The sequence below is a fragment of the Sminthopsis crassicaudata genome, chromosome 3, assembly GCF_048593235.1.
Source record: "Sminthopsis crassicaudata isolate SCR6 chromosome 3, ASM4859323v1, whole genome shotgun sequence".
In the NCBI taxonomy this organism is placed as follows: domain Eukaryota; kingdom Metazoa; phylum Chordata; class Mammalia; order Dasyuromorphia; family Dasyuridae; genus Sminthopsis; species Sminthopsis crassicaudata.
Genome location: NC_133619.1, coordinates 215,095,209 through 215,368,073, shown reverse-complemented (window position 1 = coordinate 215,368,073; position 272,865 = coordinate 215,095,209). Strand labels below are relative to the sequence as shown.

The 272,865-nt window shown below is 34.0% G+C and overlaps 5 protein-coding genes across 21 annotated transcripts in view; 2 read left to right on the top strand and 3 right to left on the bottom strand.

The window, feature by feature from the left end:
• ACE2 (angiotensin converting enzyme 2) overlaps positions 1-9,795 on the bottom strand; it is a 77,843-nt gene extending 68,048 nt beyond the window's left edge. For 2 of the 4 annotated variants that reach the window (XM_074299929.1, XM_074299931.1), the window contains exons 1-2: positions 9,641-9,795; positions 1-70 (exon numbers count right to left, since the gene is read on the bottom strand). The exon at positions 1-70 is cut by the window's left edge and continues 24 nt beyond it. The gene's annotated coding sequence lies outside the window, so the exon portion shown is untranslated. Of the gene's footprint in view, positions 71-6,199; positions 6,456-9,640 lie in introns of those variants that run through there. The other 2 variants (XM_074299928.1, XM_074299930.1) reach the window with 2 other exon arrangements.
• Positions 9,796-29,652: 19,857 nt separating this feature from the next.
• CLTRN (collectrin, amino acid transport regulator) lies at positions 29,653-116,936 on the bottom strand. Of its 4 annotated transcripts, none has more exons than XM_074299925.1 (7): positions 116,190-116,936; positions 100,457-100,684; positions 98,747-98,805; positions 78,150-78,235; positions 52,037-52,150; positions 45,457-45,651; positions 29,653-30,889 (listed from the first exon to the last, which is right to left on the bottom strand). In XM_074299925.1, exons 2-7 carry the CDS (start codon positions 100,491-100,493, stop codon positions 30,733-30,735), a joined length of 648 nt encoding a protein of 215 aa, XP_074156026.1. In that variant the 5' UTR covers positions 100,494-100,684; positions 116,190-116,936; the 3' UTR covers positions 29,653-30,732. The 4 variants fall into 4 exon arrangements, with proteins under 4 accessions (XP_074156026.1, XP_074156027.1, XP_074156028.1 ...); XM_074299926.1 differs by having other exon boundaries at positions 116,569-116,910; XM_074299927.1 differs by lacking the exon at positions 116,190-116,936 and adding an exon at positions 108,028-108,109.
• CA5B (carbonic anhydrase 5B) lies at positions 116,841-170,210 on the top strand. Of its 2 annotated transcripts, none has more exons than XM_074299922.1 (8): positions 116,841-116,952; positions 137,795-137,977; positions 146,257-146,454; positions 156,749-156,867; positions 158,667-158,762; positions 158,892-158,954; positions 166,184-166,339; positions 169,268-170,210. In XM_074299922.1, exons 2-8 carry the CDS (start codon positions 137,848-137,850, stop codon positions 169,445-169,447), a joined length of 942 nt encoding a protein of 313 aa, XP_074156023.1. In that variant the 5' UTR covers positions 116,841-116,952; positions 137,795-137,847; the 3' UTR covers positions 169,448-170,210. The 2 variants fall into 2 exon arrangements, with proteins under 2 accessions (XP_074156023.1, XP_074156024.1); XM_074299923.1 differs by lacking the exon at positions 116,841-116,952 and adding an exon at positions 129,109-129,125.
• Positions 170,211-185,747: 15,537 nt separating this feature from the next.
• On the top strand, positions 185,748-207,003 carry ZRSR2 (zinc finger CCCH-type, RNA binding motif and serine/arginine rich 2). Its single transcript, XM_074299913.1, has 11 exons — positions 185,748-185,887; positions 186,134-186,213; positions 189,995-190,076; positions 192,002-192,110; positions 192,319-192,405; positions 195,536-195,574; positions 196,417-196,535; positions 198,711-198,924; positions 200,680-200,735; positions 201,776-201,885; positions 204,720-207,003. Exons 1-11 carry the CDS (start codon positions 185,847-185,849, stop codon positions 205,184-205,186), a joined length of 1,404 nt encoding a protein of 467 aa, XP_074156014.1. The 5' UTR covers positions 185,748-185,846; the 3' UTR covers positions 205,187-207,003.
• A 210-nt stretch (positions 207,004-207,213) lies between these two features.
• On the bottom strand, positions 207,214-237,170 carry AP1S2 (adaptor related protein complex 1 subunit sigma 2). Of its 10 annotated transcripts, none has more exons than XR_012487931.1 (6): positions 237,024-237,170; positions 233,949-234,127; positions 224,581-224,689; positions 223,384-223,521; positions 219,230-219,325; positions 207,214-208,562 (listed from the first exon to the last, which is right to left on the bottom strand). XR_012487931.1 is itself a non-coding variant. In XM_074299914.1 (5 exons), exons 1-5 carry the CDS (start codon positions 237,024-237,026, stop codon positions 208,515-208,517), a joined length of 477 nt encoding a protein of 158 aa, XP_074156015.1. In that variant the 5' UTR covers positions 237,027-237,169; the 3' UTR covers positions 207,214-208,514. The 10 variants fall into 10 exon arrangements, 7 of the variants coding, with proteins under 7 accessions (XP_074156015.1, XP_074156016.1, XP_074156018.1 ...); XR_012487933.1 differs by lacking the exon at positions 237,024-237,170 and adding an exon at positions 236,506-236,808; XR_012487932.1 differs by lacking the exon at positions 207,214-208,562 and adding an exon at positions 210,224-211,516.
• Between the last annotated feature and the right edge of the window lie 35,695 nt (positions 237,171-272,865).

Genomic DNA, 272,865 nt, shown 5'->3' with positions numbered 1-272,865 from the left:
GGGATCACTGTGACAATGAATTGGGTCAGGTCTTAGTCCTTGTCCATAATACATAAGCAAATTTCAACATCTAGAGGAAGAAAGAAAAAATAAATACTTGTCAATTAAAAAAAAATAAAGTAAAAGTTTTATTTTTATTGGAATCAAATCTCAGTTTCCCCAGTCAAAGTATATCAGAGACTCAACAGAATAGTATATACTCAAACTGGACCCTTGTCGCCAAGCCAGATGCTCCCCAGAGATTGATTTTCCCCATTGTATAGGTCAGGCAGAAGGTTTCTACAACTCGGAAGAAAGGTCAATTGTTCTGTAAGACAGGAAGGCAACTTCTAATGAGAACCACAGCTTCTCTTCCCCCTTGGAGGCTGCTTATGGGTTAATAATAAAAGCAGAGATAATTAAAGTTTCTGGGCTGTGGCTAGATAGGATATCATTCTGTGACTTTTATCAAACATTTTGGAAGATCATTTTGGAGGCAGTTAGATGGTCCAGTAGATAGAACATTGAGTTTAGGATCAGGAAGATGTGGTTCAAATCTGGCTTCAAACATTCACTAGCTGTGTGATCTTGGGCAGGTCATTTAACTTCAATTTCTTCATCTATAAAATGAGGATAATAACATCTACCTCCCAGGGTTGTTGTAAGGATATAATGAGATAAAATTTATGAAGCATTTAGTACAGTGCTTGACACATTGAAATTGGTTGTGATGATGGTAATGATGATGATGATAACGACAGAGCAAGAAAAGAAGTGAGATCTCTTTGTGGCAGTTTAATTTTGTATCAGGAAGTCTGGTTATTTGGGTGGACTTCCCTGTGTTTGTCTCTATTTTTCTTGGTTCTGTGAGTCCTTGATAGAAGTCTCATTTATTAAGTTGCCTTATAAATAAATGTCTTAGGCAGAGTATATGTCATGGGGCTGGGCAGTGATGTCTCAGTTTCGAAAGGTCATGTTTGACTACATCTTCTGATATATAAGGCATGGAAGCATGGGTACTCCAAAGGGCCAGGATCTGTAGAGTTGGAATCAAATACCATGTAGGTATATTGTCCCTCTTGGAGCCAAGAGCAGGGAAAAGGCCTTCAGCAATACCTGTGCTTTTCAAAGGGTATGAAGCCAGCTGCTCCCATAAATGGCAGATTATGGGGATATATAGGCACCTGGAGGCTGGCCTAGTACTGTAAACATAGTTTTAAAATATTGTTCCTATGGAAAATGCTTTCCAAATTTGAAACAAATAATTTATAAATGAACACAATTCATTCATTTTTGTGTGTGGGGGAATCTTTTATTATTATTATTATTATTATAGCCTTTTATTTACCAGATATATGCATGGGTAATTTTATAGCATTGACAATTGCCAAACCTTTTGTTCCAATTTTTCCCCTCTTTCCTTCCACCCCCTCCCCAAGATGGCAGGTTGACCAATACATGTTAAATATGTTAAAGTATAAATTAAATACAATATATGTATACATGTCCAGACAGTTGTTTTGCTGTACAAAAAGAAATAGTGTACAATTAGCCTGTGAAGGAAATAAAAAATGCAGACGGACAAAAATAGAGGGATTGGGAATTCTATGTAGTGGTTCATAGTCTTCTCCCAGAATTCTTTCTCTAGGTGTAGCTGGTTCAATTCATTACTACTCTATTGGAACTGATTTGGTTCATCTCATTGTTGAAGAGAGCCTCGTCCATCAGAATTGATCATCATATAGTATTGTTGTTGAAGTTGGTCCTGCTCATTTCACTCAGCATCAGTTCATGTAAGTCTTTCTAGGCCTTGAACACAATTCATTCATAAAACAACTTGATGGTATAGTTGAATTTGTGAATCTAAGTGAACCCAGGTTCAATCCCATCTCAAACATATGCTAGCTGCCTGAGGTCAGCAAGTAACCCAACTTCTTTAGTCTCCTACTCTGTAAAATGAGGATGATAATGGAATCTACTTGCCAGGGTTGTTTTAAAGACCAAAGGATGTAATATATGAAAAGTACTTAGTAAATCTCAAAGTGCTATATAAATGCTGGGAATCATTATTATTGCTATTAAATTATTATTACTATATCATTGTTATTGTTATTCAGAAAGTGGAGGTCTGCCTGCTTATTATAGAATCATGAATGTGGTTTAAAAGTGGTACCCTTGAACTAAAAAAGTATCTGGGGCTAATAATGGTTTAAAATACTTAAATGTATTCTAAATAATATGGGGAAAACTATGAATAGTTTATTTTTTAAATGGATAATCTTGAACATCCTGAAGCTTGGCTCTATATTTCACATAATAACAGAATCTTAAGAGTTAGAAGGGACTTTAGAGGCCATCTGGTCCAGTCTATATCTGGCGAAGAATCCCTGCTACAACTTACCCAAGAAAGATTTATTTGGTCTTTACTTAAAGAGTGCCAGTGAGGGGAAGCCGCCAAAGGCAATCCCTTTTCAGACTTAACAGGGAGTAGTTTGGTTGTATGGAAAAGATGGCTGAATTTAGCATGAGAAGATCTGCGTTTGAATCTCACCTCTTTCACTTTTTATCTATGACTTCAGGCCTATTTATATTTGCGCTGAGACGTTCAGAGCCCAAACAATGAACGAATGGGGCTTGGCTTGAGACCTATTCTTGGTCAATCAATGAGAGCCAGAGTGATTTGGATTGAAGGCAGTCCTAGCCTGTAAAACCTAAGATACCTTGCGAGGTTCTACAATTGAAATTTCATTCCTCTGGGCGGAGTATCCTCTAGTAAGAGTGTGATCCCCTATGTGGACCGAAGGAAAGTTGGGAGGGAAGGAGGGAGGGAAAGAAAGAGAGAAGGAGGGAGGGAGGGAGGAGCTTTATTGCCCAAACTGGAATTGTCCAATCAAGCGCCCAGTGGGAATTCACAGGTTGCTGTTTATCCTTCATTCTCAAAGAGCACCATGACTTGAGAAAGGTGATGCCATGACCTGTAAGTGAATTGCATTTAAGTGAGGATGGGCAAAGTCACCAGCCTCACTCTCTCTCCTCCAGAGCCATCTGGGCCCAGTGATAAGATATAGATGAGGACAACTGGAGATGGCCTCATATGCAACGTATCATCTTCCTAATGTCCTGGTCCTTTTCAAGAGCAAAGTTCAAACAACATGACATTAAGCAAATCATTTTCTTTCTTCTAGCCTCAGTTTCCCTACCTACAAAAAAACAGAATAAATAATCTCTCAGGTTCCCTCCTTCCAACCAATTGCAAATGTATGATCTTATGAAATCCCTAAGAAATGGAAGTATGGAAATGAAATTTTCAGAAGGACCCAGAATTGTCCCCTCCAAGGCAGAAGTAGCTCTCCTCAAACAGAATCTTAGTAATGATTGATCTCACCTAGATATTCCTGCTTCAGCCCAGGAAGAAGCCTATGCACATCTTCCTGCTGCTCCTACTCCAGGTGAATGCGGGGCTCATGATCAGAGTACAGGTCTGGTGGACTCTGAAGTGGGCATCACTTTCATGGATGGAGGATTTGGTCAACACCAGCATAAAAATGAGAACAATTCTCAAGGGGTGGATATCAAGTATTTGGATCTTTCAGAATTTTAAAAGTGGGTTGGACCAAGCCTATCAGACTTTCAACCAGAATAATTTTTTTTCAAAAAAAATATGAAACCAAGAAGAAATATGAGAGGATATCCACCTAGCTCACTTCTCTGCAAAGATGAAAAGTTCACAGATTTGGGACACTGCGCATATTTTAAGACTTTTTTGATGTATTGATCAGATATGCTGATTTTTTGCATTATTTCTTTTAAATTTCTTTAAAAATATTACTTTTATGTTAGAAGTTATGTATGAGATCTATTTATATAGCCCATATGTTTTATTTCTAGTTATGTTTATCTCTAAATGGTTCTCTGGGAAGAGAAAGGGAGAAGAGTATTGGGAGAAATTTGAATGATGGGAAAAAACCAAAAGACATAAATAAAACTTCATTTAAAGACAAACAATAACAACAACAACAAAAGACAAACAACAAAACCATGGAAAGAGAACACCAAAAAAGCAGAGGAGAACACAAATCATACCCTTTTTAAAATTTAACAAATGCATTTCTAGCCTTTTTATCCAACAGATGCCATAATTATAGAAGGAAAATTTTTAAATTTTACATAAAGTCATGACAAGAATGAACGGGTACATAAATTAATCACTGCAAAAGAAGAGAAATTGGGATCTTCCAGGCTCCAAAGAGTCTAGGAAAAAACACTTTCCAGACTAGGCCTTTTCTAAGGCAAATCAATCTCCCCTCCACCCCCACGCCCCCATTGATCTTTTTGGGAAACTGGATTTCCCATTCAGGCTGAAAAAGCTTTCAAAGTGATTTTCATTTAATTAGGAAATCTGGGCCTGATATTGATAAGAATCTAGGCATGGGAGCTTTGGCTTTCTTTTCAACTGGTAACTTCAGTCTGAGATTTCCTATTAAAGGGCAATTTTAAACTCATTTCTTTGCAGAATGTCCAAAGCTGTGTGGAGAATGGAGAGATAAGGTGAAGAACTTACAGGAATGTTTAAATTCTTTTTCTGTATTTTATTGTTCATTATTTCTATATCTCTGTGACCTGCATAAGTATGTTGTGTGTTAGCCAATATTTACTTAAACTGCAGATATATTTTCTTGACCTTAAATGATGACATTTATCACTATTCAATGTTATCAATATTTAGACTATTAGTTGAATGTTATTAGCTTAGTAATCTAAATTTTGAAGGTCTGTTGGCACCCATGTCTAACATTCAATTAAGGGGAAAGGGCACCTATTTCTCAATGCTCCCCAACTTATGAACAGAAACCTATCATTCCAATCTCTCCAGACAGGAACAACCAATTACATGCCTCTTCTTCCCCTTTTCAATGCTCTCTTATTTGTGATGTAATTGTATTTCTATGTAATTGTATAAAAGCTATGTATCTTTACTACTTCTTTAGCCCTCCACAAGTTTTCTTTCTTATCTTGTGATGGGAGGGCTCATCCTCCAGAGGTTTTTCAATAAACAACTTTTCTGCCTTTTACTGAGTAATCTCTGAGTAGTCATTTTGGGAAAAGGGTCTTCTACATCCCTCACAGCAGGATTATGCCTTATCAAGGAGCCTCTCTCTCCTTAGCATAGCTGTCTGTCAGGACTCCTGGCTGCTGTGAAGAGACCCTCTTCTCAGTGAGAAAAACCTTTTGTTATTTCTCTACCAGGACCTTGCCACTGAGGAAATCAGTTTCCTAGCAAAGCTGACTTCTGCAGTGCCAATAAAACTTCCTTTTTGCCATTAATATTTTGGATTCATGAATTCTTTCTCATTTAATTTGAGCCTACCAGAAGGGGATTCCTCAGCTCTCTGCATCAGTCATAGTTCATATTAAGAAAAATGAGACCATTTAAATACTCTTGTCACATTGTTCTAAAGTAATAATTCTTAATCTTCTAAGTTTGGGCCATCCACTTTTATCTTGATGTCTAGGCAAAAAGCCACCTAGCCTCATTCTGTGGTTGGCTTTTAAAATCCAGTAAGTCAGCAGTCTCCAAACATTTCATTGTACACTTTTATCAGCCAAACAATTTTGAACAAGTACCCTTGTTATGCATAGATTTATTTATTTACAAAGCATATTTATATTCTACTATACTGATAATTACAAAATTACAAATCACAATGATTAAAATTTTAAAAGAGTAAAGATTAAACATTTTATACTAGAGTTAACAGGGAGCCACTGGATTTGTTGGTTAGCAGACTGATGTGTTCAGACTCATATTAAGGTTATTACTTTGACAGATGTGTGGAGGAAGAAGGAAATTCTGAGGCAGGAAAGATCAATGGGAGAAAGAAGTGATGAAAGCATTAACCAGGGAGGTAGCTATGTGAGTGGAGAATAGGGAACAGATGCTGGAGATCTTATGAGGATAAGAGCTGGCCAAATCTGACAACTGATTGGATTAAATAGACTTTGAGAGAGTCAAAGAAGATATTCCAGGTAAGTGGCAAGAGAGCAGCACCTCAAGAATGTTAGAGGAAAGATGTTATCATGAGATTTGTGAAGGTCCCAGCCCACAAATGCTTGTTCATCCTGTTTGACTCTCTCTGTTCCACCTACAGCAAAATAGAGATGGTGGAGGTGGGGGTGGTTGAAAAAAAGGTGCAAGGAGTAAGGCAGGGTTCCTACTCACCAGTCATTGCCTCAACTCAAAGCTCCCTTCTAGGAATACCTGTCTTGTAGAGCCACCTGAGGTAGGTAACGAGCGATGTGATTTCTGAGAGAGTGAGGTCAATTTTTCCAGTGATATCTACACTGTTGCTGCTGTGGATTCCCAGGTAAGTATTGGTTATACCGATGCCAGCTATAAAGGAGTGAGGCAGGAGAATTATCTAGAGAAGGGAAGAGTATGTGGAAGTTTAGGGACTAAGGGAAAGTATAGTTCTGTGAGAGAACCTACTAGTGATGGGAGAGGATGTCCCTGATTGGTTAATCTTTCCACTCTCTTATTTGTTGATCAAACCATAATTTTCTTGGGGTCAGTCCAAGGCTTCCACTGCCGAGATCCTTGCAATAGATGACTTGTGGCAAGAACATCAACAACCCTCACAATGACTACAATAACCCAGATAAAATAAAACTTCACTGAAAAGCAACTGTTCTCAGATAAACTGCAAGAACTTATCTTGGTTTCTGAAGCTGGAAAAGACAGCTTGTCTACCTCCTCTCAATAGGAGGTTAGGGGTGGGGTGGATGTAGGGGAATCCTATGAATTGCAATTATTACATATGTTGCCAGTTATGAACATGCTGTTCCTGTCAGTTTATTCTGCTGAATTATTTTTCTTTGCTTAAAGTTTTCAAGTGGACTGGAGAGAGGTGGAGGATGGGGGCTCAGAAGAAATTATTTATTAAATGGCCAGTTTAAAAACCCAAAAGGTATCAATTAAAAAAAAAAAACTTTAAAAACTTCTTTCTCCCATCAATGTTTGAGATTTGAGTCTATAGTTCATTTATTTGCTTTATGTAAATAAGGATGTTTCTCAGACACTTTTATTGGTAAAATTAGGTTGAATTAAATGGTCTCAGGTTGCTTTCAGCTCTAGAGCTATGATCTTATGAGGGGAAAAATAGAAACAGAATTCCAGTATCAAAAGTATGGTACCCCTTTGCACCATTCTTCAAGAATCTCTTTTTTTCATTCATTTCTATTACATCCAACTCTTCATGACTTCATTCGAGGTTTTCTTGGAAAAGATACAGTAGTGGTTTGCCATTTCCTTCTTCAACTTATTTTATAGATAAGAAAAGTGAGACAAGCAAGGTTAAGTGACTTATCCAGGATCACATAGTTAATAAGTGTCTGAGTCCAGATTTAAACTGGGAAGATGAGTCTTCATAACTCTAGACCTGGTGTTCTATGCACTGAGCAACCTAGTAGCCTCAGGAATGCACTAGCTTCCTTCTAAGCTTGACTCCAATGTTCTCTTTCCTGTTCACCCCTATTCCACCCCTGTAACCAGTGCCTCCCACAAAATTATGTTCTTGTATTTACTTTGTATCTATATATCTTTTATGAATATTTTTTCTGTAAAAGGATGTAAGCTCTTTTAAGACAGTTTCATTTTTGTCTGTATTACCAGCACCTAACATAGCACCTTCCCTCAATTTTATTCATTATTATCCACTCATTTATTTATTTATTTGTCTATTCATTCATTTTTCTCTCTATCTATTCCTGGATTTGTGATTTTATCCATGAAGGGAGCTCTTAGTGAAGAACTTTCTCTTCCAAAGCATGGGATATCCTTCCTGTAATTTATAATAATAATGGTGATAAAAATAGTATACATTTATACAATGCTTACTATGTGCCTCATGCAAAGTAAGAATAATAATTATAACTTCATTTCATTTGATCTTTGTAACAACCCTGGGAAGTAGGTACTTTTATTATCCCCATTTTATAGATAAAGAAACTGAGACAAACAGGAGTTAAACTGTCCAAGCTCATACAACAAGTAAGTGTATGAATCCAAATTTGAATTCATATCTTCTTGACTCAGCACTCTATCCACTACATCACCTAATTGTCTAACTTAAGATTTTAGAGATTTTTTTCTGGCACAAATTAGAGATTTGGTAAACACTCATTGAATGATTAATTGGTGGAACCCTTTCCCAGGATTCTGAATTTGCCCTTTCAGAATCAAAATCAGGTCTTCTTTTCTAGTAATTTATAGTTAGTAATTTATAGTTTTTAGACCTTAGATAACTTTGGTTGATTGAAACTTTTAATGCTTGCAGCTAAAATACAAAATCTGCCTATCTTCAAAGCCAAGCTCATTATACTTGATATGAAGTCTTCTCTGACCAGTCTAGTCCATGCTCTCTTTTCATTCTCTGACAACACATTTAAAATCAGGCAAATTTATTATACACTTATTCTTTTCATTGTTCTCTGCCCCCAGTTTTGTCTCTCCTGTGAATAGTCATTGATTAAAACTTCAATGGAATACTTATATTGATTTATAGAGTTAAATTAATGATCTAATTATTAAGAATTACCACCTTTTTTTTTTGGCTCAAAAAACATTTATTGAATGCTTACTATATTACTATATAGGCTATACTAGCTTGGTAGAGATAGAAAGTTGAAAGAAACCATGATCCCTAATGGTGGAATAATAAGGACATATTACAATTCACAAAGAACTCTAAACATTTAGGATGTGGAGATGAAAATGACTTCTGGGATCATTTAATCCAACTCCTTTATTTTATAGACAATTAGATTGCAGCCCAAAGATACAGATACAGACAGATAGCAAAGCTAAAATTAAATCTGAATCTTCTGACTGTAAATTTCACTCTTTCTGCTCAACAAAAATGGAACAGGATAAGTGTAAATGAGGTATAAAGCATCCTATAAGTCAGAAGTAGAAAAAGATTGTTGTGCCCTACTTAAGGGCTAAGTGAGGCTTCCTGGAGGAGGTGGCACTTGATTTGGGAGTGGAAGATGAGAAATTGGAAGGGGAGGGCAAATTAGGGAACCATGTGAGAAAGATACTATTTGTCAAACTATTCGGTGACTTTTGAACTTGGTTTTTATGGAAGTTGGTAATTTAATTCAAATTCAGCTAAAACAGGAAAAAACATGCTATGGGCGCTTTGAGAATCTCTGGATGTTTTTGGAATTAACCAATACACTGGCTGCTTTCCAACACATAATCAGAGACATGCCTAAGCATCTTTGGACTAGATTATCTGGATAACATCCTAATCTATTTGACAATAAGCAAAAAATGAGTACATAATGCATATTTACTAATTTTTACTTGATTTACGGAATGTGATTTTTCCAGGCAATTGAGAAAATGCTTAAGCTAATGGAAAACCACTGAATTCCCAGGCTTTGTTTTTCCACAAGGGGTCTCAAAAGACAAAGGCCAAATGACTCTCAGGCTAAAGAGACTGGCCTTTTATTAGTTTATGAGAATTTCTCATCTCTAATAACAGTGTGTAAAACAGTTCTACAACATCACAGAATCCTTGGTTCTGAAGGATTAAATAACTTAACCAGGATTACACTGGCAATAAATGTTATGTCAACAAGCTTTTTATTAAACACTTACTCTGTGCTCCTCACAGGATTTCAAATCCAGTACTTTATCTGCTGCACCAGAATGTATTTATATTTTATACTTTGGATCATAGGCATAGACTTAGAAGTATCCTCTGGTTGCTCTGTCTGTTACTGTTTGATTCTTCATGATCATTTGGAGTTTTCCTAGCAAAGATACAAGAATGGTTTGCCATTTTCTTCTTTTGCTCACTTTACAGATGAGGAAATGAAACAAACAAGGTTAAATGATTTGCCCAGTTTCACCTAGTTCTAAATGTCTGAGGCTTTTAGCTCAGGTCTACCTGACTATAGGTTGGCTGTTCTATCTACTGTGCCTCCTATCTATCCCAAAAGGCATCTTCAAGACCCATCCAATCCAATAAAAAAAAAAAAACAAAACTGTGGCCCTGAGAGTTTAAGTGATGCCACAGGTAGAAAGTGGTAAGAGTGGGGATTAAACACTGGTTCTCTGCTGCTTACAGCAACTGCTTTTTTTCCTATAATCACATAAACAGTAAATGTTTAACAACCAGCTCTCTGAAAAACATACTTTAAATTTAATTTCCACTTTCTCCACTGTGATTTTTTTTTCCTGAGGCAATTGGGGTTAAGTGACATGCCCAGGGTCACACAGCCAGGAAGTCTTAAGTGTCCAAGATCAGATTTGAACTCAGGTCCTCCTCAGGGTTGATGCTCTATCTACTGAGCCACCTAGCTGCCCCTACACTGTGATTTTTAAGTCTAGACAAACAAAACAACAAATCAAGCCAAGTTTTATAGCATTTGCTGACTTCCAAAGTATAAATGATCACAACTGAAAATTTAACAGTCTACTTTCACTAGCAGTCTTCGTTGGCTCCACCATATCCCCAATAATTAGTATTAGAAGCAAGATTCAAACATGTCTTCTCAATTTCAAGAATATATTATGCAGCCCTTTAAAAAGATGCAAACCCTTGAAAGGAGTTCTAATATACCTTTAAAATCAATACCTTAGATTTATTCTTCATGGCTATTCATCCCAAGAAAAAAATGAGAACAGTTGATTCTTTTGAAACAAAAACAAAAACAAACCTATTGGAGCCTTGGCAAAGGACATATCACATGAATTAGACAAGTCATCCATAATCATAATATCTATGGTTGCCTCCAATAGGGAAAGTTGTCCAGGTTTACATGGAGAAGGTTGCTATGTATATATGGACAAAAAGCATGAAACAAAATCCCCAGGGTTACTGTAGTTATTTACACTCATCGAACAAATCTAGTAATAAAACTTACTGGATGCTATAGTGTTTTTTCTAGTGTCATATTGAGAACTAGGTAATAGCAGATTAAAAACTGAGACCATAAAATCAATGGCATTGTTTTATGGATCCCAAAGAGAGTTTTGAAAAGGCAACATATGGGTCAGAGTCAGAGTAAGGGAAACCACTAGGTTTGAAGTGATTTAGATATAGAAGAACAAAGATAGCACATTTATAGGATGGTTGAGTAGGTATGACTGTATTAAGGAAGTCAGGGGAACTGTGGCTGTGACAAATTGTCATTGCAGAAAATAGCCTCAAAGATTTATTGGTCAGTCTCCCACTCTAAGGCTTCCCCGTGGTGAAAGGTGACAAGAGTCAGATGCAATATGTGTCTCCTGTGAATTTCTGTGCCTCCCTATGCTGTGTGTTATCCTGGGAATGTCTTGTGGGATGGGTTTTACTGTATGTTACACAGAGCTTGGTCATAGAGAACTGAGGGTTTGTGTGATGATGGCTTTGAATCATATAAAGTCAGTAGTCTGGCCAGAATCATCATCATCATCTCCTCCTTTCTCCTCTTCTTCCTCTTCCTCCTCCTTGTCAGTGCAAGCCTCTCTGAGTACCCTAGAACTCTAAGACTAAGTGGCCACACTACAGGTATGTGGCTGAGGAGAGATGTGGAACCAATCTTCCTGGGCTTTGAGGTCTGCTATCTATTCACTACTGTCTCGGATGTGAGAGAGGGAAAATACTTTCTGACAGCTTCCTTTAGGCTAATGTGCCAGTGAAGATACAGTTAAAAACAGCTTTGTCAAAATGGCTTATTGTGGTGTAAGCTGAGGGAGAAAATCAAATCAAGGGATGTTTTGGAGTTCAGTTCAGTCATTTCATTCATGTCTGACTCTTTGTTACCCCAATTTGGGGTTTTTTTGGTAGATACTGGAGTGGTTTGCCATTTCCTTCTCCGGTTTATTTTCCAGATGTGGAACTAAGGCTGACAGAGTCACATAACCAGTTTGTATCTGATATTATATTTGAACTCAGGGCTTTCTGACTCTGGGCCAGAAGCTCTGTTGTGTCACATGCCCTGTTTCAGTTGTGTCCTACTCTTCTAGATCTAGAAGAGTTTTCACAGCAAAGATAACCAGAACAGCTATTTCTTTCTCCAGCTCACCTTTATAGATAAGTTAACTGAGATAAACAAGTTTAAGTGACTTGCCCCCAGGTCATAGCTAGTGAGTTCCTGAGGCCAGATTGAAAGTTAGGATGATTAGTTTTCTTGACTCCAGGTCCTGCACTCTCTATCATACCATAAAGCTGCCTGGCTGGAGCTAAATTGTTAAATTTTCAATGTGAGTATTTACACTTTGGAAATTGGAAAATACAATAACAAATAATCAAATCAGGGTTTGATCTATTATTTGGTTTATTATCTAGACTCAAAAAAAAATGATGGAGAAAATGTTAATAACACAAATTTAACTTGTGAAATACCTGCACACTTAGGACCCCTTATCTCTCACCTCTCTAGCCAAACTGTTACCAAAGCTGTCAATTTCATCTTTGCGACATCTTTCAAATATGTTCCTCTTTTTTCTCTGACACAGGAACAACTCTGTGATAGACTGTAATCCCCTGACTCCTGGACTATTGGAATAATCTCAAGTCTCAACATTCGAATCCATCCTCCATTCAACCATCAAAGTTTTTTCCTAAAGTGTAGATCCAACTATATCATCCCACCCCCAACTCAATACATTGCCATATAATTGCCCCATTTAGGGGTCATACTGAAATACTGTATATATAAATCGTTGATTGCACATTATTTCTCCTTTCTCTTCCTGATTAGAGAGCACTCTTAACAACATCAAGCTATTCTGGACTGATAGCATCATCTGATAGGCAATGCGTAGTACTCTTTTCTTACTCTGAAAAGCCCTCCAAAACCTATACAAAACTAGTCCAATGACTTCACTGGCTGTTTAAATTTGAAAGCTAATCTGCATGACACTTATACTCTGTCTTGACTGTATGCCTTCAGTATAAAGTATATCACCAAGGAAGCTTTCTACTGAACATTTGTCAGCATGTAGGCCACTGCCATGTCTTTCTGGGATCTCCTGCTTATGTAGCACTTAATCAAAAAAAGAAAAATTACTATTTTTTTTAAAAATTCAAAGGGAAGACATTTGATGCAATGGAATGGAAAGAAAAGAAGCAATAAAGAATTTCTCTTCTAAATTTAGGACATATGCTCTTATGAATACACGAAATATTGTGGCCAGAATACAATCATGGAGGAGCAACTTACCCTCTATTACTGTGAAATTGTCATTGGCTTTTGGCTTTCCACTAATCTTATGTGTCACGTGATCTCTGACAGCCATTATTCTCTGCTGGTCCAGTATGGTCACTGCTCAATGGTTCTCTAATTGTTGGGTGGTGGTTGTTATCACTGTTGGAAATGGGTCCACTGGCCTTGAAATGATGGAATTTTTCCCAGCTTACATCTTCTGGTTTCAACTGGAGTTCTTTAATACAAACCAATTATCAGACTAGAAGAAAAAAAAACTAGAGATTTTTTTTTCACTCAAGAGGAAGATAGTGTCTGTCTTTCATTTGGTTATAATGGGCATTTTCTCTGCACAAAGATTCTTCCTTGCCTGTGGGTACATGCTTTTTGGAACACAGAAGTGTCGCAGGTAAATAATATCTTCACACTTAAACCTATACATATTATCTTTCCTATCCAAGCTCATTTATTGCCCCTTCACTTATGAAGATGTTCAAAGAAGCTTCAGGCCAAAAATTGAAGTGCACAGACTTTAGAGTACATATGAAGCTTCAAGCCAAAAATTGAAGTGCACAGACTTTAGAGTACATATGGTGCCTAAGAGGCTTTTCAACATTATATCTGCCAGATTTCTTACAGATACTCTCTCACTCTCATTATTATATTGCTGAGTCAGAGGACGCCTAAGGAAGGGCAGAAACCATGGGAGTAGACTGACGAGGATGCTGTGGGCTTTCTTGCTCCATTTTCCCTCATCCCTGCCTGAAAAAACTTGGCCAACTCCTTATCTGGTCAGAATGAGTTATGTCATGAGTCATATTCCTTTGGGATTAATTTTCACTATGATACAAGATCCCATATGGGCATTTCCCTTCTACTTCACTCCAGTATTGCCTTGTGCTGCTATATATTAAAACAGCTATAGTATGATTTAAAAAAAAAAAATTTGCCCAGAACCAGAGACCAGATTAGGAAGGCAGTTATAGAACCAAGGAGTTTTTGCTGTTCTGGCTTTTAAGCCTGAATCAGCTGAGTGAGAATACCCGAGGGTGACTCAAGATAAGGCTGGATCTCTTCTACCTGGGGATAGAAAATGTACAGATAAGGTTCTGTGGAAAAGGGCAAACTAAGATACTAGCAACAATAAGACTAAGCCAGGCCCTTAAAAGAGGCCATTAAAAGACCAATTTGTCAAGGAAGAAGATCCATGGAGAGAATTCCAGAGTATAGATGGGACAGATTTTAACACGGAATAAGCAGAAGCAATCTGTTTGGGTAGTAGTACCTTCAAAGAAGTTCAAATAGAAGGAAAAAAGGATTATAATGGCCTCATGTAGTCCTAGAGACATTATTTTTGTGACAAAGTGACCTCTCTCACCAGACTCTTATCTGTATAACATTCTACAGCCTACATATGAATAAAATATACACATATATATGTTTAAGAGTGGATGGCTTCTGAAGTCCCATTCAGCTCTAGCTCAATAACTCTTTTCCCTATGTCTTCTACCACTCAAGTTATTTATTCTACCTCAGTCAGTTTTTCTGATATATGCATATATATCATTTTAAATTCTCTTCCTTCTGGTTTCTAATTGCTTTAAGAAAATCTTTCCCTTTCTTTCTCTCTACATTCTCCTTCTTAGTTAAACAGAATAATTATGAATAACAATAAACATAGTAGGATTAGTGATTTACATGTACCAAGAATAAGGAAAGCTTTATTTTTCTTTGAGATTAGAACTGAAGAATCTCTTTCTTGACTTATTTAATTGGTGTTAGTCTATGCTTTCTTTTCCAACATGATTACTATGGAATTATGTTTTTCATGACTATATGTATATATATAAAGCCTATATCAAATTGCATACCTTCTCAATGAGAGGGGAAGACAAGAGGGAAAAATAAAATTTAGAACTAAAATTTTAAAAAACCAAATGTTAAAAATTGCTTTTACATGTAAATGGGAAAAATAAAATATCACACACAAATACACACCTGTGTTTGTGTGTGTGTGTGTGTGTGTGCGTGTGTAGAGAAAGAGAGGCATCTGGGGTAACACTTCACATGTACACATGTAGAACTCTAGAAAACCACCCCAGGTTCTAAGCATCGTGCCCACTCAAAACGTACCTCATGAGTCAAAACTGTTATTTTGTCTACCAGCTTTTATCACCCTGTCAGATTACAGAATAGTTCAAAACAAAAGATGTGTACAGTCTCCAAGAGGTTACTATACCTATAGTGTTTATATACTAGGAGACACATATGACCAGAAAATATGCATGAAGGAGTTACATAAAGGAATCTGAATGTCTGGGTACATGTGTAGAAGTCAAAAATTTAGAAGAGCTCCCATTTCTGGTGGCCACAGACCTGTGGATATCCTCTGGTAACATGATCATACTGTTCTCTACTAAATACCTTGTTCTGGTGATGGCTATCATTATCTCTGCTGACAGTATCTGGTTATCCAGTTGCTATCTGCTAAAATCTCCTTGGCTGAAATTCAATGGTGCGAAAACTTCTCTCCAAAATAAGCAAGCTAAGTTTTTTTTAATGCATAATATCTAAGGCTAAGTTTGTCCATTATTTTGGTTGCTTTTCATCTCCTGTTCCATATTTTTAATTATTATGAATATAAATATTAGCCACCAAGTCTTTAAGTTTTATATTATATTCTAGACAGTTCAAAACCTCTTTATCTCTCTACTGGCATAATAAAAAAGCTATCTCAACCTCTAAAACCTTTGAAAGCACCCAGAAATTGCTTTCATAATTCCAGCAAAGACCTATTTATTTCCTCTTATACACTGGTATACAATTATCCTTTCCATATACAGATATGGCAGCTCTGCAATCTGGAAAATCCACATAAATTTTTTTGGCTCATCCTTCATACCAGAGAAGAAATCTGAATTACTATGGTATTAAAACATAAAATATGTTGATATTTTATAATAATATTCATGCATTTTATGCGTTTCTGAGTTTCTAAACTTTTTCTGTTGGTTTTCAAGTGTCATCTACAACTTCTGCAAAACTCTCAAAAATTCCTATTTAATTTCTTATTGCCAAACCATGATGGGGAAATTTATGATGTAAAAGAGATACCTGCACTCATGATTTTATCAAGGAATGAATGCAAATTATACTACTTGTAAATCCAGTCTTATGATGTTCATGTCTATGTTTCTCCATAAATCTTCCAGAGTTACTCTACCTAATGTGCTGTAGACTGTATTTTTATTCTTTTCTCAACTATACACTTGGGATTTTTCTCTGTTTTCTCACATTTTTGATACATGACTGACCCACATCATTTTCTGGTCTTAAATGTCCTCAATAATTAATTTTATATCATCTCTGATAGGCAAGTTTGTTACTACAACTTACAACGAGCATAAGCTCATTGCAAAATTTCCATTTATTCTTTGTCTCTTTAATTCTTCTAAAATTGTAGTGTTTCATGACACAGTTATGTAATATCACTAGGAGAGTCTCCTTTAATTTTTTAATTAAAACCTGATTTTAGTGATCAGAACTAATGGAAAATAAAAATTCTTATTTCTTACTTACATTATTTTTTAAATTATTGCCTTTAACTAATCAAAAGTCCCTTTAAAGAATCCCAATTCTACAATTTTCATTAAGTAATGTACAGTATTTCAACCATTTCATGGGCTAAATGGACTTTTATGGATTGGCCTAATAATTTAAACACTATATATATCACTATTTTGGGAGGAAATATGTTCCAAATTCCAGACAATCCCTTATGATCAAGCTTTTGGAACTGAACTCATTCAGAGAAAATTCTAGTATCTTAATTGCTCATTAAAAGTTGGCTGAAAGCCAAATACAAAATGACAATTAGATATAGTCTTTAAGATTCAGAAGAGTCAATTGGGATTGTAGCTAAAAGATTATGTGAAGTTTCAAATAAAAATACCCATACACCATTAAGCAAGTCAGCCACAGTCATATGATTATCTGGGATAACCTGTTTTTACTTCCACAGGAATAAAATTATTGTCAACAACCCACCTCTGCCTCTATAACATTGCAAAGTATTTGGGGAATATGCCCGATTCTGTCATTTTCCTTGTCTTCTTCCAATTTGAGCAGAAGTTCATTAAAAATTTCCATCTCCAATCCTAGCTGCTTCATTCAAACCATCACTTCTAATTCTTCTGGGCTCTGATACCATCATTCCTCAATGGATTTCTCAATGAAGTCAGGGAAACCTGAATTCAAATTTGACCTCAGACACTTAATATTTCCTAGCCGTGTGACCCTGGGCAAGTCACTTAACCTCAATTGCCTCAGCAAAAAAAAAAAAAAAAAAAAAAAAAAAAAATACACGACACACACACACATACACAGAGTTGAAAAAATAATATCTAAGAGCCCAAAGAACTTGTACAACTTACTGAGACTTCAATGGCTCTGTGATCTCCTCAAAGAGGGTACTCCCTTAAATAATACAGAGAATGGCTCATCAACTTCTGTGCATCCTATGTGACTCTTGTCCAACCAATGTATCTGAGGATCTGCCTCCAGTTGTGTTAAATTTGTATGGTTGACCAAGTAGCACAAAGATTGACTATCAATTCACTGCATGTGACTAGCCAAACTGAATGAAATGAGTGTAATACCATCTTTATGTTTGTAACATCAATGCAAGAGACATCATCTTGATCCCAGTTTAGCCATCATTGCCATTTCAACAAGATGGAAGATGAAAATATTGTGTAGTGAGAACCTAAACCTCTTTCCATAGCTTCCCTTCAACTTCATTTCAGTCAATGAGTTGAGAATAACCTAAAGGTTGATCCAGGAATTAGTAGCTGGAACAAACATGAAATTCCCATAAAAAAGGAATAATATGCTTGGTATTAAAAATCAATCTGGTTCAGAAAAGAAGAATGGAACTTTTCTGGATATAAATAAGAGTGCTATCCTCTGCATATTTATGTGTTTCTGACATATAGTAGGTGCTCAATAAATTTTTTTTGATGAATAAATATTTCCAAATTTTTGTTTTATATGATTGAAGTCATGTTCACTTTATGTACTTGTTGTCATAATTTCTACCCCTTTTCCAGGAAGGAAATAATATAAAGAGATAAAGAACATAACAGCATTTTGCTGAGTAAACTCTATGGATTAACATCATAATGTTTACTCTTTTTTGCCCTTAAAAAAGTTTTATTGATATCTTTTGTTTTTATATCACCATCATTTCTGAAATGCCCCTCCCCTTGATTTTATCTCATGGAGCCTTCTTGTGACCAATAAAAACCATCTAATCAACACACAGACTATGACTGATAATGCATATGAAACATTACACATGCTTAGTTTTTCAACTCTCAAATAAAATGAGAGAGGTCTGTTTTTCATCTTCCTTCTATTCAAAGATCAGTTATAATAATTATGCTGTCTTTGACTTTACTTTTCAATTATACTACAGCAGTTATTGTGAATATATTGTAGCCCAGGTTCTGTTTACTTAATTCTACATTAATTCATACAATGCTTCCCATGTTTCTCTGAATCCCTCATACCCATTATTTCTTACTACATAATAATATGCCACTGTAGTCATATGCTATAATTCATTCAGGCAATATCCTGTCACTGGATACCCATTTTGTCTCCCCACAATGGGATGAGGAGGAGGAATAATATACAAACTATATACATAAAAGACATAAAAATGAGAGGTATCTCAAAGGGAAAACATTAGCAATGGAAGGGTCTGAGAAAGGCTTCTTCCAGAAATTTAAGTTTAGTCATGAAGAAAGCCAAGAGGAGAAAGAAGTGAATAAGGAAAGCATTCCTGGTGTGAAGGTCAGCCAATGAAAGAGGAAGATGGAAAGCAATGGATTTTATTAAGTGCCTATTTTATTCTGGGCACTGTGCTAAGTATTTCATTTGAAACATGAAGTCTGGAGATAGAATATCAGAAAAACTAAGCTAAAGTACAAATAACACTTTTCATGACTGTAGTCATTGGGAATATATTGTATTCCAGATTGTGTTTACTTAATTCTGCATTTATTCATATAACCTTCCAATGTTTCTCTGAATTCCTTATACTCATTATTTCTTACTGCACAATAATATTCCATTATATTCATATGCCATGATTTATTCTGGCAATACCCAGTTGGGGTACTACATTGAAGGGAATACATTGTAAGAAGCCTGGAAAAGTTAGAGGAAACCAAGTTGTTGAGGGATTCAAAACACAAATACAAAGGATTATATCTTTGACTCTAGAAATGGTAGGGAGCATTAGGGTATAATGTGGAGGAATGGCAGAGTCTGATATTCACTTTAGAAAGATTTCTTTGATAGCTAAATAGAGTTTGAAAATGTTGACACTTGGGAGTCCAACTAGTGGGCTATGCCATTGTTCTCGACATAAGGTAAGGAGATCCTGCATCAGGGTGGCCATTATTTGAGTGGAAAGAAGAAAACAAATATAAGAGGTATTCTAGAAGAACGAACAAAACTTGACAACATGTTGGAAAATCACAGGTGATTGTGAGTGAGGAGTAAAGCATGACATTAAGGTCATGATCATGGAGAACTGGGAGAATGGTGAAGTCCTCAACAATAATAGGAAAGTTAAGAGGAAACAGTTAGGAGGGAAGATATAAAGTTTGGTCTCCTTATTGTTGTTTTTGTTAGTACTCTATCCAATGCACTGCCTAGATGCTTCAAGTAATTTTCATTTATTTCTTATTAGTTTAGCCATTTTCATTTATTTAATTTCTCCCCAGAATGGTCAGACAAATTCATAGCTAGAGAGCTATGTTCCAGAAACTCACAATAACTTTTAAATATGGAATTAACTTAATTAATTAATTTTTTATATTTATGTTTATATAATTTATAATTAATTAAATAAACATTGGAATTCTGAGTCTGAATCCCTGTTGTGCCACTTGCTGTGCCCATTACATGCCTTCTCTACTATCTCATACCCCTTATCAGCATGATGTTGCTAATAATATATACATCACCTGGGTGTTGACGGATCTAATCTGTTAATGTACATACATTGAAACTTATTGACTTTATGAGAAAAACATAAAAGATCTCTATACAATTAGTACAAAGGGACTGTTCTAAAAAGAATTTGATTGATTTGCCTTTTTTCTTTGTTTTGTTTTATAATTTTTATCCAGTGAGCTCCAGTGCATGCTTTTTCCACTTATAGTATTTTTTCTAGTAATTTTCTAATTAATTATAGTATTTTTTCTAATCTTTTTCTAAAAATAGTTTTCAACATTCATTTTGAATGATTTTTAAGTTCCAAATTTTTTCTCTTTCCTTCTTTTACTTCCCCTCTCCCCAAGAGAGCAAACAATGTGATATAGACTATACATGTACAATCACATTAAACATTTCCATATTAGTCATGTTGTAAAAGAAAAATGAGGAAAAAAAAAAGGGGGAAACCAAGAGAAAGTAGTGAGACAGCTGGATCAAAGGGTATGTACTGTGTATAGCCTTTTGGGCATAGTTCCAAATTGCCCTCCAGAATGGTTGGATCAATTCACAACTCCACCATCAGTAGTACATTAGTGCCCAGTTTTTCCAATTCCCTTCAACATTTATTATTATATTTTCCTGTCATTTGAGCCAATCTAATAGGTATGAGGTGGTACCTCTAGAGTTGTTTTAATTTGCATTTCCCTAATCAATAGTGATTTAGTGATTTAGAGCATTCTTCATCTGTAAACTGCCTGTTTAATTTCTTTGACCATTTATCAATTGTACCCCTTCCTTTCAATTACGATGTTTGCTTTTTAAAAAATGTAATTTCAGATAAAGAAAAAAAAGAAAAATTAATTGAGGTTATATTCTGATTGAGAAAGATTAGATTATATTACCTAGCCCACCTAAATTAGTATATGTTGACTTAAGTCTTCAGAAGTTACTCTGTGTGTGTGTGTGTGTGTGTGTGTGTGTGTGTGTGTGTGTGTGTGTGTGTTTCATCAAGGAATTTTTATTAAGGTCATACTATCTAGAATGAGAGGTCTACTTCAATTTTCTTTATAGCATTTTACTTCCAGTAAATATCACATAGAAATGGCTTCTCTCCTGTCTTACTGTCAAACTATCCTTGCTGCTTCAGAACAGGGGAGAGGGTATAGTTGCTGATTAACTGTCTTTCCATAATCCCCATGACACAAAATACTTACCAAAAGCCCAGTTCCATTTCAAAATGGTAGTCACAAGACTGTTTTTTACTATCACCTATCAAAGTTGTAGCATATCTTCCAGGATAGTAAATTTTCTGAACTAGGGCTCTGAAAGGAGCAAACCTTTATGGTAGTTCTTGTCATCACAAATCTTTTGAATATAAAAAAGACTAAAGAGAAGGACTCATAAGTTTTCTTCATGTAATGGTTAGTATAATAAATAGTAGTTAATAGCTCATTTTTATATAGGCTTTTAAGTTTGCAAAGTGCTTTGCCTATTCATTTAACTCTCATTACAACCCCATGAGGTAGCTATTATTATTCTCTCTCTTTTGCAGATGAGGAAACTGAGGCTGAGAAATAACTTGTCCAAGGCCACGAAGTGTTTAAGCCAGAATTTGAATTTATGTCTTTCTGATTCCAAGTCTAACCCTCTATCCACAGTACCATCTCATGAATTGTTTATTGTTTATGATATGAAGTGAATATCTTGGATTAAATCTTTTTTTAAAAAAATAAGGTTTTTTTTTTAAGTAATGCAAAGATAGTTTTTAACATTCATCTTTGCAAAATCTTGTGACAAAAATTTCCCTCCCTACCTCCTTACTTTCTCCCCTAGACATTAAGTAATCCAAATAGGTTAAACATGTGCAATTCTTCCACATTTGTCATGCTGTGCAACAAAAAATCAGATCAAAAGCAAGAAAACAAACAAACAAAAAAACAATAACAAAAACAGTGAAAATACTATATTTTTATTGGATTAAATCTAATAGTCATAGAATTAAGCTAGAAATGATTTTAGAGGTCCACTTGTCCAAGTGTCCTTTTCTGGAGAATATTTAATTCACTTGGGATCCAAGTTGTAATCTACTCTTTGGACAAGCCACAACTTCGGTGATGGCAATTTTCTTTTTGTTTTTGTTTTTTGATGAGGTATTTGGGATTAAATAACTTACCCGGGGTCACACAGCTAGTGTGTTTTTTTCTTTTTTCTTTAATCAATTGAGCAAAGCATAATATTGCAATTTTATTGATACATTTTGTAAATATAAAGGAATCCTTGCATGGTGAGAAAAGCTTTAGATTTGGATCCAGAATACTTGTATTCAAAACTAGATTCCTATATTTACCAGTTGTACCATATTGGACAAATCATTTATGACTCTCTAAGTCTTAGTTTACTTGAATGAAAAATAGTAATACCTAAAGTATCTTATGAGGTAGTGTGAAGAATCCACTTTATAAACCCTAAGATACTATATAAATATGAATTATTATTATAAGCAAAATACCACCAATTAGTTCAGTGGAGCAGTTTATTCAAGCAAGCAATGATGAGTAAACACCCAATAGAAGGCACATGGAGAAAGCTCAGAAGTTGTAATGCTTGCTTTCCCAAATTAAACAGACACACATATCATAGATCATGAGTCCCCATGAATGTGTTCAATCTTTTTTTACATACTAATAAGAGCTAATAAGTGTTAAGTGTCTGAGGCTGAATTAGAACTCAGATCCTCCTAATCTGGGACTGGTGCTCTCTATCCATAGCACCATCTAGCTCCTTGCAATTTTGTTATCCCAAAGGTAACAGATGTCTAATCCTGTTTGGGGAAGTGGTTCACAAGGAAGCAAGTCACAGCTCTGAAGACACAGGTAATACTTCAGTTCAATTCAACAAACATTTATTAAGTATTTCTTATCTGTAAATCAGGACACCTAGGTGATACAGTGGCTACAATGCCATTCTAAGACTCAAGAAGACTTTAATTCAAATCCAACCCTAGATACTTACTAGTTGTGTGACATTAAACAAATCACTAACCCTGTTTGCCTTAGTTTCCTCATCTGTAAAATAAGTTGGAGAAGGAAATAGCAAACCATTTCCTTTGTCAAGAAAACTCCAAATGAGGTCACAAAAAGTTGGGCAGGACTGAAAAATGACTGATAACATGTAAATAACAACATGTAAAAGTCATATTATCCTTGGCATTGGGAATATAAGAACAAAACTTTGAAAGAGTATTACCGTCAAAGATCTTATATGAGAGCAGGAGGAAGGGTAGGACATATGCTCCATTACTCCAATCATTTTATTATTCTATTGATACTGGCATTTCATCCAAAAATGTATTTCATGATCTATCTAGCCCTGTCCATCCTGTGAAAATATTGTCTATGTCTTTTCATAGGGAAAGATATGCTAGGGACCTTCTCTTAGCTCTCAATGTGACAAGGACAATAATGACCATGTGGTCTTACCGTAGGTTAATTCTTGCTTTTTCTATGTGACAAAGTACATTTTTAAAAATCATGCTTACCCTCATGCCTTTTCTCTGAATTTATCTCTATTTTTTCTTCTATATGTCTTGTTTATATTGTTTTCACGCAGTTTTCCCCATAGGGTTGTGAGCTCTTTGAAGACAGTGTTTTTGCTTTATTTTATATACCCAGCACTTAACACAATATCTAGCCATAGTAGGTACTTAAAAAATACTTACTGGTTTAATTTGACTCGTGTGGCAATTTCCTGATCATAACTATTAGGTCAAATATAAAACTGGGAAGGCTCCAAGAAAGGGGCTTATTGGTAATGTTTGCCTGGGAAGCTATTACTATGTTCTACTCCCCTAAAGAAATTTGATGTTGTTACTGAAAAGTCTACAAATATCAAGGAAGGAGAGATACTTTTGTTTTACTGTATTCTATTGTTATAAGAAATTTTGAATGGCCACTAGAAGAAGAAATTGTGTAACTGCCCTCTATTCATTAATATCAAGCAGATATGAAATCACGAAGAACCATTGACCATGTTCTTTTAATGGTGATATCCACAATTATGGTGGGAGATACTAGAAGATAGTGACAATGTGAATGAGAAGAATGGATGGAATATATGGTCCAGAAGTACAATTAACAAGACTTGGTAACTCACTAGGAAGTGGGATGAAGTGAAATAGAAAAGTCAAGAATTACTACAAGATTGCAAAACTGGGTTACTAGAAATGAGGAAGTTTGAAGGAGATATGTGGGGCAAATAATGAGTTCTGATTTGGATGTGTTTAATTTGACATGATGAAGAAAACATCGAATAGAAATGTCCAACAGTCAGTTGTTGATGTCAGACTGGAAATGAGGAGAGAAATCAGGACTGAATTTGGCCTGCATAGAGATGATAAATGGACTAATGGGAGTTAATGAACTTTTCATAAGAAAGAGTATCCTGTAGTGTCTTTACTGAGTCTGTATCCCAAAAAGATCATACAAAAGGGAAAAGGACCCATCTGTACAAAATGTTTGTGACTACTCTTTTTGTAGTGGTGAGAAACTGGACACTGAGTGGATGCTCATCAGTTGGAGAATGGCTGAATAAGTTATGGTGTATGAATGTTATGCAAAATCATTGTTCTATAAGAAAATGATGAGTAGGAACATTTCAGAAAGGTCTGTAAAGACTTATATGAGCTGATGCTAAGTGAAGTGAATAGAACCACATTGTACATAGCAACAAGATTATGTGATGATCAAATTGATGGACTTATCTCTTTTCATCAAGGAGATGGTTCAGGGCAATTCCAATAGAATTGTGATGGAGAGAGCCACCTGCATTCAGAAAGAGGACTATGAGGACGGAATGTGGATCAAAGCATAGTATTCTCATCTTTCTTATTGTTATTTGTTTGCTTTTTTTTCTTTCTCATAGTTTTTTACCTTTTGATGTTGATTTTTCATGTGGCATGACAAATATATTTCATGTGGCAATATATTTAGAAGAATTGCACATGTTTAAATTATATTGGATTGCTTGCTGTCTAAAGGAGAGAGGAGGGAAGGGAGGGAGGGAGAAAAATTGGAACAAAATTTTGCAAAGGTGAATGATGAAAACTATATTTGCATGTATTTGGAAAAATAAAAATCTGTTATTAACAGAGGAAGAGAGAGAGAGACAGAGAGGGAGACAGAGAGAGACACAGAGAGAAACACACAGAGAGAGCAAAGATGGAAGAAAGCCCAGGCCAAGAACCTTGGAAGATATAGGATGAAGATAAATGATGATTAAGGAAAGGAGAAGGGAAGGGCAATCAAACAAGGTGGGGAAATGGGGAACAAGCAATATTATGGAATCCAAGGGAGAAAAAGGAGTCCAAGAAATACAGATTAAATACACTATAAATAATATTGAAGTTTTGGGGAAAGTTAAGCAGGATGAGGACGAGTAGATCACAGAACTGAATAATTAAATGTTATTTGTTAACTTTGGAGAAAAAGAAAAGACTGAGATGGGGACATGACTTTATGATTTCATTGGTATAAGCAACTCTTTTTATCTCACTACTATAAGGAAACTTTCTTTGCCAATATAGGTATGCTTCTTTTCTACAACTTGTAATCCTAGAGAGAGAATCAAGAGGTTGTGCCTCTGAGGCTGGCTCACTAATTGTCTCTATGTTGAGGAAAGCATTCCTATTGAGGAGTGAAAATGGAGAGCAGATTGCAAAGAGATGAAAAAAGAATGAAAAGGGAGAAAATGGAAGCATGTGTCAGCATTTTTTTCTAGTAATTTGGCTATGAAAAGTTAATAAAATGATAGATTAAGAGAATGGCAGAATTAAGGAAACTTTTCTTTTTTTTTTTTTTTTTTTGAGGATTATGTTTGTTGTTTTATTGGTGCATGTGGCGGTTTTGGGGGCAAATTTATTATATTTGGGAAAATATACTAAAGTGGATGCTATTTCCTTCTCCAGCTCATTTTTATAGATGAGGAAACTGAGACAAGCAGGGTTAAGTGATTTGTCCAGAATGCAAAAGGGAAGGTTTAAAAGATGGAAAGGATGACAATGAAAAGGAAAATTAAAGGGATAAGATTCTGGAGTAATCAGAAAGAAATGATATTAAAGACCAAGTAGAAAAGTTTATTTTGTTATGTTATTCAAGCTTTGAATGATTTTCCATGTCCCACTGCTGATCTTAGCATTTAATGAGCTTTGGATCCTTTTTTTTTTTTTTTAAAGGAATATATTCTGAGTTCTTTTCAGGGGAACTTTGGCTACTTTCTAGAGATGCTATTATTACCCCTAAATACCTCAATTCACTAAATTTACTTTTGAGGAAAGTTACATCTTTTGTCCTTTGAAATAACTGATAAACTGCCATTTCTCAGCTTTAATTTTATCTCATTTGGCTTTCAATTGTTGCTTCTTTATCTTATTAATCTCCCAATGGGAACAACTTAATGTATTTTGGTGTCTCAGTGAAGATAACCAAGCAGACTCCCATTATTGTTATTACTCCCACTTCCATTGCATAATTACTAAGAAACTATCTTTTGACATATTGGAAGAGATGATCTCATCTCATCAGGGATCCTATGATCCAAGAAATTAGGGAATTTGAGCACCTTTTATGTTCTGTAATTGAGAATGATCTTCATATAGTTATACTTAATAGCTTTGTGGTACATAACCTAATTTACTTTAAAATCTTAGGAATTCCTGGCAGCATGCCTGCAGCCTGCCAACCATTTTGAATAATGAATACATAAAGAATTAAATATTACTGACTGCATAACAGAAAAGCTACTTAATTTTTAAGACAAGCAAAGGAAAGGAAAAAAAAAAGTTCTAGCTAAATATTCCTTAAAAACTATTAATGAAAGCATAATGTTCACACTTTTAAATAGATATAGCCTATGAAAGTTCGCTTAAGACTTCTTCCTTTGAACTTCTTTATGATAATCAGGGGGAGGACAGAGAGAAAGACACCTTAAGGCAGGGGGCATTTGCAACTTCATAAGATAGTAGTTAGAACATTTTGTTCTAAAGCTACTGAATGTATTAAGAACAGCAGGCCTTGGGAAACTGAACTCTTACAACCTAAGAGGGTGGAGCTAATTAACAAACTCCTGACTTAAGAGATTTTGTATCACAGAGAATCTGACAGGATCATGCAAATGCCTCGTTGGAGGTAAAGAGAGTTCCAGGGCACTTTTTGTCCAGTTCATACTTGTTTCTATATTCCCAGAATGTTACAAAGACTTTGTTTGTTATGTTAAAATTCTTTTCTCAGAGATCATTAAAGAGGGAAAAGGAACCATATATGTAATAGAAGCAAAGAACTCGAAAATGAGAAGATGCCTACCGTTGGGGAATGGCTGAATAAGTTATGGTATATGAAGATAATGGAATATTATTGTTCTATAAGAAATGATCAGCAGGATGATTTCAGAAAGTCCTGGAGAGACTTACATGAACTGATGCTGAGTGAAGTGAGTAGAACCAAGAGAACATCATATATAGCAACAGCAAGATTATACAATGATCAATTCTGATGGACATGGCTCTTTTCAATAAGGAGATGATTCAAGGCAATTCCAAAAGACTTGTGATGGAAAGTGCCATCCACATCCAGAAAGAGAACTATGGAGACTGAATATGGATATAAGCATAGTATTCTCATCTATTTTTGTTGTTGTTTGTTTGCTTGTTTGTTTTTTTCTTTCTTGTGTTTTTCCTTTTTGATTTGATTTTTCTTGTGCAGCATGATGAATATGGAAATATGTTTAGAAGAATTGCACGTGTTTAACCTATATTGGATTGCTTGCTCTCTAGGGTAGGAGGAAGGAAAAGAACGGAGAAAAATTTGGAACAAGATTTTGCAAGAGTGAATACTGCAAAGTATCTTTGTATGTATTTTGAAAAATAACAAGCTATTATTTTTTAAAAAAAGAAAGAGTATATTAAGCAAGTAAGTAAATTCTCAAATATTTCATTCAAGAAAACTCTTTTCTCAGCAAAGGTGTTAGAATTAGAACTAATATTTGGAGATGATGAACAAAAAAAAAGGGGGGAACTAAATCTGTGAACTCATTAATATTAAGAACTGTCTTGAGGAAACTTCTATTGATGCAGATCCTCAACTATCCTACAATTGATAGTCTTAGAGAGTTGCTGATAAAATGAAAGGTTAAGGGATATGTCCAGTATGTGTCCAGAATCTGGGTCATTTTGACTCCTAGAGTACCCCTCTATGCCTCTATTTACTAAGTCATACTGACTCTCTTCCAAATTAGGCTGTTGTTGTTTCAATCAAGTAGTTGTGACCTTACTTGAGGTTTTCTTGGCAAAGGTACTGAAGTGGTTTGCCTTTTCCTTCTCCATTTCTAACCTATACCCCAGATATAAACAGAATTTCTAAACTGGGTTGAGTAAGGCGTAAAGGAAGGGTGAGGATAGAGCTGGGCAGGGTTGGATTTTCATGATATCATGAAAGAATGATTGACTAGGCAAGGTCACATATAGTACAACCAGTTCAGGAGATCCCTAGGACATTTCTACACTTCAGAGGTTAGGCAGCATTATAGTTCACCTAACTCCTCTGGTATTTATTATATCTGCCCTTGATTACTCTAGGAAGTAAGAAAAGTCAGACTTCTCCCTCCTCCCCTCCCCCACCATTTCCAATAATTACAGTTGTCTGATTTGTTGGCGTTTATTTTCTCACTATTTAATAACTATCCTATACTATCTCAAAAGGACAGATCTTTTAAAGAAAATCCTAAATGCTGATAGTAGACATTTTTTTTTTTTGATGGAAGGCCAGTCATGAGCTGTAGGTAATCTCATTGTATCCTTTGTGTTAATAATAAACTGTGGTTAGGCTCCCTGAAAATGAATATTCTTTCTTTCCATCAGATCCCATAAGTCAACCATAACAAATAAGGACTTGGATTATCACAGGTATCACTTTTACTCTAGTATCTACAGGCCTGAGACATGTTTTCCTCAACTGAATGATGGTAGTAAGGATAGGAAAAACAATAGGTTGGTGATAATGGGGTACTGAATAGTTTATTATATTTAAATTCAAGTCTTCTTGACTCAAAATGTTCTCTGTTCCGTAGGCCACTTAATTGCACCCATGCTTAAATGTCTAATTATAATGATTGTTAAGAATGAAGACTAAGGAGAGCTGTGGTGGTTCAATGGATAGAGTACCAGCCCTGGAGTCAGGAGGAACTCTGTTCAAATCTAAGCCCAATTATCTCAAAAAGAAAAAAAAAAAAAAATGAAGACTAAAGAAATTACCTATTTACCAAGAAAAGATGGTTTAGAAATCACTAGGTTTCCAAAGAAATTGAACTTGTGTCTTGGACTTGTGGTTGAGGACAAGAATATTTGGATATGGGATCTAATAGCTCACCTTTTAGGATGAAATAGACATCTAGCTCTGGACTCACATAAGCAAAGAAATGCAGCTTTTAACAATTTTTATTGAATGGGGTATGTCCATATTATAAACTTACAAATTGCAATAAGTAGTCAAATAGTAGAGATGTTATTATGACTTGAACTTCACATTCAGAAAGTATATTAGGAAGTATTTGCACACTAGCAGGATCAAATTCCCCTCTATCTCATCCACACTCATTTTTATCAAGCCCATACAAAAGCTTCTAACTCCTTCTCATTTACCTAATTGCAGTACACATAAGCACAAAATGCTCACTTAAAGCAAAAGCATACTGTTTTAGGCAGTAGAATCAGTTTTCACTATGACAAGTCTTCTAGTATTCTCCACTTTTATCACAAACTAAAATTCTCCTTAGGCCAGCTAAGCATATAAAGAAATAAAATAATAAAAGCACAGTTTTACAGTTGAACAGGTTTCTTGATGTCATCTCATCTAATTCTTTCACCTTATAAATAAGGAAAAGAAGGTCCAATGAGGGACTCACCCAATTACCCATATAGTAAGTGGCAATAGCAGGGATGTGCTAAAGTCTGATGATTGCATTTTCACGAAGAGTATTTATACATGGAAATCAGCAAATGCTACAAATCAAGACTTTATTTATTGTTTCTGGTTTTTTTTCCCCCTCAATAGTATAAGCTTAAGAAAGTAATGAAGATAGTGTTAGTAATATAAATTAAGCTTAAAAAGTATGTCATATGTTCATTTTTTAAAAGAGCTGGTTGTTAAATGTATCAGCACATCCCTGTCCTGCCCTTTTAAAAAAAGGAGGGCAAATAAGCAAATAATAGACATTTAAAAATCAATAACTAAACATATCATATGACTTCTTAAAGCTTGCATTCTCAGCAATATATCTTACTATAGGGTACTTAATGTCTTGCCCTTATCAACTACTTTTAGAGTCAATTTCTTCTTCACTTGTTCTGATCATCCAAATTTCTTACAAAAGAAGGAGCATAGTCAAAAAAAAAAAAAAAAAAAGAAAAAAAAAGAAAAAAACACCTTCTCATTCCTTGATATGTTTAGGTGGTCAGCAGCAAAATCGAGTTTCTTTAGGGCAATAGGAGGTAAATGCTTCTCACAGTGGTGTGAGTTTTTCATCATCTGCTACCAAGGCTCTGTTAACACATCCTTCCTTGAAATCCAGAGTATCACAGGGAATACCATTTTCTATTGTCACCATTGTTTCATTTTTGTCTTCAACATCACCTGTTTCTCTTGATTCTTTGCTTTTCCTAAAAGTACATGAAAAGACTCAGATGAAATTCATATTAAGCTTGACTTAGTATTTTCCATTAACATGTAAAATGGTGAAATTTTGGCACTAGCAGAACAGATTATTAATAAAATCAAAATGAAGTGAAGCTACTTTATCTCTTTATTATAGTAATATATAAACATTATGCAAGAAACCAAAGATATTTCATCTTATTGTCTAACAAAGATTAACCTATGGTCCATTAGTATCCTTGTGAGGTCAAAAGAGCTAAGAGAAGAACCCTAGCAACTTTCCCTATGAAAAGACATAGATAATATTTTCACAGGATGCGCTAGGATCTACATAGATCATGATATGCATTATTGGTTGAAATACCAATATCAAAAGAATAATGAAATGATTGGAGTAATGGAGTATATGTTCTACCCCTTTTACTGCTCCTATATAAGATCTTTGAAAGCTACACTGTTTCAAAATTTTGTTCTGATATTTCTAGTGCCCATGGAAGTGATTTTTGCATGTTATTGTTCAGTCATTTTCAGTTGTGTTGAACAATTTGTGATCCCATTTTGGGGTTTTCTTGGCAAAGATACTGAAATGGTTGCCATTTTCTTCTCTAGCTCATGTTATAGATGAAGCAAATAGGGTTAAGTGACTTGCTCAGGATCACACAGCTAGTTCATATCTGATGCAAAATTTGAACTCAAGAAAATGAGTCTCCCTGAATCCAGGCCCAACTCTTAGTGCACTTAGCTGTTCTAGTGGTAGTGGTGGTGATGGGATAGTGTATGTCATACTCTTGAAGATTCTCTCCATCTCCAATGCATCTTAGATTAGCTATTGGTATATACTTGTGTTCACAAGTTAAAAATTTATAATAATTCTGAGACAGCCTTTTCTAACATCATTCAATCTAATTATGATATCTATAGAGTCCAGCATTTTGAAATGCCATGACCTATGTTTTTGAAGAATTACTTTTGTTTTTAGTTCTCAAATATTTCGAGGAATATTTGGAAAAAAAACATTAATGAAACCCAACAGAATCAATCTTTATTTTCCAACCCAGGAGATGAAAACAATTCTGCCTTCCCACTGATAGCACTGTGTAGGGGAAACTACACCAGTACAGGAAATTAGAATTCTCTTCCTGGGTCTACTACAAACTAATCTTGTGATCTTGTGAAAAGTCATTTCACATTTTTGAATCAATAGTTTTCTAATTCATGAGTGGGTTGGATTAGGTAATCTCTAGGACACACTTTAAACTGTGCATAATCATTATCACTCCTTAATTTCGCTCAATAAAAAACATCAATTTAATGAATAAAGGGAGCAATTTGGCGCAGCCAGGCCAGAGTTTTACAGCAGTACCATTTATTTACTTGGTCACAGATTGTGCTGGTATCTGCTGTTTTGTATAGTTCATTGACTACTAGAATCTTCTCTCTCTCCTTTCCCCCATTCTTATCTGTGTTAATTGAAGCTGATGAATTAATTTAAAAACTGAACCATAGAGACAGTAACCAGGTAGAGCATCATTATTCATGAAGGTACATAATTAAACCCTCAAATGTCTATAGCTAGTTAGCTGGCATGTATATAGCACTTTTTGGGTTTGCAAAGCATGTTACACAGATTATTTTAGTTGATCATCACCAAACTCTGAGCAGTAGGTGCTTTTATTAGACTATTTGAAACTGAAACAAACAGAGGAAAAGTGACTTGCCCAGGACCTTATAGCTGAAATATCTGATTTGAATTCAGGTCTTTCTGATTCCAAATCTCATATTCTATTCCCTATACTATCTCAATACTACCATGTGTATAACCAGGGAATTCTCAAAATACTGAGTTGACAGTTTTTCAGATTAATCAAATTGTAATTACTAGTACAGGTAAATATGTGAAACTTGTAAGCTTTCCACAACTGGTTTTATACAAAAAGAACTTTGATTTAGAAATGATCATTTATTCACTCAAATGAATTTTACTAAAAATTCCTCCCTAGTCCTTGTAATGATAACAGGGGGAATGGAGAAGGTATATACAACTTGAAGTCCCTTGTCCCTTTCAGAAGGGAGTTTGTGCTTTACTAGAAGCAAAACAGACTTTTGAATTGATAGCTTATATGTAAATTAAGGCACTAACAAGTATCTATGTGAATGGGTTGTAAACAATACAATGATTCTCTTGTTCTTCCTGAAAAGTTTTTCTGGAAAAGTGTTATTAAATATACAGTAGGTGGTCAATAAATACTTGTTAATTAAATGGTTAAATATGGTTTAAGAATGGAGCATTGCCAGAAATGTATCCTTGTCATATCATGAGGAAAGGTACATCAGGCAAGGCAAAACAAGTCAGACTATGAGTTGGGATATATTATATTCACTTCCGAGTAAGGATGTATGTGTGTGTGTGTGTGTGTAAGTAAAATAATAATAATATCAACAGTAGCTAGAATTTATATAGTGCTTTAAGGCTTTCAAAAGGCTTTACAAATATTATCTCATTTTATCCTCATAATTTCCATAAGAAAAAAGTGCTATTATTATCTCCATTTTATCCATGAGGAAGCCCAGGCAGATAGCAATTGACTTGATCAGAATCACACAATTATTAAATATCTGAGATCAAATTTAAGCTTGTGTGTCTGGTTCTAGGTCCAGAACTGTATTCACTGTACTGAATTTCGTCTAATTGTTTGAGTTGAAGTGAATTGGAATATTTTCAAGAGCTATACTGGGAATATGTTACCTGGGAAGCAAAAAAAAGAAATATTAGAGAATTATCATCCTCATTATTTTCACTAGAATATAATGAAAAGAAACTACACTCCCTTTTGTTATCTTTAGTTTTACAGGTGACAGAAAACTTTCTAAAGAAAATACCTATAGCTTATAGTTATGATAAATTTAATAGAAAAAAAGGAGAATCTTATGTCTATTGTGCTGAAATGATTTAATTTTGGTTTTAGAACAATTAGACACTCCTTCTGCCTTGATAATAAAATTTAAAACAGTCAAACCTGTCTTAAATATATGTATATGAAATCTGTCCCACAAAGGTACTTTATCTCTTCATGATTCAATTAAGTTCAGCATTAAATAGTTTTTAAGCACCTATTTACAAGTAACAGTGCTGGTACACTGGTGTTAGTGATAGTAATAGTGGTGATGCTAGTAGTGGTATAGTGGAGATAGTCCCCAAATTCTAATTACAGTAGTAGAAGCAGTGTTAGTAGTGAGGATAGTAGTGATGGTGTGGTGGTAGTATAATAATAACAGTAGTAGTAATATGGTGGTGATGGTGATAGTAGTCAAAAAGAGCTTTATGGCTATTATTTGGGAGTTTGTGGAAGAAGGATTATATAGGAGAAAAATATTGGAACCAAGAAGGCTAATTAGTAAACTACTATCTGTAGTTGTTCATAGTGATGCTTCCTATATGAGTGGAGAGGAGGAAACATGATGATGAAAGATTAACAAGTAAACAGATTTGGAAAATGAGGGAACAAGAACAGAAATGATGCAAAGGTAATGTGGATGACTAAGAATAGTGGTGGCCTTAATAGAAATAAGAGAGTTTAAAGGAAATTATTACATCATCATGAATTATGATCATGATTTAAGTATCTAATAGCTGACATTTTACATAATAGTGCTTTGAAACCTTACCACTTCCTTTATGTTGTCTCATTTGATTCTCACAGAGCCTTTTGAGGTCAGAAAGACCTGAGTTCAAATCCAGCCTCAGATATCTATTAGCTGTATGACCACGAGCAAATAACTTAATCTTGTTTGCCTCAATCTCCTCATCTGTATAATGAGTTGGAGAAGGAAATGTCAAACCATTCCAGTATCTTTGCCAAGAAAACACCAAGAAGGAATTGTGAAGAGTTGGATATGACTGAAGCAATTTAACAATAACCAAAAAAATATATTTTACAGATAAGGAAATTTACATTTGGGGAGGTTGTATAGAGATAGTAAGCAATAGAATAAGTATTTAAAATGGGTCATGTGATAGGAGGAATCTTATAGGTCATTTAGTCCAATTCTATAATTTTACATATAAGAAAACAGATTCTGTCTGAGAGACAGTGATTTGCTTAAAATCACATAGGTCATTAATGATAAAGGAAGGATTTGAATCCATGTCACTTATTTCCAATCAGTTTTTTTTTTTTCTATTTTGTTATATTCAGAATTAGGTTTTTTTGGCACTAAATCTAGACCTCTTCTGTAAAATACCCTGCATTTGGAATCAAATTTTATGCCAGTTCTGTCATTTATTATCTATGTAACACTGGGCAAGTCATTTTACCTTTCATAGTCTGTTTCCTCATCAGTAAAGTGAAGAGATTGGACTAAATGGCTTCTAGGTGAATGACCTTAAAAGTATGAAATTTCATATATATTTCAAGATATTAAAAATATCTCTTCATATTCTGCTTTCTTACCCCTGCCCCTCACAAAAAAGGGAAAGACTCCTAAGGAAATGGAAAATGACAAAGTACAAGATGAGATAATAACAATAAACTGCTGGTCTTTAAATAAAAATAATCTCATCATCATCAAAAAGAAAAGATACTAAGGAAAATTACTGAAACTATTGATCCAACTGAAGCAATGTCAGCAGTAATTATACCCACATTGTTGTTTTGTTTTGATTTTTACTTTTAGATACAATTGTTCAAAGTCTAAGAAATTGCTGTCTACCACAAAATGCACCAAACGTAAGGCTTTTTGAAATGATAAGAAGCTCAAAGTTTATTTCAGAGTAAGATAGTCCTCTGACATATCTCATAGCACAAACTATCATAAACTGACTCATTCACTGACTATGCATTGCTTTCAATAATAAAACTCAATTACATCTCTGGAGTCATTCTGATTGTTTTCCTTAAGAGTATTTTTTTCTTTCTAAAAATAAAATTGAGTGTTAATTACTTCCCCTTTTCTAAAGTATACAAATTACAAATACAAAATTTGTCCCCAAATTCTAGGACAAGAAAGAATTTTCATGTGGCTTTATTTTGTCACTGCATTAGAAATGGTTAAGTGTGTGTGTGTGTGTGTGTGTGTGTGTGTGTGTGTGTGTGTGTGTATTTCCTGTTAACACCAAGAGGACTCAAAATATTTGACTTTGACAACATGAAACCAGATTGGATTAGTTTCTCTATCTTTAGTTAATTGTTAGTTAGTTCTGTATTTCCAGTCATAGAAATGTTTCATTGCTCTCTTATGTTTTTAATTCTGTGATTTTTAAGAATGGATGAGTACACTTCAATGAATGTTATCTGTATTGCAATGGCTAATAAATTGGGGAGGTAAAATCTCTCAAGGATCATGAAAACCTACAATGAAATAGGATCTAAAGCACAAAGGGAAGTCAAAAAATGAAAAAATAAGACCATGAACTGAAGAATTACTACTGAAAAATAACTTAATTAACCTTCAGAAAACAAGGGAGCATCTGACACTTGAAGAGGTTGTTGCTGATTCTTTTAAGGTGTACCATAGACTTCTTGAAGTTAAATGACCAGTGAAAAAAACAGTTAACAGGTGCTTAACCATTACTGTGTAGGAAAAAGAAAAAGTTTGTCATGGGCAGGACAATGTAAAAACTAGGATACTAAACAATTAAGAGGTAATTTTTCCAGATGAAACTTAAATTTTGCTCAAATTTATTTGAAAAAATTGTCACAAGAAATCAAGGTGAATCTATAATATCTCAGCATCTTGATTAGACTGTGAAGCATACACATACCAAGGAATTGATGGGGAGGAGAGATTTTTTTTTTTAAGAAGTCTTGTCCTCCATCGAGAGAATGGTAAATTCTAAAAAATACATATTGATATACTGCCATAACAGAAGTTTAAGGATTTCCTGATATCCTAAGATTTGTGGTTCAGAGAGATAGGCATTCTCTCTCAACCTGGATAGTTATTTGGGATTATCATGATTTTTGAGCCAGAAGGTAGACCCAAGTCCTGCCTGGGATTTCTTAAAGGAAAGGACCAGGGACCTCAAATGCTTACCAGAAGCAATAATCATGGGGACAAATGTTATACTTTTTTTCCAAGTTATGAAGTTAAAGATAAAAACTACAAAAATCTGGGAATTCACATGGGTGAAAACTTGTAGGAAAACAAGTAGACAATGGCATGCTTAAAATCCCACATTCTAAAAATATGGTTTCATGTTGAAAAATTGAAGAATATATGACAAAATATTGCATCTATTATAGAATCCCTCTCTTCCTTCAAGACTCAGCTCAAAAATTACTATTTGCATTAAGCTTTTTCTGGTTCCCCTCCGTTATTAGTGCATTGTATTTATCAGTTTTTGTTTGTATTCTCTTTATTGCTGTTTTTATTCATCTTTCCTTGCTAAAGGGACCAATCACTTCATAAGGATGATTCTATATTTATACTATATATACTTATTACTACTCTTGTTGTACTATTTGAATGAAAGTTCTTACAAGTAGAGATTAGTTCCTACTTTGTGTTATGAAAACATTTAAAACCTCCTTTTTTAGAACATTTTAAATATTAAGAAATAATCTTTCTTCCAGAGTTCTTTCCAAAATGATTAGGAAAACCCTTTGGAAGGCTGGGTCCAGACCAAAAGAAGGGGGAAGGGGGGAGAGGAAGCTCTTTCATTAGGTTAATGGATTGAATAATAACTAGGAATTTGAAGAGTACCTTTTGTGTAGACCTTCCCTAATTATTGTGTAGGCCTTCCCTAATTTCTGAAGAGATAAGGTTATTGAGTCATTTAAAGGCAATATCCCCCAGAGAGATTAGGCTAAGGTTCACTAAGTGGGAAGTACTGTTGTACTCAATGGAAAGTACTGATAGAGATCTCTGGAACGAACTCCATTGATTTCTCCAGAAGAATAGTCCAAGAGGAAAGGGACCAGGATTTGGTTACTCAACAAATTCCAGAATATGTATTTAAAGATCCTTTTCTTATTCAAGATTTATTTAAATGTTTCCACTTTCTTTTTTTTTCCCTCTTTTCTTCCTTTTTGTTTTTTATTTCTGTTAGAGATTTTTTTCCCATCAAATGACTAATATAGAAATATATTACACATATACACATACACATGATTTTATATGTATGTGTAACCTATATCAGATTGCTTACTGTTTCAAGGAGAAGGATATGATAGAGGGAAAGATAGAATTTGGAACACAAAACTTTTAAGTGTTAAAATTGTTTTTACATATAATTAGGAGGAAATATTTTTTAAAAGTTTTTTTTTAATGTTACTAGAAATCTTAAGGCAGAGTTATTTATTATGTCAGAGGTTATAGAGGACTATGTGATCTCTAAATGTATTCACTGGATATGAAGAGATATCCAAAAAGTATTTGATTCCTGGAAAATTTGCAAGGATCCAAATGATACTGGTATTTCAGGGAAAGAATGTCTCTTAATTATTTAGATTAGTTTTCTGGGTGATCCCAAACTGACCAGTAGATCACTTCTTCCATGCAGTCTGATCACTTAACATTTATCTATATTTTGTGAATATATTGTTATAGCATAGGAATAGTATTTTCATTTAAGGGTTCAATTTTTAAGATGAAAATGGAGAGTCTAGAGGAGAACAATGACAATGATGAAAGTATTGGAAAATGATATTTGTGGAAAACAAAATAAGAAAATATAGAATTTTATTTGGGAAAGGGAGGGATATATGAATGTGAAAGAAAAATCTACTTTGTTATATGAAGGATTAGGTGAGGTTCAAGGAATAACTTGGTATTTCTTCCACTGAACTTTTATGTGATTTACATGACTTCTTAGGTACTCTCCTGCCTGGCCATGGGACTACATGAATTATAGACAGATTGCTTCTAGTCCTATGACTCTTACGTTCTATACTGAACCAGCCCATTTCCAATGTTATCTACTATATAACTATTTAACCTTTATTTATCTTTTTGCTTCTTGTGTTGGTGTGTTTTGCATGTGATCCCTTATTTCTTTTCTTTTCTCTTCTTTTTTTTTTTTTTTTTTTTTTTTTTTTTAACTTTCATCTTGCCACCTAGAGGAGAGAGATGAAAAGTAATTGACGAGTCTCCTTAGAAAGGAAAAAGAGAAAAATTTTTGGATCCCATTTTTAATCATGGATTCAAAGGATCCAAAGAAACCTGGACAGAAGTGCACTGGGAAATTACAAATGGATTCTGATTTGCAAAAGTAGAGGGGAGTGCTCCCAGGGATAAGATCACAGATAGATAAATGAAATATCATTTGAAAAAAAATATTCCTTGCCAGAAACCATGAAGTACATATGACTACAACAATAGTAAATCAATTTATCTCCAGGGTTTTATCATAATTGTTCTTACTTCATTTGTTAATTATTGAAAAACTTTATGTTTGAACAGGAGAGCTCCCATATGCTTTTTTGTATTTGAGCCTTTGGTAATTTTGTAATGCCAGTTTGTGAAACTACATTTGCTTCTCCTTAGCAACAGACAACAGCATTACAAATATAATTATTATCTTCTGGCAGGGTATGATCTGAGGAGGAGGAAAGGTTTGTGTCCATACAACTAGTTGGAAATCAAAAACAACTAAAAATTGATAGAAAGGAAAAGAATTGATTTAAAAAAAAAATTTCAGATAACTTTTTCAAATATTTCCAGATACTAACATATTAAACAACATATAAGAATTAATAGCAAATCTCTTAATTAAATTACCCATAAATCTGGACTTCATTCATTATTTTAAGCCAAATTACCTTATATTCATTTGGCATATATTAGATATATATTTACATATTGCTGGAATTCAATTAATATGAATAAAAAAATCTGGTGAAGTAGTTGCATTATTTGAATCCACACTCTATTTCTCCATTGGGCTGGAATCAATGACCATATTTTGCCTAATTATAACATCAAATGGTATTAATGAAATGCCTATGACCACTTTATAGAATTCACCCACAATGAATATATACACTAAGTGTATGTATATGTTGTTTTCTTCAACAGAATGTAAGCTCCTTGAGAGCAAGGACTGTTATACTATTGTTGTTTGTTGTTGTCGAATCATTGACCCCATTTGGGGTTTTCTTGACAAAGTTTGCTATTTTCTTCTCCAGCTTATTTTTCAGATGAGGAAACTGAGGCAAACAGGATTACATAACTTGTCCAGAGTCACACAGCTATTGTCTGGAGTCATTTGAAATTAAGTTTTTCCTCTCTCAAGATCCAGCATTCTAGCCATTGTACCACCTACCATGCCTGTTTTTGTCTTTCTATTCTTCACACTTAGCATAATACTTGGCACCTAGTAATATAATAAATATTGGTTGGTTAATTTCTTGATTAATAAGTGGTATACTGTGATGAATCTTAATTGGACAAAAATAAGTGAAGTCAGAGTGTTATGGGCCAGAACTCTGAACTTGAAACAAAGAATTCTTACAAGGTACTAAGTCAATGGAATTGATAGAGACAATAGTTATCTAATGTAGCATGGTTCAGTATGATTGATTTAATCCTACAGGGAGATGATATGGGACAAAACTTGAAACAAGGTACTAAGTGGAATTGAGGAGACAATGGTTAAATCTAGTTTAGCATTGATTTAATCCTACAACAAAAAATGGTTTCCTAGTAATGTAATGATTGATTTGTACTCAATGTAGCATGTAAACTAGAAACCTCAGCCAGGGAGATTCAGAGATTCAGGAAGACAAGCATACTAGGAGCTCTTGAAGACTGAGACAGATTCATTCCATCATCCACCTTTGTGGTGGCTGGAGGCTGAAGCATTAGATTCAGGGAGATTCAGAAGCCAGAGAAGGCAGTCAGGAGCTCAAGCTCTTGGAACCAAGGAGAGAGATAGGCCTCTAAGAAAGCTAACCCAGCCCCAGGAAAGGAGACAAGACTTGGAAAGAGGCAATAAAGGATTTGGATTTTAATCCCTGGCTGTACTTATGGTGATTACTGAACTGAAAGGAAGGCTGCTCCCAGAGACCCCAAGAAAACCTCAACATTACAATTTAAAGAGAATATTACATCAGAGGATTATTATGTGATGCAAGGTTAAAGGCTTATTGAATGTTATATGGGTTAGCATCAGTGTAGTACTGTTAGTAAACATTTTTAAAAAGTAATATTATTTGAAGCAACACAGAAGAACTGAAGTCAAGAAGATCATACATAAGGCATGATAGGAAAAGAAGATGGGCTGATTATGTCTCAAGGATGAGGCTCACCAGTTAATAGCCAATGTGCTCCATTAGAACCCTTGCGATGTCAAGTAAAATTGAGGAAGGACTTTCTTGATTAACTTATTATAGGAGATCATGGACAAGAATAACACCTATATTCAGGCACTAAAAGGCTGTGAACTGCAATGTTGAAGGGAATATCTACATCTGTAAAATTACAGACCCATTTGAGTGGCTGAATCCTGTCATGTAGGTAGACAGAAGGTTACTTTTGAAGTCAGAAAAACATGGGTTCTTCAAGGCATGTTTCTAACATATATACATAAAACTACTGACTACTGACAAATCACTTACCAATCAATGCCCAGACATCTTTCTAAGACCATGAGAAATCTTAGGTAAAGACCAAAAAATGTTATTTGAACCTTTAATAAAGTCCAACTCTGATGCCTCTACATGACATGGAGAAGACCCTAGATTCCTGAAATATATGCCAAGGTTATACTATTCCATGAAAGCTTTTAGTAGAAATATGATTATGGGCTCATATATCTGTCACTCACTGACCAGGCTAGTAGAATTTAGAGATCTCTGAAGGATATATTTATATGTCTCTCTATATAGAGATATATAGATATATTTGATACAGTTATAGGTGGCAAAGGAGGGGCAAGCTGGTTATTCTGGAAACATCACATTGGGAATGGGTTAAAAAGCAATACTAATTATATGCTATGAAGGGTGTTGCACCCTATAACCTTATAAAGAGAAAATAGGATAAGGTGGGGGTATGGAAGAGTAGATTAATGGGACTTGGATAAGGTTTGTATATTAATGGGAATGGAATAAACAGGGAGGATAAAATGGGAATAAACTAGGAATAAAATAAACTTCCCTGGGAGGGAAAGAATGGGTGGGAGAAAATTAGGGAAGAATTCATAAGTGGCGGGAAGTTAAGTTATAGCAAGGCAAATTAAGGAGTAGAAGTAAAATAGAAAAGTTAGCAGGAATAGAAAATAAGAGAAATATGCAAACACAATAACAAGGATCAAGAGTAGAACTTAATACAAAAAAAAGTAGGTCTAGTAATTATTGATCTCAAAGTCAAACTTCAAAATTCAATTGACAGAAATCTACATTATATCTCAGCCATATTAACATTGTTTTAGATGCATGTCTACATATGTGTAAATATAAATGTATATGTGTGTATGTAAGAATATAGATGCACATATGTGTATATAGATATATGTATATGTGTGGGGAAGTGTAGATATGAATATATATATATGTATGTGTGTGTGTGTGTGTGTGTGTGTGTGTGTGTGTGTGTATGCATATAAATATATCCATCCTTAAGTGTAGCTAGCCTTCTGGAGAAGGTGAGGGGGGATGAAAGGAGAAAAAAAAAAGTAAAAAATGCACAGCAGAGAACAAAATAACCTTCAAGGAAGCAAAGAAAAAAAAAAGGGCAGTCATGAATATAATGTCTTCTATTATTATATATCTTTCCTGAAATGGAAATTTATTGTTAAATATTTTGAATCCTCCCTGATATTTTGCTGGACACAAAACAGTGTTTTGTTTTGTTTTTTTCTTTTTTTTTTCTTTCTTTTTTCTTTTTCTTATTTTGTATTTAGTTTTAAATAAATAAATTAAAAGAAAAATAAATTTCTATACTATGCTATTTTTATTACATAGTCATTAAAAACACCAATCAATCCATTTCCATATTATAATTTTGAAATTTCATCCTAGAACTAGAAAAGTCACATTAATTTCATTTTTTGAAATTTATCAACTGAGAAAGCAATAAAAACTCAATATTTACTAAAAATGCAGATATTTCCTTATAATATGCATCATATAGATGAGTATTAAAGAGCATTTGAAAGTAATTGATATATCATGAGATTGTTTCTAGTCTTAGTTCAGAGCACTGATGTGCTGTGTGATATTGGGCAAGGTGCTTTCTCTGATCTTCATTTTCATTATCTGTAAACTGAAATGATTGGGTAAAATATTCTCAGAGATTTTTTTGTAACTCTAATGTTTTACAATCTGTATTCTATGCTCTATGGTGCATTCAGCCATCTACTTTCCAAATGTGCTGAATACCAGATGTGGGCTTTGGAAGAGAACATTTTCAATTTAAAAATAAATTTGATGGCAATGTTTAATCTTACTTCCTAAGATTCCATTCTCTAGGGCCCCATTTGTGGAAATTATGTATCAATAAGAGCCCAGAAATAATTCTGGGGCACATAAACATCTAAGGAACTGAGGTGGGATAGGGTAAGATGGATATATATATATATAATCAGCATCTGGGAGTCCCCAAAGAAGTCAATGACCCTACATACTCCGGTGTGATTATGGCTCTCCTCCTTTGTCAATAGTCCAAAGTTTGAATTGCTGACAACAGAGGCAACATTCAAGCAGAAAATGGAACTCAGGGGGGCATGTGCTATAGCATATAAACAGACTTAAATCCTACCAATCATCAATTGCCAGCTGTTATACAACCCCACAGTCAGTGCTATAAAGCCATAATCTGGGGAGCAAAACAAAAAATAACCCTAAAAGCCTGCAAGTAGTCGTGCATGTCACACACTTAGATTCATGCTGTTCTGTGAATACTTCCTCATCTAGAAATAGTTAGACTAAGTCCATTTCAAATAGCATCAGTGAACTTTTAGGTTATCAGCTCATATTCTTTTCTCTCCCCAGAATTTAAGTTCCCATGTCTTATACACACACACACACACACACACACACACACACACACACCATACACATACATACATACATACACACATATATATATATATTTGTGTAACTATTTCAATATAATTTGTTTCAGTATAATTTTATATACTTTATGCATTTAAAACATAATTCTGAGAAGGGTCTATGATTGAAAAAGATTAAGAACTTCTGTTTTAAAAGTTGATGGTATGGATAGTAATATCCACATAGTAAGCTATTTGGAGTCTTCTGACTGACAGCCACTCCACAAATATCATATCAACATAGGCCCTATAGGATAGGTAACTTACAGAGGGGGGAAAGAAACAGAGAGAGAAACAGAAACAGAAAGAGAGATATAGCAGACAGTAAGTTTTTGGTGGCAAGGGAACAGCATGATGGCAGTAGTCCTAGAACAACATTTCTAGGGTCTAGGGTAGACATTCAGGTTGAGATGAGGACACTGAAGACTTTGTATATAAAAGAATCTCTATTTTACAATCTGACCATTTCAGACCACTGTCCTGACTCTTTGCACACAGTTAGCAATAGATCAGACTATTGGGGATCTTCCATGAATAGAAACACCAGACACATTTCCTCTTTTTCCAATGCAGAAATTCTGAGCTTGGTTAGATCCTACAAACTCACATAAAGGATCAGATGAAGAAGATATCTGTGTGTTTCTTCCTTTTCCCACTCCCACTGTATAATTTTCCCACTTCAACTCCACTAATATAAAATTTTCTCATTCCTACTCTCTGTAGTGTATACTCCTCCCCCTTACTCTCATACTTGGTAATGGTCCTTATTTTCCTGATTTATATATTAACATTGTAAGTTATCCATATCCTTTAAAAATTATTAGGAAGATTATGTAGATTGTTGTTATTCATACTTCATTTTCGAAGAGGATCAATAGCATCACAGGTAATGTTGTGGCAAAATAGTCAACCTCATTTTCTTTTGCTGAGTCATCAAAGTTCAATGTCAAGACAAAAAGTAAAGATGACTTGTGATGGCCTGGAATGCAGTGAATGACTTTGGCATCTTCAATGTCTGACCAACATCAGCTTCCTTTATGGCTTTTGGAACAAATTGTTCTCATTTTCCCATTCTATCAGAAGAAGTCTTCATATGGTTAGGCAGACATCCCTCTCCGAATGGGTTTGAGCCCTGCCAGTTGCCTTCCACCTCATTTTGTCTGTGTATTGAGACAGTTTTACCAGGGTGTGACTGCTGTATGTGCTACAGTTTCTTGAAATCACAGGTGAGAGTTGGGTGAAGGTAGACATCAAAAGTAGATGAGCAGACGGGAAAAGGACTTACATCAGAGGTATCAGTTCTTCCAGAACATCCCAGTGTTCTCATAATTAGGACATGAAGTAAGAGACTTTTAAAAATGGCTTTTGCATTTTTATATGTAACTAGGAACTGTATTGTAATGATTTCAATATCATCATTTTTCTACAGTTATTTATCTTTTAGCCAGGCTACCTCCACCTTGGAAAATACCCATATATTTTAAAATTACATGAATAGAGCAAAACAAAATTATCCGTCTCTTAATTATCTCAACTTACTTCATTTAGAAACAGTTGGCAATTCACTAAGTTTCTTACCTTTTCCGTTGACGGATCCCTGACATAACCAGTAGTATGATTCCAATTATGACAAGACAAAATACCACACCAAATGTGATTATCCAGACAGGGGTTGATGGCTCAGTGGGGGGTCCAAGAGTGGCAGGGATTTCTAGGAATTCCAGTGTCTGGTCATTCAAAAAGAAAGCATGGTTGATCCTGTTTCTGTTCATCCTAAAGGGGCAAAAGCAACAATAAAAATTAAAAGCAGGTATGATTATAAATAACTTCATAAGGAGAACTACACAGTATAAATAATGTTTTTCTCTCCCTCCAAATGTTTGCTGAATTCCCGTCATACTCTACATTTCTTGGCTGGGTTTTAGGACTTCTAGAAGCCAGTAGGGCAGCTGACCTTGGTGCTGCTGCCCTCTGTTGTATGAAATGGATTTTCAAGTTATGTTTATATTTTGAAATTGTTAAATGGCTCTAGGGCAAATTAAATTACTTGGCCTTCTAGATAATGGTAGACTACAGAATCTGAATTGGCAGCAGGGCCAATCCTCAGAAAAATTATGCTTCCTGTATAGAGATACTCTATATTTTTGATAGTAGTCCTTCCACTTTGCTTTATCGAAAATTCTCTAGGCTGCTGCCCAGAAACAATCTAGTCACCTCATTCTCCCTGAGGTTAAAATGACGTCAATGTTTAGGTATTATCTTTCCTGGGCTTACATACAAACATCTTAAGATTTCAAAAATCCCATTGAACTCAAGCCAGAAAAATGAATTTTTAAAAAGTTTCAGCAAGTTGAATTCAGGTGGCTTTTGAGAGAATAGGAGATACATCCTTAATGAAAGTATCTGAGCCATCTGCCTACAGGTAGAATCTGATTGAAAAGGCTCCTTATTGGGAGAACACTCTTACATGAGAATCCATTCTAAATCAGCTCTAAAGTACTATTCAACATAGAGATAAGTCATCATCCAAATAATAAAAAACACTGGATAATTTTAAATAATTTTCACTTCATTTTATAATATTTCCATATCCATATTCAAATATGGGTGACTCTGGGGTGGGGTGGGGGAACTGATATTTTCTTATTTCTTTTTTTTTAATTAATTATAGTTTTTATTTACCAGATATATGCATGGGTAATTTTACAGCATTGACAACTGCCAAACCTTTTGTTCCAATTTTTCCCCTCCTTCCCCTCCCCACCAGATGGCAGGTTGACCAATACATGTTAAATATGTTACAATATAAATTAAATACGATATATGTATACATGTCCAAACAGTTGTTTTGCTGTACAAAAAGAATTGGACTTTGAAATAGTGTATAATTAGCCTGTGTAGGAAATCCAAAATGCAGGCGGACAAAATTAGAGGGATTGGGAATTCTATGTAGTGGTTTAACAGTCATCTCCCAGGGTTCTCTTTCTGGGTGTAGCTGGTTCAGTTCATTACTGCTCTATTGGAACTGATTTGTTTTATCTCATTGTTGAAGAGGGCCACGTCCATCAGAATTGACCATCATATAGTATTGTTGTTGAAGTATATAATGATTTCCTGGTCCTGCTCATTTCACTCAGCATCAGGAACTGATATTTTCAAGCCAACAGTGAAGCTCACTTAAGCAAGGATGAACTATTCAAAATTTTCTATCTATCACCCTTCCCAAAACAAACATCAAACTTAATTTTAAATAGTCTCTATCTTTAAAATGCTGTAAAATGCTTTTGCTTAAAGTCTTTTCGCCTCTATGTTCTACTGGGCTAAATTAAAGATTTAGCTTTTGCTAACAAAGTAGTAAAGAAAAAAGGCAACAAATTGAAATCAAGATAGCTGATAGATCATCCTTAAAGTTACAATAGGTACATCCAACTTAACATAATTAGTTGCATCCAGGAAAAAAAAAAAGCATGACTTCAGTGAGATACAGTTCTGAGATTCATGTTTTATACCCATGAAAATTTTAAAATAGGATGAGAAGGATAGGGAGTGGAAGGAGAGGAAAGAAAGAAATGAAGAGTGTGTGATGAGACTGGAGGATTGGGAATGAAAGTAAAAGATATAGTAACCAGTCAGAACAACATAGAAGCAATGTTACTGTGAAAAAATATTAAACATTAGGGACAGCTGTGTCCTAGAATTCAATCAACAATCAATAGTTAAAAAGCATTTATGCATTTTGTAAGTGGTAAGTGGAGTATCTAGGTAGTGCAGAGGAAAGGGTACCTGGCCTGAAGTCAGGAAAAGTCATCTTCCTGAGTTTAAATCTGGCCTCAAATACTAGCTGTGTGATCTTGGTTACTTCTTAACCTTGTTTGTCTCAGTTTCCTCATCTGTAAAATGAGCTGGAGAAAGAAACCAGCAAACCAAAACAACTGAATAGTAACAAATGTTGGGGATAAGGAAAAAGTTACAAAAATCAATTTCTGACTTCAAAGAAATAATTATATTTTTACTAACCTGTATAAACTTGTGTTTCCAGCAACATAATTAAGAAGTTGAACTAATGAACCTTTCAGAGTACTTACTTGGCTCATAAATCAGGTCCAAATATTTGTTTCTTTTTTGCTCAAAAGCAGGCGATTTAAGAAAATAAATTAGTAATACATCATTCAGATTGCTTTAATTTCTCACAATCCTTAGTCTTTATAGATCTGTTACAGTTTGTTGTGAAACAACAAACTAAAGGAGTAATAGATTGGTTTTCCTAGTTACATTTGTTCAATTTATTTGACCACAAGATAATTGAAAATGAATCCTGCCTAGAAGTCAGTACAAATGATTTGGATTTTTGTTATTTTCATAAAATGGAGAGGGTATGTGATCTCTCTCCTCTAGTTCAGTTGATGGAGATGATGCACATGATGAAGTATTAATGTGATCCCTTCATGAAGTGGAATTACTTCTCTGATGGAGTCAAAAAGGAAACAACAGGATTAGCTGTGCAAACAAATTAGCTACACTAGTGGAGATTTTAAACAGCTAAGCCTTGGACACATTTCAAAAGTTTCAGAGTGGAAGAGACTACATCCTTGGAGTTGACAGGGGGAGAGAGTGTCTGGGGGATGGAATGGGAAGAACTAAGTAATTTCTCTTTTCTTCCCTTTGAATTTAAAAATTATTTCCTCTCAACTAGGGACCAGCAAATTATGGCCAATATTTTAAAATATGTTTTTAAAAACAACCTTTCTTAAGTTGGAAGTGCTATAAATACAGGAGGTGGGCTGGTTCTGGCTCTTTAGCTAGAATTTACCTACCATTGCTTTAATGAATTACAATATTTAAAGGAGATAAATCTTGTTCTAGCTAGTCCCCCTTCTCTCTAAGGAGAGCTGAGTGGGCAGCTTTAGACCCCAAGCTCCTACTTCCTTCCTGGCAAGAATCAGACTCCTTTGGAGAAGGATAAGAGAAGGAAACTCTAAAGATTCTATTATAGTTACAACCTTACAAAGACACATCTAGGCAAAACCCATATGGGCACCCAAAACCTACATGAATAAAACACAGGACAGAATATCACTTATATAATTTCCTACAAGATTGCATTCTTTTGAAGTTCTCCAACATGTCCTGGTACCAAATAGATATTCTCTTTCTTCTCCTTTTCCTTTCTCTCTTCCTCTTTCAGTTTCATTTTGTGTCAGTTTTCACCTTAGAGTATAAGCTCCTTGAGGGAAGAAACTATCTCTACTTATTTATTTTTTTTGCTTATATTTGTATTTCCAGTAATCAACACTATACTTAATAAATGCTTGTTGATTAACTTATTGTTAGCTGTCTGATCCTTTCATCCTCCAATATTGACCACATAACTTTGAAGGGAAGCTACTAGACCAGTAGAAGATAATGCACTCAACATTGAGCAGAAACACATATTCCAGATAGCCATGAATACATAGAGGCAGGCAATGAAGGAGGAAACACCTTCAAAGTGTGACGGCAGGCAGCGGAGAAGAAAATCACATTAGGGAGAAAGACAGACCAAGAAATTCAGCAGTGATGCTATACTCAAGGGACCTGAGTTAAAAACTTTACAAAGAGAGAAGTAACTTCTTAGCCCTTCTAGCACCAAGAATTATATCTCAGGAGATCATACATGTCTTACATTTATGTCTCATAACTATAGTATTTGAAATTTTTTCCACTCATCCCATGGATACTATGTGTACTTGTGGAGAGTGAATCCTGGGGATAAGGTTGCTTTGTTACTCTGTCATTTGAGTATATGTCTTTGCTAAACGCTCAATTGACTAATTGGCTGATTGCTAATGGGAAGAAGTGAGGGGAGGGGAGCTAGAGGAAGCCCTAATATAATATCCTCTTAAGATATGAAGTATTATAATAAAAGGGCAGATAGATGGCACAGTGGAAAAGAGTGCCTGGTCTGGAATCAGTAAGATTCCTCTTTCTGAGTTCAGATCTGATCTTAGACACTTAATTAACTGTATGATCCTGGGTGAGTCCCTTAATCCTTTTTGTTGTAGTTTCCTCCTCTGTAAGATGATGGGGAAAAGGGAATGGCAAACTATTCTAGTATCTTTGCCCAGAAAGCCCTAAGTGCCTAGCCCATTGAAAGTGCTAAATAAATTTTAACTATTGTTTTTTATTAAAAGATGATGCATCTTTAGTAGGTTCATGAAAATTTTGATATATTAATGTGCTAAGATGGAAATGGTGCAGCATTTGAAGACAGAGTTCCTGAGTTCAAGTCCCTGCTCGTTTGCTTACTACCTAATGACATACAGGAGAGTTACCTAATCTCTCTGGACCTTTTTATTCTCACCTATAAAGTAATGAGCTTGACTTGATGACTTAAGGGGCTTTCCAGTTTTATATCTTTGATCCTATGTAGCCTCAGACCCCAGTCCTTGTGCCATATGTTTACTTCACTAATTTAGAACAGGTAGAGGCTTTCTTAGGCTTAGGCTTGATTCTATAAAATCCAGCCCAGGCTAGCTTACTAGGCTATCATCATCTTCTTATCTTTCCCATTGCACTTATTGCTTTGTGACTGAAACCAATAACCCTGAAATGTGCAATCCTAAATTGGCTCCACCAGCCAGATGACCCAGTCACAATTATACTAAACATTTTCATTAAATTTTAATTCAAAGAGTGAATATTTTGGTATATCACAGCATATAGTACACACTATGGAGTAAAAATTCTTATAGAAGATGGATGTCAGAAGTTGGAGGCCCAGAAAAAAATGTTACAACATTAAATATGTAAATATGGAGCACATACTGTTTATTAAATGTCATGATGAGAGAGTAAAAGAAAACTCTAATTTTCAGTTGTTTTTCAGTCATATACAATTCTCTGTGACCTCTTTAGATTTTCTTGGGAAAGATACTGCAGTGATTTGCCATTTCCTTCTCCAGGTCATTTTTTAAATGAGGAAAGCAAGGCAAATTAAGTTATGTGGCTTGCCCAGGGCCATACTACTAGTAAGTTTATGAGGTCAAATTTGAACTCAGATTTCCTGACTCCACTCCATCCACAGCGATACTTACCTACTTATTGTTTCAAATAGCTGCCAAATTTTTTGGGGGGGAGAGGGAGGGAAGGAATTCCAATGGTAGGAGAACCATACATTAATAAATTCATAGCTTAGGACAAAAAAAAAATCACTTCATAATCGGTCATGCATAAATAGTCCTACATTGACTTAGAAAGATAGAGTGAAGCTAACAACTTTGCACAATTCTGCCTCACTTAAATCCAGTTTACACACATGGCACCTATGATGGCATTGGTCCTCTTTGAAAATGAAGGACAAACAACAACTACAATTACAACATGTGCTTTACAGAAGTTCTTTGTTCTATAACTCGACTTTTTTAGCTATTAGTCTGTTATCCCTTAAAATGTATGTGATTTAACTCTGCATGGTTGCTAAGAACCATTATTGTTTTGCTTTTTTTAGCATTGTGAGAATTATTTATTTATTCATTTATTTATTGTAGAAAGTCAAAAGCACTGCTTCTTAATAGACTATATCATGCCTTAAAATGGGGGGGGGAGAGAAAGGAAGAGTAAGGTCATGTCTAACAGCTACAGCTAACAGGATGCAATTCTTTTTTTTTTTAAATTTTATTTCTTATTATAGCTTTTTATATACAAAACATATGCATGGGTAATTTTTCAACATTGACCCTTGCAAAACCTTCTGTTCTAACTTTCCCCCTCCTTCCCACCACCCCTCCCCTAGATGGAAGGTAGTCCAATACATGTTAAATATGTTAAGTACAATATATGTATACATATTTATACAGTTATCTTGTTGCACAGGAAAGATCAGATTTAGAAAGAAGGTAAAAATAACCTGGGAAGAAAAAAAAACAGAAATGCAAGCAAACAATAACAGAAAGAATGGAAATGTTATGTTGTGGTCCTACTCATTTCCTAGTGTTCTTTCTCTGGGTGTAGCTGGGTCTAATAGGATGCAATTCTTGATTTCCTGGCCCACTTATATAAGGGAGGAAAAGAACAGAATAGACTTATTTGGCATGTATATAAATAATTTTTAGATAAATTAACATGTTTGTTCACCAAAGAAAAATAGGTTTAGAAGAAAATAAAATGGAGTGACAATTACCTTATGGCTGCCTGCACCTCATCTGCAGGAAGTGTCTTATTTGTAGAAGGGTCTGTAACTACAAACCAGAACGATACTCGTTTTGTAACATTGCAAAGCAAGATGTTGGAAATTCTGCAAATGTTGGAGGAAAAAGAGAGAAAATGCATTATTATTAAGTTGTTTATGGCATTAAGCAGCATATCTTATGCTGCTATTACCAGTCTCCAATAATTATAATGAATGAAAATTCATTTAGGTACAATAGGAATTCTGCCCACCCCACCCCCCAAAAAATTAGCAACAACAAGTACAGTCTCTGGTCTCAAAGAGCTCACATTCTAATATGGAAAGATCTGGAGGTTCATAAGACACAAATGCAGGGAAAATCTTAAGAATCAATTGTCAGGAAGGCTTCAAAACAATTCACTATTTTAAAATACTTGTGATATTATTGGTGTGAGTACCTTAAGCAATGTAGGTCTCAAATCCCCTATTCCTTTCTATACACACATACACTTTTTGAGACTATCTCCAAGAGAAGATGTGGACAAAAAGAATTCATCACCTCTTGGGCAATTTAGCTAGTTTGCTCAACAGGCAATAGCCATATCACTTGTAGTCAAGCTTGTGCCCCAGTATAAGAGAACCTATCAGATTTTGTATTGTTATAGCTGTTAAGCACACAGACAATGTGAAACTTATATGTTTCTTAGGCATGACAGAAAATCTCTTACTTTTATTCAGCTCATCAAATCCTTACCTAAGATATGAGGAGTTCCAATTTCTCCTGGAGGAATCTCCATAACAACAAAATCACAGATTTTTTTTTTGAAGTGTTAAAATAAATAATAGAGAAGAAAAAAGCTCTTGCCAAAAACTTGACTCTTAGAACCTTAGCTCAGTGCTTTTGACTTGCCTTAGTCTATGTAAATTAGTACTGTTCTTTTTTGTTCACTTAGTTCAGTTATGGCCAACTCTTTGTAACTCCATTGTGGGTTTTCTTGGCAAAGATACTGGAATGGTTTGCCATTTCCTCCTCCAGCTCATTTTACAGATGAAGAAACTGAGACAGTTTTAAGGGACTTGTCCAGACTTACACAGTATATGACTGTGTAATAAATGTATAAGCCCAGATTTGAAATCAGGAACATAAATTTTCCTGCTTTAAAGGACTTGCTCAGGTAGCTAGTATCTTAAGCAAAAATTGAATCCAGGTCTCCCTGGTAAATCTGTTGGCATTCATTTATACAGTTTTCATGAGGATTTGATGAGACAATATACATAAGGCATTTTTTAAAGCTTAAGATCCTGTATGGGTAAGATTATTGACCAATGGGGAAGGGAACATGAAAAAATATACAGAGACAAGAAAGCATAGAATAATAACTGGAGATGCCAGTAGTCATTTCAGGTAATAATTATATATCTTTGATATGTCAGCCTCTAGGAACAACACAAGCAGCATGATTGATTGATTTTATCAAAATGGTGGTCCCAGCTAGACAAAAAACCCTGGAGTGTAATTTTGAAGGAAAAAAAAAATTGATCTCACATCTCCTCAATATAGGCCTCTATTCCCTAGGGATTTGGGCTTGGGATGGATGAGTAGATAATATATTGTTGGGAAGAACATTAAATCTGGGAGTCAGTATTCAAGGGATTTTGATCCCAGCTCTGACACTTACTCCTAATTTGCATTATGTAACCTCTGTGGTCCTCATCTATAAATGAAGGGACAGGTCTAGATCAGAAGTTCTTAATCTTTTTTTGTCATGGAACACTTCTGTTGGAGCCCTATGGCCCTCTCCTAAGAACAGTGTTATTTTTGTTTGTTTGTTTTAAAATTTACCTTTTTTTTTTTTTTAAATTAAAGCCTTTTATTTTCAAAACATATGCATAGAAAATTTCAACATTCACCCTTATAAAACCTTGTGTTTCAAAAAAATTTTTCCCTCCCATTCTCCCACCCTCTCCCCTACGTGGCAAGTAATCCAACATATGCTAAAATGTGCAATTCTTCTATATATCTACAATTATCTTGCTGCACATGAAAAATCAAATCAAAAAGAAAAAAATGAGTAAGAAAACAAAATGCAAGCAAACAACAATAAAAAAAAGGGGGGAAAAACCATGTTGTGATCCACACTCAGTCCCCACAGTCCTCTCTCTGGCTGCAGAGAGCTGTCTTCATCATAAGACCATTGAAACTGGCCTGAATAACCTCACAAGCCATGTCTGTCAGAATTGATCAAGCAATGTTTTTAAATGCATAAAATAAAATACATAGATTATATTCTAGGAATCTTGGGAGCACAATATTTATCTGTAGTACGATTCAACATCAGCCCTGAGAATCTAAGTTTAAATTCAACCTCAGACACTTAATACTTCCTAGCTACATAACCCTGGACAATTCACTTAATCCCAATTGCCTCAGAAAAAAAAAAAAAAAAAAAAAATTAAGATTATAGACCATTTCATATCAGATTCACAGATGCCTGAGATCTGCTCACAGCAATTTTTAAGATTCCTTTTGACTCTAAATTCCATTATATAATTTTAAGTTTCCATAATTCTTCCTTGTCTATTTAATGTTGTTACTAACAACACAGTATGTTCTACATATGCTAAATATGCAAAACAAAATACATTATAAACAACACACATTTCTTAAAAACCAACTCAGTATAAAAAGAAAAATGATTTCTGTAGAGACAATATAAAATCCCACCAGATGTGGCCTTCCCCAAAACAAGCAAAAGACTGACCGACAATAGTTATTAAAATAGGTTATTAAAATTTTATAGATGAAAAGGATCTCTGAGATCATCTAATCCAAACTTCTACTATTCAGACAATGGAAGTCAAAGCTCAGGAAGAAATAATAACTTGCACAGAGTCCCATTTTTTTGCCATTCAGTCATTTCAGTCCTGTCTGACTCTTTGTGACCCTTTTTGGGATTTTCTAGGCAAAGATAGTGCAGCGGTTTGCCATTTCCTCCTTCAGCTCATTTTAACATGAGAAAATTTAGGCAAACAGTATTAAATGACTTGGCCAGGGTCACACTGCTAGTAAATTAGTGAGGTCAGATTTAAATTCAGAGGACTCTTATTTGAACTCTATCCATTATGCTACATGGTAGACGTCTATTAGAGGAATAGGAATCTCCTTTAATGCTAATGCTTTTCCTCTGTTGATAACTCCAATATATCCTGATGTCCTGTATGTCATTGTTGGTCCAAAGTTGTTTGCATGCCATTTCTTCCATCAGACTATAAGCATTTTTTTTTTTTTTTAGTATGTATTTACCACTGTACCTGGCACATAGTGTTATTTATTGATTGATAGAATGTTAGAACTGATAGAGATCTTAGAGATTATTCAGTCCAAAGCCCTTGTTTTCCAGATGATAAAGCTTCTTGTGAAGACAAATGCTTTACAATCTTATAGTAGAAAAAATGTAATTCTAAACTATTTTCTCTCAAGCACAGAAGATGAAACATTTCTTCTTCTCTGAAGAGAAGTGGAGGGGAGAATGGATGTCACAAGAACCAGATAGTTATTTATATTGGTGAGGTTTTCTTGACTATTTCAAGAAATAGTTTCAGGGGTCTGAAACATGTATCATTTCTGAGGGAACAAAATTGCACCAGGGGAAAAGGAGTCAAGCAGACATTGAAAACAGGACAGTTGTGAGGGCAAACTCAAAGCAGGAATGAAGTAGAGATTGAGAGGTGTTGCAGATGTGAATGAACAAACACCTTCCACTATTTGCTTTTTAATTTTCGTTCTTTTATTTGATTCAAGTGCCAGGAAAAAGATAAGAGAGAAACTGTAGTGAGAAACAGAAATTCTTTGCCTATCATAGAACTGAAAAGCAACAGGTTTCCATAGGTTCCAGAGATCCAGAACAGTGCTGCAAAAAAAGAACAGAGGAGAGAAAGATTGAACTGGTATCCAGAGAAAAGTCTCATTAGCAATGAAAATGAAGAGTACTTACTACCTTCTCCTCTTCTTGCACTCTCTGGTGATAGTCTTTGGGGCCTCATTTATTATCTTCAGGGTCCCTACAAGCACAACCTTTTCCTATAATCTCTCCAAAAGCTGCAGATGCTAGAAGGATTTGGAATAATGCTCTGGGTACCACAGGAGGGTAAAAACAGCTAAAGAAGATCAGAAGGAGGCAAACAACCAATTTGCTCCACAATGTAGCTCTTAATCATTTTTTCATTCTAGAATCATAGATTTAGAACTAGAAGGGACCTTAGAGGGCACTTTATTTTTTTATTTTTGTGCAAACCAAGACGTGTGTGTGTGCGTGTGCAAAATAAACAATATGTACAAAACATCAATTGCCTGTATAATATAAAATATAGAGGACTAATCAGACTTAGTTTTCCAAATGCCAAGGATAAGTCCTAGACATTTTCCTATAATTTATAAATTTCCTAATAATTTGGATTGGGCATTTCACTTTTGTCAATACTGAATTTCGAACATTGTCTAATATGAAGTATAGGTAAGTAGAGGTTGGATAGTGAGTGAGGATTAGTTTAAGAGTTTTCAAGCTAAAAGCCCACTGATGGATGCACATACTAGACCCTTGAGAAAGAGGCACTAGGAGGCACATAAAATTTATTGGCTGGTGGCTTGAGTGTAGCACCATCTGGTGGAAAAACCATATTTTACAAGAATTTGATGGTCAATGAATTAATTAAATCTATCTGTAAATTTGTGAAAAGCTGGCTAGGAGAGAACTTATGGGCTGCCATTGCTATTGTAACACCTAAAAGAATCCCCTGAGACATCAACCACAATATACTTAGCATGAACTATTTTCATATTTATTACAAAGGAGAGCTCTGGAATGTGTATGTGTGTGTGTGTGTGTGTGTGTGTGTGTGTGTGTGTGTGTGTGTATGGGGGAAGGGGATGGAGAAGAATATACAGGGAAATTATTGTAATTCTTAAACAAGACTTTAAATATAGTAAGAAAGTATATTGATTCCCAATATCACAAGTGCACATGCTTTGGGGTGAGAAGAAAATGGTTCTATTCCTTTTTTTTTCTTTTTCTTTTTTTTTTTAAAAGCTTTTTATTTTCAAAACATATGTACTGACAATTTTTCAACACTGACCCTTGCATAACCTTGTGTTTCAGATTTTCCCCTCTTTCCTTCCACCTCCTTCCCTAGATGGCAAGCAATACAAGGTTCTATTCATTTTAAAGGAGAAAAGATAAAATCAATGTATGATTTTGCAAAAGTGGAAAATGGAAACAATGGCAAATAATATTAGCTTGTGGTTATTCCTGATACATAAACCACAGAGGACACCCACTATTAAAACATACTATCTCAATTGAAGGGAATAGTATTGACAAACATTCTGGAGGGACAAGACTATATATCCCATATACAGCTAAAACTAGAACACTATTATTTTTCTTTCTCTGAAGATTATTCAAGCACAATATATTTTTTTATTTTAACGACAAAGAATACTTCTCTTATTAGTTTAATTTCAGTTTTATGCCCTCTTAAAATTATTTTTCTTAAAAACTAAAATATCTGGTTTTATTATCATGTAGAATGTTAAATTTTCTTCCTCCATTTCTTCTGATATTGCTCCATAATGATCTCTATGGGTAGAATTATTGAGCTTAGCTCAATTTAGGAAAATTCCTAAAAGACCTTACAATGAAATACAAAGCTATATCTATGCAGGTGAAAGGAATTGGAGAGTAAAGGAAATTAGCTAGATGATTCAGTTAAAATATCACCTAAGAAATTGCAGAAAATATCTGGGATTTGTAGCAAGAGTAGGACTGGAGTATATCTTATGGAGCATGTATTAAGCTTTCCTGAATGTTTATTTTTGGCTACATTTACTGTCTCAGCACTGAAGGACTCAGGAAATTTGAGAAGACAGTGGATCCTTTGGTCCCATAATGAAGAGTGTCTATATCAGACACTCTTCACCAAACCAGGTGGAAAAGCCCACTTAGTACATCATGAAGAGAGTATCCCCAGCCTCTAGCTTTTTCTCTCACTTCAAAGTTTCTTTTCATTTCTCTAATAGTATTTGTACTATCAGTTTCTTACCTTAGATAATTTATCATCATTTTATTCTGTCTTGAATTAATAAATTTTCCTCTGCATAGCTATTTGATCTGCATAGAAGGAGTAAGCAAGGCATATGTGCTCGATTTGAGTTGGCAGCATGATCAACCTTTTCCAAGACAGTCCTGACAGAGATCTCAAATTGGAAGAGAGGGTTATAGTTTAGAATTACTCTCTCTAAGATACAGTGAGTGAGTAGGCCATCCTTCTTTCTTCAGTGGTTAATCTTTTGACGCAAATTATATAATTATTCCATAGAACAAAAAAGCAAAACTGAATAATGCATAATTATAATAGTTAACTTTAGTCCTAAAGAAGAATTGAGCAAATGTACTTATTTCCATGTTTTATAGAAGTTTTATGGTGTTAAACATTGCATATATAGTGAATGTGTTATTTGGTTTTGCTAAACTGCTTTTTTTTTTTAACTTAAAAAAGTCTTTATTACAAAAGATAGTTCATTGGTAGAAAAGAGGCTGATTCAGAAATGAAAGTATATAAAAACTGAAGACATCAATAAAAATAAGATTAAAATGTTAAACTTCTATTACTGCTCTATATTACAGATTAATTGCAATGAGTTGCAACTTATTCAGCATGTTTTAATAAGACCATTAATTGAAGAAGAGAAGTTATTTATTTCTTCTGCAAATAAAATAATATTTTACATATACACAAAAACACAACAATTCTTTAAATGGTTCTAAGGCTATAGAAAATATTCAAATTAAGTAGAACTTTGGAAGGAAGTTGTTTATATCTGGATATGTAGTGTGGTAAGAGAAATCTAGGAATAGCCATCAGGAGAATAGCCAGTAATATTCCCTAAGACTCTGCAAGTTATTATTTCTCAGTGGTCTTGGTTTTTATGTCTGAATACTAAAAGTTTGGATTGCATGATCTCAGAACTCCTTTTCATTTCTAAAATTATAATATCCTATTTTAATAACTAATGTCAGTCAATCAGTGTTTTGCTCATTTTGGGGGCATTATGTAATCTCTAGAGAAGCCATTTTTCTTTTTTATTCTGAGTTGGTTTTTAAGAAGTGTGTGTTATGTATGATGTACTTTGTTTTGCATGTTTAGCATATATATAACTTCTAAGTTTCCATAATTCTTTCCTGTCTATTTTATGTTGTTATTAACAACACAGTATACTCTAAATAAGCCTAATTTCTAAGCTTCCCATTACTACTATGACAACTATTTATTTTAAATAAATGGCTTGAAAGAAGAGAATGAATTATAGCACAAGTTGGTTTGGACAGAGTGAAATGAACATTCAAGTACAACTTTAAATGGAGCAATTAATTACTTTGCAATGTTGACTTGATTTGTTACCTTAGTAATAAACTAATGGATGTGAAAAGCCCTTTGAAAAATAAAAAGAGATATAAGCTACTAGTGTCCCTTCTTTGTATTAAAAGATAGTTGATCAGGGTATGAGTAATACTTACAATTTTGGATTTGGAATCAAGAAGATATAAGCAAAAGACCTAAATTCTCTTAACCTCAGATAGCTAAGACTGAATTATTGATACATTGCAATAAGTGAGAAACTTCTCACACCACTGTATTGTGTACAGTATAGCAAGTTTTTTTTTTTTAATTTCATTGTTTTCTCTATTTCAAAGCCAGTTTTATAAAAACAAACACACAAAAAAAAACCTCCAAAAAATTATCCGTCTTGTTCTATTGCCACTATTTCCCTACTCCATCACAAAGTTTTTAGGTTTATCTAGTTAGCTACTTTGGGGGAAAAAAAGGGGAAATGGAGTAGAGGTAGATTTCAGCTACTTTGGCCTTGTGTAAATCAAAATATCATAACTATTAAATCAATATATCATTTTTACTAGGAATTTTTTTTTCCCCATCTATAACATATGAATCTCTACTGGCTTAGAAATAACCATATATTTCACTGACTCAGAGACATTGTTCCCAAAATAATGAAAATCAATCCATTCTGGATATATAGCAGGAGAAAAGCCAACAAAGCATACAGAATCAGGAATGACAAAACACACACATACACACACACACACATACACACACACACACACACACACACACACTCACACACAGAAAGAGGAATTTAACTACACCGAAGGAAGCATTTAACTATCCTGGGAAAGCTTTTTTCCACATATATGCACATATACGTATGATGCTCTCAGTAAAACTGAAAATTGAGAATCTGTACCAATAATTTTCACATTTTTTACCATATTTTTAAACATGCATCAGATGAAACATAATTCTTCAAAAAATTATTGAAATTATTTTAATAGGCAAATATCATTAAAGCAATATCAATTTCATAAGCCATTCCATTCATCCCCAAAATATGAAAATGTAATTTATCTTTTAGAATAAGAAGTGTTAGTCTAATACTTTAAGATTTGGCTCTACTGACACTATATATCTAGGAAGCCAAAGAAGCATATCCATTCAAACCACACACACACACACAAAATCCAACTATTATTTTTGGAAATCAAAAATAGCAGAGGACACTTAAATAGATGTCTGTTGTACAAGGCTACTAATCTCTTTATCATGGATCAACACAAGGCTGTTCTTTCTATCACAAGACTTAGTAACACAAGGTCAAGCATATGACTAGGCAGAGGAAGAAATCTACTCAACTTCTTAACTCTGAAAGGATTATTTCAGATTAGGAAAATTTTTCACCATTCTTACTAAAAATCATGAGTTTGGGGGCCTAGTTATTTTAAGAAATTCTATGGATAAACCAGAGAGATTTCTGGAACTAAACTAAATTTATGTACTGCAATGTATTCTTTGATAACTTATTCCTTGAGTAAATAACTTTGTTAGGAAGTTTTTCCTTTATACCTTACCTAAATTTCTCAACAAATGATAAAAAACAGCTAGTTACCATATTTCCCCCCAATATATTATCTAGAAAAATCTCACATGACTAGAGCTCACCTCTTTTGAATCCTCAGTTTTCTGGGATTCCTACCACTCCCTGTTCTTTATTTTTAAGGGAAAGAAAGAAACTATAAGAAATATACTGATGGTAAAGCTTTATTTTTAAAGATTTATGACTTTATTGATATGGGTCTTCTGTCTATAGATAAATTAAGGCAAGAAATATGGATTAGCTCCTTTTCTGTGCAACATATTGCACGAGGCTCTGAGGATGCAAGTTGAGATAAAAAAAAAAAAAAACAAAAAACAAACCAAAAACACAGATCTCATTCTTAACAATTCCATATCCTAAAATGGGAAAATAAGAAAAATGTACTTGTAGCCCCCTTTATTCAAGGAATTAGAGTATAGTTGAAAATGGATACTTATAGAGCTTTATAGAAATCATTAGTTTACTCTGAACATTGAGGGTTGCTATTTGTCTCAGAAAATGACAAATGCTCCTTTCTCCTTGTCCCAGATGAAAAAAGAAAGTTGAAATCTTTCCAGAGGGGAAAAATGTGCAAGCTAAAGAATGCTAAAAGACTTGAGATTTGCTGTCTTTATGAATGAGAAAGATTATATCCATTCCTCCACAACTGCTGCTGCTCTGACTGGGGAGGAAAATTGGGAAAGATTGTGTAAATGAACAATTCAGGGCCACTCAGAGTCATGATAGGACTGTCTGATCAAAACTAGAATAATAGTCCACTTCAACCTTCTTCCTTCTTCTATTCGCCTTATCTTGCATTATAAACCATCTAGCTATACATTACTGATTTATACTGAGTACTGAGGCTGTACTCAGCTATACAGAAACCATTTTTAATTGCTGGATTTTTTACTAGCCAAGGCTAAACCAGAGATTTTTATTGACATATATTCTTATGCTTCTTAAAAAAAGGTAAAAGATTAGACAAACACATACCAAAATCAAACTGGACACAGAATGAGTTAGTAATGTTCTGGTGACAGACATCAAAAATGGTTACACTACCAAGGAGGTAAAGACCAAAGAATCCCTTCCAGTGCTCCTCTTCAGTCACAAAATTTCTACCACTAGACAGTTACATGCAAACAACATACCATAAATACAAATGGGTTAAGGTCCAAGGCTGGGGCAGAGTACATAACCAAGCAAGTGACAGAGAGTATCACCAGATAAAATAGATAATTTTAATTATGTAAAATTAAAAATGTGTGCAAACAAAGCCAAAATTAGAAGGTAATGGGGGAGGGGAATCTTTGCAGTAGCTTTGCCTAAAAAGGGTTTTATTTCCAAGATATAGAAGGAATTGATAAAAATGAATCATTCCATGATTGATTCAGAATCGAAGGATATGAATGAACAGTTTTCTTTTTTTTAAGAAATAATAATAGTTTTTTTTTAATTTTTCAAAATAATGCAAAGATAGTTTTCAACATTCACCCTTGCAAAACCTTGTCTCAAACTTTTCTCCTTCCCTCCTTCTCTCCCCACCTCCCCTAGACAGCAAGTAATCCTATATGGGTTTAACTGTGTACGGTTCTTTTTTTTTTTTTTTTTTTTTTTTTTTTTCCCCCGAGGCTGAGGTTAAGTAACTTGCCCAGGGTCACACAGCTAGGAAAAGTTAAGTGTCTGAGATCATATTTGAACTCGCGTCCTCCTGAATTCAGGGCTGGTGCTCTATCCACTGCGCCACCTAGCTGCCCCACTGTGTACAGTTCTAATGAGCACTTTTCTAAGGAACAAATATAAGCTATCACTATGAAAACATGTTTTAAATCACCAATAGAAAACTAAAAAATTAAAACAACTCTGAAGTTCTGCCTCATATTTATCAGATTGTCAGAGCTGGCCAAAAAAATATGACAAAGTTTGAAGGGACTTCAGGAAAACTGGTACATTGATGTACTTTCAGCAAAAAAATGAATGTTTTAGCCATTCTGGAAAGAAATTTGGAATTCTACCCAAGAAATTAATAAATTGTACATGCCATTTGACAGCAATGCCACTACAAAAAATTTTTAATAATAACAATAAAATAGTAAATAAATAATAAAATAGAAAAATAATAAATATTTTTAAATAATAATAATAATAAATTAGTTTCATTGCCACTATTGTCTAGATCCTAAAGAGATCAAAGAAATAAAAAGGACCTACATTTACAAAAATATTTGTAAAAGTTCTTTTTTATAAAACTATTTGTAACTACTCCTTTTTTTTTTTTTTACAGTAACAAATGACATCAGTTGAGGATTGGCTACATGTCATGATGTAAGAATATAACAGAATAGTATTGTGCCATAAGAATTTATGAAAGGGACAATTTTGATGAAACTTAGGAAGATTCAAATGAACTACTGCAAAATGAAGAGGGCAGAATAGGAAAACCATTTATATAAGAACAACATTACAAAAAAAAAAAATCCAATCCTTAAGAACTCTGATTAACATAATTACCAATCATGATTTCAGAGAAATGATGAAAAAGCATACTACAAATTTCCTGATAGAGAAATCATAAGAGAGTGCAGAATGAGATGTATAATTTTTAGACATGACCAATGTGGGAATTGCCTGTTAAAAGGATTTTTTATTTTCTTAATTTTCCAATTGGAGTGGGGATGGGTGAAAAGAAAAAATAAATAAACTTTTGTTCATGAGGGAAAAAAAAATTCATTAACAAAAAGAGAATGAAATAGTTAAGATTATCAAAAGCAACAGAGATCAGGAGAATAAATCTTGGGAAAAAAGTCAACTGGATTTCCCTATTAAGCAGTCATTAATTATTTGAGAAAATCTTTTTAGTGGAGTGGTAAAGAAGAATAGCTAACAGCTTTCATAGGCCTTACACAATTAGGTGGTGTAGTGGATCAAACACTGAGTTGAGAATTAAGAAGGCTCATCTTTATAAGTTCAAAGCTGGCCTCAGACATTTGCTAGTTGTGTGACTCTGGGGAAAAAGTCACTGGGAACCTGTTTTCCACAGTTCCTCATGAGTTGGAGAAAGAATTGGCAAACCACTTCAGAATGTCTGCCAAGAAAACCCCAGAATGAGGTCACAGAGTCAGAACTCAGTAATAACAGGCTCTGTATTTTTTTGTCTTTTGGTGGATATAATTTTAGTATTAGTACTTGATTTAGTATTTGATTTTGCAATGAAAAAGTCTCAAAGTTTATCTCCAGTATTAGTGTAAATTCTTTTACTTATTGACATGATTCTTTTTCTTTGTGTATACTGTACCCATGTTTGCTGTCCATGTGCATATTCATGTGTGTGCATGTCAATGTGCATGTGAGAGTGCATGTGCATGTTACGTGTGTGTGTGTGTGAAACGAGGGGCTATGCATTCACAAAGTGTATCAATGTACTTGACTTGTGAAATGTCATCCCTTCCATGTCCTTACCACTCTCCTGGAATCAGGCTCCCTAGAACCTGCACATGAGGAAGTTGAATGAGCCAAGAACATACTTTGTGTATGTGCCAGTCCATTACAAGCATATGCATATTTTAAGAAGAAATCTTAGTGTTTTTATCATACAAATATTATCTCATTGCTTTATATGAATTAACCTGAAGATGAACCATTATGTTCTCAATCATACAGAATTTAATTATGTTCAGTAACTATACTAATTAAAGCTGGAAAGACTATCAATATGTATTAGAAAAGTTTTCAACAATGGCTTTCAATCTGTCAGTTAATCAGAAAATGAAACTAACTATATAACACCAAAGCATTATGGTTCACCAAAGTTTTATTTTAAGAGCACCTAGATTTAAAAAAAAAAATTAAGCAGCATAGCCATTTTTCCCTCTAAGATAATAATCCAATATTTATTCATTATTAAGGAACTTAATGAGATCAGCAAAATGTCATATGCAAACAATAGCAATACACACAGAAAGAGAAAGAGGGACAGGGACAGGGATAAGGACAGGGAAAAGGAAGAGAGGAAGAGGGAGAGAAACAAGGAGAAGAAGAGTGACAGGAACAGGACAGGGAGGGGAGAAAAGGAGAGAGGGAAGAAGGGAGCTATTTACCCTGGAAAAAAAAGCAACTGAAGAATGTGTATTGTTTCTGTTGTGCTAGAAGAAAGGCCTCTTTTGGACAGGCAGTTCAAAGGGACAAACAGCTGGGCCTAGAGTTCATGGGAAGAAGAGAATAGGCTGGGTTTCTGAAACAAACTCATTTTTTTGGCACAAATATTTTTTTATGTAGCTATTTGTTATGGATTAGCACTATCTCTGAAGAATTTAAATTAATTATTCAAAGGGAGAAGGGGAGACAGAGTAAAAATGAGTAGTTTGCTACACCTATAGGGTTAATAAGATATTGTGAAGAAGAAATAGTGTAAAAAAATGTCAAAAAAAAAAAAAAGCAAAAAAAGCATAGGAATGTGGTGTAGAATATGGGCCATTATGGAAGAAGAGAGAAATAAACAGTAGATGGCTTAGCTTTACTGATTTCCATACATTGGACCCCAGAATGTTGGATGGACAACCTCTTTATTTATGGAGAGCTACATTGGACCACCATAATGGATGAATACAATCTGTATTTAATGACATTCAAAAGAATTTATTGAGCATTTGTAATGTGACCAACCATTATGCTAGGTGTTTATAATCTACTGGAGAGCAGCTAGGACTGAACACTGGATTGGGAATCAGAAGATGAATCTTCCTGAGTTCAAATCCAGTTTTTTTCTACTAACTACTAAGACTGTTGGTAAATCACTTAATCCTATTTACTCTAGTTTTCTCAAGGAAATGGCAAACCAAGATCCATTCTCAGACTTCTACTAACTAATATGATTCTGGCCCAGTCACTTAATCTTGTCTGCTCCAGTTTTCTCAAGGATTTGGCAAACAGGATCTGCCAAGAAAATCCCAGATGGGATCATAAATTAGTAGAACACAAGTTAATAACAAGTTAATAACAAATGACTTACACAACAATTAACTTTATATAAAATAGATGAAGATAGTAGGGGGAGAACACTAACTAATATAGAGCTCTATAAAGAAGATGGACTCTAAGCTGTGTTTTGAAGAAGCTAAGGATTCTACAAGGGAAGAATGAAAAAGCAAAGTATTCCATGAATGGCAGATCAGTTGTGCAAAGACACTATGGTGAGAGATGGAAGATCATGTGTAGAGAATAGTTAGTAGTAGTGGGATTGAGAATGCAGAAGAGAAAATAAAACACAGTAAGACTGGGAAAGTAGGTTGGAACCATAACAAAAGTTTTTAAAAGCCAAAGAGAGGTAGCTAAGTGGTACAGTGATGCAGTGAATAGAACACTGACCTTGGAGTCAAGAGAACCCAAGTTCAAATATGACTTCAGATATATTCTAGCTGTGTAACTTAGAGTAAGTAAATTAACTTCTATTGCCTCCAAAAAAAAAAAAAATTTAAGCCATATTGAATGGTTTGTGATGTGAACTCCAAAAGAGTTCATTCTGTCCCCATTATCAATTTCATGGGACTGTTTTATTATCATATTTAAGACAGACTCAGTCATCTCATTATGCATCTTGCAACTACTTTGTGAACACAACATGTTTGGGAATTTGTTCTCCATTAAGCTTCTCCTTGACCTCTCCCTAACTCCTCCCTAACAAAAGAAATACCTGATAAATTATGGCATTTTAAGACTTACAAAGTGCTTTAATATATTCTTAATAACCCTATGTGTTAAGGATTACAGATATATAGAGAGCTGTCTGCTAGAGATAATTGAACTCTTGGGAGCTAATGAGGTACAATCCATAATGACATAGTAATAGGTATAGACATACATACACAGATACATATATAATACACATATGTACATATGTTTTTATATACATGTAATCTATATATCTAGGCAGCTAGATAGCCCAGTGGATAAGTATCCAGTCTGAAGTCAGGAAGAGTTGGACACAACTGAAATGACTGAATAACAACAATCTCTGTGTGTATGTGTGTGTGTGTACCTATATGTTTGTGAGTGTATAATGAACAACATGTACACAATTAAGTAAATACAAAATATGTAGAAAATTAAGATAAATAAAGGAGAGAAAGACTAGAGACTGAGAAACCAAGACAAGTCTTTTGAGGAGGCTGAGCCCTGGAGGAAATTTTATATATGCATGACATATATGTATGTATGAATATATAGGTATACATATATGTGTATATGTTATATACACATGTGTGTATATATTACATATGTGTGTCTATCTATATGTGTGTGTATATATATATACATATATATATCACTAGATATACAGAAATTTGTGAATAAGTCTATAATAAACTCCAGAGGATTATTTAGAGCTTTTAGACATTGAATGAAGTAGAAGATACCACATAGGAAATAGCATTTAATTATCTGAAAGAATCAGACACAATTCTGGACCTGTGTACAGAGATAGTCATTGTTATATTAATGATAATTAAATTTTCAGTTTTTAAAATATTACTGACTATGTATTCCTAATTGTGTCATTAACTAACTGTAGGATGTTGGGTGAGTCATTAACCTTTTTAGTCTTATTTTTTCATTTTTAAAATGAGGAAGTTGGATTAGATGATCAGCAAGGTCTCATGTTTCTGTGGTATCTATTTAAGAATGCAACCTTCATTAAAGTTATTACCAAAGAACAAATTTGAAACAAGATTTAAATCCAAGTTGCAATGATTTAACTGGAATTAATTGGAATGATCTACATACAGTCTTAGGTCTGGTGGTTGATCTCATTATTATGCACATGTATAATGATTAATATATAAATTTTACAAAATAATGCATGTTTGTAATATTTATATACATGCATATATTTGCATTTTGCATATATATGCATTTAAATAGATAGATAGATATAGATAGATGTATGTAAGAAACAATATTTTGATTCCCCCCAAAGGCACAGCGAATGGACAGATTCAGGATAAGTAAAACAATTTAAACTTTTAATACATTCCTGTAGGAAACAAGTTTGAAACTTCAGATGAGCTCACACACAATTTGATACCAGAGCCAGAAATTATATGCTGTACAAATTTTCCTCCTCCTCCTTCTCAGAGGAGATCCTTCAGATGTCTAACATTTCATTATACTCTCACTGCATACACTCCTTAATATGCCCCTACCCCCAATCAATCATGCAGCACATCTTATGTTGATGAAGCCTAACTCCTCCTGAAGAGTTCATATTAATAAGGCTAATTAAGCATGTGTGGTCAGAAGAACACTGTGACCAAAGTTTGAATGGAGGGGAGGGAGGTTTGAATGTCTATCATGTCTTGTGGTTTTTGAATTACTTTTGGCCAAGACAGTTTAGACCACAGGGTTTACTCTTGACAATTCCTTATTCTTGTAGTCAAGTTATAGCATCTGTGGAAACAGAACCTTATCCTCTCACCATCCCTCACAAGGATTCCTGTTGACTTAAGATGTTCTTTTCTTACCAAGAAAAGACCATCTTTTTTTTTTTAAACAAAAAATACCATTTGAGCCTATTTAAATTTGACTCAATATTCTAATTGGTCAAAATTTATTTGGAGTTTTTCAACTGTGGAAACAAAACTTTACAAATATATTTTACTTTTCATGAGTGTATACACACATATGGGTATATATAATAGACCATTTTAGCATTATTAAATGCTTATAAGATACTTGTCAGGCTTAGTACTGAGTTACCAAAACAAAAACAAAAATATCTATCTTCAAGGAATATATACTCTAATTGGGGGAGGAGATGTGATGGACAACATGTACACAGATAAATAAATACAAAACATGTAGAAAATTAAGATAATTAAAAGACAGAAAGACTAGAAATGGAGGGAACCAAAATAGGGTTTCTGAGGAGGCTGTACATTGAGCATTGGAGGAAGCTAGAGACTCTAAGAGGTAAGAAAGAGGTATATTGTGGGTGTGAGGGATAGCCTTTAAAAAGGCATAGAAACCAAAAATGGAATATTCTTTATAGGGACTAGCAATTAGGCTAATTTGACTGGAACTTACAGTGCAAAGACTAACAACTCAGAACATTGACTAGTCGGAATATAAAGGGATTTAAATGTTAAAGGAACTTGTATTTTATCTGAGACAATGAACAATCACCAATTTTCCTTTAAAAAAAGCTGAATAGCTATGCTTTTTCACAAGTCTTCTGTATAAGAAAGTTTAGTTGATGCAGAAAGTCATTAAAACATGAGATTTAGCATATGAGAAAAACAATCAGTTCTTCTTAGAAGTGTTTTTTATATTATGCACATGTCTCAGAGTCTCAGACAAATAGTGAGTCCTTAAAGATTTAGTCATGTTAATTATAATGATGTATTATCTATTAAATTTCCTGTTTTTCAAAGAAGAATTTAATTTGGTATAATTATGCTATAAAATAGCAATATCTTTACATCAGTACAATGAAATTTTTTTTTATCTTCACAATTAACTAAATGAAATTTATTCTTTAAATCTAGGAAGCTTTACAATCTTTGCACTATGACATTAAAAAAATTTGTTCAGTGAAATGAGATTATTTCTTTGAGTGTGGCAAGCAACCTAATTAAATAGTCTGCTTTAAGCACCATATTATATTATCACAGACTGCCTGTCAAAAGGTTTCCATTAGGGCCATAAAATGCTATTCAAAATTATTTCCTATCAGTTCTACTGAAAACACTAGTTGATTAAAAAATGAAAAAGTAAGGTATAGTTAATTAGATTGAGATTTATTGAATGAATAAGTACTCGAAAAACTAAAGAGATTTTTTTAAAGTCATTCTTAGAAATCACGGTATTAGAGAAAGATTTATAACAAGAATACTAGTAAGATTTGATCAGAAGAACTACTATATTTTTTAGTAGTCCACACTCAGACTGGTCATGTGTAGGTCTGAAATGAAATGAGATAATTGAGGACTATTAACAGTTAACCAAAAAATTTTACTTAACCATAGTGTGGAAAGGATATTCAGCATGGATACAGTATTGATTCACTTGGGTGCAGCTTCCCTGCATCTGTAATGGATCATGCTGTTGCATTGGTCAGAAGCTGGTAGGAGGAGTTCCTAAATGACTGGCTTTATATTTAGTCCATAGGAAACTATGTCAATGATTTCAGCCTTAGCCTCTGCACTGATTAAATATTAAAAAGCTACCTCAGAATACCTGGCTCTTGGAATCTTGAAAAAAAAACTAGCTTAATCTATATAGCAAGGATTCTAGAAGGCATTGCTCTTGTGACAGTTACCTAGACTCAAATACTCCCATACTTCAGAAAGTTTGGGTAAGCACATTTGATTTGACTTCAAAATTAGAAGATGCTATAAAATCCTGTTTCTCTGTGCAAATATAATATTTAAAAATAAAGCTGTATAAAGAAGAAGACGTGGTCTTCAGTATAATCATAATAGTTTGATAAAATTTTTGTTCAGGGTAATCATACAGACTGCTGATAGTTGAATAGTAATTGTTTTTGAGTGGATGCTCATCAGTTGGAGAATGGTTGAATAAGTTTTGGTATGTTATGGACCAGAACTCTGAAACAAGGATTCTTACAAGGTGTTAAGTCAGTGGAATTGATGAGACAATGGTTATCTAGTTTATCGTGGTGCTTAATAGTTCTCTAAGTTCAGTATGATTGATTTAATCTTACAACAAATAATGGTTTCCTAGTGATATAATGATTGGTTTATACTCAGTGTAGAGCATATAAACTGGGACTCAGAGCTAGAGAAAGACTCAGAAGGAGCCAGAGAGAGACTCTAAGAGCTTGGAGACAGAGCCAGAGAAGATAAGCAGACTGGAGGCAGGATCTCAAGCTCTTGGAGCCAAGGAGAGACAGATTCAGATTCATTCATTCCATCATTCGGCCTTCTTGTGGCTGGCCTGCTCTCCTACATTTCTCCACTGAAACCAAGACTGCAGAAGGCTTCTAAGAAAGCTAGCCCAGACTCAGGCAAGGAAACTAGATTGTGAAGGAGATAATAAAGAAGTTGGACTTTAACATCTGGCTATTCTTGTGGTGATTACTGAAATGAAAGCTGCTCCCAAGACCTCCAGAAAACCAATGGTACATGAATGTTATGGAATATTATTATTCTATAAGAAGCAATTAGCAGGATGATTTCGGAAAGGCCTGGAGAGACTTATATAAATTGATGCTTAGTGAAGTGAGTAGATCCACAAGGACATTGTACATAGAAACAATAAGATTATATGATGATCAATTCTGATGAACATGGCTCTTTTCAACAGCAAGGTGATTCAGGCTAGTTTCAATAGTCTTGTGATGGAGAGAGCTATCTGTACCCAGAGAGAGGACTATGGGGGCTGAAGGTAGATTTTTTTCACTTTTTTTCTTGTTGTTTGCTTGCATTTTGTTTTCTTTCTCATTTTGTTTTCTTTTTTGATCTGGTTTTTCTTCTGCAGCATTATAATTGTGGAAATATACATAGAAGAATTGCATGTGTTTGGCATATATGAATTATTTGCCATCATGTGGACTGTGTAGGGGGGAAGGGAGGAAGAAAAAAATTTGGAACACAAGATTTTGCAAAGGTGAATGTTGAAAATTATGTAAACATGTTTCAAAAATAAAAAAGCTTTAACTAAAAAAAGAAAAATAATTGTTTTTGCTTTTATTTTGTTTCAGCAAATGATGAAGAAAATACAAGAAGGAAGAAGAAAATATCCATTTTTCTTTATACATATAAACATACTCACTTTTAGTGGAGGGAATAATATAATTTTATGGCATAAGAAAAACACTAACATACTGATGATAATATGGCCTATTTTCTTCAGATAAGACAATTAAGAAAAAAATAATCAATTATTTGAAAAATTCAGTTAATTGGTTAATTCTAAATACAGCTAGTTTTTTGTGGTTTTTTTTTAATAGTTTTTATTTACCAGATATATGCATGGGTAACTTTACAGCACTGACAATTGCCAAACCTTTTGTTCTAATTTCCCCTCCCCCCCAGATGTTAATACATGTTAAATATGTTAAAGTATAAGTTAAATACAATATATGTATACATGTCCCAACAGTTGTTTTGCTGTACAAAAAGAATCAGACTTTGAAATAGTGTACAATTAGCCTGTGAAGGAAATAAAAAATGCAGGTAGACAAAATAGAGGGATTGGGAATTCTATGTAGTGGTTCATAGTCATCTCCCAGAGTTCTTTTGCTGGGTGTAGCAGGGTCAGTTCATTACTGCTCTATTGGAATATATTTGGTTCATTTCATTGTTGAAGATGGCCACATCCATCAGAATTGATCATTATATAGTATTGTTGTTGAAGTGTATAATAATCCCTGGTTCTGCTCATTTCTTTCAGCATCAGTTCATGTAAGTCTCTCCAGGCCTTTCTGAAATCATCCTGTTGGCCATTTCTTACAGAATAATAATATTCCATAGTATTCATATACCACAATTTATTCAGCCATTCTCCAATTGATGGGCATCAACTTAGTTTCCAGTTTCTGGCCACTACAAAGAGGGCTGCCACAAACATTCTTGCACATACAGGTCCCTTTCCCCACAGCTAGTTTTTAAGAGTAAACTGTTAGTGAATAAGCTGGTAGACTACAGACTGAGAACCAGATTGATATGGAACAGGACTTTAATCAGCCCATTGCCAGAATTTTAATTCACCCCATCCTGTTTCCATTATCATTATTCCACAGAGACACTCTTGAGGCTGAGACACTCTTGATTAGCATATGTTTAGACATAACCATGTACCAGGTCATGGTCACATAGATGTACAAGCCAGTTTGTTCTTCCTCAGTCTCCTCCCTAGCCCATCCCTTACTCCCTAGGCCCCATCCTTGTTTAAGCATCTTGCTTAATCATATATAGTAGTTCAGCCTTGCTTAGTCATATTTGATTTAGCCTGTGAGCTATTTCACATGTGATAAATGTCTTTCCTGTGAGTTTTTATTAATCTTATACTTCTTCACAAATGAACTCTCCAAACATTCCTCTTTCAAAATAATGCCTCAAACCAAATTTTGGAGAGATAAAGTTAACTCAAGGTCAGAGGAAGACATTTTCCCAGCTTAAGATAAGTTAGAAGATGTTAAGGAAAGACCATTAATACTGTAATAATGAAAAATTAAAGCTGGGCACAGACTGGGAGCACTGCCAAGAGTAAAAGAAGTGGGTTGGAGTATGACAGCAGTAGCAGCAGCATCAGGAGCTCTCAGCGCAGAGACAGAGCATTGGACAACTGATCAGAAAGAGATCACAGAGACCCTCTGTTGGTCCTAGGTCCAGCTGGAGCTGATTGGCAACAGTATTGTCCATAAACAATTCTGGGTCACAGTGGAGCACTTACGTTTTGTCACAAGGGAGCAAGAGCCCTGGTTAGTTTCAGAGTCAAAAGGCACACTAGTACTTGTGACTTCAGGGGAGCAAAACTTTTTCTGGGTAAAGACAAGATCTCAGAGCAGGTAAGCAATGACCACACCTCTCTGGATCACACCACCTTAAAAGCACTAAACACTTGCAGACCCTCAGAACTAGCTCTGAAAATAGCATCATGAAAAAGCCTGAAGCTTTTCATAGTGCCTCCCCACCCACCCCTAGGTAAGCATGACCCAACTTTAACATGAAGTTAAAACTGAAGAATAGATGAGAGAGAGAGAGAGACAGAGAGAGAGAGAGAGAGAGAGAGAGAGAGAGAGAGAGAGAGAGAGAGAGAGAGAGAGAAATATCGAGCAAATAACAACAAAAAAAGCTGAACCTCAAAAAATCTATTCAGTGACATGGAAGACCAAGACTTATAAGAAGACAGCAATGTGAAAACAGCTACAAACAAATACTTAAAGAAAAGTACTAATTGGATCCCAAGCTGCAAGAATTCCTAGAAAGCTTAAAGAAAGATACAATAATAGTAGAAGAAAATTCAGGGAAAAATGAGAATAATGCATGAAAATTATGAAAAGAGAATTAATAGCTTGGCTTAAAAAGCACCAAAAATGTATGGAAAACTCTTTTAAAAGCCCAATAGACTAAATGGAAAAGCTCATTAAAGAAAAACTTCTTTAAAAGCAGAATTGGCCAAATGGGAAAAGAGAAACAAAAGCTCACTGAAGAAAAATAATACTTAAAAATTAGAATAGATTGAGAAGAGATAATTTAAGAATTACTGGACTACTGAAAGCCATGATAAAAAAGCATATAATTCACATTTCAAGAAATTATAGAAGAAAACTGTCCCAATAACTTATATACAAAGAGTAAAATCAAAATTGAAAGAATCTACTGATCACTCCCTGAAGAAGATCTTGAGGCAAAAACTACCAGGAATATTATAGTCAGATCAAAGAGCAAATATTGCAAGTAGTCAATAAAGAAAAAAAATCAAATATCGGGAAGCTACAGTTAAGAAAGTGGAGGACTTAGAGTATGATATTTAGAGGGCAAAAAACTAGGATCATAAACAAAAAATGATCTATTCAGCAAAAAAGAGCATAATTCTTCAGGTTAAAAAAAAAAAGGATAGTTAGTGAAATAGAGAACTTCCAAGCATTCCTGTTGAAAATAGAAAATTTGACATTTAACCAGAAGAACTCAAAAGAAGCATACAAGGGGAATCATGAAAGAAATAATCATAAGGGACTCAATGGAGTTAAATTGTTTATCTGTAAGGAAAATGATACATGTAATTCCCATTATAAATAGAATTAGAAAAAGTCTGCTAGATAAAGGGCATGAATCTGAGTCAGTTATGTTAGAATGATTTTCAAGAAAAGAAAGTGAAAAAGAACTATACACTGTAAGAAGGGGAAAAGGAGAGATAGAACAGAAAAGAGGCATACAAGGAAGATCTTTTATAGTGAGATAGAAAATGGAACTGGCAGACAATGCTTGAACCTTTTTCACTGGAATTAATTCACAGAAGGAAGAATATACATATATATATATCATATATGTATGTATAAACATATGTGTATGTTTACATACATATACACACACTTATATACATTTTACTCAATAGGGAAATAAGAGGGGAAAAGGATAAGATATTGGAGTGGCAGTGACAAAAGAGAAGATAAGGGAAAGGTAATAGAAAAAAGACATTTATGAGGAGGGTCAGAATAAAAAAAGGAGAGAGAGAGAGAGAGAGAGAGAGAGAGAGAGAGAGAGAGAGAGAGAGAGAGAGAGAGAGAGAGAGAGAGAGAGAGAGAGAGAGAGAGAGGAGAGAGAGGGAGAGGGAGAGGGAGAGGGAGAGGGAGAGGGAGAGGGAGAGAGGAGAGAGGGAGAGGGAGAGGGAGAGGGAGAGGAAGAGGGAGAGGAAGAGAGGGAGAAGGGAGAGGAAGAGAGGGAGAAGGGAGAGGGAGAGAGGGAGAGGAAGAGAGGGAGAGAGGGAGAAGGGAGAGGGAGAGGGAGAGGGAGAAGGGAGAGGGAGAGGGAGAGAGGGAGAGGGGAGAGAGGGAGAGGGAGAGAAGAATAAACAGAGAAAAATAGGATGGGGGGAAATGTATAGTTAGTGATCATAACAGAAAATGAATAGAGTGAGCTAACCCATAGAATGGAAGTGGATAACAGACTGGATTGGAAACCAGAGTTAAACAATATGTAGTGTACAAGAGATGAACTTGGGACAGAAATACACACATAGAGTTGAAATGAAAGGCTAGAGCTTTTATATTATGCTTCTATTATGCTTTAGCTAAAGTGAAGAGGGCAGAGGTGGTAATCATGACCTCAAAGCAAAATTACACCTAACTGAGAAAGGTAATTGGGAATCTACATTTTGTTAAAAGATAACATAGGCAATGAAGTGATATCAAAACATTTTACAGTTTCTCTGATAAAAGCTGCATTTTTCAAATACATAGAGAAGTGATTAAAATTTATAAAAATAAGAACCACTCCCCAATTGATAGTCAAAGATATGAACAAGCAGTTTTCAGAAGAAATCAAAGCTATCTATAGTTACACGAAAAGATACTTTTAATTACTATTGATTAGAAAAAGGCAAATTTGAAATTTCTGAAGTATCACCTTATGCTTATCCTAATTGACAAATGCTGGAGAGGGATGAGGAAAAAATCAGTACATTTATAGTAAAATAGTGAACTGGTCCAAACCCTTCTAGAAAACAGTTTGTCACTGTGCCCAAAAAGCTGTAATACTCTGTATAGCTTTTGATCTAGCAATTTCACTATTAGGTTTGTACCTCAAAGAGATTAAAGAAAAGAAAAGGATTTATATAGGTACAAAAATAGAGTACCTCTTTTTGTGATGGTAAAGAATTGGAGATTGAAGGATGTTTATCAATTGGGGAATGACTGAACAAGTTGTAACACATGATTATGAGTACTATTGTGTTATAAGAGAAGACAAAAGGTGTGGTTTCAGTAAAATCAAAAACATGACAAAGGCTATATGAACTGAAACCAAATGAAGTGAGGAGAAATGGGAGAAAATTGTGCAGAATGTTATAATGATGATCAACCGAGAAAGCCTCGGCTACTCTGATCAATATAGTAATCCAAGACAATTTCAAAGAACTCAAGGTGAAAAACTAAGACCTAAACTAACTAAGAACTAAAGAACTCTGAATGAAAATTGAAATATAATTTTCTTGCTTAATTTTTGGGAGTTTTTTGTTTTCATTTTTTGAGTAATTTAATATGGAAATACATTTTACATGATTTAACATGCATAGTTGATATATTCTTAGTGATCGTGGGAGGAGGAAGGGAGAGAATCTGGAACTACAAATTCATTTTTTTTTAAATAATGGCTTTTACTTTTTCCAAATACATGCAAAGATAGTTTTCAGCATTCACCTTTGCAAAACCTTGTGTTCCAGATTTCTCTCTCTTCCTCCTCTCTTTCTCCCTCCCCTAGACAGCAAGCAATCCAATATAAGGTAAACAAATGCTATTCTTCTAAACATATTTCCATATTCATCATGTGGCCCCAGAAAAATCAGATCAAAAAGGAAAAAAAAAAAAACAAAAACAAAAATGAGAAAAAAAACACAAGCAAACAAACAAACAACAACAACAGCAACAAAGGTAAAAATACTATGCTTTGATCCATATTCAGTCTCCAAAGTTCTCTTTCTAGATGTGGATAATTCTTTTCATCACACGTCTATTAGAATTACCTTGAATCATCTCATTGTTGAAAGGAACCAAGGTCTATCACAGTTGATTATCACATAATCTCATTGTTTCTGTGTACAATGTTCACTTGGTTCTCTCACTTCACTTAGTATTAGTTCATGTAAGTCTTTCCAGGCTTTTCTGAAATCAGCCTGCTCATCATTTCTTATAGAACAATAATATTTCTTTACCTTCATATGCCATAATTTATTCAGCCATTCCCCAATCAATGGGCATCTACTTAATTTCCAATTCCTCGTCACTACAAAAAGGGTTGCTATAAACATTTTTGCACATGTGGGTCTTTTCCCCTTTTTTATGACTTCTGTGGGATCAAAGGGTATGCAAAGTTTTAAAACACTTTGGGCATAAGGAACTGAAAATTTTAAAAAAGAAAAGAATGTTGAAAAATAAACAATAAATATATTTTAAAAAATTTTAAGTTCACATATTCATTTAGAATGTTTTATAGAATGTGATATATATTGTTTGTCTAAGCCTAATTTCTGCCAGATTGCTTTCTAGTTTTCCCAGTAATTTTTATCAGGGAGATTTTCCCTAGGTAACTTGAGTTCTAGTGTTTCTTAATCTCTCTTATCTAGTCTGTTCCACTGATCTATACCTCTGTTTTGTTTTTGGTTTTGTTTTAACAAATACAGATGGTTTTGATGACTGTGGCTTTATACTAAAGCATAAGGTCTGGAAATGCTATCCCCTCCTTCATCCTAACTTTTTTTTTTATCATTTCTATTAATATTCCAGATATTTTGTTTTTCCAAATAAATTTTATTTTACCAAACTTTATTTATTTGTTTATTATCCTTCCTATGCCTTTATTGGCATAGCACTAAAATTTTTTTTAAGGAGTGAGCTATGAAATATGGCACTATCTCTAAAAAAACTATCAATAAACATTTTTGAAATTTCAACTATTTGCTTACTCTATTGTTTCTCTGTTGGAAAATGTTCGTAAAGAAAATGCCATCATTGCCTTGAATAGGTATTCTTCATTTTCATCCCAGACATACTGTAAAATAAATAAAACAGAAAAAAAAATGTCAATTTAAGAAAAAGAGAAATGGCAGAACAGAATGAATAGGAATCCAATTATTTTCAGTGAAACCATTCTTTTAGATGCAAAAATATTCTTAAAGAACAGAAGACTATTATTAAGAACCTGTCTTGATTTTATATTTGCCTTGTAATCTGACTCTATATTTGTTTTCACTTTCATCTGTGTGACATTCAATAGAAGTAGGCAGATAAATGGTTGAAAATGGGGAAACCACAAAATCTTTTTTAAAATAGTGCCAAATGAATGAAATGGTAAAATGCAAACCAGCAAAAAATTAGTATTATTTCTATTGAGCATCAAAATAGAATAAAATTTTCATTTCTGAGAACTCAGTAAGTAGAACCTTTCTGTCTTTCCAAAGTCTGGCCCTTTGGTATGTTATCATCATCTGATGATTCCTTCATACAATTATAGAGGTTATCATAGCACTTGAAAGAACCTTAGAGATTGCCACTCAAATTATAAATCCTATATATAACATCTGAAAACCCCTAGAAATAGGAAATTCATTCCTGCCAATTCTACTATCCCAACACATTTGTCATTCCCATCCCTGAGAAAGTCCAATCCATTTTTTTTTCTGAGTGAATTGGGGTTAAGTGACTTGCCCAGGGTCACACTGCTAGGAAGTGTTAAGTATCTGAGGCCAGATTTGACAGGTCCTCCTGACTTTAGGGCTGGTGTTCCATTCACTGCACCACCTAGCTGCTCCTAGTCCAATCCATTTTGAGGACAGTTTTAATTATTAGGAAGATTACATTGAGTCAAAATCTGCTCCTCTGTAATTTCTACCTCTTTTTTTTATTACAACTTTTTATTTTCAAAACATATGCATGGATAATTTTTCAACATTGACCATTACAAATCCTTGCGTTCCAAATTTTCCCCTCCTTCCCCCCACTCTCTCCCCTACATGGCAAGAAATCCAATATATTTATACATGTTAAAATATATGTTAAATCCAAAAATGTAAACATATTTATACAATTATCTTGCCGCACAAGAAAAATCAGATCAAAAAAGGAAAGAAAATGAGGAAGAAAACAAAATGCAAGTGAACAACAACAAAAAGAAGTGAAAATACGATGTTGTGATCCACACTCAGTTCCCACAGTCCTCTCTCTGGATGTAGATGACTCACTTCATCACAAGATCATTGGTGCTGGCCTGAATCATTTCCTCATTGGAAAGTGTCACATCCATCAAAATTGATTATTGTATAATACTGTTGTTGCCATGTATAATGTTCTCCTAGTTTTGCTCATTTCACTTAGCATCAGTCTGCTCATCATTTCTTATAGAACAATAATATTCCATAACATTCATATACCACAAATTATTCAGCCATTCCCTAATTGATAGGCATCTACTCAGATCCCAGTTTCTTGCCACTACAAAAAGGGCTGCCACAAACATTTTTGCATATGTGAGTCCCTTTCCTTTCTTTAAGATCTTCTTGGCATATAGGCCCAATAGAACCACTACTAGATCAAAATGTATGCACAGATTGATAACTTTTTGAGCGTAGTTCCAAACTGCTCTCCAGAATGTTTGGATCCGTTCACTGTTCCACCAATTATTAGTGTTCCAATAATTTCTACCACTGATCCCAACTTTGTTCTCTGGAACAACAGATTGCTAATATCCTTCTATATGATGATTCTGCATATATTTGAAGACTAAAACCATGTCCCTCCCAGGGCTTCTTTACTTCGGATCTTTTCCTCTCTAGTGGATGTCTATAGTGTTTATCACTCTAAATTCCATCTAATACCTTTCTAAGAAGTCATAGTAACATGATGAGGTTTCATCTACCAATCTATGATCATCATAGTTTCTCTCCTCTACTTTCCCCAGACTCCATTCAGTCTCTAGCACTAGACTTCTATAGATGAAAAGGGTAGAGACCTTCAATAATGCCAAACATCAATGTTTGAGCTTAGCAAACTCGAATCCATTTCTTTAAAGCCTTCCTACGGTTCTTGTTCCGTCAAACAAGTCCTTATTCTGATAATACTAGTTAGAATATGATGGGAAGAAAAAGTGGACGGAAACATTCAAGAATTTGAATAGATCAGAGATTATAATCTCTGGCTAAATGCTGAGACTACCAGTTGAGGGCACTAGATCTATGTATGTGGTTTCTTTTCTTTTTTATTAAACTTTATTTTTAAGGTCCTTTTTTTTTCCCTGAGGCAATTGAGATTAGGAGACTTGCCCAAGATCACATAGCTAGGAAGTGTTAAGTGTCTGAGGCTAGATTTGAACTCAGGTCTTCCTGACTTCAGGTCCAGCATTCTAGTCACTGCCTTATCTGGAGAAAGACAATATGGAACATGCCTTGTTTACATTTTTTCCCTTCATGTGTGCTTCACTACTATTATAATCTAAGTCTGAATTCACTCTCAACAGTGTGTACATTTGTGGGAACACATACTACAAGTTTGGGGGCAGGAAGAATATTTTACACGATTGTTCTTACTACACCATCTTAATAAATGCCCTTGTTAAGACATATTGGCTAATTTTAGTGGAAAGCAAACCATCTGGGGTGGATGGACTATAGTTTTAGAAAGGTGATTTTGTAGTTACACTCTTAAACCTGAGGATCACAGCTCTCAGGGAGATTTTAGTTCCACAGAGTAAGAACGTAAATTATATCCCAGAGGAAATGTTACATATATATATATATATATATTTATATATTTGTTTTTCAGTCATTTCAATAGTGTTCAATTCTTTGTGACCCCATTTAAGATTTTCTTTGCAAAGATACTACAGTGATGTGCCATTCTTCAACTCATTTTACAAATGAGGAAACTGAAGTAAGCCCAAGGTCACACAGCTATTAAATGTCTGAGGCCAGATTTTAACTCATAAAGATGAGGCCTCCTGATTTTAGGTCTAGCACTCTAGCTGTCCTGCTACATAGTTAATTAATGTTAATTATTATACTTTTCTCAGTTATTTCACAGTATGGTTGTGAACGAGGATGGTTTTCCATATTGAATGTAATATACAGGAGCAAGTATGGAAGCAAGATAAATATATGGGATGATATTTAAAAGACTTGATGACTGAAGCAAAATGTGTATATGGGATAAGAATGGTACATCAAGTTGGATGAGTAGCATGAAACTAGATTATGAGGATCCAAGAAAGATAAGATAATGAGTTTTTACTTTCTTTGTAGGGTAATAGCCATTAAGTTATTATGCAGGTATATACATATATTGTATTTCAGTTATACTTTAATATATTTAACATGTCTTGGTCAACCTGCCATCTGGGGGCGGGGAGGAGGGGAAAAATTGGAACAAAAGGTTTGGCAATTGTCAATGCTGTAAAATTACCCATGCATATATCTGGTAAATAAAAACTATTTTAAAAAAAGTTATTATGCAGGAAAATGAGGTGATAGAAGCAAGATTTCAGGAAGATTAACCTGGCAGTGGTAAAGTGGTAAAAAGAGAAGACAGGGAGACCAAGAAGAAAGTCATAACAGTAAAATAGGATTGAAAAGATAAGAGTCTAGACTACAAGGGTGGTAGTGACAATGAAAGGCAAATTCTAGAGTTATATTCTCATATTACTCCAAGGTTCTAAGGCTTCTAGATTGAAAAACTAATAACAAAAGTTGAAATTTATTTAGTGATTTGCAAATCAGATTTACAAAATGCTCTCTATATATTAGTCCACTTGATTTTCACAAGAAACATTTAAATTAGGTATTTTTATTATTCTCATTTAATAGCTGAGAAAACTGAAACGCAAAAAAAATTACTTATCTGTGGTCATACATTTTGCATTTAGAGGCTAGATTTGAACATAGATCTTACTCTATCAAAGTCAAACTCTCTGTTGATCTGTCTGTCTCTGCCTCTCTGTCTCAACTATATATCCATCTGGTTTTGAGTACATGTTTTTCTCTGTATTTCTGATTTTTGTTACGATCTTTTCTATTTTTCTTTGATCACTGTGTATCATATATGTGTGTGTGTGAGAGAGAAAGAGACAGAGAGAGACAGAGTCTGTATCATCTCTCTTTATATTTGTCTCTTCTTTTCCTTCTTCCCATCACACTACTCAGTAAATTCCAGGGGCTCTCTATTGTCTCCAGGAACAAACACAAAACGCTCTGCTTGGCATTCAAAACCCTTCAAAATCCAGCCCCCTTCTACTTTTCAGTCTTCTTACACCTTTCTCCTGGATACCTACTTTTTGATTAAGTTATGCTGACTTCCTGGCTGTTCCATAAACAAGATACTCTATCACTTGTTCCTGGTCATTTTCTGGCTGTTCCTTGTGCCTAAATGTTCTCCGTCTTCTACTCTGACTTCTGATCCCCCTGATTTCCTTTAGGTCCCAATTAAAATCACACCATCTACAAGAAGCTTCTCTATGTTAATTACTTCCTATCTATCTTGTACATCTATAGCTTATTTTTTATATATTTGTTGGCATGTTAAATTGGAAGCTCTTTGATTGAGAGCAGGGATGGTCTCTTGCTTTTTTTTTTTTTTTTCCTTCCCCAGTGTTCAACATAGTGCCTTTTCATGTAATTCTTAATAAATGTTGATTGATTGATTTCCTATTAATTTTGGCTTTTCCTTTTTTATCTCCACTCTTTTAAAATTTAATTGCATATAAACAAAACTTTTAAAAAATTTGTTGAATTTATTAATTTGGCAATTTCATAATTTAAAAAATGGATTGAAATATTTCATTTTTTTGTATTTAGAAATTAAATGAAAATTACTTTTTTGCTATATGGTCTTTGACTGATTTTTTTAAAAAATAGGGTCAAATATTTTTGGGGAAAAAAGACTATCCATTTCTAGAGTAAATGATAAAACTTGTCATTTTAAAAGATCCTTACTGACAATGAACCAGTATCAAGGCAATGCTGTCTAGGTGTTAAGAACTCTTTCAAGGGGCAAAATTTGGATTAGGATAGGAATCTTCTACCATATCAAAACAACATTATGACTTTTAGGAATTCCTTATTTCCAAAGTTCATGAAGATTCAAAACAAGTAGCACCAAAAATTGACAATCTAGTATATAATCTTTGAAGAAATAAAAATTTAAGATAAACTTTTAAAAAAATCAGTAAACTGCTTCTTCTTAGGTTTCTTAGGGCAGCACATCTGGGGCTGTAAAAATAGCATCTACATTAGGGCATGAAGAGCTAGTAACAAACTTCTAACTATAGAGTTTCAAGATTATATTTCTCATAGTCCCATCTGGGGTGCTTTTTCACAATCTACTAGCTTTAATTATCATGAATTTAATGAAGATCCTATTGTTATGATTCATTTATTTATATTTTAGTTCTTCAAAAAATTCATGATTTCATTATCATAGGTAGTCCTCTTTTTAATGAAAATTTTATTTGTCCTATATCACTTTTACCAAGTCACTTTGCTTCTCAACACTATGAAAGATTCTCCTCAGTGTCTATAAAACAAAGTTGAACCCTTTAATCTGATATTTGAAAGGTTTTACAATTTTACTTCATACCATTAAAGCCTTACTTCAGATTGTCTTTGAACTTTTCTCTGTTATATTTTTAAATGAATTTTAATGAAATTTAGATTTATGAATGCAAGATCATTTGTTGCAGAAAAGTTCTTAAGGCAATGTTTTTGTTCTTTGAATTAATTTTTCAAAAAAAATAATTAATTTTAATATATCTCTTAGTACTTTTTATGCTCTTTTCCATCAATCTCTTGTGAAATATCACTGAGCATTTGAGAATTTGGATACCACTTTTTAAAATTTCATGTAGTTATGTGATTTCTTCCTAACTAGATAGTAAACTCGTTGAGGCAGAAATATTATCTTTTGTTGTCATTGTTGGATTTTTCTGATGACTTTATTTACCTTGTGCTCGGTAGATTGTTCTTTTGACTCTGATACCTTCATATTGCTTTTCATATGCTTTTTTATATACTGTTTTATATTTTTATGTAGTCTTTTTATATACATTTTTATGTTTCTTTGAATTCCTCCTGTTTATCATTCCTGATTTTTATGTAGATAGATCTGTGTTCTCTTCAGCATGGCTATTCTTATTGTTGGTGTTGTTTGCAACCCATTCATACATGTATGAATAGGTTGCAAACAATACCAACAAAAGGAATCATATGGATAAGACAAAAATAAAAATAAAATAGAGGATTGATTCTATTTTATTTTTATTCTTGTCTTATCCATATCATAAATCTTCTACAAAGGGTCCCCACAATATATTTGAATCCTTCTTTTAGATCTCCTGGCATCCATCAATAAACTTTTATTAAACATTCTACTATGTGCCAGTACTGGAAATACAAAAAAGAGGAAAAAGACAGTTCCTGCCCTCACATCAAGCAAAGAAATATATACAAAACAAGCTATATGTAGGAGGGTTACAATGGGCTGTTCCATAACCTCTATACTTTCATTTCTAGTCACATATCTTTATGGTGAGTTATGATACATCAATTCTCTTATGCAATTCTTGGTTGATAATACTTTCCAGCTCATTTATTTTTATTTTGTACTTTCTCTATTGTTCTTTTGGTGGTATTCAACTTTAATTTTTTGAAGAATATAATATTTCAGCCATAGAGCATCATACTATCAATATGCACTATACCATGCTGCCATATACCTACATGCATATGTGTTATATAGCATGTTACATAGTATATATATATGCATATATATATATATATACACATTATATCGCATATAATATAGTATACATATATATAGCATACATGTGTAATTCTGTATGTATATATACACATATGTATGTGTATATACATTCTTTTTCTAGCATTGTATGAAATAGTTTATATATATGCATACAGGAAGAATGGTACTTAAAAATGAAAAAAATCTAAAATATATGCTTATGTATATCAGTCTCAGTCATGGTCAGGTGTATATATAAGCCAGTTTAAACCATCTTGGGAAAGCTAATTGCTAAATTTTCAACGGAATCATTTATATTTTGAAAAATGATATCCACTGAATACAGAGAGGTTTGGAGAGATGTATATGAACTGATGCTAAGTGAAATGACAGAACCAGGAGATACACTTCAACAATACTATATGAGGATCAATTCTGATGGAAGTGGCTATCTTCAGCAATGAGAGGATCCAAATCAATTCCAATAGATCAGTGATGAACAGAACCAGCTACATGCAGTATAAGAACACTGGGAAATTGTTATGGGCTAGAACTCTGAACTTAAGGATTCTTATAAGGTACTAACTCAGTGGAATTGATGCGACAGTGGTTATCTAGTTTAGCATGGTGCTTAATAGTTCTCTAAATTCAGTATGATTGATTTAATCTTACAGAAAATAATGGTTTCCTAGTGATATAATAATTGATTTATACTCAGTGTAGAGCATATAACCTGGGAGTCTCAGCTAGATTCGGAACTAGAGAAGACAAGCAAACCCTCACCATTTTGGTGGCAGGCTCTCCTCCTTTATTTTCTCCACTGAAATCAAGACTCTGGAAGTCCTTTAAGAAAGTTAACCAGGCCCCAGCAGAGGAGACAAGACTTTAAAAGAGATAATAAAGGATTTGGACTACACCTGGCTGTTCTTGTGGTGTTTACTGACCTGAAACGAAGCCTGCTCCAAGACCTCCAGAAAACCAAACTAAAGAACATTTACAGGAAACGAGTGTGTAGCATTTGTACTCTTTTTGTTGTTGTTTGCTTGCATTTTTGTTTTTCTTCCCAGGTTATTTTTATCTTCTTTATAAATTCAATTTTTCTTGTGCAACAAGGTAACTGTATAAATACATATACATATATTGTATTTAACATATACTTTAACATGTTTAATATGTATAGGACTGCCTGCTATCTAGGGGAAAGGTTGGAGGGAAGGAAGGGAAAAGTTGGAACAGAAGTGTTTGCAAGGGTCAATGTTGAAAAATCACCCATGCATATGTTTTTCCAATAAAAAACTATTATATATATATATATTATAATATATATATATATATATATTTAAAATGATAGACTTATACTTTTTTTTTTTTTTTTTGCTACATACAAAAAAAAAAGTCCATTATTTAGGAAAAGAGCTCCTGAATTTTTCTTCCACATATTTATGAGTGAACATTTTCCCTTTGTTCTTGTTTTAAGTAAAAATGAACTATATAATAAGTCATATTTAAAATTATATTTATCTGGATTTGAGCCAAACATTGCAAATTCTTGTTTAAAAAAATTTTAAAGCTTAATTATAAACTTAATTGCAATTAAGTATATTTATGTTTGATTTTTTTATGTACTATCATCTTCTAATTTGTAACTTATTTAATAAAAATGCTACATACTCTCAACAAAATTTGCAAAATAAAAATATCTAAAATCTTAAAAAAAATAAAATGACATCCACTATTAATCAAGGCTTAATTTATCTCTTTATTGATTTTCTAGATTTAAAAAAGTGATGAAGAGAAGGGTGATTGAAGTTAAACATAATTGTATGTCATTCCTTTTTTGGGGGAGAGTTGATTGTTAAACATTTACTAGCACATCTTGTCCATAGCTGTCACAAATCAGGTAACATGAAATAATTTAAAATAGTCACAAATTAGATGTCCAGAAAGGCTTCCCAAAATAGTCAGCTCATTTCCATGTGCAATCTTTCCAAAATAAAAATTCTGATAGATTATTCCTATAGTTTGTCTATTCAACAGCATAGCATAGTCTGTATGATAGGTGCTCTTTATCCATTTGGTCTTTCCTTTATAGAGTTAGACTGAAATACTTTTTAATGATTATTATTTTTATTTAGGAGACTGAAGTGTTTTGGGACTTGATGCAATTAGTAGCAGATCATATGTAAATAGAAGAATCCAGAGGACTTCATCCACTGTCTATAAATAATCCATCTTCCATTTGTACTCTGTGCTGGGTATCCTTAGGGATAGTGACAAACATGTTTTGCAAGCATATATCTGTCTCCCTACTTTGTGAATACTTTCTATAATAGTCAGAGAGTTAACTGAACAAAGTTATCATTGTTTTTACATCTTTCAAGCAATTTTGCATAATTCTGTCATGAAAAAACTATTTGAGACATTTTAGAAGGCATTTTGTACCTTCTGAATCAAATATATATTTTTTAATAGTCAACATACAATAAAGCACAGAGGGAACTTGCATTCTCTACATCTTTCAATCAGCTGTATTTTTATAAAGATAAATTCTGCTGTAGAATAGCATTTACAAAAGCCTGCCAATTCCATTCCCAAACTTTCAAGAAAACTCTCAGTGTGCAAATTCTTATAGACGTTTATGGGAAGAAATTTGTATCACACATCAATACTGTAATAAGTGTACAATTCAGAAAAGTTGCAGAACCCTAAATCAATAAAATGATCAACTATAATTGCAGAAGATTATTGACGAATGCTGATGCCCACTTATGGCAGAAAGGTGGTAGACAAATAGGCAGAATGAGAGACACACTTTTGGGATGTGGCCAATATGGGAATTTGTTTTGCTTCACTGTGCTTATTCAATACAAGGCTTCTATTGTTTTGTTTTGTTTTGTTTCCCCAACGTGTATGTGAGTAGAGGAAGTAGAGAGAGAAAAAGTATTTGACAATTTTTAAAAATTAAGGTTTTTTTTAAAAAATTAATCTATAAGAAAGATTTTATAGATATCAAAAAGCAGGTATGTGGATAGATAATTATTGATATTTTATTGTTTGTTTTTAGGGAGTAATCATAAGCTTAGAAATTTCTTCTAAGAATATAATATTTTCCTCTTTGAAATATTGAGAAATCAATCCATCTCCAATACTCCAATGCTCTAATGCCTTCAAAATCATCAGCTCAGAATCTTCTCTGTGTAAGCTTGACCTAATTAGGGTACTGTTCTCACTTTGTTTTGTTTTGTTTTGTTTTGTTTTTTATTAGTGCCATTTCTACTTTTTCATTGGAGACTGTTATGTTGACTCCAAATATAATAATGATATTAGTAATGATAGCTAGCATTTATATAGTGTCCACCTACTATGTGCAATACACTGCTCTAAACACTTTTAATAAATATTATCTCATTTGATCCTCACAACAACCCTGAGAAGGAGGTGAGAAAAGTGAGGCAGAACTTAAGTGAGTTGCTAGTAATAGTATAGCTAGTATAGTAACAGATAGCCAGTAAGCATCTTAAGCTAGATTTTAACTCAGCTTCAGACACTTTAGCTCCACATCATCAGTAGAGGAAAAAAAAAAGTTTGTAATAAAAATCTTGACACTTTGGACCTTTTTTGTTAGGTCAGTTTAAGTTTATAATATATTTTTTAAAATTATCTTTCCTGGGATCTTAATAGTAGTCACTGAAGGATTATTCCCTTATTCTAAAGAGTTCACTTGGCTTTTTTTTTTTTTTCCGAATAGCATTTTTTTGTTTGTATTTTAGGATTGTCTTTGCTGGCTCATTTGTGCAACCTCTTTGTTTTTCTGTGGAGATTTCCTTGTCATGATTTTTTGTTTTCCTTCTTTTAGTTCTTATTGCTTTTTAAAATTCTATTTAGTGCATTTCTACAGTTTTGAGGTGATAAGAAGGAGCTGAGCTTTACTTTTATTCAGCTATTTTTGTGAGGACTTACTCAATATATATCACCTATTTCATGTGCACAAAAAACATTTAATAAATGCTTTTTTATTTTGTCTTGTTTGCAGAAGATGGGGCCATCTGGCATAAACTCCCACACCTATTTGCAATCCCCTCCTCCACACAACCTATTCTTGACTCTATTCCTGAAGATAAAGAAAAGTTCTCTGATTCTGTACTAAAATTCACCGGTCCAACTGGACACAAGATGCCATTTATGAGGAAATCACAGACTAGTTCTATTTTTAACCTATGAACATCTCATTCAAATATATTTTAAAATGTAGATTCTGGGAAAATTTTAAAAAATTAGTCCCTTTGAAAACTGATTTTAAATATGATCCTATTAAAATATTTCAGGATAGTAAAAAAAAAAATTAGTATTAAGTAAGTCTCTACAAATTTACTTTTACATAAAAATGGGTGGGAGGATGGAGTAGAGAGAGTTAGAAAGGATGGTTGCTAAGGAAACCATCTCCTGATTGGGAAAAAAAAATTAGTAATGTGCTATAGACCCTCACACAGCATGGTTATAATTTTCCTTGTTTTTTTCTGTTCTTTTCTTGCCATGAGAAAAAGACTATGAGTGCTCAAAGTGAAATCTTAGAAATAGGAGGGCAGATAAGACCTTTCCTTGAGGGAACCATGAACCACATTGAAAGATCTTTATTGCCAATAAGAAAATAAAAGACTAAATAAAAGCTGCCTGTAACAGCTTTTAACACCAAAGCTCCTCTGAAGCCATAAGGAACAGGCAATAAAGTGTGCATAAGCTCTGATGGGCTTTAGACATTAGGCAAAGGCTAAGGGTAAATGAAAATTGTCTTTATCTTGCTCCTGATAGGAGAAATGAGGGCAAAAAAATAAAACAAAATAAATACTTGGAAAAAAAAAACTTGAAATCAGAAAAGGGAAAGCTCAAGTGACATGGAAAAATGGACAACACATGAGATTTAGTTTCAGGAGGGCTGGCTTCCCTTCTCAGCAAGATCTCTTACTTCTTGTGTAATCTTGACCAAATCATTTTATCTAGGTTTTCTGATCTGTAAAATGAAGGGATTGGAACAGAAGACTTTCTAAAGCCTTGCACAATGCTACATCCTATGCTGTATAAGTTCTTGCTCAGCCACTTTATGTATAACCTCGCCCAACACATTTATCCTCCTTGAGCCTGTTTCTTTACTTGTAAAATCGGGATAATATTTATACAACTTCAGAGAGTTCTTGGGAGGAAAATAACTAGATAAATGGGACCTGTTATCAATGATCCTTGAAGCTGAGGAAGCAAGGTGCCAACCATTGTGTCTAAACAGTAGACAATGTATACAAAAAGTGCAATATGAAATTATTAAAACTTAAATAACTTTTTCTTAAGTATTAATAACTTAAAATTGAGCTTTACTTTTGAACTATTCATTTACATTTTATCCTTCTTTAAAAATATGTAAGAATTAAAAACTATGGCTTGTTATCTTAAGTTATTTTTTAGTAGCAAAAACATAACTGAACTATTTTAAAAATAAATTCAATTGATATCTTTTGTTTTTACTTCATCTAAATTTCCCTCTGTATTTTTCCCAGAAAAAACCATTTCATATAACAAAGAATAATTGTTTAAAGAAAAAGGAAGCATTCAGCAAAATTGATCATTTCACTGAAAAAAAGTCTGAAAATGTGTGATGCTCCAGAGATGGGAGGTCCCTGAAAAGGAATCGAGATGTTTGCTTATATCTCTTCTTTAGGACTGTGCTTGTTCTTTGTAACTTTACAAAGTTAACTTTGGATTATTTAGTAATTATTGGTCTTTCCAACTAAATTGTTATAGTCACGGATATATTGTTTTCTTGGCTCTGCTTACTTCACGCTAAATACATTCATGCTTCTCTGTATATCATATTCTTTTTTTCATATAGCACAATAATATTCCACTGCATTAATGTACCATTAGTTTAGCCATTTCCCTTCACTTCTCTCAAGGTTGCATTCCTGCTGGTCTAGACATCTTTCACCATATTCCCATTACCCATATTCCTTTTATGTGCTATTTTCTACCATTAAAATGTAAGTTCTTTGAGGGTAAGAATTATCTTTCTGCTTACATTTGTATTCCCAAACCATAATCTCTGGCATTTAATAAGAGTTTAGACTTCTACAATCAATAGGCATCTTTGTTTCCAAATTGCTTCCACCAAAAAAACCAAACAAAAAACAAACCATATATATATATATATATATATATATATATATATATATATATATATATATATATATATAATGTACACACACACACATATCTCAATACTTTCTTCTTATTAATGTCTTTCTTGGGGTCTGTCTAGTAATGGAATCTTCCTATCAAAGAATATGGACATTTTAGTTCCTTTATCTATATAATCCCAGATTGCATTCCAAAATGGTTATGTTGATTCACATTCTACCAAAATCCCATAAGTTTGTCTGTCTTCCCCAAAACTTTCCTATTCAAAAGATATTCCTATCTTTTATAATCTTGACCAATTTTGAGGATATGGTGTAAAACCTCAGTTGTTTTGATAGTAATTAAAAAAATTTTTTTTAATGATTTGGAGTGTTCTTTTGGCTATTAACTTTGTAATTCTTTTTTGAGAAATATTGGTTAATATCCTTTGTCTAGAACTGATTATCATTTTATTGAATAAGTGAATTCTATACCTATTCTCTGAATGGTTTCTATGTAAAGCTGCCTTCTTCATATAACTCTCAATGAAGTACCATTCACTTAATGGCAGCTATCTAATGACTATCATAGCGTCAGAGAAGAAAAATAAATGTGCTCCACATGTATCATAATGAAAAATAAAACCTGCAAAGTGATGGCAAACATCCTGAAACCATAGATTTAGAGCTGAGAGGGGCCTTGTTTAATCCAATTTATTCATTTGATAATCGAGGAAATGAAGTTCTAGAAAATAAAAGTGATTTGACTAAGTTATACAAACAATAAGGAGCAAAACAGAAATTCAACTCATAATACTTCTGACTCCAAATGTAGAATTTTTTGTTTTGTTTTTTCCCTAGTACAGTGAGCCCGAGCTTTTTTCATGAAGTAATTTGTTCTTAAGTCTGTACTACTGTCTTTCATCTTCAATCTCTTTTCCCCTAGCTCCTTAAATATGCCTTGGGCTCCCCTATATTAGGTTGGGGGGGAAAGACTTGATCTTGAAATTTTACCATCCTCTAGATACTATCATAATTTTTGCTTCCTTGTACTGAAACAGTCCTTAAATTAGTAGCCTACACTTTTATCTTTTAATTCCTCTTACTGTGACAACCTGAGCAATCTGCCTTCTAGCACCATGATTTATCAGCTGTCTCTTCCTCAGTCAAGAACACAATTCACCTGTAGGCCTCTATGTTTCTTTTGTATTTAATCAATAACTGTGAACCAGGAGCCAGCCACACTCAGCTAGCAATATAAAATATTGCATGAAGTAAGCTACCTTTGCCCTGGGATTAGCATTTACTGGCCTATGTCTACTTCTCTGTCTGCCTAAATTTGAACTACTGGTTTGTTCTACTTCCTGTCTGAACTAGTCTGCCTGGATATAGACTATTAATTTTCAAGATCTATAATATCTGCCTATTTCATATGTTCTCCTGGAATCTGACCTCTTATTGGACTCTGGGGAAGATGAACAGGTTACTGTGGCCTAAAGTAGAGGGTTTCCAGCTGGCCACAGCAATGACACATTAACTTCAGGGTAATAAGAGAGCTCTTGATGCAGGTAATCTCTGAGTGGAAGCTGGCCCCTGGGTATTTGTGATAGTAAGAAAGAGAATTAGTTCTTGATTTGGATTTGAACTCAGGTCTTCATTGTTCCACCTAACTGCCCCACTCTAAAGTAGGAGGCAGAATAAATATAATGGTCCTGATAAGATGCTTGAGAAATATTCTGATAAATCAGAGGAGAATCAAGGCAGAGTAATACTATGAAAACCCAAAGTAGGAGAGAGGAGGAGAGAGGTTAGTCAGCAGCGTCAAATGATGGCAACAGGTCAAGAAGGATGTGGATTGAGACAAAGGATGTGGATTTGACAAAGGGATCATTGTTTACTTTGGTGAGAACAGTTTTAGTTGGATGATGAAATTGAAAAAACAGATTGCATAGGGTGGGGGAGTGAGTCATTCTGTGAATGAGTGGTAAAGGGAGATAAATTGAAAGCAATGAGTCTAGACAGTATTTTTTGGTTAAAAAGAGGAAAGAAGAGCACCAGCCCTGAAGTCGGGAGGACCTGAATTCAAATGTGATCTCAGACACTTAACATTCTCTGTGTGACCCTGGGGCACTTAACCCTAATTGCCGCAGCAAAAAAACAAAAAACAAAAAACTAAGATTTAGGCTTTAAAGCTTGAAGGGACTTTGCATATCAATCTAGTTCAGCCCTTTCCTTTAAAAGAAGACAACACTGAAACTGAGAGATTAACTTCCCTAAAATTATGTAAGAATCATCACTTCTCATTCCTGTCCTTATAATTTGTCTTCCCCCCAAACCACCCAATTTATGTTCATGATACTCCTATTATATTCTCAAGGATACAATATTTGTTAATCTAGCTTTGACAGTCCTAGACTTCCCCTCCACTCCTTTTCCTTTCAACTAATCAATGACACTCATTGAAAGCTAGGCCAGGATCTGTTGGAAATGGAATTTGTTAAATTTTCTGAAGCTTTACTCTTCAGAAATCAGCAAATAATACAAATCAGGCTTTGTTGTTTTGTTTTGTTGATTGTCAAGATTTTGAAAAATGATGGAGTAAATGTCAATAACCATTAAACTTAAAAGTGTTTTGTAAAGCATGCATTGCCTCCCTTTCCCCAGCTAATTGTTAAATATTTATGAGCATTTTTATCCTGAAGGCACTGCACATAAGGATATTCTTTTTGTAATTGGTTATGCCTTCCCTTAAGCTCTTAAAACACTGGTCCATAAGATGTTGCTTCACATTGCTGATTGCTTCTTCCCTCAAAACAAACTTTTAAAGTTTGTTTTGTAAACTGAAAGCCTAAGATAACTCAAAATCTTTCAAAGTTATGGTTAGTTTTATTATGTATTTCATATATATAACTACAAACATTGTTTTTATGCATATGCTGCCACGAATATCACATTTTCTGTTTTAATATAACTGAAAATTGGGAAGAAATATTGGTTATTCGTGTTGGAAGGAAAAAATTGAACAATTATTTATTTTTCATTGACTGCACAATGGAATGAGTTTGAGATTTTTTTCTACCCAGGGAACAATTCTTCTGAGAATAGAGTAAGAGAATTAATGCAAAGAGTTAGCAATAACCAAAACTTCCAGAGGAGTTAGGAAAGTATAATCTGAAAATATTTCTCAGTCTTTGTTTTCCTTTGTTTTGGTTTTCTTGGAAGTGGGAGAAGGGAGAAAGACAAGGCTATACAAGAGAGGGGAATTCTGGAGTTAAATACAAATAAATAAATAAAAAGAATTTGTCTTTCTTCCCTCCTCCTAACATTGCAACTGATTTAATGCTTTTTAATTTTAATAAATAATTCAACATTAGCATTATATCAACACAATCCTAGGGCAATTACCATTGATTATAAAGTAACTCCCAGGGTCAAAGGAAGTTCTATACCGAAAATTATTTTCTTCTGTTGTTTTTTTCTTACTTCCTCAAACCTTCTCCCTCTCCTCATCACTTTACCATCTGAATTTTCTTCTCAATGTCATTATGAAAGGAGTCCCAAAACTCTCTAAAACTCCTTGAAGGACAGATTCTCCTTGAATCCTGGTCTCTGTAAAAGATCCTGAAAGATGGGCACCACCCCCATTGATAACACTCACTACTGATTAAGCTTCCTATTGAATTAAAAAGACTCATTCAATTCTATTCAAATTCAGCTCAAGCTGTACCCAGCCCTATCAAGAACTGCCCTCAGCTTGTAGCAAAAAGCTTCTATTATAAAAGAGCCAATCTTAAACCCTCTCCTTGCAGAGGACCTAATATGCTATCCTTGGCATAGTAAACTCTGCTCACTGCATTATTCTCTTTCAGCATTACCCTCTCTTTATCCTCACTTATTTCCCTAATGAGATTTTATTCCTCTCTGTTAGGATTTCTCTACTAGAAACTCTACTTCTCTGCCAGGATTCCTTCACTAAGGAATTCAACCTTTCTATTCATGCATAGCAAAGGCTGACTTCCCAATGCCAATAATAAAATTCTTTTGATCAGTCTAGCTTTTTGGGTTCATAAATTCCTTTATAAAGGACCTCTGTGCTGCCAGAAGGAGGGTTTCCAAAACTCCCTACCCATGTGCTGAATCCCAAGGGGATTTAGGAGAGCCAAACCTCTTTATTTGGTTCCCTAAACTCCGAACCTGCCACTAACCTCATCATTTAACTCTCTGACCACCAGGAACCCTAATTTCATCATGTGGTTCCCTGAATCTAATATCATTTGGTTCCCTGATCACCCAAAATCTAGTTCTCATCAATTACTAGGTCTTAATTTTCTCATAGAGCACTGCATTTTCTCTAATGAAGGCACACCACGCAGAGCAGTTCTGTTCCAGGGTCTTCTATACCATACAATTGATTCTAAAGTTGTTAAGAGAAGCCTTGAGAGTATCCTTGTATCTCTTTTTCTGACCTCTTGTGAGCACTTGCCATGTGTGAGTGGAGTGCAGGGTATTTTCAGGGAAGACTAGTAGCGCTCGTTGAAGGCTGCCAAGCCGTTTACAAGCTGCTTTCCATTTTTGATGTTCACCTGATCCACCTATCTCTCACCCTTATAATTCCAAAAAGCTATAGCATGAGCAGTGACCAAATCCCATTAAACCATTTTGGGATAGTTGGTAGAAACAGATGCTGATAAGGTGGCTCAGCTAGACTCTTAGGTCATATTTCTTTTTGAGACCACTTCTAGATTTCTTCTCTGTTGCAAGGGGTTATAGTCTTATGTTGTTTCTTCTCTCAGGTGAATGACTTTTTATATATACATCAATACAGGGTACACATGTCTTCTCCCTAATGAATACAATATATCCTACTAGTCTAGTAACTTCAGTGACATGGCAGAGGGATATGAAAGAGGAGGAAACATTCCCTCAACCAAAACTTCACATCAGTCTCTTCAGACAAACCAGTTTTTCTTCCTTTCAGAATTGGTTCATTTTGTTTCTTCAGAATTGTATTATTGAGAGCTTTTTTTCAACCAGATTGACTTCCCCTACAGAATTCTAGTCCATAGGAATCTTGTCTTTCCTCTTTAACTCTTTGAAATCTATGGATAATAGTTTATTCCCAATTAGCTTTTCTTTTATCACAAACTCTAAGAGGGACTATCCATTTCACCTTTATTACCATTTCCTCTCCAATAGTTGCTAGGGAAAATTAGATCCAAAGTAGAATTTCTCTTTCTTAGCTCCACCACTTTTTGAAAGATGAAATTATTATTAAGGTTAATCCAAATGATACTAGCTACACTGCTTTGGGAAGAGTTCCAGTGAATGTCTAAATAAAGGAATTCCCTTATCATTATTTTTACCTGTCTCTGGGCCAGGTTTGTATTCTCTGAATGTATCTATTTCTTTTTTCTGTTTAGGTGATCTAAGTATACTCCAATGATTTAAAAGAATGTAGGGATGAGTTGGATTGAATGACTTCTGAAGCCCCTTCCAACTTTGAAACTGAAAATGATTCTAGGAATCAATGTAAACAAATCCTATGATTTTTTTAATAAAATGGAAACAAAGAAAATAATTACAAATGATATAATAAGTTAAGAAAATCTTTTAAAAATATTTGATTCATATACCAATGAAATTAAATAGCATTTTGCTTTTCTGGTGTGCAACTAAAAATTTTGTAGTCAATTTGAATTTACTAAATCTCTGATTCCCTTTCCCATATATTTTTAAATAAAACTTTCATTTTAAAAATCAGCCTTTCCAGAGTTGTTTTAATTTGCATTTTTTCTAATCAATAGTAATGTAGAGCATTTCCTAATGACTATATAGCATTGATTTCTTACAAAAACTGCCTATTTATACTCTTTGGCTGTCATAAACCATTGACATCTTTGATTATTTTCTGTACTCATTCTGTATTTTCCAACTTCACAAATTTTGGTAATTTTTGTTTTTAAAATTTACAGATTTGTCCCTCTATATCTAATTAATAATGTTACCACTCATTGTAGACTAAGGGTTTTAACTTTTTATGTTTTTTGGAAATTTATTTGGCAGTCTAGTGAAACCCATGGATACTATCCCAGAATAACATTTTTCAATAATTCAAGGGAATGCTAAATTTCAGTTTTAAGGTGATGAAAATAAAATCTGATTTTTCTCCATGCAAGTTCATAGATCCCCTGAAATCTATTCATGGATCTATCCAGGTTCAAAACACCTGTTCTAGATTCATATCATCTTATTCCTGAATAGCTAGACTGACCCCCTATGTAGTCTCACTGTTTACAATTTCTATTTCTAATCTATTCAACATATGACTGTCATACCAATTTTCCTAAAACATTTCTTTGAAAACACATTGTTTTTCTGTTACATAACATGTCAAGCCCAAACCCCTTTGATGAATGTTTTCAAGGCCCTACTTTATCTACCTTCACTTTCCACTACTATACATCATTTTTTATTTATCTATATTATTATCTATCTATATATTATTTATCTATTATATTTTTACTATATCATCATTTTTTATTACAGTAAATCAGATCTCTCCATATATTTCAAAGTCTATTAAAATTTTAAGTTATTAAAACTTAAAACTGCACTGAGACTTTGGAATACCCTGCATGTGGCAAGTTTCTGTCTGCCTCTTTGTATTTGCTTGTACTGCTCATCCTGCCTTGAAAACTATACTTCATCTATTCTGCCTATGGAATTCTAGCCATTAAACCTTACAAGAAGTCTTTTCTATTTACTTTTAATATTGGTCTCCCTGTTATCTGAACAACTATATCCTTATAATTAAGTACCAAAAAATTTAATCCAGAATTGAATGCTATTTCATTGAATGCTATTTTTGGTTTTCCAACTACACTATACATTCTTTGAGGACAGGGATGAAGAAGGCAAAAATTGTTTTCTATTTATTTTTATAACATTGACACAGTGACTAGTGCATAGTAAAAAAAAACCCCAAACTTTAAAATATTTGCTTATCTCCTATCTGAGGACATACAAAATGTGGCCAACATATATAGGCACATACAATATACACAATTAATAATCTTTGAACAAAGTTTGGATTTTCTACAATACTTTATAGTAAAATTTTCTTAAGTTAGAAAATATTTCAACTAGCTAGATCTTATAAACATACACCCATGAATTCTAAAATGTATAATTTACAACAAAGAATTTGTATTAAACCATTGTGTGCTGAATAAATAGTATAGAATACAGTTTTACAAATTTAAAGTTAGAAGGACTTTAGAGACTTTTCTTGTTCAACCCTTCCCCTGCTTGTTTTACAGATATGGAAACTGAGGTCCAGAAAGTTGAAATGATTTTTTCAAAGTTATTGAAAAAGTAGCTTACAATGTCAGAATTTGAAGCTAAATCTTTGGATTCCACATATTCTTTCCACTGTGCCAAACTATTTGCTATTTACTACTATTTAGGATACTATTATCCTAATTTTAAATTGATGTGAAATAAATAATTTATTAGAATTTGTAATGTCCACATAAGATATCTCCATGTAAGGATTATTACTGAAGATACTATGTTACAACATAACTGAAAGATAGAATATAATAAAATGTTCAACTTACTGCTTTATCTCCCAGAGCAGTTTTGAGACTAAGTCTCACTTTAAAAGCATTTTTTGCATCTGCCATAAAGAAAAACAACAGATTATAACAAAATTTTCAAACAGTGAAAAACACAGATCTGAGTCAAATACACTTGAATCAAAAGGAAAACATCAACATTTCTGGAATGCAATACTACGCTATAGATTTTCAATGGAAATTTTTTTATAATTATTTTTAGACTACCAGTTTAAAATTTTGTTTAGAATTCTTATAATATATATAGCTTATGCTATAATATATGTGAAAATCTCCTGAAATAGATCATCAAGATAAGTATTTTAATCATTGAGAAAGCTGTTATCTTATTTTCAAGATTCAGGGAAGCTTACCTGGTTGACAGAGCTGAGCATGAATAACAGTGACCAAAGACAAGGTATAAAACAAAGCCACTAACATGTTGTCAGATGGATGTCAGAGTGGAAACCTCAAGGCAAAGAGAAAATAACCTACCACAGTAAAGCTGTCTTAAACTTTCTATGACCCAGGATTAGGACATCAGCTCAACAAATGAGCCACCAACTAAAAGGTTTAATAATTAACCCACATCACGATAGCTAATAGTTACAAATGCAGACCCTATCAGTTATTTACTAAAAATCTGTTTGGAAAAAAGAGATGAGTTTTTCTTCCCAAACTCTATTCTAAAAAAAGTTTCATTTTGTTGACCAAAATTCTTCATCCTTATCATTTTCAACTCGTAGTCCCAGCTGATATACATAACAAACAAAAGAACTCTACTGAAGTATTTCCTTGCGTTCAGCTTGCTATTTGAGAGTTAAGATAGTTTGCTATTAGGTAAGGCATATGAATTCACCAAATTCCCTCTCACTTTTTCTTTGCTGTATGAGGAACAATTACTTCCATGGATGTGCTTATCTCAGTCCTCACCCCACAACCACAAATTAAGGAAAATGTTCATTTCATTCAGACATTTTCACTTAACCCCAAAGTTCAGTAGTTGTGATATCTAATTTTTTTTAAACAAATAAAATTCTTAGTAATGAAGTCCCAAAATTTGCCTAGTTATCAACAAACCCACAATCAGAAAAATTAAAACAGGCATTTTATGTTTTTTATAATAATAGCTTTTTATTTTTCAAAATACATTTCAGCATTCACTTATGCAAAACTTTGTCTTCCAATTTTTTTCTCCCTCCTTCACTCTCCCTCCTCTCCTAGACAGCAGGTAATCCAATAAAGGTTAAATATGTGCAATTCTCCTAAACATATTTCTACATTTATCTTGCTGTGTAAGAAAAATTAGACCAAAAGGGGGGGAAATGAGAAAAAAAACAAGCAAACAAACAACAACAACAAAAGATGAAAACACTATGCTGTGATATACATTCAGTCTCCATATCCTCTCTCTGGATGCAGATGGCTCTTTCTATCATAATAAATCTATTGGAATTGCCTTGAATCTTCTTCTTGTTGAAAAAAAGCCAACTCCACCAGATCATCACATAATCTTGATGTTACTACGGCATTTGATTTTAACTAAAAAATTAGTGGAACACATAATGGAATAGTTTTGAAAGACAGGAATAATATTTTCATGGATTTTTTCAAGATCATAATTAAAAGCCAACTCTATAGTTGTACAACCAGTATTTGTAAGTTCTCCTTTTTCACCCTTCCAACTTGGGAATTATATTTTGACCTACTAACCTTTGTGGAAAATTCCAGTGTAGTAAATACCTCTCATCTGTTTCCCTTCAGTTGTAAGGAGATGGCATCATATTCACAGGAAAAGGTGTAGTTACCATAGAATTAACAAGAGTTATTCTAGTTTTTCAGCTCAAAAAAATGACATTTTCTATAACCTCTTATAGAACTCTTAGATGAAGCTCTTAGATGAAGTGGAGATTTGCTGAAAGGATGAAGTTATTCTCTAACCTGAAAACAGAAATATTAGGACAGATAAACTTGGGTCTTTACACACAAATCACACAGATTTAGGCTGTAATCTGCATAGTAGCAGATTAGTAGCAACAAACAACATTATTATTCTGGAGATTTTGTAGGTCAAATAAGAGACTGGATTTTGGATGTTCCTCTACGCACAGTCACTAGGATTAAGTCAAATATTTCTTAAAGAGAAGAGCTCAATTGTTTTCTTCCTTCCTAGTCCTTCCATCAGCCTTCCATATGTCTATAATTGAAAAGATGGGGATATAGAATCTTGGTCACATAAAATTATCTAGATTTGTAAGCAAGATTGGTAAGCATAGTCATCAAATAAATATTTTTGATCTATTGGTCATAAATATCAATTCAGTCAAAGTGAACCCATCTTTCTCAAAACAGAAAACTTAAGTTGGTAGAATAAACTATAGAAACTTGTAATACACAGTACATGTTTATGCTATGTACATGCTATGTACCATATGCACTAAATACATCATACATGTATAAATTCAGGATGGAAAAAACAATCCTGGTCTAGCAAATTGGTGAAAATATAGAAAAATTACTTTGGAAGAAGCTTAATAGAATATACTACACTTGAAGTCAGAAAAGCTTTGGTTTTACTCACACTTCAGATATTACCAACTTTGTGATACTAGACATGTCACCCAATTTCTATCAACTTACTTTGTCTTATTTCCAAATGGAGATAATATCTACTCCATAAGGTTGCTGCTGTAAGACTCAAATGAGATCAGGTAAAGTGCTTTGCAGATCTTAAAGTTCTGGATAAACAAAGTATCTAGATATGAACTACTGTTATTTGAAACAAAGTAAAGGCCTGAGATATGAAATGCAATAAAGACCTAGGTAGGGAAATTTACTTAGGTCACTATACAAAGGTTGGAGAAAGGAGAAACAAGCAACTAGATCTTCCAATAAGAGCTTGTAAGTAGTAGAGGAGGATGTGCTAAGGAAGTTAAACAGGTTGGTGGTTCTGAGAGATATTGGTCAGTCCAATAAGCATTTATTAAGCACTAACTATGTCCTAAGCATTATTCTAAGCACAATGTGTAGATAGAAATTTGAAGCAAGAATCTATAAGATTTTAAAACTGATGAATAATAATAGGATGATGTCAAAGTTGTTTGCATAGATGACTAGTGGATAGTGACATAGATGGATAGTGATTCTCCCTCCCTCTTTTAGGATTACTTGAAATCTAATTTGATCATCTTAGTTGTAGGTAATTTTGAGTTTTCCACCAACTCATATGGGCATTTTCAGAAGCTTCACAAACTTTTGTTTAAATGCTGCCTTTGCAGGAGCATTAGCAGTGTAGTGAGCTGTCCTTTGTGTTCTCGATTTAACCATTTTAATTTTTTTGGTAGCCTGATGGCTCTTACATTCAGCCTTTTGAATTTTGGTATTCTGAAACCACTTGGATAATATATCCTCCGGAGAAGCACCATCAATGATGGCCATCTGAAATATAACAGCCTTGTGAGTTATTTTCTTTTGAATTCCTTCTGACTATCTTTTTGTGCTTTCTTCTTTACACAACAATTCAATAGACCAAAAATAGAGAAATCTGGAAGAGAAAATAAATGGGTTTAGAGGAAAATTACATGTTCTTTCTTGATTATAGTTTGAGATCCCTACAGGGCATTCAGGTAGAGATCCATAACTGAGCCTCAAGAAAGATAATTGTGTGTGGGTATGTCTCTGTATATACATACATATACATATATATGCACATACATATTTATACATATATGTGCCTGTATATGCATACACAGATCTGATATTCATTCACAAAGAGGTAATAACTGAATTCATGGGCACTAATGATAATGCCAACAGAGAAAAGGTGAAGAGAGAACATAGGACAGAGTCTCATGAGACACTCATAAATAGAAGGTTAAGATATGGATAATGATGTTTCTAGCAAAGAAGACATGATTAGAGAGATAGGAGGAGAGTCAGAAATAGCTTTAGGAAAGAGGAGAGAAAGGCAGTGTTCAGGAGGAAGGGCTGGTAAAAATTGTGAAAAAGTTAAAGAAAGGTAAATGATTAAAACTGAGAAAGTTAGCAGTGAAGATCCTTGGTAACTTGGGAGAGAGCCATGTCAGTGGAGTGTTAAAGGTTGGAAACCATATTAAAAGAGGTTGAGAATTATTCAACTCCAAAAAGTCATTCTAGTGAGTGACAATGAAGTGGAATCCAAGGACTCAAGAAGTTTTTTCCAAGATATTACCTGTAAAGGTGAGGGGAGACATAGTATGATAACTTCTTATTTTAAATAGTCATTATTGCTAATGAGGGGGTCAGGTAAGGGTTTAGGGGATATCTGATCAACTGAGTCCCTCAAAAAGCCTGGTGAAGTTCCAGACTGAATGGTCCAATTTGCACAATGTAAAAGGGAAGGTTTCAAAAACAATGAGATATAAGTATGTATCCCTTCTAGATGCTGAGTGGCTGTATTTGTACCTTAAAAAGGGCATGAGATTTTGAATGACTTATTTGTACACAGAAAGATAGAAAATTTGGCTGAGTTTGATTAAAAACAATGGCCTTATTGCAGGTCTAGATAGAACTGGCTAGAGATTTTAAAAAGATGGGATGTGATTTAAATAGAGAGACTATAGAAAAGGCCCAGCTATGAAGATTACAAGTTCAGTTCTTGCCTCTGACAAATACTGAATGAGTAACCCCAAGTGGGGCAGCAAGGTAATACAGTGGATGAAGTGGCAAGCCTAGAGTCAGGAAGATTCATCTTCCAGAGTTCAAATCTGGTCTCAGACACTTACTAGTTGTGTGATTGTGGCCAAATCACCTAGTTCTTTGCTTCAATTTCCTCATCTGTAATAAGGAAATGAAAAGGAAATGGAAAATCAGTCCAGTGCTAAGAAAACCTCAAATGGGGTCATGAAGAGACAGACATGACTGAAACTTCTGGAAAACAACCCTCAGTAAATCACTTAAACTCTTCATATTCTAGGCAATATTATAAGGCTTATATATAAGCAGAAGATGCTGATCTGAATTTGTAGAGGAAAAATTTATTTATCCAAGAAATTTCCTATGCTAATGAAATCATAGGTCCAGCTCTACCCTGTTGTAATACTTTTATCTTGACCATGCTTCTTTGAATGTTTTTTCTTTGAGGTTTTATCTCTAATGTGAAAATCCTTTAAAAAATAATATTGTAGATTTTAAACCACCTCAATATCACACCTATTTAGAAGAAGTGGTCCCTTTCCTTAGATTTCAGGCATTCTATTGTGTTCTTTATCCTATCTCTTCCTATTTCCTCTGGGAGCTTACCTCTTCAAGGATCATGTCCTTTTTTTCTCCTTAATTTTCAACTTCTTTTTTCCATTGGCTCTACGTCTGTTTATAAATATGAACAGATCTACCTTCATCCTTAAAAATCCCTTACTTGCTTCTATCACATCCTCAAGCCCTTCCTTTTAGAGGCAAAGTCCTAGAAAAAGTCATCTGCATTGAGTCATCTCCAGTCTTTCTCAGCCACATTTAGGGATAGTCACAGATTAGGTTTCATTATTTATCATAAGTACAGCTATTAACCATCTATCATTCCTCTTAAGCTTATTCTTTGTTCTCATCATGATCTCAGATTCCCTTATACCAAATATTTTCTCAACCTTTATTCTAATTTCATTTTAACTCCTTTTCCAAATATTTATCTTATAGTTAACCAATTTAATGAATATTTTATTCTTTGACTTCTACTCTTTTAATTCCTAGTCCTCTCTCTATTCCAAATTCAAATGCTAAATTATTCCCACTGTCTGCCTCTTACAGTCTGTCTCATGTGCTAGAGAACAGAGTTAGAGGAAGTCATAATCAGGTTGACTAGATACATTAAAATTTTATATTATTTCAATTGTGTTCTTATTGAAGCAAGGCAATACATTTTTTCCCTAATTGATTGCTATCCTATTCCTCACAGGAGCTATTCCAAACCACATCTTTTCAAGCCTCCCCATTTCCAATTTTCCACCTACCTCGGCTAAGGACAATGTCTCTTATTTTAATGAGAAAATAAAGGCTATTTGCTATGGATCCTCTCTTTTCTTCTTTTCATCTCAAAACCCCTCAACATAATCTTTATAATAATAACAATATATATATGTATATTATATAATATAATAATAATAACAAAAATTCTTCAAAATCCTCATCGCATCTATTACTTGAATATATCACAAGACTGTACTGGACTCTTCACTTGCTTTACTCTCACTTTTGGTAGGTTTAATTTTCACCTCTATCAGATGCTAAGCCAAAATTGTTTTTACTGAACTTCAGTCCCACTTCACGCCACTATAGGACATATTCAACTCAATGTTCCATAGGCATCTCAAATTTAATATGTCCCAAACAGAACTCAATATTTTCCTCCTAAAACATATTCACTGACTCCCTTAGAACTACCTTTTACTTAAAGCCTTCCCTAATTTTCCTAACTAATAAATAGTATCCTCTTTCACAGACATCAAACTATTTTGGGTTCATTTATCTTTATTCTATTTATCTTTCTATATACTTATTGTTTCTCTCAATAGGATGTGAATTCTTTGAGGGAAAGGATTTTTCCATATTTTGCATATATATCCTCGGCACCTAGTATAGTGTATGCAATATGAGTTTAACACTCTTGTTAAGAGGTCACCAGTTATGTCTGATTGTGTCCTCATGGAAAAAACTTTTATATTCCTACCAGGTTTTACTAATGCATGGTTGGTTATTGCTTTTATATCTCTACTTTCCTGTTTTAGGTAAAGTGGGTTGGAGATGGATATTGACGAGAGGAGCCCCAAAACTTTTTCTCTTTCTCTCTTACTTTGGGGAGAATGCTAAGCTCTCCCCTGAGAGACCCATCCCAGGGAATCAAGATAAAGTAGTTTCATTCTGTTATCTGGGTGGGACTGGTTGAGTCCAGGATCACTCCTATTTAGCCTGAGCTGGAGATTTCTATTTAACTCTATTGAGTTGGAGATTAGCCTAGAGACACTCATTCAGTTCCAAGATTTTCTATTCTGATTCCAGCTCAAACTGCTCCAAGCCCCTACCAAGAGCTGCTCAGAAAACAAGTTTCCTTCAACCCATCTCCTTGCAGAGGATCTAATATGCCATGACAAGGAACCTCTCTCTCCCTTTGGCATAGCTGCAACCTTCTGCCTGCTGAAATGATATTCTCTTTCAGTGTAACCCCCTCTTTATCTTTCTCACCTATTTCCCTTACAAGACCTTATTCACCTCTCTGTAGGGATTTCTCTGCTAGAAACTTTATATCCCTCTGTCAGGACCTTGCCACCAAGGAATTCAGTCTTTTTATTCATGCGTAGCAAAGGCTGATTTCCCAATGCCAATAATAAACTTCTTTTTGTCAGTCTAGATTTTGGGGTTCATAAATTTCTTTACAAAGGACCTCTGCACTGACCAAAGGGATTCCCACAACTCCCTGCCCTGTGCCAAACCTCATCATTTGGGGACACAACCCTGAACCTCATCAATATGATCTTGTGACATTTTAAAATTCATGAGACCTAGCCACTAGAAGTTTAGGATCTGTCATCCACAGATGGTTGGAAATCAGATGATGAGAATTGAAATACAGAGCTATATTCCTGACCCAGATCCATGGTTCCTGAGATGTACACTCATCCAATGTTACATCATCCTTGAAAGAGAATTTGATGGAGTAAACATTTTGGAAAAATTGTTTTAAGTTTGATCTCTCCTCCCTAAGGACTTATGTCCCCAAGGAAGGTGGCAATGATGGGGAAATATTTCTACTTCTTGCTATATTTTCACAATAAACATGTCTTTGGAAGGGGAAGGGGAAGCTTATTATTTAGTTGATACTTCCTTGTACTCCAATTTCAATGATTAGGTCCTAGGAGATAGGCTTTTTAGATATTTGATGAAATAATTTCTAGCAATATGGAATAATAGACTCACTGATAAAAACCAGAAGAGAATATCAACTCTGTCATTTTATATATTAAATTTTTATAGGTTTTATAGATAGAAGAGGTCTAGGAAGGTTAAGGGACTTGTCTGGGGTCCTAGAAATAGTAAGCATGACCAGAAGAATTTGAATCCAGGTTTTCTGAATCTAGAGCCAATGAGTATTCTTTCTACTCCACTATTGGGACCTTAGGTAATATTAGATAATTATAGTAATTAGTTTGAAGAAAGCAGTTTCAATGAGCCTTTATAAGTCCTGATAGTGATAATAATCAGCATCATTATAAAATCATAGAATTCAGACTAGAAGAGACCTCAGAGGTCATTAACTTGATTCTTTCATAGACCAAAGAGTTGCTTGAGGGCACATATGTTTTTAATGATCTTATGTTAGATGACTAAGATAATGATATATTATTTTTTGAATGAGTAACAAAAAACTGGGCCCTGAAGCAGTGAAAAGCTTATTGATCCTCCCATTTCTGTTTGTTGTCTACTCTATACCAACCTGAAAAGCATTTTCTTAGCATACAACTATTGATTTGCTGCCTGCTTAGGTAAACAAAATCAGATTTTTCTAAGAGCAGAATAACATGTTCATTTTTCTTTTGACTCATACAATATGTCCTTTAACAGGCATAATAAAAACCCTAGGGGAGACAAGTGACATTTTTCTGCAATTAAGTGAATGAAGCAGCAAGCCATAGCAGACAATGTGCCGTCTTTGGATTTGGTGATATGAAGGCTGAAAGTGGTGCCTCTTACACAACCTCACTGTGTGATACATGCAAAGTCATTTAACGTTTCAGTTCTCCAGTGTGATTCTCTGAGACTATAAATGACAGAACTTATTCCTGTCCTGTATAGAATTTTCCATACTGATAAAAATCATAGATTTCTTTTAAAACAAACAAAACAAACACAAGGATTAGATCACTGGATAAAGATTTTTATCTTGACCCAAATCACATATGCAGATATTTGACAAGATTAGAGTATATAAATTTACAAAATTGTGCTAATATTTCTTTTTAAAAATAACTTTGATTTTCAAAATATGCAATGATAGTTTTCAACATTCACCCTTACAAAACATTATGTTCCCAATTTTTTCTCCCTCCTTTCCCCTCACCCCTTTCCCTAGATAGCAAATAATCTATGTTAAACATGTGCAATTCTTCTATACATATTTCCACAATTTTCATGTTTGTACTAATATTTCAAAGTTTAAGCAATAATCTGAAATTTTGTTTGATTTGGAAAGGAAATATTTCTGGATTTTGTACACCCCAGATAGATAACATAAAAGCCTTTATATAATAAAGCTGTACATTAAAGTCAAAACTGTATAGTGTGTGCATTTTTTTCCTCTGGTGAGCTTGGTGTTAAATGTTTTCCAGCATAGTTCTGTATCTTTGCTTCTAGGTTTCTGTGTAACTGAATAACGAAAATTATTCACAAAGTATATTATCAAAATCATAATACTCTCAGTGTATTAAATAATAGTTTTGTAATACTTTATGTTCCCGTAACATGAAAAACAATTTTTTTACATTTTGTTTAAAACTTTGAGTTCCATATTCTCTCCTTTCTCCTTCCCCTGCCCCTATATTACATGTGAAATAATGCAAAATATTTCTATAAAAGTCATGTTGTGAAAGAAAACAGATTTCCCTCCCCAAAAAGTCCTCAGAAAAATAGTTTTTCTTTTAAAAGTAGGCTTCAATCTGTATTCAGAGATAATCATTTCTTTTTCTGAGTCTGGATAGCATTTTTCCTAGTTTTAGATCATTGTATTATTGAGAATAGCAAAGTCATTCGCAGCTATTCATCTAAGTAATAGTTTTAATCTTAGTTTTAATTTCCTGTAATTCTGTTAGTGGAGGGTGGTCCCTTTACTTTGTATACTGGGCAAATCCAGAAAATTTCTTAAAACATGTGATTCTTTGAATGGTCCAAAGACTTTTGTGTATCAGATTCTCTCTATCTTTTTATTTTCTCAAGATTAGAAATAATAGGGTTTAGGGACTTGTTTATTAGAATCAGTAATTAATTTGGTGTTGACCATAAAACCTGAGTTTCTCTCACCCAGGCTCCAAGTACTGTGTGAGCCGGAATTCTCACTCAACCATATCTGATAGCTCCCACCCAAATATTTACTTTTACTAATTAAAGAGAAAATCTATTTTATTTTGTTTTATATAATCTCAACTGGCCTTACACTGATGCATAGCAAACCTCCTTTTTGACCCTATCCCACTTCAAACCTTCTCTTCTCTCAAGTAACCTACATTATTTCTTGCCTCTCCCTTTCAGCAGAAGACCAAGTCATCTATTTTACATTTCAATTGTACATCTCAAATCCCTTTATCATCATCCTTCATCCTCTCCAGTCTATGGAAAAGAAGTGCCTCTTTTACTTGCCAAAGCCATTCTTTCTATTAATGCTTTTGATTTTTTCTTTTTCCATCTCTTCTTGAAGCTTGCCCATTCTGTCATTTCTTCTATATTCTTCAATTTCTAGATTTAATCTCTACATAAAGATCCCCTAGCTCTTTTCCTGTTACCTATGTAAATGCCCAAATCTTCCCCATCCTTAAAAATTTTTACTCAATCTTGCCATATACTTAATATAACAATTCATATCTCTTCTTTCACTGCCAAGTTACTAGAATAAATTTTAAAAACCCACAACAGTACTTATTGCCTCCATTTATCATGCCAATTATGTCTTAACCCTTTGGCTGATTCCCAGTTTGAGATTCCCCTTGGAATCTCAAATAAATCACAACTCAAATAAATCTGCTTTCTAAAAAGTTACCAATGATCTCTGAATCAATAACTCAGTTGAAATCCTTCTTGACTGCTCTGCAGCATTTGTCACTCTTGACCATCTCATCCTCCCAGATACTTTCTTCTTCATGATATTGCTCTGTCTACATTCTCTCGTTTCTAGTCTTGTCCTATCTTCTCAATTGCTGTTTATGGATCATCTTTATGGATCATCATCCTTGTCCACCTTCTTTTTATAGTTATACTCTGGGAACTCATCTCTTCTCTCTACACTTTATCTCTTAGAGATCATATCAGCTCCAATGGATTCAGCTTTCATCTCTATAACTATTAAATCTATATATTTAACCCTTATCAGTCCCTGAACTTCAGTCCCATCGTACCAAATGTCTGTTGAACATGTCCAACTAATTTTTTGATATGCAAACCAAATTTCGTTTTTTTAAAGCAAGTTATCCTCTCCTTAAGCTGATTCCTACTATAATTTTCCTTATTTTTACTGTTCTGCCACAGTTCCCTTTTAGTGTCCTGACTCAATTTCCCCAATGGTCCTGCCTCAATTTCCCTAAATTGTTCTGCCTCAGTTTCCTTAAATTGTCCTGTCTCAGTTTCCCTGAATTGTTCTTCCTCAATTTCCCTGGTTGCAAACTCCCTTTTCTGCTCATTAGAACTGAGATAATTAGGGCTATGGAGATCTGGTATTCAAAAAGATAAAATTCCAGATATCTATCTCAGATACCTAATTGGTATCCTCTAAGTCCAGACTTCCTGGCTCTATATGGACACTTCCTTAATTCCCAATTTGTTAGAATTTATGGTCCTACCCCCAAACTGTCAGAACTGGATTGATGGTCCCTGCCTGGAGATTCCCACTCACCAGAGTTTGGACTCCACTTGCCTTTGTCTACCCTAACTTAGAGTCATATATATGTCATTGAGAACTCACATTAGATGCTGGATGCTTTGGACATCAGCTCTGGGGACAACATGCCCCCCAGCACAATCTTTTCCTCTTAGAAATACGAATAAAATATTAAAAACTCTCTAATTTCTATCTTGCCTCAGTTTCACTGGCATTACATTACTGAGGACTGGATCCTTCTTCTAGTCACTCAGTTTCTTCTTATGTCTATTATCATCACTTCAGATTAGTTACCAAATCTTGTAAAGTTTACCTCTAATTCATATCTTGCATTTCCCCCCTTCTTTTCACTCAAATAGTCACTACCTTAGGTCAGGTTCTTATTCACTCTAAGACAAACCATTAGAAAACATTTTCTTATTTGGAAGGAGAAGGCAATTCCTATGGAGAAAGGAAGGTTTTCGTGTCCTGGTCTACAGCTATAAATATCCAGGACCTAACAGAGTTTGCCTCAGCATGTTAATATTTATAGGAGTCCAGTTTCTTATCAATGGCAACTAGCATGCCCATTTCTCACCTCAAAGTTCTTTACTTGTTTCCTCAGAGAGGAAACATGGCCACACTCAGGACATCACCCTGATGAGGATGAACTCTGAAACTGTGTCCCCTTTGATCTATAAAAGAAGGGAGATTGGGGTCTCAAACTCCAAAAAGTCTGGAAAGAAATATACTTTCCAGACAAACCTTTTCTAAGATAAGTGGCTTCATTCAATTGGAGATCACCCTCCATTGATCTTTTGGGGGTGCCGATCCTCTTCAGGAAATTCCAATCTGAAAAGATCTTGGTCTGATAATCAGCTCAAACTGCTCCCAGCTGCCCAGCCAAGATTTGGTCATAAAATAGGTTGCTATGCTCTACCACTAGAACCTCATCAACCCCAAGGGATTTTATGCCTCTCTCTGGAGGCCCATCATGACCCCTAAAACTCTTGGGAATGAAGGCTAATTTCATTTTTTTTCCTAAATGTAACTACTTGAGGTCTCCTGAGTTCTAGCCTTTTCGACAGAAAGTCTCTTATTTTATTTTTGCTTTGTGGCTGAGTCGTTTTTAGTTTTGGCTGACTCTTCATGACTTCATTTGAGGTTTTCTTGGCAAAGATGTTAGTGTGGTTTGCCACTTCCTTCTCCAGATCATTTTACAGATGAGGAAACTCCTTCTTTCTACTGTACCCCCTAGCTATACTGTAACTTTCCCTATCCCCTTCCTTAGTCAAAAAAGTTCCTATTCTATCTCTGCCCCCAACTCTAGCTTTAGTGGGATGGTAAAATAGTAAAGATGAGGAATGGAGAATCCAGAACTAGCTGGAGCAGTTGGTAGAAAACAAAGGAGAGTTTAATGTTATGTCACAGTGCTCAGTTTCCAGAATTATCCTGACCCAGTCCTGACTCAGTTTCTCTGCTTCAGCTCAAAGCTCAGTTCTGCAAAACCTCTCCTCCCTCTTTGATAAGGATGAAAGCGCTTATGTTTTAGAATATCAGAGTGCCTCTCCACATCCCAAGCTACCGGAATGTCAGATACCGTCTTATCAAGATGCCTTTCCCCATCTCCCAGGTAACTCCCCTCCAGACCTCCCCTCACCCTGTCAGAACCAGATTGTTAGAGTCCCATTCCACTCTCAGCACCCTGACTCCACCCCTGCCTCAGACTACCCCCTGAGTCTGAGCCATGTATATATATATAAGTCATTGAGAACTCTCATTGTTTGCTGGATTCTTGGAAATGATTGTCTCATTCAGCCCTGGGACCAAACCATGGGTCCATTTGGTGCCAGTGGATCCTCTCTAAATTATTAAATATTTTCTAATCTCTATCTTGCTTCAGTTTCTCTGGCATTACATTTAGTACTCTAAGGACACTCTGATCTCCCCTAGCTAAAAGCATTAGCATCTCCACTGTTTATTTACATCCTCAGGGCCTAACACAATCTTGAACAAAGCAAATCTTCAATAAATTGCCATTTTTGATGATGATGAGCTATAATGTCTATTTCCTTAGAAATAATGAACCTTCTAACCTTAGAAATTTGGGACTGTCTGAAAAACAAGAATAATTGACTATAGGACTTTGTTAGACTTAATTCATTTCCCTTAAAGCATGTTTTCACTAAGACCTTATTTCTGAGTAAGCTTACAAAATAATTAATGATTTACTTGAGGCTACAAAACATTTTAAGATCTATCTTGATTTATCAGCTATTTTAAATAATATAAAGTTCATTCCTCTAATCTTCATGACTTTAATATGAATAATTTGCCAATCATTTCTTTAGCACAGAAATTTTTAACTTGAGGTCCTTAAACCTGATTGGTTTGGAGGTGGTAGTAATATTTTGGGAACTGTATTTCACTAATTGGTTTCAATAATTCCATCTTATTTATTTTTATTTTGGGTATTTAAGAAACTAATTCTCAGAAAGCTTCACCAGGGTGTCAAAGAGATTCAGACCCACAAATAAAGATTAAAAACTACTTTAGTAACAGTTATTTTAAGGCATTTTAATATTATTTTAGCATCATAGTCACCTTGATTTGTCTATATGATATTGAGCAAACGACTGAAAAAATAGCTTCCATACAAGAAGTTGTAATAAAAGAGAAATTATATAGTTTGATCTTTAAAAATGAAGGGAAGAGGATAGGCTTGATGTATAGACATAATTCCTAATTGAGGCTTTTTCATATTCCTCATCCCCACCCTTTTTTTCTCTTTTTATCTGCCTTTCCTATCCTCCTTCCATACATAAATTAAGTGCTTGAAATTAGACAGGAGTAAGAGAGGCTTCTGAAGATGAGACAATGTTGTCTGTGGTCATGGTTCTTTAAGGCCCTCTTAGCATCTGGAGGCCCTCAGCTGCAAAAATCCTATGATCTTTTCCTGAAGTATTACTATGGAAGCCTCCCCATTTTCCCTCTTAAAATTACATGTGGGATCACAAGTGCCAAAACTTTATTTCCTTAGTTCTTTTTCTCCATAACTACAATATTGACATAAATTCTACCTTAATTTTTTCCCCTTTCCAGTCTTCAGCTTTTTTGTTTTTTGTTTTTTTTTTTTGCTGAGGCAATTGGAGTTAAGTGACTTGCCCAGAGTCACACAGCTAGGAAGTGTTGTGTCTGAGATCACATTTGAACTCAGGTCCTCTTGACTTCAGGGCTGGTTCTCTATTCACTGTGCCACCTAGCTGTTCCCAGCTCCCAACTTTTTCAAACATTTTTGCAACAGTGAATCCTGTGGAGGGAGACCGATTTTCTGTCTAGTCTGGGTTACCGAGTACTGGAGTTCTTGAGAAACTTAATTTGCTCAAGTGGTTTGGGTGTCTTTTTTCATGGCCAAACACAGGGCATTCATTCCTACAATTTTCACCAATGTCAGATAAGAAGAGATTTTTATCCTCTATGCGAGAATCCTCTTCCTCATCATCTCCATCTCTTGGCTTCCATTTTATATGCCAGCTAAAATCCCAACTTCTTCTTCTTCTTCTTTTTTTTTTTTTTTTTTTAAATAATAGCTTTTTATTTTTCCAAATACATGCAAAGATAGTTTTCAACTTTCATCTTTGCAAAATTTTGTGTTTTCTCTCTCCCTTCTCCCTTCCTTCCTCCCCTAGACAGCAAGCAATCTACTATGAATCAAAATATGCAATTCTTCTAAACATATAAAATCTTGAATTCTACAAAAACTCTCCCATACCCCTTACTGGTAGTGCCTTCCTTTTGTGGTCATCACTAATTTGTCCTCCCTCTATTCTGTTTCCATATAGTTGTTTTGTGTGTTCTTTTCCATCAGAATATAAACTCCTTGAAAGTTAGCACTATTTTTTACCCTTCTATGTGTCCATAGTATGTCTGGCACATAGTGGATACTTAATAATTTCTTGAGTATACCAAACACTTTGAAAGCTTCTCTTGCTATGAATATTTCCCTCTTCCCCAAAAGATCTTATCTTCTCCTTGCCTTATTTCAACTTATATATCTTTTAGTAATTTCTCCATTTCCCCACTTGAGTTCACTGAATTTTCTCCTCTACTCTTTTTGTTAGTAATCTGCTGAGTAATTGCTAAATCTGGCTAACCTGAGGATGACAATGGAATACTATCACTCTACTGTGAATTTTTGTTCAAGAAAAAATGTACTTATTCCTCTAGTAGTAACACTGAAATGGGCTTTCCACACCAAAAGAGATCTAGGTCATAGGACTTTGGTCATTGAAAAATCTCCTACAATTCCAGTGTTAAATAACAGCTTCTAGAGTTATCACTTCCTCTGATTCATCTAGCCCACAGTTCTCCAAATTGATCTAATCATCTTCAACAACTGCTCAGTTGTTGAACTTATAACATTCTCTGAGATAGCTAGAACTTAATTCATACTATTGGCCTACCTGAAAACGGGTTTAATTTATACTAATATATTTCATGGCCAAGAATCAAGAAAAGTTTGTAGAGCATAGACCAGAAGTAAAATTAAAATGTTGTGGTTCCTTTTGCACATTTCTTCATATGAATTTGATTTTTTTCATTTTTTAATATGTCATTACTTCAGCCTAATTCATATGTTAAGATGTGTAACCCAATCAATAGTTGTAACTTCGTATAAACTTATTTTTAACTTTTAAATCTTGTAAAAACACAAATCACATGTTTAAGTGGTTGTGATGTAAATTTCCTCCTTTTTGGTCAAATATGACATCCTTTGCTTAGCATATACCCGACTATTTGTATTCTTATGCTAACATTTTAGCATAGCTGATTTAATAAATATATGTACTTATTTGATGTTTTAATTTACATTTCCTGAATTCATTGTATTATTATATGTCGTCTTATAGTATATTCCATGAAATAGCTAAAATAAAACCTTCCCTTAGCTGAATGTTCTAATTTCATGAAAAATAAAAGCTGAATCCTCAGTATTTTGTAATTTAAGAAAAAAAACTATCATTCTCCATGGTAAACAAAGATTTTAGCACTGGAAAATTTTGAACTCTTCTTTCATCCCTTATGCCCTCTGTTAAGGAAGAGAAAGTCTAATGAAACCAGGATATTCAAAGAGAATCATCAAATTTTTTAAGTTAATTAATAGCCATGACTATTATGAACACTGACTTTTATTTTTCACAAGTAAACATTTCTTCTGCAGAAGTTAATCGCTACTATTGGAACTAAAAATTAACTCAGACAAACTATGAAAATGTAATTTTTGCCGACATTCAACTAATAAGGCAGCTGTAAGGATTTTAAGGAACAAAGCTTTCTCAAAAGGGAAGTAAGTACTTTCTTACACAAGACCCAAAAAATAAATAGCAAGAATGCATTAAATCTTCTGACATTAGATTGTCTTATTTTGTGGTCAAATATTTACTAACTTGAAAAGGATGTATTTTGTACCTTTAATATCACTTTTTGTTGACAAGAAATTACTGCTGAACTATTTTGTGAGTGAGAGACTATTGTCAACTTACTAAATTTTCTGGTTGAGAGTTTCTATTTTCTACATTTAACTCAAGATTTTGAAGACAGAAGTCAAAGAATCTGATATATTCACATGGAGACTAGTTTATGTGGGACAATTCTATATATTTTTCTAAATGGAGAGTAAAATGAAGGCCTAGTTAATTTAGTGAGTACTTACTGTGGACAAAGCCACTATATTAAATATATGTGAATATGGGCGTCCATATAACTGAAAATGATGAGACTTCAGGAAATCAGAGGGTGCTGAAAGAATAAGCCTGGGGGAGCTACCATATAAAAAGTACTGGATGAACTGGTATGTACTTCCCATAAAGTGCAGAAAAGAAAGCAGGTGGAGGTGAATTTAAACTTGTCCCAGGCAGAAGAATATTTCAGGGAGTCACTTTTTCCTTCCAGAATAGTTCTTCACTCTGGGAATTCGCTAAAGGGAAAAAGCTACTCTATAGACTAAATTAGCAGAGTTCATCTAATTCAAGAGGAAAGTTTGTTCAGTATTGCTCCTGATATCCCGATTGATGAGTAGAAAATGATTCAAAGCAATGTGGGGCAACAACATAAGCAGCCCCGGAAGTGGAAGACCTGGGTTCAAATCCTACAACCGTTCCTTACTGGGACGATCTTGATTATTAGTCTATTTTCAGTGAGATGCGTGACCCCTATGAAATCCGCAAAGGTTACAAACCGGGGTTCTGTTGCTTTTTTGGATTTGTGATGGAGAAAATGTTCATTAATTAGATTAAATTTAAAAGTGTGTTGTGCAAACGTATTTTCCGCGTCCCTCGAAGGGCAGGTTGTTAAATATTTATGTCCCGATGCTGAGTCCCACGCGTGCGGATTTAGATGTGATTTTCAAGTTTCCGTGCCCGCAGGACGCCCACACGCAGAAGAAGAACGGAGGGGTGCAGGGGAGGAGAGAGGAGAGGAGGTGGCTCCCTGCACAGAGGGCGGGCAGGGGGTGGCGTCTCCCAAGATGGCGGTGACGGCGGCGGTGCGGCCCAGACTGCAGTTAGGGGAGTGAGTGGGCGGCCGCGCGAGCCCGAGCGCGCGCCCGAGAAGAGAGTCGAAGGTAACGGTTTGAAAAAGGGGACAGGTGACGCCGAGGCTGAGCTCCCGGCGAGGAGGAGTGGGAAGGGTGACGTTATGGAGTAGCGGCCGCGCGACGCAAGAGAGCGAGCGCGAGCCCGCGCCCGAATTTCTCCCTCTCCCCCCCAATCTAGCGCGAGATTAGAGAGGGGGGAAGCGAAGGCGGGATGACAACGCCATCTATCGGAGCCTGTGCCTGGCCCTCGGATGCCATTTTTTTCTCCCTTTCCCGCCCCCTTTAATATCACTGAGGGATAGCTAGGCTACTCACGTCCCTTATTTTATCCTTTCCCTCTTTAGGCTCTAATTAAGTCTAACTCATCGAGGTTAAGCCTGCTAGGACCTGTTTTTTAAGTGTTGAGGGTACAAATGCACACATTAAAAAAAAAATTGTTCTTCCCTGGCTCTGACTTTTTCTCTCTGTGTCTCTCAGTCTCATTGTCTCTCTCTGTCTCTGTCTCTCTCACAGTTGTCCCATCTGGAAAATAGGAGAGTTGGTAAGGATCAACTGAGAGAACCTATGTCAGGTGCTTTGCACATTTTAAAGCTCTGTCATCATCATCATCATCATCATCATCATCATCATCATCATCATCATCATTGTATTGGAATATCTTTTCCATAAAAGATATTAATTTTATTATTTTTATTATTTCATATTAAACATGGCATGTTATTAGCCATACACATTTCATGGCTTGCCACTATGCCAGCATCACAAATATTGTTATTTAAGCCTAAGAAATTACAAATTTTGATATAGATAGATATGACCGCTGTTATGGAAAAAAGGAATTTCAGCTCAAAGTCTCTTTTCCAGTTCATTAAACAAAATTGTTATTAAAAAACAACTATATTCTTTTTTTTTTTTTTCCTGAAGCTGGGGTTAAGTGACTTGCCCAGGGTCACACAGCTAGGAAGTTTTAAGTGTGTGAGACCAGATTTGAACTCAGGTCCTCCTGAATTCAGGGCTGGTGCTCTATGCACTCTGCCACCTAGCTGCCACCTAGCTGCCACCTAGCTGCCACCTAGCTACCACCTAGCTGCCACCTAGCTGCCCCCTAACTATATTCTTTACAGAGGAGAAAGTGAATCTGCTCTTTGCTTTATCCTCCCTCCCCCAAGTTTTTCTTTGTTATCTTTCTCTTTGTCTTCTCAAACTATTAATGTTTTCTGTCAATGATTTCTTCTGAATAACAACTAAACTCATTCTCTTTATAGGTTACACTTAAAATTCAAACTTTTAATAGATGACATTAAAACTCTGTGTTCTCAAAGCTTTCTCACAGTCCAAAGTTAAAACATAGTCTCCATTCTAGGAGTGTTATTCTTACAGGAATAACATTAAACTGTCACCATTTGAAATTCCAAAGCTTCTTAAAACAGTAATATCTGTAGTCACTATGGGAAAAAGTGATTTCAGGTTCTAAATTACAGGAAATTCACATCAATTATAGCTGTTGTTAACTATACATATGTATCTACACATATATTACATATATATTTCACATATATATAACATATATAAAATATTTTCAGCTATCTTTAGGTGAATTTCCTAAAACTTGACTATGTCAGCTTTTCAAGACAAGGATAAACAAAGCACAAAAATATAATCTTTATTGTCAAATAACATTAAGTTTTAATTCAGGCATCTCCAGACCGGTTTTCCTCGTTCTTTATCGGTTTACAGCAAAAGGAAACAGGTCTGTTTTGCAATTCTCTGAAAGGGTAATTCTGAGTCACATAATGACATTACATAGCTTGACTAATGAAAACTATTCTTTTCTATTCCCACTTGTTTCCCTGAGAAATAGATTTTCATCTTCAGATGTTACCACAGTTTCTAAAATAAATTTTCAGTATTTCCTTTTGGCTAGAGCTCCAATACAGAAACAATCAGAAAAGTGTATTACTATGCTTCAGTTGCCTCTTGATCAACCTCTATGGGTCTCTTTCCCCATTTCTTAGCTCTTCTCAGCACATCCATTTAGACAGAGTCCAGATCAGCTCAGTCATCCTAAAAAAGCCACTGTGTACCAACAGATATCTCCTTCCCTATGTTCTTATCCCAGCTTTTCTATCTTGTCTTTGTTATTAGCATGTAAGCTCCTTGAGGGCAGGGACCAGTTTGAGTTTTTTGTTTTGGCTTGTATTTATATTGTATCACTAATACTTTATATTTTAATAAATGCTTGTTGATTGACTGGGACTCTGACATATTTTTGGTTTACAAGTCCTATAAAAAAAAGACTCAAACTTTCAGCTCATAGTGAAGGAGTTATTATTTAAGGCAGAAGTGTGCTGTAGCTAACTCCTCATCCAGCATTGGTTGATGTGAAATTAGAAAATATCATTTCCTTTTTTTTTTCCCCCCCTGAGGCTGGGGTTAAGTGACTTGCCCAGGGTCACACAGCTAGGAAGTGTTAAGTGTCTGAGACCAGATTTGAACTTTGGTCCTCCTGAATTCAGGGCTGGTGCTCTATCCACTGCACCACCTAGCTGCCCCAGATATAATTTCCTAAAAGAAAAATTATATTTATTCTATATGGTTCCAAAGGCAAAAATAGGATGAAAGGATAGAGGTTATAAAAGTTTAGAAAGATAAGATACTGTTTTTAGAGTTAATAGGAAGTCACTGAAATTTACTGACCAAAGGAGTAACATGATTTTTGGGGGAGGGGCAATTTAATCATTTTATTAACAAGAGTACAGGTTATTAAAAGAATGGTCATTTGGCCATCTCTTTTAGACCAAAGACAAACACTTTATCAAAGGTTTCTCGGGACTTATGAGGAGAGACAATGTAAAAAGGGAAAAATGAATGACAAAATGGTTTGAAGAAAATCAAAGGGGAGTTACATGTTTAAAACTAAATTAGGAAAATAATTTTGGCAGCACTGTGGAGGATGGATCAGAAATGGAGTGACTGAGGCAAGGAGACCAAATAGGAGAACATATTTTGGCTTAGAAACTTCCTAACAACCAGAATTGCCTGAAAATAGAATGAAGGGTGTCAGGAGGTAGTTGGTATGAGTTCCCTGTCATTGGAAATATTTAAGAAGAGAATAGATGAGCATGAAGGGACCCTAAAACTTTCTAAAACTTCTTGAAGGAGAGATTCTCCTTGAACCCTGTGTCTGTGGGACCCTGCCCAAGGGAAACAAGATAAACAGCTTCATTCTGTTATCTTGATGGGACTAAAGCATTCAGTTCCAAGATTTTCTACCCTTATTGTTGGCTCAACCACTCCCCATAAGTGGTCTCATTTAGCCCTGGGGGCAGTGACAGCATTGAGGAAATCTCATTCAATTGAAACTTCTGTCTTAGATTTCCTTATAAAAACTGCAACTTGGAACTCACTTCTTTGCAGAGGTTCTAATATTCCATGCCATGCTATGCCAAGGAAACCTCTGCCTGCTGGAATAATATTCTCTTCCAGTGCTACCCTCTATTTATCCTCACCTATTTCCCTAATGAGACTTTATGCCTCTCTGTCAGGACTTCTCTACTAGAAAGTTTATTTCCCAATGCCTATAATAAGCCTCTTTTATCAATCTAGGTTTTTGGGTTTGTAAATTCCTTTACAAAGAATCTCTACACCTCCAGAAAGGGGGTTCCCCAAAATCCCTACTCTTGCGCCACATCCCAAGGGGGTATAGAGAAGCCAAACCTCTCCATTTGGTTTCCTGAACTCTGAACCTGCCATTAGACCTTATCATTTAACTTCCTGACTATCTGGAACCCTAATCTCATTTGGTTCCCTAAATCTAGACCTCATCATTTGGTTCCCTAACAGAATGGAACCCCAAAACCTAAACCTCATAAAGCATTTGTCAGCAATATCATAGAGTTACTTCAGGCATCTGGGAAGGAGTTAGATTAGATTAAATTCAAAACAATTAAATGCTTTTATGATTTAGTGGAAAGAATAACACAAACTAGTTTTAGAGTCAAAAGATCTGGGTCAAGTCCTAAATTTGACATTTAATAGTTTTATCATCCTAGCCAGGTTTTTGTGTGTCCATTTCCTTATGCAAAAGGGAATAATAACATTTTGGCTGCCAAACACAAAGAGCTATTGTGAGGAAATCACTTTTCAATTCAAATACTATACATACATATATACACACATACATATATATATTTTTTTAATTTTTAATTTTTTTTTCCAATTCTTCTGTTTAACCTCTTTCAGGTTTTAGTTTTCCTCATCTTAAAATGAAGAAGGTAGATCAGTGATCTCCAGAGCTCTGATTCATTTTTAAAAACACATCTTATAAGTATATATTTACTTGTTTATAAACATACTACTGTTAGACACAACTAGATGGTACAGTGGATGGAGCAACGAGCCTGGACTCAAAAAGAGCTGAATTCAAATTTGACCTCAGATATTCCCACCTGATTGACCCGAATAAGTCATTTTGACCTATTTGCTTCTACCTGTAAAATCAACAGAAAAAGAAAATAGCAAACTTCTAAGCCACATAGGATCACAAAAAGTTGGATTTAACTGAAACAAATGAACAACAAAAAGTCACTTAACTTTTACTTTCTCAATAAAATGTAAAATGGATAATAATAGCATCTATCTTACACAGTGATTGTAAGTATCCAGTAAGATAATAATATTTGTAAAGTATTCATAGGAGGCTATTTCAGTAAGTCAGGCTAGAAGTTATGAGGGTTATGTGAGTAGGGAGAATATATGAGATTTGTAAGGATAGAAACTGTAACACTATATTTAGTAACTGATTGGATATGTATAGTGAAGGAGACTGAGGAGTTAAGATTGTATCAAGATGGATGACTAGAACAATGGTTGTTCCCTCAGCAGAACTAGGGAAGCCCAAAAGTAAGGAAAGGTAATATAATAAAATCTATAAAATACTGCAAACATTGGCTGCTGCTTTGTTTCAGACCTACCTCAACATGTGGATGGAGTTCTAAGTTGGAGTATACAGATGCCAGGGTTGGTTTCAACAAGTAGGTAGGTTTGAAAAAGGTTTAGGCAGAATATAGAGCCTCTCCTATTCTAGTAGGTTTGGGAGGGTAAAAGATGGGCCTGATGCTGTTGGAGATTTCCTCCCTTGAGACAGGTTTTAGAAGAATGTGTTACAAGTCACTGAGAACTCCAGAGGCAGCTACTGAGACTGAAATTATGAATTGGTCTAGATATCCTAAAAAGTTACTTAGTTGTGCATACATATCCTTTGACTAGAAATATTACTACCAGTTCTATAATCCAAAAAGATCAAAGAGAGAGGAAAAGGTTATATGTGCAAAAATATTAATAGCAATAATTAATAGCATTTAATAGCACCCCACCCCAAACAATCCAACCTGGAAACTAAAGGGGTGCATATCATTTGAGTGATAGATAAATAAATTATAGTGTGTGAATGAAAAGGAATGTTATTGTACTACAATTATCTCCCATTCAGATGTCCATTATCTTCAGTAACTCATCTTCCTTCAAAATCAAATAAACTCTGAAATTCACTCCTTGGTACTCTTTGACCTTGGGAACCCTCCCTCACTCTGAATGGGGAAGGGGGGGGAGATCTTGGAAAGTTCCTCCCAAATTTTCCATTTAAGGATAATACCCAGTGAAATATTGGTGAAATCAGCTCAATTTCATGCCTGACCAGTCATTCTCAGCAGCCTAATAGTTTGAGCAGAAGAATTGGGGTTGTCCAATGTAAGTCAAGACAGAATGGTCAGGGATGAGAAATTTTGAAGTGATGGTAAGTGAATCATTAGAGGGGAAGATCATGGTTTTTAAACTATAAAGACTAGACGAATAAGGAGGGGTTAAGGGACTGATAGGGAGTAAAAACAGGTTTGTATAAGTGAGAAGTATGGAAGAAGTGAAAGACTATGAAGTTGTTATTGGAGAATGGAATTTAAGTGAGTTTCTGGTCTGATTGAAGGTATGGCAGAATCAGTGTGTGGCTGAAGTGAGATAAAAGAAAGAAGTCATTGGAGTTGAAGAGGTTGAGAAATTTTGTGGCTTGAATGTTAGAGGAATGGCCAACATGAGTATTGGAGTCCCCAAACTGATGACAATAAGATGATATGGAGAAGAAAATCTTCAACCAAGTGATTCTATTAAATTGTGATACTAAGAATAAATTGTCAGTCTTTTATATTTTCCTCATATTCTTGTTTATCCTGTGGATTTCTGGGATGATTTATAGAAAATAATAATAGCTTATATTTTTATACCACTTTACAATTCATATATCATTTTCTTCTTCAGCACTACTTATATTGAGCTATTTATCAAAGAAAAGTGAAAAGTGATATATTTTGGACAAAGGAATATTTTTTAAAAATTATTATAGCTTTTTATTTACAAGTTATATGCATGGGTAATTTTATAGCATTGACAATTGCTAAACCTTTTATTCCAATTTTTCCCCTCCTCCCCACCTTCTACCAATACATGTTAAATATGTTAAAGTATATATTAAATACAATATTAGTATATATGTCCAAACAATTATTTTGCTGTTCAAAAAGAATCGGACTTTGAAATAGTGTACCATTAGTCTGTGAAGGAAATAAAAAATGTAGGTGGACAAAGGTAGAGGGATTGGGAATTCTATGTAGTGGTTCATAGTCATCTCCCAGAGTTCTTTCCCTGCGTGTAGCTGGTTCTATTTGGTTCATCTCATTGTTGAAGAGGCCAGGTCCATCAGAATTGATCATCATATAGTATTGTTGTTGAAGTATATAATGATCTCCTGGTCCTGCTCATTTCACTCAGCATCAGTTCATACAAGTCTCTTCAGGGCTTTTTGAAATCATCCCGCTGGTCATTTCTTACAGAACAATAATATTCCATAATATTCATATACCACAATTTATTCAGCCATTCTCCCATTGATGGGCATCTACTCTGTTTCCAGTGTCTAGCCACTACAAAAAGGGCTGCCACAAGCATTCTTGCAAATATAGGTCTCTTTCCCTTCTTTAAAATCTCTTTGGGATATAAGTCCAATAGTAACACTGCTGGGTCAAAAGGTATGCACAGTTTGATAACTTTTTGAGCATAGTTCCAAATTGCTCTCCAGAATGACTGGATGTATTCATAATTCCATCAACAATGCCCACATCCCCTCCAACATCAAAAGAATATTTTTGAAGATAATCTTTGTTATATGTTCACAGGGCAAAGAATGTTAATAGACAGCATTTTGAGATTTGCAATGTGCTTCACATTTTCAATTCATTTGTCCCTGTTAAGGACATAGATTCTGCCAATGAAAGAGTAGACATAAATGAAGATGAAGCATTTCCAAGATGATAATATAACATAATATAATGAAAATATGGTTATTTATATAAAAACTGATTAACAATTTTTAAACAGCATATCCACTATGTAAAAGTATAATCATTTGCAGCCTTATTTCACTAAATTGTTATTGAAGGCAAATTTTAAAATGCTTATTTTTGCATTTTAGAATTTAGCTGTAAATTTAAAAATGCTTATTTTTGCATTTTAGAATTTAGCTGTAAAAATTGATCAAGTTGAATTAATCAATGATACGAAAACCTGAAGACAAAGCAGTTGATGCAATCTTTCTGGACAGATGTACTTGAAGCATGAAGTGGTTTTTCTCCTTTTTATGTCATTCTATCTATCATTGTCTTTGCTTTAGTTTGGTTTTACTTAGTAGACACAAGTTATTATTTGGGGGTTTTCCCATTGTTTCCTGTGTATTTACGGACTTTAGAGATTGATATCAATTCTATCTGATTTGTGTAATTTAATGCTCCCTGCTCAATAGATTATGTCCTTTATATTTAAAGCTAGATCAAAAGTTGTTCAATAGGACCCGTTTCCAGTGGAATCAATGAAGTTGCATAGTAATCTTGCAGTTCTTCCCTTTCTGAGCATGTTCCTCTCTATTTGCCATTCTATTGAGTTTAATCGTACTCTTTTTCAAGGTTTGGTGTGATCTTGTTTTCGTTTGAATAACTCAAATTCCAAGAAATTCATTCTGTTTTTTTTTTTTTTTTTTTTTTTTAATAAAAGAATGGATTGTGGTCATTAAATTTTAGGCCTTCCTTCCTGTCCTGTAATGATTGCAATGTAATGAATAAGCTGTCTTATATAAGATGTGCATGCACACACAATTGAGCTTTTGGAGCATAAGAAAGCATTTTTCCTTGCATAAGAATGATTGAATTGAATTCCACAATGATAAGAAAACCTGAATACAGAGCAGTTGATGCAAACTTTCTGGATAAATGTTCCTGAAGCATGAAGTGATTTTTCTCATTTTCATGTTATTACATCCATCATTGTCTTTGCTTTCCTTTGGTTTAACTTGGTAGATACAAGTAATAAATTGGTGGTTTCCCCATTGTTTCTTGTGCATTTATGGATATTAGATATGGATGTCAATTCTATCCTGTTTGCGTCAGTGGAACTCTCCCTGCACACTGCATTATCTTCTTTATATTTAAAGATAGATCAAAAGTTGCTAAATAGGATTCGTTGCTAAGCAGGACTCATTTCTAGTAGAATAAGTGAAGGTGTGAGTAACCTTCCACTTTTTTCCTTTTTGACACATCAATTCCTTTTCTTGCTTTTTCCTCACTGTTTGCCATTCTTTTAAGTTTAGTCTTACTCTTTTACAATGTGTTTGGTTAGATCTTGTTTTTGTTTGAATAATTCAAATTCCAGGAAATGCATTCTGCTGTTTTTGTAAAAAGAAAGGATTGTAGTCATTACATTTTAGGCATTCGGTTCCATCCTGCAAATCTTCCAATGTAATGAATATGCCATGCTAGGTATGATTTGGATGCACACACAATTGCGCTTTTTCAGCTTTTTTTCTTGCACAAGAATGAGTGAGTTGAATTCAGCAATGATAGGAAAACCTGAATACATAGCAGTTTGATGCAAACTTTCAGGACAGATATTCCTGAAACATGAAGTGGGTTTTTCTCATTTTCATGTCATTATATCTGTCATTGTCTTTTCTTTTCTTTGGTTTTACTTGGTAGACACAAGTTATCATTTGGGGTTTTCCCATTATTTCTTGTGCATTTACAGACTTTAGAGATTGATGTCAATTCTATTGTATTTGTGTCAATGGAACTCTCCCTGCACAATGCATTATCTTCTTTATATTTAAAGCTAGATCAAAGGTTGCTAAACAGGATTCGTTTTCTAGTGGAATAAGTGAAAGTGCAGAGTAACCTTCCACTTTTTCCCTTTCGACACATCGATTCCTTTTCTTGCTTGTTCCTCTCTATTTGCCATTCTATTGCGTTTAGTCTTACTCTTTTTCAGTGTTTTGTGTGATCTTGTGCTTGTTGGAATAATTCAAATTCCAGGAAGTGCATTCTGGTGTTTTCATAAAAGAAACAATTGTAGTCATTAAGTTTATGCCTTATGTTCTGCCCTGCAAAGCTTCTGATATAATGAATATGTCTTCTTGTGTAAGATTTGGATGCACACAATTGAGCTTTTTGAGCAGAGGAAAACATTTTTCTTCGCATTAGAGTGATCAAGTTGAATTAATCAATGATAGGAAAACCTGAAGACAAAGCAGTTGATGTAATCTTTTGGAACAGATGTTCTTGAAGCATGAAGTGTTTTTTTCTCCTTTTCATGTCATTCTATCTGTCATTGTCTTTTCTTTCCTTTGGTTTTAGTTGGTAGACACAAGTTATCATTTGGGGGGTTTTCCCATTGTTTCTTGTGTATTTACAGACTTTAGAAATTGATGTCAATTCTATCTGATTTGTGTAATTTAACACTTATCTATTTTGCTTCCATAATTTGTTTGCAAAATTAAGATTTTCAGTATCTCTAAACTATATATTTAAAATTTTTTATTGATGCTTTTTGCTATTGATATCATTGTTATATACTTCAGGGAGGATGGGGGAAAACTAGGAGCAATATTCTTTCATAAAACAATGAAAAATAGTGGAGATAAAAACAGATCAATAGAAATACTAGCTTGAGATTTAACTAAGCTTTTTTATCCCAGGTGTATCAATAAATGAAACTGGCAGGAGAACAATAAACAGATAGAAAGTGGAACAGATATGTCAGCATTTCTGTAGGAGTCAATTTTCATCGATAACAACAAAACCACGTTTGGACTCCTAAACCCTTATTGCCCAATGTGCTATATGAAAAAAAAAAAAAAAGAATAAATGGCTTTTAAGAAGCTAAAGTTAAGAAGAGTGGCTTTATCCAGTGTATACAAAGAAAATACATGTTGGAGGCAACACCACTTAAAAATATCAGGGATCACTGAGGAAGCTGAATAAGCATTCTGACATGATTCATTAAATTTTTTTTGTTATCTTTTCTCAACTGGATCTTCACTCTTCAAAGCAGTTTTTTAAATATTCCTGATTGACTCTATCACATGCCCCACAACAATTTTCCCAATTTCTCTTCTCAAACCCCTTATACCACCCTTCTTTTTCTCTCAACAGAGAAGTTCACTTCTTTCTCATCTACCTTTCACTTCTCATCCCTTTGTAATCTGATTTTCAGTACCATAAATCAAATGAAACTCTTCTCTTTAAGGTGACCAAATGATTTATGTCAAATCCAATGGTAATTTCTCAGTCCTTATCATCCTTCTTGACTTCTCTGGAACATTTAATATTCTTGACAATCCCTCTCCTGGGTTTTCATGACACTGATTTTTCTTCTTGCCTTCTGCTTATCATTTATGTCTTATCTACCATACATGGGTTATACCAAAAGACTTGTCTCAGCACATCTCCTTTTCTCTTTATATAAACAGTTTTGAGGATTTCATTAGTTCCTATGGATTCACCTATCATCTCTGCACTGATGACCCCCAAAATGTACATATATAGCCTTCATTTCTCTCAAGCTCCAATCTTATATTTCCAACTGCCCGCCTGATTGAAATCTCTACCTAGATGCCTCTAAGATATCTCAAACTCTTTAAATTCAAAAATAATTCATTCTCTTTCCCCCTGAATCCATCCCTCTTCTGTAGGCATTTTTCCACTCACTCAGGTTCACAATCTAAAAATCATCTTGAATGCTCACTCTTCTATACCCCTATTTTTAGTTACCAAGTCTTCTTAATTCTCCCTCTTCAACATTTCTTAGATTTACTCTCTTCTCTCTACTCATAGCACAACCAGGATAGCTTAGGCACTTACCTAGATTAAAAGACAAAGAAAAGTGGAAATAATCTTTGCAGTCAAGCAGCTCAGAATCTATTAAAGTAGACAGCATGCAAATAAGACAAATATAGGATAAATTGGAGGCAATCTCAAAGAGAAGGCTCTCACATTAAGGAGAATCCCAAAAAACCTCTTGAAGAAAGATTTTAGCTGAGATTTGAAGGAAACCAGGAATCCAGAAAAGAAGGAAGAGAATTCTAGGCATGATCACCCTGTATCCAATCTTATATTCTAAATGAAGGTCTTAATCATGACATTCTCTTTTTCTAAGATAAACTATAAACTCATCTTTTGGGGCATTAAAATGGCTTTATCTTTCTATATTGTTTTAACTCTTCAAACCGGACTACTTGCTTTTCCCCATATATAAAATTGTCTCTCTCATTTCCATCTATCTTTGCACAGAAGATGTTAGAGTTAACTAGAATGTATGCTGTCTGTCTTCACTTTCATATCTTAGAGCTATTAGCTCCCTTCAGGAATAAGTTCAGGTGGCATTTCTTCATGATTCCCCTCCCAGAATCATTTTGTATGAATATGGTACATATCTTGAACACAGCAAGCTTCTTGAGGTTAGGAACTGCTTTAACTTTTATCTTCGGTATCTTGCATAATGTTTATCATTTAATAATTATTGGTTGATTCATTTATTCATTCATTAACATGTATGTTTATAATAAATTGTTAAATTTATATTTTCTTTCACTGTTATTTACCTTTTTTTTTTTTTTAAACTCCATTAAGTAAACATTTTTATTGTTGTTTAATCCTATCTGACTGTTTATGATCCCATTTGGAATTTTCTTGGCAAAGATACTGAAGTGACTTGTCATTTCCTTCTGCAGCTCCATTTTTCAGATGAATAGCTGAGACAGACAGAATTAAGTGACTTTCCTAAGGTCATATAGAGAATACACATCTGAGGGTAGATTTGAACTCAGTAAGGTTCTTAACTCCTGGCCTAACCTAACACTTAAACGCTTAAGCTGCTCCAAATCAGCATTAAGTTCCCTATGTTTTATTTTACATATTCTAATCTGATCCATTTCTCCCTCCTTTTCCTCATCTCTTTCTCATTGCCCAATCCCAAATTGAATTTGAACTAATTACCCAATCCCAAATTTAACAAATTAATTGAAACTCTTTCTTCCCTTAATCTCATTGTCTCTATGCCCATCCTAGATCTTTTGTGTAGTATTCTCCAAAACCATCCCCAAACGGTTTCACTTCTCTACTTTGAATAACATTAATTTGAATTGTCCCTTTCCAAAAAATGTTGATTTAATTCACTGTTTTACACATTCCCTTATTTTTTCTTTATTTTTTTTGACCCTCATATAAAGTGGGATTTGATTACAATAGTTTTGCCCAGCCTACAAATTAGCCCACTTGCTAGTGTAATTATAAATTTCACTCCTGCAGGCCTATAGCATTACTGTTTGGTTTTCAGGAGGTCTTGGGAGCAACCTTCCTTTCAGTAGATTAATCACCACAAGAATAGCCAGGTGTTAAAATCCAAATCCTTTATTATCACCTTCACAATCTAGTTTCCTTACTTGGGGCCCAGGCTAGCTTTCTGGAGAGCCTTTCAGACCAGCCTTGGTCTCATTGGGGGAAGTGCAGGAGGCCAGCCACCATGATGCTGTGAGAATGAATCTGCCTCTTTGTCTCTTCTGAGTCTGTGTCTGGCCCTTCTAAGAGTGCTTTCTCTGAGCCCTTCTGAGTCTGTCTCTGTCTCTGACTCTGGCTGAGTCTGTCAAAGCTTTATATGCTCTATTTTGAGTATAAACCAATCATTATATCACGAGTTAACCATTATTTGTTGTAAGATTAAATCAATCATACTGAACTTAGAGAACTATTAATCAACATGCTAAACTAGATAACCGTTGTCTCATCAGTTCCACTGAATTAACACCTTGTAAGAATCCTTGTTTTAAATACAAGAGTTCTGGCCCATAACACAGGTCTTCCAAAATCTCCTATGAGAAAGTCAAGGTCTAGTTTGCAGCCCAAAACTTTCACATATGATATCTCCATTGTTAAAATGTGAGCTCCTTGAGAGTAGGTGCTGTCTTATTTTTCTATGTACATAGCATTATAATGCTTTGCACATAGTGTTTAGTAAATGTTTTATTCATTCATTTATTCTTCCTATTATATTTATTCTTTTCTTATGAATGTACTTGATGGGGGCAGCTAGGTGGTGCAGTGGATAGACCACAAGCCCTGAAGTCAGGATGACCTGGAGTTGCTCAGACATTTAACACTTTCCTGCTTGTGTGACCCTGGGCAAGTCACTTAACCCCAATTGCCTTAGGAGAGGAAAATACTTAATGCCTCTTCTGTTAGAATATAAACTTGTGAACTAACAAACTGTTTTCTTGGATAAACTTTCTTGGACTTCCTTAAATTTTTTTTCCCAATTTTGTTTTCTTTTTATTTTGTTTCATCCATTTTTCTTCTGAATGTTTTTTTTTTTAAACAAAAATCTCAAATATTTCCTCCTTATTTTCATGTGGTCTAGAGATTTTAGAATTTGGAGAATTTCTCCATTGGTTATTTTAATTTCTCTATGTTCTTATCATATTGGTTTTCTATGTCAAAGCTCTGATTTCTATCTACATGTATTTGTGCCTCTTTTAGATTGCTTGCTCGTTTTCCCTGTTTTGTCAGATTCTCTGCTGGTTCTCCCCTCCCCACCCCCCCATTTCCATTCCAACAAACACACTTCCATGACTGTCTACTCTTTCTTACATGATTATACAATTGGGGTCAATCAAATTCTGTGAACTCATCCTGTTAAAAGATAATGTGACCTTTTGATTTGTTGCCAAGGGAAGTCTTAGAGAAGAATCTACAAAAATGAGATTACATACTACCTTTGACTTGACCATCCTATTAAAAACTTTTTTTTTGTAGTTTTAATTTTTATAAATATCTTGTTTTTAATGTGACATTCATTTTGAAATACATTCCTTCCTTCTCCTGTACTCAGCCAGCTATTCCCATAATGACAAATAAAAAAGGAATGAGAAAAATATCAGTTCAGCAAAATTTAATGAACATGTCAATCTAGTCTGGCAATATAGGAGAACTTTTGTAGAAGAACTTAACATGTCTGTGTCTTTATTCATAGTCAGCTGTTTCCTCCCTTCAGCAATATCAGAACTAATTAAATTCACAGGCTTCAACTTGTGAAATCTGGTGGTAGTGGCCTCTAGCCAGAACATTGTTGAGTGGTAAATTCTGTCAGAGCTGTAGGTTGGGTATGGAGTGGGTCCAACCAGTAGAAATTGTTTTGAAATAATTACTTTGTGGTGATTTGTTTCCTTCTGCTTCTTGTGTAGTATTTTATTATTTTGTTATATTCTTTTTGAGGTGGTGAGAGGCTGGGCTTAGAAGCACCCTTTTACTCTGGATCTTGTTGGAAGTCTCTCTGGTTGCCTTTGTCAAGGAATCTTCTGTAAGATTAATATGTGCATGAAATGTTTTGTTGGAAGAGAGCCTTTAAAACTAATTTGGTTTGGTTTTTAGGAAGCAAACCTTTTTTTTCCTCTGGAAATTAACAAAAATCAAAACAATATCTTCTTTGTTGTTGAAAGAACTTTTCAGACAGCTATGTACTGGTCTGCTGCAGAATATTGCTTATGCAAACTTGCCTCTTCCTTTTATTTTTCAGATTTTCGTTAAATATATCCTTGATGCACATTCTTATAAAGATGTGAAAGGCTTTTTGATTGTGCTGGCTAGTTTTCATTTCTATTAATGAATAGGAGAGAGCTAGAATCAAAGATTGTAAAGTGTTTGGGAAGTTTTCACCTATTTGTAAACAAATGGGAAGAAGCAAGTGTATGAGGAGAGACCAAAGATTAATGAGAGAGATTGGGGATAATTTGAGGATAGTTTCTTGGGGAAAGTAGGAACGATTAGATTTGTAAAGACAGTATCAACTGTCAGTGAAGAAGGATACATTTTCTAAAATGGAAGGGAAAGAGAAGAGATTATATATGTAGATATTAAATTGCTTCAAGATATGAAGGAATGAAATTGAAGGAACTTTTCTTTGTTGATCTTAATTCCAGTGAAATGGAAGGTTTGCATGCACACCACAAATAATAATTGAAGATTCAATCTTGGTACTACTATTAGGAAATGTCAAATTCTTTTATAGCTTTATCAAAATGTTTCCCAAATCATTCATGGTTTTGAAACTCTTGTTTAGGTTTTCTAGTGAACTACAAGTACTAACTTTTTTTTTTTTTTATGATTGCTAAACAGTAATGTTAAATTATGCAATAACATGCCAAACTGAACTACAGTTTGAAACTTGCAAAATTCCAATGGATTATCTTGCTTTGTGATCTTAAGCAAGAATATGAATATGGAAGAAAATGTAGCATTTGCATTAGAGTGTAGATTAGTACAGATAAAGTATTGATTTCCTATGTCAAACCTTTGTAATAGAAATCTACATTTCTACACATTAAAAAAATCAAACAGTAAAAATCTATTTATATTAAAAACATATATTAAAAATCTCAAATTCTCTTTTTAAAAATGATTTTTACGTTAAGAAGCTAATTTTTTATTAATAGCTTTTTATTTTTCAGAATAGTGCAAAGATAGTTTTCAACATTCATCCTTGCAAAAAACCTTGTGTTCCATATTTTTCTTCCTCCTTCCCCAGGCAGCAAGTGATCCAATATAGGTTAAACATGTGCAATTCTTCTAAACATATTTCCACATTTATCATGCTGCACAAAAAAAATCAGATCAAAAAGGAAAAAAATGAGAGGGAAAAAGACAGTAAGCAAACAGCAACAACAAAGGTGAAAATACTGTATTATGATCTACATTCAGTTCCCATTGTCCTCTCTCTCGATGCAGATGGCTCTCTCCATCACAATTCTATTGGTATTGTCCTGAGTCATCTGCTTATTGAAAAGAAACTAGTCTATCACAGTTGATTATTACACGATCTTGTTGCTGTGTACAATGTTCTCTTGGTTCTACTCACTACACTTAGCATCAATTCATGTAAGTCTTTCCAGCTTTTCAGAAATCAGCTTGTTGATCATTTCTTATAGAACAAGAATATTCCATTACATTCATATGCCATAACTTGTTCAGGTAATTCTCAACTGAAGGACATCCCATCACTTTCCAGTTGCTTGCCACTACAAAAAGGGCTGCTAGAAACATTTTTGCACATGAGAGTCCTTTTCCCTTTTTTATGATCTCTTTAGGATACAAATCTGATGCAGTCTGAGTGGTCTCAATTCCTGGTGGTCAAGAGGTTAGTGGCAATAAGAGAGTTGTTAAGAATCCCCTTTAAATGGGCTGCAGGTGTAGAGTGAAATAATTCACTCATTCCTGAATTATTAGTTGCAAAATGAAAGTTTATTGTTGGATAGAAACCAGTTTCTGGTGGGAAATGGACTTTTGGCACTGAGAATGCTTTCTCAGTTGGCAGAAGGATTCTGGCAGCTGAGAATGCAGAGATCTCAAGATATTTAGGCCCATCTGTAAAGACCTTGGTTGAGGGAGGCTATTATATTGGGTATCTTGGGTGGGATTGGGAGAGCCTGAGCAGATCAGACCAGGTCAGGACTGGGACAGATGAGATAAGGATTCCTCAATTGAATGAGAATTTAGAATTTCTATGGGAGTTGATTCTCTTATCCTGAAAGGTTTAGGCTCTGTCTGGAATCCCTGGAGCCTGGGAGATCCTGATCTAAGGGGATACAATCTCAGAGTGATTTTACAGGGACCACAGCTTAATAAAGAAAACAGTTTCCTTCTGCTTCAGATCCAGACACTGCTGTATCAAAGGGTATGCACACTTTGATAGCCTTTGGACTATTCAAATTGCTCTCCAGTTTACAACTCCACCAACAATGTATTAATGTTCCAGAGAGTCTTTATTTAGAAGTTCAATACCCTGATATGATCAATCAGCCGAAAAGCAATCAGATGGAAGAAAGGGATTACGATTGGGGAGAATACAGGGTTTTTAACCCGACAGAAGAACAGTGTCCAGTGAGAGCAGCTCCAATATAATCTCCAGGTGATGTGGAGAGATCCAGAAAGTGGTGAATGGAAGCGACCAGATGGGTTAACTGCTTGGGGGTTTGCTTGTATCTCTATAGATGGAGAAAGAATCAGATGGGTGCCAACAAGCCCTATTCGCCTTGTCCATCAGAGAGAGAGACAGAAAAAAAGAGAAAAAACCTTGAAACAAAGGAAAAGACTTAAAAAATAACTGATACTGAAAGAACATGGCTGATGAGACTATTGCAGAACTTCAAAACCTACAGGAATCATTGGATTTCCTGAGATGAAAAATTGTTAAGACTGTTGCAGAACTTTAAAACCAGCAGGAATCATTGGATTTCCTAAGATGAAAAATTGTTGATAAGACTGTTGCAGGACTTTAAAATCTGCTGGAATCATTGGATTCCCTAATACAAGATGAGACTATTGCAGGCGTTCAAAACTTGCAGGAATCATTGGATTCCTGACACATGAAGTACTGGACACTAGATTGGTTTTGGACTATTTCTAGGACTTATGGATATGTATAATTCCTCATGTTGATTCATGTTGTTTGTTACATCACTACTAGCCTGTGTTACTATGTGCTTGTATGATACCTCCCATGTTGACAGATTGATATATACCTGTTTCAAGTGAGACCCTTCAGAAACCCACTAATCTAATTTGATTCCCTGTTTTCTTTGGTGCTTTCATCTTCCTTCCTGAAACGTTAAGGAGGGTGTGATCACCTCCTTTTTTGGTATTTTCACCCCTTTTTCTGAGAAGTCAGGGAAGGCACAATCACCTCCTTTTTGGGGTTCTCACTTCCTGAGAAGTCATGACTACCTATGTTCCAAAACAAAAGATTTTATGGGCTAGAATTGTGTACTTGAAGCAAGGATTCTTACAAGGTGCTAATTCAGTAGAATTGATGAGACAATGGTTATCTAGTTTAGCATGGTGATTAATAGTTCTCTAGTTCAGTATGATTGATTTAATCTTATCACAAATAATGGTTCCCTAGTGATATAATGATTGGTTTATATTCAGTATAATTATATTAGATCAGTATAATTATATCAGATCCAATTATATTAGAGCATATAACCTGGGACAAACTCAACCAGAGAGGGACTGAGAGACAAATTCATTCCATCATCCACCTTTGTGGTGGCTGGACTCAGAGACATTCATTCTCGTGGTGACTGGCCTGTCCACTTGTTCCCCCCACTGAGACCAAGGCCTGTCTGAAAGGCTTCAAGAAAGCTAGCTGGGCCCCAGGCAAGGAAATTAGATTGTGAAGGAGACAATAAAGAATTTGGACTTTAATACCTGGCTATTCTCATGTGATTACTCTGCTGAAAGGAAGGCTGCTCCCAAGACCTCCAGAAAACCAAGGAGAACATTACATGTTGCTACTTCATTTTACAAATGAGTAAACTAAGGCTCATAAAATTAAAAATCATTCAGTAAGCTACTAGCAAAACTAAAGTTTCAGTTTTCCAGAAATCGCATCATATTTTCTCCACAAGTTTTTCCATTAACTCACTATCTGATCCTTGGGTAAATTTCTAGGTTTCTTAAAATAATAGTGATTGGACCATATGGTTACTAACATGTCTTCTAGGACTAGTGAAGTCCTATGACCTATATATTTATTTTAAAATTTTAAATGAATTCAAAGCAGGTTTCAATACTGATACTTTAAAAAACAACCTATAAGAGAGTTTAAGCCACTCCGGGCACGTATACCCATAAACTGACCCCCAAGTAATGTTGGGCATTAAAGGAAGTCAGGTTTTTTTCTTCCCTGTTTGGTACAGAATAGGCTTTCATTTGTGTAGAAAATTCCTAGTAAGGAAACTCCTTCCATCTATGCAAATCAGTTTTGCAATTTCTAGTTTTAGAGAATTACCTCTGAGTGCACTGAAAGGTTGCTGACTAGTCATTTGTCATATGACTGATATGTGTTAGAGGGAGGACCAGAACTGATGTCTTCTTGCTTCCAAGAAGATTTTTGAACCACATTGCCTTTTCACCTTCAATAATTTATTATAAAGTGGTCATTTTATTAAACAGAAAGGTTTGCTTACTTTACTTCCTGAATTATTGACAGGTTATTTGGCATTTTAAGAAAATTTACATTAAACACCTAAATCTAGGTTTCTAAGAATATGAGGAACTAAGTCACACTAAGATATTTGTAACTCATCAGCTCCTGCTTTCCTTAGGATTTCACAGTTTGGCATTAGAATATTTGGTATTTGTTAAGGAAGAAAAGGAAGGGGAGAGGACACCATAAAACCGTTATCAGCATGAGAACTTTGCCAGCACTAGAACTTCTTTCACATGTTCAAACTCATTTGCTTCTAATGTCATCACTAAGGAAACACTGAGTAGTGAATAGAACCCAGAAAACTTAATTCAAGTTTTGTTTTTGATACCTATTAGCTGTGTGGCCCTAGGCAAGTCATCTAATCTCTTTGCCTCAAGAAAGCTTTAGAACTTAATCTGCTAAATCAGAGATTGATTGGAATATGTTTGCTTCTATTTTCCTGAAGAGAATTTCCATATTAGTACTAAATCATAGATCCTTCTCATGTTTTAGTAATAACTCAGTAAGATATCATTATTTCCATTTTAGAGATAAGGAATATGGAACACATGGAAATGTGTTTGCCTAAAGTCCTTTTAGGTCCATTTCAGGCATTGCCTGTGGGCAATGAGGAAACATATTTGAAGTCAGAGTGAAAGGTCAGAGCTGGAGACATAATCATAACACATTTTGTAGCATTTCAAAAACTTTTTTCTTTTTGAAGAAAATTGGTTTGTAGCTATCTTGAGTGATAAAGGATGTATATTAACTTTATGTTTTATGTTATAACATAACAGCTGTTTAAGATGCAGTATTTTTATTTCGTAGAAAAACAATCTGGACTAAAAATGATTTTTTTCCTCAGATAAATTATAGGTTAACATGATTGATCTATTTGGATTTCATTTTTCCATTTTAAAAATCCTGAAATTGATCAAGAGTGATATTTACAATTGGTTTTTATAAAAATATTTCAGGAGAGACAATTAATTTTTTAAAAAGGGATGATACTTGAAAAACATTTCAAGAATATTTTGCCCACTTAAATTTCAAAGAGGACATTTTAGTTCTTGGTCTATTTTTAAATATCACACTTAGTAATTAATGGAGTATTTAGGATTTATAAAAGAAAAATAAGAAGAAAACTTATTTGACTAGCTGTAATATAAACAATATTTTCTTTTATGTGACAGAGGCTTTTTCTTTTCCTGAGCCCTTACCCTCAGAATCTGTAAACCCTGAGGGAATGGCAAAGTATTTCATGGGGAAATCATCAGCTAGCCCTGCCCTCCAATACATTTAGCCAATGAGTTGTAAGACCAGGACTGGATTAAACATTAACTTTCATTTTGGGTACTTTTTTCCCCTAGCAAGAAAAGGATTGTAGATTAATAGTCTGATTTTGTTTTCTTTGTTATTGTTAGTTGTCTTAATCTCTGTTTTTCACAGCCTTTCCCATTAACTTCCTCTGTGTTATTAGGTGGTGAGATTCTTGAAAACTGTTTTGGAAGTGATAGAGACAACAAGTTAAAAATGGTTGTGTTAAATAACTTGAAGGCATTTCCATACAAGTTGTTATGGAAAATGACACAGAATCAGCGATCTGTACCAGTGAGACTTTGCAGCTTGTATACCTGCACATACAAAACCAGGAATCGGGCCAGTGAGTATATATCACTTTTCCTGTTGTTGCTGTTGTTTACTCATACTGTTATTTATGTTTTGATTTGACATTGCTGTATGGATACATAATGAAAGGCTTCTAATATAAAAACAGGTTAACATTTTTGTAGACAGATCAAAATGGTAAAAGTATAGTTTCTCTATTATCTAAATAAAAGTGATGTAGATTTCAAATATTAACATAAATAGGATAATAGACTTTCCATTTAGATTTGATTTTTAACTATAGGCTCACATACTTATCAATTTCTGGAATTTATTAGTAATGTCTAATTCAAATTCTTGAAGAAGACTTACAAGTTATTTTTTTAATCGTAGGCTTATTTTGTTTCCTCTAAAAAGGAATGTATCATTAAAATAGACTAGTCTGACTCATAACACATTTCTTTAATCTGGGTGTGGTTTCTAACATGTTTGCCCACATCCATGTTTGCCTCATTGAATTTATTTAAGAAACTGCTAATGTTCATAAAAAGAGAGGAGGGGAAGGAATCATTTCTCAAGTTAGAACTTTGTTGTTGTTTTTTCAAATGGAAGAAGAAAGTTCAAATCCAAAATCTGTTTGGTATTAGAGCAATTATATTATTTTGCTTTGTATAAAATGGGGTGGGCAGAAATGTTTTTCTAGTTGTTTTAGAAATTAAGACAAAATTTTCTTTTTTGTAAGAGATTTAAAAATATTCATGGTAGTTGTAGTTGCATTTGTTTTCATATTTTCTTTTGGCTTATGGTATATATGAGAAGTGTTTTTAGAGGTACTGCTACACTATAGGACTATTTTAAATTCATATTTCTTTAATTTTTCTGATAATCCCCAGGAACTAAGTGTAATTCCCTAATGTCACCTCCATTTTGATCCAATAATCCATTACCCCTTTTTGGAGTTTCAGCTCTAAGCATTAAGCTTCTCTTCCTTTCTACCATGTAATGTCTTTTTCGATTTCTGATCTACCTACATATATTATGTATTATAATTGATATTTCAATTCAACTTAATATAATGCATATTCATTAGAGAGACAAAGAAAAAAAACCAGCCCCTGCCTCTCAAGGAACTTATATTTAGGAAAGAAGGAAAGCTGCAGAGACTTCATTTCATCCTTGACACATAACATTTAACAACTACTATACTACTCAAATTCCAGAAATCAAGTTACTTAACAATACTGATATTGCATATTGATTTTTAAGCCTAAATAGGTTTTGTTAAAGGTAAGAGAAAATTCTCTTTCAGTATTACGCTATTCAGTTACTGAGAATTAACCAAACTACCACAGCTAGTACAGAGTGAGGGAAAAAATTCATATATTCATAAATTTAAGGTATGGAATTAAGAACAAAATTGGATGGGAAATAATACAGAAAGAGATTTATGTTCTATGAATGTAGAATGTTTCTGATCCTCTCCTGTAAGTAAGAAAATGTTGTACATTTGGTTTGGTGACATCCCTGAGAAGAATGAAAACAGTTTCTGCCATTTAAAAAAAAAAAAAAAAAGGTTTTTTTGATATTCTTCAAATAAGACAGATTTATTGTCCTTAAATAATTTACATTAATTGATGGACTAATAAAAGAGCTTCTAAAAATCACTTGGTTTCATGGTCCATAAATGTAATTGTTTTTAATAATATCTTTAGTAGAATGATACAGATGACAAGGCACAAAAAGCCACTTTTTTTTTTTTTTGTCTTGGTTTGACTTTTAGTAAGTTCCTTAAATTCTTGGATGTTTAGTTTATCAGTTAGTTTCCTTCAAAAATTCCATCTGAAGGGAAAAAAAGGGAAGTTGGGGAAAATGTCCAAAGAGAATTATTTGATTGTACAGGAAACCCATTCAGCTAAATGAATTTTATTCTCTTTCTCTCTCTGTCTCTTGCTCTTTCTCTCTGTCTCTTGCTCTTTCTCTCTTTGTGTGTCTCTGGTTCTCTGTCTCTGTCTTTTATGTCTCTCTGTCTCTGTCTCTCTCTCTCTCTCCAAAAAGGTAGAAGCAAGGATACGATACTAAAGTTGAAAATAAAGTCATGACAAGGTCCTGTTAGGAAAATCAGGAAAATCCATGCTCAGAATGAGCTGAAGCTGGCAAGGAATGCTAAAGAAAACATAAAATAATTTTGATGTTATTGGGAAAAAGAGAAGGATTAAAGAAAAAAAATAGTCCTGTTATTAGATATCAGGGTATACAGGGAGATTATAATGGACAACAGAAAAAAGGCACAATTGCTTTTTTCTTTGCCAAGGAGAATAGTCTGTGGATTGAGAAGGCCAGAACAAGAATGGTTCAGAGAGAGTTAAAATCCCAGATGAATAAGAGTCTGAGAAGAGAAAACACAGTTTCTCTGACCTTATTAATTCAGGTTACCAAACTCAGACAAGTTACATCAAAGGTTTTGAAAGAAATGGCCAATGTAATTATTGAATTCAGTAATATTCAAAAGACCACAATAAATGAAAAAAGACTGAAGGATCCTGTTTCTCAAAAAAATGGAAGTGAATCTAGTCTGTAAACTATAGGACAGGGAGTTTGACTTTAATTTAAAAAAATTAAGAACAGAATTTATATTGACCATCCAGAAAAGAAAGTGGTAATCATAAAGTGATCATGCCTTTATTAAGAAGAAATATCAGACTAACCTTTTTGTCAGGGTTTCTAATGGGTCATTAAGGAAAAACCTATAGAAACAATTGTATAAAATAGATTTGATGGAACTTCCTCATGCTACTTTAATAGACAAGATAGAGAGAGATGAATTAGATGAAGTATAGTGAGATGAATGTAGAGTAGGTGCAATGACCAGATTCAAACAGGAGTCATTAAAAGGTTGATATCAGTGTGAAAAGTAGCTTTTTAGTAGAGTGACTCCAGGATCTATTGTTATGCCATTGCTATTTAATGTTTTTGTTAGTGACTTGTATAAAGGTACATAAATGAAATACTGCTCAGATTTTTAGAAGATGAATAACCCTGGAGGTATAACTTTTGAGTTGGATGGCATAAGTTATAAAGATTTTTATGGGCTAGGACATTGAGCCAACTTTCCCCCAGAGTCATACTTAGCCTAAGGCATAACTATTCAGCTGGAAAAGATTTGAGGTTTTTAGTGGAACTTCAAATAGTAGACAAAAAAATAATAATAATCTTAGACTGATAATAACAACCATCATAACTAGCTGGGGGCAGCTAGGTGTTATGGTGGATAGAACCTCAGAATTAGAGTCAGGAAGACTCATCTTCCTGAGTTCAAGTGTGAAGTCAGACACTTACTAATTTTGTGTTCAATTCTGGGTATCATATTGTAGGAAGTATATTAACAAGTTGAAAAGTCATCCAGAGAAGGGTGATTTGGATAGAGAAAAACTTCAAGTTCATACTATATATGGACTTGTTGAGTGAACTGGGAATACTTATCCTGGAAGAGACTTTGAGGATATAGACTAGCCCTATTCAAGTATTTGAAGGGCTGTCATATGAAAGAGGAATAAAACTTAGATTTTTTGGCACCAGAAGGTAGTAACAGTGATACAGTGAGTGGAGATTACAATTCAAACTTTATCTAAGAAAAAAACATAAAAATTTCCTAATCATAAGAACTATTCAAAAATAGAATGGGTTATCTTGAGAGCTAGAAGGTTTCCTGTTAGTTGAGGTCTTCAAGTAATGGCTGGATAATTATTTTTTAACAATCTAATTGAGGGGATTTTTCAGCAGCTATAAATTGGACTAGATGATGCCTAATGTTCTTTCCAACCCTGAGATTCTGTGATAATGTATATGTGAAATGGGGGTGGGTAGGGTTTGGAATAGTCGATCTCTAATGTCCTTCCAAAGTCTAAGTCTATGATTATCACTAAGAAATATTGTACCTACTATACTTAAGATGTAAGTTATTATGTATCTTAAACAAGTAAGCTATGATATGTAATATGTATAAGGTATGATAAGCTATGCATAGCTACACATAGCTACAGGTTACAAAGAATAAGACAACAGGCAGGTTAGTTTTACTAGAACAGAAGGATTTATGTTGGATATTTGTTCCTTGACAGTGGAGGGATTAGGAGTGTAAGACTAGTAAGAATAACTGTATGTCTCAAACCAAAATTTACTTTGAATAATTCTGATCATATTTATGTAACACACAAAACATAGAAAACAATACATTGCACCCATAAAAAAGTTGTAGCTTTCTACTTAAATAGATTTAATATCTTGTAAACTATGCAAAGTCTTTGTAGCTGTAGATGTGGCTGCAGCAATTGCTTCATGGATTTTCTTCTATGATAATGCAAGATACAATGAACACCTTTGGAGAAAATCATGTGACTGAATCTGGATAGTAGAGAGACAAAGAGAAGGCACTACCAAAGAGAATAACTTGTAGAAAAATAGCTTACTAGGGGTAGCTAGGTGGTGCAGTGGAACCCTGAAGTCAGGAGGACCTGTGTTCAAATCAGATCTCAGAATTTAACATTTCATAGCTGTGTGACCCTGGGCAAGTCACTTAACTCCAATTATCTCAGTTAAAAAAAAAAAAAAAAAGAAAAGAAAAATAGCTCACTGAAATTTTAAACAAATTTAACAGTTTATAATAAATTTTTATATTATAGTTATGGTAGCAAATCACAAAATAGATGAATAACACAGTATTTATGTGTTCATGATTTACTAAAAATATTTTTAGTTTTCTTTATACCTCATCTGCAATTTTCTGCACAAATCTCCAAAAATTCTCATTGAATTATTGATGGCCAACCCATGAATAATCAAAAACATGGAGAAATCTCTGTATATTAGATAATACTAGATAAAGATAAGATTAGAGAGTTTTAATAGCTTCAAATATTTGATCTTTATTATCATACAGTCAACAAAAATTTAGAGGCAGCAAGGTAGCCCATTGTGTAGAATTTCAGTCCTGGGTTCAGGAAGACTCAATTTCCTAAGTTGAAATCTGGTCTCAGTTACTTATTAGCCATGGAGAAGTCATTTAACCCTGTTTGTCTCAGTTTCCTCATCTGCAAATGAACTGAAGAAGGAAATGGCAAACCACTCCACTATCTTTGCCAAGAAAACCTCCAACAAGGTCATGGAGAGTTAAATACAAATGAAAAATGAAACATGTTCCTAGCATTGTGTGAGTTATATATAAGTAAAAAACAAGACCTCAGTTATCAAGTTATATTATGATTTAACTGAAGATTATATGAAACAATAGAAAACAATAAAGTATAAAACTATGTAGTGCTGAGTGAATTTTATAATTTTAAAGCTAGAAGAAATCTGTGTGGATAAGAGTACTTTGCATTATATTCCACAATTTACTGGAATCTGAAGGGCTTCAGATACTAAACTGAAAATTTTATTTTAGCTTAGAGATAGGGAGGCATAGAAGCTTTTTGAACAAGACAGTGACATGATAAAATTTGATTTTAAGAACATTATTTTATCAGCTGAATGGAGGATGGATTGGATAGAGGAAAAGCTAGAAGTTAGGCGTGTATTTAAGAGGCTATTTCAGCAGTCTATGCAAGAAATAATGAGGACTGGATTAGGGTAACTAGAGAGTGATGTCAGTGTAGAATCAATAAAGCTTAACAATTGTTAAGATATGAGGGATAAAGGCGAGGGAAGAGTCCAAGGTTTTTGTCATGATTTACTAGAAAGATGCTGGTACCCTCAGCAGAAAGAAGAAAGTGTGTATAAGAGGTATGGGAGGGAGTAATGGAATGGGTTACAGGGAAGACAATGAAGTACATTTTGTACATGTTGAATTTTGAATTTCTTTGGGACTTTCAGTTAGAGATGTGGAGCAGGCATTTGGAGAAGCCACAAATGTGGAGCTATGGAGAGAGAGGAAGACAACATTAGACTTGGGAATCATCTGTCTTGAGATAGTTGAATCTATGGGAGCTAATGACATCAGTGAGAGAAGATATAGAAAGAAGTAAAAGGAGACTCAGTAGATACTCATAGTTAAAAGGTAGTATACACATGACAATACAAGTAGCAAAGGATTCAAAGAAGGAACAATCAGACCAGTAAGGGGAGAAACAAGAATGAACCATCACCAATAAGGTATCTCTTGTGAATATATAAAAGTCATATGAGAATTTCCAAAGGGATATAACAATAGAAATCATTTTTCTGACCTTATGGTTGTTCATATCAAGTTAGACATAAAACAAGATGTATATTTACCTGATATGACAGATATCAGTGCAGAATTTAAATCAAAGAGAGGATTCTCTACAGAGGAGGCCCACTAGATGCTCTTATTAATGGAAAACATTGTGCTGATTGCATCAAACCCTAAACACATTTCAGAATCTCCTAATCATTTCTTGATTCTACACCATTTAAAATAGTTTAGTCTTATTCTATACTTCAAAAAAACCAGTTAGAGGAAAAGTTCCTGTTATCCATGTTAAAATATACAATTGGATAGACAGACCATAATTGTGGTCCATTAATAAACATATATCTCTTTAAAAATATTGTTAAGGAACAATGAGTTGGGCCCACATTCCATAGAAGCAAGAGAGAAAACTGACCACCATCTTCCCTTGGTCCCTGATGAGATACCTTAGGAATAGCAGGGTTACTCAGACTTGCTTCTAGTCAGATACCAGAGTTACCATTGAGGAGAAAAATGATGGTAGAAAAGGGGTCTACCTTTTTCATCAGCACCAGGAATAATTCCTGACCAACTGCCACTAATAGGCTGGTGAGCACAAGAGCCCTCCCAGACTACCAGTCCTGCTTTAGAACCAGTTCTTAAAGCCATAATTCAGGGAAGCAACTCAGTCATTCCTACCATCTGTCTATCAGTTGCCAAATACATAGCAGGCAAGCAGCCTAGCTGAAGTGGTGGGGTACCTTGAGGGAAAGAGTGGAGGCAGTATGTGCCAGGCAAGTCAAACAACTACTATCTCTACTTTGACCATCATCTCTCTTAAGATTTTGATAGGGACAGATCAGGACCCTGGAGCCATTATCCTGGGAAACAGCCCTCTTAGAAGTGCAGCCTGGCAACTGCTCCTGCTAGTGCCACAGTGGAGCTACTGAAGATTTAGAAAAGACACCTCCTGCTTCCAAAACTCTTGGCATTGTCAAATGGTTCAAGATCAGAAACTGATAAGATTTTATCTTGTGAAAATGATAAGGAAAAAGCATTACTATGATTGCTATTGTTGCCTAAGGACTATATGACCTTTCTTTCTGACTCACACTTGAAACTGTCAGTATGTGTCTTTTCCCCTGTTTGAATGTTAACATTTATTAAGTGTCTAAGCTAAATTTGAACTCATATCTTCCTGCCTCCAGGCCCAGAGCTCAATCTGTCACACCACAGAGCAGCCTTGCTTTTAATGGTGAATGTGAGCTTCTTGAAATCAAGGATTGTCATAGTCTTCCATTTGTTTCTATTTAATATTATTTAATATATATATATATTTAATATAGTGCTTTGCACATAATAACCACTTACTAAATGCTTCATTCATTCATTCTGGAGCTAATATTCTTTACTTTGTACTATGCAACCTCTTCATGTTTGCCTGTATGAGAGAAATTCTGCATTATTTCTCATATGGGATAAAAATTTTATAGGGTGTGTTACTTAGGTCTTTACCTATTCATACCAATCTGCTGAAAATTACAGAAGTGTGGTTCTACTTTTAGACTCCAGAATATTCTTTTAAATAATCGCTTGCTGTTTATTCTAAATTTTCTTTCAAATTCATTGATTATTAAGGTTGAATTTTAAGTAACTTGTTCATGAAGAGGCAGGAAGATCTGAGTTCAAATTTAGCCTCAGAAGCTAAGTGTATGACCTTGGTTATATCCCTTCTCTTTTACTGCCCCCATTTTCATGTCATTGTCCTGCTCAAAAAGCTCAAAAAGGTAAAGTGGTGATAATAATAGCACTTATCACACAGGACTATTTGTTAGCATGGAATGAGATAATATTTATAAAGCAATTAGCATGGTTCTTGGCACACAGTAGACACTTAAATATTTTTCTTGTAGTTAAAAGTAAAATTATTTAGTTATCATTCTTACAAAGCTTTAGAAAGCTACACAGAATGGACCTGGAAAAGGACTTCTTTTCTCAAGAAAATCTCTAATTGAAAAAGCCTTCAAGCAGCTGAATATTAACATAATTGGCCTCTGTGAAAAGCTTTCTTTGCCTGGAATCACTTTCTCTATAAAGTAGTTAATAAAACGTCTTAATAAAACCTACATCTGTATTTTTTCCCCTAGTACATCCACTCTGGCAAAGCTTGGATATAGTACCTGGAGGTGATCGACAGTCACCAATCAATATCCGATGGAGAGATAGTATTTATGATCCTTGCCTGAAACCCTTAAAAATTCATTATGATCCAAGTACATGTCTTCATATCTGGAATAATGGGTATTCTTTCCTAGTGGAATTTGAGGATTCTACAGATAAATCTGGTAAGAGAATAATATTTAATGGTTCTAATCTGAACTAAAAATATTAATATCCCAAATATTTTGTCTATTTTTATATAATTGTATGTTTTGAATGTGGAAACAAATCCCCTCCTTTGTGTCATATGATCAATTTTATCCTTTTAATAGTAGTAAATAATAATAATAGTATTTTCAATTAGCAGATGCATTGTTAGATGTTTTATTTGAATACTTGATTTAAAGAAGTTTATAAGTCTTTAGTTTTCCTTGCTTTTTTGTTAATAAATGGTGATTTTTTTCTGTATGCTATATGTTGGGTTTAAAAATAATTTTATATTAAATATTAACTGGCTTTTAATATTTAATCAGTAGTAGCTGATAAGAATTAAACACATTTGCAATAGGAGGAGGGCATATTTTTATGTGCATGGTGTTATGTTTCTCAATAGTTACTTGGAAGGAGTTACATACTGAAAAAAATTTGTCATTTGTTAGCAGTTAGGCAAACATAATTATCTGTTTTAAAAAAGAAATAAAATTCCTGAAAGTTTCTTAAGATAAAAAACAATTTATAATTGTTCTCCTTACAACCAGATAGGATATGGACCTAATTTTGAGATATTTTAGTTAGACTAGAAAAGCTTTGTGATTCTTAATTTTGATTATAACTGAATTCTAAATAGGTTTCTTGTCTCCTACTCATGACTGAATTCATTTCAAGCAAAACAGTTTTAATTAGTGTGAAGCGAGTCTGTGGGGGAGAAAATGATCAAAAGGAAATGGAGTTCTTATTAATGAATAGGGGAAAATGATTTGATGATTTTAAAAATTATTAAAAGTGAATGAAGCAAGGGTAGCTAGGAGGTACAATGGATAAAGCACAGGCACTGGAATCAGAGGACCTGATTTCAAATCTGGTCTTAGACATTTGATTCTTACTAGATGTGTGATTCTAGGTAATCACTTAATCTCAGTTGCCTTACCAAAAAAAGTGAATGAGGTAACAATGAAGACTATTATATTTGTATTTGTGTTGACTTATAAATTCTAAACTTTGTGTGTCTCTATATGCTCTTTTTTTAAAATTTTTATTCCAAAATTTAATTTTGCTTTTACAACCAAGCACTTACACTCCTCTCTCCTCTCAGCAAACAATAAAAAAGAAAAATTTCAAAACAAATATACATCATCAAATAAAACAAATGATCACATTAGCCATATTCAAAAATCTTTTTTTAAAAAGCATTTTTCTATATGTTCTTAATATGACCCTGGAACTCTGAATGTGAATCTCAATCCATCCTTCAGAATCTAGATCTAAAATACCAAAGATTTCCTTTCTTTCTCCTTTATTCTATATATTTATCTGCTTAATAAAGTATGAACAGCTTTCCTAAATCACTTATATCTGCATATCTCTCAAGATATTTCTTGCCACTTTTTTTTAATTATCTTATCTAATTGTCCAGAGTTTAAAAATCTGCCCCCATTGATGCTTTCAATTTTTCAATGTTGACTAGAATCATTATCTGCATTACTATAATGCCTATTCTGACTCCTAGACTGTCTTTAAATAAATGAACCAAATCCTTCTCTCCCAAACTATCAGTTTATTCTTATGTCTATCCTGAAATCATGTATATGATGAAACATACATCATCATATATATTTAATAAGCATTCATCTTCTTGGGAATGGAGCTCAAGAAATTGTGTAAATGGAAATAAATGGCTAGAAAAGGTGAGACAGTTACATAGTGAGAATAAAAGTTAAATGAAACACTCAAGGGAGATATTTAAAAAAACAAAACAAAACATGAGGGTCTACATCTGGAGGAAGAATCACAATTCTTGCCTGATTTAAAACCAACACATTAATTTGCCTTTTCTTTCTCATTGCCCTTCCCTGATTCTATAAATGTGATTATATCTTTAACACTTCCCATTTTTAACCTTATGTATTTTAGACCTGAGCAGGTCTACCTCATTTATTAGAATCAATTCAAAGTAAATTAAGTAATCTTGCCTGTTGTGTTTTTATTCATTAGATTAATCAATAGTTTTTAAGATTTAGAGTAAGAATCACTTCTACCAGGGATGATCAGGGAAGATTTTTCACAGAGATCACACCTTAATTAGATTTTTAAAGAAGAGAGAAATTATTTCTTTTTTTTTTTCATAACATTACTTATAAACTTTTGTTTTTTATTTCCAAATGTATCCTTTTCCTCTCCCTTGCCCAGAGAACCATCTCTTACAACACAGAATTTTAAAAACTGTAAAGAAAAGAGATATGAGATCTGAACATTGGTAACCCAAACTCTGGTAGTTGGAAAAGAGAGAAAGAAGGAAGAATGAGCAGTTATATTCTTTGGAAGAGAACCAAGAGAGAGCAATGAAAACAGATTGAGGAGAAAATACCTAACCTAGGAAGGATGGTAAACAATGTCAATCTACAGAAAAGTAAAGCATGATGAAGACTGAAGAGAACAAAAAAATTAGCTTTTAAGAAATTGTTGCCATCCTTAGAGACAACAGGTTGGGAGATAAAGAGAAGACTATAAAGTAATTCCAATTTTACCTGACAAGATATTTTTGTCTTTTAAAATTAGGTTTTGATTTCAGTTTTTAGCACACTCTTTAGGATATCTTTCTAAATTCCACTGATAAGTTGGGTCTTTAGATGAGGTCTTTAGATCCCCAATGGCCTTTCTTTCTTTGTATAGGCTTGTTATTGTCTCTTGTTCTTTAGTCATCCTCCATATTAGAATGCTAGTAACATTTAGAACAGAGTTCTGAAGTTATTTTTTCTACTTTAAAAGAAATTCATTCTTTATGCTTTAATAATTATTTCCTTACTTTAACTCTTTAAAAAGCTAATTTTATTTCTCTTTCATATTTCAGTGTCTATCCTGTGTTTCCTGTTTTATTTTTCCATCCTTTTCTCCACGTTTTTCTAAAAGAAAGAAAAATATTCAGAGAAAAAGGTACATGAACAAAATCAGCAGTTGGAAAATAAAATTTTCAAGTAGAGAAAAACGTTTGAGGAAAAAAGAATATAATCTAGAAAAAAAAGAGTTTTTGTTTTGTTTTACTTAAGGAGGTTATAAACACAAATATCTAAAAATAACTAAATAAGTTGAAGGAAATATACAATAAAAGGGGGTGAAGTGATATATAATAATTTTCTACCACTGTCTTCTCTTAAATCATCATATGTATTTAATAAGCATTCATCTTCTTGGGAATGGAGCTCAAGAAATTGTGTAAATGGAAATAAATGGCTAGAAAAGGTGAGACAGTTACGTAGTGAGAATAAAAGTTAAATGAAACACTCAAGGGAGATATTTAAAAAAACAAAACAAAACATGAGGGTCTACATCTGGAGGAAGATTTGTAAAAAGATGCTGGCCACACAGAATGAGAAGATATAGAAAGGTTATGATCTGTATCAGGAGAGAAAAAAACCAAATCACTAAAATCACATTTCCAGATGACAGGAACAAATAATGATGAATGTTGGAGAGGATGTGGGAAAACTGGGACACTGATACATTTTTGGTGGAGTTGTGAAAGAATCCAGCCATTCTGGAGAGCAATTTGGAACTATGCCCAAAAAGTTATCAAACTGTGCATACCCTTTGACCCAGCATTGCTGTTATTGGGATTATATCCCAAAGAAACACTAAAGAGCGGAAAGGGACCTGTACCAAAATGTTTGTGGCAGCTCTTTTTGTTGTAGCTAGAAACTGGAAGTTGAATGGATGTCCATCAATTGGAGAATGGTTGGGTAAATTATGGTATATGAAGGTTATGGAATATTATTGCTCTGTAAGAAATGACCAGCAGGAGGAATACAGAGAGGCTTGGAGAGACTTACATCAACTGTTGCTGAGTAAAATGAGCAGAACCAGAAGATCGCTGTACACTTCAACAACAATACTGTATGAGGATGTATTCTGATGGAAGTGGAAATCTTCAACATAAAGAAGATCCAACTCACTTCCAGTTGATCAATGATGGACAGAAATAACTACACCCAGAGAAGGAACACTGGGAAGCGAATGTAAATTGTTAGCACTACTGTCTATCTACCCAGGTTACTTATACCTTCGGAAGCTAATAATTAATGTGCAACAAGAAAATGGTATTTACACACATATATTGTATCTAGGCTATATTGTAACACATGTAAAATGTATGGGATTACCTGTCATCGGGGGGAGGGAGTGGAGGAAGTGGAGGGAGGGAGGGGATAATTTGGAAAAATGAATAAAAAAAAAAAGGCCTTTGAAGAAAGGATAAAATAATTTTAAGTAAAAAAAAAATACTAAAGAATTCAAGAACCAAAACACAGAGATATGATTGATAAATCATATCTTTGATAAAAAATGATACAACATACAAAAGCCTGAAGGGAAAATTTTGTTGTTATTAAGAATTTTATCAACAAAAGCACTGAAGCACAGATTAATAGTCACATTAAAAAAATGAGCAAAAAAAAAATTTCAAAAATCTAATTAAAAAAAAACTCAAGTAGAAAATTTGAAAATCAAATAAAATATTGTTATAATTGAATAAAAAAATCACATTTCCATTAAAATATTGATTTGACTTTTCAGCTGCATAAGACCCATTAGTAAAAATGGAAAAAGCACCGACTATATATAGTCAGAGAACTTAAGCTCAGATACTGTTTCTGCTGCTTATTCCCTAGACTTCAGTTTCTTTACTGTAAAATGAAAGGAGTTAGATTAAATGACCTTTTTGTTCTTCTTTTAGCTCTAGATATTACAAGCCTAGGGGCAGCTAGCTGTTACAGTGGATAAAGCACTGGGTTTAGAGTCAGGAAGGCTCATTTTCCCAAATTCAAATCTAAGCTCAGCCAAATTGCTTAACACTGTTTGCTTCAGTTTCCTTATCTATAAAATGAGAAGGAAATGACAAACCTCTCCAGTTATCTTCCTGAAGAAAACTTCCTATGTGTGGTCACAGAATCAGGTATTAATGAAAAACAATTAAACAGCTATAATTACAATCCTATGATTAATTTTTAGTTCCTAGGTATGTATGTGTATATGTAAAAGAGAAAACATGGAAGAAAATACAAAAGGGAGAACAACCTCCATTTAGCCACAGAATAATCTACTATGGTCCAGCTGGGCTAAACTTTGCTCTCAATTTTGTGATATTGTTACCATTTGGTGACTCCAAGAATTGGTTAAGTCTAGCAATAGATGAAAGGAGGTTTTGATTCTCTTCCATTTCAGGTCCAACTTTAAAATTAATTAGATCTTTTCTCACCAAAGAAAAAAGGTAGTATTAAGCCAATGATAATTTGTATTAATATAAGAAATGATATAATTCATTGTCACTGTTATAGGGAGCATACAGTTGAGGTAGTAAGTTAAATAAGGAAATTTAATTTTTCTAATTGAGTTGAATCTTTACATGGTATAAGGAAATGATACTGCAAAATAATGTGAATTTTTTTTTTCTAAGGCAATTGGGGTTAAGAGTAGTGTAAATGTCTAAACTTTTAGACAAAGACTACTACCATTTGCATTGCTATTTTCCCCCATTACAGCCATGGATTAACTGACTTAATATTGCCATAGACAATATCACTTATATCTTTATAGTTATCACCATTCAGCAATTCAATTTAATAAGATTTTTTTAAAAAGTTTCTTCACTGTGATAGGTATTGGGTGAACTTCAAAGATAAAAAGACTTTTAGGAAGCCATTCTATCCCCATGTCTGGATCACTTCCTCCAACTCTGTAGCAATTGCCTTACCCAAGTGAGCACTCTTGCCCCTTAACCTTGAGATTGAATCCCTATAGACAATAATAGCCCAACTAAATTAATTGTTCACTATTGAGGATACCCCCACTCTATCATATACTTCCCATCCCAATAAATTTTGAATACCTAGTTGGCATTGTTTAAACTCTGTTCTGTCTTCTACTGACTACTCCCTTATTCTTAATGCCTTTAATCCAATCCTTCCCATCCTCACAACCTTCTCTAAAACTATACATTTCTTCCATTGTTCTCTCCATAACTAATTGTACTTTGTACCTGTTCCATAACTAATAAGCTAGCTTCCAGTAAGATCTCTTATTGTAGCAAGACAATCTTTTAAAAATATTTGATATTTTTATTTTTCTCAGTTATATATAAAACATTTTGTAACATTTTTTTTAAAATATTGAGTTCCAGATTCTCTCCCTTCCTCCCACCCCCATCTCCCATTAAAAAAACATAAAAGTCATGTTGTAAAAGAAAATACAGATCTTCCTCCCCCCCAAAAAACCTCAAGGTAAAAAAGAGTATGCTTCAATCTATATCCAGACATTTTTCATTGTGTGATAGCATTTTTCATTGAAAGTCCTTCAGAGTAATCGTGGGTATTGTATTGTTGAAAACAGCAAAGTCATTCACTGCTATCACCCCACTTTGCAGTTACATTGCATTTACCTTATTCACTGCACCCTTTATTTTGCTTGAATTCATGGAGGACTTTTCCATGATACCATTTTGTTCATCATTGCAATGCAACTGCATTTTTATATCTACCTAATTAATTCACTATCCCACTTACCATAGTGGCTTTTCCAAATCTTTTTTATCTTTCTCCACTCTCTTAACTGAGAATCTTGCTCCGTATTTCGCTAAAAACAAACAAACAAAACTCTGAAATCTTGCCAAGATCTTTCTCTTCTCCTCTCAAATCACTCAAATGCCTTCTATTATTAGCTCCTCCCTCAGTACTACCTTGAATATGGAGGTAGCCTTTCTTGTCAAGGCCTCCCTACACACAAACAATTTCATTTTCATCCCATCTTCAGCAGCTGATTACTCCCTCTACCATTCCCATTCTCTCACTTATCTTTAATTCTCTATTATGTGCAAACATATTTGTGTCTATCTCATTCCAAAATAAATAAATAAATGAAATAAAACAAAACAAACCTTCGCTTATTCCATCCATCTCTTGTAGGTATAATTTCATTTCCCTTCTCCTTTTTTTGTAAACTACTTGAAAAGACTATCTATAAATGATGCTTATACTACTACATCTCTTTTCTTAACTCTCTGTAGTCTAATTTTTGACTTTATCTCTCAACTAAAACTACTCTCTCCAAAGTTAATTGCCAAAACTAATGGCCTTTGCTTACTCCTTATACTCCTTGATCTCTCTGTAGTCGCACCCTCTTTTTGATAAATGTTCTGGTTCTTCTCTTACCTGTCCCTTCTTTATCGGACTCATTTGCTGGACCTTCATCTAGGTCTTACTCATTAATGGGAAAACTCTATCCTGGCCCTTTTTCTCCCACTATTTAGTTTGGTGATCTCATGAATTCTCATGGATTCAAATATAATTTCTATACAGAAGATCTTGAGAAGTATTTGTCCAGCTCTCATCTCTTTCTTAAATTTCAGTCTCACATCTCCAGTTGCTTATTGGATATCAAACTAGATGTCTCATAAAAATCTTAAACTCAACATGTCCAAAATTAAATTTTTTTTTCTCTTGAACCTTCTCCTCTTTTAAATTCTTGTTACTATCAAAGATACCATCCTCAGAGTCATTTAGGTTGTATTGCAAAGAAAGAGTCATCCTCAATTTCTTTCTCTCACTTTCTCATTGCCAAATCCTGCCATTTCTGCATTTGTTATATATTGCATAAATACCCGTTTCTCTCTTCTGACACAACTACATATCAGAATTTTGCAATAGTTTTCTAATTGTTCTCTGTTTCAAATATCTTCCCTACTCTAGTCCATCCTCCACTCAGCAGTCAAATTTATCTATCTATACATAGCTAGAATAATAGATATCTATAGGACACATTTATTACCCTCCTATTCAATAATCCAAGACTAAATATAAAAATCTATTGTTTGGATTTCAAAGCCCTTTATAACCTCCTTCTTTTCTATTATACCTGACTCCCTACTACATATTCTGTGATCCAGTAATGCTGGTGTCCTTGCTTGTTCTTCACAGTACTCTGCCAAAAACATTCTTTCTCTTTATTTCTACTTCTTGAACTTCCCTGATTTCTTTCAGATCTCTAGTAAAATCCCACTTTCTTTGAAAAGCCTTTCCCTGTTCTCCTTTATCTTAGTGCCTTCTCTCCAAGACTATCTCTAATTTATTCTATACTTATCATTTGTTGTCTCTTTAGTTAGGCTGTGTGCTCTTTTAGAGCAGATATTATTGGGTTTGTTTGTTTTTTTTCCTTTCTTTTTATCCCCAGAAATTAGCACAGTACTTGGCACATATCGGGCATTTAATAAAAGCTTGATAACTGACTTGACATTAGTTGCAATTTACAGTTTAGTAGATATGGTATGGTTTATCCTCCTTGAACCCAGCTCCAACTAATAGCCCAACTAGCAGATTAGCCATCTCCACTGAATCATTCCCTTCCTTCCCCTCATGTAGGTCCAAATATCTCTTCATTTCCTGCTTTCATATTTTCTCGGTCTATTCAGGGGCACTATGAGTTCAAAATTTCCCATGATACTAAGATTCTATTTGTCCATTCAAATACTCCTTCCTTTTCCAACTAAATTCAGATTGCTGAGTTAGGGAAATGCTTACTTCAAGCACTGTGGAATGGGCAGATAAGAATAGCTTATATCAGTAACCATGAATGGGGCTAAAGTAAGCTCTGTGGAAGCCCTTGCATTCTGAGCCATTGAAAGTTGTGCTGATTTTTGTCTTATCACTGGACTTTGATGACTGGAAGACAGGATGAGGCTGATGACCGTGCAATTCTATTCCGCTTAAATACAATTCATGTACAAGTCATGACATTATTCATTCATTTCATTGGTCTTCAGAAATGAAGGGTCATCAAGAAATCACAAGGCATATTCTATTTTCTTTACTCCCCATTCTCCCTCAGAGAATATTCTGGTTTGGTTTGGGGACCAAATCATAACATATGTCCTTCCTCCCAAACATATCTTCTCCACTTCCTCTAGTATTTCTACCTGAATGACTTGAAACTCAGTATACAGGGCTAAAATTCTGAAAAGATGTATTTGAATCTAAGACAGCAGAGCACTTAAAACTAATTACCTACTCAAGATGTGATAATGATTGTATAAACATATGGTGATATGATGGCTCTCCTCATGATTGGTGCTTGCTGAATGATGAGGTAATCAGAGGCAAGGATTGGAAAGCTGAGGAAAAGGGTCAGAGCCTCTCTGCCACAGCACACTGAGGAGAGAGGACTTCAGGCTCAGACTCCAGAGTCCAGCAAACACCTTTGCAAGCTACTTGGCAGGGTGCTTGCCTTCTTCACTTCTCCTCCTAAAGACCAAGGACTTTGACCGATCCTGACTGCTGATCCTGAGGCCCTCAAGAGAACTAGCCTGGACATTATAACTCAACATACCCAAACCAAGCTCTTTCTCCCAAATCTTCCTCCTTTTGCAAACTTCTTGATCTTTCATGGTATCACTAACCTTCCAGGCATCCAGGTTTATCACCTCAGTCATGTTAAATTGTCTCCTTTTCTCCACCTATATATCTGATCATTTGCTAAATCCTACTACACCATTTCTCCCATCACTGCCATTCACCTTCAGAGCTTAGTTACCACTTATCATATAAACTATTGTAATGGCCTCTTATTTGGTCTTCCTAATTCCAGCCTCTTCCTTCACCCAGATGTAAAAATAATCTACTTAAGTCATAGCTTTATGTCATTCTCTTACTCAAGTCTTCAGTGGTTTCCTGTTTCCTCTAGAATAAAATATAAAACTTTTTAACTCAGATTTTAAAGCCTTTTATAATCTGGCTTTAGCTCACTTTCCCAGCTTTATCCTACATTATTCCTTTTCATGTACTTTAGCTCCAGGCAGATTGGAATGCCTGCTTGAGATGGATCAAATAAATGATTTCCATTTCTCTCCTGTGTGCTTTACCTGTCCCTCTTCCCTGGAATTCACTTCTTCAAATAATTAATAACCTCTGCTATGAAGCTTTCCTTTATTCTTCTCACTGCCTCCCTTCCTTCCCCCAGTTATTTTTGAAGATATTCTTCAAGCTCTTTGTTCTTTTCTTTGCCTTTTTAACTCCTTTACTCTATACTAAATTTCCTAGTATATACTGAATTGCTCCATAAGTTCTTTAAAGATAGAATCTGTTTTTGTCTTTAAATCCCTAAAGCTGAACACAGTATATTGCAGAGTAGGTGTTTAATATTTGCTGAATTTAAAAGTTCCACTGCATTTACCTGAATGAATGACTAACAAAGCTTCTGAATTATTTCTATACGTTATTTTAGTGATTAGGGGAGGACCTCTGGAAAACAATTATCGGCTAAAGCAGTTCCATTTTCACTGGGGAGCAATAAATGACTGGGGTTCAGAACATACTGTTGACAGTAAATGTTATCCAGCTGAGGTATGTATTTTATTACAATATACTTTAAAACAAAACACAATTTTGAATTTAGAATTTTAGAAATGTAAAAATTGAAGACTTGAAATATTAAATATTTTGTGTTGGTCATAAAGTGTTTGTTGTTCATTTTTTGTTGTTGAGTCATTTTAAATTATTTCTGAGTTTTTCATGATCCTGGGGTTTTCTTAGCAAAGCTACTAGTATGGTTTTCCATTTCTTTCTCATTTTACAGATGAGGAAAATTAGGCAAACAGGTTTAAATTATTTGTCCAGGGTCACACAGCTGGCAACTGTCTGAGGCCAAATTTGAATTCAGGAAGATGAGTCTTCCCAAATCCAGATAATATTCTATCCACTGTGCTAGATGCCTGTAGTTGTAATTAAGTAATTACTATTAAAAAAAAAAAAAAGCTAAATATTTTCAGGTTCTCTAATAAAAGTTGCCTTGTAAAATTAAAATATAATTTTATGTTTGTGTTAAGAAAATGGCTGAGATTTTTTGCCATAGTAGACCTTTTCTATGTGCAGTGGTTATACTTTAAAATATTTTATTGATACATTTAAATTACTTGCCTAATGCTACTTAGTATCAGAACTGAACTTTTCCTGCCTTCTAGGATATATAACCTTTTGAAAAATGAAGCTAAAGAAGTAGACGTGAAGCAAGTACACAGGTCATCTTAATAGAGAGGTCCTCATTATTTACAAGGGATCCTTTTTAAAGATCTATGCAAAGAGAAGTTACTATTTCTTTCACAGGTATAGCTCCTTCCTTTCCCCTTTTCCCCTTCAGAGAATTTTTTACCTTGCAGAAAAGGGTAACAGGGAAGTAGACCAGCTGCACAAATATATATGTATGTAAGTGTGTATATGCATGAAGTATATACATGCACATATATGTATATATGTATACATATAAAGAAATATAATTATATATAGTTATATGTCAATCGATACATAACTATATGTGGTGATATGTCATATAGAAAATTATACAGATCAAAAGATATATAAATCTATAGATATATAGCTATACTGTCACATATCTCACTATATAAATCTTTATGTAAATATAAATTACATATTAATATGTTATATAAGTATATATGCCATATAGCTTTCTATATAAAGCTATATAGATCTAGATATATCAATATATAAAATAATACATCAATATATAATTATATATTAATGTGTCTATAGACATATAGTTTTCCATATAGCTATGTATAACATATATAACTATATATATATATAACATATATAACTATATTTACACATATATAAACAAATAACTATAGTATATACATACACATATACACTGTATTTCCATATTGCCATAGTAATCTCATGAAACTCATAAAGAGAGGATCTTGAGTTCATGTAATTTATGGTAAACTTCTCATTTTATATATGAAGTGACCAAAGTCCAATAGAAGGTCAAGATATCCAAGTTCACTTACACTTCCATATAGTTATATAACTTATACAAATTGGAATTAGAATATGTTTCTTGGTAGAGGATTGCTTTAAAAAGCCCTACAAATATATATTGATGGAGTAGAAAGATACCATTAAAAGGCTATGCAGAATAATTTTTATTTCATCTACCAAGTCATGAAGTCACCACAGGTTTTTGAATAGGAGATGACATTGTCAGTCCTGTGCATTAGAAAGATTAAATATTCTTTTTGTTAGAGTCTGGAAAAATATATTCAAATGGGATCTTTAGATTTCATTTCTCTGGCTTATTTTCATCCAATTTTCATGTACTAAACTTCTGTTCAATGGTATTTCAGCTACATTTAGTACATTGGAATGCAGTTAAATATAAAAGTTTTGAAGATGCTGCAATGGAGGAAAATGGACTGGCTGTGATAGGAGTATTTTTGAAGGTACAGTCTTACTCATCTGAAATTACTTGTTCAACTATTGAATATAATTATTTTTCAAAACCATTACTTAAGGATAACTTAGGTTTATTTTTTGCTATAGTTTTAATATTTTTATTTATCATTCTTTAGCTAGGTGTACATCATAAAGAACTACAGAAATTAGTTGATGTCTTGCCAGCAATCAAACATAAGGTAATATTTAAAATTTTGAAACTACTTAAATATTTAGTGTTTTATAGTAGTCACAATATATAATTATAGTTAGGCAGTTTTTATTTAAAAAAACATAAATGTTTTCAGTTTCTGTAATGAATATTGCCTCTGAAAATCAAAGTATAATTTAATAATATTTAAGGAAGTAACTAAAATTTTGCTTTAGCAGGTCTTTTCTATGTGTAATGTGTCATGTTTCTAAGGTATAATATCTTTCTTAACATATCTGGACATGAATCACTCATTGGTTGTCGTTGTTGTTCAGTTGTTCACTCATGTCTGACTTTTTGGGACTCTTGGCAAAGATACTGGCATGCTTTGCCATTTCCTTCTCCAGTACACATAGTGATCAATTTCCATTAAAAAAAAAGTAAAGCAAAATTGTCTAATGTAGTCTTATGTGGTCATAGTCCTTGAGGAAAAGAAATGTTTAATTTTTTTTTTTTTGTAACAGGATGTTCTTCTTTGTTGTTCAGTTGTTTTAGTTGTGCCTGACACTTTTGAGTTTTTCTTGGCAAAAATACTGGAGTGGATTGCCACTTTCTTCACCAGCTGATTTCTACAGATGAGGAAACTGAGGTAGACAGTGTTGAGTGATTAGTCACACAGCTAGTGTCTGAAACCAGATTTGAACTCAGGAAAATAGTCTTCCTAAATCCAGGCCCAGCACTCTAACCACTGTACTACTAGTTACTCCTAAGTGCCATAGAATGTATAATTCTTGACTGATTTCTTCACTTTGTTCATGCCATATTTCTCTGAATCCTTCACATTTGTCATTCCTTATAGCTCAGTAATGTTTTATTACATTTATATAGCACAATTTGTTTGGCCATTCCCCAATCATTTGAATTATAATTTTTCTTCAGCTTTTTTGATATAATAATGGTTGTTTTGAAAGCATAGCACAAAGCAGTTAACTAGCTTGTTGTTTTTCCTTCTTTCTCAAAGAGGACCATGACATCAGGGAGGTAATGCCATGAATTGCTAGTGAATTGGATTTACGTGAGGGAGGGCTGTGCAAGGTCACTTTCCCCTTCAAAGTTACCTGAGTCCAGTAGCAGATATAGATCAGGAAGAATGGGGATGGCTCTGGACACAAATGGGAGAACTTGGCCTTTTTAAGCTAAGGTCTTTACTCCAATTGATATGATATCAAAGGATATGAACAGACAATTTTCAGATGATGAAATTGAAAATATTTCCACTCATATGAAAGTGCTCCAAATCAGTATTGATCAGAGAAATGCAAATTAAGATAACTCTGAGATACCACTACACACCTGTCAGATTGGCTAAGATGACAGGAAAAAATAATGATGAATGTTGGAGGCGATATGGGAAAACTGCAACACTGCATTGTTGGTGGAGTTGTGAATACATCCAGCTATTCTGGAGAGCAATCTGGAATTATGCCCCAAAAGTTATCAAACTGTGCATACTCTTTTATCCAGCAGTGCTACTACTGGGCTTATATCCCAAAGAAATACTAAAGAAGGGAAAGGACCTGCATGTGCCAAAATGTTTGTGGTAGCCCTTTTCGTAGTGGCTAGAAACTGGATGCCTCAATTGGAGAATGGTTGGGTAAATTATGGTATATGAATATTGTGGAATATTATTTTTCTGTGAGAAATGACCAGCAGGATGAATACAGAGAGGCTTGGAGAGACTTACATCAACTGATGCTGAGTGAAACAAGCAGAACCAGATCATTATACACTTCAGTAACAATACTGTATGAGGATGTATTCTGATGGAAGTGGATATCTTTAACAAAGAGAAGATTTAATTCAGTCCAATTGATCAATGATGGACAGAATCAGCTGCACCCAGAGAAGGAACACTGGGAAATGAGTGTAAACTGTTTGCATTTTTGTTTTTCTTCCCAGGTTATTTTTACCTTCTGAATCCACTTCTTCCTTTGCAACAACAACAACAACAAAATTCGGTTCTGCACACATATATTGTATCTAGGATATACTATAACATATTTAATATGTATGGGAATGCCTGCCATCTAGGGGAGGAGGTGGAGGGAAGGAGGGGAAAATTCAGAACAGAAGGGAGTACAAGGATAATGTTGTAAAAAAAAAATTACCTATGCATATGTACTTTCAAAAAAAAATGTTATAATTATAAAATTAAAAAAAAAAAAGCTAAGGTCTTGAACAGGTCTCAATTTGGCTGAGGCAAGAGGCAAGACCCAATAATAATTAAGACTAGGTAAGAAATGAGGCAGAGAATAGTCTCTTTTGCCTAGTGAAAGAAAGTCTAGAAGAGGAAGATTCCCAGAGTTTCTGTCCAAAACAGAAATGTTTGTTATTTATATTCAACTTGAGTTAATCAAGGCCTAAACAATTACCAAATGGAGTTTGGTCTGAACTGCCATCACTTGATGACATTTTGGTGATTCTCTAAGGTAATTAATTTTGGCCTCAGGAAAATAGCCCTCTCCTTTCTCCCTTTTTAGTTTTGTAGTAAATAGTCATGACAGCAACATACTTCCCTACTATCTTTTCTCCCTCCAATTCAGATAATTGTATTGTCTTTATTTTAAATACATTTTAACCCCCCAAACTGTGTCTGTTAGAGAAGATAAATGTAATTCTCCTATTAATACTTGAGCAACTCTCTGCTCCTTAAAATTCACAATATAACCATAATTTCTTTATTAGAGGGAATGAATATAAATGTGAATATGATTTTATAATTAAATTAAGTGCAGATACATGGGACAGACAAGTCTAGCTTTTTTCTTCCTTTGACCTTTTGTTCTAACTTACCTCAGTTTTGCTCTCTCTCTCCTCTGTGTGCTTTTAATGGAGAATTTACTTCTGAACCAGAATTATTTGGCTGGCTCTGTTAAAAGTTATGATTAACAACATAGAATCACAGTTCATTAATACAGGGTGAGCCAAAAGTCTTAGTGGAGTTTTAAGTTTTAATAAATTCATAATATATATATATACACACCCCTCTACTGTTAACACTTAAGCAATTGTCTTCTACATTTTCTTCATAATATCCATTTAAGTACAAAAAATGGGGATATGAATTGGTCCCTATTATATCTAATCCATGGTATGATGAATCATGGCAGGATTCTTCAGTATTACTGAATATTGAATGATAAAATAAGCAAAAATAGATTGAATAAACTTGTTTTACATTTTTTACATTAATTTTATATTAGTATATCCTCATCAAATATCATAATAATCATTTTTATGACAAGTCAGATATGACTTACTGAAATTGAAATTGATATTGAAATAATTTTTTCATAACTAATAGGTTTTGAGGAGTTAATAAGTTGACTTGTGTATTTTCCCCTGCTTTAAATTTGTATAGGTCTTTACATTCTTCTACCCTATAAGCATTAAAGAAATGATAGGAAAGTTTTAAAATTTCCTTGCTCCAGATGGGTGGTTCTGTTTTGGGTTGTTGCAAATGTGGATTATAACAAAGGAACCCAGTGGACCAATTACCCCATCTGTTTCTATTTTCTTCTTGAAAAGCAAAAACATAACTAGTAAGTATCTAAGGCAGGAAATGAATTCAAAACTTCCAGACTCCAAGGCCAATATTCTAACTATTGTAGTACCTATTTCCTATGGCAGAAATGGTCTCAAACATCTGTTTATAGGCTCAGAATCATCTCAAATCCTGCAAACCTGTTGTAAGTGCTAAGATTATTGTACATGAGAAGCAATATAGGAGAGTGGCTAGGATGTTGCATTTGGAGTCAGGAAATCCCAAATTTAAATCACATCTTCATAATTACTTACTAGCTCTGTATTCACAGTTAAGTCATTTATCTCTGTAAGAAGATGGAAGCAAAAAGTCCAATATTTGTATGAAAAGTATTTTGGAACCTCAAAGAGTATATAAATATCATTTTTTCAAACAATGAGCAAAGTGGAGAAAACCCCAAAAGGATTTTATGCCCCCCAAATCCAGCCTCGGAAAATGAGAATTTCAAGGATGCTTCTAGTTTGTTTCTGTCTGAAGACTTAACATGCTCCCTAATCCTAAATGCTGATTGCTAATTACTCTCCTCAGCTGCTATCAGTAAGTGTAATGTTCTCTCTAAAATGTAATGTTCTCTGTTGAGCTCTTCCTGGGGTTCTGGGAGCAGCCTTCATTTCAGTTCAGTAATCACCACACGAGTAGCCAAGGGTTAAAGTCCAAATCCTTTTTTATCTCTTTCAAAGTCTTGTCTCCTTTCCTGGGGCCTGGTTAGCTTTCTTAGAGGCCTATCTCTCTCCTTGGTTCCAATAGCTTGAGCTCCTGCAACCAGTCCTTTGTGTTCTCTTCCTCTGCCAGCTTTTTGAGGTCCTCCTGAATGGGAAATCACCTTTTTCTTTCTCCAGGATTTTTTTCCCTTTGGTTCCTAGAAACCATAGTTGGGACAAAGGGCCTCTTTTGGATCACCTATCCCTTTATCATTTGCCTAAGTTTTTTTTTTTTTTTTCTAAAAATAGCCAAATGAATAAAGAAAATGGCAGGGTTTTTTGTTTTGTTTTGTTTACAAAATCCTACTGATGGATATAAAAATAAATAATATATACTAGAAAAAAGTAGGATCATAGATTACAAACTAAAAGGAACCTTAGAAATCATTTAGTCCAACCAACTTATTTCAGAAATGGAAAAAACCAAACCCTATATTTATGTGACTTGTTCAACCCATAGGAAGGTAAATAGCAGAACTGGAATTTCAAATGGGTTCTGTGACTCCATTTTTCTTTTAAAAATAGCACACAATCCATTCTAGAAACTTCTATGTAATTAACAAACTGGTAAGAATGAGCATTATCATAAGGCACTTTCTTTTTAATTTGTACACACTGGATTAGAATTAAGTCTAGTCTCAAACACAAATTAGCTGTGTGAGTTTGGGCAAGTCACTTATAAACCCTTGTTTGCTTCACTTTATTTATCAGAGATAATCCCCTAGGATTGTTATGAGGAACAAATGAAATAATAATTATACACTGTATTTAACCCAGTGCCTGATACATAGTAGTTACTGTATTAATGTTAGCTATTAATATGATTAACAACATAGAATCACAGTTCATTAATACAGGGTGAGCCAAAAGTCTTAGTGTAGTTTTAAGTTTTAATAAATTCATAAGCATGAATTATACAAATTTATAGAAAACAAAATTTGAAAGTTTAATCATTTGAATTTCTTTTATAGTTTTGCAAATTTTGAACAGTAAATATAAAACTTTAACAAGATAGTACACCTTCTCATGTATATTCACCAGTTTTTGGATGACACTTTCTTAGACTGGTAGATTGTTAAAGGGGGTTCTTTTGCTTATCACATTGACTATTTTTGTGTGTGATAGTGTCAAAGTGTCATGTATTCATCCAAACCTTTTGGATGATCTTAAACCCAAGATTATAAATGCAATTCTTTTAGTCTCTGAGCAGAATCCAGCGAAAATTTTTGCAAAGTTTGAAAATCAATGAGGAAAATTAGATATAACATGAAATGGTTCTTAATGTTGAATTTTAACAACAAACACATCAGTATTTTAAAAGGCTAAATAATTAACCTTTGAGTTTTTGTATATTTATAGCATTTATACTTCTGCTTTTTAAAATTCAATTTTATTTGATTTTCATTCCCAAGTTTTCTGCCTTCCCTTCATCCCTCCTCCACTAATTGAGAAAGCAATAAATATACTTGTTATAGACTTGAAGTCAAGAAAAACATATTTGTGTATTAATCGTGTTCTGAAAATGCATCTCCTACATTATTAAAGCTTAAAATGGCACTAAGACTTTTGGGATGTGGTTTTACTATATTTTAGCATAGCATTTTGTTTTACAACTGTTTAATACTGTTTTAATATTTTGTTATACTCATCTTTGTATATTATTCTTCTTCCAGCCCATAAGCTCCATGAAAGTGGAAACCATAGTTTATCTAAATTTTATAACTTCTTCAGTGCATATAGTACTTCCAATACATACCCATACACACATATAATACACACATAAATATAGATATATACATATATATATATATTCCACATTAGTCATTCTTCAAAAGAAAACAGACAAAAAAAACTCCAAGAAAAATAAAATTTAAAAAGTACATATTGATATCTATTCAGTATCCATCAGTTCTTTCTCTGGAGGAGGATTGCATTTTTCATCCTAAGTCCTTCAGAATTGTCTTGGATCATTGTATTGATCAGAGTAGCTAAATTCTTCACAACTGATCATCATGTAATATTCCTCTTTATTGTTAAAATGTCCTCCTGGTTCAGCTCACTTCACTTTACATTAGTTCTTATAAATCTTCTGAGACCATCCTAATAAGTATTTTTATGGCATAATAGTATCCCATCACAATGGTATATAACAACATGTTCAGCCATTCTCTAATTGATGAGCATCCCTCAATTTCAATTCTTTGCTATCACAAAAAAAGAGTTGCTATATTTTTGTATATTTAGGTCTTTTCCCACTTCCTTTGATTTCTTTGAGATATAGACCTAATAGTGGTATTGCTAGTCAAAGAATTTGCAGAAGTTTTATAGGCCTTGGGTATAGTTCCAAATTACTCTCCAGGATGATTGGATCCGTTCACAATTCACCCAACAGTAAATTAGTGTCCCAGTTTTTTCATATCCTTCCAACACTTGAACTTTTCCATTTCTCTCATATTAGCCAATCTGATAGCCAATATTTTTTTCATGTGACTAAAGATAGCTTTGCTTTTCTTCTTTTCTTTCTTCTTTGCTTCATATTCTTTAACAGTTTATCAATTGGGGAATGACTTGTATTTTTATAAATTTGACCCAGATATCTATATATTTGAGAAATGAGGACTTTATTAGAGGAACTTGGGATAAATTTGATTCAACAATTGAACAGCAAGAACAACTGTGGGAGCAGTGATCCATTGAGAAGTTATAGTTTTAACAACAGAAAGCATCCCTGAAACTTTAAAAAGTCAAGATCATCTGATTTATAATTTATACTTGTGTATTCACTGAAAAGTTGAAGCTCCTTCTCTAAATACCTTCCATGAAATCAGTGCAATGATCAGCCAGAATACTCAAAGAGTACTTTGAAATAGTTTCTAGATCATGAAGTTGAGAATCACTACTTTAATGAAAGTCTAAATTTTCCTGAATGTTTTGGTATTAAACTGTTGATTCAATATATATGAATTTGTTCAGGATTCTCTTATTGAATTTGGAACGTTTGATCCTGCCTGTCTTATGCCAGTCTGCCCAGATTTTTGGACCTATTCAGGATCTTTGACCACTCCACCACTTTCAGAATCTGTCACTTGGATCATTAAGAAACAACCAATTGAGGTTGATCATAATCAGGTAAGTTTTTTCATCCTTCTTTTTAAAAGAAAATTCAAAGTCACCAGTATGAAATAGAGTGAAATATAGTATCATTTTAAACATTATTACTCTTTAGAAATGATTTTTGTGTGTGGCTATTTTAAAAAAATATATTTAAAAATGTACTCATGTATTGTTCTAAGTATTATTCACTTTCATTTTAGAAAGAAGCTAATCATTTCATACTAGTGCTGCACAGATGAAGTAAAACAAGCAATCATGTGAGGCTTTTAGTATATTTTTTAATTTGAGGAGAGTTAAAAATGTAGACATTTACAGGGAGGGGGATAGAAAGGAAGGAAATAAGTTTCCATATAGTGCGTATTGTGTCCCAGGCATTGCTCTAAGCATTTGATTCTCACAACTTTGTGAGATAAATGCTATTATTTTCCCAATTTTACAGTTGAGGAAACTGATACAAGCAGAACTCAAGTGACTTGCTCAGGGTCATATATATGTATATGTCTAAGGCTGAATTTGAACTCATTTATCTGACTCTACTACCAGAACTCTATCCAGTATCTAGCTATCTGGGGAAGAGGAAAAGGTCTGTATCTTAAGGACAAGGGCTGTACTAGGGATAGCTCTTTGGGGAATCTCCAGGTTATAGTAAGAAAGAAATTATAGGATGAACACATAAAAAGTAGAGGTCAGGGCTGGCTTATGGGGTGCTCCTTGATGCCCTTGGCAATATGACATGGAGCCAGAACTTGTGATACAGCAGTTAGGTTTCTAGGGAGACATTTTGGATAGCAAGGTGAGACTCTTTCCTGTCATGAAGTGGAATAGATTGAAAATATAAAAAGAGATATAAAACAAAGTTTAAATAAATGAATGGGGGGGGGAATATAACTTGAAACCCATCTGAACTTTCTCAGTATTCACCTCCAAACATTTAAAAAAAATTAACACTTCTAATCAAATTTTGGAGTGTCAGAGCCCACAAAATGTCAGAAAGAGACATTTATCTAGCCGAAGAAAGCTTAGGAAGTTCTCAAAAGAGATTTGTAACATAGATGTAAAAGTAATGATAATAATTTTTTTAATTTTTATTTTATTTTATAATTATAACTTTTTTTTTGACAGTACATATGCATGGGTAATTTTTTACAACATTATCCCTTGCACTTACTTCTGTTCAGATTTTTTCCCTTCCTCCCCCAACCCCCTCCCCCAGATGGCAGACAGTCTTATACATGTTAAATATATTACAATATATAATGATAATAATTTATTAAAAGACTTAGCTATTCTGATCAATACAGTTATTCAAGATAATTGCAAAGGATTTTTTTATTATAGCTTTTTATATACAAAGCATATGCATGGGTAATTTTTCAGCATTGACAATTGCAAAACCTTTTGTTCCAATTTTTCCCTTCCTTCCCCCCACTCCCTCCCCCAGATGGCAGGTAGACCAATACATGTTAAATATGTTAAAGTATATGTTGAATACAATATATGTATACATGTTCATACAGTTATTTTGCTGCACAAAAAGAATCGGACTTTGAAATAGTGTATCATTAGCCTGTGAAGGAAATAAAAAATGCAGGCGGACAAAGGTAGAGGGATTTGGAATTCTATGTAGTGGTTCATAGTCTTCTCCCAGAGTTCTTTCCCTGGGGGTAGCTGGTCCAAATCATTACTACTCTATTGGAACTGATTTGGTTCATCTCATTGATGAAGAGAGCCACGTCATCAGAATTGATCATCATATAGTATTGTGGTTGAAGTATATAATGATCTCCTGGTCCTGTTCATTTCACTCCAGCATCAGTTCATGTAAGTCTCTCCAGGGCTTTTTGAAATCATCCTGCTGGTCATTTTTTACAGAACAATATATTCCATAACATTCATATGCCACAGTTTATTCAGCCATTCTCCAATTGATGGCCATCCACTCAGTTTCCAATTTCTGGCCACTACAAAGAGGGCTGCTACAAACATTCTTAATTGCAAAGGATTTATGAAAAAATGCTACTCTAGAGAGAGAACTGATGAATTGACTGTAAAGTGAAGTATTATTTTCTTGCTTAATTTGTTTTGGCTTTTTTGTAAGATAGCTAATATGAATATGTTTTCCATGGGAAAAAAAAAGAGATTGAAATGTTTAGATACATTTCTCAATTTTTGAGATTGATATCTATAATACTATGCCACAAAAATCTTGGTGTCTTTTAGAGAGAAAGTCTTAAGTTAGATGGACACTAAATCTGACCTCACAAATTTTTTAAGGTTCATATATGAAACCAACATTCCAGATAGTAATTGTAAATTCCCTGTCTAAAAAGATCAGTAACTAAAAATTATATGAGCATTGTTTGTTTTTAAAATAAAACTATCAATTTCATTGTTTGTTTGTTGTTATGCCCCTTAAGACAAATGGTTGAATTGAATGAAAACTTTTAACAGAGATACTTATTGCTTTATACCAAATTATTCTACCAGCAACTGGAATGAGCCTGTTTTTATTGAAGTACACAATCTTTCAAAAGCATTTCTTTTTCTTTCCAATGCCTTCAAAGCCATGTATTCCTATGTAGGATTGCTTAACACAATGTCTTTTCAGAGTACAAAGCAACCAATCTACTGGCCTGTCTGATTGCATATGAATTTTTGTATGATATTATTTCACTGCAAAATGTATAGCCACACACAAAAAAGAAAAGAAATGAAGTATAAGTACATGAGTTTATTTGGTGATAATGACAGGTTACTATGAACCATTAATGATTAACATTAATAATAATCGTTCTGTATATCCTATATTAGTTGGCTAAAATATGTCTAGTTTTTCCTACATTTGTGTTTTGCTCTGTATATAATTTCTGAATTGCCAACTGTTGTATTCTCTAAAAAATAATTTTTTTTCTCCTGAAAATACTTATATTTTCTAATGCTCAGCTTGAGGCATTTCGGATGCTGCTTTTTACTTCAGCTGGAGAGAAAGAAAAGAGGATGGTTGACAACTTTCGTCCACTTCAGCCACTAATGAATAGAACAGTCCGTTCCTCCTTTCATCATGACCATATATTGAATCTGCAGAAGGGAAGCAAACAACAAACCCACCATGTTACTCCATAGATAGCAAGATTATATTTTATTTCAGTATGTGATCTACTTGTGGGCTTTTGCCATAATTTTAAAGGGATTTAGGATTTTTTTAGAAAATATATCTGAATATTTATATTTTAAAAGATTATTAGTAATACACTTTTAGGGAGAATTAAACATAAAACATTAAATGTCACAGAATATTAATATGCCTTCAACAGGTATCTTGTCTGTAACTTGGTTAAATTTTCTCAGAAAATTTTACTACTTTATTTAGATACAATTACTTTCAGATTAAAGAGAAAATAAAAGTACATTCTCAACTAAGAATATAAAGGTCATTTAATCAACTTCAAAAACATGATAAAAGTTTGTAACTAAAAGATCAAGCCTCATAGAAAAAAATTGTGTAAGTTATAGACAAAGTTGGTTTTTGCATACTGAGTAGATATGAAATTGACCTTTATGAAAGGGGAAAAGATTGCAGTTTTAATCAGAATTGTATAGGTCATATTATTGTTATTAATTTATGATTGTGTATATTAGTTACTTTCCATAGAGTAAAAAAAGCAGAGTTAGAAAATTGGAATAATCTCCGATAGTCCATATTATATGTTAGTGATAGTCTGGGCAAATCACAATCTTTCCCAATTATATAATGAAATGTTACAATCTTTTGATGAAAGGTGAAAAGCATTTAAAACCTGGTTAAATTAGATGATTTGGTATGCAATGCTTCATACTCCAGAGATGCTCAAAATAATAAATTCAAATTTAATTGCTATTTTAGAAATATTTGATAGTGTTTTGATTTTTTTTTCCACTTACATTTATGTTATGGGCCAGAACTCTACTTGAAACAAGGATTCTTATAAGGTATTAAGCCAGTGGAATTGATAAGACAATGGTTGATTGTCTTAGCATAGTATTAATAATTCTCTAGGTCAGTACATGTACTTAGTACTTAATATGGTTCTTTGACTTTGACACCTATTCTATAAGATTCACACCTATGATAATGCAATTATAATAGACTATATAAGCTGGGACAAACTCAGCCAGATTCATTCATTCCATCTCACACCACCATGGTGGTAGGGCTGTCCTCCTTCATTTTTCCACTGAAACCAAGACCCATCTGAGCCACAGCCAGACTCAGAGAAGACAAGACTGGAGGCTGGAGCACAAGCCCTTGGACTGAGACAGACTTCAAGATAGAGACCATAGTCCTTCTGCCTCCCCCACACAAACCAAGACATTCTGGAGGACTTCAAGAAAGCTGGCCCGAGCTCTAGGGAAGGAAACTAGACTGTGAAGGGGATAATAAAGAATTTGGACTTTATCCCTGGCTATTCTCATGGTGATTACTTTGCTGAAACAAAGGCTGGTACAGAGACCTCCAGAAAATCAACCAGAACACTACAAAGTTATTTGCTGAGTGGTCTCCAAAATCTTTATTTATCATGCTTTTTACCTTTCTCTTTTTCTTATTTAAATTCTGCCTTTTTTTGGCAAAGAATCAAAATAATTTTGCTCTTTTATATTAGAGGTTTGATGCTAACATCCTACTTTAAGCATAATTCTGATATATTTTATATAGAATCACATAATTTTATTGTATCCCATATGTTCATATTTTGACTCAAATTCAACAAATATAATTATTTAGTAGAATAGTGGCTTATGGGAACATATTAGATGATTTATATTTTTTACTTAGTAATAGTAAGTGGAAAATATAGTGAGAAAAGTGATTAAGCTTTCTTAGAACATTTTCAGATATCTTTGAGGAATATTTTCCACTGAATGTTAAAAAACAAATACTTTTTTATTGCCAGTGATAATAGGTGAAGAGCATGATATATTTTTTTCTGCTAAAGGTGACTTAATTTTCAGCAAGTTTAATTGTAATTGCTTTGTTATTGTGAATAGTCACAGTAACCTAAATAATCAGTCAGATGTCAGATTTAGACAAATAATTGAAGAATTATTTTCCTACATTTAGTTTCCTTATAAGTCATTGTTGGAAAACAAAGTTATAATCCTTGTTATTTATAACCGCTTTCATGCACAGTTTTTCACCTGCCCCCATATAAGAAGACTTGATTATATATATTGATACTCCCCCAAATAAATACCTTTCTTTTCCAGTTCTTTAAACTACTTTTTGTGATCTCTTCCTACTTCATTACCTATCATCATGCTTTTAATCTTGCTATCATCGACAAATTGTCTACTTCCATTTTCATGAATTCTAAAATTTCTTTATCTTATTCTATTTTTTCCATTATTACTCATGGCCAGAACTGTTCTTCATCTGCACAGTGACTTCCATTCCTTCTATTTTTCACTTCTTTACTAGGTCATTTTCTCTGTCCTAATACTATCTCCCCTTCCCTACATCAAGGGGACTTTGCATTAGCTTTTATTTCCAAATCCCTTGCTCCTTTGTTTCACTGATGATCTTGCTTTGTCAAACCCCAACCCTGGATTACTCCTATTTGCCTTATTTGGCTTACTCACATCCTGCTGAATAGAACTGGAGAAAATTGCAGAAGCTTATTGTATTTACTAAAAATTCATATTATAAAATCTCATTTGTAATCTCACAATAGTCCTTCTGCTTCTCTGTAGTTGATTCACTATTCTACTCTCCAAACAGCTCTTCCAAACCTCTCTAATCCAGCTTCCTTTTCAACTGAGGATGTTGACTCTTATTTCACTGGAAAAAATTGAAGCTATTCACCAAGGCTCCTTGTTCCTGCCTCCTCTTCATCTCCTATCAATCATACATATTCCCTCACTATGTCCTTTTATTCTGATCTCAGATGAAGGTGGTAGCCCCTCTTTTTGACAAATGCATTCTTGGATACATTACTTTCTCATTTTAAAAAATTTTTTATCTAAACTCCTTAAGAAAGTCATATGTAATAGGTGACTGCATTTCTTGAATTCTCCCTTTGTTCTCTGACTTCATCATTCAACTTTCTTTTGCCCATCTCATATTGGAAGTCCTGTTGGCATTTCAGACTTCTAAGATAGAAGTCATCATTTTTCCTTCCACCTTTCTCTCTTTTGAACATTCCTATTATTGTGGAGCATATCACCTTCTTCCCAGTCATACATGTTTTTAACTTCAGTGTAAACCTTGACCCTTTACTTGCACTTCTTCCACATATGGAAAATGTCATCAGATATTGTTTCTTTCTACCTTCATAATACATTCTATACATTTTCTTTTCTTTGCTCACAGAGCCATCATCCTAGTTCAGATTCTCATCCCTTCTCAAGTGGAGTAGCACAAAACCTTTCTAATTGTTCTCTCTGTCTGAAGTCTCTTCCCATTCCAATCCATGATATCAAAATGATTTTTCTAAAGCACAGTTCTACCCATGCTACCTGCCTGCCCAATAAATCCTAGTAGGTTCCCTATAGCATCTAAGATCTCCCTGTGGTCCTTTCTTTGGCATTTAATGCTCTTCAAAACTTGCCTTCCTGCATACTTTATCCATTTACTGTTTTATGCATGTGACATCTCTGTATTTTTTCACTGGTTTCGTGCTTGGATTGCTTTCCCTTTTTACTTCCATCTCTTAGTTTCCTTCAAGATTAAGTTCAAATCCCATCTTATTTCATGAATCTCCTTCCCCTACCCCCACCTACTAGAACCTTTGAGATTACCTTCCACTGGCTGTTTTTATATGCCTAGTTTAATATATCTATAGTCTTCTCCATTAGAATGTATGCTTTTTGAGGACAGGGACTCTGCTTTTGTATCACCAGAACTTAGTGTCTGGCACACAGTAAGTGCTTAATAAATGATTGTTAACTGCCTGAGTAATAATTATATAACTAACCTTTATTATGTTAATACCTTAAAGTTTAATATTGCTATGGAGTTTTAAATATACTTTAAATGGAACATTTGGATATACATACATAATACTCTTTTATAGGAAATGTTTTTATAATGATTTTTTGTCTGTCTTAATACTTATTAAACTTGCAATTGCCAAATATGGTGAATTACAATAATGTTTAAGAGGCCATGTGCATAAATTTAAAAGAAAAAAAATTAAATACTTACATTATTCAGGTAAATGACTAAGACTGGGAGTTCTTTTATGGCCCAGAAAGGTTTTTCCTTTTTTCTTTCTTTTCTTTTTTTTTTTTTTTTTCATTTTGTTTATTTATTTGTTTATTGAAGCTTTTTATTTACAAAGCATATGCAACATTGACCCTTGCATAATCTTTTGTTGCAAATTTTCCCCTCCTTCCCCTCACCCCCTCCCCTAGCTGGAAGTAATCCAATACATGTTAAAATATGTTGAAATACATGTTAGATCCAATATATGTATACATATTTATACAATTATCTTATTGTGCAAGAAAAATCAGATCAAGAAGAAAGAAAAAAAAAAACTTAGAAAACACAATGCAAGCAAATAACAACAGAAAGAGTGAGAATGCTATGTGGTGTTCCACATTCTGTTCCTACGGTTTTCTCTCTGGGTGTAAATGGCTCTCTTCATCACTGCACAAATGGAACTGCTTTGAATCACCTCAGTATTGAAGAGAGCCACTTCCATCAGAATTGTTGTATAGTCTTCTTGTTGCTGTGTATAATGATCTCCTGGTTCTGCTCAATTCACTTTGCATCAGTTCATATAGGTCTCTCCAAGCCTCCCTAAGATCATCCTGCTGGTTGTTTCTTACAGAAAATAATATTCCATAGCATTCATATACCATAATTTATTCAGCCATTCTCCAATTGATGGGCATCCACTCAGTTTCTAGCTTCTTGCCACTAAGAGGGCTGCCACAAACATTTTTGCACATGTGGGTCCTTTTCCCTCCCTTAAGATCTCTTTGGGATATAATCCCAGTAGAAATACTGCTAGATCAAAGAATATGCAGAGTTTGATAACTTTTTGAACATAGTTCCAAATTGCTCTCCAGAATGGTGGGACCAGAACTGTTTTTTCAGATTGCTCCACAGCAATAGGAATGTTCAAAAGAGAGAAAGGTGAAAGGAAAGATGATGACTCTTTTCAAAAAACTTTCAATTAAAATTTTATATATTTTCATTTGTACCCTTTATAAAGAAGTAAACTTTAGGGTTTTTTTTAATATCTTAGCAATTTATAAAAAAAATTACAGCAATTTATAAGGGAATAAATTAGAATTTTAAAAATATTTTAGCAAGTTTGTTATAACAAAGGTAGCCCAAATGTTGACAAATTAATGTAATGTACTATTTTTTCTGGCTTTCTTTAATAATTACTTTTTGCATTTTATATTTTTATAATTTATTGGATTGCTATTTATGAGTCAGGTACCCAACTAAAATCTTAGTAGTAATATACAAGTTGCTTTGTTGCACATACAGTTAAAACACAGGTTTTTCTTAGCATACTTTTAATACATTGTCATTTTGTTGCCTGTTTCTCAAAGGTTGACTCTTAATAATATCTTTTCCTTGGTTTTCCAAAATATTTTGAAATCTGCCTTCAATTTCAGAATTGCTGAGATAATTAGAACTTTAATATTTAATTAATATGCTAATTTTCTACAGCAATAACAGGGTATTTGCTCCTATACTTAGTTGCCTTACTGTGGATATCACCATTCTAAGCATTTGCATTTTTGAAGGAAGCAAAAATTTGAATGTTTCACAGACACAAAAAGCATGTATATGCAGTATATCATGCAGCATGTAGGTATCAGATATACCATTTCATACAAATGAAAAGACTCTCACAAAATCCTACAATACAGTAGATGTTATATATTGACAAAAGGCCCAACATATAAGAATCAATCTTTCTCCATCCTGAATGAAGAATGGATATTCTTTTTACACTTTAATTTTTTATTGATCAAAATTCACAGTTTATTAAAAATAAACCGCATCACTTTAATATTATGTAATTCTGTATTTTGTCATCTTTGCCATTTTTTCTAGATGTGATATAATACTTTGTTTTGATTTGTATGAGAATGACTATTTCTGATGAGTTATAATTATACTTTGAAGGAGGGCAAGCTTGCTGAAGGGATCTAATTTTGCTATACATTGAAGCTATCTTTGTGTATCATTTTGTCATGCAGCTTCAAAGGGGAAAATAATTTAGGTCTGTTGAGAATGGAATTGTAGGCATATCGTACTACATCAGTTCTTCTATTCTGGTATATATATGGAATGTACACACACACACAAACACATACACACATACACACACATATACTTACACACACACACACACACACACACACACACACACACACACACACACAGAAAATCTGTTACCCTCCTCAGACTTCTCATACCCACAACATTGTATGCTGTCTTCCAGATATAAAAGTAACAACACTAAGATATATTTTTTAAAAGGTTAAATGTAAATTTTAGGAGCAAATCTTTTTTGTTTTATTAAATATAACACTAGTACTTTGTGCAGTAGTTTACTTCAACATTTGTACTTTTAGTTGAGGGTTAAAATTTATTATTTTGTGTCCACAAAATGTGTATTTAATATAGTTAGTTATCAATCAAAAGTTATAATGATCCAACCTTCAGTATGAGGGTCTAAGAGCTCACATAGACCCAGAGTGCAATTTGGAATATGATGCCATTTTAAAAGTATTTGCTGGTAGTAGTATAAGATTTTTTTCTAGGTCATTTGTTTTTAGGATTCTCAAATCTTTTTTATACATCGTTTTTTTTTTTTCTTTCTCTTTTGAATTCTACCTTATTTATTTACAAATAAGAGGAATTGTACTCTTTTATTCTGAGAGTCTGACACTAAGATCCTACTGTAGGGATTTACCTACTCAAGGTTATAACTTATGTTTGTCAGAGGCAGGATTTGCATGAAAGATATCCTGACTTTCTCTTTACTATGTCATATTACTTCTCATGAGGAAAATGGTGAGAAAATATTTTATAGGATGGATTTAGAACTGGAAGGAACCTTAGGAGCCATCTTGTCCAATCTTTTCATTCTTCAAATGAGGAAACAGAGGTCCAGAGAGATAACTTGAATTGCTCACATTTATATAGGCAATATGTGTCAGAGGCAGGATTTGTACCCAGGGCTGCTGACATCAAATCCAGTGTTTTCCCACTATAATATATTGTCTCTGCTCTCTACAGAGAGCAGGGCATTGCAAACTTTCCTGCAGAGTCCATGTTTGGTTGTGATCAGTTGTGGTAAGGCCAGATATGTTACTTCAAAATTTCTCCATGCCAAATAAAATTTTAGGAGGACAGTGTAGGAGGCTTCTCTGACGTATTCCCAGGCAGAGAAGTGAGAATTTGCTCAGTAAGAGTCTAGATATTTAGCTAGAAGGCATAACTGCCCTTAATTGCTTTTTTTATGTGTTTTAGTTAAAAAGAATTTTGGATGTTTTCTGCCTCTTTAATTTAAGATTAATTATTTAAATTTATCAGCCAATCAGGTGTATGGCTAATTTTAGACAAATAGGGCATAATGTAATTATTGTAAATTTTTAAAAAAAGTATTATCGAGGCTCATGTGTGCACACACACACACAAGCATACATATACATATAAAATGTGAAAGTGTCTCTCAGTTAAATACAAATTTCTACATTATGGTCCCAAGCACCTTCAAGAGATGATGCTCTTGCCTCATCTGGCCCTGAAAAAGAAATAATTTCTACTTAAAACACTACTGACTATGTGCTTTATGTATATGTTATAGTTATAAAGAAAAAGTAATGGAGCATATAGAAATTCTGAAATATTTTACTTCCACAAAACCAGAATATGTTCATAATCACATTATAATACTAATATTATAACTTTACATATATCATGCATATTCTGCCAAGCCAAATAAAATTGTGCCATTTGAAATACTTTGCTTTCCCACATTCTTCTAGTGATAGAAAAATATGCTCAGTGGCAAAATTTGTGCATGTTATAGTGAAGGATTTTTTAATGTCTGACATGTCTATTCTTAGCCTAATGGTATATTTATTAAGTAACTTTGAAAATATATTTTTAAAAATAGCCTTATAAATGAAAGACAATTTATCACTTTGTCAAATTCAAAAAAATATCTATTTGCTATAGTACTACTTGTCAATGATGACAGCAGTTATTGGCAATCAGTGAGCATTAATTACTCTTTTGTATCAAAACTATGCTAGAAAGTACATTGGTTGAAAATTCTAGTGTTGGCATAATTAAATTGACTAATGTGAGTAGATATTATGATCTTCGTAATAGGATATGATCTTTGTAGTAACTAAGGCAATTATACCAATTTTCAATACAGCATATATAATTTTGAGCATTTCTTCTTTAGAAAAGTAAAACAAAAAAGAATCTTTGACTACTGGCATTACTAGTTTGACTACACTGTCTACATAAAAAATAAACAGAATAAAAAATTCCTCATATTTGATACTTTATGCATTAGTGAATTTGATCATTTGTTTCACACGGTTCTGTTGGAAATACTTTGTGTGACTTTAGCCTTTTCCTTACAGTCATTTCTAACAGCTTTGGCTAAAACACAGAATTTGGTGGTTTCTATCATTGAAATTGGCCCGAGTTTTCATCCCATCACTAAAAAACAAAAAACAAAAAATAAAACATTCTAGATGGCACAAATGTTTCGGTGGTAGCTCTAGATAGATACAGATACTGGACCAGTGATTTTGTGGGAAACTCTACAATTTGGAATATTCTCTATGACTTAAGAGTTGATAACTTAACACAACTTAACCTTAGTTAAGTGATTTGTGCAGTGTCCCAGAGTCAGTATGTGTCAGAGTCAATACTTGAATTCATGTTTTCCTGACTTTCAGGCCAGTTCTTTTTCCAGCCTCTTATCCTAAGATATCAAACATTATTCTCCTCTTAAAGAATTATGGCATTTGGAAATTTCCTAAATTATATAAACTTTAATATTAATAAACCTCTTGCTGAGAATGTAGTAAGCAAGAGTGAGATCTAACAAAAGAATAGCCTGAATGCTACGCTGCTATCCACAATATATTAAAAGAAAAGAAGAATGTCTCTGGTTTGTAGAGTTGAAGGATTTATGAAAAGATGTGGATAAGACACATGGGATGAACTGGAGGTAAAAGAAGCATCTATAGTTAAAAATCACGACTCAGTTGAAATATGAAAATAGATGTTTCATGACATTTGAAACATATCAAGACTTATATATTTTGACATCCAAGTTACATTATTTATATGACCAATACATAATTATATTATTATGACATAGTGATTGCCATGACATATTTCCAAAATTAGTAGCTTCTTCCCATTTTTATGATTTTCAAAATTTGTTTTTTAATCATATTTATGCTGGAAATTTTGTTTCCTTATTCAAAAGAGTCAACCTTTTAAAAAAAATTGGTAGTATTAATTGAACATATTTATTGAGCATGTAATATATGCAAGGTATTATGTGGGATATAAGAAACAGTAAAACAAAAAAAAAAGCTTTCACAAAGCTTTTGGTTAAGTAGTCGATCATATTAATGAAGTGCATAAGAGCTAATAATCTAAAATATGCTTTTCCTAAGATAACCATAATTATATTATGAAGGCATTAGGAATAAAATTTCAAATTCAGATTGTTGGTTATATATTTCTGGAGCTCCTAGAATCTCACACAGTGCTGAGTATGATATATAACAGTATATGGTGTTGGTTTGAAGTGAACTTATGCAGCAAAATATAACTATTGTGTTCTTTGTTTCAATAGATGATATAATTACTTTCCATTTGCTTCACAATTTCACAAAATTAGTTTTAACTTAATTAGTTAAATATTATTGATAATTATTATAATTTGGTAATTGATATAATTTGATTTTTGCATATTCTGCCAATAATTCTGGTGAAATTAACCTGAGACATTATATACATTCTTTGAAAATGTATAGTAAAAATGTAGTAATTGTAGTTGTAATTGTTAGTAAAAAACAAAACAACAAAAAACCCCACAAAAAGTGTACTACCATAGCAAAAATAAAAAAGCTTGATTTAAATTTTGAGAAATAAACATGGTTGCTAGAAAACAAACTCAAAAGTTCTTTCTGAAAGATAAACACCAATTTTCAAACCACAGTGACATGATGTTGGAGAAGACAACTTGGGAGGAAATTACAGCTTATTTTCAGAGATTTTAAATGTCTTCTAAAGGACCTCAGGTGACAAGAGGAAGAACAATTAATCAGAATAGTAGAGAAGATCTTTGATCAATATAAGAGAACAATTTCCATCAATTAGAACTGTTCAGAAGTAGAATGGTCTTTGAAAGATAAAAGAATTTACCACTGTTGGAGTCCAGCTTTTGTAGTGATGAAGAATGTGACAACATGGGGGGGGGGGGGCAGGTAGAGAAGTCCTGATTATGGACTCTTCAAAGTTTATTGATCAGAGACACAACATATATACCTTAAATGCTCATAAGTTTGATACAAAGTATACTCTTTTAAAATTCCTACAGCCTAACAAAATTCTACTATGATGTAGATGATTAAACCCGTTAAGCCCTGGATCTTGGTTATTTAGACAGAAATGTAAATAGTTGAGATATGCATCAGAGTAAAATTTATTATACCATTATCTTAGGTATCTTTCTCCCAAATACCTTTAGTCTCCTTGTGAACATTCTTTCCTATCCTAAATCCAAAGGTTTAGCTTTTAATCCAAAGAGCAGTGTTTGCATTTTGTTTCAGTCACTAGATTATTTATTATATTGACAAACAGTCTCTGCTATTTCATTAAGGGAGTTTTGGTGAGCCAAGTTGTTGTAAGACTCAAAACATGGAATGGAGTCTTATTCCTGGCCCTCTACAACGAATATTGCAGGCTTTAAGAAGCTTGACAAATTATTAAAGGTTCATGTTAGATTAAATGACTTTGAGGACACCTCCATCACTGATATTCTACAATGAGTACTCTAGAGTTAACCTGGCCTTAAGACATCTGACCCTGACTGAATCACTTAACCTATTTACCTTAATCCATTGGAGAAAGAAATGGCAAGTGATTCCAGTATCTTTGCCAAGAAAACCCTGTAATGTTCTTCTCTAAAATATAATGTTCTCCAGTAGCAGGTTTGTTGGGGGGGGTTTCTGGGATCAGCCTTAGTTTCAGTTCACTTCAAATGCAGCCAGGGATTAAAAGTCCAAATCCTTTACTGTCTCTTTCCAAATCTTATCTCCTTCACTTGGGGCTCGGCTAGTTTTCTGGAGGCTTTCCCGATTTTGGTTTCAGTGTTCTCCACAGGATATCCTGCCACCACTTCTCTGTCTTCCTTTGTTCTGCCCGACTTGTGAATCTTTTGGACTGAATCCTGGCTCTGAATCTCCTGAAGTGCATCCTGGTTGAGGCTCCTAGCTTACATAGGCTCTCTTAAAGGTGTGAATCTTGTGGAATTGTAGTAAATACTAAGTACATCTAGAGAACTGTTAAGCACCCTGCTAAACAACCATTGTCTCTATCAATTCCTCTGACTTAGCACCTTGTAAGAATTCTAACAAAACCTCATGCACAGTATGCCATGCTGTGGTCATGAAGAGTCTATATGACTTAATAACAACTGAGAATACAGAACAGTGAAAAGTGAAGTTTTTTTTTTTCCTTACTAGTCTATAAAAGCATAGTTTATTATCCACCTAGGAGCACATGAAATACAACAAAATAAGTCCATAAGTATTTTTATAGCATTCCTAAACTATAATGTCTGGACTAGTTCCCTGGAGGGCCTCAAGATTAATCAGAGTCAGGATCAGTCAAAGTCCTTAGTCTTCAGAGGGAGAAATGAAGGAGGCAGGCAAGCTGCCACATGGCTTGCCAAAGATATATCCTGGATTCTGGAGTCCGGAGTCTACAGCCTCTCTGCTCTTTCTCTTGCAGCCAAGTGACTCCTGACTTCTCTCCCTCAGCCCTCCAATCCTTGCCTATGATTACCTCCCCACTACACATTCAGCAAGCACCAATGGTGAGGAGAGCTATCACGTCATCATTTTATTTAAATATATGTATATGGAGCCATTATCTCACATTAAATAGGTAATTAGCCTATTAATTAATTAGCCTAATTAATCAGCCTATGTCTGATTCAAGCACACCTTTTCAGAGTTTCAGCCCTCTACATCTCCTCCTTTCTTTTATTTTAAAACACAGGCAGTTATGCCCTCCCTGACTTCTCAGGGAGGTGAGAACCCCCAAAAAGAATGATCATGCCCTCCCTGACTTCTTAGGAAAGGAGATGAAAACACTAAAAAGGAGGTGATCTCACCCTCTCTGACTTCTCAGGAAGAGAAATGAAAAACACCAAAAGGGTGTCAAAACAGATATTGTTAGAGGTTTCTGGTCTGAAGTGTCTTACTAGAAACAGGTATACACAAACATAGCAATAAAGTACAGGCTAGCAGTGACGACTCTCCCCATAGCCAATCATGGCTCAATGTGGTATAACAAACATGAATTGTACATGTAAGTAGTGATATGAATCAACATGGTATTGTAAAAGATTTCCAGAAGTCCTAGAAGGAGGGTATGTAGACAACAATCACACATACTCCTCCTTTAACAACCAAGAGATAAATCCAAAACCAATCTATTGTCCATTACTTGAACATTATTTATTCCATTACGTGTCAGGGAATTCAATGATCTCTGCAAGTTTTTGAAGTCCTGCAATACTCATTAACAATTTTTGATGTCCATGAGTCAATTGCCATAACTGCCATGCTCTTTCAGTGGTGGGCACAATCAGAGATGGAACCACCCGATGTTTCTTGGGTCTTCTTTGTTTCAAAGGTCTGCTCCATCTCTCTTAAATGGATAAGGCGAATACGGCTTGTTGGCACCCATCTGATTCCTTCTCCACTGTAAAGATACAAGCAAACCCTCTCCCCCAAGCAGTTAACCTATCTGGTCTCTTCCATTCACCATTTTCTGGGTCTCTCCACATCACCTGGTGATTATCTAAAGATAGCGAAGCTGCTCACACTGGGTTATAAAGCCTGTCTGACAGAGCCAGTGCATCTTTATCAAAAATCAAGAAATTAATTGTACAAAGAGCTAAATTTAAAAGTTCTCTAGGGTTATCTATGGCTCCCCCTTTCTTTTGTTTTTGGAGGAGCATCTTGATGTCTCTGTTTCTCCTCTCTACTATTGCCTGTCCTTGAGGATTAAAAGGTATGCCAGTAGTGTGTAAAATCTTATAGTGTGCACAAAATTGTGCAAAATGTTTAGAAGTATATGCGGGTCCATTATCTGTTTTGACTGCTTGTGGCACATCCATAATTGCAAATGCTTGTATAAGGAATTCAGTGACCACTTGGGCTGTCTCTTTTGCTGCTAGTATTGCAAAAGTAAATCTTGAAAAGGTGTCTACTACAATGTGCATGAAAGACAGATGACTAAAAGATGTATAATGGGTCACATCTATTTGCCAAATTTCATTGGGTCTCAAACCATGAGGGTTCTTCCTTGGAGGGAGTGTAGGAGCATGGAAAGGAAGGCAAGCTGTACAGTCTTTTACTAGGCTCATAGCTTCCTCTTTTGTTATCCCAAATTGTAAATGTAAAGCTTAAGCAGCCTGATATTTAGAATGAAATTCTTGGGCTCCCTGAAATAAAAGAGTATTGACTAACATGGTTAGAAGGCTATCTGCCTTTGAATTACCATCAAAAATAGGACCTGGAAGTCCACTATGTGAATGGACATGCAATCTTACCTGGATGCTTTCTCACTTGCTCTTGAAGTTCCTTAAAGAGTGATATATATTAGAGGCTACAAATTTTATTTGGACTGTGGCAATTCTTTGTACCATATCTACTGAATAGTCCAAATCAGATGTTATATTTATATCTCCAGGATAATAAATAAGAGCTAAAATGATTGCATACAATTCATTCTGCTGAGTGGACTGAAAAGGAGTTCTGACTACTCTCTTTATAGTTAAGTCATGAGAATATACAGCACAAATGGTATGTTTGGATGCATCTGTAAAGATAGTCGGTCCTTTAAGAGGGACCTTAGAAAACTTTTCTTCAAGAATCCATTGCCAATTATATAATAGTTGGGTTATCTTTGATGGAGACCCATATGTAAAATTTGGAGCTGTGGCCAATAAAATTTGCCATTCTGGGATGGTTTCACAGCATACATTAATTTGTGCATTTGTATAAAAGGTGTATATCTTGTCAGGTCTTATCCCAGATAATTGTACTGCTCCCTTAATGGCTTTTAATAAAATTCTAGCCACAAGCACTGGGTAAGGAGTAAGGCTTTGTTCTGCTTGTGCTGGGAGGTTCACCCACTCTATCACACTGTCTCCTTGATCAAGGACTACTTGTAGGTGCCTCTTTTGTAGTAAAAACCTATATTTCCAAGGGTTTTTGAATGACTCAACTACATTGGATAAAGCCAATTCAACTTCTTTCAGTCTCTTGAGCTTCTTTTGTAAGCTGGCATGGTGAGTTTAAAGTGCTGTTTCCCCTTAAAATGTTATATAATGGTTGTAATTGATAGGTAGTCAAGCCTAATACTGGACACATCCATTGGCTATCTCCTATCAATTTCTGAAAGTCATTTAAGGTGTTTAGCTTCTCTGTTCTTAAGGAGAGTTTCTGTACTGTAAGCACCTTAGGATATATTTCATATCCTAAATATTGAAAAGGAGCATGTCTTTGAATTTTTTCTGGAGCTATGTGTAATTTGTAGTTTCTTAGTGGTTCTATGGTGTTTTGTAGACATGCCTCTAACATTTCTCAGGTGCACATCCCAATATATCATCCATGTAATGTAATAACATTACTTTTGGAAATGTTGTTCTTACTGGACAAAGAGTAGCAACAACATACATTTTACACATAGTAGTACATTTTCATTCCCTGTGGCAAAACTGTCCATTCATATCTTTTATAAGGCTCAGCTAAGTTCACGCTGGGCACTGAAAAGGCAAATCTTTTCATATCCTCCTTATCTAGAGGGATAGAATAGAAACAATCCTTAATGTCTATAACCCACAGAGGCCATTCTCTAGACAACTGAGTAGGAGATGGAAGTCCAGGCTGAAGAGTTCCCATAGTTCCCACCTTTTCATTTACCTTTCTTAAATGTCAACATCCTCCATTTTCCAGATTTCTTTCTTACAACAAATACTGGGGAATTCCAAGGACTAAGAGTAGGTTGTAAGTGTCCTTGGTCAAATTGCTCCTGAACTATATGTAATTAGGCCTATATCTAATAAGGGATTTCGGGTTCTCTCTTCAATCACACCCAGGTAGGTTTTTAAGATTGCTTGTGTGTATATAACATACCAGTAAAGTTTCTGGAGGACTGGACATGAGGACTGGCTCCCAAGGCACCTGCCAACTCCATAGATATTCAAGCCTATCTATGATTTTGAGAGGAAGAGGTGAAGAGAAATGGGGCTGAAGCACATGAATGCAGAGAAATGAGAAAAACTGCTTGAGTCCATATGATTTTGGTGGAACTTCCAGGGCACAAAAGAGAAGGATCTTAAGTGAGTTAAAGGAAGGGTGGGTTGGAATCAGAATATGGAGAACTTTCAGGGCTAGTTGGTATTTTACATGAAAGGTAAGTGAAGCCACAGAAGCTTGACATGGTCGGACCTGTGTTTTAGGAATATCAATTCTGGAAGCTGCAGAAGGTAAAGGGTAGGAAGAGAAGGCCCAGTGATAGCGGACAAGTACTACCCAAGCTGCCTCGTGGAGGAGGGGTTAGATATTTATGATGGAAGGGATGGGGGAGAGGAAGGAGGAAGGACTGCAGCCTTCCCAAGGCAGACAGGACTACCTGGGGGGAGGGAGATCCCCTCAGGAGTGTCACCTCGCTGCTTTCTTTGGGGGGCATGGATTTCCCCAGAAAGCTGCTGGGCTCCCTTCCAGCCCTGCAGTCCTGACGCCTACATCTATTTGTGAGTTGTGCGTGCGTGGGTTTTTGTAGTTGTTGCCATTTTTGTTTTTCAGGATTTGGGGGGTTTTCCTTGTATTCTCTAGAGCCCGGTCGGTAATTTTAGGAGGATGAAAATCTCAAGGTTCTTGAACCCTCGCTGTCTGATTCCCTGAAGTGAGGGCAGACTATCCCGGCGGGACATGTTTCTACGTCTCCCGATATCCACCGGTTCATCTGGAGAAATCTGGTCCACGTCTTCGCTCTTTTGTCTCCGCCTTTTTCTCCCCTTCTAGGTTATCGCTCGCGCCAAGAATGGTGCAGTACCGTACTCTTTCTGGCGAACGAGGGCACCGAGGAAGCAGGGCGGAGCTTTGTCTTCTCCACCTCCGGAAGAGCTGACAGCGACTCCGCGCGGCTCTTTCCCCAGGACTCCGCCTCTTCCGGTTGACCCGGGGGGACGTGCAGACGTACGTAGTAGGCGGTGGCATTCTCAAGATGGCTGCGCCCGCAGTGTTGCCGTTAACTGAGAAACCCAAGTAAGCGGGGTTGAGGGACTGGAGAGGGAGCGCCCTCGGGAATCGCTGTGAATGGCTGGGAGGGAAGAAAGGAGGCCCCGCGCCCGCTCCCATCGTTTGCCTTCTCCGGCACGGGGCGGGAGGTCGGGGCCAGGATGAGGACCGGGAGGCCTGACCAGAAACCCTGAGCCACAGCTCCCGAGGGCGGGAGGGGGGCGTGGGACCCCTTGGCAGGGCCACCCGAGTGACCCTGAGCGTGTCTTCCAGCCACAAGAAGTACCGAGCTGCTTTGAAGAAGGAGAAACGCCGCAGAAGGCGGCAGGAGCGAGCTAAGTTGCGAGACTCAGGTAATGGACATCCCGCCCTCACCTGCGCTGTGGGTGGGTGGGAGGAGGGCCCCGACATCTCCCCCTTTGCCCAGCAGCCTGTTGAGGTTACACGGTCAGCTCCGTCCCCAGTCTGGAGAGAGCTCTCTCACGGACAGATAGGAAAACTCCGCTGCCGGAGAGATCGGCGGCCTTCTCGGTGTGATCCGTGCGTTGTCTCCTTAAGCAGAGTGATGATCACCTCCAGCGCTTGGCGCGATGTCGTCGCCTTACCTCCCACGCGTTCTGTCCCGTGTCCCCAGTGGGTTGGGCGGGTGCTCAGTGAGTGTTTGTGGATAATCCCTTCAGCTTCTGCTGGCCGCATGTGTGGCGGGGAGAATTGGGGAATTCCGCAGAATACCTGCTTCCAACGCTGCATTAATCGTGATTCCTTGCGGCCGGGTCATCCGAACTGCCTGAGCACTTAGAGAGACCTTAGGAGAGTTGGTGTAAGGAAAGTACTTTGTACACAATCAAGTAAATTTAAATATAGACAACCATTTGTTATTGGAATAATAAGCGGCAGCTATTGTGAACTTACTCTCTTTGATCTGTGAGGGTACCGAATGAAGCACAAGAAGTTACTAACTCGGCACAAGTAAGAGGTAGTGAGATTATGAAAGGTGGTGGAGATGTTATCTCTGAACGGTGAGGATACAGATGGAAGCCTAAGAAGTGGATGTTTAGAGTCCAAGGTAATGGAGTTAAGCAAGAATAAAATAGCCTTTGAGGATACAGAATGAAGCACAAGAGGCTAATGACTTTCCAAAGTAATAGAAATAGGGACAAGTTTAAAATGAAACTCTCCTGAATTCCAATTCCAGTTTTCTTAAAGTTCCTGTGGCATTGTTCAGATTCTTAAATATTTTATTTATGTTAGACTTGGAGAACCATTGTTATCACCCAATGTGGTATTTATGTTCTCCTTGCAAAGCCAGATAACATAGTTGATAATCGAATGTCGATCAAAACTAATTATTTGAAATCCACAGATAATACATGAAATTTAAGTCAGTCATTTAAATCTTCCAATCTAAAGTTTTACAAGCTTTGTTGTGGAAAAATGTTCTGAATTTTGTTTTGGATAATTTTACTTAATGCAACTTCAATCATTCTGATTTTTTTCAGTTGTTATAACAGGGAATACTTACAAGAATCTGGAATTACATATGGCTTTAAAAATAGGATTTTAATGTTGAAAACTCCTCTTTTAAAAAATTATTAACCAGGTGATTGAAGTTGTTTTTACTTCCACTTGGTTAAATTGTAAAAATCATCTCCTTTAGCTGAAAGAAATGGTATCAATAATTTCTTCTGGAGCGATTTCAGTGAATAACCAATACTTTGCCTTTAAAAAAAATACAGGATTTGAACATTTCTTGTAAATATTTTAATTTCTTCTTGATGACCTAATAATTGAAATTCAACTAAGAAATTCTTGAATCATAAGAAAAATACAAGACATAATTTAAAGATGGAATATATAACTGGTTTAAAGATATGCCTTAGAAAACATCCCTTATTGTTCTGCATATATTGGATCATAAAATTTAATTTAGAAATTTGAATTTAAAACTGAAATTTCATAGATAATCTAGTCCAATTGCCTTATTTTATAGAAGAAACTGAAGCCAGTGGAGGTTAAAAGATTTGCTCATGGACAGACAGGTTTTGTCAAGATTTGAGCCCAGGTCTTTTGTCTCCAGATCTAGTGCTCTTTCCATTACAAAGTAATATGACACTACAGTAAGCTCCTTGCTTTTGCTGTCATTACTTAATACTTAAGCTGGTTTTGAGTGGAACAAAGAGAACCATATATTATATTATCATAAGTAGACCATTACAAATTATGTAGAATTGCTGGTGAGTCCCATTGCAAAGGTCAATTTTACTATTCTGTCTGGATGCCTCTTTCTTCCTTGTTTTCATTTTTTTTTTTCCTCAGACACCTATATTCTCTTACTGTTGTCCATGTGATTTATAATTGTTTCAGACACCTGATTGTCTAACCCTAATGTATTTTTGGTTTCTATAGCTCTCTTTTTATACAGACTCTTCTTTCCTAGCTTTTGGACCATCAATGCTGGGCAAGGATAGGGCAAGCTCAGTGAACCTCTTTTCAGATGTCCAGCCTTTTACTGAACTGGCTTGCCCTTTTTTTTCCCTCCCTCAATTTCTCCAAATATCCTCTGAGTTCATTATGGTTAGGCTGTCCTTTGATCTTCTATTCCTCTAGACCCTGAGTAATTCTACTTTTCTTTACAAATTAAGGAACTTTTCTCTGTAAGTCAGCAATTACCTTAATAAAGAGTTATTATTGTTGATCCAGACCTCTATTTCACTGACATAAGGAACTGTGTAGATAAGGAAACAAAAGCAAATTGACAACTCATTTGCAATTTATGGTCTTAGAGAAACATGAAGTATTAAGTGGCTTGTTCATCTTCTTATAGCTGAGGGAATTGGGGGGGAGGGAATGCAATTAGGTACAGTGGATAGAGTGCTGGTCCTGAAGTGAGGAAGACTCGAATTTTCCCAAGTTCAAATCCAGATACTTAATAATTGTCTGACTCTGGGCAAGTCGCTTAACCCTATTTACCTCAGTTTCTTCACCTGTAAAATAAGCTGGAGAAGGCAGTGGTTAACCATTCCATTATCTTTATCAAGAAAACCCAACTGGGGTTTTGAAAAGTTGTTCAGACATGATTTAACAAGTAAAAGTGGAATTTAAATGCAGGACTTCCTGACTCAAAATTAGTTCTCTATCAACATAATTTTTTAGCATATTTTAAATGTGTCATCTGGAAGTAGAAGATAGTGTGGGCTCAAATCATTCCTTAGATTCTTAGCTATGGGAATGTTGACAAGTTGGAATAGTCCTCTGAGCTTAACTCTTTAAGATTCTAAACTACAATTCTAACTCAAGACTAGGTTTCAATCTGATCATTGGTGGGAGTTTCTCTTCTTGGATTTCCCACATCACTGAAATCCCTGGTATTCAATCTGTTGATGGATTATCACTGCTTATACAATCCATAGATACACAGTTATGTTTAGTTCTTAAGAAGCCATCAAAAGAAAACCAGTTCAAGAAATAGTAAGGCTTTTTAATTCTCATCTACCACTAGTTCTAAAGCTCCAAAGTTTCTTTAGAGTTAAATGAATTTTCTCTATGATGAATTGTATAGGGTTGTAGGATCATAAACCTAGAGCTAAGGATCAGAGGCTATCTAGTTGATGTCCTCATTTTACAAATTAAGAAACTGAAATCCAAGTGACTTTCCCAAGGTTATAATTGGCAAGCATTAGAGACAGTAGTAAAATTTCAAACCAGTTTTGCTTGCAATAGGAAATGACAAAATAGCCTTTTCTTCCATAATGAAGAAAAACCATTCTTGTTTTAAAATTAAAAACAAAACAAAACAAAACAACCCAAAAACTTAACTTAGAAAAGATGCATGTGATAATAGACTTAAATGTTAGGGATTGAAAGTTTTTCATTCCTATAAATTTAATCAACCAAATGATTATTTACACCAGCACTGTTTAAAAATATGGTTAAATATTTGGAATAACAGGTTGTTGATTAAATTGTACAATATTGTGAACTCAAATTTGAATTTATGGATAGAAGAAAACTTTTTTATTAACCCTTTTATCATGATTGGTAATTAAACATTTTTCCCTCTGAATTAATATGTGAATGATTTAAGAAAAGATGTGAGCTCGTAGGCATTTAAGTCAACTATTCCTATTCCCTCAGGACTATCACAGAAAGATGAAGAGGAAGATGAATCCATTGTTGAACAACTGGAAGAAGAAGAAAAACAGTTAGAAGCTGAAAGGTTAGTAGTGATGAAAAACACATTAATTTAAACAGTAGAAACTTTAACACTCTTATTATGGGATAGGATACACCTACTGTAAAGCTCATAGCCTTATATATACCAGCTTTTTTGTTGGTAATTATACTTTGGGGAAGCATCCAGTAATTTAGAAATTGGAACAGTAAACTTGTGTCTTTTTGGAGACTGATCAAATGGTCCCTTTAAATACCAGGGTAAGGAAAAATATATTCTACTCTTGAAGAACTGACAGTGAAGTCTTCAAGAGTAAGATGGAAGGGGCAGGGTGGTGTGTGGGAAAGAAGAGGGGTGACTTATATTCTACTACAGACAAGATATAAATACCTTGAAACATATAAATTAGATAAAAAGTAGATGGAAAGTAATCTGAAAGACTGAGGTATTAGCAACAGGGACAGCCCCGACTGGACTCCTGCAAGAAGAACTTTGAGCTAACTCTTGAAAGAGTCAAGGAAACACAGAAAAACAGAGAAAAAGATAAAGGGGTTGGGACATTCAGTGCAAAGACATAGAGATGAGTAATGGAATATGTTGTTTAAGGAACAGTGGGATAAGATACCTAAAAATCCCTTCCAAAAACCTGCAAACCCTTTATATTTCATTCTGGAGGTAATAGAGTGCTACACAAGCTCATTGAATAATGGTGGTATATAGGCAGACTTATACTTTGTTAAAAACAGAAAATTAAAAACCTTAGCAGCTGAATAGAGTATAGATTACAGTAGGGTGAGATTGTCAAAGATGATTAACACCTGCTCTGTTTTAGGGTAATGACAGTGTGAGCACAGAAGTGGGGATTAAGAGATGCGAAGGAGAAACAGTTGTCAGTAGATTGGTCAGTTAGTAAGCATTTATTAAGCATCTACTCTGCCAGACACCGTATTAAGTATTGGGATTGGATGCCTGGGGTAAATAGGGATTGAAGGACAACACTGAGGTATGAGGCTGGTTGACTGGAAGGATGATTATGATATCAGCAGTAATAGGGAAGTTCAGAAGCTTTAGGAATTCTGGAACTTTAGTGGGAAAAAAAAAATCTGTTTTGCACTTGTTAAACCTTAAAAATGCCTATGAAATATCCAGTTTAAAGTGTCTAAGAGATATTTGGAGATGCAAGACTCCAATTCATCCATTTTCTTATATTAATGTTACTGTTTCTAATTCTCCAGCTAATTAATTGCCAAGTTCTTTTGATTCCATTTTTGTAATAGCTCTCCTGTCCAATCCTTTTTATTCCCATAACTAGCACTGTAGTATTGTCTTTGATTATTTGTTCTGTACCTAGCATGCTATCTGGTATATAATCAATGCCCCATAAATGCTTGTTGAATATAACTTGATAGTATTCATCTAAATGGTTTAATAATTTATTTCTCCTAATCTATTGTTCGTAATTAATTTTCCTTTTGCATGTCTATATTAGTGGCTTCTAAATACCTATTGAATTAAATTGAAACTCCTTATCTAGGTACAAGCTGCTATTTTCTTTTTCAATCTTATTTTATATAATTCTATTACTTACCATCTCCTATACAATGTTACCTTTTATCATTTCCCAGATCTTGAATATCTTATCCAACAGATCGGAATGTCTGTTAATTCTTACCCATACTTTAAATTGAAATTGAGATTTCTCCATTGAATAGTTCCTCATTTTCCCAATATTCAGTAATATACCTTCCAAGACCATTAAAGCACTTGGTACCTCTTTTAGTTATCATGTGTATTTTCATACTGTCACTTTTATCTACATATCACATTCCTAAGTAAAACAGTGATTTCTATGAGAGTAGGGAATGAATGCATTCACTACTACATCCCCTACAGCTAAATAATGTTGTTGACCCTTTAAAATGTTGCATAAATGACAGTTTGTTTTTATGAGTATTTGATTGTATTGGCAGGCAAAAATTACATGAGGAGTGGTTACTGAGAGAACAGAAGGCTCAAGAAGAATTTAAACTAAAGAAGGAAAAGGAAGAGGCAGCAAAAAGACGACAAGAAGAAGAAGAGGTATAGTACTAATCAAAACCAAAATGATTATCAATTTAAACTCAGCTAGTGTTTATTTATAATAGTTTTAAAAATTGAAATGAGAATTAATATTTTTAACTTAGTTTATATCTACTTTACCCATTTGTTTAGACTTTTATGTACATTTGCATTTCTTGATGTATTATTCTAAAGCTCCCCTTACTCCCCCCCCTTTTTTTTTTAAAAGAGAAAGATCAAAGAAGAATGGGAAGAACAACAAAGGAAAGAGAAACAGGAAGAAGAACAGAGACAACAGGAGAAGAGAGACAGAGAGGTGATTCCACTCCTAGGAGGATAAACGCACTGCGTATCCTCTTACAGTATCACATAGAATAGATGATGGGCATTAAGAATAAGCTTTGGAAATAAAATTCTGAATCTTGCTTTAAGCTTTAGATTTGCATATAAAATGGAACTCACTATTAGGCTAATCTTTAATGTATGTGTGATAGTAGAAATGACTTCAGTAACATAGTGATATAGTAATATTCCAGTAAATTATCTTTTCAAGAGAATATGTATTTTACTTCTTCCAGAATTTTATTTCATATCAGATTTGATAATTTCTATGACAGTTCAGCAAATATGTGTTTATTTGTATGTATTTTACATATGTAAATATGTACATATGTCTACACGCATGCATATATATGTATATTTAAATTAGATGAGTTGTTAGAGGAAATTTTTTTGAGGGGGGAGTGTCAGATTTAGATTGCTTAACAATTCAAAATAGTAATAACCAATTCTGGCTATTGTTTAATTTCTTTAAGAAAATTGGTATTGTACCTTTTTTAAACTTTTGACTTGGATATCTTGCTGCTGCTCCTTAACAGTGTGTTTATTCAAAAGATGTCACAGCTCATCTTTCCTTGACTGGTTCATCAGGATGTATCTTTTCTATAAATTATTGAGCGGGAAAAGATAGAATTGGGTAGTAAAGGGTATTAAATGGGATAAAATAAAAATTGTGGTAGATCCTTGGTTTTTTGATTATCAGGGTAATTTACAACGACAGCACTAAATACTCAGATTCAAGTATTCCCTTTTTTTAAATAAAAGCACGTCACTGCTTGGTAATGATACCTTTTATGTTAAAATTCAGTCAGATTCTAGGCTACAAATTGCTATAAAAAATAATTTCAACTTTATTGATCACTAAAAACTCATGTGTATTATTTTACTTGTATGTAGTCCTGATAGAGCATTCTTTGATTTCTAAAATTGCAAAGGATAAAGCTATCTGGTCAATTCTAAGTATACCACTGATCTTCCATAGAGAACAGTGGGAAATCTTTGCATTTTGTAACACAAAGTTCTGTAAGCAGTATTTGACAAGGACCAGATGTGGAAGAGAGCTTTACAGATCATCTGTTTAGGAGCCCTCATTTTACAGATGAGGAAACTAAGGCTGGGACAGATGAAGATATTTAGTTCAGATCACAGTAAGTAGCAGAACCAGAAATCAAATCCAAGTCTTTTGATTCCCAGTGGCTCCTCCTTCCTTGAACTTCTTTAGAAGCATGAGCAGAACTTACACAGAAGTTCTAATTTTGTGCTTAAGAAAGAGTTAGGGCACACAGAATTTCATTACAACCAAAGAAAACAGTCAAAGAAGCTGTGATAACAGGAAGTACCCATTTCAACAAACATTAAGAATCTAGTATTTACTTAGATCTTGTGGGAAATTCTAAGGGAATTATAAGATTCATATAGAAAGAGTGACTGAGAAGAAGGTTAAAATATTGACAGAAATAATATAGTATGAGGCAGTGTGAGAAACAGTGATAAAGTGAAGTTTCTCTCAAAGAACAGGAAAAGGAAAAGTGAACTTTTTGGAATATTTTAAGATTTGTTCTAAAATTGGATAATTGTACTTTTTATTGAATACTTTTATACATCACTTGAAAGCATTAGAGGAAATCTCTTGTACAGGTCCCCTATACATAACCTTAGGTTATATTTTTGTTTTGTCCTTTTTTTTTCCTGAGGCAATTGGGGTTAAGTGATTTGCCTAAGGGCATGCAGATAGGAAGTATTAAGTATATGAGGTCAGATTTGAACTCAGGCCCTCCTGACTTCAGAGCTGGTGCTTTATCCACTTCAACATCTAACTGCCCCTTGTCCTTCATTCTTTAAGAGGTCCATGACATCAGAGAAATGATACCATGACATGCAAATATTTTGGATTCGAATGAGAGAGGTTGTGCAAGGTCACCTGCCTCACTTTTACCTCCAGAACATCTGGGTCCAGTGGCCAAATATAAATCAGTACGACTGGAGATGGCCCTAGATGCCTTGACATCTGGACCTTGGGAGACTTTTGCCTCTTTAAACTAAGATCTTCAGCAGGTCTCAGTTTGATTGAGGCAACACCCATTCGTGATTAAGGCTAGGTAGCAATTGAAGCAAAGAATCTCCTGTTTCACCTAGTCCAAAAAAAAAAAAAAAAAATAGACTGAGAAAAGCCTCCCAAAGAAGGCTGCATTTTGTAGGTTATCTGAAGCCTTGGGTGATAAGACAGACAGTTCATAGAAAGCAAAAGGAGGGTAGAAGTGAATGATCTATCTAGAATGACTGCAGTGAACACAGCCCCTAACAGCTAGGTGGTGCTGTGAACAGAATACTAGGCTCTTGGAATTAGAAGCATCTTAATTCAAATTCTGCCTCAGATACTAGCTATATGACTCAGAGAACCTATAGGCCTCAGCTTCCTCAACTGTAAAATGACACCTATCTCTTGGGATTGTTGTGAGGATCAAATATAATATTTGTATAGTGCTTAACACATAGCAGGTGATTAATAAATGCTTTAAAAAAAAAAAAAAGCCTGCAGTACATAAGTTTTCCATAACCATAAATGAAGTATGTACAGAGTAGGTAGAGTTTGATTTTATTTGCCTTATTAATGAAAATTAAAAGTTTCCACCATTAGTCCCAGGTATTAGTATTAGGATTATAGATTATACTCTTCAAAATTTCTTTTTTTTTTTTTTTTTTTTTTTGAGGCTGGGGTTAAGTTCTTCAAAATTTCTAATTAAATTTCTAGTTTCTTTTTAAAATGTGTTTTGTGGTGCTCGTAATATTTTTTGAAAGAAATGAGCTAGTACTTATAGGAAGATGTGCCAAAGTCCTGCTGCTACTGAACTTGTTACAATTTCTTATAAGGAATAACTTAAAAGATGTCTAATATTCTTTGTCTGCCACTTGGATGAAAATTTTTTCATAAAGCTGTATCCTTTAATAGTTTTTTAGGGTGTCTTTCCAGTACAAAATAAGAAATTTAAACATTTTGGATGCATAAAGTCAGAAAATGTTGCAAATTAGGTTCTTAACCAGAGAAACCAGATGTGAGTTACCTGACTTCAAAGTTTTCACTAGTCCTATGTTTGCACCATTTATAGGAAGCTGTGCAGAAGATGCTGGATCAGGCTGAAAGTCAGGTATTTTCTATACCTTCTGTTTAGAATTGGAATTCAGTTGTGACATTTTAACAAGAACTCTGATGTTTCTTTACTTTTGCTAAGTCCAAATTAATTTATTTTTGAAGGCACTTGTTTGTTTCTGCTTCTTTTATTGTATAGCCAAAGGATACTTAATGATAATTAAATGCAATTGATGCTAAAAAAACACTTCAATCTTTGAAATTTGGAGATAGGAAGTGAACTTAAAAAAAATCAGCTTGATCTAGGAATTACAGAAATGGTCTTGCATAGCAGTGAGTGTCTTGTTTTTCATTTGACCAAGATCGTTTTTATTTATGCTACTCACATATTTGCATTTGTGAGCTATATTATAGATATTAAAACCAGTATGGACTATTTTAGCTCTAACTTAATCTCAAGAGAATTCCCTCTATCACTGTTAATTGATGTAACATGTTATGAATGAATGTTATGAACATGGTCTCTGAAAGTTGATATAATCAAAAATTTTTATTATCCTATAGTCATCTTGGTTTTTAGCCTTTCAAAATCAGTTTAGCTAGTTTTAAATACACACACACACACACACACACATACATACACTCCTTATGTAGGCTTTGGTTCACCTCCATGTCACAATAAAACATCAGAAGAGAATTTAATGGAACTCATTCTTCCTAAAAAAGAATAGTATTCAAGAAAGGATCTGGAGCTAAAAGAGAAATGGCCTGTTTCTACTTGGTAGAGAATGAAATACATTGACTTAATTTTCACAAGAAATATTTTGAAGATATCTTTTGAAATAGTGGCTCTTTAGTAATATACAGATGATAAAATAAATTATGATGTTTTATATATAGTTGGAAAATGGTGTCACATGGCATAATCCAGAACCACCAGTGGATTTAAGAGCAACAGAGAAAGATCAAGCTAATTGTCCATTCTACATTAAGACGGGATCTTGCCGATTTGGAGATAGGTAATATTTAAATGCATTAAGAAAAAAAATTGCATAATATTTGGGGATTTTGAGTGTTAAATGTTAATACAATCAACTCTTCATTTTTGTGTTTCTCCACCCTACTCTTTTCAAGCTAGTGCTAAGGCTGCCTTTCTCCATGCCTTTCTCCATTTCTGATTTCTGAGTGAGCTCCTTTCCTGCATTTCCTTCAGTTTTTCTTGGATTTTTCCCTATAGATTATTTTAGCATAAAATTGTCTTTTCCCCACTTTGCTTGCTGGTACAAAAATAATTGATCTTACGAGATCTATTGTCATGCTGTTATCAAAGGAGTCATAAGAAAGTATCCAAATTCATATACTTATTCTTGAATAGTTTGCTGGGAATTTCAGCCATATTTTCCCATATTTCCATCTTCAAGATTTCAGACACCTTTGATTATTTGAGAGTTTTTGATCTAGAGCTGGAATGAACCACAGAAGCCATTTAGTCTAAAATCCTCATGTTATAAGGAGAAAATGTGATTTAGCAATATCACACAGATACCTTAGTCTACACAGCACTAGGATTTGAATACTAGGTTGTCTGTAGGGTCAGTATTTGGCTTTCTTTAGAACTTTGAATATGAAATATGAAAAGTTTTTAAAAGTTTAACTTTATTTTAGTGACAATTGGACCTTCCAAATGCTTCAATAAATTATAGAATTTAAGCTCTGAGAAATGAAGAGAACTCTAGATATTATTTTGTCCAATTCCTTGGTGGGAGTGTAAGGCAGTTTTTTAAAGCGCAATAAATTTATCTTCCATGAACCACCATGCTCTCTACTCATTGAGATTTCTGATAAATTTTTTTTTTTTTTTTTTTGTAACACAAAAAGAATCAACTCATGGATAGTTCTGCAGACATAAAAACACCAATGGCCAAATTTTTGAATATTTTCTTTCTTTCTTTTTTTTTTGCTAACATGAGGGCGAGTCCATATTTGGAAAATCTTTGAATCACCACTGCTGCTAGTTGGATTGAACTGTTTATTTGATATTTGAAGTAGCTGTCTGGAGAGCTTCAAGTAGTATCTCAGTACTGATATGTGTAAATGAAATTAGTGGAAAAATAACAAGATTTTTGCTAAGGCGGTCAACTGTAGAAAAAATAATTGCTATCAAAGCCATTGATTCCAAATATTTTTGTCATTTTTTATATGTTCATTGGCTTTCCAATTTTTCTTTGTTTAGCTACCTGTCAGTCATATTTTATTTTATACTTGGCTCAATTCTTTTGAAAAGACATGTTAACACATGTCTTTCTTTTCATGTTTCTCTGAATTTCTCATATTTGTCATTTCCTCCTACACAATACTATTACATTACATCTCTGTATCACAGTTTATTGAATCATTCTTTAATTATGAATAATAGATTGGTATATAAAAACACAAAGGACCCTTCCAGTTTTAACCTCCACATTTTACAAATGGGGAAACTGAGGCTCACAGACCTGAAGAAGTAGACCCAAGTTTGCACAGCTAACAAAAAAGAGCCAGTATTTGAACACAAATTTTCTAGTTCTGTAACTGTACAGTTTTATACAACTTTTCAATAAACTTACAACAACGTAGATTTTACTTTTTTTTTAGACCACTATAAAGAGTTCTATCAATATCCAGAAAGATTTTCTTAACTTTTAGATAAGCAGAAAATTAAATTAAAATAGGCATTTTTAATAAACATTTCATTGTACTATAATTTGCTTATTAGCCTCTGCTCCTTCATAGTAACAAAAACTCACATTTTAAGTTTACAAAGCACTTTCCCAATATCCTGTCTTCTTAAAACTTAATTTTCCTTTTAATGTCTGCTTTCCTTGTGATGGATTCTGCCTTCCCAACCATAACTCCTACAACACAAATTCTATTTGCTCTTATTACTGTATTCTTCTGGTCTTTCTTTATTGAAAGATAGCTGAATGAAGCTGAACTCATTTCCACAGAGTTTTCTAACCTGCTGAAAGCTATATATATTTTACTTGTTAAGAGTTAATTTTGACTTTGGCAGAGGCTGAGATATGTATCTTAATAGAATTTAAATCATTGAGTTAACTGAAACTCCAGTTGAATCAACTTAAAGCAGAATTGTTACATGTTATTTTTAAATACAGAGTTTCCATGTGTTTTTTTTTCCCCTCTCTTGTATACAGGTGTTCACGAAAGCATAATTACCCAACATCTAGTCAAACACTTCTTATTAGAAGTATGTTTATAACATTTGGAATGGAGCAGTGCAGACGGGATGACTATGATACTGATGCAAGCCTGGAGTACAGTGAGGAGGAAACCTATCAGCAGTTCCTAGATTTCTATGAAGATGTACTTCCAGAATTCAAGAATGTGGGAAAAGTTATTCAATTCAAGGTAGGGTTAGATGATGTTTTATAAATTAAAATTCAATAAACATTTAATAGTTAACTTACTGTTAAATTTAGAAGATACTGGATACAATTCATGTAGCAGGTAGTCCAATTTGGCTGGAATTTAGAATGTGTAGAATAATTGAAATGTGTAATCAGGTTGGAAAAAAGTAAAATTGGAAGAGGGCAGTGGTAATAACTACCAGGCTAAAAAATTTTTGCCTTATGTAAGTGACAGTTGGTGACCATTTAAGATTTTAAGTAGAAAAGTGATATTGGATAGATTTTTGCCTTGTTTTTGCTATTTTGTTAATTTTGTGTGAGAACTGTATTGGAATGTGAAGAGATTGGTGGCAGATCAGTTAGGATGCTCATAGAATCTTCTAGACTAGTAGTGAAATGTATGGAGGGAGAGCGGAGAGATGGGAGAGATGTAGAGGTGGAATTGATAGAACTGATATCTTGATGGCACAATGGAGAGAGCACTGGTCCTGGAGTCAGGAGGACCTGAGTTCAAATTAGGTCTCAGACAGTTAACACTTTGTACCTGGGCAAGTCACTTAACTCCAGCTGCTTCTTAAAACTCAAAAAAAAAAAAAAAAATTGACAGAACTGAGCAACTGATAAGATATAGAGAAAGGAGACAAGTCAAGGCTGTAATCCCTAGGTTTTAAACTTGACTATAGATGCTGTTAACTAAGAAAATAGAACTTGGAAGAGACTGAGTTTAGGCTGGGAAGATGACAAATGTAGTTTTGGTACAGTTCTTTTAAGGAAACTGGGATGGAGAGAAAAGGAGCAGCAAATCAGAAAGTCAACAGAAGAGACATGTTCCAGGAGGAGATGTTTGCTGGTATCAAAATGTGTAGAAAAATCAAAGGAATAGAGACTGAGAAAAGGCTTCCTGATTGAGAAATTACTCAATCTTTGGTTGGATGTGTAGTAGACCAGTCAGAACATATCCCTGAATGTGGGAGAGGGAAGCAGAGATGGTTTGATAAAATCACAGAATCAAATGACAATTTCTTAACTTGGGATGAAACTTGTACATGTTCACATATAGCAGTCCAAAGATAGAAAAAGGATAATAACAAAGTAATAATCATGGAGAGGTGAGCTTAGGGCTTGGGTTTCATGTAGTTTTGAAATCACAGCCAAGCTGAAGAAGGGAATATGAGAGGGCCGCAGAGAAATGGCCTGTGTTTTCTTAATGTCATGGTGAGATGATAACATTTTTGAAATTGTTATACTTAGCTTTCAAAATATTTGATTATGTAATCCTAAATAAAATTTTATCGTATGGATTTGGGGTTATTTTGAAAGGTGGAAAAATATTGGGAAAAAATATATATGATGCTTAACAAAATACATGCTTTGTATATTGTTATATACCTAATTTATCACTTGAAATGTAAGAATGGCCCAGTAAATAGGTCCAGTAAAATATAGACTTCTTTAGGGCAAGAACTGTTGTTTTTTGTTTTTGTTTTTCAACTTTTTTTTGTGACTCCAATGCCTAGCTTAGTGCCCAGTGGGAACTCAGTAAATGTTTATTGAATTGAAGAGCATTTCAAATCCTTTTGAAAGAATCATTGGAATGCTTTCTTGTTGATGTTGAATTTGTTTTGAAAATGTTGGTAATTATTTTCCATTTTGGCACATTAGCCTGGCTAGACATAACGTTTGTCATTAGCATTATAATAACTGTATCTTCCTTGGATTTGTTTTTCTAATCGTAGAATATTTTTGTTTTTCTTAGGTCAGCTGCAACTTTGAGCCTCATCTAAGAGGAAATGTATATGTGCAATATCAGTCGTAAGTATGCCTATCCAGGCTTCTTTTGGAGCATGATCATTGTGCTGGAGTTCTGAGATTTTGTCACCAAATGATAAAATGCGGATTTTCAGATCATCTGATATATTGGTAGTGTGTATGAAAAGTAAATTTAACATGTCAGGCAATTTAACATATAAAACATTTCATGATCAAGTTTTGATTTTTATTATCTAGCATGACTCTCAACTATCTAGACTTTTACTATGTCTATTGGGCTATATACCAAATACCATAATGAGACTTAATAAATTTGCACTTATATTCTTTTTATTGGTAAAAATTTTCTAACATGAATAGCTCATTGATGCTTTTGAAAAAGTATTTTAATCTTTTAAAACTAAATTTTCTTTTTCCCCCATTATTTATTTTAAATTTGTATATAGGAAAATTAAAACATTGCATATGCACAGTGGAATATAAGGGAACTTATAAAATATAAAGCAATAAATGTCTATTTCAAGAAACCTCACTGGACCTTGTGTTTACAGTGGGTATATGCCATTTGTCCTCCCCACCTTAATAGGGTTGTTGTAACGATCAAATGAACTCAGGTAACATTTGTAAAATGTTATATAAATATAAAATAGTGGTAATTTATTAGTTGCCACAGTCATCTTGAAGATAAGCTTTTTTTTTTAGGCAGCTTTGAAGTTGATAAACAGGGATGTTGTGGTACATTGTTACCTACCTAGAAAATATATCATAGCCTGGTAAAATATATTAAGAGTTCTATCTCTACTTTTTGCCTGGGACTTTTGGTAACTCAGGGTAGAAACTATGGGAGGCAGAATGTAATTTGTTTTTAAGTTTAGAAGTTTTAAGAAGAAATTTTTGTTAGTGAGATTATAAATTTCAATAAAAATTTATAAGAATGATAATATGTAGTTAGAAAACATTTCAGTGGGTAATAGAAATAATGATCCAGGTTAAACTGTTAACCCTATTATTAATAATAAGGTTTAATCCAATGTGAATGATTTGGATTTACATGAAATGTTGTTTTTAAAATTTTTTTAAAGGGAGGAAGAATGTCAGGCAGCCTTCTCTCTATTCAATGGACGATGGTATGCAGGACGACAGCTTCAATGTGAATTCTCACCAGTAACACGGTGGAAAATGGCTATTTGTGGTAAAGTAGATCTTTATAGTGTAAAAAGAAATTGTTGTAAAAAGGATCGTGTAGCTCTAGGACAGAGGTCATTGAGTACATGTAAAAGATGAGGAAATTGAGTTCCTAGAGGGGGTAAATACTTGCCCAAGAGCAGAAGTACAAGAGGCAAGATTAGGATTTGAATTCAAGACCTCTGACTTAAAATCCACCATTCTTTCCAGTCTAACAAGGAAAGAAACTGTTAGGAGAAATTTCTTGAAAAAGAAATCAGAAAACTAAAGGTGGTGTGCCTTTTTACATAATAGAACAGAATGATAGAAAATGAACTGATTCTCAAAGTTTTTGGTCTCTTGAAAATTAACACAAATCTTCTAAAGAACTTTTGAGTGTTTTATATCTATATTTGTTATATTAGATATGAAAATATCCTAGTATTATAAAAATAGTTTTGACTGGGCCCCCTGACTCTCTGGAGTTCAATATATCTTAGTTTTAAATCATAAGAAGTAGGGGATTAAGCCATAGAATCAGGATCTTCCTCTCATGTTTAAAGTAGTAGACAAGTTAGTCTGATCCCAAGACTTTCCTTACTTCTACCCTAATGGCTCAACAATACTTTTGAATACTGACGTGCTGAGAAATTTCTAGGTTCCTTTCAATTGAGGAGTATATTACTGTTTTATGTTGCATAAAGGGAACATATACACTTTTATAAATGAGCTTCATATTATTATTATAATAGAAATAATTGCTATCTAATTCATTTCTTGTAAATGGAGATCATCTTAGGTCTTAATTATTTATTCTCTAACACAGAAGAGATGGCTTATCAAATGTACAAAATTACTTTTATTGTTAAAAGGCAAAATGATATGCTTTGGGGGTTTTTCAGTCTTTTGCCAGATTAAATGCCCTTTATTTCTAGTAAAACTTCAAAACCACAAATTTTGTTGAAAGGAAATGGGATTTAGTTGCCAATGTTAAAATAAGAACAGCTTGTTTCCATATCTGTTACAAAGGTAGTAAACAAAATGCCACAAGAATAAGAGATGGAAAAAAATATAAATTGTAATCTGGTATCATTGTAATTGATCAGCATTTATACATATCTAGTACACAATAGTAATTTGGTCCTGAGGCACTTCAAAATCCAGAAATGTTTGCTAAGTTATAAAAATAGAATTATGTTCTGTGATTTTAATTATCTTATATTTTAACCTTTGAAAATTGTTAATCTGTGTATAGTATATTTGATAATATAAATACTGAGGTAACCACTAAGTCCATTTCCCCTACCATCATGGACAAGAAGCTACAGTATCTACAGTCTGGCAACAATAGCAACTTAGGTGGCTTAGTAGAGTGGTGGGTCTGGAATCAGAAATATTCAAGTACAAGTTTTAGAGAGACATTTGTTCTATGATTCTGGGCAAATCATTTATTTAATCTGTTTAACAGACTTAATCCATTGGAGAAGGAAATGACAAACCAATCAACTTATCTTTGCCAGGAAAACCCCATGGACAATATTGTTGTGCTATACTATGCATATAGTATATACATGTTATATAAGTACTATGTTGTACTATGTATGTTCCATGGGGTCATAAAGAGTCAGACATGATTGAACCAGTCTTTTCCCTTTCATGTTTTCACTGTTGTTCAGAAGTATGAGCTGCTAGCAGTCATATAAAACCTAGTCATAATTAAATATTTCACTCATAATTGATCAAGTTATTTTGCTCTTTTCATGTTTTGATTGCTTATGGGTAATTTTATATATGAGCATCATTTTAGCAGCTCTTAATGTAAACATAATAGTTGTTCTGAATATTTGAGTGAAATTTGCCACTTAGAGTTCTTTTTTTTAAGAGTTGGGCTTACACACTTTATTTTTTTTAATTATAGCTTTTTATTGAGAAAACATAAGCATGGCTAATTTTTGCAGCATTGTCCCTTGCACTCACTTCTGTTCCAATTTTTCCCTTCCCTCCCCCTACCTCCTTCCCTAGATGGCAGGCAGTCTCATACATAGATACAATATATGTGTGCAGATCTGTACAGTTCTCTTGTTGCACAAGAAAAATTAGATTCAGAAGGTAAAAATAACCTGGGAAGAAAAACAAAAATGCAAGTAGTCCACATTCATTTCCTAGTGTTCCTTCTCTGGGTGTAGCTGATTCTGTCCATCATTGATCAATTGGGAATGAATTGGATCTTCTCTTTGTCAAGGATATCCACTTCAGATGGTGCTTTTTAAAAAGTTATGGGTTTCATGGTTTGGTTTTGTTTTTTTGTCTCAAAAGTCCTTTGTTTTCCTGGCAAGAATAACTTAAAATATCAGGAGATTTTCTTCTCTCGGCTACGTATAACTCCTCTTGTTAACACTCTTAACCCTTGTTAACTCTCTTAAAATCCATTGTCATTTTAAGTTTGTATACCACTTTGTATCTGGGCATACTTATTGTTTTCTTCTATGCCATTATACTATCTTTGTACTCAGACTTATTGTTTACAGATAAATGACTTGCCCAAGGTCACAGAGCTTATAGTTGGCAGAACTGGCTGGTATTGGAGCCCAATATTTATGATTCTTGGTTCAATGCATCTTGTATACTCTGTAAAGATCCAAAAATTTGATAATTTTTTTTACTGCAAATTTATTATAGTCAGTTGTTTATTCCCACAGTGAAACCACCACTAATTGTGCTGTAGATTGTTTTTGTATTTTTACCTAAATATCAAAATGGGAACATAAATGTCATTAGCACACTTGAAATAAAAATTTCTAGGCAAAAGTAAAAAGATGTGAAGGACATATCTATAAACTACCTTTTCATTATCTGTTACAGGTTTATTTGGAAGGCAGAAGTGTCCAAGGGGGAAGCACTGTAACTTTCTCCATGTATTCAGAAATCCCAATAATGAATTTTGGGAAGCTAATAGAGACATACATATGTCCCCAGATCGGAGTAATACATCATTTGGTAAAAACTCAGAAAGGAGAGAGAGGACAGGTTACCATGAAGAATATTACAGCAGATCAAGGAGACGGCGAAGTCCTAGTCCAGATCATTCTTATAAAAGAAATGGGGAATCTGAGAGGAAGAAAAGTAATCACCATAGGAGTAAGAAAAAATCTCATAAGCATTCCTCAAAAAGTCATGAAAGGCGACGCTCAAGGAGTCGAGGAAGAAAGCGGGATCGAAGCCGAAGAAGCAGGAGCCAGAGTAGAGGCCGAAGAAGCCAAAGCAAAAGTACATCCAGGTCTAGGAGTCGGGACAGGAAGAAGTCAACCAGTAGAGACAGAAATACTTAAATCACAAAACAAAATATATATTTTTATACTGACATATTGATCTCCAAAATGTATAGAGCTTCCAGTTATTTTTCTCAATTTAAACCAGCTTTTCAGATCTAGAATTATCCTGTATTAATTGCAACTCCAAAGTTAGTTTTTCAACCAGAATTACTAAAGATGGTTTAGAACTCAAGTTTGACAAAATCTTGACACTTAAAACACAGAAAATTCCCTATACTCCCTCCAAATTGAAAACTGGATCTTTTCTAGCTGTATTTCCTTATAATAAATACTTGGTTAGTTAGGGTAGATTGAAATTTAATCATTTCCACTACAGCTAGTGAATATTCTTGTTTACAGCAGTACCAGTAACACAAATGTCATTTATAATAGATTGGATAAGAGAAAGAGATGATAAAGTTGAAAAAGGGAAACACAATTTTTTTGTCTTAATGCTGTAGCATGCATGAGCTTTAAATGGAAATGCTGCTTTTGGTTTTCTAATTAGGAAAAACTTTTTCCTTGCAAGACACACAGCTTTATTCCTATTAATATTTTAAAGTAGAAGGTAGCTAGGAAATTTGACAAGGATGAGACTTGTAAAATGGTTTACATTAAAAAAGAGAAAATTGAGAAGTGGTTATTTTAAAAGTTGAATATGGGATGGAAGAGTTTTTAACTTACCTTCTGTGAAAGGAACCTAAGTGGTGAACCATACTGCTGATTTTATAAATCTTGATCTAGCTTTTTTCTGAAGCAGGATTGTTCATCCTTTCTGAAAATGCTCTAATAGTTTTTTCTAGAAAACTATTTTGTAATTGACTTTTCAATAATGAGTTATGTATATGACTATTTTCTTCCAAATAAGTATACATACATGATTAAATGTGAAGCCTATAATTTTGTCTTAATGTTCTATGAAAATAAAGCTAGCTATTTGATCTGGAAATGGTTTTAGAGATAACTTGATAATATTAAATATTATCAAAGAAATATTTTCTCTGCTCTTTTATCCCACCCCACCTCCAATTAATAGTAAATTATACTTTAAAAAATAACTTCATTTTTGAACTGGTGGTTTAAAATCTTTTCCAGATCTGTTTTCTAGTGTAGAATCATTAATCTTTTCCTTGATTAAATTTTCTTCAAGGAAGGCCCAGTCTTGCTTGAGGTATCAACCAGGACTGATGAATTTGATAACATCTGTTTGCTTTTCAGACATCCTGGCCCAAACTAATTTATTTAATGCCTGTACAAAATGGAAATCACTTTCTACTTCAAGGATCTGTGGTTTCCATTGATACAAACAGTAAATCCTTTTATATCCTGAGTAGATAGTCTTAATAAGTTGCTTCTCTGAAATTTTTTTTTTTTTTTTAGCAGAAATGTAGAATTTGTGTTCTGCTGGCATGGTCTTCAAGAATCCCGAGGTTTTTTATAAGAATTGTAGAATTTTCCAAACATGGCAAAACTACCCATTTACATTTTTCAAAAATCTTTTTAAATGTTAGTGATTTGATTCACTTTACATAAAAGCAAGGTAATTCTCTAGGGACAATTTCTGTTTACCATTTTTGTGAGTGGCTGGGGGCGGGGAAGGAGGAGGTAAGGCTTTTTTTTTAACAGCTCCCAAACTGAACAAAAAGCTATTATGATTCTGATTTCTGAAAAGCATCACAAAATCTAATTATCCTTAATATTTATTTAAAATGCAAGCTCTGGTTTTATTTTTATTTATCTGAAATAAATGCTGGCATAAAGATGCTCAGAAAGAGTATAAGTTTAAATGTTGCTATTTATTGTTTTGTAAAATAAATGTAAATAATTCAAAGACAGTGCTGTAGTTGCATTCTTATTTTTAATAGTGTTTTGTGTGAAAAATTAATTCAATTCTACCTTGTGTTCACTTGTAAAAATAACACATTTAAATGAGGTTTAATTTTATTTCCATTTTAGTAAAGAAGCTTAACTTTTGTCTCAGTGAAATCTCCCTTTCCAGCAGCTCTCTACTAACAAACCTTTGGACAGAGATAAACACACTGCAATGGTGTAAGAGTGGACATTTATTGTAACTAATGTATGTGATAAGACAATGGTCACAGCCTAAATATTGGTCACAATCACAAAGCTTAATCCAGCCAAGCACAATTAAGTGAAAGTGTAAACTTTGAAGACATGTTTAAATACATATGAAAATGGTATTGAAACTAAAACAGCTTTAAAAGGTAATTCTCTACATTGCCATTTATCTCATCCATCTAACATTTTTCATGAAAGATTATGTAGAATATTTTCTGACTAGGTGGCATAAAAGAAAAAAAATGTCAAACTAGTGGTAGGTACTTAATAGTATATGGAAAATTTAGTAGTACCAACTCTGGAGCAAATTTTAGTCACGTGATACTTTGTGAACACAAGCAAGTTTGTGTTGAAATAGCAATACTAGGCAATTGAGTATTTTAATTTATAACATCCTATTTAAGTAAATGTTTCCCATAGCTTATGGAGAAATGAGGTACATAGTGGCAGTAGAATGTTTTGGGGGGCATAAAAATAAGTTGTAAAATTATGCTCAGAGAAATCTTACATAGAAAATAATGTTTAACCATTTTCATAGTGTACATTATGTGCTCATGTTGAACATCTTCAATCTAAATTCCTGCCCAATAGTCAGTGTAAAAGAGAATTGTTTTGATTATAGTAACCTGTATTCCCTTTAATATCCCTTTAGTCTCAGAAACCATACATTTTTCAATAAGCTACCAGTTTAAAATATGTAGTTCCCAATAAGTATCTTTGGTATACATATGTTTTAAGTTCCAGTGGTAATGGTAAAATTTTAATCATTTTGATATGTGGAATCAATTTTTCTCATTCCCAGAAATACTGAAGTGTAATACTAGTCTTTGGTTGCATAAAACCATATTGAAACATTATTACATTTATTTTTAAGTTGATAACAAGTGTAGCTTCCTTTCAGTTGAATGCAGTTCAATGCAACAAATGTGCTTCCTGATTGTGATTTTATGTGTATATTCATAATTATCACATACAAATAAAACTAATGGGAAACTGACATAATTCAACTATTAAGAATACTGGTAAGATTATTTCTTTTGCATCAAGTTTTAGTTAACATGTGAGTAAGTCCCTTTAAAAAAAAAAAAATACTTTTTATTCCCTTTTGAAAAAGTGGAGTGTTTTTATGTAGGCCTGAATGAAGCGGCTTAGCAAAACAGTAATACTGACAAACAGCATCTTACACCATTAGCTAAACATTGACATGAAGGCAGTGAACATCTACAGTATGTGAGAACACATGATGTCATCAACATGGGGAGATGGCTTATGTCAATCCAATTTCTTCAAGAACACTACGTGGGGTTTCAGCTTCCTGTGAAGGGAAAATTCAAGAGTCTGGTAAGCAGATCTAATAGATTTTATGATTTAAAGATTGTTGTGTTAAGAATTTACATGGGAAAATGCTCATTTGAAAGCCAAAAAATTTCAAATGCTAAATGTGGATACCAAGAACAACAACAACAAAAAAAGTTTTTTTTTTTTGGATGATACTGAAGCAATGCTTATACAGTATGATAGTAGCTTTTAACTTTTATGGGTCAAAATAAGGATAAGATCATTAAACACATACTACCTAAAACAGTTAAAAATAAGACTACTGAAAAGCAAATTCAGTTGGGAGTTCTCTACTTGAATCAGCAGAAACAGGATCTTTTTAATCATTTGTCCTTTTTATAACAATGGAAATCTTTTTCACGTATTTTGTAGTTGGTATCTTATGCTATTTTAAAACATCAACATTTAACATCTTCCATAACCATTGTCAGATCTATCCAAAGCAAGTAACATTGGTAGAAGCAATATATAACAAGATATCAGAACAGCAAAAATATACAACCATTAAATTTTGTAAATCCTAGAGTTCGAATTAGGACAAAGCAAGTATCTTTGAAATTGTGAAAGATGATTGAAAATTCTGAAACCATTTATACAGGTTTTGATTTAACTAGCAGCAATTTCATCAAAAGAGGATACTGCATCTTTATGGAAGCAACCACTGATCAATTTTATATGTACTCATAACCAAGAAAACTTACTTTAGCATCCTAAAATGTGGTGCAGCACAAAGCAAAGGAAAGAAAGAAACGGTAAATATTTAGAAATTACACCTTTAAGTGACAAATTATAAAGTTTTATGTTCAAATTTGAATACAGGTAAGGTATTTGGCCACATAAACCAACCTTTAGGAATAGTACATATGCTTTTTGACACCATTATGTTTGTGCATTGATATGTGTAGAAGCAGATATGTTTGTCTAGTTAAGTTTGTCCACTGTTACTTGTGAAGATGACAAAAGTTTAGGATAAAATGCTGAAATGTTCAAAGTAACTGAACAAATTCATTAAAAAATGCTTTATCGTCATGACAAGAGGAAAAAAATGTACACACAAACACACTATATACACATTTTTAATGCTGTTCATTCCAACCCATTAAGTCAAGTAATCACACTTTGTATGAAACCCAACAGAATCCTATTTTGGCACTGGTTATATGCTAGATATTCAATTAAAAGCTACCACAAAAGAGCTATTTCCTGGAGTTAGCAAGACCTTATGTTTCATTTTGCTATCTTAGAGTATTTGCTGAAAACCAATAGTGGTTTAAAATTTTTTTTAATGTGCATTTGATAATTTAGATTACAGCAGTTAATGTAGAACACAGGTGTCAATTGCATGAGTGTTGTTCAAAAACAAAATATAATTGGGAAATGTTTAACAAAATAAAAATATATAATGATACAGATGTTAATTTGTATTTTTCTAAGTTATTATGCAGCTTGCAGAGATCCATTTCTCTGGGAGTTTCACCCCACTGATATAGAGTATGCTTTTCAAAATTTATGTACATATATACATATATACATACATATGTATATATAAAACATTACCTGGACACAATGAAATCTAAAACAAATTCTCCTGAGTAGATGAGATAAGGTGGAGGAGAAAGCCATTCACATGAGACAGGGTGCATGCAATATTTTTATTTTAGACATGCCAAGAAAGCTATTTCAGAATGTAATAATTTAAAGCAAGCAGCTATATACAAAGAATAGGAGAAGCAACATTTTGGTACAGCTCAGCACACAGCATTTTTGGCTAACAGGCATGATAACGTGCATGTTAACATTACATTAAATACTGTATTATCTTAAAAAATACTTAGGAAGAAATATTGTAATTAAGGTCCTAGAATACAATATAGATTAACTCTTTGTGATAGTACAAGTATTATGATTTATAAAAACACAAATAACTAAATTCCTAATGACTTGCCTACCCTACTTTGACAGATTGTCACAATGATTGGTCTGAATAAATAATCATTTTGGAGGTGATAATCACCTTAATGGCTTATTGATTTGTTCTTCAAAATATGAAACTATATGGAATTTTTCCTTATGAAATATTATATTGAACTAAAAGTCTAAATACCGACCAGTGAAGTGAGTATGAAGTTTTAATGCATTTCAAACACATAAAAGCAGAACTATCAAAATGTACATATATAGACTTTTTATCTAAAAGTGCTATCCTTATAAATGTAAGCAGGAGTAAAAAGTTTTCAGGGAATAGATATTTTTTGATACTAGCTGAGCTAGCATCCAGTGCAAAAAGAATAATTAAATCTTTTAGTAAATGCAGAATTTTACCCTTCTGTGTACCAGTCTTAATAAATGACAAATCATTTTGTATGTTAATCACTATACTATAATATGCCTTGGATTTTCAATCTATACTTTTCCTTTGCTACATCTATATATACTTAACTATAGAGTTATATGACACATTCATTTGAGATTATCAGTTTGAAAAACAAACACTATTCTACATACTAGTACTGCTAGTTTAGGTTTACCTTCACTGGGCCATATACTACTAATTTTGGCTATATTGGAACATTTAACTACGAAATTAACCACAGATGGTTGATTAATAACAAATATGTGCTTAAGATGAGAAAGTTTACTCTAAACATATACATGTCACATATTTCATGGGAAAAATTAAACCAGACAATGATAGGAACAAACGACATCAAAATGACATGGGGAAAAAAAAAAACCAATATAAACATAGGGATATAAACAGGGAAGACAAAGTATAACAGTAAAATAGTTATGACATTCTATGTTCGAGATGATTTGTTTCACCAGCTGTTCTGTCATAAGTAAATCAGCTCTATTTCCTCTGTGCAATTCTGCATACTCGATGAGTGATGTCATTTAGTACACAGGGACATTAAAGTATTCATGGCGTGGCTACAAAAGAAAGGCATACATTCTTATATATGGTACAGAAATGGACATATAATACAATATTAATTCTACTAGTATGTTCTATGTCTCATACAGTTACCGTATAACCTGTATCTTTATCTAATAAAACCTCAATTAATTGGAATGGGGGGGGGGAGGAGAAAAATAAAGTATAAGAAACACTGGAAAATGAATTCATTAAAATTTCTGAGGGATATTCTGGATATAAGCCATATTAATCTTCCATGACTACAATAAAAGTACACAATATTGGATTTTAATAGTAGAAGAAATGTTAAGGATAATACAGTACAATCCTCTCATTTTATAAGTGAGGAAAGTGAAGCCCTGAAAATTGGCAAAAACTATCACTTAGATCTTTTGACTTTTCCCTGTTTTTCCCAATCTCTCTTACTGTAACAATGGGCATTAATGTTCAAAATTATAGCACTATAACACTGCAAGATCCTGAAGTATCTAAGTAGGATTTAATTATGTTAGCTACACTGTATTTGCTGAAGCAGGAAAGTCAACTAATAAGTTTTGGAAAGATTTTCAAGGAGAATTTTTCTGATCAATGCTGAGTCAACTGGAAAATTCTGCCAAAATGCACCATTAAGTGCTCTAGTTAATCAAGGTTTTATTATACTTAGGAAGGGCAAAACTTAAGGTTTTGATTGAAATAATGATTGAATAAATCTCCTTACAAACCAAAAAGGAAAATATTTTTCCAAGAAAAAAACCTATTCACTCACCTGGCATTTTATGGCACAAAACAGCCATTTTTTTTTTTTTTTTTAAATTAGGAAAAAATAGGTACAATGCAATTATTCTTCAAGAATGTGATTCGTGAATTTGATGATATAATATTTATTAAAGAATTATATAAAGAACTCTTTGTCTTAATTAACTAGGATTTAAAAGGCACATCTGCAAATCTGCCAAAGAATGTTTTTTTCATTAAAGGTAATATATGAATCCATAATAGTTTGTGTACCCAACTGAAAGAGGCATTTTCAAAAAGTCCATAATCTAATATTAACTCAATTTGAGTTACATTGCAATGTAAGATTTCTAATGTAAAATCACTTAAAATATGCAACCATATTTGTTACTGTGGTTTAGAATTGTTTGAGAATTAAATGCTGAAATTTTAACTCAGGTAGGTCTTGATCAATTTTGAATATATTTGTTTTTTAAGCAGAGCAAGATTATATATAAATGAAATGAAATAAAACAGAAAAAAATGCAGACATCTTTTTTAATGAATCTTTTTTTTAAAAAGGTGAATATAATAAAATGCTACAGGCTAAAAAAGGGAAAGTAACTGTAAAAATGAGCAAAGTAACAACTGGCATATTTTTGTATAATCAGCATATCTATAGATTGTGAGCATCTAAGAACTGATAAAATTTATACTATTTTGTAAAAACAAACCTATCACTCTAGAAGAAAATTACAGAATAGAATATAAGTTTAATTACATTAAAGCAAAATTGTGTGTTTAATACATAAAATGACTCTAAAATGAAAACTAAAAACAAAACAAAATGAAACCCCTAAAAAACTAAAAAGAAACCAATGATCCCAGAACAGCTGGACCTTTTGAAGGAAAGAACATTTCATCCAGTATTAGACATTGTATTGATTGGTTTTTTTCTTTACTAAAAGGGAAAAATTCAATGCTGGTTTGGGAAGAGATATAACTGAAAATGATTATGATATATACATTTTAAAAGTACCAGTAGAACATTAAAAACCTCCAGTGTGTATTCCTCATCCCCCAAAAGACCCAAGCTGCAGGAGATGGAACATACTTGGGCCATTATTTGTGAATTGTATTTCATATAGTATAGACAGGCATCTATTAGTAAAACACAAAAGTTTCTATTAGATGATATTTACATTTTAAGTTATTCTTAATTATACATACAACTAAGACTTAAAAGTAATAATTCTTGGAGCAAAGGAATTATATTTAGACACAATATCTATATTTTTCCAATATTAGAGAAGCTGGAAAGGACTTTGAGGTCATTTAATTCTGCTCCCTATTTATAAGAAGGAACATACACATATAAACCAAAAAGTGTATTCTAAGGTTTTCATTATTAAAAATACATAAAGGTATTTCTTAATCAAACTCACTAAATGTAATTTATGTCTATGTTTTCATGTCCTGCCATCAAGTCAGCCATCAGCTAACAAAAGTTCCTCTATTTTTAATTCCTATTTTAAACTTTTTAAAACTAATTTTTAAATTTTTATTTTTTTTTTCTGAATGAGGCAATTGGGGTTATGCCTAGGATTACACAGCTAGGAAGTATTAAGTGTCTGAGGTCAAATTTAAACTCAATTCCTCCTGACTTCAGGGTTGGTGGTGTTATCTACTGTACTATTAGCTGCCCCATATTTTTAATTCTTCCCCCCCCATTTTAAATTTAAAAAAATTGTTTTCTTTTTCAATTTCTTTATGTCATTTTTTAACAGAAATTAAGAGAGATCTGCATTTGTGTTTAAATGCAACAAAAGACAAGCAAGCACTAAGAGTGACAATTTGTGAATTTGTATAAGTTGTATAAGTAAAATGAGGGAACTTTAGAAGTGAAGTTAATTTTTACTTAAATACAATCCCCCCCCCCCTTCAAATAAAATATTTTTGAGCAATTTGAGAACAATCACTATATTCTGGGTCTTCAAGTCACATCTTAGTGACTAGACTTTCAGTGAAATTAAGACTACTGGGTAATTCACCAGAAAATTTAATTAGGTTGGGAAATAAAGCCTTTCATATTTTTCTAGTCTCAAGGAATCAGTTAGGCATTAGTTCTATCATAGTCCCAACCATTTAGGGAACCATAAGAATGAATTGTAAATGTCGTTAATGTGGATCAAGTGGAAAGAAAAGTCAGTTAAGGTAATAAAAATAATTTTTTAAAAAAGGTTCTACTCATTTCAAGTAGCTCAGTCAGTCAATTAAGTACTTCTTTTCTTCGATTAGTTAGTACATAGAGCTCTGACTGGCAATTCAGAGGTTTAGCTTAAGTCTGCTATTAGAGCATGCCAGTACAGCTTCATCAGTAAGGCTGGAATCTATTAATCAGCTCTACCTATTATATCAAAAAGTTGCAAAAATCAAATAAGATAGTATGTTACCAAATGAGTTAGGCAAACTATAAAGTTCTATATAAATGTAAGGTAAGTTTGTTACTTGGGCATTCATTTCAGTCTTGAATGACTCTTCATGACTCCATTTGGGTTTTCTTGGCAAAGATACTGGAATGGTTTACCATTTCCTTCTTCAGCTTATTACATAGATGAGGAAATTGAGGCAAACCAGATTAGGTGAATTGCCCAGGGTCATACAGTCAGAAAGTGTAAAGCTAAATTTGCACTCAGGAAGAAGAGTCCAGGCCTGGTATTCTACTGTCCCACCAGGCTGCCAGTATCTTTATATAAATAAATGTGAGGTAGAGGATAGAATACAGAGTCTAGAAGACCTGGATCTGAGTACTGCTGCTGACACAGCCAGGTATGACCTTATTAACTCTCCAAGATTATAGGTAGAGAGAAAGTTCGGAATGGCAGATAGTTTGTTTACCTTATACCAGAGAAATCACAGGTTTAGGTTTAAGTTTCCATCCACATAAATTAATGGTTAATTTTGAATTCTTGAAACTAATTTTCACAAGTATTTTAAATAGTCACCAAAATGAAAATATAATTTGTACCAAATTAGTTAAGTCCAAATTAACAAGATTTTATTGTATTAAAAATGAAAGTGACAGGAAAATAGTGGGAATGTAAAGATAACAAAGATAAAGAAGTTTGGTTTTGATGCTTATTCTTACTTATGTCAGTCTGAATAAGCCTTTGGCTTACTTTGGGCTTCAGTTTTTTATCTATCTGATAGTGTTAGACTAGCTAGGCCTCTGAACTTTTCCAACTCTATTTGCCTATTTCAAAATCTATTAAATTCAGTTGTTTCCAAAGTAGCATGGTGTCCATCTAAATGACTTGAGAAAAAATAAGTTTTAGAGGAAGATTTGTTTAGTGAGGGAGTTATGTTAATCCTGTCAGTGCAAAGGGAATAAACAGGAGACAGAATTTAAGAGAGAAAGGAGATCTCAATATCAATTGAAATAACCATCTCCCCCCCCCCATCTTTTTTTCTGTTACTAACAGCTTTTCTACATCATTAGTAGGACTGTTAAATTAGTACCAACACAGAGATAATGTCCAGTAATAATAATAGGAAAATTTGTAAAAAGATTGTAAATTGTAAATCACTATTTTTAACTGTGGCATTCCTAGACCTCATTTTTATAACCAATTTGGGGGGGGAGGGAAATGCAATTTTAAGATATTTAGATACTAAGTAAAGAAAATAAAAAACAGAAGGAACTTCTACAATACTTTATATAAAGTGTCTAATGTAGTCTCTTAAAATTTTACTAGAAAAACATTAAGTAAAAAGAGCAAGGAAAGGGTAAAGAAAGCATTTTATTCTCGCTTCTAAATGCTTAAAGAAGCAGATAATTCTGATGAACAAAGATGATGATTTCCAGCATGACAATAATAAACAAAAATCAAAACAAAAAATCCTCCAAATCACACCTTACCAAATGAATTAAATTAAAAATCAAATAAAAAACTCAACTATTCTTATAAAGCCAGGAGTTACAGAACAATAAGACTAAGTAACCATAATAAGAATCCAGTCCAACTATTAACCAAAAGCAGGAAATCCTTTCACAATTGATAAATTAGCATTTCATCTCCGACATAATACTATAATGACAAATAGCTTATTATTTATTGAGTCTATTTATTGTTGGGTAGTGTCAATTTTTAAGAAAATTCAAACCCTCCTGGTTTCTGGCCCAAAGAGAAAAAATTGCTATTTAATATTCACAACTGGGGCCTGGATTGGAACCTATAGTTGGTCAATGAGAACTAGAGTGATGTGGGTTTATGGTATGATCCTAGCCTGTAAATCGTAAGTGAAGTTTCAGGGATCAAAATTTACATTCCTTGTGCATAGCATCAGATAATAGTGAAACAAAGAAAGAGAAAAGGGGCAATTCCTACACCAGAGGAGCTCATAGTCTAATGGGCATGAACCAACAGCATTCAAGATAAAAAGGAAATAACAGAATCAACATTAGAATTAAGGGGGGTTGAGGGGAATTAGGAAAGGCTTCCTATAGAAGGTGAGATTTTGATTGGTACTTGAAAAAAACCAGGAAATCAGGAGGTAGAGCATTTTGGAGTGATGGGAGAGGGAGTAGAAGAAAATATTATGAAGAATTCTGAATGTCACAGATTTCATATTTGATCCTGGAAGTGATGGGGAACAAGTGGAGTTATATTTTAACTTTGCTTCAATCCTGGGAGGTAGATAATATTATCATCCCCATTTTACAGATAAGGAATGAAGAATACAAAGGTTAAATGATTTGTTCAGAGTCACAGGTTGGAGCTCAGATCTTCCTTACTTCAGATTTAACATTGTGTCCACTGAATCAGTTATTTAGATCACCATATCTCTATTTATAACACCTAGGTTATACATATATGTAAAATACACTGCAAATAATATAATAAAAGTCCTAAATAGCTTTGGAAAGCAAATGGATTAAGCAGTCCCAATTTGTCATCTCTAGAAAAGATACCTGAAAAAAAAATTTAATGTAATTGGGGGGAGATATTGTCACAATTTCAATTTACTGGATTCAGATTAATCTTTTCTTAGCCATCAAAAGAAATAGAGCTAGTAAAAGGACACTACTTAAATATTAAGATGTATAATAAGTAAGTATACAAAGATTAAGAAAATGAAATATGATCAATAAAACATTTTATTAAACTGCTGATTTTTCTACTTAAGGTATCATATGAATTGTAAGTTATTAAAAAGCATTATGTAATAAATTTCTGAATAGCCATGTTCAAAATGAATAATAAGTTTTCTTAGGAATATATGTTTGTTCTTCTATACATTCTGAGGCACATTCACTTTTGTCCTTGTGGTACAAATTTGATGGCAGCGATAGTTACAACTATATAATGTTTGTAGTTTTGTATCCAGTGCCTTTTTAGGCTTTTTGATTTACCTTGTTTCCTCTTCCCCCATCCTGATCAATGTTTCTTTAACACCTACTATTTTCAAATACTGTATCTAATTGAGCTTCAACCAAAAGTCTTTGCCCCTTTCTTACTCTGAATTTTTCCTTTAACACCTGTTTTGTTTCATTTGCAAAAATGTAGCTAGTTTGTGCCTGCTGCTACATCATCTTAGTTACAAATCAGAAAAGATGAAATGAATCTATACTGGGCATTTAAATCACAGATTAAAAACAAATGATGCTGGTATTCTTACTGTGGCTGCTGTTTTATTAAGTGTAGAAAACACTTTTTTTTCCCCTTAAAAATTACAAATCACGAAAAGGACTTTTTCACAGGAAATAGAGAAAATCTCTTTGAACAAATGCAGAGTAAACTGAATGGAAATAATAATTTATACAGTGACAATAAAGATATTGTCTTTAAAAAAATAAAGAAAAACAACTCTGAAAACCTTTACAATTTATGATTACAAACACCAAAAACGAAGCACACTACTTCCTGCTAGAGGTGTATTAGACTTTACTATGTAGAATGGGATATACATTTTTGGACATGGGCAATGTAGTAACTTTTTTTTCTTTGACTATGTGAATTTGTTATGAGATGTTTTTCTTTTAAATCATTCAAATGGAAGGGAAATAAAAGAAGGAGAATAACCTTTCTGGACTATAGTTTTCATATGTGTAAAATAGGGACACTACTATTTTATTTGGTTTAAATATCTTTCTTTGTTGTAAGGAAAATGCTTTGTAATATGGGATAAAGATTAATGCCATCTATAAGAGATATTTGCGGAAAACATTTTAAACTTTCAGCTGAAGTTAATGGTATACAATTGAAACTTACACTACTATATTTAAGAATATTCTGTAATCCATATTGCCAATCTAAATTATTACCTTGGTAATATGGTATTTTTATTTACAAAACCACAATAAACATGGTATAGAAATAATTCATGAAATATTTAATATTTTTTAGTAAATTACAAAATTTCCATTAAAATTTTTTCTCCAAAGATTCTTACCTTTGCTTTTTGAAGCACTACTATATTATTAAGGAAAATATGTTGATTCCCTCTATAAATATGTTGATATCATAGATGCAAATATTAATCTATTCTATCATGCAGCATACAGTTTTAAAATAAATCACTTATCTAAAGGCCTTCATTTCTTAAAAAGTAATATGCTAACAACAACATACTCAATAATAGTTTTGTATAAACAGTCATCTTGAAGAGATACAATAAATTCCCAATTTAATACTTGTTTTCCTTATTTTCTATAAACTACTTTCATAAGAAACAGTATCAAAAGCAAAACTAAAAATTAAAATAAAAAACCCACCAAACTTCAAATTGATGCTGTTAGTATGAAAAGGAAAGGGTTTAAAAAACACACCCCAAAGCACTTTTTAAATACCATCATGCAAATACTGCAGAGGGTTTAAGCCCATCACCCATAGTAAAATTATTGCTTTGCCTTTACTTTATCAAGCAAGGACTTGAATTCATTTCACGTGCAACAATCTTTGCATAGCACCTCATTTTATCCATGCCACCAAAATGGTAAATTTAGTAATTACCAATAATTAGGGTGGGGGTGAAGGGAAACTAAGGTCTTATATTGTTCTTAATCATAAGATATCGTCAGACAAACCTCCCCAGTCTTCATTCTGGTTCTACAAAATTAAGCAGTAGAGAAAAATGGTTAAGTACCTAACTGAAAAATATGTGTATTTTTTGTGTTTTTGTCATCATAGATAAGGTAGGAATTCTACTGTCTACCCATCCTCCCTCTATCCCATCATGCTTCCACCTTCAAATCTAATTTTAACTAAAGATTTTAATATTGGTGATAATGGGAAAGAAGATTTATTATATTAGCTATGTAATACATTTTTTAGAAGGAATATATTTGAAGTATGACAACAAAATATTAATTCAGCATTCCTAACTTATATATTACTTTTAATGAAGTTTAATATCAATGGCATTTTAACAAATTATTTTCCATATATTCAACAATTAAATATTAAAACTTTAATTATTTGGAATGATTTCTAGGCCTTGCCCTAAATGACATTACCTAATTATATAGCAATATACTAGAATAATAAAATACATAGTCCAATTTAAAAATAATTTATCTTTTAACTTTTATTTCAATCAAAATCTTGTTTATTTGGACCTGTATAAAAATAAATGTATCAGACATACTAGTTACTAGATACTACTTGGGTAAAAACATAGTTTAAAATATATTTGTCCTATTCCTGACAATGTATATCTTATAAGAAAAATCTATTCTACCCATTCATTAGCTGTCTTATAAAACCTGATAACTATAAATTACCTGAAAAAGAAAATCTTTTCAACTTTTCAAGTTTTTAAAAATTGATCTGTACAGATAAAAAGACTGGCTTCACATAAAAAAAAGGACAAAAAAAATCTTATCAATGGGCAGACACCACAAAATCAATGTTTATTTTAAAATTTTATATCTGAAGTATATCAAAATGTTATTAAATCAATAGAAACACTTAACCAAGTTGAAAAGCGATAGATGAGAGATTACATCTTACCTTAACTTTTCTACCACTTGAAACTTTTTTGGAATTTATGCAGACTCTAAGAGTTCTATTCCCCAAACTAAAAGTTGGAAGGTAGTATCGATCCAGGGAACAACAGGGAATTTTATTTGGAATATATTTTTAAATTATTATTTCAAGATTTTTTTCCTATTAAAAACTTGGATTAACAAACCAAGTAAATAGCAGGATAACACACTAAAAATTAGAAAACAAAGAACGTTATGCCTGTCAAGGTAAAAAAGTAAAATGCCTGCTAACTGTCAAATTATCTCCAAAAGATTTTGGAATTGGGGGCATTTTGGTTAAACAACCTAAGAAACATGCCAAAAATACTTTCCTTTAAGAAAGCATGGCAGAATCTACAACAGCATAAATAATTTCTGAATAATCACAGTAAGAGAATTTAATCTTTAACATGGGCTAAGTCTTTTTCTCATATAATCCTATTAAAGATCTAGTAACTATTGAATAAAAGCATTGAATAAAAGTCTATAAAGCTGTCAATATATTATAGCTTCTGCATGACTCTAGATCAGAGTGGGGAATCTTTTTTTTTCTGCCAAGAACCATTTGTATATTTATAACCATCATTTAAAGGGATATACAAAATTATCAATTTAGTACCTAGCTTTAACCTAATTATTGCCTGTATTGCCTTAGCAAAAGATTTTATTTCCTATTCCCTTGCTCTAGATGAAAATGTGTACTTTTAAAGGCATTTAAAGCTAAATAACAGGTTCTACGTTTCAAAAGCTTGTACTTTGGATTTGAGAATTAGGGAATTTAGTTAAGATACATTTTTTCATTTCCAATTTTGAACTTTAAGCTTTCCTCACCTAAAGATTATAAAACAATTTAATTAAAAGAAACCAATTCTATTTATGATTTACTTAAAAAAGATTTGGCATTACAAAGCAAGTTTTTAAAAGATATTGTTTAAATTTAAAATGTTTCCATAGTAATACCTTCCTTTGAGGTTTAAAAAAAATCCCAACACATGCAACTCTCAAGGAGAGGTTAGTGTAATGAGCATTCTATTCTAGAACAATTTATAATTAAAAAGTGAACTTAAGTGGCAGAAAAAAATAGTTTAAACAAATAATTTCTGAATCTGTAAACAAGAAAAGAGATGTTCACAGAATCATTCACAGATTCTGAAATGAGAGAAAACTTAGCTGTCATAAAAATAGCTACTAAACAGAATAATTCATTTTTACTTAGAAACAACAAAGAAATGATGAAAAATTAGAAAAACAGTTCTTATCATAAATACTAAGATATATTTCAATCAAAGGAAATACAAAAGGAAAAAAAGAAAGTACATAAAAAATTACTTATTTCTAATGAGAGAATTTAATTCTTTCTTCCTGATCTTATAATGGTATGTAGTTATAGAACTTTTAATGGCTAATGTTTAGGTTTTAAAATAATGATGTGTATTTATATGCTATGTGTTAACCATAAAAACCATTTCATAAATAATGTAAAATTATACTGTATCACCATTATAAAAAATTTAATAATTGTAATCATAGACAACTATGGGCACATTGTAAATTTAACCAAAAAAAGTAACCTTAAAAGATTAAAGTTTCTAAGACATCAAATTTCTCTGTTTTATAATATCTACTATTATGAGAGTAGAAACTAAGCTGTTTTGTTTTTGTAGAAAATGTTAGCAATGTTTATGTGGCAATTGATTCAAATCTAGTTGATATTTTAAGTTTTCACAATAATTCTTAATAACTGCTGTAGAAAGATGACAAGAAAACATTTTTCTTTTTTTAATGATAGTGATCAAAATTTAAGAAAACAGAATTTAAACAATATAAGACATTTTACTTTTCTTTATTCAACAATCATTTCCTTAGCTTGGTCATTATGAACAAGTAAAAATTTTGCAAAAATATAAATATGCTGTAGAATTTTCTCTAATGATAAAAAAATTATCTAAAAAGTTAACTATGTAAAATGGTTAAATTCTAAAAGACATTCCTGCAAGTGCTCTGTGTTCTTGAGCAATGCATTTGATCTCTTTGGGCTTCAGTTTACTCTATGATTTTTATCTGTAAAATGAGGGACTTAGAATGGATGATCTTTTTGGTTCCTTACAGTTTTAAATCTTTAATTTTCTCATTTTAAGAATAAGGACTCAAAAAACAAGCCACTTCAAAAAGACACTATGACATTCCAAAAAATTATTAGAATAACAGAAAGTAAGTTTCTTTTAAAACTTTTTTTATACTTTGCATTTCTTCCAAGTCTTTAAAAAAAAAAATTATGGTTTAAGTGTTCAATAACTACAGAAATCTTAACTACTATTTAAGTTTTAAGTATAGTTTCTATGTTATAATGCAAAACTTACAATGAACTTCAGGAAAGGTCATATAAACCATACCCAGAAATATAAACCATACTTCAGAAATCAAACCATAAAAACACATGCATCAAATATGAACTAAAACAAAGAATTATGGTAAATAAAAAGGAGGTAAGGAAGTTAAAAGTAGGAATTTAGATATATAGTTTATTTAGCACAACATGGAATTACTAGCAAATTATTAAAAATTAACTCCCTCAACAGCTTTAAGTATCACAGAAAAGTGTAAGTAGCTTGCATAAAGCAGTTAAAAATAAAAATAAAATCCCTATGTCGGTAACAGAAAACTGTGGGATTATTAGCCTTTTAAAAATTACCATTTATAAAAGCACAAGGACACCATGAACTAAGTCGAATTTACACATACATGGAAAGTAAAAATACAAAAGAAATGAAAGGTCAGCATGGTACAATTAACTCAACTATTGTTAATGGAAAAGAATAGTCTTAACAAACAATGGAGAGTTTTAAAACTGAGATTTACCTTGAATATTTGGCAACACATAGGCTGAGATCTTTTGCCTATGGTTCTAAAACTAAAAGACCAATAAGAGCATGGGAAGCCTGAAGGCTACCTGGTTAGCCTACCTAGTGAGTCATCCACAAAAATGAATGAGTTAATTGTACACATATTACATATAAAATACACTGTATGCCACATGCTAAGCATGCTAAGAACTCTTAAAACTATTTAGGACATAAGAGCCTTTTCTAGCAGGAGCACACCATGCTTCAATGCTGGGAGAATCACTTTGTGCTTGCTTACCTCTTGGAGTAGATCTGCCTGTTCAATGGCTTTAAGCACATTTTTCTTAGATGTTTCCTGAACTTCTCCTCCCAAAAGAAATTCATCCAAAATAAAATAAGCTTTCTCAAAATTAAAGATGATATCAAGTTCACATACCTGAAATATAAAATAAATTCATTTTAACACTTAGGCAAATAAGATTTATTCCCTTCATTTCTATAGTCAAGAAAAATTTATAAACTAAGGACATCTGCAATGCCTACTTCTGTGATATCAAATTAATCCCATCCTTTCTAAAAAAAAAAAAAAAGTAATTATTGCCAACAAAATACAATTGATTTTTAACAAGTTCAACTTTTCACATTTGCAGTAAAACAATTTTAAAAATATTACAAGGAAAAAAAATCTACAATCTCCCAAATACAAATAGTATGATAGGCTTCTTCATTGACATGAATTTAACTAACACTAATTCTAAGAAATAGGTTATAAGTACTAATAAAAATCCAAATTCCATAATTAATCCAATACTAAAGTGTTTGTTGTTAAAATTTCTTTCTATTACATAATTTTAAACCACCTTTTCATAAGTGTGATTTCAAAAGTAAGGCCATCAACAAAAATCATTCCTTTCCTTCCTGTGAAATATGATTTCTAGGCTTGTCCTATTTTGTGATACTTACAAAGAACCTGATATTATAACAAAGGCCTATGAGTAGTCCTCATATCTTTATCTTAGAAGGAATGGTGCATTTTCTTTCCAATGAGAAACTAGTTGTCTTAGCACAGGACATGCTCAACTGGCAATATTTGTTCCAAAATGCTTTGATAATAACTTGGTCACCATGCCTTATTAACTATACCTTTATTAGTCACCTAACTTTGTATCTTGCTCTTTAAGTATTCTATTTCCGAAGTTTACACAACCCATATTTAGTTTTTCTGTTCTTTCAAAAAACTAGCAATCATTAAAACTATTTTTAGTGCTGATGAGTTTAGTAATAGTATCTCGTCAATATATAGTCTGATTCTTCCCTAGTACAAGAATTTAAAAAGCTTTATTAAACTGAAATCACAATGCTCTGGCTAAATTCTCTGATACCTAATCATACTACTATTTTAAAATAGAATAAAATGCTTATACTAAAATAAAAGAATGATATATAAGAGTAGAAATAAGCCAGGAACCTTATTTTTCAAAAAATTAGTACTCACACTGCCAAAATATTTGTCAAGTAGTTCAACATAACGATGAATTATTTCCAGGGTAATTAGTTCGTTGTCCTGATCTTCAATAGCACAGCAGAAATACAGGCTAGCATATCTATAATAACATAAGCACCAAGAGAATGTCTTCAGACAATAAATATTTTGTTATATGCCATCAGTATTCAATACTAAAATAGATCATTTATAAGGTTTCTCTTAATTTTTTTTAAAAAAAGAATTTAACTTTTAACTTCCTGATTAGTGTTTATCAGTTCAGGATACAAGAATCAGAAAAATAACCAAAACATGTGTATAAAATCCATTCATTTCAAATGACACTTCAAAGAACCAGTAGTACTTTACTATTATGCTTTTTTGGTATGAATCTACTATGTTTCTTGTCACATTTCAAGCATATAGCTAAAAGTAAATTTTGTCAGTTTTACTGATATAAATTACCCAGAATTTGCTAGCATAAGCAAATCAAAGCAAAAGAAAGGAAAATATGTTTAATTAAATCTAAATATTTAGTCTGTTTAAAACACTATAAAGGGATTGTCACTTGGGGCATTTTCAATAACAGTCTGTTTGTTACCAGCAAAATAATAATAATTATTTTTTTTTTGTTAAATCAGGAAGAAGCTGAAAAAATTTCATGAGAAACAGAACAAGTTGTTTTTAAATGAGCATTCTAAATTTAATTCTAAAATAAGATGCCACATATGACTTGTCAAACTGGGGTCAACTTTTATTATAGCAGTTATACTTAGGCTATACCACTCAGGTACTTGGAGAGTTTTTAGCTTCTGAATGGAACTTCAGAACATTTGAGCAGACTATATCAGATTTAATTAGACTATTTCCAGGTCTACACTAAGTAAAATCTTAATAAAATTCAACAGAATTCAAAAGCACGTAAACAAAAATCTAGGTATTTTCCATCATTTCTGGGACCAAGAGAGTTCCTATGATCCCCAATAGCAGCTTGTCTTGGCTGAACATTTTCTGTGTCCTACTATTATAGTCTGGGTTCCAGATCTACTAGGACGAAGAAATCATTCCTTTTTTTGAGATGGCATAATATAGTGACATTCCTCCTCTTTGAGTGAAAATTCAGAACTGACCTTCCACAATTTTATCTCTCTGGGTCATTGTTCCTCATTTGTAAAATGAGAATATAGGACTAGATAGTGTCTGAGGTCTGTTCCAGTGTAATATTTTTAATCTTGTGGTACTTTTATTTTTACATTTTCTAGGAAAGCCTCAATCTTTCTGGACCTCCACTTCCTTAAATTTTGATAACTTCTAAGGCTCTTTTCCCAATCAAAACCCTATGCTTTTGTAAATTCAACTTTACCGTTTTAGTGATCCAATCCAATTAAATATTTATGACTGTCAAGATTTTATGTTCTATGTTCTATGGGGAGTGTTTAAGACATGACTCTTGTCTGCAAGAAACTTACAATAGAGCAGAAGAGATAAATACACATAAATAAATTTAAATGTGCTAAATACATAGAAAGTTAAAATGTGTGTATGTAATATCAGAAATATCAAGAGTAGATTAAAATATTTTTGACTTTTTTTTCCTTTTAGGATAGAAGGGAGAGGGGAGAGGGGAGAATAGGGAAGAGGAGATTCAGTGAGAACTTCATGCAATTTTCTGACCTGGATAAAATATTCTCCTGAGTAGACTAGAGGCAACTAGTTGATATAAGTAGATTGGAAAAAAGGATTTGGATTCAGGAAGACCTGAGTTTAAATCCTGACTTTAAAATTTAGTAATCTTAAGTCACTTATAACCTTCCTGATGGGTCTTAAAGTTTTCCAGCTCTAAATCAGAACAAAAAACTAATGGTATTCTTTAATGATTCCTTCTACAAAGATATAGTAGCAGATACTCCCAAATGAAGATATATATATATATATATATTTACACCCACTCACATTCCCCCATACTTATCTATACATACATATCAACATATATGTGTGTGTATATACACACACACGTGCATGTGTGGAATACATGCGCATACTTACACACACAGCCTCAGTATGTCCAATGTAAAGTTGGGATGTGTCCTTACTGAATATTCTTTCTGTGCCATGGCTATGTACAATTTTTGTTAATTGCTAGACGGTTTACAAGTATTTCAAGTTCCAATCTCAAATCTGAACCATCAGGGCAGTCTGATTAAGATTCAACTTAGACTTTGGCAATAACAAGTAGATTGGATTTGGAATAGAGGAAGGACAATGCAAAAGTGAGCCTTGAGTGGAGGTGAGGGGAAGTCCTTCAATCTGTGGCTTTCTCAGTTGTAGTACTTCTTGGGGTGCTAGCTATATACTATGAAGGATCTACATTGACCAGAGAGGATCAGAAAATCAACTGTGAGCCTTCAACTAGAAACAGATGTAAATGTACTCTGATGTCTTTAATGATGCCTTGAAGATAATAAATGTTGTAAAGTGCCATTTGTTGAACTTCCTTAATTTTTAAATTTCAGGGTGACAGTGATCTCCAAGACCAACTGTAATAAGTATGGGTTCTCCACAGATGAAAATTTTGGACATAAGAATTATTCTGGGGGGGAGGGGGCACAGCTAGATGGTGCAGTGGATAGAACATCAGCCCTGAATTCAGGAGGACTTTAATTCAAAGATGGCCTCAGATACTTAACACTTTCTAGTTGTGTGACCTTAAATCACCTAACCCTGATTGCCAGGAAAAAAAAAAAAAAAAGGAATTATGTTGAAGGAACTATTTAGAATCTTTTTATATGGTATCTGGGAAATCTTTTGGAATTATGCTAGGGGATTTTGAGGGGACTTTTAAAGGCAAAGAACTGGGAGAAGTACTTGAAAGGACAATGCCTGAACTACCTCAGAACCCCAAAGACTTCTAGTAGTGGTGGTAGGGACAAATGTGCCAAATATACCTGAAGTGAATTGCTTAGGAGGGGGGAATAACAATCTTAAAGCTTCTGCTTTAGTTCCTGTGAATTTTGACTCTTTTTGCTTTGAACTTAAAAGTCTTTGTGGTGTAGATTCAAGCAAAGGTCCCAGGTGTCCTCCCCTTCCCTTAAAAGAATGGCAACTACTTGTGTATGGCAGCTAGGGTACATGTATTAGAAGTTAACTAAGGTCCTAAAAGAAACTCATAGCAATAGGGCTTGGTTAACAGAGGATGAGAGAGGATAAGAGCACTCAGGCCCCGGCTATGCCAGCACTCATACTTTGTTTTAGGCCCCAGCACTGAGGGATAGCACTCAGAACTCAACAAAAGGGTACCAAGATACTGAACACATGGAAAAACATTGTTATCTTACTGCCTAGAAGAAGTAAACATTAACACAGACAGTGGCACATGCCTAGTGGCAGAGTGAATACTACCAAAACTGAAAAGATCTGGTATCATCCACCACATGGACCAGATCATTAAGATATGAAACTTTGTCCTTCTGAGGGAAGAATTAAAACAGATTTCTGAACTTCAGTCTCTGTGATGTCCTCATATTTTTGGTGGTATTTTTTGCTATCTCCACATTTGTTTCTGTTTTCTTTATCCAGTGTTGTTTTCTTCATCTTCAAGCTTAGGGATGTCCTGCAATAGTCTTAAAGATATGTAAATGGCAAAAGGCTATCTAGAAGATCTTTAAGATCTTATCAATAAGGAATAGGATATAGTAAGAGCAATATTCTAAACTCTAGATTAACTTTTTCTTAAAAGGTATGGAAACCATCTATGAGACTTAATTGACTAAGGCCTTGGCTGCTGAGGAAGCTTCCTAGTGGCCTAAGTACAAGAACCAAAATGAGAAGTCAAGAGCTCCTTCCTCAAGCTTTGACCAGTATACTAGCATAGCCCAATACAGAAGCAGGGAAATATACCTAAGACATTTCATGCTGTATGCTTATTGAACAGCGTTTTTCATATTACAGCAAAATAAATTCTTTATATTAAGTACTAGATTAAATGTTACATTTCATTCCAATCCTCAATCAGACCTAGTCTATGCTATTTCTGGCCTTAAAAGGTTAGTAAAACCTACAAATGCCTATATAGTAAAATAACACTGGATAAATGTTAAAGATAAGCAAATGATCTTATGTGAGGTCCAAGGTGGAGAGAGATCAATATTAATTAATTAATTAAATGAGGGAAGGTCTCATAAATTCACCATTTGAGATAGATTTAAAGGATAGTATTCAACAAATAGAGCTAGAGGAAAGAATACTTTAGGCATAAGACAGTGAAGCAGAGGGGAGATATAAGAATGTATGTATGAAGAAAATCAAGTAGTCTTATTTTTGGTTGGCTAGCTGGACAATAATCAGAAGACTAGAAAGAAAGGTAGCAACAAGCTATGAATTTCAGGAAAGAGACTGAATTTTATTAGGTAGACAATAAGGAGCCACTGAAATGGTTTGGGAAAGAGTGACATTATTAGATTTATGCATATTGATGATTCTCTCTTTCTCCCTCTCCCTCTCCCCCCCCCACTCCTTACAATGCCACCAGAACAGAGAGGAAAAATACCAGCTAGGAAGTTATCGCTTCAGGCTAGCAAAGATGAAGATCCAAACTTAGTTAGTGGGCAGCATTATTGAATGAAAAAGCATTTATTACTTACTATGTGCAAAGTACCTTGCTAAGCACCAGAAATACAAACATTAAAACAAGACAGACTCTGTTCTCCCAGAGCTCACAGTTTCTAGGATCCTTAAAGGGCAACAACAAAGCAAATGAGTAACTTCTTTAATGCTATTTCCATTAAAAAGACATATATTGCAAAGGCAGAATCGTGGTAAGATCTGCTAATTGACTGAATGTGGGAAGTGAAGAGTAAAGAGGTAAAATTAATAGTAAGATTTCAAACACAAAAGAGTAGTTTTACAAAAAATGCTATTGATAGAAATATTTGTCACAATGACCCAATTTAGGAGGCAAATTTGTCTAAAAAAACAAGCTTTTCATTTCAATCTAAGTACTACTAGGAGACAAATTTTCTTGGTTAAATTTATATAATTCTTTAGCCAAGAAACACAGTGGTGTATTGAAGCATACACTTGATATATAATTGGAAAACCTGGATTTCTCGGGTGTTTCCAGACTTTTTCAACCTAGACTCCAAAGGCTTACCATGTTACCATGAAAAAAATCACAACCTCTCTAACTTTACTTCCTTGTCCAGATGGAAAGAAATGTACAGTTATGAGGAAAACTGTAATGTCTGGGCTAGTTTTTTGGAGGTCCTTCAGACAGGCCTTGAAGGTTTTAGCAGGCTAGATACCATGAGAATGGTCAAGAATAGCCTAGATTCTTTATTCTGGCCCAGTCTTGATCTTAGTGCAAAGAGGCATAAGAGCCACCATGAGGTTGGTCAAAAATAGAATGTCTATCTTCCAGTTCTGGCTGGCCCTTATATACCTTAATTATAACATTCAGCATATTGATTATGTGTGAACTTAGAGAACCATTATATCACCATGCTAAGTACTATATGTGAACTAGAGAACAATCAACTCATCAATTCCAGAGTTAAACACCTTGTTTCAAATATACTTCTCCAAAGTTCCAGGTCTCTACAGAAAACAATTTGTGATGTGAATGTTTTTGTAAATGTGAGTAATGATTACTGAACTTCTATATAATATTTTAGGAAGTGTGAAAAAAGCCTTGTGCCTAAATAGCCAAAAGCCCCTACTAGATATCTGTGCTTGAGTTATATTTCCTAAAGGATCAGTTTTGTCATCTGTGTGATGGGAATAACAACTGTATCACCTCTTTCAGAGTGGTTGTGAGAAAGTACTATGGAAATATTACAGATTACCAACATAGCAATGTCATAATATTACATAGATGCTGACTTTTCCAAATTACTAAAAAGTCATGGAACTGACGACATTCTACAATGTACTTGTGAATATATAGGTATTAGGGTCATGAGAATCCACACAATTTCAGGATACAGGAGAGGAAACAGATGTTTGTTCAACATAGCAAAAAATTAAAACATTGATCAACAAGCATTTACTAATATGGGGGATACAATGACAAATAAATTCAAAATGACATAAAGAAAATATAATGAAAGAAAAACACAAAAATGGACACAATGATTTATGGGAAAGAAACTGAAGATAAACTGAAAAAAGAATAACTTATTGGTCCTTGATGTCTTAAAAAAAAAAATGAATTCATTCCATTCGTTTAGTTCATATATTTGTTAATTTAAACCTGAAATAAAATCAGTAATACAAAAGTAAGGGAAAAAAAGTATTGTTGAATATTTTTAGCACTGTAGATTAAGCACTAATTACTGGTACTAAGTACATTTGAAAGTGCCTATTCTTATATTCAAAACACATGACTTCTCCATAGTCAGCTAAATATCAGCTGACTGTTAGTGAGTGCAGCTTAAACTGTTCTCAATACTCACCGGTATTTCATTAATCTTTGTTATTGAAGAAAATCAAAACAACAAACTTAGCCAATTCTCAAGATAAAATAATCTACAGACATATAACTTGAATTTAAATTTGACCTAACTTCAATCCAGTGATATTTCCATAATGCTACAATACAAACTAAATTTTCTTAAAAACACCTGAATATGAGATTTCAGGCTGAAGAATACTGATATAGAGTAAAAGAAATAAGACTTAGAAATAGCCAAAAGAGATTACTTGATGAGAATAACTCTGATCCCTGAATATTTGGTAGGTTACACGTTCCCAAGAGAGAATTATTAAATTAAAATTTTTTTTAAAGTTTTATTTCAGATGAGCTAGAGTAAAACAATCACTGGATAAAGGATGGAGATAGGATAGGAAGACAGAGGAATGTTACAGTGGTGCAGGTGAATGATAAAAAATGCCTAAATTAGAATTGTGCCAGAGAAAAAAAGGATGGATATTTAGTAGAGAAGAGTTGTTTCAATTGCATTCCAATTCAAGAATGTTTGAATTTCTGTACCATTAACAGAAATAGATAATAGGGAAGAGAGGGTGAGGAATGGAGAGAAAAATGACTCAATGAAATTTTTGGCCAGTTAATATGAAACTAAAATATACAGATAAAGAAGTTTGAACTGCTAGCTAGTTCAGTAATAAATCTGAAACTGAGTTTAGTTCTTCTGTCCCTCCCCTCGATTATTTAGTCTTTCAATCTACCCATGTTCTGCCTTTTTAGATTCATGGAATATATCAGTCTATCTAGTTTCATAAGCTTCTCACAGAAACAATACACTATCTGGTGAATTTGAAAGATTGAATGAATTCACACCCCAGGCTACACATTCAATTCTTTGCATGCTCTCTTTCTAAGCCACAATAATGTTCTAATTATTAAGTCCAAACTATCTGGAAAGGACATTAGAGTGATATTAAAGAAACCTGAGATCTTTAAAACTCCACATATGATAGTTGGGTAGCCTTGAGCAATCTCTACAATGCAATTCTACAAACATTTATTAAGGAACTATATAGTATGCTAGTCCTGGGTATATAGAGACGAAAAAGAAATAGCTTGTAGGAGGCTCAGTTTCCTTATCTGTACACTGAGTTGGGAGGCAGAATGATGGACTAGAAAATGAACTTCCATTTTCAAATTCTATTCTTTAATAAGAAATATAAAAAATAATACTACCTACAAAATGACAGAATAGCTAACTCCATTCCAACATTTACAAAATAATATGAATAAGGTTTTCTGTTCCTCTAAATTTATCTATCACTAGTTTGGAAACCTCTTTATGAAGTCTTAAATGCTTAAAAAAATAGAGAAGAACCTTTTTTCCCTTTCTGATTTCATAATTTTATTTCAGCAGTTCTTTTTTCCATATTACAAAATGTTTTTTCTAAATTATTTGTGCTATATAAGAATGAAATTATTAAAGGAAAAGAAACAGGGTAAAGAAAAGTCAATGTTCCAAATCAAACAAAGTCTATAGATTAAAAAATACTTTATTCCACAATTTGAGAAATATTACTTTCATTCCAATATAATTAAATGAGTCTACAATACTAGCCACAGGAGTAAATATTATTATTCTATTATCTATTTCCCAGTTTATATAGAAAATTTTTCATCTATTATTTCATAGACATCAAGCATCTTTCTATGATGAAACCACTTCATTTCTCACCACATTTTTGATACTTTAAAAAATGAATTAACTTTGTTAATAAACAAATGGGTTTTATTTATTTTAAATAAACAAGAATTTTAAACATCAATATGACTAAAAGGATTTGGATATAAGATATGTGACAGAAATCAGTCTCAACTGATCAGCTTGCTTTTATGCCAAGCATTGTAAATATAAAGCCAAAAAAGTTCCTGCCCTCAATGAGCTTACATTTTATGGGAGCAACCTATGTGTTGACAAAATACATAAAAGATTTTTTTTTCCCCATTAGGGGAAAAGAGGGAGACATGAGCAACTAGGCAGATTAGGAAAGACACAATTCCAAAAGGCACAAATGAGAAGAGTGTAAACTTCAGGTATTTGGGGAATGGGAAAAAATGACAGATATGGAAGCACATAGAATATTATTGTGAGCAAAAATTAAAAACCCAGTTTGAATGAACCTACCTTAAGGTATATGAAGGGAGAATATATATAATAAGTTTGGAAAAGTTAAGAGTCAAATTTTGAAAGGCTTTAAATAAACACAAACAACAGTTCACATTTGATGCTCAGTATTTTAGTTATCTGTCTAGAAGAACTTTGTGACTATGGGTTTCTTAGAGCCACAAATAAGTTCCATTATTTGAATTTTACTAACCAGATGACATTTTCTAAATTGTTCAGACTACACAGTATTTAATAGTTTAATAGTTTCAGGAGATCCAGGTTCAAATCCCATTTCAGACATTTAATAATTATATGTAATCATGAGAAAGATAGGTCTTTTCAAAAGAGATCAACTCAATAAAATATAGATAATAGTTGTACTACTCACCTTAGAGGGTTGTTGAGGAAAAGTGTTTTGCAACTCTTAAAATGCTATTTAAGTGTGAGTTACAATTATTTACTTTTTCTAAAAGTTAATAAATTTATAAATGAAAATATATACATCATTAAAACTATTTTAAAATAATCAACTATTAAAAATATTTCCTGATTTCTGTTATTTCAAATCTGTTTAAGTCAAAGGAGGGAGATTATAATTTACTTCATCTAAGATTTAATTCTTAAAAATCTACTTTATTTAAGCATTTCTAATTAAAACAAAGGTCTTCCTCAGTATATACTTGTCCAAATAAGTCAACTTTCAAAGTCAGTTAATTTTCATTCATATTTGACTACCATTATGAACTAAAATTTGGTCTCTGACTGCAACTTTCTGATAAATGAAAATTATACCTTTTGTAGACAATCTTCAGATCTCGCCACTCCAAAAAGCTGCACATTTTGGGTTTACGGGCTAAAACTGTTTGAACAAGTTCTCTTGTGATTTTTTTCTTTTCTTTGTCCGATAGTGGGACATACCATTTTTGAAGTCTGAGCTTTCCCTGGCGACTAAAAAGCAACATAAACTGCATCTGTTAAAAAAAAAAAAAAAAAAAATCTTACTTTCAGGTCTTTGGTTCTACACAATGAAATAAAGTTCCATTTTTCAATGTAGTTTTCAACAAGCTTCATTATAATACAGCAGAGAGAAAGCAAATTGATAGATGATTACCATAATATCCACACTAAATTAAAAAATAAATCATTCACAAAGCCTTCTGTCACACTTTCTCATACACACAGAGTACTGCAACACAAGCTCAGAAATGTAGTTGAAAATTTAAAAATTATATAGAGCAGGAAATTGTCACCATTGATATACTTTAAAAAAGGCAAAAAATAACATGTTTTAGTAATACTTGATGTAGTCATAAAACATGCTGGTTCTCTCTTCTCATACCTGATTTGTCCCAACTCGAAGGAACTTTTCAAGACAAATTAACATTTCAATTGGTATCTTGTAACAGAAATAAAAATATTTTCAAATCAAATTTCTGCATTCATTTTATAAAAATTCAAAACAACATATACTGTGCCAAGTTGGGGCATGGTTATATTATAAAAGTCAAAATTATACAGATTCTATCTCTTAAAAGTTTTTGATTATTTGTTTGCTTAGTTAAGATCTGCAAATAAAATTTCGACCATCTAAAAATTTAATATTTTAAGAAAAAGCTTATTTTAATTAAATGACATTTTAAACCACAACTAAGGAAATAATGAATACATGAAATAATATATATAATATAAAATGTTTTCAATATATCCCACCAGCTTTTTTAATAATGTTAACATTTCATACACAATTATAATTCTGGATTTTTTCCTAATATTCACAACATGTTGAATTTTTAAAACAAATTTTTTCAAATTTTCTCCATTTTGCAAAAATGATTTTCAAAATTATAAATAATTAAAGATATCATACATTTTTGACTGGGCTAATCTTATTCGATTAATTAAAGACAAATTCTATCTCATTCAATAAAATAAACAAATAGTCAAACTGTCAACTACGAGTCAGGTATGAGCTAATCATTTTCCCACCGATCTCAAAGCACCTCTGAGTGAGTACTGCAACATATTTATTAAAGGCTTACTATGAGTCAAGCATTAGTCGAATAATATAAATACTTTTTCAAGGAACTTAAAGGTCCTCACCAACGAGGAGGGAGGGCACTGCAATATATTAATGCTTACTGTGGATCAAGCATTGTGCTAATAATAATACAAATATTGTACACCTTTCCGTGGTTCTCAAAGCACATCACAAACGAAAACTGTAATTTTTGCAAACGGAAACTAAAGGACCAACTCGTCCATTCAAATCTCAAAGCAGCTGCAGAACTTGGAAGAGAATGGATGTCATTTTTTTAGATCTTGCAAAACTGAGACGAGAAAGTGTAGACTATCAGTTGGAGGGAGGGGAGACCAGCGTCTGAACTCCTACTTAACACATTAAATAAATCACTTATCTTCCTATAAAACAAGTGACCTGCAAACCTGGGATTATACCTGTTCAGAAAATGTTATAAGTCAAGTCGTTATGAAATACAAAACCCATTGCTTATGATCTTAAATAAATGAATATAGCAAAAAGGAAATGGGGATTTTTTAAGGAGGGGGGCAGTATTGCCTGGAAGACTGAAGATGACAAAAATGCTCCTGAAGTCACAGCTGTTTTCCTATTCCTCCTATAGTCAAAAAAACGATGCTTAGGATATCCAGGAAGGGAGGAGGAAAGGGGAATGGAGGAGACAATGGCCCCGGCAGCTGTGCTTCGTCCGCTTCGCACGGACCCCTACCCAGAGCAGAGCTCCCACTCTCCCTCTCCCTTCCCTGGTCCCCCAGACGCTCCATCCCTGGGCAGGAAAAGTCCATTTCGGCCGGAGACAAGCCGTCACCGGCCGGCCCGCTGGGAGGGAGAGAGCGGACTTAGGGGAATTCCCACATTGCAAGGGTAGGGGCGATGGGAGGCGACCCCCGGAGTTAGGGGAAGCGACTCCGCTTACTCCCCAGCCAGGAGTGCCCCAGACAATCCCAAAACACAACCCTCCCTCCAACAAACGGAACAGAATTAAGTCAAGCCTCCGCTCCCCAAGTCTCCTCTGGGATGAAGGCTGGGGCGAGTTGGGGGTGCGTGTCCCACTCTCCCGCGGGTCACCTTAGGGGCGCGGTCCACGGGGACAGGAGAGAAAATACTCCGGGGAAGTCTCTGCTCCAGACCCACGCGCGCGCGCGAGTGGAGCGAATATTACTGGGGTGAGTGGGAAGGAGAAGGGCGGGGGGGGGGGCGCGACACCTCCCTCTCCACGTGACAGCCCCTCCCGCGAGTAATTTCCCCCTCAACACACATACATACACACACACACACACACACACACACACACATACACACACACACACTTACTGTGGCCGCCAACGGGAGGGAAGCTCCGTGGCCGCCCGTAGCTCCAGAGCTCGCAGCAGCCGCCAAGTGAAAAGCCCCCTCAGAGTCTGGGAGCCAAGCAGGCGGGGCGTGGGGAGAGAGAAGGGGGGAGCGGGGCGGGGAAGGCCCCGCCCCGAGGGCCGGCCGAGGGAGGAGCCGGGGGATCCGGGGCGGAGGCTGGAGGGAGGAGGCGGGGTGAGCTGAACGGGGAAACCGGCTCCCGGATCTCCCCTCAGCTCCCCCCACCTCCAGCTACGAGACAGTAAGGTTGCGCCACTACACCGTTCGGCGCCGGAAACGGGTACACGTGACCCGGAAACGGCTTAGTTGACAGCCTCAAACAACAACTCTCTCCCTCCCCAACCCCTCTCATTTCCTAACCGGCGAGCGGCGCATGTGCGTGCACTATCCCTTCCCTCCTCTCCAGGCCCTCCCTTCTTTCTCTCCTCCTCTCTCCGCCCTTCTGCTCCTCCTCTCCCCCTCCCCCGCCCCAGTAGTACCATTGCGTAGAGTAGGCTGAGTGCTATACAGTTACTTGTACGGGTACTCTGACTGGGAAGAGACGAGGTAGCCTGCTGCTCAGGTTCAGAATCCCGCTGCTACTGAGTCTGCGCAGTAGCGCAGTCTGCGGCCACGCGGAGGCGGGCCCGTGCTCCTCTTCCTCCAGTCTCGGGCTTCGCTTGGAGCCGCGCTCGCTGTCTTGTTTGTTTCCCTCCTTGGTGGAGGGGCGGGGTGGGGTGGGGTGGGGTGGGAGGAATGAAGTAGGGAAAGCTGGGGTGAAAAAGAAAAGAAGCCGTCTAGTCAGTCATGCTCCAAACCAGGAGGTGGGGGAGTCAAGAAAACGGTTCACTCATGATCTTTAAGGAGAGCTAGACATGCAACCTAACATCAAAATTGCGGTGTGAGAAGTGCAGTGTCATCGAATATAGCTTTCTTTAAATTAGCCTCGTCCAAAGCTATATAAGATTCAAAAAGAGAGGGAGAGAAGGAAGTTGATAGGATAATCAAACATTCTACTATGCTATCGAGCACTTAGAAACTTGGTCAGGTTTAGGTGTGATTAAGAGCTGCTGACTAGGCTGGTCCTTAGCACGTAATTGGTCTTGTTCGGAGGAGGGTAGGGTGGGGCTCCCGAGCTCTACAGCGCGGATCTGAAAAGTGCGCCAAGGAATGGGAAGTTAAAAGGGGGAACCCGAAAGGAGAAAGAACCGTGGGGGAGATGCAGTTTGTGGGGGATTAGCAAGTGGATTGGAAATTATGATGTTTCTCTTAAACAGCTTTTCGCTTGGCTTTCCTTTTTATTAAATGGGAAGTAAAGAGAAGCTCCTCAAATTACAAATTTACACTGGCTCTCTTATGCTAGGCTTTGCTTTACAAAGGTGCTTAATTACAACTACTAATCTGGGTTGGAAATGAGGGGAGATTACCAACATCAGGATGTTCATTGCAGTTAGGGTGCAAAAAAAGTAACAAGCCTGGTACTGAGCCGGATAGCGCCTTGTGTGCTCCAGGGAAAATCTCCCACTCTTTGGGCCTCATAAAGAAGGGATCAGATGAATCCCCAATGCGGTCTTCTAGTCTATAAATCGAATGTAGTCGAGGAAGCTTCCTTTCCGTAATTCCTTTGGTTGAAGCTGAATTTGGTGGTGGGAAACATCCCTTTTATTCACTCATCCTTTGTAACCACTCTGTCCTCTCCTAGGACACTGTTAACCAGTGGACTGGAATTTCTGTCTGCATCTGTCTTTTTATCCCCAGTAATCGGGATCTTTCTTTCAGCAAAAGATAGCACATAATGTTTCTGAGTTATCTAGCTTCAAATATAAGAACGATTAGTAATACTTCTGACAGTTGGTTATGTTACCTTAAGAATAAACGCTTTTCTTGTAGATGTCTCTGTAGTTGGGTTAAATGACAGTTTTCAATGTGAAAGAAAATAAGATCTGTAGGTGAAAATAGCCCCAAATAGCCATTATATAACCTTAGCTACATAATTTTATTCCACTGAAACAATGGCTTATTAAATCCTCAGAGCAAAACACAACTTCAAACAACCTAGCAATTAAAAGGGTAGTGCCATTTAAAAAATATATCGCCTCTTTCCTGGCAAGAACAAGGGAGCAAAAAGCAGATGGTCTTTTCAATAGATGGTAGATAGTTCATTCCCTAGTCACAATATTAAGTGCTAATTGTGTAGTCACTGTGAAGGCTATAAGCACTAGTTTGTTTGTAATTAACTGCTTGCTTTTAGATCCAAAGATTTCTAAATTGTAGACTTTTATAGTATGCATGTTTCTTCCCTTCTAAACATTGTCTTTGTCAAGGCATTAACTATATTTTTAAATCAACTTTAGCTATTTAGGAAACACTCAACTACTTTGAGTTAATAGCAGAGAGCTAGAGTGCTTTCTAAATGAATTTTGAGTAGGATTCTTTCCCTTTTTAATTAAATTTTTACATTAAAAATATACAAAATTTTAATCGATATTTCTTAATGAAGATTTAATGGAGGAGGGATTCTATTTAGTTTTTATCACAAATTATTAATTTGATCTTGAATAAAAAATCACAAATTAATTACAGCAAGTAAGGGGCTGAGTTAGGAACCCAAGATTATCCCTCAAAACTGTTCTATGTATTATTTAGAAATCATTAAGTGCAATGTTCTGTTAATCAGGTTTCTTGGGGAGTTTATGGAGGCAGCTTTGGCTTTAGTTCAGTTTCAATAATCACCTCAAATGCAGCCAGGAGTTAAAGTCCAAATTCTTTATTTTCTCCTTTCAATCTTGTCTCCTTCACTTGGGGTTCACCTAGTTTTCTGGAGGCCTTCCTCTCTCCTTGGTTCCTGAGAGCTCTTGCCTGAATGTCTCCATCCAGCACAAAGGTAGAAGTGGGAATGAATCTTGACTCTGAATCTCCTCCCAGAGAGTGGGCTTGTGGGTGGGCTTGTGAATCTCTCGGAAGTCAGTCCTGGTTGTGAATCTCCTGGAAGTCCCCTGAAGTTCCCCGAAGTTCTGAGAGCTTCTCGTTTATGTGTCTCACACTGAGTATACACCAATCATTATGTCACTAGGAAACCGTTATTTGGTGTAGGATTAAATCAATGTTAAACTAGATTTAACCATTGTCTCCTCAATTCCACTCAGTACCTTGTTTCAAGTTCTGGCCCATAACATCTCCTTGTAGGGTCAGATCAATCATACTGAACCATGCTAAATTAGATAATTATTGCCTTTATTCATTCCAGCACTTTATAAGAATCCTAACAATTAAGCTTCACTGTCTAAGCTATATAAATAACAATGGAAGATATAAATCTTAGCGTGTATTCAAATTGTTCTGGATGTCTTAAAATTTGGTGTTTTTTAGGTCTGCATTTTAAAAATAAAATTTAATTTCTAAATTTTAAAAAATGAAATGTTTTAGTTTTCTTAATAAATACAATTATTAAAAAGAACCAAATGTTCAGGAAATTCAGGAAGTGTTCACTGTTAAATAGATTTCCCTATAGTCATACCCTATTTAAATGTACTGTGTACACTTATAAGAATTGATACAAAATGAAGGGATTACACAGCAATGAAAATGAAAAAAAAAAAAGAATGTGAATGAAATATGATCATGATGGCCAATGTCTGAAACCTGAAGCATTGGAAGATAGTCCATTTACTATTAAACATATTTGATGTATTTGTTCTGGAAGAAGACACCTACCCAAATTGACTACTCAGGAGCCGCTCCAAGTGAAGTACAGAAGGTTTATTAGAATCTCAAAAAGTGGACCATCTTGGCCTGTGAGCCCCGAAAGGACAGCAAAGATGCTCACAGTAGGAGGGCCACTGCCTTGAGAGTGCTCACAGTTTTTATATATTTCAGACAAAGAACCCCCCAAATCCCACCCTCTATATGTAGTGATTGGTTATATAAGTCTCTATTCCCTTATTTAGTCAGTGGAATGCAATAGATAAGGTGATATATAGCTTTCTCCCCACCTATCTGTCTTTGGACAATGGAATGTAGTCTAGGCCTTATCACATGATACCAGAGAAGCCAAAACTGAGGCCTTTAAGGCTTCAGTTAATTTAGCTAACAGTCTCTGATCAATATGTGCTTGATCTGTAAGTTCTTCACCTTTTCCACACATATTGGTTAGTTTTGATCAACTTTTTTTTCTTATTCTATTTTTATTCTTTATTAGATGGGAGAAGAATGTATTGGGAAATAAACATTACATAAAAGCAAGACAATAACATTTTATTTAAAAGGAAATTATTAAATAAAACTATCCAATGGGAATCAAGGTTTAGTAAGATTTTATTGAATACAAAGGTCTTTATTTTCCAACTGTGGGTTCAAATGTCCTAGGATATTTCTTTATGCTAAAGAGTTGGTTTAGTCATGTGGTAATTAATGAAACAGATCATTATAAATTAGAATTATCAGAGCCTCTCTTTTTAAATTTTTAAATATTGATAGAAATATATTAGATAATAGCAATTCTGAAACCTGGGGCACAAGATAGCATATGGGGCTTTCCCTAAATTCAAATCTGGCCTCAGGCCCTACTAATTGTGTGACCCTAGGCAAGTCGTTTAATCTAGGTCTTTGTCAAGAAAACTCCAAAATGGGATCAGAAAGATTTGGACAGGACTGAAACAACACAATAAACAATGAAGTTCTGAAACCTAGAGAGACACTTTCATATAGTCTTGAATCCTTAGCCATGTAACCTTGGCAAGTGTCTGAGACTCATTTTCCTCATCTGTATAATGGGGATAGAAATTCTTGCTCTATTTAGCACAGAGGAAATAAATACTTTAAATGAAAGAATTTAGCAAACTATAATGCAGAATGCAAATTTAAGTGATTTTGATACTCGAACAAAATAATTCCATTAATATTTTTGAAAAAAGGGAACGTGCAATGACAATTCTTTGATAAACACTTAAAAATGAACATTCTTAAGATTATTTTCTTGTCACTGTGCCTAATAGGTAATGATGAGGTTAGGATAGTGATTTCTAGTTGGAATAAGAGGTGCAAGGCACAAAGTATATGTGAAGAATTCAAAATAGCATACTTTTTGCCAAAAGTTACCTTTTTGAGAAGTGGTTATGGACAAAATGAAGAGGTAAAATGGACAACAAATAAATACAAAATAGATGAGAGAGTATGTAGTTAGCAAGTTAGCAGTAAAATCCACAATTAACCAGGAAAAAAGGAATGGGTCTATGGGGTATGCTATTAATTGGCAGGCTAAATCTTGAGAGGAATTTAGCAGACTAACCCCAAAAGGGATTAATAAGGGAAGCTGATTACACCATTCATTATCGGGTTAACCCTAAAAGAGATTTAGCACCTTAAAAGTTAGCTATAACTAGGAGAAAGACAGTATGAGACATGGGGAGGGGCTGAGGAGAAAGATACCCAGAGGCAGGTTCTTAATGTTCATTTTTAAATGCTTACTAAAAAATTATCATTGCACATTTCCTTTTTCAAAAATATCAGTGGTATTATTTTGTTCATGAGTGTCAAGATCCTTAAAAGGGATTCAGGAAAGATGGAGGAGGCCATGGGCAGATTTATAGGGGAAATTTAATATTGAGTGTTTGGTATGATAACTTGGTTTTCTGATTGGACCCAGTCAGGCGAAGTTTTCCAACACAGTGATGGGACTGTAAGGCTGAGCTGATCCTCAGTTTGCCCCTCGGAGCATTAGATTCTTATCAGTACTGTCTTTCTCCTAGGACCTCATCAGTGGTATTAAGTTCATTCTGCAATTGCCGAAAAAGAGTTGACTTTGACAAGGTTGTATTTTGTAATCAAGTCTTTCTAATCTGTTAAATTTTAGGAATAAAGGTAAATTATTCAAGATCTATCTACTGATGAGTTTGATTAAAAAAAATTATAGCAGTGAATCTTTAGAATTTAGGCACCTGGATTCATTAGAGACTATTGATATGATAATACTTTTTTTTTTTTAAACAACAGTAGCTTTTAAGACTTTTTAGAAATAAAACCTCCTTTAGATGATTTTATTTTAAGAAATCCTTTATTGAAAAACAAAATTCTGTCTTTTGCAAACTTTGAATGAATTTTAAAAAATACTTTAACAACAGATATTTATTATCCACCTATTATGTGAGCAAGGAAGGCACTGTGATTTAGAACTCACTGTGATTAGAACTGGGGATCCATAGATTGAAGAAACACACTGCCCTCAAGAAGCTTGTACACTGTGTGTGTATGTGTGTGCCTGAAAAGTGGGGCAGGGATTATATTTACAAATAAGTATAATATAATACAGCAAAAGAATCTAGGAATTAAAAAGTGTAATTGGGGAGAATCAGGAAAGACCCTTTGGAGGCAAATATGTCTGGTTATATATTGAATCAATCAAGGGGTTTTGTTTTTTCTTATAACTAGGGTATAGTTTAACATTAACAATAGCTGAGGGAGCTATTGTTAATGAGTTGAATTTGAATGCATCAAAAATTGGTGTGGGCTTAATTATGAGGTCAAGTATTTAAGTTTCTTATATTAAGTAGTCTGAAATATAATTTAATTAATTTTTAGAATGTAGCTGACACTCAAAATAACCTACTACATGTTCAAAGTATTAAGTGTTGAGAAAAAATCCATAATCTATACTTTTTTTTTGTTTAAAACAATTTAATGTCTGTTATTGGCCTCTTAGTGTATTTTTTATAGATCTATTTGAATGAGAAGCAGAGGATGATCAGTAAATGTTGGATGAATTCAGCTGAATGGGAGATCTCACAAGCATCTAAAGAACAAAGCCAATAGGGAAGCGAAGGAAAGTATAAAGAGATCTTGGGCAAAGTAGAATAAAAGAGAAGAATTCTGTGTTCATAAATCTAAACAGCTTAAGGAAGACCTGAGTTTAAAGCTGACCTAAGGACATTTAATGGCTGGATGACCCTAGGAAAGTCACTTAACCCTATTTTCCTCAGTTGCTCATCTGCAAAATGAGCTAAGGAAATGGCAAACCATTCCCAGTATTTTTGTCAATAAAACTTTAGATAGGATCATGGAAAATTGTACACAAATAAAATAATATGTAAAGAAGCAAATTTTATCTCAGAGTCACTGAGATGAGGTTGGTGTCAGTGGAAAAGTTGCTATGCCCTGAATAAAATTTTTATGGCCACACCCCCTCTTCCCCTGCCTTGCCATTAGGACTGAGAGAATCAAGTCAGAAAAGAGGCCTTACAAACCATTGAGTCATAAAACTTCAGATGGCTTATCTCAAATGCTTGTTGGGATAATTCCCCCTGTATTTCCTGTCAGGACTAAGTTATGATCCCTTCCTAGAACTATGGCTTGTCCACTATCCTTGCCTCTTCGCCTTTGTTTCCTCCATATTTGGAGCCCTATAAAAGTCTCCTGCATTAGTTCCTCGATGCTGAATGCTTTGCAACAAGAATCCCATGTAGCCAGCTAGCCTCTGCTAGTCTAAAACTCTCCACAATTAAATTATTAAAAACCAATCTCTATCTTGTATCAGTTTCTCCAGCACTACAAAGTATACTATATTTAAAAAGAAAAATAAATTTTTAAAAAGAACATTAGGAAAGCCCTGCAGTTTTAGAAGAGGAATCAACAAATATTTATTTGTTGGACTACTATGTGCCAATAACTGTTAAGACCTAGGGGTGTGAAGATAGAAATATAATAATGCCTGATCTCAAAAAGCTTAAGACACAGAGGAACCTTGGAGGGTGAAATACAGGATAAAGAATATGTGATTAAAAATCAAAAGCAAAAACAGAAGCAATATTTTCATGGGGACATACCACATTTCACCTGAATAGGAGGAATTATATGAGGAGTTTGGAAAAGAGATCATAATCTTTATATCAAAACATAAAATTGTTGTGATCGGGTTACTTCAGCTAAACAAACCTGCTAAGATTTCTTTCTGCCAGAAGTAGAGCATCTATAAAATCTTATCACTTGCCTCAGTGATCATTTCATCTTTTTAAAGTAGATAAAGAGATAAATGTCTGATTCTGACTCCCAAGAAGAACTTGAGTATTGAAGTAGAAATGATAGAAGTCTTATCATTTGATTATAAAATTCTTGTTAGAAGATGGGAATGGTGGGCATAGTTTGATATGAACTATGGATTGGAAGGGAACACATTTCAAAGAGTTCAGAGAAAATGTTAGAATTCAATGGCCTAATGTTTAGCTGGGTGAGTTAATTCAAGTTGCAATATTAATTTCTTAATTACACAATTTTAAAGGCTTCAGTAGAAATTATTCTGATCAATATGATAAAGGGAAGTTGCCTAAAGGGATACTCAACACCCAACTCAGATTTTTAGGTGACAGAACTGGGAAGCAATGGCAAATAACTGAGTGGCATAATAGTAATGCAAAAAGCTAAATCAGAACAAAAATGAAAGAAGGGGAAACTATTACTGCCATATATGGTAAATGAAAACTGAGGATAATGGTGAAAAAACTCTACTAAATTTTTATTTCTATTCCATTCTTTAGGTTCAAAATTCAGCTTCACAAGTATGGGATAGGTAGCTAGAAAACATGTAATAAAAATTTTCAAGGCATAATGGTAATCTTAAAGCTCTGAGTCAAAAGTACTATATTAATTTCTGGTCACTATATTTCAGAAAAGTGGACAATCTCCAGAAGAAGACAAACATTTTATCTTGTGAGTGAGAGGTCTAGAAGACACAGCATGGGAGGATAAAGGACATATAGAAAGAAATTTTCCTATTGTAAATTGTTAACTTTCCTATTGTTTTCCTCTCAACACTGGGATGATTTGTTTTGCTCCATCTTCAGAGGAAGATGTAACTCTTAATGGTGTAGAGAATGCTGAGTTCCATATGAACTTGCATAAGAGACTTTGAGTTGGCACCTGGGCTTTTTGAGGGAAATACAAGTGTGATTCCAGAGAGAGCATAAATCAGTGTTGCCAATGTAAATTTTTTTGTTTATCTGCTCTTTGAATTAAAGTACTTTAGATTTTGAAGTGGTATATTGTAGGTAGTAAATATAGTTATGCTTCTTGTAATTACCAAATCTCCAGATACCAATATCTTCAGCTTTTCCTCTTATTTTTTCCCCACGAATAATTAGTCTAGAACAATAATATTAAATACAAATAGAAATGAATTCTTGTTGGGTAGCATATTGATTTAAGAAAATCAACATGAATAACATATGTTTTTTTTTTTGTTTTGTTAAATATTTACCAATTATATTTTAATCTGACTCCAAAACATTTAGGAGTTTTGTAGGCCAAATATCTGGGGAGTCAGACACTTCTGATCTAGGACAAGAATTCCCAACTGATAGGAAACCCTGAGTGAAGAGGCATAAATTTATTGAAAAGGGTTCATCTTGTTAAAAAATAAAGTAAATGATTTACTATGGTATATATAAAAACTAGAAGAGGTCACATGAACTTGAGACAATTCTAATAATCTATTTAACCAGGTTATTACTATAAAAAATGAGATATGGACAAAAGAACCAACATTGATACAGATGGTTAGTTCTCAGTGAGAAGTTTCAAGATCCTAGAAACCACTTTAGACACAGCAAATACTTGATCTTCTATCTTTGCAAAGATTTTTACAATAAACAAAGATTTTTACAATTAAACCAAGCTACTATATCTGGATTCTTAAAGTACTACTGATGCATTTCATGAGGAGCAGGAAGACACCAAGGAAAACAAGGATGAGAAAAGCCATTAAATCTCAAGGAAATCAAAATTAAATGTAATTTATTTGGGGATCAAGAGAGTGATCACTATCAAATGTTGCAGATAATTAAAGGATGAGAATTAAGAAATTATTAGATTTGGTAATTGAGAATTCACTAGTAACTCAGAAAAAAATAGTTTGAATTGAAAGATGGAGTTTAGAACTAAGCAAGCTTATAGAGGATTTAGAAGAGAAGTAGAAGAATTGAAGTGAATGATGAAATGTTTCCCACTATTAACAAAGATAATGAAGAGCTGATAAGAAACAAAAGTGTTTAAAATATTCTGAATAAGTGAAAGATTTCTGGATCTTTTATATTGAACAGATTCTAAAGTTTTAAATCGAACATATCAGCAATATAGATTCTAAATCCCCAATAAAATAACCTACTACTTTTATATATGTGACTTTTTATATATTTGAGAACAATAAGACTTTTTGCTATATCCAAAAGTCAGCATGGTGGCTACTTGTAGTCCTTATTCAATTGTTTGCAGCTCTTTATAACCCCTTTTTGGGAGTTTTCTGGGCAAAGATCCTGGGGTAGTTTGCTATGTTCTTCTCCAGTTCATTTTACAGATGAGGAAATTGAGGCAAACACAGCTAGTAGGTGGTAGAGGTGAGATTTGAATTTGTGAAGATGAGTCTTGTTCTATACCAAGCCATCTAGCTGCCATAGCTTTGGTGGGTAACACAAAGAGAGGATTTTGTGACATAGTTTTGTCTAACTTGTTTGTTCTTGTCCTTAGTTTTTGCAACTCAGTAAGGGAGATGGCAGCCTAATAAGGGAAAAGAATACAGGAGAAAGAAATAAAGAAAATTGAGTTCAAATCTTGAAAATAGTAGGACTACTTTATCTCCCTATTTTGGCACAATTTATTTAATCTTTTTTGTCTTTTAGGATATTTATAATATAGGGGGATGGATCAGTGGACCTCTGTGGTCCTTCAAGCTCTATGATCCCTAGAGTCCTAGATGAAAACTCATATTCAGAAACTTAAAAAGAACTGTTTAATACTGAAAAGAGACTTGGCTTGGAACTGAAGGACTTTGAATTGGCAGCCAAAGAGAGGTGCTCAAGGGTTTTTTGCTAACCTTTGCTGGTAACAGGACAGTGAAAGAATCTATAGCCTTAGGCTTCAAACAAAAGAATGGCAGTGCACCTTTGTCTAGGAGAGGCTTTGGTGACTAAGGCACCAGTAGTAAACAGCATGATGACATTGTCAAGGTCCATCACTTCCCCAGTATCAGTGAAATGACTTTCCAGTGATAACCATGAACTCTGACCACATATGTCCCTATGTGTATCTTCTGTTCCATGCATATTCTTTGTTCACATATGTTATTTGCATATATACCATCTCACGTCAATGGTGAAGGAACACTGGGGTAATACATGTGTTTCATGTGATTTCTCCTTTTCTTTTTTGTTTTTGTTTTGCTGTTTGATTAAATGGCTTTGGTCTTGAATAAATGTGTCCTCTAGCTGTCTGGGCAATATGATCGTTGCAATAATAACTCTTATTTATATAGTACTTTTAAGATTTAGAATGTATTTTACATATATTATCTTATTTGAGCCTCACAACAGTATTGTGAGGTAGCCGCCATTATCATCCCATTTTATAGCTGAGAAAACAGAAACAGAGAGAAGTTAAGTTACACAGTTATGTTACACAGTTATGTGATAAGTGTTATAGAATTTAAAGTCAAGATCTTCCTGAATCCAAGTCTTGCACACCAACTGCCATACCACGTAAGGTATAAAAGCAAATCCAATGGTAGAGGCTTACAAGCTATGATTTTATCAACTCTGATCTGATACCTTGAACTTGGAATAACCTTCTGAAGAGTCCTGAGTTAGAACTGGAAAGGGGGAAACACTTAAGTGCTACATTACTTTTTTTTTTTTTTTTTTTTTTTTTTTTAAAGGCAGATTTTCTCTCCTTAGTTAAACATTAGGCTTAGCTTTTTATTGATTTAAAAAAGTAAGCCACCAACCTAAAATATGGGTGGGTGGGGTTATTCTTTGTTGGGGTTTTTTGATTGTTGTTTTTTTCCTCCAAATGCCACCATAGACCCTTTTTTATTTGTCTATTTGAATTTAATTGGACCATAATTTCCCAAACTTTAATACTATGGTATAGAGTTGCTCATTCACTAAACTTTTAAGATGAGAGTGATTAATAAATAGCCCCCAAAATGATTGATTTGAAACCCTCCTTTTCTTTCCTTTGACAATCTTGCAAGCAGATATCATAATGAATAGTGAAATGAGTAACAAATATGTCAGCAGAAAGTTGAAAGAGAAATTGGAATAGAAAATATACACAAAGAAGCTAGATAATCAACTGTCAGTAGTTAAAAAAGTCTGAGTAGTCAAAGTTCTTTAAATGATCTAGTTTCTTATGATGAACACAGAAACAAAGGTGAAGCACATATCATGACTTAAAATGCTATATATTTCATAGCTACATATTTAACTGGAAGATTTTATTTTAAAAGTTAGTGATATCTCATTAAATTATTAAGAACAGCATAAAAATAGTGAAGCATAAGGCACATAACTATATCCCCCACACTTGTCCCTATGACTAAAGATAAACATCTTTCTACAAAGGATTCTAGAATCCATTAAAAGAGGAAAGAAAATTACACAAATATGTAAGTGTTCACACTTAAGAAAGAATTTTATTGAATTCTCAGAATGATTGAAAATAGCTTTAAGTCCTTTTAATGTGAATTATTTTCTTTTTTGTCAAAATAAAGATCAACTCCCTTCTTATAGTCAATATTCTTTTGAAAACTAATAATTTATCTGATTGGTGCTCCTGATGATTTGGAGACTTGGTATTTTGCTACTGGGACCTGTCAACTAAAAATAAGTCAGTCTTTAAATCTATTTTGAGCCATTTAAATTACTAAAGAAATGGGAGCTTCATTATTTGAGACAAGTGTGAGGTTTAATAGTAAAAGGCCCAGGACTTGCTTTATGCTCCCATCTGTGTTTCAGATAGTGTATATTTCTCTCTCTCCATTTCTCTTTCTTTTTCTTCTTTTCCCTTCTCTCCCTCTCCATTTCATATATATGTATCCACATATACACCTTTCCCCTAAAACATGCATTTCTGATTATGATTTCTTCTAAGAATTTATGATTTATGCTCTCATTAGTAACAAACTTTAAAAAATTAATTATTAAAAAAGACCCAAAAGAAAAGTGAAAAAAATTATTCCTTGATTTGTACTTGCTTGAGCTTACCATGAATTTTTCTTTCTCTTTTTGAACTTAAAAATCCAGGTGCATTACTGTTATTAAATTTTAAGTTAAAAATAAAAGAATTGGGACTTTTTGCTTTTTTGGTTTTGTTTTGTTTTTTAGAAACTACATTTAAGAACTTTTAAAGAACTCAGAAACAAAAACTGTCTTACTGCAGAACAATTTTCTACTTTTCTGCATGAAAGTAGAGCAGCACTTTCCCATAATTCTATAGACTTAAGGTTTATGTGAAATAGGAGAAAAAGGAAGGCTTCTGGGTTTTAAAGTCACAAGTGATGAGGTCTAGCAATAATGGGGGATACAGGACAGATGATAGTGGATAGACATTCAGGAGTTACACAAAAGACTGGACACACTAAAATGAGGGGATCAAAGTCCCAAAGAAAAGATGAATGAAGTAAGCCCTGAATCAGCTCTAACAATGTGTGAAGGGCTAAAAGAGTTTTATGGGGACCATGACTAATTACTTGGGATGGGAGAAGGGAGAAAATGCCATCCTTTAGGAAAGTCTATGCTTTTTTTCCACCTCTTTATTTCTGATATTGTCAGGGTAGAGAACTCTCTATACTGATTCAAATCAGCAACTTGTTTATTTTTTAAACTTTTTGAGAACTGTCTGGGGACACAGAGAATGTGGGGCTTCAGCTTGGGTAATATTAAGAACTAGAGGGACTGAATATCTCTTTAGAAAAGTGTGAACCCACCCTGAGAAGTGGGGAGGAGATTAGGAGTACTTGACTCTTATAGTCTGAAATGTGATCCCTTTCCTATGAAGCCTTGTAAGCCTGAAAAGCACATAGCAGAGACTGGTGGCCATTCTGGAGGACCAAATACTCAATTTTGGGGGTTTTGTCAAAGGGAGAGAATGAGCCAGAAAATTGAGAGGACTACAAAGCATGTCCAAGTCTTTTATATCAGGAATAGGCCTCTGATATAGGCATTAAAAAAAATTACATAAAGTCATAGTTTAGCTCCTTATCACTTGACACTGTACTTGGTAGTGGATCTAGAGAAGTTAAGCTTTGGAGACCCTTTAATACTCAAAAAATAATATGATTATCTCAAGAAGAAATTTATCACGAGGCATCAGAAAAGAGCACTGCATAAGGTTTATAATATACTTCTCTAAACTGTTTTATTTTTATTCATTTTTACAGGTAAAAGAAATGATATTAAAATGACTGCATAATATTTTGTGGTCATCTCAGTGACTGTCTCTGAATCAGATTAATGGGTAGATACCATGACTCCAAATTGACACATTATCTCAATACTCTCTCTCACTAGGATTTAATACCACAACTCTATTTCTATTTACAAATCAAAATCCTCATTTCTATTCCAAACCTTTACTCAAGAGCTGGTCTTTGTTTCCTATCTAAGACCCATTCACAGAGACTCTTACCTCAGAGTTCTGACTTAAACAATGAGTTAGTGAATAAGACAACAAGTAGACATAAATCAATAAGCCACTGGAAAGAACAATGGTTGAAGATCAGAAGACCTGTGTTCAAATCACCTTTCTTATTATTACTTCCTGTGTGACTTTGGATAAAGTTGGCTAGATGGGTTGGACTAGATGATCTCTGAGATCCCTTCTAATTTATGATAAAAAAGAAAGCCTGGGATATAGCACAATTTAATTTAAGAGTCTAGTTGTCTATTATATGTAAGGCATTATACTAGACATTGGGTTACAAAGACAAAAATTTAAAACAAATCTTGCCTTAAAAGAGTTTCCAAATTTTACAGTCAATAATGACTGAGTTATAGATTTCCTTTATATCCCTTGAAACTTTTAAGTATGGCATTGACTATGCTCAGGAATTAAATTCGTAATTGTTTAATTGAATTAATTTCTGAATATATTATAATTCCATTGAAAAACTGTACTCTTTGAATGCTCACTCTTTGATTAGACAGCCTTTTGAATATGATCTCTTTTTATTTTTGTAAAACAACGTTATTTCAAAGCCATGTTCCCCCACTACCCACCTCTTTGTAAAACCACTGTCTCAGAGGACAGAGCCAGAAGAGGAGGACACTAGGTAAATGAGATTTGCAGTTAAAATCATAGATTGCTGGAGTTAAAAGGAAACTTGGCATTACTATAACCAGTGAAACAGGACAGTAGGCCTGTGGGTGGGAAGGAAGCAGCTGTTGGCAGGGGCTCTGAAGTTACCTGTAGACAGCATTATTTTTTAAAAAAGGACCAACAGTGTCCTGACAGGTGTTTTACCTCTCCTATCCAGCAATTGCAGAGCATTGTGTTTTAGAAAGAGGAAGGGAAAGAGAGCCAGGTGAAACATCATTTTATTAGAACAGGGAAGCTCTGGGGGGGCTTTGACTTTTGAGTTTTTCTCTTTTGTTTTCACCTCACCAGGATTTTTCTTAGATTTCTTCTAGCACTTCATTTCAGCCCTGGGTTTGGAATAAAATGAGACACATTATAAAATAGGCCCGACTTGATTCCTAGACTGGTTTGGTAAGTTAGGCCTGAGGCTGGAACAAAATAAGATACTGATAGTATATCTGAAAGTGAACAAAAGGAGGTTTATGAAGCATAGTAGAGGAAGGATTCTCTGAACAAAGGAAAGACAGCATTGATCCACTTTGGACATAGCTCCACTGCTTCTGCTCTGCCCCACCCCTGGGGACACCAAAGATATGAGCCTTACCTACTGTTATTTTAAGACATTTCTTGGAATAACTGGACAGAGGTAGTGAGCCAGGGAGTATGAGAAAACTTCATCACTTTGGGGTAAAGCTCTCAATGAGACTGAACCTGGGTTCACTTGAGCCTTTTCACGGGAAAGGATCTTCCTCTTCCTCTGCCAGCCACAGACAATGTGTTTGTTAAATTGAATTTGCTTATTATGTATTTCTGGCTAAGAACTGGTCTGGGAAGCCAGACTTCTTGAAGTCTGGCTTCCCAGACCAGTTCTTAGCCAGAAATACAGACTTCTTGAAGTCTTGGCCCAGAAAACACATAAAAATTGGACGATAACGTACCTTGAAAATAGGGAACAGAAACTGAATCTGTGATTTCACTGATAAAGGAAACACACAGGTAAGGAAAATCCCTCTACCTGTGGAAGCCACTTCTCTGAAACTTAATGGTCTACAGAAGTGGTGACTGGTTACAGAACTTCTAAGTCAGAAATGAAATTGAATTTAAGTTGTCTTGGCTTAAAGGCCAGCTTTCTACTGGACCAAGGCTTCTTAAATTTTTTTCCACTCTTGGCCCCTTTTCATCTGATAAATTTTTACATGACATGGGGTATAATGATATGTAAAATAAGCATAAAAATCAAACATAAGTAATGTAATAAATCATAATTTCATGACTCCCACATTCACTTATTGAACCCCATATTGGGTTGTTACCCACAGTTTAAGAAACTGAGTATTAGACCATGCTGCATCTATCTTGAAAATGAAAGCAAAATGGGGGTCCATTGGTTGGAAATTGGCTGAATAAATTGTGGCACATTACTATAATGAGATATTGCATCCTGATAAGCAATGATTATGAGAAATCCACAGTCATATAAAATGAAAGAAGCAAAACTAGAAAAACAACATAGATAATGACTACAATGTTGTAATTAAAAAGAACACTAAGGAGAACACAAAGAATCAAAGTTTTTTTTATAAAAATATTGGTAATGGAGATGTAAAAGAAATTATACTTCTCTTTAATGGAGAGAAGGACTATAGCTATAGAGTACTACATGTAGTGTTAGATGGGGTTAATTGATTGGGTGGTTTCTTTTTTATAATAGAGGCAACTTTTATGGATGGAAGTGACCAATGTACAAAAAGGATTGGTCAGCCACATCCTGGTCCATGAACACTCAATTCATTCAGATATTATTTTAGTTCATTGGATCCTGGCAATTCAGATTGACGGGGCTCATCTCATAGACTTCTTTGATTTTTCCACCATGCCTCCAGATGCCTTTGTCATCCTACAAGTTTGAATGAGCCTTGGTTCTAATACCTTATTACCCCTCTGATTAGAGGAAGCAATGAACTCTCAAACCTCCATTCAAAGAAGGGATCCTAAGACAGCCTTTTCTTCTTTTCCCACCTGGCTGCATTCCTTTTATTTCTTGACCATATTCTTTGACAGTACCTTCCCCTCTTTTTCCTCCTCCCCCTTTTAGTTTCCTTTTGTGTTTTGTTCTAGTTTGCAAACTAGAAGATAGAGACTGTTTTTTTTTTTTTGTATTTGTACGCGCATATTTTAACCTAATGTCCAGCACATTGTAGGCACCTACAAAATTTTTATTAACTGACTGACTGGGAACCTGACTTAGAGAGATCATGTAGTTCATTGCTCCACATTTATAAATGAATCTTAGAGAGGTGAAGTTATTTTCCACCCTAAAAGGTCAGAGAGTCACTTAGTTGTATATGTGAGGCTAGAACTTAAATCTCTCAATCCTCAAAACTTTATTTTTTTTTCTTCTAACACATTGTACTGCCAGTTAAGAACAAATGGGAGGAAAAGACAGGGAGAAAGTTCTTTTCTGCCATCTAGAAACTGTCATATACTCTGGTGCCTATCACCTATATTTGATCAGGTTTCATAACCCTGAACCTGAACTCTCTGACACAGCAACTTCCTGCTACCTCCACCTGTCCATGACTTAAAAATTGACCTCTCTTACTTGTGCTTGAATAGTAGGCACAGACTCCATCTAAACTTAAGTATGCAAGGGAAACACAATGAGAGACACTTTATAGATTGTAGATTTTAAAGTCAAAAATTTAATTCTTTCTTGCTTGTAGGTATATATTTTATGATAAGCTATTTCACATGTATTATAGGTAAGCTTCAAAGGTTCTGGTGTGCAGGAGAATCAATAAGGCATATAAATATCTAATCTTGATCAAGTTCATGTGTGTCTCACATTTCCAGAAAGCTTAGGCTGTTGAGTCATTGGGAGCAGAGAGGCAGCTATGCCCTGGAGGCTTTTTGAGCATAGCTGCTCCCAACTCTATGCTGTTGAAGAGTATCAGGATGGAACCTCAGGCTGATATCCATCAGAGGTGCAGTTTCTGGCACAGTAAGAACTGCTGATCATGGATGGAGATGTGCCTTATTGATGAGAATAATAGAACCATCATGAGGGGGCCCGAAAAGAGCGAGAGGGTATCAGAGTTGACAATGCAGAGGAATTATGGTATGAGAGTGATTTTATTGAGTTTGGAAAGGTAAGATCTAGAAATTATGTCTGCCTATGTCAAATAGTCAATCACCAAGCATTCCTAAGTGCTTACTATGTACCAGGTACATACTGGGAATACCACAAAGGGGCAAAATTGGCCTCTACCCTCAAAGAGCTCACATTTTAATAGGTGAAAAAAATCAGTAAATAACTAGGAAGGTAATAGATATAGAAAGAATAGATGGTAGGGGCAACTAGGTGGCACAGTAGAGAGAGTATTGGGTTTGGAATCAGGAAGATTCATCTTTGTGAGTTCAACTTTGGCTTCAAACACCAGTATGCTTGTGTATTGAGAGGGTGAAGGGAATTGAGGGATAGAAGGACAGAGAACGGCAGTCACTGGAGAATTCATGATAATGTTCCACTCTGCTTTCAGTGGGGACAACTAGCTATTCTAATAGAAATGTCAGATTCCCTTTCTTCCTAGGTAACACATGCAATTTAATAAGTCTTTTGGAAAGAATAACTTTATTACACACAGAGGAATGATTCTGATTCTTTAAAGTCAAGTAAAAGGAGAAAGTCACAGACCTATAGATAAGCTATTAGATAGCTCATGAGACTTGGCAGTGACCTAAAAGTTCACGTACCACAAAGGCAATTACCTCTTTCATTTGTATTCTATAATCCTGGGAGTAAGTTTGCTTAGCAAAATGACTCAGTGCTAAGAATGTTAGAATTTAATTCCAGTCTTCTCTTTATGTGAAATCCAGTACTAGAAAGACTGGACCAACTTGGACTTTGTCCAGATAACAAAAGCAGGAGCCAGAAAGTGGTGCCCTTGCATGGAAAGCCAGGGATAGTGTGACAATGAAGTCCAAGGTATTGAAGTATTAAATTCTACTAACTGCAATATTTTCAACTTAAGTAGCTGTATGCCCCATTGTTTTAAAATATTTCCCTAATTTGTTCTGACATTTAGGTTTTTGTTATATACATACTACATATGTGTATGTAGACATAAAACAAATACATTATGTATAGCCATTTGTATTATCTTTATTGTTTTCTGGTGAGTAGAGAATATGTGAAGTTGAATGGAGGAGGTAAAATCAAGGTAAAAAGGATGAGATAAAAATACAGTATTTGAGATAAATTACTTTCAATGAATAAGTAAAAAAAAATGAATTGACTACAAGATCTATCCTTATGCACCCAAGTTACTAATGTCTTCTCCTCTCCAAGGGCTTTCCATCTATTCTATATATAGGCTAGCTAACTAATTTTTTTTTAATGGTGTATCCCCTTCTTGAATATAAGCTCTTTGAAATCATATGCCTTTTTTTTTTGTAGTTCCAGTACTTATTACAGCATGTTGTATACTATAAGTGCTTAATAAATATACTTCTTGACTTAACCTTTTAAGGTAAGTCCAAGTTACACGGTGGTACCAAAAGTTTGGAGTATTAAATTGTCCCAGAGAGGAAGGAGGGAAATTGGGTTTCACAAGAGAGAGAAGAGAGTTCTATCAACTTCTACAGACTACTTTGAGCTTTCTGTCTTGTGTTTTCTGTGGGGTAAAATAGCAGATATCCTGTACTTGATATGTACGGTGGCCTTGTGTGCTTTCATAGGAACTAAAGAAATTTTCACTCACGTAAGTAGAAATTTAGGTGCTACATTTGAGGTTTGTGAAGGAAACTGTGTAGAGGCAGCTGAACAAGTTGAAATGCTATAGGGAACTTAAGAAATGACTTGCTTGATCTAAGCCAGCAGCAGACTGATTCTGAGATGCCATGTCCTGCTACATCAGGGAATCAATTCCTTCATTGGTTGTGACACATTTGAAAGTGAACTTGATGAAGCAAAGCTTTGTGGCATTAACTTTAAATGGGAGACTACTTTATAATCCAAAAAAATGTGCTAGGCATTGTGCTAATTGCGAGGGATAAAAGAAATAAAAATGAATAAATAATAAAAATAAAACAGAAATAAATAAATGAAATAGAAATGCCAGCTTTTTTAATAAAAAGAAAGTCATTGCTCTTAAAGAATTTACAATCTAAAGGAGAAGATAACATAGCAAAAAGGTAGGAAAGTGAGGAAGGAGAATGGAGATATTGTTTCAAGGAACTGAAATCTGATAAATCAGTAGATGCAAAGTGGCCTGGATCTGAGAGTCCAGGAAATGGGCAGAGTTTGATATTGTTCCCTTTAATCAAGAGAGAAGAGATTAAAGGAGATGGCAGGATTCAAACACAGGTATATAATTTTTTATTCTAGTCAATGTGCTGTATACCTTTTGTCTTTTTGTCTTAACAAAATATGTAGTACATGTTGTGATCTAATACTTAGTGAAGGACATCCGTGAAAGTCAGCTCTTCACTAACAAAATCGTAAATCCATCAGATTAACAGCATCTGTGGAAGGCCAGTCTTCTCCAGTGAAATATAAATCTTTCAGAGTAACAATATCTCAGTATAGTTCATAAAAAAAATAGAGGAGTAAAGGGTATATATTATCTTCATTCTCCTCCAATATCTAATACTAGTCTATGCCCTTACTAAACCCATAATATATGTATAAGGTAAGGCAGAACTTTATGTCAATGGTTTTCCCTCACGATTTTTCCAAAGAAAGTGTTTTATTCTTTACTTCATCTGTATTTGTGATCTGACCTTGAATTGACTTTATCTCATAAATCTCTTTTTAAAACTATTTCTCCCCCCTTTTTCCTCTTTCCCCCTACCTGCCTAAATTTCTGGTTTAGAATAGGGAAATTATAATTTTCCTCTAAATGCCTGAACAATAATTAGTTATGTAAAATCTCTTCCCCCCTTACACTTTTTTCTTTAGTTGATTTGTTTTGGTATCAATTTAATATTTGTAACAAATATTCCATGTAGCTTTTATAGCCATTATAGAATAAATTTACTCTCATTGATTTTCTAGAAAGCCTTTATCCAATCAGTAAATATTTATGCCAGTAAAAACATGTGTCAGATACTGTGTTAGTGGTGATGCCAAAATAGGCAAAAACAAAACAATCTCTGCTTTTACCCATCTCATTTTTGCCTATGAATGACTTTTATTTATTTATTCTATATATCAGAATTACCACATTTTATTTGTTAAGTCATTTATCTGTTCCATTCTTGAGTTAGTAGTACATTTAAACTGTTTTAAACTCTCTAATTACATAGTTTATTTACAAGTGGGAGTGTATCTGTGGCTATAGTCTTTATTATAGGCCAAATTATCTATGGTCCTTTGCCTTTTAACTCAGAAAATAGTTGTAGGTCAGGCCTGTGTGCTTGAATTCTGCCTCCTTTTGAGAGTGAGCCTGGACTTTTTTATATTAAATGATTTCAAGTTATCTCTCTTTTTAGCTCCCCATGATGAAACTTTCCACATGATACTTCACAGTAATTTGGTTCATTCTTTGATTTGAAAGTCTGGATCTATATCATTAGAGGCTATTTACTATATCATTAGTAGAAGATAAAAGGAAAGACTCAAATCTGGTTCCTGTAAAGAGAAACCAAGGTCTCACCTCATGTAGATGGTCCTGACATAGCTAAACAAGGAGGCTTTTGTAAGGTAACTATTCCCTTGTATGTTGTTCAGTCAGTTGAATCTAGGACTTATATTATAAATTCTCAATAGATTTTAATCTGATTTGGCAGCTTTTCTAAGTGTGAAAACAGGAATAATGAATACTGTGTAAAAAAGGGCATGATTCTGTTCACTGTGATACTCTGTTTAAAAAGTCCTGTAGAAAGACAGGATAAAAATGATATTTGTTTCTTATTATAGTTATTCTAGTTATTGGCATACATATTCATTCTCTCCTACTAAATTGAGAGTCTCATTCCTAAATTGTTTTTGTCTTTTCTGTAGTTTATTATCTTGTCAACAAATGTTTGCTGAATGAATTAAAACATTTGTAAAGAATGGGCACGTTCTACTGATAAGGGTTTGTATCCTCTTTTCTAAACTAATATAATTAAGGAGACATTGCAAAATACCAAGGTAGAATTAAAAAATTTGCTCTTATTCCAAAATTTTATTAGTTATCAGAGAATCTCAGAGTTGGAAGAGACCATAGAAGACATAGAAGAGTCGAATCCATATTCAAACCAGAATCTTCTCCATATCATAATTGACCGAGAGTCTTCTAGTTTTCCTTGAAAATCTCCAGTAGACACTCATATTGTCTCAAGGCACAATATTACACTGTTGAATTGTTCTAGTCGTTAGGAAAAATTTCCTCATATTAAATCTAAAGCTGCTTCCCTAAAGTTTTTGACCTAATGCTTCTATGCTTTTCTTCTATCCCCCAACAAACTGAGCTAAGGTTAATCCCTCTTCTATGTGACTTTCTTTCCAAAACTTGAAGACAACTGTTATGTTCCCAAAAGTCATCTACAGAGTGAATATCTCCAGTTTCTTCATTCAGTTCTCATACAGATTTTTTTTAAATTAACTATCCAAATTCTTTGCTCAGGATGATTTCTAATTTATTAATATCCTTATTTAAATACAGTGCTCAGAAATAAACACATATTTAAAATGTTATCTGACCAAGGTAGAAATTATGGTTACCCTAGTTCTGGATATTGTGTCTCTCTTAATGTACCTAAGATCACATTTTTTTTTTTGTTATTGTTGTTATTGTGGCCATATTACAGATGGGTAGAGCCAAGATAGCACAATAGATAGGATTTTGCCTGAGCTCTTCCTGAAGTTCTTTGGCTTACCTCAAAATCAATACCAGATCAAGACTCTGAATGGATTTTGGAGTGACAGAAGCCACAAATATTTGGAGTGTAACAAATTTCCAACATATGAAAGCTCAGAAGGACTTAAGGAAAGGTCTATCTCAATTGGGCAGGGTGGGGAATGTAGCCCAGTGCAAGATGGCACAGGTGCAGTTCAGAGAGACCCAGGGCAGAGAGGCCCAGTGCCCAGGGAATCTAGTAGGAGACTTTTAGCCAAAATATGGCAGCATTGGCTACTCTGTCCAGGTTCAGAAGATCAGGGTATCAGCAAATTAGCAATGAGACCTCCAATATAACTACAGAAGGTAAATAGTGAGCCCCTGAACTCAAGCATAAAAGGCAGGACTTGGCCAGGCCCACTTCATGCAGGAAGGAAGCCTGTAGCACCACTGGCCTCAGGGCTCCTTGAAACCCCTGTTGAGAAAGGGGGATAATCTCCCCTGTGCCCTAGGACAGACTTCAACCTTTAAAAATGAGCAAAAATGCAAAAAGAATTATGATCATAGATAGCTATTATGGACGCAGGGAAGAACAGAACTTAAACCTGGAGAACACAAAAGGCAAAACCCTCCAGATGAAGCTTCAAAGGGGGATAGGAACTGGTCTCCAATTCAAAAGTTTCTCTGGGAAGAATTCAAAAAGGATTGTAAAAGAGAGTTAGAAGAAAAATGGGAAAAGGAAATAAGAGCTTTGCAGAAGGATTTGGAAAAAGAAATACAGAAATTGAGGGGCAGCTAAGTGGCATAGTGGATAGAGTACCAGCCCTGAAGTCAGGAGGACCTGAGTTCAAATCTGACCTCAGATATTAAACACTTCCTAGCTGTGTGACCTTGGGCAAGTCATTTAACCCTAATTGTCTCAGCAAAAAACCAAAAACAAAAGAAAACAAAACAAAAGACACATAGAAATTAACTGAAGAAAATAACTCCTTAAAAATATATTTGGTGAAATGGAAAAACAGAATAACTCCTTTAAAAGTACAATTAGTTAAATGAAAAAGGAAATAAAAAACTAAGTGAAGAAAAAACTCATTAAAAATTAGAATTGGACAAATGGAAGTGAATGACTCAATGAGAGATCAAGAATCAGTCAAGCAAAACCAAAAAGAACGAAAAAAAGAAGAAAATGTAGAATACCTTATTGGAAAAACAATTGACCTGTTCCAGAACAAACAACCGAAGAGCTATGAAAAAAAGAGCCTGGACAACATCTTTCAAGAAATCATCCAGGAAAACTAACCTGATAGCCAAGAACCAGAGGGTAAAGTAGCTATTGAAAGAATCCACTGATCACCTTTTGAAAGAGACTCCTAAAATGAAAGCTCCAAGAAATTTTGTAGCTAAATCCAAGAATTATAAGATCAAGGAGAAAATATTGCAAGCAGCCAGAAAGAAACAATTCAAATATCAAATACAATCAGGATTACTCAGGATATAACAGCTTCCATTGTAAAGAATCTAAACGCCTGGAATATGATATTCTGGAGGGCAAAGGAGCTTGGACTGCAGCCAAGAATCAACTACCCAGCAAAATTAAGCCTTATCTTTCAAAGAAAAAGAAGAATATTCAATGAAGTAGGTGGTTTTCAATTATTTTTGATGAAAAGACCAGAGCAGAACAGAAAATTTCATTTTCAGATACAAAACTCAAGAGAAGAATAAGAAGAGAACTGATTTAGACTAGGATTATGTTCCACCAAAATCCCAGGGTTTTTTTTTGTTTGTTTGTTTGTTTTTCAGATAATCTATCTGTGGCCTCTTCTGGCTTCTGCAGTGATGGTGTTAAGAGAACTAGGAAAAAGGGATGAAGAAGGTGCCAAGAATTACACAATTTTGGACCATCTTTAAAATCAAGTTTGCCTGTTGGTCCTTGTTTGATTACCAACAAATGGACATATTATTGGGGAAGCTAAATCATGTCCATCTTGACATTATTACTATAAATGAAACTAGAAGAAAAAATTGCAGTTAGTAGTGTGAGAATAACAACAAAAATCAATCCTAATAAATTGTTATAGCCTGTATGCCTGGATCCTTTTCTTTGAGGAAATTCTACAGGCATCTGGCTCGAAACTTTATCCCGAATCCTGGGGAAATATCTATGCTCAATAATCCAACTGATTCTCTTGGGCACCTGGCCAGAGATGATTTAATTACATATATATATATATATACATATATATATATATACATATATACGTATATATGTATATATATATATATATATATATATATATATATATATATATATATATATATATATATATATATAAAATTTGGAATATAGTATAAAATTTGGAAACTTAAAAGTATATATAAATTTCATCTTTTAGTCCATAAACATAATACATAAATCATTTAATACATAAACAACCCCCCCAAAATAGAGAAAACCCAGAAATATGGTTTATATCCTCACAATCCATCCAATGATAATCTCAGTGGTGTCTCTGGCCTGGTTCTAGCTGAGGATTTCATATGCTACCCCCACATCAACCCCTGATTGTTCAGTTGCAGTAGGTCATATTTGGTTTATTACTGTTTTCCTTCTCTCCTGGGGATCTCCTTTTTCCTTGGCTTCTCTTTCCCTGGACCTTTCTTTTGTTGGAAGGTTTATGACAAATAAACTAATCACATAGTGATGGATTCTTAGATTGTGGCAACTCATAAAACAAAACAAAATAAAAAAAAGACAAATTGACCTTCAGTCCTTTGCAGCCACCCTTTAATTTCTGCCTGAGGGAGAAGAGAGAGCAGAAGGTGCTAAGAATCACTCAGTTTTAGAGAATCTACTAACTTATTTTTTGATTCTCTGTTTGAATTCCAGTGTGACCAATGAATGGACAATCCATCTTAGGAAATTAATCATAACAATATTGACATTATTACTATAAACAAAACCACAAAGGGGAAAAAAGTAGCTAAATGGAAAAGATGGCTCACAGGTTCTCTTTTTAGAGGCAAAAGACGGAATTAATTGACTGGTTTTTATCATGCATCTGAAGGCAATAGGAAAAATCATTTCCTGGGACATCTGTTCATCTCATATTGCAGTTCACACAATAAGCATTTGCAAAAAGAGCACCATGAAAATAATAGTGGCTTGTGTATCAACATCTGTGGAAGGGAGCAAAGAGATAGAGAAAGCCTACAAAAAACTCAGCAAGATACCCTTTAAATTAAACCAACATAGACTTTTTCATACTCAATGACTTGAATTCAAAGGCAAGGAAGAGAAAATGGAAATGATAGCAAAAAATATGTTGAAAAATAGAGATAAATGAAAATGAGTGAGACTAATCTTATAGAATACACAGAAACCTAATACCATAAATAATACTTTCTTTCAAAAATTTTAGTTGGGCAGCAGTGGGCATGGTTAGCACTAACATCACAAAAAAAATCAAATTGCTTGTATTTGAACAGACAAGAAACAACTTATTACAGATAGATTATGAATCAGCTCTCTATGTATAATCAAACCATTAACTTGTTTAAGGAAAGCTCAAAATCAATATAATACTACTATAGAAAAAAGAATAAAAATGAAAAAAAAATATGACTTGAAAGTGAGGCAAGTCCTGCTTAAATAAATTATTGATCCTGTTAAATGAGAAATATATAAGAACAGTCATGAAAAATAATAATTTTAATAAAAATGAATAACAGATATGTCTTGATTTCTAGAAGTATATACCACAAGTGAGTAGAAAAAGTTTCAATCAGTATCAGACTTCAATGCCAAAGAGAAAGATTTGGTAGCCAAAAACAATATCAGTTTACAATATAAATCCATCATGAATCTTATGAAAGAGGATGAGTGGAAGATTAGAGACAGTTAAGTAGTTCAGTAGATGGAAAACTTGATGCAGAATCAGAAAGACCTAAATTAAAGCCTGTCTTAGACATCAAGTAGCAGATGTGTTTGTGTGTGCATGACATTATTTAGAGAATTTGTAGAGAGTCCTTAATTAAATATGTAAACACTCAATATATGTAAGATCTACCAGAAAATTGGAGAAAACATGCATATAATGAATATGATGAATGGTGTGCAGATGGAGGGGCACCTTTGAAAGTTACTCTATCAGTGCTTTTTAAGGCATTGTAGATGACCAGTGATGGGTCTAGAGTGAGAAGAAAACAACAGACTGGAAAGCTTTGGGAAAATTGGGAAGTTATTTTAATGATTCTAAGTCTTTTCCTGAAACAAAACCCATCTTTTTAACAATAATATTCTTCCAATGATGCCACATGGCTTCAGCTTATAGAATATTGCAAATCTCCAAAGAATTAAAGTTGAGAGTCACCCATAGAGCAACAGGAACCTGAGTAGGCTACAACATATTAGAAAAGAACTACATGCAAGTACATAAATGATGTCATCAGATAAATATGCAATTTGAAGAAAAAAGAAGTTTGATTATTCATACAATAAAAGTGAAAGAGTAATTAGCGGACAACCTTTATGCTCTCCTGTCCTACACTCACTATCAAGAGCACTGTAAGAAAGTCCTTAATGAATTGAAATAATACCTTCTCCTATCTTTGATTATTAATTCTCATCCAAAGTTCAGAAAAGTACAACCTTCCAATTTTCCATGATTATTTCCCCTGAGGCAATTGGGGTTAAGTGACTTGCCTAGGGTCACACAGCTAGGAAGTGTTATGTCTGAGGTCATATTTGAACTCAGATCTTCCTGACTTAAGAGCTGGTGCTCTATTCACTGTGCCATCTAGCTGCCCTGTCATGATTTTTTAAATGATGTAACTTATTTATATTTAATTTATTTACCAATTTGAAACTAATGTGTTATTTACTGTAATATTCTGAGATTATAAAGAGCTTGGCAAATCTTAAAGGACTATATAAAAACAGTTAGTATCACTGCCATCACTACTGTTAAGATGGTGGTTATTATTATATGAAATTCATTTACAAATCTGCTGGAGCCAGGAATTGTGGGAGTGGAGCTGGGGAAGAATTTATTTTTGGTCTACTCATTTTCTCTTTTTAAGATTTGTTTATTTTGATCATTTTTCTAATTTGTGTACTTTATAATTCATATAAAATATTTTAGTTTTCTGTCTGGTTGACACATAATTTGGTAGAGTAATTTATTTTTCCCTCATTTGTTGTTTTTTTTTCTTGTTAATTTCTCAAGAAAGTTAAATTGTAAGAAAGTCAGGTCATAAAGTTGGTAGCATTATTACTTATTACTGTATGTATGTATAAATATATGCAGTTTGTTAATCTTGTATTTTCTAACCCTTGTGGCCTTATATTCAAATTTCTAGTGAGTTTAAATTTTAGAGATAATGACCATCTGTATGGAGGGTTGGGGTTCTAGACTTCAAAAAAACTCAGAAATAAAATGTGACCTCAGCCAATACCATGGGAGCAGGCCTCCATCTCTACTTCATAAAAATAATATTTGCAAAATCAATAATTGAGTGAACAAGACTTAACACTTCTCTATTTCATTTTATCTTTTTTCTTCATTCCAATATTAAAATTCTTAAAGATGCCAAATTCAGATTTGAGAGCTGAATAACAGATCATATCTTGGATCTCTTATCAGTCATGGGACATGAAGAAACTAATGAATTGTCACCAGGCTATGTAATAGTTGAGATTTATTCCGTATAAAGCTATTTTAATGCTTATGTTTCTCTCTCTCAGAATGATCTGGGGATGTTTGCACTGACAAAGGACAGTCCTGGCATTAGACTTAATCTATGTATTGGTGAAACACAAACTTCAAAGAATTTGTATTGTGCTGCCTATCTCTTTATACTTTGGAGCCTTTACTGGTTGTTTAAAAAAATCTTTGGATAAATCTCCCAAGGATAGGTAAATCATACATAGTATTTCTTTAAGGTTAATGTGGTGCTGAGAAATTTGGTATTAAGGTGAGGGATGTCAGAGAGAAATGAATCACTTCTCTAAGACTCATTAGTGATACCATTCAGAAATTCCATAATTCACTCAAAGTAACAAAGAGTAGGAAAGGAAAAAGTGTCCTGCCTAAATGCTTATATTTCTCTTTTCTCACCCAAAACATAACAAAAATAATGATATAACTATAACAAGAACCCAGAGGCTTAGAGGTAGCAATAAACTCATTTAAAGTGCTAAGATTTATTTCTCACAGCATAGAACAGATGGCTGCTAACATTCAGCAATATGTTTCCTTCAAATCAGCAAACTTGAAGGCTACTGTATACCAAACATCTTGCTTTATGTACTAACTCTCTGTTAAGAATATTCATAACCAAGAAAAACTCCAGGTGTAACATAGCATATACTTAGCAAGCTCAGTAAGAACGGCTGTGCTCCTACAAGAGGAAGAAAAGAAACTCTAAAAATAACTCAAAGAAAGTATTATAATCAACATTGTCACTATAAATTAAAACAACAAAAACATTGAATTAGTACCCATCAGAATTCTCATTACATTTATCTTCGCTATCATCAGTTCAAACATTAATTAGACAACTCTAAATGAGAAAATAAATCTATTACTTGCTTGGCTACATAAAGTGAGATGTAAAAATTTAAACACCTCCACTCCAAACATTCATATAGATTATTTATACCTCATTTCTAGTAGAATCTTCCCAGTTCATATTGGTTTGATTAGCCACAGTTGGACACATTGTACCTTGACTTCAATATAATATCATTTTGGTCCTCTTCTAAGATGAAGGATAACAAAAAAGTCAAAAAGTAAAGGAATATGAGCAAATTTTATTTTAGTTTGCACTCAAGAAGTCATCAATTCTGGGTTTGGAGGTGAATAGCATTTTTTCATCATGAGTCGTTTGGGATTATCTGTATTGATCAGAGTAGCCATATCTTTCACAGTTGATCATCATTTCAGCATTGCTATACCTATGCTCAATGATATCCCAGTTCTCCTTACTTCATTTTGGATCAGTTCATGGAGTTCATATCATGCTGTTTTGTTTTTTTTTTTCTGTCTCTATCCAAGTAATTTCTTATAACAAAATATCATAATTATAAACCATGCCCTTTTCAGCCATTCTCAATTGATGAGTGTCCCCTCAGTCTGCAATTCTTTGCCACCACAAAAAAAGCTGTTATAAATACTTTTGTATGTATAGGTTCTTTTCTCTCTCTTTTAAAAAATCTTTTTGAGGTACAGCTCTGGCAGAGGTATTGCTGGGTCAAAAGCTATAAACTCAGGCATAGCCCTTTGAGTGTAGTTCCAAATTGTTCTCCAGAATGGTCAAATCATTTTGCAACTCCACCAACAATTTATTAATGTACTTATTTCCTCCTCATTCCATCTAGCATTTATCATTTCTGAAAGGTGTGAGGTGGTACCTCTGAGTTGTTTTAATTGCCTTTCTCTAATCAATAGTGATTTAGATTTTTCCATATGATTATAGATAGCTTTGATTTCCTTTTCTGAAAACTGTCTCTTCATATCTTTTGACTGTTTATCAGTTGGAGAATGTACCTTATTTTTTTTTAAGAATTAGACTGTTTCCTTTATATTTGAGAAATGAGACCTTTTTCAGAGAGACTTGTAAAAATTTTTGATATTATTTCATTGACTATGGTATCTTTTAGCAAAATGTAGTTTCCCCTATTATGTTTTTTAATTGAGTCTATAGTTTATTTTTGCTTTATTTGTCTGGGCTTTTGATTGCTACCTTTGCCTTTTTTACTTTCACTGAAATATAATAAATTCTGCACAAGCCCTTTATTTTAACTATTTGTATCTTTTTTTGTTTCATAGTAGTTCTTGTAAACAACGTATTTTTGGATTCTGGTTTCTAATCCATGCTGCTATTCACTTCTGTTTTATATGTAAGTTTATCCCATTCACAGTTAATAATTAATTAACTGTATATTTCCCTCCCTCCTACTTTCTTCTGTTTATACTTCTTTCTCTTTTTATCCTCTTCCTTCTCAAAAGTCCATTTCTATTTCCCTATTGAATGAGATAGAGTCAAATGTTCCATTGAATAGTGTGTGTATGTATGTATGTTTTCAGCACATCCCTCTTTTTTACCCCCCTTTCCCTTTTTGAGATCATTTCCAACATAATTAACTTACACCCATACCCTTTGCCTATATGTATCATATTTCTTCCCATATAGAAATGTAAATAATTTAACTTTATTGAGTCACCTGTAATTAGTCTCTCATGCTTACCTTTTTAATGCTTCTCTTGAAGTTTGTATTTTTTGAATGTCAGATTTTCTATTTGGTGCTGGTCTTTTCATCATGAATACCTAGATGTTTTCTATCACATTAAATATTCATTTAGTCCCTTAAAGTTTACTTCATTTCTTTTTCTGTCTAGGTTACTTTTGTTTGTAATCCTGGGTCCTTTGCCCTTCAGAATTACATATTCCAAATCTTCTACATCTTTAAAGTGAAAGCTGCTAGAGTTTGTATTATCCTAACTGTGGCTCCATGATATCTAAATTATTTCTTTCTGGATGCTTGCAATATTTTCTCCTTGACATGTGAGCTTTGGGATGTGGCTTTAATATTGCTATGAGTTTTCATTTGGGGATCTCTTTCAGGAGGTGATCAGTGGATTTTTTCAGTGATTATTTTATTTTCTATATTAAGATATTAGGGCAGTTTTCCTTTATAATTTCTTGAAATATGATATCTAGCTGTTTTTATTTATTCATGGCTTTCAGGTAGTCCAATAATTTTTACATGATCACTCCTTGATCCATTTTCCAGGTCAGTTATTTTTTCAAAAACATATTTCATATTTTTTCTAATTTTTCATTCTTTTGACTTTTTTATTATTTCTTGATGTGTCAAGGAAATAGAGGATGAAATAAATACAAGCAATTCTGATAGTGTTCATATCAGACATGTGAGTTCCTAAAAATGCACTGAGGTAAGCAAAAGCATGCAATAAAAGCTATAGAATTTATAGGGAAAAAAGGGGTGGGACACAAAGCTCAAAAAATTTTTATTAGTAACACACAAAAAAGAATAGGATCTAATGAATATGGTAGCAGTTTTATATATGTCAAATGAATAAGAAATATATGCATACTATATAAATGTATCTGCTGTCCCTGATCTTAAGGTGCTCCTAGGCCATGAAAACAAATCTTCACATGCATGTTGATTAGGCTATAATTCTCTATCTCCTAACTAGAAACCTTCAAAATGAGGGTGAGATGGAGATGTGCATGATATGGATTAGTCCTTCTCTATGTTAATTCTTTTTCCATAATTTTCTTTCATTACTCACTTTTCCCAATTTTTCCTGTATAATGCTTAGCTCTCTCTCTCTCTTTTTTTTTTTAACCTCTTCTAAAAATTCTTTTTGGGCTTGTATCCAATTGGCATTTTACTTTGAGGCTTTTCTTGAAACTAATTTTGTATTGTTGTCTTCTTCTGAGTTTGTGTCTTGGTGTTCCCTGACACTCTAATAGCTTTTGACGTCATTTCTTTAAAAAAAAAATATTGTTAATTCTTCCATCCTATTTCTTGACTTCCATCCTATTTCTTTCATAAACAAAAATCAAAATTAAGCTTAGGTTCTCTTCACTTTAGGGTTAAGGAAGCATTGTCCCAATTTCAAGATTTTTCATGATGTGTTTTCAAAGCTATTTCTGGGAGTTTCCAAGTTTTCAGTGATTCCAAAGTGGTGCAATCTAGGAGAGGTGTGGTCATTGCTCTCCTTATTTGTGCTGTGTTCTTTACTCAGGAAAGGTTTCTAATACCTTGTAGACAGAAGAATTGTGCTACTATTGGTTTTGGAAGTCTAACCAGGGGTCCTACCCTCTTGTAGCCATAAGTTATAGTGCTTCCCTTAACTTTGGGACTGGAACTAGTGTTTCTGGTACTTTGTGCTTGATCACAGAGACTCTTTACCACCCTGGAACTGTGATTCAAAACTGTGCCAGCAAAGGGTTCCATATAATCTCTTTCTGACCAGTTTTCTGACTTCCTTACTGTCTTTGGGATGAGAGCTCCAGAAGCTGTTGCTGCTGTACCACGTATAAGATCTACCACTGGTGCCATGCCATATCCTCTAGCTTGATGTCACAGACTTTTCCCACTATCCTACCTACTAAGTTGTTTTAGGTTAGAAAAATGTCCCACCCTCACCTTTTTTGGCTCTGCCCTTTCAAAATTTGATTTGAGGAATTATTTTGAAGTGAAATGTTGGAAGAGTTCTACTGACTGTCTCTTCTTTGCCATCTTGGCTCTGCTCCCTGAAAGCTACTTCAGAGATCACCCAGATTAACTCATTGATTTTGTGTATGGGTTAGCTAAGGCTTAGGCAAAGTAAGTTGCTCAAAATCACACAATTTAAAAGCAGTTTCAAGAGTTGAATCCAAGATCAGCTGAATTCAAATCCAATACACATTAAATGTGAATTAACCTCTAATCAAGACACTAATCAGAAAGAACTAGCCTCAATGTGAAGAAGTTTCCTTCATAATCAAAAATCAAAATTATATGCATTAATATGACTCCAATATTCCTGAATCAGCCGATTCAAACAACTTTTTAGAAAGGATAATTTTCATTTGCATTGTAAATCACATCACTGATGAGTATTTAAAAATCATAACAATAAAAAAATGAGACAATTACTGTGAAGAAATTCCCACAGGATTTTTCTGCTGAATGTTAAAAAATTGGGGTGTTTTTGGAATGTCAAAGTGCTGTATACTTAGTAATCATTTTATTTAGCTAAAAAAAAAAAAGCCCATAAAAATAGTCTATAATAGTCAAAGAATTAGCAAATAAAGTAGTAGATTTGGAGATACTTGTTAGAAGGTGAATTTACTTAGGGATTATTATAAAGTGGAGAGGTTAGCTAGATTGTCCAAGGGATAGAGGACCTGGACCAGAGTCAGAAAGACCTGAGTTCAGCTATGGCCTCTGATAAATCCTAGATGTGTGACCCTAGGCAAGTCACTTAATCCTATTTGCCTTAATTTCCTTAACTGTAAAATGAGCTAGAGAAAGAAATGGCAAATCACCCTATTATCTTTGCCAAGAAAATTCCAGTGGGGTTTTGAAGAGTTAGTTGTGACTGAAAACAATTGGAACAACAAAATGGGATTTCTAACCTCCAAAACAAATGAGAAAAGTATAAGGGAGACATTGTAAATAGCATTAATATCCCCAACTATCCAAGATGTTATCATACATCATTGTGTACAAATGGAAATCTATTTTAAGGTGGGATAAGGAGGAAGAGATAATACTATTTTGGTAGCTGACTACAAGACTACAGTAATAATTAATGTTGTGTCTTGGAACACGTCTACAGATTTAATTAATATGGTAATGACTTCACATTGATATCAATAATGATTAGCTTAGACTACAAACAACCACAGTGCATCTCATCCACTCCCCTACACAAAAACACTGTCAACACCAGAGAGGAAGAAGCAGAGTAATTTAGACAAAATCATAGAATTGAAAGATGCTCATGACCTTGGAGATCATCTAGTCTAATCCCTGAATTTGATTGGAGGAAGATTGATTTATTGTGGTTATTAATTGCTGGTGGCAGAGAAAGAAAGGTGGGGCAATGAAAAGAGGTACAGATCTAGATCTCGGGTTCAGATATTGTATTTGCTACTTACTGTATGTCTTTAGACAATCATTTCATCATTTTGACCTCATTTTTTTGACTTATAAAATGACAAGTTTCAACATGATCAGTTCTAAAATGGCTTCCACTTCTAAATCAGTGGAACAGACTAGACTTTTAAGGTTTATAATTATTATAAAAGAAATATTTTTCCATTGTGAGTTATCTGTTATATAGTAGAAAGAAAACTGGTATTAAAGGTCTGTGATCTGAATTCAAATTCTGTCTTCAATGCATATTGCTCCAGACTCACTTAGCTTACCTGTGCCTCATTTTCCTGTCCTTTGTAGCGAAGAATTTAGATTAGGTGCATTCCAGATCCAGATCACTAATCTCTGTTGTTATGTGCAGCAGCAATAGCAGCAATAGTAGAAATGTCTGAGAAAAATTAGAGAACATCTGAGTTTTTACTCTACATTTAAAGAAACTGAGACCTAGACTAGAGGGAAAATGATTTGCCAGAGATGTAAATCTTTCCAGGCTTTTCTGAAATCAGCCTGTTCTTCATTTCTTTACAGAACAATAATATTTCATTACATTCATATATCATAATTTATCCAGCCATTTCCCAACTAATGAGCATCCACTCTACTTCCAGTTCCTTGACACTATAAAAAGGGCTGCTACAAACATTTTTTGCACATGTGGGCCATTTTCCCTTTTTATGATCTCTTTGGGATACAGACCTATTGGGAATGCAACAGGGTATACATAGCTTTTTTAGTCCTTTGGGCATAATTCCAAATTGCTCTCAAGAATGGTTGGATCAGTCCACAACTCCACTAACAATGTATTAGTGTCCCAGTTTCCCTATATCCCCTCAAACATTTATCATTATCTTTTACTGTCATTTTAAACAGTCTGAGAGGTATGAAGTGGTACCTCAGAGTTGTCTTAATTTGTATTTCTCTAATCAATAGTGATTTAGAGCATTTTTTCATATGACTAGAAATTGTTTTAATTTCTTTGTCTGAAAATTGTCTGTTGATATCTTTTGGTTATCAATTGGAGAGCAAGCCTTTCATTTTAGAGCTAAAGAGACTGAGGCCTAGGGAAGGCTCCCCCAAATTATGTAGCTAGTTGTGACTACTTGTCACATTACAAGTAAAAACAGTAGGGAGAAAGAAAGTTGAGACAATTAGGTGGCTCAGTGGATAGAGCACTGGGTTTAGGATTAGCAAAACTTGAGTTCAGATGTGCCCTCAAACGCTTACTAGCTGTGTGATCCTGGGTAAGTCAGTTAATTTCTATTTCAGTTTCTTTATCTGTAAAATGAGAATAATAATAGGATCTACTTCCCAGGGTTATTGTGAGGATTAAATGAAAAGTGCTTAGCATAGTACATAAATGTTAATTATAATAATTATTATTTATTATTAAAATAGAGACAATAAAAGCATCAACTCTAAGGGTTATTGTGTGGCTCAAATGGGATAATAATTACAAACTGCTTAACAGTGCCTGGAACATATTAAGCACTATATAGTTAGATAGTTGTGGTAAGACAAAACTTGAATACAGAAACTTTAGAAAGTTTCTTGATCTTCTGATTTAGCCATAGTATTGTAAATACCTGTTTTTACATCTTTTAGAATTACCTTATGTGATTCTGTTTCCAAGGGAGGGCAGCTATGTATTTAAATTTAAGAGCATTTGCTAGCTTAGGTTCAATAATTTTTTTTTTTTAAACACAGCACAACAAACTTGGGAAAATC

Coding starts and splice junctions, on each gene's coding strand:
- ZRSR2 (XM_074299913.1), top strand. CDS start 185,847: ATGGCTGCGCCCGCAGTGTTGCCGTTAACTGAGAAACCCAA. Junction 196,536..198,710: donor TCTTGCCGATTTGGAGATAG/GTAATATTTAAA, acceptor TCTTGTATACAG/GTGTTCACGAAAGCATAATT. Junction 200,736..201,775: donor GTATATGTGCAATATCAGTC/GTAAGTATGCCT, acceptor ATTTTTTTAAAG/GGAGGAAGAATGTCAGGCAG.
- AP1S2 (XM_074299914.1), bottom strand. Junction 224,690..233,948: donor CTGAAGATTGTCTACAAAAG/GTATAATTTTCA, acceptor ATGTTATTATAG/ATATGCTAGCCTGTATTTCT. Junction 223,522..224,580: donor TTGACAAATATTTTGGCAGT/GTGAGTACTAAT, acceptor TTTATATTTCAG/GTATGTGAACTTGATATCAT.
- CA5B (XM_074299922.1), top strand. CDS start 137,848: ATGGTTGTGTTAAATAACTTGAAGGCATTTCCATACAAGTTGTTATGG. Junction 146,455..156,748: donor GGATTCTACAGATAAATCTG/GTAAGAGAATAA, acceptor ACGTTATTTTAG/TGATTAGGGGAGGACCTCTG. Junction 158,763..158,891: donor TGATAGGAGTATTTTTGAAG/GTACAGTCTTAC, acceptor ATCATTCTTTAG/CTAGGTGTACATCATAAAGA.
- CLTRN (XM_074299924.1), bottom strand. CDS start 99,184: ATGTTAGTGGCTTTGTTTTATACCTTGTCTTTGGTCACTGTTATTCAT. Junction 52,151..78,149: donor TCCAACAGAGAAACAATAGA/GTAAGCAAATAG, acceptor CAACATTTGCAG/AATTTCCAACATCTTGCTTT. Junction 30,890..45,456: donor GGGATCCGTCAACGGAAAAG/GTAAGAAACTTA, acceptor ATGTACTTTTAG/GAAAAGCAAAGAATCAAGAG.